The sequence below is a fragment of the Maniola jurtina genome, chromosome 12 (genome assembly GCF_905333055.1).
Source record: "Maniola jurtina chromosome 12, ilManJurt1.1, whole genome shotgun sequence".
Lineage (NCBI taxonomy): Eukaryota > Metazoa > Arthropoda > Insecta > Lepidoptera > Nymphalidae > Maniola > Maniola jurtina.
This window is the reverse complement of record NC_060040.1, coordinates 11,761,458-11,968,309: the sequence shown is the minus strand read 5'-3', so window position 1 is coordinate 11,968,309 and position 206,852 is coordinate 11,761,458. Positions and strand designations below refer to the sequence as shown.

General features: G+C 36.7%; 4 protein-coding genes, 1 long non-coding RNA gene and 1 other non-coding gene across 8 annotated transcripts; 2 read left to right on the top strand and 4 right to left on the bottom strand.

Annotated features, from left to right (window-relative positions):
- Positions 1 to 9,492: 9,492 nt before the first annotated feature.
- On the bottom strand, positions 9,493 to 9,565 carry Trnar-ccu. Its single transcript has one exon. It is a non-coding gene; the product is annotated as a tRNA-Arg (tRNA).
- A 1,754-nt stretch (positions 9,566 to 11,319) lies between these two features.
- On the top strand, positions 11,320 to 130,696 carry LOC123870341 (leucine zipper putative tumor suppressor 2 homolog). 3 transcript variants are annotated; one of them, XM_045913597.1, is made up of 7 exons: positions 11,320 to 11,517; positions 28,583 to 28,693; positions 105,538 to 105,664; positions 106,008 to 106,125; positions 126,953 to 127,060; positions 127,365 to 127,584; positions 128,062 to 130,696. In XM_045913597.1, exons 2-7 carry the CDS (start codon positions 28,604 to 28,606, stop codon positions 128,761 to 128,763), a joined length of 1,365 nt encoding a protein of 454 aa, XP_045769553.1. In that variant the 5' UTR covers positions 11,320 to 11,517; positions 28,583 to 28,603; the 3' UTR covers positions 128,764 to 130,696. The 3 variants fall into 3 exon arrangements, with proteins under 3 accessions (XP_045769553.1, XP_045769554.1, XP_045769555.1); XM_045913598.1 differs by lacking the exons at positions 11,320 to 11,517; positions 28,583 to 28,693 and adding an exon at positions 68,583 to 68,830; XM_045913599.1 differs by lacking the exons at positions 11,320 to 11,517; positions 28,583 to 28,693; positions 105,538 to 105,664; positions 106,008 to 106,125 and adding an exon at positions 114,892 to 115,110.
- Positions 130,697 to 130,732: 36 nt separating this feature from the next.
- On the bottom strand, positions 130,733 to 143,689 carry LOC123870340 (ionotropic receptor 25a). Its single transcript, XM_045913596.1, has 12 exons — positions 143,528 to 143,689; positions 143,290 to 143,439; positions 142,291 to 142,593; positions 141,397 to 141,811; positions 141,155 to 141,269; positions 140,384 to 140,623; positions 139,482 to 139,870; positions 136,327 to 136,530; positions 135,804 to 135,989; positions 134,496 to 134,828; positions 133,339 to 133,579; positions 130,733 to 131,078 (listed from the first exon to the last, which is right to left on the bottom strand). The coding sequence occupies exons 1-12, from the start codon at positions 143,607 to 143,609 to the stop codon at positions 130,965 to 130,967; spliced, it is 2,772 nt and encodes a 923-aa protein (XP_045769552.1). The 5' UTR covers positions 143,610 to 143,689; the 3' UTR covers positions 130,733 to 130,964.
- Positions 143,690 to 147,199: 3,510 nt separating this feature from the next.
- LOC123870343 (prothymosin alpha-A-like) lies at positions 147,200 to 150,551 on the bottom strand. Its single transcript, XM_045913601.1, has 3 exons — positions 150,402 to 150,551; positions 148,623 to 148,843; positions 147,200 to 148,067 (listed from the first exon to the last, which is right to left on the bottom strand). The coding sequence occupies exons 1-3, from the start codon at positions 150,425 to 150,427 to the stop codon at positions 147,940 to 147,942; spliced, it is 375 nt and encodes a 124-aa protein (XP_045769557.1). The 5' UTR covers positions 150,428 to 150,551; the 3' UTR covers positions 147,200 to 147,939.
- An 11,772-nt stretch (positions 150,552 to 162,323) lies between these two features.
- On the top strand, positions 162,324 to 164,941 carry LOC123870342 (cAMP-dependent protein kinase catalytic subunit 1). Its single transcript, XM_045913600.1, has one exon. It carries the CDS (start codon positions 162,657 to 162,659, stop codon positions 163,716 to 163,718), a length of 1,062 nt encoding a protein of 353 aa, XP_045769556.1. The 5' UTR covers positions 162,324 to 162,656; the 3' UTR covers positions 163,719 to 164,941.
- A 666-nt stretch (positions 164,942 to 165,607) lies between these two features.
- Positions 165,608 to 172,318, bottom strand: LOC123870344. Its single transcript, XR_006797060.1, has 2 exons — positions 169,286 to 172,318; positions 165,608 to 169,133 (listed from the first exon to the last, which is right to left on the bottom strand). It is a non-coding gene; the product is annotated as an uncharacterized LOC123870344 (long non-coding RNA).
- Between the last annotated feature and the right edge of the window lie 34,534 nt (positions 172,319 to 206,852).

Sequence of the window (206,852 nt, the reverse complement as noted above, 5' to 3'; positions counted from 1 at the left end):
GCCGGTATTGGACCCAACATGTGATTGACTATAAATGCTATTTACTACTTACGCGGTGCTGACGTGTGAGTGCTATACCCGCGCCCTTTCTGTTATGTAATTCCATACAAATGATAGAGCCAAAAATCTCAGTGGGTGCCAAACATTTTGAAACACCGACCAGTCACAAACGAAACTATGTTTTCTAATTGAATTTCGAATGTTTATTGTCAAATTGAATTTTGAATGTTTTTGAACTTGGTTGGTAGTGGACGTTGGTGTCTCAAAACGGTTAAGACCCACTGAGATTTTTGCCTCTATCATTTGTATGGGAATACGTAACAGAAAGAGCGCTATACTAACTTCATTCCACGGATAGGGTATTTAGGTATACTTTTTCACTAAGACGGTTCGTGAAGTCGCGGGAGGGGGACAGTTGACGTAAAAATCAAGGAATTCAACATCGTTATCAGCCTCCCGCAACCCGCATTCTATTCCACGAGCTGTCTCAGTCAAACTGTACACTTCAACGGGTTGGAAATGTACATGAAACACACGACAGTCGAGTCAAATCGTAGTATTTTTTATGAACAGAATCACCACTACAAACACCTCACGCTTGTTCGCGTCGGGTTTTGTGTGTGCTGATCGAGTGGCGTGTTAAATGTCCGGTCCGTAACCGTCACGTAAGTTGAGACTTGACGGTCAAGTAATTTTAGACAACTTTTGGGTGCGAAATCAAGACTTGTGTTAATTCGGTCGTACACAAATCTTAATTTGACAGTTCTAAAAGTAGTGCCATTCTTTTCCACGGAAATCATTGTGAAAAGGATAGCACTGTGTACTTTTAATGTCATTTTATATTTTGTGTATAACCGAATTAGCACTAGATCATAATGTTGAACTTTGCTCTTGCTATACTATTTTCTAGATGCCGATATGGGTTCGAAGTTGACAGTTATAGTTAGGCACCTTAACCAAATCTAGTCGTCATTTTTTTAGTATCGAAAAAGTCAATAATGAAATCGATTTTTTATATTATTTGATCTAATTTATTTGATTGACCGATTCATCTATTATGAAGTGTCAATATCTATGGATAGACGTTTCGATCCACGAATCAAGTAGCTAAAGGATTTTTTCTGAATGACTTTTTATTACATAATAGACAGATTTTTGTTTACATTTTTATTTATTGTATTTTTGTAATGATGATGTCCACTATTATTATAATCTATTATTTCATTTGTAGAAAGTAGTATGGGTGAAACGAAAAATGGGTAACTGTCACCCATAATATCATGGAATCCTGAAAATAGTGCATAATCTAAAGGTGTGGAGTTGTGGAGTCCTCGCTTCAGGGGCCATGTTAAAATCGTAACAATCATTGCAGTTTGTGACATCAAACTTGACAGTTGTATAAGTGCCAAACTTGACAGTTTCTTATATGTAGTGTCATACTTGACAGCCCGATATAAAGTTTTAAATTTGACAGTTATTGTATGAAGATTTGATGTCACAAGATGTGTTTCGCGCGTTTATACCCTATCCGCAGAAAGAAGTTAGTATTGCGTTCTCTCTGTTACGTAATCCCATACAAATGATAAGAGGCAAAAATCTCAGTGAACATAACCATTTTGAGTCACCAACCAATCACAAACGAAATTGTTTTCTAACTGAATATCGAATGTTTTTGAAAAAATATTTGTGATTGGTTGGTGACTCAAAATCGTTAACGCCCACTGAGATTTTTGCCTCTATCATTTGTGTGGGATTATGTAACAGAGAGAGCGCTATACTAACTTTTTTCAGCGGATAGCGTAGGTATAGTTTTTTGTGTTTTCTTGAAAAAAGATTATCGGCCGTGCTAATCATGACAAATATTCTCCTTTCTTCTCCAACTAAGCGTAAAACTTGTGCTAGGAGTAGGTACGACAATAGTGCAACGAGTGAGGGTTTGAACCGCCGACCTTTCGGTATTCAGTCCGCTCCTCAACCGTTGAGCTATCGAGGCTCTTATATTTTAAAGTCAGAGTCAGGGATTCAACTTACGCAACGGTAATTATAGTTTATTTGTCTAACACTGTTGTTGTCCACAATATTGCCGGCAAGATGTCTGGGTGCTTTATATATTATATTAGTATTCGTTATTAGAAGGCGGACGAGGGTGGACGGTTTGTTTTAATGGTTTGTCCACGTCCATGTACGTCTTAAGTTTTATACGCGGCGATTTTATTGATTTGCCGCATAATGTAATGGTAAATGGCAGACGGGTGGTTGGAAGATGGCGGTATTGTTTTAGGAGGCACTTCTGTCTGCCTGGTAGATATAAAAGTGTAAAGTTTTTTCTATGATGTTGGACAATTAACTCCGGGGTGGACTAGTGTCGCCCCCTAGTGTGTTATATTGACGATGGTGGATTGTGTTGTCTTGAGATAGTACCGTCTGCCACTGTTCAATTATTTTCTATAGTTATAAATGTTCGCTTTTTTTTGCGTTTACAAATTTTTTTTTCCGGATTGACAACACACAACATTTTAATCTTGAAATCAATTCTATTATAGAAAGATCAACCTTTGGATCGCATCTGTCTACTATACATTTTTTCTTCAATCAATTTTTTTTTCGATTTCTTTTAAGTTATCTGTATTATATTATAACTATTGTTATACAAATGACGTGTTGTCGATTCCGGCACATTTTTGATGTTAGCTGATAACGTCTGTAAATTAGGGTCGTAACTAAGTCCATTTCTGGAAATATTGAACAGTGGCAGACATTAAATTGTAATATAATTTACAGCTCCAAATATGGACGGTAACAGTTCATGTAGGCGTAACTGTTATTATATAGTTTATGTAAAGCATAAGAAGTGTATATGTTATATTTTATATTTTCATTTTTGGGATTCTGGGCGTCCTGCTTCGGTGCTGTATCGTATAGAGTACAATTTTACACCTTTTTGAATGATTTTATCATCTTGTAACATTGTTACTCTATATGGGATCCCGTATATCATTAAAGGCAGAAACATACTCATAATATGCTACCTGACCCGGTGACGTCGGAGTGAGTTGTGTTAAATCACTCTTTATGACATAAACACAACGTAACATAATGTCCAGTGTTTTAAGATGCCTGTCAACTTAGCTGAGATTTATTCAGCGGATCAATTGGTTTTATTGATAGATGACGTAAATAATTATAACGCCATTTAAGATAATCTGATTGATTTGCTAAACACATCCGCTCCGTTAAAATTGACAGACACTCTTCAAATCTTGTCCAAAAAAATTGAATCCTCTCTTCCCAAAGGTGAATATTTAGGCTCGTAAATCGCGCGCGTTTCGCACGACATTCGGTACGGTCGCATGTTATAAGTATGCAACTGCCCTTATTTATTTCATTGAAATGCCTTCCGCAAACACATTTTTGTTTCATATTTTTCGGAGACTGCTACTTTTTGCGTGTTTATAATTTATATATTGTTTTTCATATTTCTGTAGTGTGATTTACTTCTGTTTGTAATAACTGAAAATATTAAAAAAAAAGAATAAAAAAAATGTCATTGCAAAAATTGCATCGGTATGGGCGGGCTGTTAGTGTATATATTTAATATTATATCGTGAAATGTTTCCTGTAAGCAATTTCAGTTCTATATAAATGTATTGTTATGTTATATTATTTTGTTATCATCTCTGAAATATAACCGGTAAAAACTAAAAAGCATCTTCTGGATGTGTAAGTTCCATCTTAACCGATTGCATATTCAATTTTTTTGCATGTGTTTGTCAAGTAATTAAAAATCTTAAAATATTTCAGATATGGCAACACTAAGTACGTTATATTTTTCAGTCATCATATTATAGTCATATTTTTAATTTCATCAAAACTAATAATTATTATTTCACTCTCGTTTTGTTTTGTGTCACATAATTTAATCGTTGCATCGCAGTCTTCATTTTGTTCCGTCATAGTTCATATTGTATTGTACTTATTCCATTTACGATATTCGCTAAAGATTACTTGGAGAAAAAAAAACGTGTAGAAAATCCAAAAAAAAAAAACAATTGTAATAATTATAGATACAAGTTCGCATATAATATTATGTTTGATTAGAGATTAATCTAATATAATGTGCTTGTGACTTTGTATTGCCGTCCGTATCATCTTGGATGGCTGTTGTTTAACAACATTGGTGTTGTTGACTGTTGTTCGACAACATTATGTTGTTGAAGACAACAGGCGGGTTCGCGACGGCCTTTGCACGGGGACGTTAAAACCAGGCTGTTGCGAGTCCATAAAAGCAACACGGGCCAATAAAACTATTGAGGCAATCAACCGAAACTGTTTCCTCATTACTAAATGCCACAATTGTATTATTGGGTGCCGTGTTATCCGCGCCTCTAGATTCATCGTAACAGTATTTCAATGAGCGTTTTGTATAATGTAATGTGCTATTGTTTTGAATGAACTTACAAACCACTTTTTAGCCAAATTTTATCAAGAGACTAGTCAAGTAAACACAAATCAGTATCCAAAGTGTTCATTCTACATTCAAGTCTACATTCTACTTGGCAAATTGTAAGGCCTTTATTCAAATGATTTTATAACTATGTCCTGAACTTGGCGAATTATTCGTAGTCTGAATTTAAACGGACAGGAGTTGAGTCAACTAAGTGCCCTAAGTGGCCTATATACACGTGGCAAATTTTTCTGCTCCTGTCTATAAAGGGCCTTATAAAAATGGTTTTATAACTTCTTTCTGTACTTGGCAAATTATTTGTAGCCTGGATTTGGACTGACAGGTGTCGAGGGACTAGATAAAGTGATTGCTCAAAGTACTAGATGTCATGGTTTTTGCAGTGCTCCTGTGAATACATGGAATTCGTGCATGTTTATTCAAGCCAATAGCGCAGTTATTACAAACGGGCATCGAATAATTGTTACCTAATCAAGAGGCATAATATTGTCCCCGCCCCAAACTAACTTACAATCGCAAGCCACAGTATAACTTGTTGGTGGCAGATGAGCTTTTCGTCAGTAATGTAATTTTAAATTTGTAAAATTTCACATCAGCGAATAAATAATGTATAATTTACTATTTCGTTGAGGTGAGAGCAGTTCAACTTTTTCTATTCATAATTTTCGGGTCACATCGCTAATCAGCACACATTAACATTTAATTACCTACCATTAAAAAATACAAAAAAAATATGTAGATATTCCAAAATTCTTAACTATTCATGCTCTCTCTCCTCAAAAAACAAGTGGGCTTGTAACCGATTGCTGACAACTGGCCTTGGTTACATGCAGATTTGTTGCAGTTCATAATATCAATCCTTATTGTTTTCCCTTTTCTTTTCAAAATCTCTGTAACTCGTTAGAGGAAAAATTATCTTGTAAGCCGGGGTAGTAGTACTCGAGGGATTTCACATTTTTTCAAATTATTTGGTGCCAAAGTAGACCTCAAATGCAATTCAGATCTTGCCATTATAACTTTCATCACTAAGTAGTGATAAACACTTACGCAACTGCAGTTTTTATAATGAAAAAACATTTATTGTAAACAGCACGATAAAATGCAAAGCGTAATATATACAAGTATGTAAGTAACATAATGTACATTGTACCACATTGGCACCGATTATTCTGTTCTAAAATATTGTGTAGACGATTTAGCCTAGATGTTAAATTCATTATTAAATTGGAATTTTTAGATGTAACAGTTTACTCGATTAATTAATTAGAAGTGGTTATCCCTGAAAATAGTTACCATTTTCGTTACGTTAGGTTGTGCTCACTACTCTGGTTCTTGCCACCTGTGGGAAGAAAATAAAAATAAACAAACCAAACCTTGTCGTTTTATTTTTGCACTGTTAATTTTAATTCACTTACTGTTTCCATCCACCACTTTCGAACCGCTCAACTGTATTGAAATGATCTATTTATGGTATAGGTAGGTCCTTACAGCTTTCCTATGGATATGTGTAGTCAGTTCATATTATTTTAAAGTTGACGTGCAACGACGATATTCTCAAGATGTTCAGAATTTATTAGAATAACAATAAAATAGTGGGCGAAGTCGCCACTTGCTCAAATCCAAACTTGAAGCGGGGCAGGTCGTCCTTGTCTTGCGCACGCGCAGAAATGAGAGAGCGCTATACAAAAACCACAGTTTACACTTTCATCTATTGAAATGCACGCGGGGCGTCGTTGAGAACGAGCCACGCCGGTTTATCTTCGAAATAGAGAATCCGGTCGATCGTCAAATAAAAACTTTAATTCGTGGACTTCGGTGTAAAATTGTGATAATTAGTGATATCCGCGACGTTTCGGTGCTGGCAACCGAGCGGCATTTATTTCTCTCCTTGGTTGAAAAGGTAAGCTTTTATTTACTTTTCAATAAAGCTTTATCGAGGCAACTTTAAATTGGTGAGTAACTTTGAAGTTTGAGCTTTGCTTTTGAGCCTTTTCTTTATTAACCCCCGACCCAAAAAGAGGGGTGTTATAAGTTTGACGTGTGTATCTGTCTGTAACATCGTAGCTCCTAAAATAATGAACCGATTTTAATTTAGTTTTTTTTGTTTGAACGGTGGCTTGCTGGAGAGTGTTCTTTAGCTATTATCCAAAAAATCGGTTCAGCTGGTTGAAAGTTATCAGCTCTTTTCTAGTTACTGTAACCTTCACTTGTCGGGAGTATTATAAATTTTTAATTTACACTTGTTTAAAGAAATCTTGTTCAAACAGTAAAGGTTTAATTTAATAAAGACCGGCTTTGCGGAGTCTATTTTACGATTGCAATTAAATATGCAGTTGTATAGTTTGTTAAGATAAAATCTAGGTTTATGGCAGTGTACCAGGTCAAAGCTGCAGCATGTGTTATACGGCTGAAATACATCGAGACCTGTGTGAAAGTAGGTACTTGCTTGGCTATACGCTTTCCGATAAATTCAACCTGTTACTTCTAGGTAGGACTGAGATTGCAGGTTGAATTTTGAATTGCACCTAGTAAATAAGTTTAATAAACTAGGTACTGTATGATTGCGATCTTACCATTTCCCGAGTGATACTTATTGACGATGTGGCAATATAATCTAACTTCTGAGATGGAACATAGTAGGTACCTAGGAAGAGCTATGGCAGTTAAATTGACCGGTATCCATTTAGTGCCTACGTAATTAGTTTCTAGTTTAAATCGTTTGGATGTCAAGGATGCTGGGTGGTATTGAAGAATCCTGAGTCCAGACTTGACCAATTTTTACTAAAGAACTGTAAAAACCTGAGAGTTTACCATGTTCTCAACGACGTTTGAAGTCTGCTAATCCGCACTTAGCTTGCATAGTGGTCTATAACCTAAACCGTTTTGAGAGGAGACCGATTAGTGAGCGGGCGATGGGTTGAGACCTGAGATGATGAGGTTAAATCTGACCACCTGTTTTATTGTACAAGGGAACCCTTTCCTATTTTAGGAATAAATCAGTGTAGTTCGAACTTACGCTACGCTGCGACCTTTAAGATTTCGGTCCGTGAACGTTACCTAATGAATTATTGATTTAAAGTAAGTAGTTTACTTCGTTGCTTATATGTAAGCCTAAAATAGAACGCGCGACATTTATTTGTTATACCCGACTACATTATAATACAAAAAAAGATGGAAATGTACGATGGCTTTCATTATTCTCACACTACGAAGCGTGCGTAGGAGCCATGCTCCTGCAGTTTCCGTCCTGCAGTACGTGAACTGTCGCGTGCTTCATATTCCTTGTATTACATTACACAAAGCTACACAGGTACGCGCGCGTTTTGTGTTACGTCCTGCCGCCGTTTTATTCAGTTTCTGTTCTGCAAGCTTTTTAAAATGACCAAATCAAAGCACACTTATGTAACTTTTTGAGATATCGTGTGTTTCCGTGTTGACAAATAGATATTTTCTAGATTAGTAGATTTGCGTGTTGCCACAGGTGATGCATAATTCAATAATTGAAACGTTTTAGAAAATATTATAAACATCATCAAATCTGTTGCAATTTGTTTTATAATATAATAAAATGGACGAATTTACTAATTTTTATTTTTTATGCATTGGTTGCAAAATAATGTGGTTTCAGATTTCGTTTTGCGTGATTAGCTGCCTATTTATTGACAGAAAATTGAAACGCAATAACTTTATGACAATGCAAAAAGCAAATTATATAGAAACAGCCTAATGAAATAAAAGTTCACTAGCAACTAAACTTGCAGGTAGATTACAACAAGGGGTTGTTCAAGGGACGGAGCAACAAATTCCTGAAAAGCCGGCAAGAAAACTTGCCAGTGAACACTTTGCTTATAATACCTAAGTATAAGTAGGTAACTAAAAGGTACCTAACTTATTCATCATGTAGATACCTACCTAATTACAGAATATATAATAGTACCTACTGTACGTATTTTCGGTACAAGTAAGCACCTTTATATGTTTGACATTAAGTAGGTACCTACTTAGGTAGGTAGGTACATAGAATTCATTAAGAGCCTACTTAAGAGAAGTGTAGGTGGCACATGAGGTTTATTTGGGTGTTTGTAAGTAGGTATACCTACCTACATAATGTATTAATCCTTGTTGTAGATTTAGTGGGATGCTCTAAAGCCTATGAAAATCTTAGGTCTCTTCAATACGAGTTTCTTGACCACGGTGGTCTTGCCGTCACTCACTCCATACAAACGTATTTGGCCCACTATCAGTAGTGGTGGTAGCACTGGTCTCCTCTCATAATGAGCAGGGTTTAGGCCATAATCCGCCACGCTGGGCAAGTGCGGATTGGCAGACTTCACACTTAATATATTTGAGGACATTATGGATAACTATCAGGCATGTAGGTTTCCTGTTGTTCTTTTCCTTCACCGTTTTAAAGCAAGTGATATTTACACATACGACTCCGAAAAGTTAGCGGTGCGTGCACGGAATCGAACCCCCGACCTTCCCAATAGGCGGCGGACGTCTTAACCACTTGACTATCACGGACCTATCGACAAACGATAGATGGAATATTGAAACCTGTCGTAATTATTCAGGTATATAATGTATCTATTCCGCTGACCTTTTCAACTATTTTTATTTTCATCATCACATATTATTATCTAGGAAACAAACACTCCAATTCGTTCTCCTTTTTGTAATTCTGTTAAAAACGAGTTTTTTTTTGCAAAATCGTGACCTTGTTGTTATAATAAAATATGTTAATATTGAAACTAAACCGTTAGTATTGCATACAAAAGCAATTTTTCTGCTGCTAATTTTTTTGAGCGGCAATATCGAATATCGATGATTATTTATAATTTATTCATTGCAAATTGCAATAAACTTAACTGTTTCATTTCCATTAAATTATTATTTGCTAATCGTCAATCAAACTCAAATATCAAATAAGTTTCGAGTATTGATTAGTTAGTAATTTACATTTTATTAAAATTTTATTCATGATGAAATTCGAAACGTAAATAAAGTGGAAATAAACCAAAACAGAACTATACCCCTGGTGGGACTCGAACCCACAATCCCCGGCTTAGGAGGCCGATGCCTTATCCATTAGGCCACAGGGGCTGATGTAATCTAGCTCAAAACTAAAGCTTAGTTGATACCTATTTAATATTTTATCCTTCTCCCTTCCTTGAATGAGAATTTTTCCACAAATTCTAATAATTAATATCACTTACTTTACGGTGTAAGAAAACATCGTGATGAAACCTGCATGTCTGAGATTTCTCCATAATGTTCTTCGCCTTTTGTTATACAGAAGGCCTCAGCGGACTTATTTTAATAACTTTTACCTTATATGTTTTCAACGTAGACCCTAAGAAGGGCTATTCGTCAAAGGGATCTTTAAAAAATGAGATCGAAGGAGAACAGTTCAGTATCATTAAAAAAATTATATCAACTCTACCACTTTTCTTTAGATAAAGTCAGTTTAAAGAATAACTGCGGACCTTCTCAAGATAAGGAAGGTTAGTTGTTACGTGCATTACATTGTAGTTTTCGTCATACCATTTTCAGCAACAACGTGATCTGTAAATATAAAATTATTGTACCGTTTTCCCAGAAACCAGCAGTCACGAACACAGGCCGTTTGAATTTCAAACTTGCCTGTGCCATTCGGAAACTGTGGCACGGATGTTGCCTACAGAGGTCCGACGAAGGTCAGAGCAATTGTGAGACAAGTGGAGGACATGGGAGTGACCCGAGACGGTTGCAGTAGTTTCGGGACTTATATTGAAGGGCCGTAGTGGTCGTCATTTACCACGAAATCAAAGGCAGCGTAAACTAAAAGATGGAACACCCGTTTTGATCTTGAATCGACATCTGTCAAATATAAGGCTAGGGATAACATGAAATCAAAGAAGAATAATCGTTTTGTAGCTTTCCTAGCGTCAAATGCAGGTAACATTTAGGTACGTTTCGACTAAAGTGGAGATGGGCGGAGTGGAGCGGAGCGGAGCGTGAATTGACCAATCACAGATTCTGCTTATTAAGAATGGGGATTTCGAGCACTGTGATTGGCCAATTCACGGTACGCTCCGCTCCACTCCGCTCAGCTTCGCGTCAGTGGAAACACACTCTAATAGACTGCCAATGAAGTCGAAGTCTGAGGTCTCGACGTTTTGTTACTACCAGTAACTGTCGTGAACTGTGTCAAAAATGTCGGACTACTGTATCTCAGTTATACTGTGACTGTGGTCCGTGACCCATTCGGAGTTCGCATTTGATATGCACGTGGTAACATTATACGGCGGGCTAAATAAGGAAGATATTAAAAACTATGAGAAACTGTCCACAGCGCGCTTTCCTACCTACCTATAAGGAATGGAATGACCCATTATTATTATTGCTCTGTGATCTGTGATGTGATGTTGGTTCTGGATGGTTTCTGGCTTGATCTCTTTATTCTTACCATTTTCGTTACGTTAGGTTGTGCTCACTACTCTGGTTCTTGCCACCTGTGGGAAGAAAATAAAAATAAACAAACCAAACCTTGTCGTTTTATTTTTGCACTGTTAATTTTAATTCCCTTACTGTTTCCATCCACCACTTTCGAACCGCTCAACTGTATTGAAATGATCTAGGTATGGTATAGGCAGGTCCTTACAGCTTTCCTATGGGTATGTGTAGTCAGTTCATATTATTTTAAAGTTGACGTGCAACGACGATATTCTCAAGATGTTCAGAATTTATTAGAATAACAATAAAATAGTGGGCGAAGTCGCCACTTGCTCAAATCCAAACTTGAAGCGGGGCAGGTCGTCCTTGTCTTGCGCACGCGCAGAAATGAGAGAGCGCTATACAAAAACCACAGTTTACACTTTCATCTATTGAAATGCACGCGGGGCGTCGTTGAGAACGAGCCACGCCGGTTTATCTTCGAAATAGAGAATCCGGTCGATCGTCAAACAAAAACTTTAATTCGTGGACTTCGGTGTAAAATTGTGATAATTAGTGATATCCGCGACCTTTCGGTGCTGGCAACCGAGCGGCATTTATTTCTCTCCTTGGTTGAAAAGGTAAGCTTTTATTTACTTTTCAATAAAGCTTTATCGAGGCAACTTTAAATTGGTGAGTAACTTTGAAGTTTGAGCTTTGCTTTTGAGCCTTTTCTTTATTAACCCCCGACCCAAAAAGAGGGGTGTTATAAGTTTGACGTGTGTATCTGTCTGTGGCATCGTAGCTCCTAAAATAACGAACCGATTTTAATTTAGTTTTTTTTGTTTGAACGGTGGCTTGCTGGAGAGTGTTCTTTAGCTATTATCCAAAAAATCGGTTCAGCCTGTTGAAAGTTATCAGCTCTTTTCTAGTTACTGTAACCTTCACTTGTCGGGGGTGTTATAAAATTTTAATTTACACTTGTTTACTTTGATTTTAAATCTACAAAGAAATCTTGTTCAAACAGTAAAGGTTTAATTTAATAAAGACCGTCTTTGCGGAGTCTATTTTGCGATTGCAATTAAATATGCAGTTGTATAGTTTGTTAAGATAAAATCTAGGTTTATGGCAGTGTACCAGGTCAAAGCTGCAGCATGTGTTATACGGCTGAAATACATCGAGACCTGTGTGAAAGTAGGTACTTGCTTGGCTATACGCTTTCCGATAAATTCAACCTGTTACTTCTAGGTAGGACTGAGATTGCAGGTTGAATTTTGAATTGCACCTAGTAAATAAGTTTAATAAACTAGGTAGTGTATGATTGCGATCTTACCATTTCCCGAGTGATACTTATTGACGATGTGGCAATATAATCTAACTTCTGAGATGTGTGACCCGAGACGGTTGCAGTAGTTTCGGGACTTATATTGAAGGGCCGTAGTGGTCGTCATTTACCACGAAATCAAAGGCAGCGTAAACTAAAAGATGGAACACCCGTTTTGATCTTGAATCGACATCTGTCAAATATAAGGCTAGGGATAACATGAAATCAAAGAAGAATAATCGTTTTGTAGCTTTCCTAGCGTCAAATGCAGGTAACATTTAGGTACGTTTCGACTAAAGTGGAGATGGGCGGAGTGGAGCGGAGCGGAGCGTGAATTGACCAATCACAGATTCTGCTTATTAAGAATGGGGATTTCGAGCACTGTGATTGGCCAATTCACGGTACGCTCCGCTCCACTCCGCTCAGCTTCGCGTCAGTGGAAACACACTCTAATAGACTGCCAATGAAGTCGAAGTCTGAGGTCTCGACGTTTTGTTACTACCAGTAACTGTCGTGAACTGTGTCAAAAATGTCGGACTACTGTATCTCAGTTATACTGTGACTGTGGTCCGTGACCCATTCGGAGTTCGCATTTGATATGCACGTGGTAACATTATACGGCGGGCTAAATAAGGAAGATATTAAAAACTATGAGAAACTGTCCACAGCGCGCTTTCCTACCTACCTATAAGGAATGGAATGACCCATTATTATTATTGCTCTGTGATCTGTGATGTGATGTTGGTTCTGGATGGTTTCTGGTTAATCTCTTTATTCTTACAAAAGACTACTAGGAACGCTATTTTGTCTTAGGTACCCACTGGTAAGAGAAACATAAGTATGATTACTACTAAGGATTTACTTATTTTATGGTCGTCCGGTCCTTACGTTGAAGTTTTAAGGACCAAAATTATTCGGCCCATCAACAATCACAGCTCGTAAGCATAGTAACCATATCCCAAGTAACACAAAAGTGCTGCATATCAACTGAATCACTGTCCACGTTGGAAACTTTAGCTCCAAAACATGCTATATTAAAGCTGAATAATATCTGAATAATAGCATCCTCAGAAGATATAACTCTGATTTGGGCACAAATTAAACAGCAACTAGCTGATTAACTGCATTATAATAGCATTTAAAAAGCATTAATAAAGGTAACATTCGCCCCAAGAGCTGAACATTGGCTGATAAAGAGAGTGTGTGTTACCTATTGTGCAGCTCAAACAACAAATAAGCACCCTTTTTACGCTTTTATGCAGTTAAAAGAGCACGAGCGGCGAAATTGTGAATAAATATTACTCCATATATTCTATAACATAACACTATCTCGATAATATTCTGCAGCAGTGTTATATTTGTGCACAAATATCATCACCATCATACAATGTGACATGTGTTGTGTACTTAACTGAAGTGCAAAAAGTTAATTCATTTTCGGTAAGTAAAACTTGATCTTATTTGTTACTAGTGCCTGAAATTTGATGGGGAAAGCAAGTTTATTGTCAAATATCATATACTTTTAGACCAAAATTTTCACGCGCTCTCGTAATATAACTGTTTCCTTGGAAATCTTATTATAAAATGGATTGTAATAATATAAAAATGCCAGCAATTTTTTTGAATTAGACGATAAGCTTTTTACGTATAACTAATTAAAAATCTTTTTCAAATCCAATAGATATTTTCATAGACAAAATAAGAATAAATAGTAAATAAATAATAAATATTGTAATTTAGAACATAGAAAATGGTGGGCAAGCAATGTGAACCGTAATAATGCCAAATAAATGCTTTAAGGGCTATAATAAGGTGCTAGGGATATATTAATCAGCAAAAGGCTGACACGAGTAGTTCTTGTGTCTAATAAGTCAGCCATAGATTGATGTACAGCTGAATAGTTGGTAACATTACGCAAATACTTTATACCCAATGAACAGCTGTATAATCTGTCAAGAGTTAGCTATTATGGGTCCGTGGTGAAAGTTTTTCATGAGCGAATAAGTCAGTACTTATTAATTTATTTATTTCTTTCTTTCGTTCTTTTATCTTTAGTTTATAATACTTATTATAACTTTATTTCTCAGGGTAATTCCCAAGGGGACTTATTCGACATTTGCACTTCAAGTGCAAATGTATTCTGCTCTCAGCAAGAGCAACAAGTAGCAGAGCAGCTGGCACAAGTGATCAGCTCGAAAACCATGAAGACTCTGATGGCTAATCAAGCTTTAATTTTAGATAAATAAATACCATTTTTAAGCAATTTTTCCATTTCAATTTTCCTTTTCAGTTTGCCTATTCCGAAATAAATGCCAATGACAAAAGGTCTGTAAAAAGGATTCTTAAAAACGTTGCAAAGTATAGGCCAAAACTCGTTTTTAGAACTCTTAAAGATTGGCCAATCGTATTTCACTAATTTTTATTCTTTTTTCTACATTTTTTTACAACAACCCTAGTATTCATATAAAAGGGGTTTATCTGTACATTCTGAAACAAATTTTTATTTATTTTTATGCATTTTAGTTTTTGATTTACTGTGCAAAATGTAGAAAAATATACCCGAGTATGGAACCCCGGTGCGCGAGTCTGACTCGCACTTGGCCGGTATTTATAACGCTGATAATATAAATGATATACAAGTACGGTGAGGCGCTGAAAAAGAACTTTTCAGGATCTTAAATAACTCCATGAGCTGATTAAATGCCTACGGGAGTACAATTATTCAGCCCAAGTAAGGACAAAGGGTTACAAGTGAATAGCTTGATACCTGCTTGCTGTAATTTAACACCATATACGTCCACCCAAAGGAATCATGTGGGCTAGATAAGTGCAGTTATGAGAGTGCGTATAACAGCTGATTAAAACTGTGAAAGTTCAACTATATGCAGCATGAAGCGTTAATTGAATTCACGGAATAACTGATAGCTTTATAATAATTCACATATGTTCAGTTAAAATGCAAACATTTGAAAGATACACTTGTGACCTTTTATTCAGAAAGTAGCTTAGTTTGAGTCCATAAAAATACTTTATTGTAGCTGACAGTACTGAAACTTGCTAAAAGCTGAATAACATGACCTGCGCACCTGATAGTAGCGCTCGCAACATTACAGCGGTGTCTTCGTGGTACTTAGTAAAGTCAATGTACAGGAGAAAGCGTAATAGTAGGCTTTTACAGTAACGGTGGACTCTAATAAGTCTTCATAAATGCTTAAAGTACCGATGTGATATCTTTTAAAGCAGTTTTGTGTTACTTGGGATAAGTCATAGACGAACTTGGTGTTTTTGAGATCAGCATGATATTTGGTAGGTACCTTATGTCTAAGTCAATTTTAGTTTCAACAGAGTAATTAGGAATTTAGGATATAAGGTCGTTGACTTTCCATCACTTCCGGTAGGTAAAACGTGAAGATGTTCACTCTAAGTAGAATTCAATGTTCACATTAGGTACCTTCCGAAAATCTACGATTTACGTGAAAACCACCTACCCGTATACTACCTATCTGTGACCTAAGTATGGGTTCTTTCTTCAGATGTAGAAAAGATCAGATATTAAAGTTGCTTATGTTCATTGACATAGATAGGTAACGGTAGGAAAGCCACGATAAACAAGTAAATTTAAAATTTATAACACCCACGACAAGTGAAGGTTACAGTAACTAGAAAAGAGCTGATAACTTTCAAACGGCTGAACCGATTTTCTTGGATTTTATCTAAGAACACTCTCGATCAAGTCACCTTTCAAACAAAAAAAACTAAATTAAAATCGGTTCATTAGTTTAGGAGCTACGATGCCACAGACAGATACACTCGTCAAACTTTTAACACCCCTCTGTTTGAGTCGGGGGTTAAAAAAGGTCTAAACTCTAAAGAGATTGACGATGAAAGTTGAATCTTTCATCATCATCATCAATCGACAGACGTCCATTGCTGGACATATCTACTTACATCTCTTGTAGGGACTTCCACATGCCTCAGTCTTGAGCCATCTGGATCCATTGGCCCCTGCGATTGCTCCTCTGAGTTTGATGTTTCTAGATCCACCTTGGGGGCGGGTCTTACGGTTCGCTTTCCGGTACGAGATCGCTCTTCAAGCACTTTGGGAGCCCAACGCCTCTAAGTACTTACTTATTTTAGAAGTGACTAGCTGATTCCCGCTACTTCGTCCGCGTGGGTTTAAGTTTTTCAAAATCACGTGGGAACTCTTTGATTTTCCTGGATAAAAAGTAGCCTGTGTGCTAATCCAGGATATTATCTATCTCCATTTCAAATTTCAGCCAAATCCGTTCAGTAGTTTTTGCGTGAAAGAGTAACAAACATACACACATACATACATACACACATACATACACACGAACTTTCGCCTTTATATGACTAATGTGATGTGATAATTTATTATCTCTATTAAAGTTGTAACACAGTAAACATCTGTTTAGTCGAAGTTAATACAAATAAATTGCTCTGCATTACAACAATGGCATAACAACAGTCTCGTCGGATAAATCTCATTACAAGTTCCGTTTGTATAATTTCTACATGGATCTAAAACGATTTCACTAAACCATAGCCCGTACGATAAATAAGACGCTCTTTATGAGGTAAGCTAATCCCAAAGTGAAAGGATCCACTTAAGCTTGAAAGGCTTAGCAAAGGATTTTAAAGCAGGCACTTATAAGTTATAGATATCTTACGACTTATTTCCTGTATCACATGAGTAGATTCTGTGCCTTTATCGTAATACATATTATAAGTAGGACTTACGTAGGAATTCATCATAAAGAAAATAGTGGTTTCTAATTCTTAATCATTACCTAAAAATTTGGCTCTCAACCTTGCCTTCTTAAATTGTGGTTCAATAGGTAAATGTTCTTCTTATAGGTTTCTGCCTGTCTTGGTTCATAGATGTCCTGCTTCCATGCACGCTCCCCATTGTAAAGTTCCACATATCAAAACTTCTGGACAGCTAGGTGATGATCGCAGTCACCTCTAACTGGCTGATACTCTCCCTATTGGCTAAAGTGGACAGTCACAGAAAGAATACCAAAAATTCAGCTAAACACAACATTCGCGGTTGTAGCAATGTCACAATTCAAATTCAAAATATTTTTATTCAATTTGACTTTTGACGATTCAAAAGAATTAGTCTTTTGAATCGTCAAAAGCATCTACCACTTTTTTGGAATGCCTTTCCTACCGAGAAGAACCAGCAAGAAACTCGACGGTTGCTCTTTTCAAAGATTTGATATACGATATTATATCAATACATATTATAATATATATCAATAGTTGACGTGGGCACCACGTTGAACATTGTTTTCAAAGCCTGGTTGGATAGGTAAAGAAAAACAACAAAATACACCGTCAGCAATGTTCGACAGGCGCTTTTTCCGTTTATGGTAGCCTAGTGGCCTGTGGCGACCGGCGGGCTTGACAAAAGGTAGATCGAGCATTGCGCATGTTATCTGCCATCGCTGATCGTTCGTGACTCACCCGACTGTAGCGATTATCTCAATGGACCGGTGAACTCGTTCAAGGCTGATGGTGGAACATAGACAAACAAGACTGGGTTAGGACAGCAGAGTCAGTACTCACCTACAAGTTACAACCTCAACACAGTGTCGCTGGTGAAGACGAGGGCCCTGTTTTTGACGTGACAACGTCTTATAATTCGATAGAGCCGGCTGCACGCACGAAAAGACATGACTCATGCGGCGTTACCTCGCTCTGAGGCGTTCCATGTAAGGCTTGAAGTGCAAGCGAGAGCGCGGAACGAGCGACAAAAAAGCACAATCGGCTTTTGTTGTCACGTTCAACTATCGTCAGTAAACCGACTTTACAGACAACCAATTTTTTTTTGTCACGCGGACGTGGAACTCCTTACCATGGTTTCGGAGGCGTATATAGTACGGACTAGTCTAGACAAATGTGTCTCAGCGTCATCCCTTCTTTCGAACCTTCATGGCAAAAGTGGAGAGATGAAAGTCTGAGCCAGCGCATTCCAAACTAGATCTTATCATTGCCATATCCAAGCCTATCTTACAATAAAAAAGTCCTAGACAGAAGTCGAAGCCCTAGACCTCTTCGAGACTTAGGGCTCAACATTTGACAGAGCTTCGCTCGCCTTAACTTCTCCAATGATGCTGTAGCGGCCAATACCAATAAGGCAGATTACAAATTCCGAAACAGTAAGGTAAAAAATAATAATATCTGCCATCACAAATCGTGAGTCACCAGTATGTAGCGATTAACTTACTGGACCGATGAACTCGCTCAAGGCTCAATCCGATATTAGAAGTGAGGCTTTAAACGAGAATTTTTCATCTGATATCTTCGATGTTTTGACAGTTCACGTCTTGGCTCTTGATGCTATCGCAGTTTCAAAGGTTTCAACATCTCTTCAGAGGTCTCTGAGTTAAATCTTTGTATTCTTACTGGTGGCCTTGCCTACAGGGTGGACTAAAATCCGAAAGTTCGTAAGATCAAATTACATTCGTTGGACGACTAACCTTGGTATTTACTCCTAGCGTGCATGTATGAGAGGGATAGGGAAATATTAGCCAGTCAGATACCAAGGTACCATTAATATATTTTTTAAAAGACACAGACACATCTTTTTCAGTAGTGGGCAAACAATTCAAGAAGTACAAGAAGTATATAATAAGTAATTCAAGAAGGACCCTATAGATTTCTTGACAGACACGACGGACGGACGGACGGATAGACAGACAGACAGACAACAAAGTGATCCTATAAGGGTTCCGTTTTTTTTTTTTGAGGTACGGAACCCTAAAAAAATAGAACAAAGCCATCGGAATTTCATTGACTTATTCTCGTCGACCGCTCGATTATCTCGAAAAACTCGAGCATAAAAACTAAATGTCATGAAGAACGGTCGCCGAGGCAAAAAACCATTGAGTGGCTATCCACTATCTTATCAGGTAAGGTATCCAAGGATAAATTCAAATTCAAAATGTTTTTATTCAATTAGACTTTTACAAGTTCTTTCGAATCGTCAAAAGCATCTACCACTGGTTCGGAATGCCTTTCCTACCGAGAAGAACCAGCAAGAAACTCGACAGATAGATACTGGATCTCCTTTGTGTGGATTTATTAAACCGCTTTGAATGTTTAAATCTTGTAAATCGTGAGCTTGAGACGTAGACTGTAAAAAGTATGGAATTATAAAATAAACTTATCTCTATGCATGTCTCAGATTCCCATTTCTTGGCACTAAATTGAATGTACTAATGTTTGGAGAATTAAACTAACTGAAGACGATTTGCATAACTTTGCGAAAAAGTTTCCACTTGACTCAACTATGGATGCTCTTAGGTTTTGTCCGTGGATTTTGATATTCCGTACGGACGTATTCAGAACGTAGGTACGTGACGTATTCAGAACGGGTCTCCTCTCAGAAAGAAAAGAATTATAGGCCACAGTCCGTACGCTGGCCCAGTGCGGATTGGCAGACTTCACACACCTTTGAGAACATTATGAAGAGCTCTCAGGCATGCAGGTTTCCTCATGAATCATGATCCTTTTCCTTCACCGTTAAACCAAGTCATTTAATTGCTTAAAACGCACACTCCGAAAAGTTAGAGGTCCGTGCCCGAGGGATTCGGGACCTTAGACTATCACCGCTTACTGTAACATGTACATAACAAAGATACCTATAACATAGCAAAGATGATAATATCATAAAGCACCTAGAGATCCCCTTGTATACCTACGACTGATCAAGAAATGACTCTCTAGAAGATGTTATAAAGGAAAGAAGCATTTACGTAGACCTTACGTGCTTCCCTCTTGTTATCTTCTACAAGGCATCGTACCGGAACGCTAAATCACCGGAACGGCCGTGCGGCGCGCCGTTAGAGTGGTGGAAAAGTGTTAATTTACTTATGTAAGCTTATTAGGCTGTTTACTTATTAAAACCACTTTTATCTGATTTAAACAGGATTTTCAACTTGCTGAACGATTCAATTGCAAAGGAAATGATAAATAAGATAGGTAGGTAGGTATAAATATAACTTAAGTTAATAACTGCTATAATTTTTAATGACAAGTAAATGACTTAAAATTTCCATTTCTAACAACTTTCCCTCCCCGATTGCCATTTCAACCTGTCGCGTACTATTACTTAGGTAGGTACTATGCGCCAATTTTATTTTAACACTTGGTATATTGCGTAGTCATATCATCATCCTCATATCATTATTATGTGTCGTTAAATATTAACATAATTTATTTATTTAAAGTTTCACCTGCAAATAGCCATCTTAAATTAGGTATAATTCTGAAACCTAGGCAACAAGTTCCATTACCTAGATTTATGAAGATTGCAAGCTTTAGATACAGTAGGTAAGTGGATACCTACCTTCTTAACTTGAACTATCTAATTTGATCTTTGGAAATTGGAACCGACAAGTATGGTAATAGACAAAAACCTTGAAACCAACACTTTGTTATAAGTAAGTACGTAAATGTTGTAATGCATAATAAACGTATAATTTTATCGATGTCCTCGTCGTGACCAATAGATGCCCACTGCTGAACTCTTCACCACAATTACATCTGAAGGGAATGATGATGTGGCCTAAGATGGGTCGCGTTTGCCTAGAAGGTGCCTATTCACTATAGTTTTAACCCGGATTATAATTGGTAGGAAAAACTCATCTTATAAATAAGGAATGATGACGCAAAGCGTGTAAAAAAATGTCTACGACATAGGGGTTGGTAACTCGCCTGCCCGGCTAGCATGGGCAGTAGATAAAAATTATATCCCCCGATTATATCCACTGATGTCATAGAAATCAGTGGATATAATCGGGGATATAATTTTTATCTACTGCCCATGCTAGCCGGGCTGGTGTCTTGCGGTACGGTGGTAACGGTGGTAAAAAGGTGAACGGGGCAAGATCGAAAAGCTCCTGAGCACACTCCAATATCCTGTAAAATACCGATAAGTCGGTAACCTTGCGGCGAGCAAGACTCTGAAGTTTCACCAAAAGTGGTAATTCCATAATAACATCCTATAAGTCTCCCAACTCGACGATCGACAGCGTCAAAAGCTACCTGGTTCATTTAGGTACATTCTAGGTAAGCAAATGTAAATTAAATAACACCCCCGACAAGTGAAGGTTACAGTAGGTAACTAGAAAAGAGCTGATAACTTTCAAACGGCTGAACCGATTTTCTTGGATTATAGCTAAGAACACTCTCGATCAAGCCACCTTTCAAATAAAAAAAAAAACTAAATTAAAATCGGTTTATTAGTTTAGGAGCTACGATGCCACAGACAGATACACAGATACACACGTCAAACTTATAACACCCCTCTTTTTGGGTCGGTTGTTAATAAGGTTGCATAAACAATACAAATATTTCACAATCAGTTTGTATGGAAGCAGAGTAACAGTTTAATTAGTATTGTAGATCAGCAGGATGTAATTACGGAGCACAGTGTATCTGACCACGTAATCTCAACTAATATAAATTGCTAGCGAGCTAAATGTAATGTTTTAATGACTTATCCCCGGGATAATGTAATTAACGTCGTAGGTGGTATAGATATATTATTATGTACTTACTTAACTTATAGGTATGCTTTATTGAGCTTTTATAATATGTGTGTGGGCTTTTTGCAAGTTTAATATCAAAATATTGTGATACTAGCGACCCGCCCCGGCTTCGCACGGGTGGACACTACCACGAAAAATCCTATCTACTTTCCGGGATAAAATATAGCCTATACGGATTCGGAAGAATCCCTCTAAGTAATGGTAAAAGAAATTTTGAAATCGGTCCAGTAGTTTTTGAGCCTATTCAATACAAACATACAAAAATACAAAGGTTTCCTCTTTATAATATTATATATAGATTGAACAGTCCAGTCATTCCACTACGTAATATTCCTGTCTGAAGTCTATATCAACTCGCTTCGTACTAAGTACCTAGGTAGGTACTTGTAATGGATTTTGGGTTATGGGTTCGATTCTGTGTACTTAGCGCGACTACAGGAAGCTTTTTCAAAATAATTAGGTGTGTATTTAATTACATATAATATCCAGAACTACTACTCTCTACTAAATTTTGCGAACAACTATGTATAGTAGATTGATTTGACTATTCAAAAGCTTATTTGTATAGTAAAAACTTACTTTTGTAAGTATAAAAAGCTATTCACGAGTATTTTCGACATTTTTACAAAAAAAACGGTCAAGTGCGAGTCGGTTTCAAAGAGCTGCGTACCACCGTAGACGAAACAACGCCGTTTTTGTGATGTAACCAATGGAATCACAAATTCAAGGTTTTTGGATTTTTCCCTGTACTAGTGCTATAAGACATTGCTGCCGGGCATATATTTTCATGGCAACCTTTAAGTTTTTATTTCCTTGGGTCTTGACAGACGCGACAGAAAGACAGACAGACAGACAACGAAGTGATTCTATAAGGGTTAATATTTTTCTCTGGGGATACAAAACCCAATGCGTACTTTCCTCTAGTTTTTCTTACTTCTCTCCAATGATCTCCCGATGTTATCTAATATTGTTGATGCACGAGTTTAAGCCTATCCGCCTTATCGGTTCTCACGGGCCGCTCTGTTCCGATGCCGCGATAACCGTAATTTATGACTCCACTTGGCTATCGAGTCGCCGGCCGCCTGAGACGAAGTGTCATTGCTGCAAACAAAACCTAACAGAAGTCCAACGCTGGACATAAACCTTTTCAAAAGCGCCACCAAACATGATCCTCCGCCTACCTTATCCACTCGCTTCTTCAGGCCCTTCGCTTCAGCGGGCTGGAGATCGTCCTATACTGCACTTACCTGTACGTGGTCTCCATTCCAAAACACGTCTGCCTCATAGACCGTCGGTTCTGCGACATATGCCAATCCTTTGAGCTCCAGTCACCTGTGTAGGTACATGTGCTAAACAAATGATTGCGTTACGTAGTCCGTGCTATCTGTATGCCAACATTGTTTGCATGGAACTTGTAACTGAACTAACGGGGTCCTAAGAAACTCTACCCTATTTTTCCTTCGGATCTTTCTAAAGATTACATTTTAAAACAATTTCTTTAAAGTGGCACGTGTATCGTATAGCGGTAGGACCCCTTGTAATGTTGTGTCCATAATAAACCAAGAACTTTTAGAGCGTCGGAAATAATGAGTTCATCAGACTTAAACGACTTTACAGAGTTCAAGTATTGAAAATGTGTGATTGCGTATAACATCTCCCATGCATTCGGTCCGGTAAGACTATTGCCAATGCGAACTTAGTTCGAGTATTGAAGGTGTGTTGTTTGTGTATGAATATTTATTTAGCACTTGGTCTGATAAGACAAATGCTAGTTCGAGAATTAAAATATGTGTTCCGCATAGGAACGCATTAAAATATGAAAGGATCATGAGACTGCTCTTACAAGACAACACTTCATATAGAGCCCTACTTATTAGACGTGTGTGTGTGTGAGTGTGCTTCTTCCTTCGTAAAGGAAGAAGTTGTGTGCGGCATCATTCACTCCAGTTGGCGTAAAAGGGGTTTAGAGTGAATGATGGTACGTAGCTCCACCACACCACATACGGTGAGCTTCTGCCTTCCCTTGGTATCCCATCGTCATACTGGGACCCTCGATAAATCAAGAGATCAATATGGCACATAAAATACCAATGAACAGTAGCTCCCCCCCCACACACATCATCCAAATAAACAGCGCAGCGTATGCAAGCATACTTTAGGAAGTAGTGCGTGCCACTTATGATCCCACGTTGCAGCCGAAGCTGAAATAGCATTTTTATAGTGGTGCTCTCCCACTACAGACCTGTAATAGGTTTCAAGGTCGGGTCAGACTCACTGCGGGAATATCCACAGGCCTTAACCCGACCTTCAGTATATATGCATTAGCGTAATTTTGTATGGGTATGTTATTGATATTGGGTAACCACCACAAGGCGGTTAAGTATTCCAACAAATGTCAGAATACAAACAGAACAGCAGCATTACCTGCCCTCTGTGGTCAGTCTGTTATTAAAGCACATTAGAATCATCTCAGCAAAGGATTCACAAAGCGCCTAAGACACTAGGGCTCTCCTTAGTTAGGATTGACAAAGCATCAAAGGCACCAGGGTTCTCCCTCGCATAAGTTTCTTCCAACGTGCTCTGTCATATGTCAGATAGTTAGTTAATATCACCGAAAGCCATCTCAAGCAAAGATCACCGGACATCCGGAGGACACGCGGTTCTCCCCGCCTGAGCAGCCACGTCGTAAACAGTTCAAACATAAATCGCTTTTAGATCTTGGGAGGTATCGCCCCTATATAACAAATATATCTGTGTAATTAAAGTGGTCCCTTCTATTCGAGTGTTTGCTTAAAATGTTTCTCTCCAAACACCAACTTGGTCCGAGTCTCAACTCAGTATTCTTTAATATAAACTTTATGTATCGCCCCAGTACAGAATTTAAACAAATTAATTATCTTCGCGCATTACGACGTCCGCGCAGGCACCGCCCGCCGACGCAAATGCACGCGGTCCCGCTGTGCGAGTGACTTCGTTCACGTTCTGATTTGGACTCTGCTCCAAACGTTACGACGCCCGCGCACACATCGCTCGCCAACGCTATTCGGCCGCGGTCGATCGCGTCTCTGCATCACCGACATGCGAAACGGTGTTTGCCTCTTTTCGAAAATTCAAAAATTAATTTTATGTTCATATGTATAAGTACATCTCTACAAGTATTCACGGACCTGATTTTGATAAAATTGAAGTAAAAATGTTAATACTTTTTTTTTTTTTTTTTTTTTTTTAAATATTATTTTGTAACACTTTGGTGTAAAATGTAGGGTCGTTACAAACTTGGAATAAGCTAGGTCGTTACCTCGGTGTTGCTCTTAATCTAGCCAGGATTTCGGCGGCTTGGACCCCTTATCGTGGCTTGGAGCCCCGTGGCTAGTGGTAAGTCATATTATGTTCTCCGCGTTGCGTTGCGCGTGGAGGTGATATCAAGTCCGGTGGAGATCTCATGCCCATTTGCCCACAGTAGCATAGCGTCGAATCCAGTAGGTCTCGCTTCATCATCTTAGCTAGGACTAGCGCGCTGGTGGTGGCGAGTTCCCGAGACAGTGGACGCCGATTGTCTACCACTCTGGCTTTCCATACACTTAAGACAGAGTTATACGAGACAGATGTATATCTCTCACATAAATCTGCCTCTTTTTAACTCAATCTTAACAGCGCTCTCCGTCAATCGTTTCATACAATCGTAGTTCCAATTTCATTTGAATATTAAGCAACCAAGTCCATGAAATTTTGCAGACATATTCTAGAAACTAATATCTGTGTCTGTGGTGTTTTAGATTATTCTAAAAATATGTAGTTTTAAAATTACAGGGGCTCAAAGATTTGTATGTAAATTTTTAAGACCGCGTAACTATGAAACCGAATATTTTAATAGAAATCTGGAAAACCACAGACATAGATATTAGTTTCTAGAATATGTCTGCAAAATTTCATGGACTTTGGTTGCTTAATATTCAAATGAAATTGGAACTACGTTTGTATGAAACGAGTGACGGAGAGAGCCCTCTTAAGTCTAAGCTAAGTCAAAGTGCGCTCTATAAATCTCACCTAAGTTTCAGTGCTTATGACGTCGCGTCGTCAAAGTTGCCTAATAATTAGGAGTTTTAACCAATACCTAAAGTTATTTAAGTGAGTGGAATTACATCCGTGAGAACAGATCGATTTCATTACTTAAATTACTTGGTACTGAGTAGGTTTACCATAAGCATTTCTACGAGATAGAGAAATTTGGTGTCAAGTTGCCAATGTCGTTGCAATGTCACTTTTATCCACAGGTGAATGGTGATTTGTGTTAGATATTATGTAGTTTCTTTTAACGCCTTCGGCATTTAAATAAGTGCGTTCTTTCCTACTACTTTTTCCCTATAACCTTACGTCTATTCCTAAAAAATATTCTCTCTCAGCGTCGTGTCCCTCAATACTTAGGGTCATATTCCTTTTTCATTGATCACCTATAATGGTAGAAATTTCTTGAGATAATAATTATGCGGTGGGCTCATTCCACGTACCATTTACCAACACGACTTATTTAGAACTTTCAGGTCCTATTAATAGTCTTAAATAACCGAAACCGACAGCTTTACTTGGTCGTCGACGTAAGGAAGACACGAAAAGGCCAAATGGACCTCTAAAGAAGGTCACCCATCCACTTACCAACATGGATGAACGTTGCTTACCCAGCGCAGAGTTGTAAAAATTCGTCGGTTGGCTACGGAATCCTAAAAACGACGTTGTTTTTTTGAGCTCTTGAACATAATATTAGGTACAGGGGCTACACTATATGAACGCGAATAATTTTATTATAGAATCATCAAAACAATATTGTCATTTGAAATTCTGAGGACCGTTTCCATCTCATGTGATTAACTTCTCAATAAAACAAATGACTTTACAAAACTTTTATGTATTTAAGGAAAATGTACAAAAAAAGTTTGATTTATTAACATAAGCGGATCGTAAAAAGTATTGCATAATAATTTGCGCTCTTAAAGCTCGTTCACACTGGACGTAAAATACGCACCACAGCAATGTATTAAAAACTAGACGATGCCCGCGACTTCGTCTGCGTAACTTTCATTTTTTGCCCCAGCCCCGTTGGACCTTTTCCGGGATACAACGTGGCCTATGTCCTTTCCTGGGATGCAAGCTCTCTGGGATGAAATGCTAGCAGACAAACAGATAGACACACTTTCGCATTCATATTATTTTATAGCATGGACTAAAGCTATAAGCTAAAGCTACCTGCTAAACTTTATGATTCTAGGTCAACGGGAAGTACCATATAGGTTTTCTTGACAGACATGACAGGCGGACAGACAGATAGACCGAAAAACGCTGCGGTTGTTGTCTACATCTGTGCTAGCCATTATACCTATCGAATGTGACACACCTTACAAAGAGAGGTGAATAGTCGGCCTCGGCCGCCAATATGTTTCCAATCATATCCCACGAGCATCCGCAATCCGTTGACATAATCGAGTTTTACAAGTTTCCATATCAAATATAGAGAAGGTATTCGAGATATCTGGGGCTGGAATTCTGTAGGTATAGTGTCGAATCTTTCTATTTTTAACCCCCGGCCCAAAAAGAGGGGTGTTATAGGTTTGACGTGTGTATCTGTGTATCTGTCTGTGGCATCGTAGCTCCTAAACTAATGAACCGATTTTAATTCATTTTTTTTGTTTGAAAGGTGGCTTGAAGGTGTTCTTAACTATAATTCAATAAAATCGGTTCATCCGTTTGAAAGTTATCAGCTCTTTTCCAGTTACTGTAACCTTCACTTGTCAGGGCTGTTATAAATTTTTAACACTTGTTAGTCTTTCTCTTTTCCGTGACTCTAGAAATGACTTTTCATTTTCAAGTGGTTATTTATTCCTAGAATAGTTTGTGTAAATTGGTGGGTCAGGATCTGGCATTCTCCTTTAGAAATGTGTAGCTTCAATGTTACACCGCACCAGCCTCAAAGATAATTGTACATGTAAAACTTTGAGACCGTGTAACTTTAGAACTACACATCATCATCATCATCAGCCTGTGGACGTCCACTGCTGGACATAGGCCTTCCCTAAAGAGCGCCACCACACCCGGTCCTCAGCCTTCCTCATCCAGCCACTTCTACACATTCTTACAGAAATCTGGAAAACTACAGACACAGATATAAGTTTCTAAAACATGTCTAGAAAATTTCATCGAGTTTGATTGGTTAGTATTCAAATGAGTTCCCCTACCCTCGGCGAGAGTACCCCTCCGTCCCGTTTCCCCTGACGGAGGGATGCGTTACGTTTTTCATACACAAAGAAAGGGTTACTTTTCTTACCTAGTTTATTCAGAAAACCTCTCAACTCTGTCACAATATTTCGTAGCTTTATCTACAAACCGCTTCTGTTTTCACAGACAGCAGTTGCAACACAAAGAAACAAACATAATTATGCTAAAATACCACTAGTGGATACTAAATATTCATAAAGCGGTATATTTATAGCAGTGTGGTATGAATGAGACGTCTTCATATTCTAATTTCCTCATTAGCGGGCATTTTAATGTAAAACCTGTAGCGAGGTGGAAAATAAACACTCCGTTATGAGGTTTCAGGTTTCTGGGACATTGGGAGATGGTTGAAATCCTTGAGAATGTAGGTAACTTACTAATTGACCAGATCGTAACGTATCCGGATATCCTGTGAACGAAGAATGGCGATAGGGAATTGGTAGTGGTAACACTCCCCTATGGTTTGAACTTTGACACTCGAAGGCAACAATCGCACTATCCTCATATTTAATTTACCTTTTGCTTTGTCCCCAGTGATGCATAGTGAGTGAAAGCATGGGTCCGACGGAACGAACAGGCTCGCGGCGATCTCCAGAGCCTCCCCTGCCGCCGCCCATACAGCCTTGCAGTGGCTTCCTCGGCAATGTGAGTACCTATAAAGATTTAGAGCCTCAATAGCCAACGGTTAAAGAACCGGATCCTAAAAGATCGGCGGTTAGTAACCACTAATAATGTCGTACCTACTACTGGGACAAGCTTTTGGTACACTTAGTTGGAGGCAAAAATGGAATATTAATCAGGATAAATATGGCTTGTATTTTTTATAAAGAAAAAGAAAAAAAGAGAAGAAAGATTCTATTATTATTTTATCTACTAATTTATTAAATATTCCATAAAATAGCCAGAATAACCGATAGGTTGCTCTGGCTATTTTATGGCGTCGGTAGCTCAATCATAAGAACCCTGAACAAGTTCGTAAGTCCAGCGGCGAAAATTAACTCGGGGAAACTAAGCAGCCTAAAGCAGACAAGGCAAAGTATGAAACCTATTACAGATAAAGGAACCTCCCAGACTCTTCCCGGTTGAGCAGCTTCCATCTTGAAATGCATCATAAATTACCATCAAGCAAGATCGCGGTCAAGCGTCCGTCCACAAACCTGTCAATGATAAAAAAAGAACGTTCGAGCCTCAGAGTCTGGTGGCGACGTCGTTTCCATCCATCAAGCCAATTAAAACTGATCGCACATACGTTAACCGCACCGCACGCAACTAACTTACTGAATGTCTCGCAAATTACCTCATTTTTAGGGATCCGTAGTCCGTACCTCAAAAGGAAAAAATTAACTCTTATAGGATAACTTCGTTGTCTGCCTGCGGGTTGCGGTTGTTTCGAGGACGTTTGCTTGCTTCAGAAACTTTATTCTTTCTACAACGCATTCATTGCTATCCACCGCCGATATTACACTATGTACTTACTTTTTAACTGTTTTTAATTTTCGTGGTAGCCATTTTGAAATTCGCCATCTTGGGTTTTTGTTATTTACTATCGCAGTAACTTGTACTGTTAAAACTTCAACTGTCCTGTTACGGTTCATAAGATAGAGCCTGTTGATAGACAGACAGACTAACAGCGGAGGCTTAGTAATAGGGTCCCGTTGTCAATCGGGTACGGAACCTTAAAAACAAGGAAAGCTGCTGAGCCTACAAGAAAAGCGGAAAAGCGTAGCGTGCGGTGCCCTCGGCGAATAAAAATGTGTGGTTAGTTTTACGTACCGGTTGAAAGCGACAAGAGTCTCGCCCCGATTTGATTTACACCTCACTTTCGACGCCTGTACCGTTAAAGCTTTTAAACTGGTCGATATGAAAGCCGGCGAAGCAAGACAGATGGTCTGCGGGCTGCCTTATTGCCTAATTATTGGAGTTCCTTAAACGGAAATGCCGGTGAAATTGTGAAAATGGGCGATTGCCTTTTAAGGGAAAAAGATGCGCTTACATGATTATTACGTGCATCTACTTTGGTGATTGCTGATTGTGTGTATGATTAATTGGCTCTTGTATGAATATATAATACTAGCCGATGCCCGCGACTTCGCCCGCGTGGATTTAGGTTTTTCAAATCCCGTGGAAACTCTTTGATTTTCCGGGATAAAAAGTAGCTTATGTGTTAATCTATGATATTATCTATCTCCATTCCAAATTTCAGCCAAATCCGTCAAGTAGTTTTTGCATGAAGGAGTAACAAACATACACACACACACACACACACACACGCGCATATACACACATATACACACAAACTTTCGCCTTTATAATATTAGTGTGAAGTGTGATTACTAGCTGATGCCCGCAACTACGTGGATTTAGGTTTTTGAAATCTCTTTGATTTTCCGGGATAAAAAATAGCTTATGTCAGTTTCCAGGTCTTTAACTATACCCATGCCAAAAATCACGTCGTTCCATTGCTCCATTACGACGTAATTGGAGGACAAACCAACAAACAAACACACTCGCGATTTTGATGGTCTTGCCCTACGGAGCTAAAGTTTTACAGACATTACTTGATGATATAGCCACGATTGTCTCCCCATGAGGGAACTCCTCAACGATCAATTATAGCTCCGTCAAAAAATTCTATATTTCCATAACAAAAACATGAGTTTTCTTCTTTTTAATTGCATTTTAATTAGACTTTGTTTAAATAAAGTAAGGGCTCACTTCTTTCATAATTAATCCATACTCATATTATAAATGCGAAAGTGTGTCTATCTGTCTGTCTGCTAGCTTTTCACGGACCAACAGTTTAACTGATTTTGATAAAAGGTATACAGTTAGCTTACATCCCGGGATCCCATGGATTAACACTAGGCTACTTTTTATCCCCGAAATCAAAGAGTTTCCACGGGATTTTTGAAAAACTTAAATCGACATCATCTAGAACTACCAATCACACTATCACACTTAATATTATAAAGGCGATAGTTTGTATGTGTGTGTGTGTGTGTGTGTATGTTTGTTACTCCTTCACGCAAAAACCCCTGGACGGATTTGGCTGAAATTCGGAATGGAGATTGATAATATCCCGGATTAGCACATAGGCTACTTTTTATCCCGGAAAATCAAAGAGTTCCCACGGGATTTTAAAAAACCTAGATCCACGCGGGCGAAGTCGCGGGCCTCAGCTAGTATTCGAATAAAACTTGCAATATGCGAAGATCGTGGGATCGAGAAGGCGTGATATGCAGAACCTGTAATGGATGTTAGATAAAGGCTTCACCAAAATTTTATGAGTATTTTATGGTATTTTGCCGGTAGCCGGTTGTCGGTCGGAGTCAAACCGGGCGTGTGAAGTATGTCCCGCCCTCACGGCGGAGTGGCCCAGTTATGCGAATTGGACACAATTGATGCACACTTAGGAGATTTTAACTTTTCGAACGCCATATTTGATATTGTTTATATACGTTTTCTCTTTTTAATCTATAATTCTAGGGTTTCAAGCCATTCACGGGCTAGGTCAACCATCTAGGGTCTAGAGAGTAATCTTAATAAGACGTGACTAGGTCAAACTGACAAAGTGAACAATACTAACAAGTTAAAAATGAAAACTCGCTCGGGACGATGCAAGGACTCTGACGATACCCACACCGTGAACTAAGTAGATAAGTATTTGATAAGAGAAGATTTTTTGCTCTAATTAAAGAACAGTTTCTAAGTATATAAACAAGCACTTAACAAAATCGCTGCAAAAGCTTGGTTTTTTTGTGTAAAAAAATCTTCCAGCTTTTGCTCTAACAGCACTTCTGTGTAATTGTCATAATACGCCCGTTAGTACCGTACAATCTGATTCCATAACGATTCGCTGAGTCCGACGAGCTGAAAGCCTAGGGAGCAGCCTTAGGGGTAAGGTAGGTAGGGAGAGGGATTAGACATAAACCCTAAAACTTAGGTGATGCTGGCATAGGTGCTGGTATTTCACGCAGAGATAATAATAATTTTATTTGACGGTGTCTGTAGTAGATAACAATGTCTTATGGAGGTTGGTTATATTCCAGGAAATACAATTATTAAAATACTTTGATAATAAACGTCACCTCAAAAAGTACTAATTTTCTTTTGGTGAGAATTCAGTTGGAACTTCAAAGCTAATTTTCATTTAGTTAGTTAACACTGCACTCGTTTTTGGAACTGGCCAAGGAGATAACGCAGAAGATGAAAGTATTATTAAATTGCGACGAAGATTAACAATAGCGCTGTTGTATTATATTGGCTAAATTCTTAGCTTTTTTGCAGGGACTGTCCATTTTAGCCAATAATGAGAGAGTATCAGTCACCCAAAGGTCAGAGGTGATTGCGTTTGTTTCACGTTAGCTTCAAACTTTTGTGTTATGAGAGCAGGGGCCCTACTGCCAGCGCTTAAAGTAATAATGTTTCAATATTGTTTTAACAATTTCATACAAGTTTTATATGAAAATGTCAAAACAATATTAAAATATTACTACTTTCAGTGATGGAAGTAAGGCCCCAGGTTACATCAATGATGTTTTTGGACCCTGTGGTCCGCTACTTTGTTATATGGGAACGTAGCGTCTCCCCTTGGACAAGAGTGACTGCTTTCTGCAATTCCGTTGTTGGATATCACAAATCGCAACAATTTATGCTGTGGGAAGACGCAGCCGGAGGGCCGCGCAGATTACGCGAAGCGCAATCTTCTTACGTCCATAAATTGCCCTTATTACCTATCTCGGACTTGGCCTCTATTCATGATTTAAGATTTGAGTGTGCTTGATACTTTCTGACCGAAAGATATGAACATTCTGGTAAATAATCTCAAATAAATACTATACACTTATCCTGTATTATAATATACTTATTACTGATAATAAATCGCGATCCTTTTAGAGGATGTATGGAGGTGAAATACTGTCAAAAGACCCTAAATAACATTAGACCGAAATAGATAAATCATTTTTTTATTGAATGATGGTCATTTAACTTTTTCAGATGAATGGAGAATTTATAACTGAAGTATTTATTTTTCTTGTATCGGGGACCAGTATGGATGAAAGTCTTTTTGGAGTCATTCATAAGTTGTAGTAGATATGTTACACTCAAAGACCGAAATGCTCATTGAGCGAAGAAACAGCTCACAACGTCTTGTGGCAATACCAGAAAGCTGTTTTTTTCGCTCAATGAGTATTGTCCTGTCTCGTTTCGACTCGTTTTCGGTTTTTTGGCGTAAGAGAAACTTTTTTAGAATTTCAACCGTAGGTACTACATAGGCGTGCGTAGAAATGCGCTTGTATGTTACAACACTCGCATCACAAACCTCTCATCGAAATAAACCAAGCAATGGATACTTATGCCTCGTAGTGGCAATTTTAGAGCTTCGCTCGGTTATTGCAGTCCCAAGGAATGACGGGGCGGTATTCCTGTTATATTATATTTAAAGACAATGCAGGCCACATCACGCTTGACCTCGGAACGGCGCGAGCGCAAGATTATGCTTATGTAAGTTCAGCATCAATTCTGTTTTTTCAGGACTGCATGCAATTTCACGCCATAGCGTCACTGTATATTGTACTTGGCAAATTATTGTACAATGCAGAACATATAGGGTTGTTATATACTATTTTAACTAATTCGTGTCATATCGTAGTTATGCTAAGTAGTTTACAGAACTTAATATTATTTAATCTCTTTGGGTTTTAAAAATTGGTACTTACCAGTTTCAATCATTTTTCTTTTCACGACGTTCAGTAGGTACTATTCGAAACGCTTTTTCTTTAATTTTATTTTTGATGTAACCACAAATTCACGGTTTTCAGATTAATTCCTTTACTTGTGCTATAAGACCTACCTATCTACCAATTTCATGACTCTATGTCAACGGGAAGTAGGTACCCTATAGGTTTTCTTGACGGACACGACGGGCGGACGGACGGACAGACAGACAGATAACAAAGTGTAAGGCTTCCGTTTTTCCTTTTAAGGTACGGAACCATAAAAACTGGATTACTCGTGATATTTAACATCATTTTATCGGCAACGTGTCCTATTTCAACTTACATTGTGGTGAACATACACCTATTTGCCTTTTATTTTATAGAAAACGGGCAATTCAAGCACTGGCAGGATGCACTCACGAGGTAGGCACTTACCTATAGACGCAACACGACCAGTTTTGTACTTTTTGCGTAATAAATACTTTACGGACGTATTAATATAAATTTTCTTAGAAATTTCATATTTCGTCGCCGTCTCAAGGCGTGTTTTTCCTTTAGCCTGTATTTCTTGTAGTTATGTAATAGACATTTGTAATATCCTTAGTACCTTAAATTATATACTGGTTGAGTTAGAACTGCACGGAAGAACAGTTACGCAAAACCATCGATTTTATTTTATTGCTTCAATATTCGAAAATGGCGTGAATTGTACAGTGTCCGGCAAATAACATGAGTAACAAGTGTAGATTAAAAATTTATATCACCCCCGACAAGTGCAGGTTACAGTAACTAGAAACGAGCTGATAACTTTCAAACGGCTGAACCGATTTTCTTGAATTATAGCTAAGAACACTCTCGATCAAGCCACCTTTCAAACAAAAAAAAAACTAAATTAAAATCGGTTCATTATTTTAGGAGCTACGATGCCACAGACAGATACACAGATACACAGATACACCAATACACAGATACACACGTCAAACTTATAACACCCCTCTTTTTGGGTCGGGGGTTAAAAAGCGGCATTATGAGGTAAAATTGACATATTGTGGGAAACATAGCTATTTTATCAAAAATACCATACATTTTTTTACAAATAACAACGTTGTCACTTGAAGTTGCTTTTACTTATGCGAAGGTTTAAGAAACCAATAATCCATCTCGGGACGGTTTTAAAGTGGTGAAACGGAAACGGTTCCCTAACTGGCCCCAAAATACGCTTATGGGTCACTTAAATGTTATGGATCGTTGATGAAATTGGGGATAGATAACTTATCGACAGATTACAGATAGATTGATTTATTAATGTCGGTAATAATAAAATATAACATAATAATAAGTTGTATCGCAATCAACCACATTGCATCCTACAATTTATTCCATGACTTTATTGTTGCTCAAGCACTTTATGAGTCTCAGAAATCGAGAGGAGAGCACAGTCACGACTAAATCTAGTCTGTCATTAATTGTAATGCAATTAAATAGGAAATCTCAATCGATCGTTTGTTGCAATTGTATCGGGCTGGAGGGAACGGTCGGTCCCAATTAGTTGTAAGTAGACCATCACTTCTGCCTTTCTTTATTGCTACCCCTTTACTTTGTCGCTACTTACTAAGTGAAATGTTGATGCAGAATAGTTTATTAACCCCCGACCCAAAAAGAGGGGTGTTATAAGTTTGACGTGTTTATCTGTGTATCTGTTTATCTGTGTATCTGTCTGTGGCATCGTAGCTCCTTAACTAATGAACCGATTTTAATTTAGTTTTTTTGTTTGAAAGGTGGCTTGATCGAGAGTGTTTTTAGCTATAATCGAAGAAAATCGGTTTAGCCGTTTGAAAGTTATCAGCTCTTTTCTAGTTACTGTAACCTTCACTTGTCGGGGGTGTCATAAATTTTTAATTTATACTTGTTATTCTTTAAATGCTCATTTTACTCTTAAATATGGTATGGCCTAAACCTTTCTCATTCCGAGAGGGTACCTGTGCTCAATAGTGGGCCGGTGATGGGTTGATTTTGATAATGAACGTCACTAACTCTGCTAAATATAGGTATGCACAGTCTCAAAACTAAACTTTATGACATGTCTAAATATTAATTATATTTCTATCCGCTTTATAGTGATTCGTACTGAAAATAACAGCACTAGATTAGACCTACCCATTTAGTTCGCAGATTGTGTAGAAAAGAATTAGCCACGTTCTCTTTACTAAACTGTAGCAGTTTGTGCGCGTAATGGTAGTTAGGTTCATTTATGCGCATAACATAACAGTTTTATAATACTGAAATCATAACAATCTATTACATATTATTTGTGCATAACACGCAAAACCTACTGGACCGATTGAGAAGAAATTCAGTTCAAACGCGGACGACTTGCTTTTGCGCTTACTACAACAAACTTATGGCCCCAGAAAATCAAAAGTTCCCACCAGGTTTTACAAAAACCTAAATTATGACGTATTATTTTTACGCGTATGAAGTCTAGATACTCAGTAGCAAATAGATAATGTGCTAAAAATGAATCCAAATTTCGTTCAAGTTTTTATTGAAACGGTACAATTACTGAACTGTTTGATGATAGGATGTGTTTGTAGTTAATGTAATTTGAGTTTTGACGCCATTCATTCAGTTTTTGCTCCCCCATTTGTCTAATAGAGATTCAAAACTTAATAAAATCAATGATGTTAGCCACTATGCCGTCAGGTCTCATGATAAATAAATAAACAATACTATCGGAGACCACACGCACCAGCTAACAGTAAAGCTGGAGCGGGTCGGATAGATCTGATACGGGATAATTGCTGGATCCCAGATGGAACGACTATGCTAAACGCCAATTAGCCACTTTCTTGTAGTGTCAGCGCAAAAAATAGAGATAAATCTTATCTTACAGTTTTATATAAATGCTGCAATACTTTTTTACGTCAGTAGTTACGGACGTATTATAGAACCGTTGGTCATTGGTCTAGTATCTATACTAATAAATAAAATTGAAGTGTCTGTCTGTAATTTCGAAATAACTACCTCATATTAAGCTCATATGGTTATTTGAACGGTACCATAACTGAATCACACGTTTTTAAAATTTTTGTCTGTCTGTCTGTTTGAAAAGGGCTAGCCAGCAGCTAGTGATAAGTATAGGACTACGGATCTGGTGATACAAGGTTCTGGTTTCAACCCGTGTCGGACCAAAATCAAGAAATTTTCAGTACTGGCCTGGAGTTAGGAAGTACCACCTGTGCACTATAACATCTCCTACACAGATGGTTAAATTGTGTTGAGATTGACTACTGTGACCGAAATTCGGTCTGCAGAAAGGATATTAGAGACGTACCTCAAGCCTAGAGTATAAAATATTATCTATATTCTCTATTTTTCGACGAAAAATCAAGGCTTTCCCTTGGGATTTTTAAACTTAAATTCTCGTGAATAAAAGGGAGGGCATCATCTATAGTTAACCTATATTTTTACAGAGAATATTACCTAATGATTATACAAATACAAATTCAAATAAATATTCAAATTTTAAAAATCTTCATTTGCAGAAAAAAATTACAATACAATTATTATGTAACTTATATTTGGAATATTTTATTTAATTTCTTGTTGCCTTAACTTTTGGGTGGCATAATGTGAATATTATTTAAGCGTATATAAGAGTGAAGGTTGATTAATATGCTTTAACAACCCGTTACGTAATATTAAAAAAATGATAAAATCAATTAACTTTTCAATATTCATGAAAGTTTTTAAAATTACTTTTTCTGTTAACGGTCATTCTTTAATACAATGTATCTTTATTCTGCTAATCAATTTCAATCAATGATTGACAACGGGTATTAACGGATTAACTATTGTAAATATTCATTTATTTTGCAATAATATTATTGAATTTTAATAAATAAAATTATACAACCACTTAGGGTTCATTCAGACATGCCACAACTAAATCACATCATATCAAATTGTGTGGTGACATATTTTAATGTCACAGGGCACTTTGTATATTTTTCTTTATTTAGTAAGGGGCTTTTAACAATATTGTACCAAAACGCGTACTGTCTAGTACCACTAGCTACGTCCAAAGTCTGTCGCGAATGTGTGGTCAATACCGGCGACAATACAGCAACAAAAGTAACCACGGGCGGCCTTGTACACAAGTGGTCGTCCATACTGTAACCACCGTACCTACCAGTCTTTTTACCCGACTGCGGCAAAGCCAAAAGGAAGGGTTATGATTTTAGCAGTCTATGTATGTATGTTTGTATCCAGATTCTGTGTGCTCCACCGTAGCGCCTAAGCTACTGGGCCGATTTTGATGAATGAGGTGTCAATCGATTCGTCGTAAAGGTCCGGGTGACATAGGCTACATTTTACACCAAAAAATTGACCTAACAGATGCTACATGAAAAAAAGTGGGGGTCTCCAAAATTTTTTTTGCTATTGTATCGAGTCGAGTGTCAAATGAAAGAGAAAAAAATTCTGAGTTCATAAATATGAACGTCCTACAACATTAAAATATACCAAGCGACAGAATAACAATTTTACTATAATATTTAGCGTTTATTCAGTTTATTCATTTGTAGCTGCGAGTGCATGCTGTGACAATGCAAAGTACAGGCTTTTCACATAGCCTAGCAATATTTTTCTGCTGTGGTATAGTTATGTTGTGGTCCGTCTAAATAGACTCTGCTATCAATATATTTATTTTAATCGATTCTAATTTATTGCTATTTCATCAATCAGTTGGTTTTGGTGATATTGTAAGTATTTGCAATAATTTATATTTTAGAAACAACTTTTACTTTATAAACACAGTAGGTATATTAGGTGCCAACTTTTTATTAAATTAATTTATATACTGATTTAAATTGATTACTATTCATATCAATCTCTAGAATAGAACAAAAGTTTTATATACCTAATAAAGAAGAATATTCTGATTCAATACTATGTTAGTATGAAATTGAAGTCGATCTGTTATTTTTTAATCCGATTATTATTTATCTAAATTCTAAAGGTAAAATGTTACAATATTATGTCGTCGACATTCCATCTACACGCACGAAACGTTTTGCGTCTTCATTCCTCATACGCATAGATAGCTAAGGTTTGGAATACTCTTCCGCGATCTGTGTTTCCTTCCAATTACAATCCGGGTATCTTTAAAACAAGAGTGAATAGGCACCTCCTAGGTAAACGCGTCCCAACTTAGACCACATCATCACTTTCCATCAGGTGTGATTGTGGTCAAGCGCTTACCTATAGTGAATAAAAAAAAAATATGTAGTTACTAATCTACGTTCTCAAGCGATTATGACGGCTTACAACAAGTATTTAATGAATTCTTATCCATCCCAAGTCATACAACTTACACGCAAATTGCATAGCGAGTGAAGGCAGACAGACACTTCCTTTTACGTCGCTGAATTTAAATTAATAAGATGTGCGTCTATGACTCTATGATTCATAATTACCTTTTATGATTACTATATTATGTATGGTATTAGGTATATATTATACTACGATGTACTGATAGAGATTTTTACGTACATATACAATGAGAAAATTTCCTTCTGAATCTGAATTTCTCAAGGCAGAATATTCCTGACGATTATTTAAGTATACCTATCGAATCGGAAAATCTTGAAATTCTTAATAAAATTGGGAAAGAAAATCTTCTCTCTTTTGAAAGAAAATGCTTCGTGATGGAGAAAATCAGAAGGAAGGTCCATAATTTTTTCTTAGTGTAGTAGGTATCAGTGTATTAATCTAAGAAACCGATTAGGGACAAAACATACCCCATTCTAGGAAAGCGGGTCAGATTGTAGTGAAGTGTCAACTTTTCTTCAAATGCAAAAATCATAGTATTGAGTTGTTTATAGTTTAAATCTAGTCTCCATAGTCCGTACTAAAAACGTCACTCAAAAAAAAGCAGGTAGGTAAGTATTATTTAAATAATTTCAATGAATTATTGGAATGCCCTCCCGAAATCTACGTGAGGAACACAGGTTCAACGCTTAGAGGTTATACGACAGTTTTAATCTAAAAAAACTAATGGCACAAGTGTAAATTAAAAATTTTCAACACCCCCGACAAATCATTTTCAAATAAATAATTATGTATATCTAGGCAACGTCCATCTTGACAGCTTGACATTTGTCAATTGACACTTGAATATTATGAACCTAAGGGTTATCTAACCTTCTTTTCTACAAGAAAACTAGAAAATAGCTGATAACTTTTAAACGGCTGAACCAATTTTCTTGGATTATAGCTAAGAACACTCTCGATCAAGCCACCATTCAAACAAAAAAAAGTAAATTAAAATCGGTTCATTCGTTTAGCCGCTACGATGCCACAGACAGATACACAGATACACAGATACACACGTCAAACTTATAACACCCCTCTTTTTGGGTCGGGGGTTAAAAATAAATAAAGCGTGATTGCTCTCACAACATCTAAGTACTTAATTATCCAGTTCACGATCTAAACACCGAAAATATGCAATTGGCATGAGATTATGGCATCGAGTTTTATGATATTCTCTTTGATGGCATCATAATAATACCAGAGTGAACGAACTGTAATACCATAACTCATGAAAGTAAGTATCTTTACATTGAAAGAAAAGCTCTTTATGACCGATGGGCGTAAATTGGTAGGATTACGTCTTCTCAAAGTAGGTACTTTGGACCGAGTTGCAAACGATTCGTAACGAATAAGGGAAAGTGTAAGTTTCCCTTACACCAATTTTGTTTTGTGTATTGACAGTGAGTGATGATAATATGGCTCTTTACAACGCGAACAAGGCATAATAATGGAGGTGACACGAAGTGCGGAAGAGATTGGTTATGGTTTACGATTATTGTTACTGAAAATCCTTATACAATTTGTTATTTAATCTGTTATCTGTATGATGATTGACTCTAGTTACACTGTGGTATTATCATAAACCAAATACAAAAAAAAAACCAACTAATAACTTTTTCACAAAAATTGCAAATTGAATATCGAATGTTCAAAGTATGCAAAAATAAAACCAAACGTTTCCATTTTCACATAACCACTGTACATTAATATTTTTTTTTTGGCTTTGAGTTCTAGCCGTTTCGACGCTTCCACGTGAGAACTACAAAAATGAGAAATGACAAAAAATATTTATAGTTATTCAAAGGTAAAAACATTGACCATGAAACACATTAATTTTGTATGTCTCCAAATAAAAATATATATGCTTACTTACCTACTTAGTCATCGAAACACTTGATTATTATCAATTAAAATAAGCTAAAAAACGAAATTAACAAGTTAGGTAGGTACTGTGAAGTAATTGAAAATTTTATTTGCTCTTATTCAATAAATGAAATAAAGATAAACTTTATGGTCAGGCTTGATATTAAAAAAATAATAAAAAAACCTTTCACTTAAGGTGCATTTTTCGCTTCAGGTGAATTGTCACCGGACTATATTATTATGTTATGCGGATACCGAATGTTTCAGTAAAATACCTACTATGTTTTATTGTATCATCATCATCCTACTATATTGTTATAAATGCGAAAGTGTGTTTGATTTTATTATTATCGATTTTTTGATTTGTCCTTTAATCACGCCGCAACGAAATAAAGGATCGACGAAATTTTTCTACAATTTTACAATATATGTTTTTACTTAATTCTGCTGTAAGCCCTTACGTCTTATCAATTTTGTGCTAATAAATAATATTGGCAATAGATTTGTATAGGTATTCTTCACAAAGTTCTTTCATACAAAATTGAATAGAATGCGTTGAAATGATCGAAAATATTATTTTGGATTTTTATAGTCTGTAATATGAAACTGTGAACACTCGCCTTAATTTAAAAAAAAAGTATGAATGGAGACCGTTATCCGCTTGATCTGCCGCGAACGAGTGAATATTGGTTTCATTCAAACCGTATTCATACTGTTTCGGAGTTTTACATATTTACATAATTTTAATATTAATTCTAAAACCTGTATTTTATCGTTACAAAATATAAAAAGATGTACTTTTAAGAGTTTGATGCCTATACTTTTTCAGGGAAATAGGATAAAATCTCTAAATGAAGCAACAGGAAGAAAGTTCTAAAGTAACACGGAAGCCAGTCCTTTTATCAAAAATAGCTAACATTTGGAGCCACTTTTAAATATAGTTTAATGTGTTACTGACAGAGTGTTGGAAGATGTGTAATTTTTAGGGTTCCGTACTTCAAAAGGAAAAACGGAACCCTTATAGGATCACTTCGTTGTCTGTCCGTCGTGTCTGTCAAGAAACCTATACTCTATAGGGTACCTACTTCCCGTTGGCCTATCATGAAATTTGTTAGGTAGGCAGGTCTTATAGCACAAATACAGGAATAAATCTGAAAACCACGAATTTGTGGTTACATCAATAAAAAAAAAATGTGTTTTAATTTTCAAAATAAGATAACTATACCAAGTGGGGTATCATATGAAAGGGCTTTCCCTGTACATCCTAAAACACATTTTTATTTATTTTTATGTATAATAGTTTTTGATTTATCGTGCAAAATGTTTGAAAAAATACCCGAGTACGGAGTCTGACTCGCACTTGGCCGGTTTTTTTAATTTAATTATGACTTGTTAACTTTTAATTCTAGTTACCCAAAGACGCATGCCAAAGTTGTTCATTATAAGTGTGCTATTCGGCCAGCAGTTGACACGCTTCCGATTTTGAAACCTGTGCGTTACAAGTTACAACTTACAAGTTACAACGTGAAATATTGTGTTATTCGTGTAACTTGTAAGCTGTTCTTGTAAGTTGTCTTGTAGCAAGGTGAAGGTGCGTTGTAAATTTTAAATGACCGTGCCTTATCGGCCTTAAAGTAAAAGTGCTTGCCCCTTTTACTTGATTGCACATGCAAAAATTTTATGATTATCATCAGAGTGAACTAGAGTTAGGGAACTCAGTGTGATCCTGAATCGACATTGTGCCAAAAATTTGGCTATGGGTGACGTGAAATCAAATAAAAATAGGCAATTTATGAGTTACCATTTAATCCATATCCATACTAATATTATAAATGCGAAAGTGTGTCTGTCTGTCTGTCTGCTACCTTTTCACGGCGCAACAGTTGAACCGATTCTGACTATATTCTGGTATAGATTTAGTTTATATCCCGGGGACGGACAAAGGCTACTTTTTATCTCGGAAAATAAAGCGTTCCCACAGAATTCCTAAAAACCTATCCGCTTAACTGATTTGTATGAAAGGTACCGAGGTAGCTTGCTATTAATTAACATAGGCAACTTTTTATACCGGAAAATCAAACAGTGCCCACGGAACTTTTAAAAACCTAAATCCACGCGGACGAAGTAGCGGGCATCCTGTAGTGTCCTAATATAGGAACATTTGACGCCTGCCAGTGTCTTCGAAGCCTTGACATTTTTCTTCAAGTTCCGTAACTGTCGTGAACTGTGGTAACATTCTCAACGACAGATTCATTTTTGACGGGCAGATTTTTGACTAACCAATGACTCATCGGAGATCAAATCGCCAAAAAATGTCCGTTCCCGGGATACAAGTTATATCTGTACCCATCGAACTTCCATCGAAATCGTTTAAAAGAATGCACCGTGAAAAACTAACTAGCAAAGAGCTGATAACTTTCAAGATTTCAGAGATTTTCTTGGATTAGGTATAGCTAAGAACACTCTCGATCAAGCCACCTTTCAAACAAAAAAAAAAAAACTAAACTAAAATCGGTTCATTAGTTTAGGAGCAACGATGCCACAGACAGATACACAGAAACACCGATACACAGATACACAAGTCAAACTTATAACATCCCTCTTTTTGGGTCGGGGGTTCATAAGTAATAATCTATTTAGGTTGACACTACGGCTAACAAGTAGATATCAACGATCAAGCATCAATATAATATCACAAATAACTACAACTTTATACGTCCATCAATCATCTTAAACATTACCCAATATTTTCGCCAATCAATCAGCCAGTCATTACCCATTCTACAAAGTATCTTGCTTTAGACGCAATTTCGCAAATCATACCGATACAACCTCAAGCACTTTCGTTTGGGCACAATGGACAACCATCATGTTATTATTCTATACCCTAGACTTTCACTGGCATTCAACTGGGCACTATTGCAAAACACAGAACACGTTTTTGGCATAACACCGAAAATACATAATGGACTTTAAAATAGACTGACTATCCGATCAGCTTTTATCGAATTTCAATGTAACTAAGTTATATTTTCTTAGGGTTTTTTAAATTCCATAACAAGTTAGCCCACAACCTAATGACTCCTCTTGACTCCAACCCTTGAAGACTGCAATCTCACGACTAGTAAGGGTTGATGCAGTCTAAGATGGAAATTCATACACCATATCTGTTTCTACTTTCTTCATGTGCGTACTGGAACGCTAAATTGCTTGGCTTTACTGGTTGGTAAGTCAAGCCATGGCAGTAGCCTCCCACCAGACCAGACCAGAGAAAAAATTGCCTCTGACGGGACTCGAACCCGGAACTTCCTACTTATAAGACCACATCGAACGCTACTGCGCACGGGAGATCGTCAAGATCAGCGCAAGCGGTGTCATCTAGGACTGTATCTATACTAATAAAAAATAAAATTGGAGTGTCTGTCTGTAATTTCGAAATAACTACCGCATATTAAGGTCATATGGTTATTTGAACCATACTATAACTGAATCACACGTTTTTAAAATTTTTGTCTGTCTGTCTGTCTGTCTGTTTGAAAAGGCTAATCTTGGGAACGGCTGAACCGATTTTGACGGGATTTTCACAGACAAGTAGAAAATTGACCAGGGAGTAACATAGGCTACTTTTTTAACCGACTTTTAAAAAGGGAGTTATGTTTTTCTACCTATGTACACCGAAATTTGAATTTTGAATTTTGAAATCTCCGAGATTTCTGAACCGATTTGTGTCATTTCTTTTTTAATCGATAGAGGAACTTTGCAACATTGTTTTATAAAAAATTTGGAGTCCAACTCCTCAATCCTGATGCTGCAGGGAATCTGACCAATCCACGCGGGCGAAGCTGCGGGCATCAGCTAGTTGTTACTAAAATGGAATAAACAGTATAAATAATTTAGCAATCCTTGCCAGCAACTTGATTGGCGGTTTATTTGATTCGAATGACTAGATATTTTAGACACCCTAGGTTTTGACACAGGGCTCCTAATCAAGTGCTATTGAAATAAACAAGCCCCTTAATCCACTGTTTGACTATATCGCTGAAATCGATCACTACTGATTGATTGACTCTCTCTTACTATTAGCTTTATTATTATGTATATTCTGATCTATTAGTCAAAATACGCACATTTATATTAATACTAATAATAAAATTAATACTACTTATGTAGATAATGACTGCGACTTCGTCCGTGTGGATTTAGGTTTTTAAATTTCCCCTGGAAACTCTTTGATTTTCAGGCATACAAAGTAGCCTATATCCGTCTCGGAAGTCAAGCTTCTTTTTCATTTGGGAAAGAAGCGAAAGTACGGCGCTACATCAATCGTGAGCTTACATAATTTAAAAGAGCATTTCTATCTTTTCCCATTTAATAATAATGTATGGACTGTGGTGGCGGGTTAAAAGCTACCATTTGTCAAAATTGTTGTGGTTGATAAGTGTTTTGCATTTTATCAAATGTTAAAAGCAGATAATACAGCTAAGCGGATTTCAATATATTATTAAGATGTTACTGTGGGGAAATCCATGACTTATTCGCACAAAAAATTATCTATTCAAATCTGTTGATGTTCTAATTTGTCAAATGTCATACCTACCTTTTCTAGATTTGCGTTTGCGATTCATAGTATAACACGGGCTAAGCGGGTAAAATTATCAATTGGATAACGAAATGGAAGAAACGAAGAAAAAGTGGAAAATAACGGATTATACCTATCTATATAATATACAATACACAAAAAAGATTTATCTTGACTCACTGACTGACTCATCAACGTTCAGCTCAAATCTTTGTACCTAGAAAGCTGGAATTTTAGGTTGAATTTTTCGAAATTCTCAAGGGAGCGAAACCGCTGCAGGAGGTCGCTAGTAATACCTAAAAACCGGTCAAGTGCGAGTCGGACTTACAATCCAAGGGTTCCGTACCCAGGTTTATTAATTTATATTCAGTAGATTAGTGTTATTGCTATACCTACCAACGAAAAACCTAGTTCTCATAAAAGCCAACTGAACATCCATTTGGTATTCAAAGATTTAAAGACAGATATGTTATAGCTGATTTACCATGCAATCCTTATCCAATCAGCTGTATGAACAATATGAGCTAGGCCCGATCGCGATGATCGTGAAAGCTGTGGCCGCCGGTTCCAGCACACTGGGCCGGTATGAAGGTCAGCCAGCGAAAGTTTATTAATTGTGCCCACTGCCCACTGCCGGCCTCACGGTCAAGTGCAGGAAAGTGCAGCGAGAATGTGCTTCCAGCTGAAAAGCTTGTTGATGGCTCGAAGTTGTTGAACTTTTTAGTCCCATCTGGAACTCTCTATACATACATCCTAACGTGAACAAGATCCTTTAGTAGGAACTATCTTTGGGACCCAGGAAAGGATTTAAGGAGTGGAAAATAAAGACAAAAAAAAAAGAATACCCGGCTGAGTTTGTTGTGGGGTCTTCTCAGACTTGGGCGCGTTTGGAACCCTCGTAGCTTTACTTGTAAGTTTGTGTAGAACAAAATAGATTTTTATTCAAGTAGACTTTTACAAGTGCTTTCGAATCGTCAAAATAATTTACCACTGGTTAGAATGCCGTCCCTATCGAGAAGAACCAGCAAGAAACTCGCAAAAGCAGTATATGTAATTAATTATCACCACTAAAATATTATCATCATACAAATCTATCAATTCTGACCAACAAAAGGTGTACAATAGTACCTACTTTGCATAAATGATTTTGAGTTTTGAGTTTGAGGAGCTATCATCACATTTATATTTCTAAAATCGATCAGTCATCAAATAGGTACTCGTAGAAAACTGTAATGAGTTACTGGCATCGGTACCACCTTAAAATAATTATAATTTTGATATCTTTATCAGTAACAGGTTTGTAAAGGTCACGATTCCACTTGAAGTGATGATGCAGAATGAGATTATTCCTGAAAAGAGCAAAGTGCTGTCAAAAGCTTTTGAATATAATCTGATACCTACCGCAAAACTGAAGGCTCTCGTCAAGTTTTGAGTTTGAGAAAGTTAGTGCTGGAAGAGTACCCTACTTGATATACTTAACTAAATAAATGTACTTATTATGTAAATATTAAGTCTCATATCACACTTCACACTAATATTATAAAGGCGAAAGTTTGTATGTGTTTAATTGTGTGTGTGTGTGTGTGTGTGTGTGTGTGTGTGTGTGTGTTTATTACTCCTTCACGCAAAAACTACTGGACGGATTTGGCTGAAATTCGGAATGGAGATTGATAATATCCTGGATTAGCACAAAGGCTAATTTTTATCCCGGAAAACCAAAGAGTTCCCACGGGATTTCGAAAAACCTAAATCCACGCGGACGAAGTCGCGGGCGTCAGCTAGTCATTATTAAAAGTATACTTACTAACCACCAATCATGCAGTAGGTAGCATCAAAGAAAACGCGATCTCCATCCAAAAAAGATCAAAAACGTTAGAATTTGTGAAGTTGTGCATCTTCTACCAACCCAATACAAAATGTTTTGATTGTGACTGATTAAATTATGGGTTTATTAAAAGAAACTAATTGACTTTTACTATACGGCTTTAATTATACTGGCGGTACAACCAATTACAAAGGACGTACCTAATTACAAAAGTAACACGTTAAAATAATAATTAACAGAATAAAAAGCACCGATTTCATCGATAAAAAGTAAAAACATCGATTTGAGACCGCCCTCAATATTTTGTTTACCCGAGAATAACTTTATCAGCCGACATTACCGTTATACTTACGATTCTCGTTACGAAGTAGGGACAAAAGGAGCCCAAGGAAAACACTTCCTTTTTCCTCTTAAATATAAACATCTTGATAAGAAATAAACAGGCAAAGTATATCAGATCGTTGAACTTATTCCTAAGAAGGCAGTTTCCTCAACTTTAAAAGTACTTAATAGCTGTTATGTTAATACCCGATTACGCAAGTTTTTATATAACTATTGACGTCAGGAAGTAGGTACGTACAATACAGTATTTTCTAAAAAAGAACTGCTTCAATTATGTTTAATTCGGATATATTAATAGGTAATTAAAATTATCTTTTCGGATAAGGAATTAAATGTCATTTATTTGGTGAAGGAAAACATCGTGAGGAAACCTGCATGTCTGAGAGTATGTGAATTCTGCCAATTCGGCAAATTTTTTTAGGATTTCGTACCCAAAGGGTAAAAAAACCAGATATTGAATTAGAAATTAGTAGTGGCTCCAAGTTATAAATCTCGATTAAAGCAATCTAAAATGAAAGTAAGGAATACAAAAGTACATAGATGGTAATAGATATTCCTGATATTTGATTCTGATACACTTGTAAATGTAAATGTGTATCGTTCACTTTATGCAAAATAGTAGTCATAAATATCCGTATACACTTGATTTGATTTATATAGAAAACGATTTCAACAGACGTCCTATTCACTAAGCACTTGTTCTATCCACGCACGAACTTTCAGTTGGCTTCATTAGCCCGCATTGTACTGTAAATGGCTCCAATTAAGTAATAAAAGGACTGTTTATCAGTTATTTGAATAACAAGAAGCTACATTCAAGTCAAAATCGACGGTCATCTTACAGACATTTTTGGCAACCAAGGACTTGTAAAAAAGGGGGGACTACTTGTTGCTAAGAAAGGATTGAAACACTGGAATGGCGGTGGATGCATTTGAATTTGTCAATACACCCATCTGTCTAAGCTTTGGAACTTCAGAATGAATGCGCATAATTACTTCAGATATACATAAAAATCAATGGCCTCAAGGCTAAGAAGATAGAATAGAAATAGAAAGAAAATGTTAATCAAACAGAAATAATAATCACTAGCCGATGCCCGCGACTTCGCCCGCGTGGATTAAGGTTTTTCAAAATCCCGTGGGAACTCTTTGATTTTCCGGGATAAAAAGTAGCCTATGTGCTAATCCAGGATATTGTCTATCTTCATTCCAAATTTCAGCCAAATCCGTCCAGTAGTTTTTGCGTGAAGGAGTAACAAACATACACACACACACACACACACACACATACAAACTTTCGCCTTTATAATATTAGTGTGATGATACTTTTTTCCTGCGTGACATGAAAAAAGCGAGCAACCAACGCCTGAATTTTCTCTGCAAAAACTTTTAGCCAAAACCTTACCTTTTTATTTTTATAGATGATGTTCCAACAATTAAAAAAAACTTAACAATTTTATTTTCATAGATGATCCTATCAACAACAATTGAAAAAAAACTTGCAACAATTTTATATCCGTCTTACACTCAATCATGTTATATTTTATTTTAAAAATTACTTAGTAACAATATGTTTTTTCTCAAGTTTAGACGCTTTTAAATGATCATTTTTACCATTTCTACGGATTCGATTAGGTAGGTACCGACTTCCTTATTATTATTTAATCGTTTTACATTTTTATGTATGTAACTTGCTCTATTTCAAGCATCCTGTTCTGATTGTACCTATGATGGTTTGAGTGATAGGTTACACAATTCTATGTTCTTCGTCTTGATACAACAGAGCTGACTTTCTAACCTGCGGCTGATTGAGGTATAGGTATCTATTGTCACTATTATCATGAACTTATATCAAATTTGACACTATTTAATCAAATTCTGAAAATTCATATCAAAAAATAAAATGAAAAGTAGATACGTGACGTACGGAACCCTTCGTGTGCGCGTCCGACTCGCACCTGACCTTTTCTATCCATATCGATGAGATCTGAGATCCTCGCTTCAAGCGCAAAACTGTCATCGATTTATAAAAATCTGATAATTATAATTTATCACTATCCTAAAGTTCAAAGATAAGATCAATTCTTAATTTGGTTGCGTGTTCGTTTCATTTCTAATTATCGTTAAGGAACAATGTCGTTTGTGTCTTTTTAGCGGGATAATTTATGAGAGAAGTGGCAGAGCAAATATTAAAGGTTTTGGCAATCACCGTTCAGAAATTACTTACTGTATGTGCATAAAGTCCGAAGTGTCAGTTGAGGGAGAATTCCGTACAGTAGGTAATAAACACTTATCTAGAAGGTATAAGCCTTAGAGTTAATAATGGCAATATGGCAGCTAATTATACTTTTAATTCGTATCTAAGTTATATATTAGGGCTCTTATGATATTATGTTAAGACTATTACATCGGTTTGGAGTCAGTCTCCCATCATAGAATGGTTCCCACTTCATGTCCTCTAAATGATCTATTTATATTATATGGTCCCAACTCCCATAACTGTTGAGTCAGACAGGCCTTCAATCACAGCCATTTCCAAAGCAATTTTACAGCGGAACCCTAAAAAGAGGAACTTGACCAGTACATATATGCAGGGTGTATTCAGAACGCTAGCAAAAACGAAGACAGGTGATAGTACTGATGATTACTGATAAGATACCATAAAAAAACTACGAAAAAATAATCCTGCATTTTTAAAAATTCCCAATATATTGCAAATAAAACATCTGACTGACGCTAGAGGTCAACGAACAACGGGCATATCTACGTCATATGTCCGATTTGAATCCGAGGCACATCTGAGATATTCTCAGTTCTCACGGATGACGGAGAGAACTCGGATGATGGAAGTCGGATCTAGTGCGTAAGCTACCATACAAATAGTTTTATGACTACTTTGGAACGTATTTTCATGATGCAGTTCGTAATCGCCCTAAGCTTGCCACTGGATCAAATATCTTTCATTCCGGTTTTTTTCCAATAACGTAAACTGTAGAGCCCCGCTGAATAAATAGTTTCAAATATTTCATCCGAGCGAAATCGGGGCGGGCCAGCTAGTGTTAAGTAAGCTAAACCGTTAGTACCAGACATTTTGAGAACAATATCCGTTTCGGCGTGGTATTCGCGATTGATGTAATGGCCGTGTCGTAGGCGTGCGTACGCGCCGCGGAGTTTTATGGCAGCCATCTACAGGACAATTTGTGTGCAAATTTATTGTTATATTGCCCCTAACAAGGCTGTCAGTCTGTCCCTCTATAGCTCGATTGAGGGTAAGACCGTTAGATTGGTGCCAAAGCTTCGTCCTGTGCATAATTTACTCATAATAACTATACACTTATAAAGGGGGTAACCGGAACGCTAGCACAAACTTAGCGTTATTATTATACTAACTTAACACAATCTAATGCCAATAACCATGTGCCTTATCTTGTAGTTTTAGTAATTTAGTATTTTTCAAATCCGCATTGTATAGCGTGCAAAACTCGGATCAATGCCCCATCTACGACGCGGCATTGACTTCGAGTGACCTATTTACTGAAAGTTCGTTGACCTCTAGCGTCAGTCAGTTTTATTTTGCAATATGTTGCGAACTTTTGAGATATACAGGATTTTTTTCGTTAGTTTTGTTTATGGTATGTTATCAGTAATCATCAGTGCGGTTGTCTTCGTTTTTGCTAGCGTTCTTGTTACACCCGGAATAAGTACCTAAAGGACCAGCTATGGGTCCTTCTCAACGCCTATCGTATACCATATTATCTCTAAATTCATTATATTATGTTCATATACGAAAGTGTGTCAGTCTGCTGTGTGCACGGATTAGCTTGCATCCCTAGGACTAGCGGCCCTACCCCTTCCAGGTTAGTCCGCTTCCATCTTAGACTGCATCATCACTTACCACCAGATGAGATTGCAGTCAAGGGCTTACTTGTATCTGAATAAAAATAAAAAAGGTATAGCAACAACACTATTTAGGGAAGCTTGAGTCTGACTCTGGCCCTAGCGAATACTGGGATTTGGTTGGCTTCTCATTTTAAATGTGTATTCACCTTAAAAGCAACATAAACAGTAAACACTTACTACTTTTGACTAACGACAAAAGACTGAAGTAAAGAGCGAGGTCCCGTGGGACTTGCGCCTTATCTGACGGAGCACGGGTCCGTGTTAACATTTTTCCTCTTGTTCACCACTAATGAGGTACGGTGATGGTAGATATTTTAATGAACCAGCTATTTGTAGCTTAATTCTAGGAATTCTTTAAAGGTATTCGCTGACTTGCGAAAAAGAAATCTGATTATATCCACTTTATAGATACAGTTAGCGCATATTTGTTTCTATAAGCGACTAATTTATACTCCTAGTGCAAATATCTCTAGTAGCCATAGCGTCTAAATATAAAACGTATCATAACTGACTGACTGACAATGTACAGCCTAAACCGGTGGACTATGGTACTACCACCGATATTTGAAATAATGGTGGATGCAGTTGGTTTGTAGTAATAGCATGGCCGTAGGCAGGAATTGTGCACACATACCTATAATGCTTTGTTGTGTGCACTGGTAAGCGAATAATTTTCTCGAATGTACAGAGTTAGCTTATATCCCGGGGCCGGACATAGGCTACTTTTTATGCCGGAAAATCAACGAGTTCCCACGGATTCTTAAAAGCCTATCCGTTTAACCGATTTATGTGTTTGGTATAGACTAAGAGGTAGTTGTCCTGGAAATTGTAATAAGCAACTTTCTATAACGGAAAATAAGGATTCCCACGGGATTTTCAATAAATCTAAGTCCACGCGGGCGAAGTCGCGGTCATCATCTAGTAGTCACTAACGGAAACTTAGGCAAAATTTAATGACTAGTAATTTAAAATCCACGAGCCATAATAAGCTTAATTGAGTCCTGCTAGCGTTTAGAAACGTGCAACGTTTCCGTTACTTAGTTTAAAATTTTAAATACTTAATTTATCTACCTACCGACATTTTTCTTAGCGCTAGAGAAAATCTTAAAATGGTAATAAAATTGCTTTAAAATTACACATATTACCTGCTTATTACGTTGTGCTCCAAATAAATTCTTAATCAAAGCAAATTACCAACACATAAAAACAAATTGACCATCGGATTAATCGTAGAATTGATCCATAATTATCTCTAATTGTAGATGAAATGAAGATTCGAGACAGATCAATCATTTCTCACAAATTATTCCTGACTGATGAAACATTGGAATATTTTTGTTTTCATTCAGTAGACATGTTTCCTATGTCAAAAATAAATTATTTCTCAGTGATTATTAAAATATAGGGAGTCTTACAAAATACTTACGTAAAATCAACGTCTCTTCAACTATCTGGATCTCGTGAACAGTGGCCGCCCTGAAAATTAAAACGAATTAAAAAGTGTTATTTCTTGTACGATGGTACGGAACCCTTCATGTGCAAGTCGGACTCGCACTTGACGGATTTTATTTAAGACTAGAGGATGCCCGCGACTTCGTCCGCGTGGATTTCGATTTTTAAAGATCCCATGGGAACTATTTAATTTTCCGGGATAAAAAGTTGCTTATGTCAACTGCAGGGACGCAAGCTACCTCGGTTCCTTTCATGCAAATCGGTCATGCGGATGGGTATTTAGGAATCCCGTGGGAACTCTTTGATTTTCCGGGAAAAAAGTAGCCTATGTCCATCCCCGGAATATAAGCTAACTCTGTACCAAATTTCGTCAAAATCGGTTAAGCTGTTGGGCCGTGAAAAGGTAGCAGACAGACAGACACACTTTCGCATTTATAATATTAGTATGGATGGATTGATCGTACTTGGGTACTTATGTTTACGCTAAAGCTAACGTTTCAATAATAGATACAAATAAAGTCGAAAAGATAACATGATGAAAAGTTAAGAAATGCATCTAAGACTCAAAAGTTCACAACTATCTCACAATCAAACCAAACAATAATCTGAAAGCGCCACAAACAACATAGAATAGCAAATAAACAACATAAAGGCAATAGACGACATTCGATCACACGATATGACTGTCTGAAAAGCTAAATTCGTATGTCTATGGAAAAGCTTTAGTCAAAAAGCTGAACGGGCATGAGAGAGACCTAAAAAATTATAAACAACTAGAGGATGCCCGCGACTTCATCCGCGTGGATTTCGGTATTTAGAGATCCCATGGGATCTTTTTGATTTTCCGAATAAAAAGTTGTCTACGTCAATTGCAGAGACGCAAGCTACCTCGGTTCCAAATTTCACGCAAATCGTTTTAGCGGATGGGTATTCAGGAATCCCGTGGGAACTCTTTGATTTTCTGGGATAAAAAGTAGCCTACGTCAATCCCCGGTATATAAGCTAACTCTGTACCTTTCGTCAAAATCGGTTAAACTGTTGGGCTGTGAAAAGGTAGCAGAGAGACAGACAGACAGATAGACAGACAGACAGACACACTTTTGCATTTATAATATTAGTATGGATGACAATAATATTATGGGCTCGATTACGGTGAAATGACAGCTACAGTGTGACGATCACTATCATCTCGTATTGGTTGATGCTCGCTCACTAATAATATAATTGGCTACAATACTTTATTGCAATAAGGATCAGAAAATCACATCAATTACGATTATAATAATGATTGATGCAGGTTTTCCGAAATCGACCTACAGATCACTTGATCCCAAAAAAATTTGAAAAGTGTGTCAGTTGACGTTTTATTTTATTTGTTACGTTCGTAGCGCCGGATTTCTGAGATTTGAATAAATGATTTTGAGTTTGATGTCTACTCCTAGGCGCGTTGCTCGATGTCTTGGTGATTGAGACGCGTTCAGTATACAATTGTTTGGAGTTCGGAACAACATAACGGGTTGTAAGTCGGTCAGCTTGCTTCCTAGTGAAGGTTTCCTTACTCTATTATACAAATTGATGTAGGTATATTTCAGACAGAATTATAAAGAGATAACAGATATGCTATGTACTAAGAGCCCACGAGGGCCAGACCTTCGTTATTTTATAAAAGCTGAAAGTTTATTTGCGTATTGTCCCCAACACAGGAAGGAACGGTCTGCGTCTATGAAATTTGAATCACGGTGGCTTTGGCAGGTAACCAAACACAAAGGTGACAAAGGTGTAATTTTTTTTACTTCAAATTATAAAGTCTATTTTTTTATACTTCCTTCGGTACTAGAAATTAGAATTTATACTTTGACGTAAGATTTTTTACACCTTTGTTACGTGTTATCTGCCAAAGCCACCATGATCCAAACTTCATAGTCGCGGATCGTTCTTCCCTGTTGGGGGTAATACTTACACAGAGAAACTTTCAGCTTTTATAAAATAACGAAGGTCCGGCTTCTGCGGGTTCTCTCTCTATTATGTATACTTGTCTGCAATATGTAAGAAAATAGGAACATTAGTGACACACTGAATTCTATACCTACTTCTTAGTTCTATATTTTTCACTAAAGAGAAAGAAAAAAGCTCAAAATAAGTTATTACCTAAAAAAAAAGAATCCCACCTTGTACGGAAATTATCCTATGGTGGTTAACTAGAAAGCGACAGAAGCCGTTTTCAAAAAACGCGGTATTTCTATAAAAAAGTGACGTCAAATCGAGCGTGCAAACAGCCATTTTCACGCCTAAATTCCTATAGATAAAGATTTGAGCGTAAAAATACCGTTTATGGGAAATTGAAATTCCCATAGAGATTAATACCTATTAAGGCAATCTCCCATGTAACAAGATTAGCTAAAGTATCTTCTAAAGATGCTTTAGCTAATCTTGTTTGACCCTAGTTTGTACAAGTCTGATCAGACTATACATTTTCTCTAGGTCTCTCAAATGAATTAAAATGTTTATATAAATAGCATGTTTGTAAGTTATATTATTACAACATCACAAAATAAATGAGGTAGGTACTAGGTATGTAGTACCAGGTAATACCAAAAAGTTAATGCCATAGTTTCTTTGTCCCTGGTATTTGAAAAACGTTCAAACGTTGCATCGAGTTCACAATTTTTTTTTTACGATTTCATTTCCGTGATCAGCTGTTTGCAAGGTTGTCACATTGTAGTTTTAGACAAATTCTTTAAGTCCTCATGATAATAGGTTTGTTATTTGGTCTCCATGGCATAAAAGGCTTTAAATGAAAATTAACGCTATCGTTCCATATTGTTATTGTACAAGCAAAATCGAATAAGTGAACGCAAGTGTATTGCCACAGTTCAGTTAGGGAACTTGTAACAAATCGTCGAGACTTCACGTCACTGGCAGGCCTGGCGTCAAATGTTAGTACCTACAAGCCCTAATCTAACCCTATTTTTTTTTTGATTTCACGTATTAATCAATATTTGACGTATCGTCGATTCAGAATCAAGCCGAGACCTCCCTAACTCTAGTTCACCCTTCACCCTCCTGACATTGCTAGCTCGTCGAGCTTGTACATTATTGACTACTAGATGATGCCCGCGGCTTCGCCCGCGTGGATTTCGATTTTTTTAAATCCCGTAGGAACTCTTTGATTTTCCGGGATAAAAAGTAGCCTATGTCCTTCCCTAGGATGTATACAAAGTCTGTACCAAATTTCATTAAAATCGGTTCAGCGGTTGGGCCGTGAAAACGTAGCAGACAGACAGACAGACAGACAGACACACTTTCGCATTTATAATATTAGTATGGAAGTATGGATTGAAAGCATGTTTCACGACCTTTACACGCTTCTTGTAAAATATTACTAACAATAATTGCAAACATAAATTCAGGCACGTGTGTAAAAAGCTTAACAATGAGTATTGTCTGCACTTAGCGCAATGATGTAAGGATACTGGATGTGACCGAACTTAATAAAAAAAATTATGGCTTTCGTTCTTTCTTCGTCGTCGTCATAGTCTTAACGGTAAACGTTCCACTACTGGACGGAGATATCATTTACTCAAAGAATCTCCTGGGAACCCTTTGATTTTTCGGGATAAAAATACTTAGTATGTATCCGTCTCCGGTATGCAAGCTATCTCTGTATTTACTTAACGATGATGTCCGCGACTTCCTCGGCGTTAAGTTTTTTTTTGTAAATCCCGCCGATATTATGTCGCTCCGTGTAATGCGAGCTGTATCATTAAATCGGTTAAACAGATGAGCCGTGAAAAGCTATCGGACAGATAGACAGACAGACACACTTTGACATTTATAATATTAAGTAAGTATGGATAATGAGGTGGTGTACTAGATAACTTTTTACGAGAGTTTAACGTCTTGATTAGGTTAATGCTTTGCAACATGAATAAATTCAATAGCTTTTAACTATTAGGGACTGTAATTTGAAAAACCTGTTCGGTCCAATTGCACCCGTTACATTGTAGTTCATAGTCCGCTTACAAAAGCCAGCCGCAGAGCTAAGTAATCGTGCTCTTTCCATTGTCTGTATAGCCGCGCGAAGGAAATGAACTTGAACCTCTGCGACGCCTGCACTTCCGTGTAACTCTGCGCGCGCGCATGAATACGGACCGCGTGTGTATTGTCTAATGTCTTCGATAGCAAAATGCGCGTTCATTGTAAACAATTCATACACATTTGAGGACATTATAGACAACTCTTAGGAATGTAGGTTTGATTGTGATGTTTTCCTTTATCGTTAAAGCAAGTGAAATTTTAATTGCTTAAACGCACTGTATGCCATCGAAAAAAATTCGCCCATTAGACTCCTACATTCCCAGAACAAACATTCGCGTTGTTCGGGTGGGAAAGGGGATTCTTGATAATATGATGATTAATATTCATTGAAAAATAGGTGTAAACTCTAAAATACGTGTAGGTACTCTTCCTAAAGATTATAACATTTTCAAGTTTTTAACTATATAGTGCTAATTTGAGTTAGTAATGTATGGTTTGAATATAAATAAATTTTTTTAGATTTTTTTTTATTCAGTTAACCTTTTACGAGTATTTGAACCGTAAAAACATCTACCACTGACATAAATAAGTACTTAGCTAGTATTTTAAAATTTAGATTAGAGGGTAAAAATTTTCACACGTGGTTTTAAATATTCAATTCCTATTAAGTATTTGGTGCTACAGAAAACAATACATATAAATCTAACAACAAAGTTTGACTTACTTTTTGATACAATCAGGAGAACAAAGGCAAGGAAGAAAATAGTTGGCGATTTTTTATTCACAAATGGTAGCTTTTACCGTCGAATATTAAATACGATGCTATCTGATGTTGTATTCCCATGCTTTCTTTGTTATATGGGAATGCTTATTTTTCATCCAGTGTCTGCAATTTATGGTTCATTCCATCTTTGGAGTAATGAATTGGTATAATTAAAGTTAGTTAAGAATACGTAGATTTTTTTCAACTTCCATTATGTACCTATAGCCTCCCGTGGTGCATGGAATAAGCCCGCCTTTTATTTTTAAAACCATAATAAATCCTTGCAAGAAATTTATATAATGAAACTAACATTTCTAATAGGTATAACTTATTACTATCAACTTCATCCGCGTGGATTTAGGTTTTTAAAAATTCCGTAGGAACTCTTTGATTTTCTAGTCCACAAAGTAGGTAGCCCATGTTATTATCCAGGTATTTAACTATCCCCATGCGAAAATCACGCCGTTACGTTAATCAAACAAACACTTTAGCTTTTATAATATTATGATATGATTTCAGGCAAATCTATTTCTCAGTTGATTTATGTGTAGTATCAGAGGCACAAGATCGTAATCCAACTGAATTCGTGACATTGAGATTATGCTAAATTGTCCAAAGCACTCCACAAAATTATCCAATTAGAATAATTTACAAAAGTAATGATGTTTTGAAGATGACCACGATCTGCATGTTATAGGAAAATTACCCGTGTCTAATTCCAAGCCAACCTTGTAAACCAAAATAAGAAGATACGCCAAACAATAAACTAGCCGAAGAGTTGTTACCGTGTCCGCTCGATTGTCACGATCCGTTGCCGTTTCTAGTTGGACTAGTGATCTTTGGACGTGTTTTCGTGAAGAATTGAAAAAATCGGCCAAGTGCGAGTCAGACTTGCGCACCGAGGTTCCGTACTCGGGTATTTTTCCGTCATTTTGCATGATAAATCTAAAATTATTATGCATAAACATAAATAAAAATCTGTTTCAGAATGTACATGAACGTCATTTTTTTTTTGTGATGTAACCACAAATTCACAGTTTTCGGATTTTTTCCTTTACTTGTGCTATGTGACCTAGTACCTACCAAACATGATTCTAGGTCAACGGGAAGTACCGTAGGTTTTCTTGACAGACACGACAACGTCGTGAAGACGCACAGACAGAAAGTGATCCTACTTATAAGGGTTCCATTTTTCCTTTTGAGTTACGGAACCCTAAAAATGTGTAGTTCAAGTACACGAGCAACTGGAAATTGGTGAACAGTTACTACTTAAAAGTCGCAGAAAGTGTCAGTTAAAAGAATAGATTATACAGTTCATAATAATTAATTTATTATTGCAAAAAAACTTTTTTATAAAAATCTTACCTATAACTAATTATAACTAATTTAAGGAAAGTAAAGTTTTCTTGTCGCCGTTGCTACCAAAATAATGTAAAAATTAGCGAATTCTTCCAACTTAAAAAATGAGTCGACTATGGTACGGTATGGTATGGTATGGTATGGTGGTATGGTATGGACGAATAAGTAGTATTTCTTCATCCGTTTCAATTTAGCTGCGCATTGAGCTAAGTCGTAATATGAACCGACTGTATCGATGGAAGTAATATGAGAACGAACTTGAACTTTAGACGTAACATAATATCCTATTGTAAGTAGGCCACGATGTTCGTCTTGTTTATTATTTCATTAGAAGTAATTGTCTATTTTGTTTAGATATATCGCAATGTCCATCTATTGTTATTTTCATACTAGCTGATGCCCGCAGCTTCGCCCGCATGGATTGGTCAGATCCCCTGCAGCATCAGGATGCGGAGTTGGAATCCAAATTTTTTATGAAACAATGTCGCAAAGTTTCTCTATCGATTAAAAAAGAAATGACGCAAATCGGTTCAGAAATCTTGGAGATTTCGGTGTACATACGTAGAAAAACACAACTCCCTTTTTGAAAGTCGGTTAAAAAAGTAGCCTATGTTACGCCCTTGTCAATCCTCTACTTGCCTGTGAAAGTCCCGTCAAAATCGGTTCAGCCGTTAGCCTTTTCAAACAGACAGACAGACAGACAGACAGACAGACAGACAGACAGGCAGACAGACAAAAATTTTAAAAACGTGTGATTCAGTTATGGTATCGTTCAAATAACCCTATGAGCTTAATATGAGGTGGTTATTTTGAAATTACAGACAGACACTCCAATTTTATTTATTAGTATAGATTGCGTTATGATGATAGGTACTCTGCTTTTGTATCTACAAATATTCGATAAGTACAAACTTATGAGTCAAGAACGATATTTTTACGCAAGACAAACTAGAACCACGATTCTATGATTTCTGTGTTGGAAACTTGAAAAATATACACTCTGAAAGAAATCATTCCGTTTTAGATGGAAGCGGGCTAACCTGGAAGGGGTATGGTAGTTTTATAATAAACCCATACCCCCCTTGATTTCTACACGGCATCGTACCAGAACGCTAAATCGCTTGGCGGCACGGCTTTGTCGGTAGGGTAGTAACTAGCCACGGCCGAAGCCTCCCACCAGACCATACCAGAGATTTACAAATTATAAAATTCCAAATCCCTGCCGGAAATGGAACCCGGAACCTCTCTCTATTAAGACCACAACGCCTACTACTAGGGAGGTTGTCAATATATCGATGCTATCGACAGATAGACGGATAGATGGATTATAATCATTTTAATTTCGGCCGTTAGGCCACACCTCACCTTAACTTCACTTTATTTTTTGCGTATTCTCTGTAAGCTAATAATTTGCATTTTTTAGTTCAATGATCAATAACTTTTCATGTTAGTGAAATCTTACAGGGGCTACCAAAAAAGTGGTCAAGTCATCAACCTAAAGCCGCTAATCTGATTACAAAAAAAAATTTTTTTCGGTACTCACCTTACGTGATTACAAGTACAGATTCTCACGTGGACGAAATTTTAGGGTTTCGGCCACTGATATACAAAACAAAGATGCATAGGAAAAAAAATTAAGTGAGGCTCAACGCAATGTAACCCGTGGAAACATGTGACAGTTTTGGGTCCAAACGGGACCCAGCGGCATGGTCTAGCTAGACTCTAGCATGAGCTATTTCTATAATGGAGCCACGCAATGATTTCCATAAACTATACGCGCTAGATGGGGCATTGGGAACAAAAATCGTACTCTATGCAGCTGTCAAAATTGACATCAAGTTATAAGCAAAAGCGTAGCCCGTAAACAATTGTGTTCAGATTGACTCGTCTAGTCCGTAGAACATAGAAATCGTGGACACAAATCTGTCTAATTCTGTCTATAATTTCACCCTAACTTTTATTGATACAATACATAAAAACACACGTTAATTTTAAAAAATAAATCACGTCTGCCGTGAAACAAAAATTTTGTAATTTCTTTTTTGTGTTAGCTTGATTAAAACTTAAGTATATGTTATTGTTAAGTTTAAAAGAAAGAGGACCCTCGGTAAGTATACTTTTCCAGTGGCTGCAGTCAGAGGATAATTGGGAAAGGAGCTAGGAGTGCAAGAGTTAAAACTAACTCCATAGGGTCTTTAGTTCAATCCACCTAACCTTAGGAACTCTTGTGTTTCAAACCATTTTAATCAGGAAACACTTTTAACAGTTACATTTCGGCACTGCATATCCTTGGCATTCTGATATCAATGGTTTCAGCAAACTTCGTGCGTTTAATCCGGTTTTTATGACAACTTTCTAGTGATTCCCGCTCCGAGGATCCTAAGAGTGCTAATGGATTTTATTGTATGGCAAAGTTGGTTTGTTTATGTATGCCAACAAAGATATTTAAGATAATTATTACTTAACAGAAAAGCGCCATCGCTCGGCAAAAATAAGAATCTTCTTTATTCCATATTCCTTGGCAATTAATTTCGATAAATCCAGCCTTATATCGTGTCTACATTATAAATGGAATCTGTATGAAATAGTTTTCTATTCCCAAGTTCCCTGACCGTTGATGACTTTCAGTTAGTGAGGCAGGACTTTTCATTTTATAGCCAACTCAAATTTTCAGTCCAGTAGTATTTATGTCTCAAGTTGGTAATTGGAGGTCCGAATTTTGACCTTTATGTTTTCCCCGTGCCACGGTAAATACGTTAAGCTGTCGGTTCCACTAATATCTGACTATAAATTATTGTTAAACCTAAGTCTTACCTACTCTTATAATAGGATCTTACAGTCTCCGAATTATTATTATTCCAAAAAATCAGAACCCCTTACCATTGCGTAAGTAATAGAAGGGGTTCACTACCCTCAACAATGAGCAATACGAGCATAGAAAGTGAGTGACTTGAACTGCATAACATCAAAAATTTTAATATATTTCTGAGCCGCTCTAACTTGAAGTTATCTCTCTGTACGTTAACGATTGTAAGCATTTATTGTGTGCTTAACATATGGTCACGAAAGCTTTTGTGGTCTTTCAAAGCTTATCGCCGTTTTAATACTTTTATAGTAAGATTGAAGTCAAACATATTTCGCATCAATGTGTAATTTGGTATCGAACTTTCTTTTCGTCCCATGTCTAAGGCCCGGTTTCCACCAAAGCGGAGCGGAGGGGAGATGTGTACAGTCAACTAATCATATTTTGAAAGATGACGTGATAATTTTTCACGTTCATACGAAAATCCAGTTTTCCCGGAACATTACCGAAGATGAGATTTTTGTTTGTTTAATTTTGTCGGATTATTATAGATTGTAATTATTATAATAGGGATAGTTGTACCTAATAGGTTTCGTTCGACATCAAATAATAATAGTTTACCTCGTCTATATTGTCAATAAGTTAGTGTAATATGTTAGTTAACTTTCTTTATTTAAATTCCCATTGATGCAGCTTTATCTTGCTATCGTATCGATCTAACATCGATCGATCAGCCAACACAATGGTAAGGAAAACTCAGGCCGTGCAACCTATTTGCATGTAAACTGTACTTAATTTGCATTTACGAGTACTACCATATTGTAAGTACTTATCACAGAATCGATAGGTACTTTCATACTAACATTATATTATGCGAAAGTGTGTGTGTGTGTTTTTTCTATTTCACTGCTCAATCAATCGCTGATCTTGACGTTTGCTACAAAGATAGCTTGTGTACCGGAGACGGACATGGGCTACTTTTATTCCGAAAAGTCAAAGAGTTTCCACGGATTTTTTAAATAGGTATCTAAATCAAGTTGCGAGCATCATCCAATAATAATTTATTAAAAAAAAAATAACAAGGTTACTTTTAGCCGTGACTTCATCTGCGTTATATAATTTATAGCCTATAGCATTTGGAAAAAATGTAATTACCTATCAGTGAAAGAATTTTCAGAATCGAATCTATAGTTCCGGAGATTACGCCGTACATCCAAACTTACAAACTTTACCTCATGATGATTCATAGGTATCTATAGCAGATAGGTAGGTATAGTTTATAATATAAGTATAGAGGGGGGACGCATTCATACAACGATTATTTCTGAGAGAGCATCTATTTCCCCAGATACTGGCCCAAGGACAAATGGGGCTTGATACCAATTTGCGCACACAACATTTATTGGTTATCTTCCCCCACAATCAGACAAATTGCTCGACGCACCGACCATTCATTACTTTTATCATTGCACTTAGAATTGCATCGGCCATCTTTGTCAATATGACTCCGTGTAATAACTTTGTAAGAACGAGATATTGAACGAAATATTCATTGCAAGTTAGCCCATGACTGCGACTCACCTGGTGGTAAGTGATGATGCAGTCTAAGATGGTAGGGGACTAACTTACCCCTTGTAGGGCAGTTTTTTATACCCATATCCCATAGCGGTTTGAACACGGCATCGTACCCGAGCGCTAAATCGCTAGGCGGCACGGCTTTGCCGGTAGAGTGGTAACTAGCCACGACCGCAGCCTCCCACCAGATAAAGAAGTTAATCAAAAGCTGCTGTCATGAAGAAGCAACCTGTATAGTGCCCGACAGGAAAGTACATCGAACTTTAGAAAGAGATTTCGGCTTCGTAGAGCGTTGTCTCTATCCCTCATACCTCAGTGACGTTTCGTCGGTCTCAACGACCGAGACAACGCTCTACGAAACCGTTATCTCTTTTTAAAGTTCGATGTACAATATTTCCTGCCGGGCAAAGAGTTATAAATGGATAGATTCACCTCGTTAATAAACATTCTTCCATAGAATTAATATATCTAGTGACATTGGCAATAAACTATAGCGGGCCGCCTTTGTGTTTTTTCCCACGTTTGTTGTAACTTGCGAGCACGTAGGAGTCGCCGATTGTCGTGGGAAAGCGATGGATACTCCGCATCGATACAATCCAAGCCTGTTTTTGTCTCCTTGCGTATTGCTGCCGTTTAACTATCATACAGTTGGCCAACTGATAGCACAGAGCATGGCTTAGAACCGTCAGAGGTATACTGCGTACAACTGCGTATGATACAAAAATACAAAAACAGTAGTTATACTCAGTCGGGCTTGTGTATTTTATTTTTACATTTTTATTTCTTAGTCTATAACCTGCGCAAGCGGCAGTAGACTTCGTTTACTCACTTCAATGCACAGACCTGCACAAAACTATTTCACATTGCCAAAACCTATATAATTAAATGTGCGGCCTTGCCATGTCCTTGGCACTCGTCACTACACAGTTTTATACTACCCACATAATCCTTAAAGGCACTGCACCAGACTTGAATATCCTACATAATATCACGTATAAAAATAAACAAGTGTTGCGCTACTGTAATATATTTATTCATACTGTGGTCATACACTTAATGATTGAAGAATAATGGTAGGTATGTAGGTTTTTGCCAGTATAATAATAATAATTAGCTCCTTAATTGTTGACATGCTTATAAATAGATTTGTGTTAGAATTGTTTTGTTTATGGTCTATGTAACCTTTGGCGTAAAAGATTCTAAGTTCGGATCTACTTTGATCCAGCTCTCTGTATCTTATTCCAACAGATATAATAATATAAATATTTTGAATTTTGTATAATACTATTCACATCTTTATATTTCTCATTGCTACATGGCATGGAGAAAACAAAAAGGCTAAATTCAAACCTCCCAATTTGAATTGAAGGCTAATACGCCATAGCTTTTCTTTCCTGAACAGTAAAACAATCTTACTATCGGCCAAAATCAGTAAATAATAATAAAATCAATCTAATCTGTCGATAAGTTACTTAGTAACCTGTTATTTTTCAAAGACAATACAATTTTTGACTAATAACAATGTCGCTAGTACATAACCTATCGACAGATTACAGATAGATTTTTTAATTTTATAGTTATAGTTTCGGTTGTGATGTGTGATCCATGGCAGAGTGAACTATCCATGGCCCTATTTCGTTTATGAATTTTATTGCTTCATTTCCTTAGTCAAGATCTAACTGTTACGAAATCTGTGAGTAACTTTTCTGCAATGATTTATGAAAATACATACATAGACCTATGGTAGGTACCTATAGTTATAAGAATTTTATGACCAACATCATGTCGGTACATCTCCACACTCAGAAGCGATATTTTGTAATAGGTACTTTGTAACTACCTTTGTCTGTAACCGATCTGTCTGTGTTGCGAGTTGCGTCTTGCGAAGGCTGTGCTCTATTAAACCCCGGGACAATGGCAAGCGTAACTCGGTACACAACTGTGCAACTTCTTTTGCAATAACGGAACGCCCCTAGCACCTCCCAAAAGATTTGTTAATAGGAGCTTACTATGCATATACAGCTGTGATAGCCTAGTGATCAAGACGTCCGCCTCCTATTGGGAGGTCGGAAATTCGATTCCAGACACGCATGAAAAGTTAAAGGTTTTCGGAGTTGTGCGTTTTAAGCAATTGAATATAATGGTGACGGAAAACATCGTGCATGCTTTCTCTGTAATGTTCTTAAAGCCTCAATAGCTCAATGGTTAAAGGAGTGGACTAAAATTCGAAACTCGCCGGTTCAATCCTCACCCGTTGCACTATTTGTCGTACCTATTCCTCGCACTAGCTGTACGCTTAGTGGAAATGGAATATTAGTCATCTTGATAAACCTGGCTAATATTTTTTTAAAGGATTCCAGCATGGTGGACTATGACTTAAACCGTTTCCATACTGAGCGATAGGTTGATCATAATGCTACAAACATGATTTAGTTTTTTCCAGGGCTATACTAGCTCTATCAGGACTCTGACGTATTGACTAAGTATGTATACTGGGTAAAAAGTATCCAAAGTACGTTATACCTTTAGTCAATATCGGTTCAGGCCCATCCACTTAACCGATTTTGACGAAAGGACTGTACCAAACAGAGATAGAAATTAAAAAATTAAAGAATTGCCATGAAATAAAAAAATCTAAATTCACGTGAAAGAGCATCATCTAAATATAAATTACATATAAAATTAAATCATTTTAACGTTTATTAAATTAACATTGATCTTTAGAGTCACTTTAGATGTTATCGCTTATAAAATTAATATGTGATAACAGGTAGATAAATTCGATAGAAATCATTATACCTACTTTATCACGATTTTTTCACGTTAGAAATATAGTCCGACTAAGGAAATTGTATTCGTAAATCTATTAATTAGAGTTAAAAGTTATGGATAGGAAGCTTTCTTAGCTTTTATTGATTTAATTTACAACGACAAACATTCGCAAAGACACACCTGTCCGTAAAAAAGCTATAAAATGATAGAGGCAATCGTTTTTGCACTAATTGAAAATGATTTGCGACATTATTAAAACCTGTTTTATGTTTTATAGTAATTTTATTAAAATAAAAAGGAAGTTATTTATTATTTTATGGGAGCGTCCGATAAGCATGATTTATTAAGATTTATTAGTAATAAAAATTGTTTTTTTTTATTGACTTACGTAGGTAGGTACATATGTATTATCTAAAATACTTAGTAGCTTCGTACCTTTACAGGGTTTCGTACTCATGTAGCGAAAGTATTTTTAAAAACCATCCACGAATATTCCAAATTCAAAACAGCAATGTAAAATTAGAGATCTCAGAAAAATATTTTCTTTGGGCTTCCATAAATATAAAAATATGATATTTTTTTAAATTACAATATTATTATTTAATTTTTAAATTCATAAAGTTTCAAATTTTAATACTTAACAACATAAAAAAATGATTTTTATAGATCTTTGCCATAGATATTAAAAAAATCAGATAAAAATCAAAAACTGTTGTAAGTGCTCGCCAAAGTTGCTCGCTTACATTTTTCTCAAGTGAGGAAAATACCTACTACAAAACTGGACAAGAGAAAAAAAAGTAAAATATTTGATCAGTTGCTCGCCACTCGTTTTATTCGCGTGCAGTTCCACTAATTAGTTTCCGTAATTGGTAACAGTAACTGGCTGTCGACGAACGAGTCAATCAAACTTTTAAACGCTTCGCGCAAAAGTCAAGGAGCCGTGGGAATAAGATTCTTGGACCGTAATTATTTGTCTGAACCATTGATATATTCTTTTTTAGGATATTTTGCACTCCGGAGATCGATTCCCAGACGTATTATACGCCAATTACTACATATATCTAGATTCTAGACTAGACTTATATTTCCAGTTCTTTCACAAAACTGTAGTGTAGGTAACTGTGAAATTTCAATTTGCAGTAAATGTTAGTTCTTTGATTTCTATCAATTGCAAATACTGATAAGTCCTGTTTCATGAATTTATTGCCTACTAACATCGAATTATTTTTTAGTTTCTTACTCTTTCAAATTTAAATTCAAATTCAAAATATTTTTATTCAATTAAACTTTTACAAGTTCTTTTGAATCGTAAAAATAATCTACCACTGGTTCGGAATGCCTTTCCTACCAACCAGCAAGAAACTCGGCGGTTGCTCTTTTCTAGTCTTTGATTATGCATGACAGAATGATGCAATGAGAACTCTTTGATTTTCCGGGAAAACCGTAAGGGATTTTTGTAAAACCTAAATTGACGCCAAGGATATTGCAGTTAAAAGCTAGTCATAAATAAACTTTCAGGACGAGAGCTTAAAGTTTTGTATAACACGAAAAAATTTAGTCGTAACTACATACGTCGTAAATAGGCTTGCGCTTGACTGCACTCACACCAAACAGGAGAAAAAAGTGAAGATGCTGCAGTCACTTAGAAATAATGTAACTTTTTAGTAAAAATGTCCTTAGGATGTTCTTATGCAAACCAGTGCTATAGGTACATTAAATATTAATTAATAATTGATGATCAAAAGTAATAAAAGTTTTCGTCTGTGTTGGTGTTAGCTGGCAGGCATGCTCTGCCTTTTTGGAGTGTTTTTTTTTTTTTTTTGTTAAAACTGACTGGAAAGCGCTCTAAGGGGGTGCCGTGCGTATGTCGGCGAGCGCCAGCACAGACGGGATCCATACTTGTATAGTTTCCCTAACTTGTTACAAATAACTACAAACTTGACATTGGCTAATCTTTGTAAAGCCAGACGAGAGAGAAAAAAAAAGTAATTAAAAAAAATTAAAAAAAAAACTTGTACAACAATATCCGTTGTAGGTTTATAGGGTAGAGAAATTTGAATCGAACACCACGGGGGTCAGGACGACCGCTGACCTCCGAACTCGAATGCTTCATTGAGCACGTTTGAGCTTCACCCATTCAACCGCTCTCCGCCATAGCCCATGGCGCGCCGCTCAGTGTCGGTTCTAAACTCTGAACGTGTCACACGCGCTGGCTGAATATCAAAACCTTCGCCTTTTATTTACGCGCGCGCGTTTGGCGGCAAACTTCAAACTTGACAGCTGACATTTATATTTTTTTTTAAATAGACTCTATTAAAATTTGACGGTTATTTTTTATTGTGAAATGTGTGCATAGGTTGTGGATTCGTACGGATATTTTAGTGACCTTCCGAAATGACGTCGGTGTACCACGAGGTGAGTGTACGATGCATGCCGCTGGCATTTAGATTTTTGCTAATTTGCGCTGAAAACTGGTCCTTTGCATTGTATACCAGCTGTACTTACGCTAATTAGGAACAGTTTTAAGCACCTCAAGCAATTTAAGATTCCTAAAAATATTTTGAAATGTTAACAAAACATTATAATTAGGTACTGTTGTAACTTTTTTATTTCCTTACACGTTAATTTTTAATTTAGCCTAGATTTAAGATGACCAAAATTGGAATTACATGCCTATCTCTCTTTATTTCTCTCAAAAAATTATTTAAATTTAGAACACCCTTTTATTTATGGAAACTTAATGGAAAATAAAGTTCTTACAAAATATTTGCAAAAATGTTGGCGAAATGCTAGTGATAGAATCCAAAGATTTAATGGTATCTAAACAAAATAAAATAAAATAAAAAGAAAACTATCTACGTGATATTAAAAATTGGATTAATTCTTTATTTTGATACTAACGCAAAATGGCTTGTAAATACGCAGGCGTATTATTTATTAACAGCTCCAATAATCTTTTATTATTTTCAAGATTTTAATAATTTTAAAACATAAATTAACAACTTTTTTGAAAGTAATTAGCATTATTACCATAGCTATTGGTACATGCTAATTAGATAGACAGATCGATAGATTGTGAAACAGAATGTCCTCCCTAAGGTACAATGAATGAACTTTATAGTTGCGACACAGTTCTCCATACAGACACTCATAATCTAGGTGTCACGAATTAACAATAGAGCGCTGGTTAGAGTCGTTTGTGTCCTTATTAGAACTAATAAATGCAATTTCCTGCCTTTGACGGTTATTCAATTAACCCCTACAAACTAGAAGCTAGGTTAGAACAAAGGCGATTTTTTTACAGAACAGACATGGAATCCATTAATGCATCCATATTAACAGTGTCTGTCTGTCTGTGTAGTGTCATGGCCCATCAGTTTAACTGATTTTGACGATATTTGGTACAGAGAGAGCTTGCATAGGCTACTTTTTGTTCCGGAAAATCATATTCTTAAGGAAAATCTACATCCACGCCGATGAAGTCGCGGGCATTATCTTGTATCCTATATGCCGAGCCTCGATAGCTCAACGGTTGAAGAGCGGACTGAATTCCGAAAGGTCGGCGGTTCAAACCCCACCCGTATGCCATTGCCAGTCATACCACATGAGCCAGCCAGCTGACCGGCTCTATCTGTTCCTCTTTTTATATGTATGTCTGTTATGTAAATACCTACTCACTTTTTATTTAGGTACTCCTCACTAAAATCAAATGTAGGCTATTACTTTAAAAAAAAATTGGAAACCCTAAGCACAGGCGCCCTAATAACTATAATATTCCTATCTATCACAGTAGAGTTTCGACATTCAATCCGATGCATAATTTAGGTGTCACGAATTAACAATAGAATAGAATGCATTAACGGCTTCAAGCTTGTCCTAATGAAAGGTTTCAATGCAGTTATTTCATTTTGTCGACGAGAACAATTCAATAGGTATGAAAATATGCTATGAATGGGCGTATAGTGTAGATTAGAAGCTACAAGAATTTCATTATTACAATTTTGACGACTACCCTGACGAAGTGGATGTGGACTAGATGTGGAGTTATAAGTAGGAGGGTTTGATTACGATGGGAAGATGACCTGAGGGCAACAGCTTGAATATTCAGGATCAAAAACAGAATTATCACATGAACTGGGTCTTCCTGGAGGAAGCTTTTGCTAGAAAGCTTTCTTTAAATGAGAAATAAGAAATCTAATGTATAAATAGTAGATAGATACAGTGTTATAAATTATTATTTTTTCCTCTCCACTCATAAGAGTGAATCTTCTAAGCAAACGCGCTCCACCATCACTTGCCAGCAGAACTGAAAAAAAGTTCAGAATGTAAAATTGACAAAAAGGGCTAAAGAATTATTATTATGTACTAACCATAACGCACTCGTCATAAATCAGTGACAAAAGCTTAGACATCTATACCTACTCATAATAAAACTGTAACCGGACGATTTCTGTACATTAAATATATAATATTTTGACTATGGAATAGGTGGGCTCACAGACTAGTCTATAAATCTATGATCGAAGGGTGGGCTCAACTAGTTTATAAACTAAGCCATCATTTGTAAAATTGTGTTGTGTGTCAATCATTCACTCAGAGTAATATTTCCAACAAAAAGTCTTCCTTCCAATAGCCTAAGCACGTTACTCGTGTGTTTGTATTGTTGATTATCGAGTGCAATGCACCTATTTATAGTAGGCAACGGATAGTACGCATACTAGTCTTGTTTACATTGCTTCGTTTGCTTACAGCGCTCCCGCTGAGGAATTCATTTACGGCTACAATAGGGTGCCCGATATCCCGACTTTCAGTTATTCCGGACTTTCCCATTCTTTAAAGCTTTTATTTAATTCCTAAGGGTGAATTTGAAATTGGCGAGCATGTTTCTATTTATCCAGCTAGAGCTGGTCGATTCCGGAAAAGCTGAATCAATAATTATTACAATTTCAGTTGCAATAGTTATTAATGATAATGATTGATGTAATAATTATTACAATTTCAATTATAATAATTGTTATTGATGATTATGATTTGAATTGATAAAACTTAAGGCTAGCTTTAAGTTTTATTCAAGGAATGAAAACCTTAGCTTGCAATAATCCGGTGAAAAAGGCAGGCTGTGTGCTGCAGATTTGCCTTTTTTAAACGGATTATCATGGATTTCCGCAAAGTGAAGTTACGCTTCTGCTTCTGTACAATATTTAAGTTTTATTGTAATTTTTTTCTATAATAAAATACGACTATTTTATTTCAATTGTGTGATTGGCTGAATTTATGGTATTTTTGTTGCAACAATGGATTGTAGCCAATAAATAGTTGAAGGTGTGTCGGCCACCGTTTAGCCGTCATACATTGCCGATTGGTCTGGTCGATTTAAAATCCGGGCATCAAGTATGTAGGCTTTTCTCATAAAAGTAATCCTATTTTATTATTTTTCTATGAAAAAAATCAACATAGGTTTTACGTGGTAATATAGGAAATACCATGCTGATAGAGGTAGAAGGTATAAACTGTTTATGTGTTTTCAAATAGTAGTGTTAAAGTCCTAGTAAAGTAAGCTTTTATGGTAGCGCCATGCTGGAGGATTTGTTAGTTCTGTGTTTAGTATACGCCAGATATTTTCGTTTCGTTGTTATGATTTCCGTTTGACATACCTACTCGTACAAGAGTTCTTCATTGTATCGCCTAACCATAAACCATAACGTGCTTAGTATATTATTACAAAGCTATTGACACACATGCTCTTAAAAGCATGCTTATTACTCATAGCATGCTTAAAACTAGCATGATCTTCAACTGTACAGATTTGAATAAGCATGCTAGTATTAATTTACCGATCTAAAAGACTTCTAAAAGACCGGTAAAATTAGTTTAGCTTAGAATGTATAATAATTTCAGAAATATTTAATTATCCAGGATTCGAACCTATTATTTTTTATCTAGTGCAGCGTATACTCTAATATAACATGTAGATCCATAATTCCATAGCCGTTATCAATCGTTATGCATATCGCTTTATCATAACCGTTGAAAATATACCTAATATTGATTCATTCGTAACTTTTTTATCTATTGCGATAAGAACTTACATAATATATCTTTTGTCAATATTTGAGTTCATATTGATTTTATACTAAGTCTAGAATATATTTACAAATCCTCTCTTTTTTGGAGTATGAGCGTTTTAAGCTAATATAATATATGAATTACTTTAACGGTAAAAGAAATGAGAAATCTGCGTGTCTGAGAGTTCTCTATAATGTTCTCGAAGGAGGCCCACCAGGGCTGGCAGTCTTATTAAATTGCTTGAGATAGGCTGTCATGGTCGAAATTTCGTTATAATTTAAATATATGTAAGTAGTTAGGTATTATAATAATGTAGGTACCTAGTTTGAATGCGGGCGAACTACTCGGAGTTAATATGTGCGTTTTCAGTGCTTTAACGGTAAAGGAAAACACCGTGAGGTATGAATGAGAGTTGTTCATAATTTTTTCAAAGGCATGCGAAGTCTGCCAATCCGCACTTTGCCAGCGAGGTAGACCACGGCCAAATCTCATTTTGATAGAAGAGCTGTGTTCTTTTATGAGCGAGTGATGGGTTGCTAGTGAATACAAAAAGCCTGTTTATCAATCGACCACAAACCCCAACATTTTTATTGGATAGCGACTCTATAAAAGGTGAAAACACGTTGTACAAACAAAAACATGGGGTCACAACAGTGTTGAACCAAATTCGGCTGTTACTACAACTTTCACCTCTCAAAATTGTGATAATGTGCCTTACCTGCCATTTATTTGTTTAAAAGCTCGTTGGATGCTTTCACTATCGTTATTTTATTTCAATCATTATTACCTCTACGTGAGTCGTCTAAACGAGGTAATTTTCTTTACCCTTACCTTCATTATTACCTGAAACTAAAAATCTTTTGATTCACGCGCGGGCCCAGTGATAACTGATAAGCGTTATCTTTTAAAATTCCAACTATTTAGATATCTACAAATTCTAAATTGGCTTAGGTTTAGACTAATCAAGAGTTTCAGCGTAGCTAGTTACCACTATACTATTGGCACACTGTTCAGAAGGGATTAGCTAAAACTTCAAGGCTCCATTTCCAGGAATTTATCTCTAAAGTTTTTAAAATAATGTCATTAATGTAATGTGTAAATGCATCAACCATAATCCATTAACCATATTGATGATTATTACTACAAGAATCTTATCAACTAAAAGCTTCGGCGTAATTATTATAAAGTTTTACAGTATGACTCATTTTATTAATGCATCTCTCTAATTCGAAACTTTGTTGACATGTATGTCTGATGCTTCACTTTATCTTTCAACGTTGCTTGACCTACAATCTACTAGGTACTTTCCTGTTTATCACACTAATATTATAAAGGCGAAAGTTTGTATGTGTGTGTGTGTGTGTATGTTTGTTACTCTTTTACGTAAAAACTACCAGACGGATTTGGCTGAAATTTGGAATGGAGATAGATAGTATCCTGGATTAGCACATAGGCTACTTTTTATCCCGGAAAATCAAAGAGTTCCCACGGAATTTCGAAAAACCTAAATCCACGCGGGTGAAGTCGCGGGCATCGGCTAGTTATTTTTATGATTATTACGCATGCTTCTTTAGTCTTAACTTAAATATGTAGGCATAATGTAAGCCTCCTATAATATTAATATAAAATGTAACACTATACAAGTCTTACGTAAAGTTAATAAAATCTGTTCAGATTTTTTAAATAGTGCTGTAAAAGACGGCGTGCCCTTACCTTACATTGTATTACTTTTTATGTTTATTATTCTAATAATGTATACGGTCTATTACTATCATAAACATAATATAATTAATGATGCAGATTACTTTACTATTTACTTCCTTCAGCGCTGCAACTGTCTTGTCTCTCTTCTAGAGTTTGTCAATTTTCCAATTTTGTATCACAAAATTGACATAGTGGAGGAAGGAAGTGTTATGTCCTTCCCTGGGATGCAAAAACGGTTAGGGACCGTAAAAAAATAGCAGACAGACAGACGCGATTTCGTATTTATAAAATAGCCGATGCCCGCGACTTCGCCCGCGTGGTTTTAGGTTTTTCGAAATCCCGTTGGATTGATCTTTGATTTTCCGGGATAAAAAGTAGCCTATGTGCTAATCCACAATATATCTATCTCCATTCCTTTCAGACAAATCCGTCTTGTGGTTTTTGCGTGAAGGAGTAACAAACATACACACACACACATACACACAAACTTTCGCCTTTATAATATTAGTGTGATTAGTGTGATAGTGTGATATTATTGCAGTATGGGTTTTTAAAAACAGTTGGATTTTAAAAATCAAGCAACGGTAGGTAGTGTGTATTGCTTTACGATGTTATTGGATGCCAATGTCCTGAGTTTAGCCACCGTATGGACCCGTCTGGCGATGCCGCCATGGGATGTTATGGAGATGACGCCATGTGTGACTCATCCCGTCATGTGGCGGCTCCATTCACAGCCTCCTTTCTAGAGCTGTGCACGATAACATTTATGGTTTGAGATCGCATGGTCGGACTCGATTGAATAATAATATATAGGTAACTCTGATAAGTCACTGCTTTGCCTACATATTGAGTTGAAGGAATATTAACTAAACAGTATTTAATCGTGATCCAATATTTATGTGAATAAGTACATAATGGATTTCGTTTCTAAATTGCGTGAATTTAACGAGAGATTAAGGTTCTCACAAGTTCCAAGGGTACTTTGTTAGAAATAGATCGTGTTTCAAACATTTTTTTCTTGCAATACATTTTACTATTTCAAAAGGGCTTTGGCTTTATTTTTCCGCTCAAGAGTCAAGACGGCGCGAAAGGTTTTTGGTTTATAGCTTTAAAATTAACAATGCAATAGTAATAAAAATTAGGAAATTTTATAAAGCTTTCTTACAGGTTTTACCTATAAGATAAGCGATATTTTTTTTAATGACATTGAAAATAGTACCGAATCTCAAGTTTTTAGATCAAGCGCGGTTTGAAACATAGGTACGTTGTTAGGCAGTTTTCCCTTTTAATCTACTATAGAAAATATAATGTGCCTCATGAATTAGAATTGCTTGAGTGAATTAGGAAAGGTCGTTTCTAGAACCTCTGGGTAGGTATAATATCAAGTTTCTTGTCCGCATTCATTCAAGCATTTATTTCCAACAACCAAACTAATAGAAAAACAAAAAAATCGTTCTGCGAAAGTTATTTATGGACATCTTAATACATATGATCATAATTTACGTTCAAAATTCTAATTCTTGTAGCACAGTAACCTCCATACGGGGTTTCATTTCGCTCGTAGCCGGTTTTATATGACTATAAGTCTGGTATATGTTATAGAATTTATGATTTCGGGTCAATGGGTTTGATTACAATTTAAATGGGTTTGATAATCTTGGACCTTCGACTGACCGCAAACCCAGGGCTATAATTAAGGTGTGGTATTAGAGGTACGATCCAGGGGCGCAGAATTCTAGAGGACGCAATATACGGTCTCAAGAAGTCCGCGAAATGCGACCCCCGGTCCAGTAGCCATTAGGCAATTTTAGATACAAAAAAAAAATCAAGCTCGCTTCGCTCGTACTTATGAAAGATAACTAATTGAATAAATAACTCTTTATTAATTTCAAAATTTTAACTAAACAAAATTATAAACAGCAGAGATCACACAACATTTTCACACAAATTATTACTTTACTTTAAATGTTGTAAATAAATAAATTAAGGATGGGCGCAAAATCCTGTGGGAGCCGAGGTTGCTTAGGAGTCAGGTATTTTCAATCAAAGGATTTTCAGGTTTTCAAGCGTTTCCTTTGGAGCTTCCAAAGGAATTAAAACATAAATTACTTATTCATTAATTTAATTTATTTATAATTATTTGTTATACTAAACAGTTCTAATTCTAACTGCTTATCACATACACGAGTATATTTTGTTTTACTATTTAAGTTGTGCATAGTGACCGATATACCATTCATAACTCTTCCATTTATGGATATGATAAATGATTATGAAGTTCGGAATGAATGTAAAGCTTATAATAGCAAAGACAAATGATGGTTCGCGATGACCGCGACAAGACAATACACACAATACCGTGTTCAACAAATAGGCCGACCGATTCTCATCACAGACTCACTCTCTACATCGTCTGTTATACATTACTGGTTTTTACCCGCGACATCGTCTGTAGGCAGCTTTCTTAGTGTTGTATTCGTATATTGCCAGACTGACATAGACAAGTCACCTTCGCAATCCGTTGAGCTATGTCAGTCTGGCAATGGGCAGTACACATAGTTTGAAAAGCTGACAGACATTTTGGGGTCCCAAGATGCTGGAATGGCGACCTCGCACGGAAAGGCGCAGTTGGTGCAGACCTCTCACTAGGTGGACAGACGACATTAAACGAGTCCCAGAGAATTGCGACGCAAGACCGTGGCGTGTAGGAATCTCTACGAAAGGTCTATGCCCACTTTGACGTCTATCAGTTGGTTGAAAATGACAATGACTCGTATCAAGCCAAGAGTGAATAGGCATCTTCTAGTCTAGACAAGCGTGCTCCATCTTAGGTTGCATCATCACTTGCCAGCAAGTGTGATTGCAGCCAAGCGCTAGTCTATAAATTAAAAAAAAATATCATCGGGCATTGGTTGCAGGACACGGGTCATTTAAAACCATGTAGTTAATTAAAATATTTATTTAAAAATCGTTGCTGGATTTCGCGACTCAGACACACTGATCACAAGCGGACTAATCCCGACGCGACGGAGGCTTGGGATCTGTTCACTGAATCTGTTCTTTGTTATTGGGATCACTGAATGAGGCCATGAGGCCCCCTGCCCTGTTTTTTGTTATTGGTTGCTTTGGCGGATTTGACTCCCCGGGTGAATACAATGAAAGCCTATTACTCTCCTTCTTAGCGTAGGCGAAAGGAGGATAGGCTAAAAAAGGAAAATGACTTCCATCTTCTTAATGAATCTTAAATAGATAAAAAAGTCTTATATCCGCGTGGTCGAATGACTGACTTCCGGCGATTTTTCTCACGAATTGATAAAAACTGACGATAAAAGCTTCGTGGAGTCAAACAGAGTCAAGATTACAGGAAGGAATAAATAAATAAAAAAACATAGGTACATAGTACATATTATAATGCCGCAAAAACCTTGCTCAGAACTGATCTAGCGGCTTACAATTAGAGCATATCGCTTTACGTTTGTAGACAAAGAGCTGGTGTTTACATAAAAATAATAAATGATTATCTATGGGATACTTAGTAGCAAAATGCGTTGACTAATTTATCACTTTTGTGCAAATAAACTCAATAAATAATCGTGTTTAATTATTAAACAGTGATTGATCACTTATAAAGAATATACACGGACTGTAATTTAGAAAAGAAGGAATTCATAAAATCTGAAACTACTATGCAACCTTGCAGTTCTAAGAAATGGATTACTCCGACCAGTTTTCCATATCTATATTAGGTATCATGCGCATTTAAAACTTGGAGATGTATGTAACATATTGTATAATAGTGCGCCGGATCTGAGACTATAATGAGTCACCGCTGAAAACCAGCTTTACTTCGAAACAATCCACGGAGATCCATGTCTTTAAATGTATATTTTTTATCATGCGCATGTTACGAGCGGAATAAAACACTTCGCACATTCTGTGCACCGGCTCTGAGACTATGATGAGTCACCCGTGAATAAAAAACAACCTTCGTTCGTAGCAGCCCACAGAGAAGCCTTAGTAAGCAGCCAAGAATTTCGTACAGTATCCATTATGCCAAATTTAGCAGTCATGTCCAAATTAGCATCTTGTGAAACTACTTGTTGCTGAGACCACCTTTGTTATGAGATTATCTCTGCCTAGCTAGTAAATCTAGCTATAGAAATCAAGTCTGATGTCTTGTGATCTGGTAGTTTGTCTGTTGGGAGCGTTCGGCCGCGGCTACTTTGATGGTACGGAACCAGTGTGTGAGTCCGACTCGTAACGGTCTTGACCGTGAATCCATTTGACTCTGACTTTATTTGTGTTTCGACGCTCGAATTCTATCAACGTTGGCGAGATGTAAAATCTCATACTAGGGCTAATAGTTACTGTTGCGCGTCAGCTGTCTTGGCTACAATTTCATACCGTGCTTGTTGCGATCGGCCGTGGGAGCGTATACCTGTATACGGTCACCCCGTGACGCTTGACTGATGTTACCAATAAGAAAGAGACATGAATAGGATTGCCAGATGCCCCGTATTTTACGGGTTACCCCGTATAAAAAAAATAGCGTCAAGTGGTTAATTTGACGCCTTCCAGTGACGTCGAAGCTTTGACGTTTCGTTACAAGGTACCCACGGGAAGGGACCCGAATATCGGATACGTTTTGTAAAATTAGGAAAAAAAAAACTAAATGTCACTTCATTAAATAAAAATTAATACACGTAATCTTGGTTTCTAAAATTATAATAATTTATCATTCAGACAAAAAAGTCTTTTATTTGAAAAGAATGCCGTCACAAAAACTTTTATAGATAAAGTGATATCATCGTAAAAGAATAATAGATTACAATCGAATAAAAGTCGCAATAAAAACCAAATATAATTATCCGTTGTGATTCGATTGTATTTAATGTGCTGTCTTCGATACTTCGCACTTATCGCCCACAGGGCAATATCGATAAGCAAACTCGATTGGCGAGAAATTTTATAGGCAGACCAAATCGATTGACCTCGCCGCTGGCCATTGACAGAATTCGATCTCATCTGTCTTTTGGACACCTACGGATTACATTTTTGCTGATAACTAAAAAGGAAGTTATTTTAGTTGTAAATATCTACATCCTAGTCTTACTGCCACTAGATGATGCTCACGACTTTGATTTTCCGGGATAAAATTAACCTATGTTACTCTACAGGAGCTCTATTATGGTAAAAGACAGCTATTACAGGGTGACAATCGCAATCGCCTCTGATTGGTTGCTGCTCGCTTACTATTGGCTACAATGCAGTGTTGCAACAAGAATATCATAAATGCAGCCATCGCAACGATTGCAATTAATAATTGATACAGGTTTTCCGGAATCGACCTACTGGTCTTTAGAAGAAGAAGAAGTACTACCAGTAGCAAAAAAAAAATCACGTCGATCCGTTTTGTCGTGATTGATGGACAAACCAATAAATCCACAAATAAATAAAGCACATAGGATATTAAATCCCACAGTAATCTAAAGCAGACCTTTGCCAATTTAAATCTATTACTGGCGGATCCAGCGAACCAAATTTGTAAAACAGAAAAGGTCAAAGCGCTACTGAACTGGGCTTATCAGTTGCCACAATCACCGCTGGATTTAGAACTAGAACGTACCAAAGTAGCCTTTTGTCCACCGATACTTTCTAGTTGACCTTTGCAGAAGTCGATAAAGGTGTGTGGAAATAGTCCAAGGCTGGCCACTGCTGGCGGACTTGAGATCCGGCGGTCACGACTTGGGTCCGACTATTGGCCTCAACAAATGAATAATTTACTGCAGAGTGTAATCTGTGACAAGCTACTGATTGGGGAATTATTCTTTCACTAGCTGAAGCCTGCGACTTCGTCCGCGTGGATTTAGAGTTTTCGAAATCCCGTGGGAAGCCTTTGATTTTCCGGGATAAATGTAGTTAGTCTAGGTGCTAATCCAGGATATTATCTATCTCCGATCCAAATTTCAGCCAAATCTGTCCAGTGGTTTTTGCGTGAAGGAGTAACAAACATACACACACACACACATATATTCACACATACACAGAAACTTTCGCCTTTAGTGTGATAGTGTGATTAGATGACTGTGTCTTGAAATGAAATGAGATTATTTATTTTTTCAAATTGGGCCCTGATACTGATATCAAAATCTACATGTGACATGCTTTTTGCAGCGTCGAATAACAATCTGATAGGTACCATCTGGATAGCTCTTCATTATAAGAACTGGGACTGTTTCTTTTCTTTTTTTTTAATATTACGATGCAACCCCCATTAAAAAAAAAAGTCAAAAATCATGCCATCTTTTCCGTAACCACAAATAATACGCGTAGGAAGCAGTAGGTAGGTATTAGAGATCACTGCGTAGGATATGTGCATTTTGCTGATAGAATGAGCAGGAAGATATTATGATAGCATTACGACTTATTCTCACGTGAATGAAAATGACTTAACGGTTCATTATCCAAGGGTAGGTAATAAAGTAACACAACAGGTCGCTGTAAGATATGTAAATGAGCCAGGCCGGTGGTCTGCGATGGACTGGGATACTAGACGTTTGTCTTATTAACCCCCGACCCAAAAACAGGGGTGTTATAAGTTTGACGTGTGTATCTGTGTATCTGTGTGTCTGTGTATCTGTGTATCTGTGTATCTGTGTATCTGTGTATCTGTCTGTGGCATCGTAGCGCCTAAACGAATGAACCGATTTTAATTTAGTTTTTTTTGTTTGAAAGGTGGCTTGATCGAGAGTGTTCTTAGCTATAATCTAAAAAAATTGGTTCAGCCGTTTAAGAGTTATCAGCTCTTTTCTAGTTTTCTTGTAGAAAAGAAGGGTAGATATCCGTTAGGTTCATAATATTATGTCAATTGACAAATGTCAAGCTGTCAAGATGGACGTTGCCTAAATACATAATTATTTATTTGAAAATGATGTTTTGGAAAACTCAAATACTTTGGATCGTCGGGGGTGTTATAAATTTTTAATTTACACTTGTTTTGATCTGACTGTTGTTCGTAGAATCGTAGACAACGTAGACAACATGCATGTTAACAACCGTGTCCTTAATACACGAGATATTGTTAGAGAAGGGCATTATTGCTACTTTTAAATCATTTTCATTTGATGAAATTATTATTTTTCTTCACGGAAGGTTTTTTTTTTTAATTTTTCGCACTTACAATCGTTTGCTGCAATAATTTACTAAGAATTATCAACAGCATCTTAGATCAATTGCGCTGACTTTTCACAGGTGGTTTTTCACGAAAAGTGAATTTTTTGCACTCATGACTGTAACCGACAAATGTTACATCACTATTCTGTACAAAATATCAATGATTCAGGCTCTATGAAGCTATAAATTTCGGAGTAACATTTACATATGAACAAAGGGGAATAAAATTTATACTTATGTGGTCTTATGTAAGTGGAACGGAGGTGAAGGCAGGAAGACGAAGCTACACAATAGACAAATTACTATACAAAATCTGTTTTAAGTGGTTAATAATACAAATCAATATGAAATAGATTAAGACGAGTGAAGAAATAATGTCTAGTGTCTAGATTAAAAAGGTTTTAGATAGATACAAATCTTCACTAATTGTAATACCAAAATGAGATTATTTTTAGGACAGTGATAAACTTTAATTCTATCGAGTTTTTTGGATAAATATTATACTTACCTACTTTATATTCAGTTGTCTGGACCACAGCAGCTTCACTCGCTTGAAAATTGGATTAAAATTATCTTAAGTTTGGACTGATGACGGATTATAGTGTGCACTTTTATGAAATAAAAAAATTTCGTCAGTTACACCCAAAATAGATACAAAGGCAAACCATTAATAATAATTCTACAAAAGTTAATAGATAGGATAGACTTACGAGTATTTACCTACGAAATAAATAAATGATTGTAATAATTATTATGACTAGAATTGTCTTGAAAACCTTTAATATTGCAGAAATCAAATCCGCCTTTATAGACTGGTGACGAATAAGATTAATTTCCAGATCGCCATCTCAAAGATAACGCGATGAATACGTTCGTAGCTAACATGTGTGAGGCTGCAGATTATCCACGCTTGTCGGTTATCTCTTTGGACGTTCGTAGATTGCATCGCCCACGGCTCGTGGGTTAACACTGGATTAACCATCTGCTGACAATTCTATTATTAACCCCCGACCCAAAAAGAGGGGTGTTATAAGTTTGACGTGTGTATCTGTGTATCTGTGTATCTGTCTGTGGCATCGTAGCGCCTAAACGAATGAACCGATTTTGATTTAGTTTTTTTTGTTTGAAAGGTGGCTTGATCGAGAGTGTTCTTAGCTATCATCCAAAAAAATCGGTTCAGCCTTTTGAAAGTTATCAGCTTTTTTCTAGTTACTGTAACCTTCACTTGTCGGGGGTGTTATAAATTTTTAATTTACACTTGTAATTTACTGCAGATAAGTTCAAAAACATCGAACAGTACGCGAAAGAGTTGACATATACTCTTCATAGCAGCTCTATATTCCATAAATTGAACTAATCGCAACTTTGAAACGCAAAATTAATATTGTACCAAAAATGATTACAGCTTTTCCGCAATCAACCAGCAGTCTTCAAACAAACTTCGATGACACATCCAATTACATTTTTTGACCTAGTGGTCAACTACTTTGGCAGAGAAAATCGTTGTGCTTATAGACTCCCTCTCAAAGGGAGGAAGATACTGTATTGCTTTTGCGTTCAAGATTAACTGATACTCAAGTTATTTAAATAAATCTGATGACAAGTTACATTTTAAGCCATACTTTGTTGCAACTAGTTATGATGTATGCAACAGCTTTCGTTTGAAGTGTATTGCGCTGGAAAATTCGATTAGAAGTTACCTTCTGGACCGGAAGTAGCATCAGAAAATGTTCATGACTATCTTGTATATGGAGAGACTGACTATGTCAACGTATAGCTAAAACTAGATCTAGATACTTGAAATTTCACATAGTATATCTAGGTTTTCGCTACAACTACTAACATTATGGCAATCCTGTTGTACGAAATCTCTAAACTGAATTAAAATGACAGGTTTACATATATTGCTATCCCTTTCACAATGCTCCCTGCGGAAAAGGATAGCATTCGATTTAAACCTTTAACTTTAGTTTAGAGATTGTGTATAACAGAATACTAAGAAAGGATTTTGAGACATTTTTTGAGACGTTTTTGCTAACGTTCTGGTTACAGCCTGTATAGGTACACCTTTCATAAATTTTTTGAAAGCTAAATCTACAAAATGATTAGACCCCCTACTATCATACCTACCAATAGTTCATAGATTAATTGTTTTTGAAATAGTATTCAATTTCGATATGAGAAAGTCCTAACAATTCAGCATGACAAATGAAAAATATATTAAATTTTAATTTGCGGATCACGATATCTGGTTTTGATACGGCTGGGCGGGTTAGTGCTTAATTTCATTTTCTTTTCGCATTATAATAATGGTACGGCCTTATTATCGGGATTCGGCAAATGATTCGAGTGCGGGCTTTACGATAAGTTCGGCATTCGGCAAATCGACTGGCCACTCTCATCATTATCAACTGATAGACGTCACTACTGGACATATTGGGTCTCTTGTAGGGATTTCCACACGTCACTGTCTTGCGCCGCCTGAATCCAGCGGCTCTCTGCAGCTCCCTGCGACTTGTTTGATGTCTTCCACCTAGCTACTGGTCATAATGCTCTGAGCACACTGAAAAAAAACCTGCATGCCTGAGAGTTCATGTGCCATGTTCTTAAATTGTGTGAAGTCTGCCAATCCGCATTAGGCCAGCGTGGCAGACTATCCTAAACCCTTCTCACTCTCAGAAGAGACCCGTGTTCAGTAGTGGGCCGGCAATGATTTGATCATATGGGATGACAAGGTATTGACAATACAGGGTTGAGCCAACACATCCAGTCAGGAAACCCTGACATACAACTTTTTTAACAAGATAGGTAGTTAAGTAATAATTAAAATATAATAATTATAATTTAAACCATAATTTAAGTTATAAGTAATTGTAACAAGTATGTTTAAAAGCCTTAAACAAAATATTACGGAAATGTACGGAATGTTCGGATATGATCGCCGCCAGCCACACAATTCGCAATATCACGAATCAATTGCCGAATGCCGATAGTGGTGCCGAACCATAATCCGAACTCATTATCAGAGATGTATAATACATTTCGTGTACCACTCTCACTTTCTCGGATGTACGAGCAAGTGGATATCATGATAGATGTTTAATTCACCTAGTGCTTCGAGTTTGTGAGGTCATCAGAGCTTAGTATGAGATTACATATCACCAACGTTGATAGAATTCGATCGTCGAAATACTTCAGCGTTAAAGTAAAATGGACCTTAATTCTTTAAGTACTGTACATCTACAGATTTATCGTCATCTGTGCGTAAATCTGTTATTTAGGCTCAGTTACATAAATTAGTTAAAGTTAAACAAAACGTTAAAGTTACGTTACGGCTACGGTTAAACTTTGCCTACCAATAAACAACAAAGTAACTTGCATAAGACAGCACCTATGATTAACAAAACCTGACAAATAATCTGATAAAAATTGTACCTATCACAGTATTAGAGCCACCTATCACCAACCATTAGAGCATCTCAATTTTATTTTTGTTTGTGTTGGTATTTCAATTCAATTAAATACGATATTCTTACTAAAAGGATTGGTCCTTCGAACAGAATAACTAGCAGGAACAAGAATCGCGGTGCGATTTGGCATCACCCCAAAGCAACTCGGTGATACTCTCGGTAAGGCGTGATATATTGATGGTCCCAGTTTAACGGTAACCGTAATGTAACTTTAACCACCTATTATGCAACCAGACTTTTATGTGAACGAGACTTGCTGGAAAACATCAGGCTATGAATTAATTTGGAATTCTATTTGGGACCCAGGTGTGTAACTTAAACAAAGCATACATAAGTACCTACCTACCCCGGTTTTTATGTTGAATTGAATCGAACATTTGGATTATATGCATATTGCCTATTGCTATTGTTTGTGGGCTGATGTTTTCGAAAAGAAACAACCATAGTAACGCAGTATCTACCCATCTGTTATCTATACTAATATACTAATAAATAAAATTGAAGTGTCGTGTCTGTTTGAACGGGCTAATCTTCGGAATGGCTAAACCTATTTTGACGGGACTTTCACAGACAAGTGGAGGATTAACCAAGGAGTAACATATAGGCTACTTTTTTTAACTGACTTTGAAAAATGGAGTTGTGTTTTTCTACCAATGTACACTGATATCTCCGAGATTTCTGAACCGATTTGCGTATTTTTTTTTAATCAAGAGAACTTTGCGATATTGTTCTAAAGAATTTGGATTCCAACTCCTCAATCCTGATGCTGCAGGGGATCTGACCAATCCACGCGGGTGAAGCTGCTGGCATCATCTAGTGTTTAATTAAATCGAAAGTTTTATTTATATGCATTGCCTGTGCCTATTGATTCTCCGAGCAGGCGCCTATTGTTCGTAGGTTGATGTTTTTGAAAAGAAACAACCATAATGACGCGCTTGCTCCATTGTTTATTAAGGAGGTTGTTTTAATGAAACGCATTTATTTGCTCATTGTTCTGCGATTAGATGAAACGTACAATTAAATTGGTACAAGTTACAAACTTTTAGTTTTAACTCTAAAAACTGCCATATTTCTTCCGAGTTAGCCCGCTTCTATCTTACACCGCATTGTCACTTAACACTAGGTGAGATTGCAGTCAAGAGATAACTTGTAAAATAATTTAAAAAAAAAACCGGCGAAGCGCGAGTCAGACTCGCGCATCGAAGGTTATTTATATTCGGGTATTTTTTTCGTCATTTTGCACGATAAAACAAAAACTAATATGCATAAAAATAAATAAAAATCTGTTTTAGAATAAAAATCTGTTTTAGAATGTAGAAAGCCCTTTCGTATGGTATGAACTTGGTATAGTTATCTTACTTTGAAAATGGAAAATTCTTTGTTCATGAATACATTTTAATTTTTTTTGTGATGTTACCACAGGTTCACAGTTTTCGGATTTTTTCATTTACTTGTGTTATACCTACCTACCTGCCAAATTTCACGTTTCTTGGTAAAAGGGAAGTAACTCTTAGATTATTATCAGGAATAGAAAAATTTCAACATATAATTATTCCTTACATTCGCTTATAACCTGTCCCAAACAATTACTATGTTTAGACCATCCAATACAAAACTCTAAACAGACTAGACGCCTACATCCAAGCAATACAATTAACTTTGTTGTGCAAACCCCAATAGTGTGCCAACTCAACATGATTCGATGATTCTCTGATTGGAAATACTGATTAATCATTATTATTTATTACATTATACTATTTTGTAACTCCCCCGTGATTTGGTGAAACTTTTACAGTCGGATTTATTGATATCTTGACACTAATGCTTATAAATGACCAATACAGATTCTAGTTTTTAAAATACTAAGTCCTCGTGGGCCTAGGATTTTTATGGTTAAACCACATTAACAGAACATTATGTTTTTATACCTCCGATTTTCCGTGGGACTTGTTAAAGCTGACTCAAAAGGCTAAATAAAATGAAAAATCCAAGGAGGCGATCTTACGATTTTATTCAGTATCATTAGTATCATCAAAATCCAAATATTCTAAGTAAAAAAGTTTTCATTTATGAATTTTGTCTGAATTAAACAAATATAAATAAATATAAAATATGATGGTTGAGATCATTACGATGAATCGGCTATTATTCCTCACACTCAAACTACGGAAAAATCTGCATTCACAGACCTCCTAGTATGTTATTCTCATACTTACCTATCATTTTATCATTATTTTCCACCCGTCGAACAGTAAGAACTGGTACCTAAGTAAGAAAAAACTGGATATACTTCAAAAAGGATAAACATTTTAATACCAAGAAGACCCGCAATGAATCAATGATCATATTTTGAGTACTCGAACAATCAACACTACAAAATTACTGCCAAAACGGAATGCTGATGTGAGTCGGACATAAGCTGCGTGAGCGCAACACGCTTTTGGCAGATTTTTTATAAGGCGCGTTCAGTTTTAGAGGTCCGCAATATTATCATAATTTATAACACAAGTTTATTCGTCGCGCGATCGAAACAAACAGTTTAGCATTCATTTAAATATTATCAAATCCGACTCAATGGTTTAAAAACGTTCTAGGAACTAATTATCTTTGTCTGTAATTTGCCAGATTTCTGTAAAAATGTCTAGTTTTGAAGTTACTCGGGCTTAAAGATTTGTATCTTTGCCTTGACCTGTAATTTTAGTTCTGCATCATTTCATTTCATCGCAACTAAATTTTAGAGTATTCGCATCCTTTTCTTACTAATGTAATACGAAAAAGACAGACACAGTTCGACAGGTCCACACTAAATTAAAGACTGTCAATCTTCGTGACTTTAGAAGTTTAGGTGCCAGTCATGAGCGTATTGTTTAAATTTTTAGAGTGCACTAAAATTTAGGGTCTTTAATTTAAAAATCATCTTCCGTCCTTTTTTTAGCAATATTTAAAAGAAAAAGATGCAGATACTCTAAATTCAGTTTATAAAATAAGATCAGAATAAACACGCCAATGTTTATTTAACTACAGTCTCAGAATACATAATAGCACAGAGTAGTCTACCTACTGATTACAGAACCCTAGAGCCTTTTCGGACTTGACCACATTTTTTGCGGACATACAATCAATAGATGGTCACTTATATTTTTCGGAGAAAGTTGTCACTGCTTGAATGCTGACGTAAACCAAATGAGAAGGTACCGGGAATCCACATAGGATTATGTTAATAAACATTTCCTTGTTTAATATTAATGCGAAAGCTTCGAGCAAAAAAACATTTTGCTCTCCTTTTACAATTTGGATTGGAGGCATAACTTTTTACAATTTTTGGTAGTCATTGTGACGTGCTTTGGTTTTATTATTGATTTTGTTTTAATTTTTTTCTGAAACATAAGCAAACATGATGACTATTTTCTTCAAGAAATTCAGAAAAGAACCGCCAAAGTGCGAGAGAGACTCGCGCACCGAGAATTCTGTACTCTGGTATTTTTCCCGACATTTTACATGTTAAACAAAAACAATTACGCATAAAAATAAATAATTATCTATTTTAGTATGTACAGGTAAAGCCCTTTCATATGATACCTCACTTGGTATACTTATCTTACTTTGAAAATTGATAAAACTAATTTATTTGTTCATGAACACATTCTAATCTTTTTTTGTGATGTGCCCACAAATTCACGTTTTTCGGATTTTTTCCTTTACTTGTGCCATAAGACCTACCTACCTGTCAAATTTCATGATCCTAGGTCAGGATGTACCCTAAATATAGATTTTCTTGACAGACACGACAGGCGGAGACAAATATACATACCAACAGCGATAGGTACCTATTATTTATTTTATATCAAAGACGTTATTAATTAAGCACCTATAGAAAAGAAAATATTAGAGATCTAGCCATTCATATTTCAACAGATAAATAATATAATCCTAACAAAGCACTTCGAGGGGTTTTGATTGATCGTCGAATGGAAATAACGAGCCCTATTTACGACGTCGACTCGAACAATACCTAAATCATTTGGATCGTAGATAGGTACCTACCTACTGTGAATCTGTTACCAAAAGCTCTGTTTAGTCGTGAGATCTCCGAGATTGCTTTTATTCTCGTCACGACGCTGGTTTTAACATTTATGTCAAGGTCTCACATATCGGTAATGTAGTTAGTCTAAACAACGACAAAGTTTCATATTAACACAGTTTTACTAAGGTACCTATGTATTTATTATTTTAACCTATTTGATCCTAATTCTGCTTCAAACATTTTAAAAGTGCTTAAATCATTTATTAATCTTTTAAATCCAATAGGACCCATCCATACTTCCAAACTTAATATTATAAATGCGAAAGTGTGTCTCTCTGTCTGTTTGTCTGCTAGCTTTTCACGGCCCAACAGTTAAACCGATTCTGATGTTTGGTACGGAGTTAGCTTACATCCCGGGGACGGACATAGGCTACTTTTATCCTGGAAGATCAAAGAGTTCCCACGGGAATCTTAAAGGCCCATCCGTTTAGCCGATTTACCTATATAAAATTTGGTACAGAGGTAGCTTGCATCCCGAAAATTGACATAGGCTACTTTTTATCCCAAAAAATCAAAGATTTGATTTTTGGCATACCTAAATACATGCGGACGAAGTCGCGGATATCATCTAGCAATAATATATAGAGAGAAAATAAAGGGAGCGTGACAAACAAGCAGATGGGTCGTAAGTTCGATTCCAACATCTGCCGGGCACGTGCAGAGTTTGACCCTAGGGCCCTTTGGGACCCCTGCAAAAACCGTGTTAGTTCACCTGCTAGGATATAAAAGATTTTAATGGTTCAGTAATAATGGGTTATTTTGCCCGACCTTATTTACGGTATTAAATAAAAATTGCAAATAGGGAGACCTCTATTATTAATAGATCAATTATTGTATCGTTAAAGGTCCCAGTAGAATAAAGAAATTTGCGATCCGATACTTACATGTACTTACGTTTGTAAATTACTCCCTGTTCCTATGTACTAATTTTTCAATCGTTAAATAACTTTTATCTAAGGAATAAAGAGCTTTGATATTTTTTGTATACGAAAATTGTCAAAATCTCAACTTTATTCGTTAGATAAAAGTTATTTGACTATTGAAAAATCAGCCCTAAGTTAGCTAATTGAGTTAATGCGTTTAGGATTACACTGTCGATCGTCCGCCTTCGTCGATCGCTCACTCGAGATCGTGTTTAGATCCTAATCAACTAATTTACGACCGTGTTTTACAATCCTACTCGCATTTCATTGCCTTGCTAAGAATAATTTCTTGAACAAACACGATTTTTTATTGAAAACAAGTGTGCGCTTGGCTTTCCCAGAGCTTTCCATACAAACTTAGTTTGGTTTTCATTAATTGAATACTAACCAATCAAACACAATGTATTTGTGGTTTGTTCGACTTGTAAAAATGTATTGTTTCAAAGTTAGCTCAAAGATATTTTGTATGTTAAAATTTTTCACCAAAAAAATCATTGATGATAAATCTAATGCGTGTAATATATTGAAAACTTTCCACGCGCAACCGCTCACCATCCAAATTGGTTCAAAATGCCAAAATTGCAAGCAACCAAATAACTGAGTGAAATCACTGACATTTTGTACAAACGAATCAATTTGGAACTCAGCCTGGGATTCAGCCCGCGGCATTTTCAAAACGCTTCGTATCTGCCATGGTGTTTTAATTTTGAAAGTATGGTATTAGTCTAAATATATGTCTACATAGAAGGAAAAGGTGACTGACTGACTGACTGATCTAACAAGGCACAGCTCAAACTACTGGACGGATCGGACAGACATTCGGCATGCAGAGAGTAGTGATTTATGACGTAGATATCAGCTAAGACAGGATTTTTGACAATTCAACCCCTAAAGGGGGAAGAGGGGGTCTGAAGGGAATTGAAATTTTTTTAGTGCACGCGAAGAAGTTTTCGTTTATCTGTAGCTATGTCTCTCGAGATTTCAGAAGTATGTTCACAAACCGCCAAATGTAAAATTTAAGGAACAGAAATTTTCTAGCACAAATTTTGTAATGATGAAGCATGAAGTCAATGACTTCTATGACATACTATACTGTAGTATACATAGAAGTCATTGCATGAAGTATCTATGTTTCTATGTTTTATCTAGGTAAGTATGTAAATTACAACAATCAACATTTAATGATTTTCTAATCTAAATTTTATTTAATAGCCTACGTTTTCATATGCTTTAAAAATTTTCATGTAAAAGTCGGTAAGTGTAATACTATTATGGATAAAACAACAACATATTATAACAAAAATATTATACTAATACAACTCATATTTTATAAACATAATTAACGTTGGGTATGATTTATTTTGTTTAAATATTTTAAAAGCCTGGGATTTCGCCAAAGGCTATTTTCGAAACAATTAATGTTCCATAATTCTTATTCTTTTCAAAGTAATTTATTGTTATTGGTAAAAGCACGTGGTCCCAAATTGCGTGTTTGGTATTAGAGTGACCAGGATTGCGAAATTTTTGGGATTGACCGAGTTGGAGCTATCTCTTACCGAGTCTTGATGATTAGCAAACTTGCAGATTTGATTTACATATTTGAATCGAGAAGTTTTTTTCCCCTTACAATCCAGACTCAAACCAAAACTATGATGTATTATGTCCCAAGAGTTAGGTATTTAAAATAGTGATCACGTAGTTCGTAGCGTGGGAGACGCCCTGGGGTGTCGCAAAACTGGTCCACTTTTGACAATCGTTTAGGACATGCAAACTTTGCCTCATCTTGGCTTAAAAAAATATGATGTATTGTATTTTGCCCCAAAAATCATTTAAATAGTGGTCACGTAGTTCGTAGCGTGGAAGACGCCCTGGGGTGTCGAAAAACTGGTCCAGTTTTGACAATCTTAAGGTCTTAGGACAGCTTTCTTTTTACTAAAAAAAAAAACTATGATGAATTTTGTCCCAAAAATGATTTAAATAGTGGTCACGTAGTTCGTAGCGTGGGAGAACCCCTGGGGTGTCGCAAAACTGGTCCACTTTTGACAATCGTTTAGGACATGCAAACTTTGCCTCATCTTGGCTTAAAATAACTATGATGTATTATTTTGTCCCAAAAAATCATTTAAATAGTGGTTATGGTCACGTAGTTCGTAGTGTGGGAGACGCCCTGGGGTGTCACAAAACTGGTCCACTTTTGACAATCATTTAGGTCTTAGGACATGTAAACTTTGCCTCATCTTGGCTTAAAAAAAACTATGATCTACTGTATTTTGTCCCAAAAATCATTTAAATAGTGGTCACGTAGTTCGTAGCGTGGGAGACGCCCTGGGGTGTCGAAAAACTGGTCCACTTTTGACAATCTTAAGGTCTTAGGACAGCTTCCTTTTTACTTGAAAAAAAACTATGATGAATTTTGTCCCAAAAATGATTTAAATAGTGATCACGTAGTTCGTAGCGTGGGAGAACCCCTGGGGTGTCGCAAAACTGGTCCACTTTTGACAATCGTTTAGGACATGCAAACTTTGCCTCATCTTGGCTTAAAATAACTATGATGTATTATTTTGTCCCAAAAAATAATTTAAATAGGGGTTATGGTCACGTAGTTCGTAGCGTGGGAGACTCCCTGGGGTGTCACAAAACTGGTCCACTTTTGACAATCATTTAGGTCTTAGGACATGCAAACTTTGCCTCATCTTGGCTTAAAAAAAACTATGATGTATTGTATTTTGTCCCAAAAATCATTTAAATAGTGGTCACGTAGTTCGTAGCGTGGGAGACGCCCTGGGGTGTCGCAAAACTGGTCCACTTTTGACAATCGTTTAGGACATGCAAACTTTGCCTCGTCTCGGACGAAGGTGGGCGTAACTCGTGCACAGACTTGCTGTTTGGAAAGTCGTAAACTATTTTGTATTTGTTAATCTGATCATTTGATCTGATTGTGTCGATACTGAATTGGGATGTTGATTTATTTACTTGAATATGTATACCTAACATTGTTATTACCTATTATAGTTGTGCCTCCAATATTACCCAATATTACCTGTATTTTGAAGAACTAATGCAATGAATGCCTTTGTTATGGTTGCTAGTTGTTTTAAATTACATAGTTTTAATTCAACCTCGTTTGTTGACACAATATATTTTTTTCGTTTCGTAAATACCTATATTACATTAAAATTACAGAATCGATGTTGTAGACTTAAAAGGACACCCATAAGTATTTGGGCGAAACTCTGTAAAGATTTATAAACCGATTTGTTCTTTTACGATACTACCCCAACTTATATATTCCGATTGAACTCAGAAACACTTAAACTCTTATTACGAGCATTCTAACGCACTAAATATTATATCAAAGTAGGTACCTAATTAAAACATTTAAAACACATAGACGCAAAAACTTGTTTACTGTTTTAAATGTCCATTATAAGTTATAACACACAGTCCTAAGATAAGTATCAAGGAAGTCGACTATTGGATAAAATTATACACAATGAGTAGTGAGTACCTAATATTCACACGAAACCCCCATAAGACGTGCTAAAGGCAACTTCCAACTGTATCAGATAGGTACCGTTGGATCTACATCACCATATTACACTTTACACTGTGCGAGCTACTGGCCTGCCTGCTAGACAGTAACTGGCGCTAATGTCATTGCTAACTCACATGCTGGTAGCCCGTGTCGTTTTGGGTGGTTTAATTGATATTATATGAATTAATATTTTCTTTTTTCTACCTACTTCTTAAATGTAAAGGCTTGGAAGCGAGTAGTAACGAAATAGGTACGAATATAGTCGCCTGGGGATATTAGCTAATTGTGATTTGTGGTTAGGGAGGCAAATAGCGAGGAAAAAACTACTAAGGCTTTTGGTATGTTCATATTATATGCTTCACACAGTAACTCACAAAGTTCTTAAAACAAAATGTAATAATTTAGGTATGTAGGAACAGGACGGATATTAGAGGCTAGCCCATCCCATGTGCCGCCCGGTTGCAATCAATACCTTGGCGTCTTTTAGCAGGCGCTCGATAAAAATTGAATAAAGTTTTATTTCACTATTAATCGGAAATTCGGGTGCAAATGGTGCATATTCGAGTGCAAATGGTTGGTCATAGCACGGGTGCAAGGTCTTTGAAAGCCCCGCAAGAGACGCAAGCTCTTTGGAAGCGATGCAAATGGCGCTCGGCGTCCTCGTGCGTATAGCTGGCACTGTCAGGCATCGCGCGTAGCAGCATTACAACTGACCAGGCCAACTTGCACGCTAGCTCGCACAATCTAACCAAGGCTTAAAATCTCTAATTCTTACCCATAAATCCATACTATATATGGGATTACAAGGCATATTATTCCTCGGCTTACACTTTACGCTATTCAAAGGCGATTTAAAATATTCCCGTGGAAACAGGCAGGATATTATGCTGAATAACAGCTCCTTATATAGCAAATGCGTTAACCGTAATCTCTGCGACAGAATTCTAAGCTAATAAAGTAATAAATGCTCAGAAGTCCGCGCGCATCGTATAATTGTATCCGTATTAGAAGTCGGCGTCGTTTATACGCTATAATTTGTGAACTGCATACTGTGGCACCTTAGGCATAGCTTTTAGTGCCTATTCACTTGTATACATTCAAGAATCCTATGGGGAAGAAAATGTAAGCAAATTGTTTCTAAGGCAATAGAATCCTAGCGGTGATAGCTTCGGTCATAGTCATAGTACTTAGAAACTTCGGCTCCCCTATTCGGGGGGAAGATTTCTTCGAGATTTCTGGACCGATTTTTGTGATTTATTGTTTGATAGGTTTTGTTTTTTATTGGTCCCCATGTTCTCCCGCGATGTAGCAGCGTGCAGCTCATAGAGGCACAAAAGCGCTGCTTACCCTGATTCATCAAGACTATGCTCATTTTCATCAAGACCGCCAGTAAAGAGGGGCCTAGCTAACTTATGCCTACCCTGACTAAAAACCCTGTGAAAATGACGATGCCGTCTAAGATTGAAGAGAGCTTATTTGAAAGGGGTATGGCTATTCAAAACATACCCCTAATCAATTTCTACGGTGCATTGTACCGGAACACCTAAGTGGTTTGGCGGCTCGTGTTTGCCAGCAGGGTGACTACCACTAGCCACGACCAAAGACGACCAGACCTGACGGGTATAGACAATTTAGACATCTTTAAATTGCTCTTGGCGGAAATCGAACTCGAGATCTCCCACTTACACCTAAGACCACAGCGTTTACCACTGCGTCAGAGATGTTCGAACATTAACATCTATCTTCACTAGGTTTTAATTTGTATGTAGTATATTTGAGTTCATGTAGCGTATCCGTTTTGCTTAACAAAACCAGCAGACAGCAAGTTTATGTGAATTTATAATATCTACTTGTAGCAAGTTGAAGCCATGAAGCCACCCAGGGCGATGTAGGCCGACCGCAGATCCGTTCGGAGATTCACAACTTTTCACATAAATACTTACCTCATATACCTACCACCATATTATTATACTAGCTTATGCCCGCGACTTCGTTCGCGTGGATGTAGGTTTTTTTAAAAATCCCGTGGGAATTCTTAGATTTTCCGGGATAAAAAGTAGCCTGTGTGCTAATCCAGAGTATAATCTATCTCCACTCCATTCTAAATTTCAGCCCAATCCATCCAGTAGTTTTTGCGTGAAGGAGTAACAAACATACACACACACACATACAAACTTTCGCCTTTATAATATTAGTGTGATACATATTATATCCGCTATATTGTATGAGCATTGTTGAAGGAAGTGTGTCACTAGAAATACAACAAGCAAGTCTTTCGCGATGGAATTTAAAAACAAAAAATAATCGGTGTATTGCACTGAATGGTGAATTGAGAAATCTTGTTTTTGCTACGACACTAGGAAACATAATTTACGGAGATCTAGGTAGCTTTTATTATACTGTAAAACAAGTTTTAATTGACCAGTAGGTATTCCTTTATTTCTTATACGAATTAGGTACCTGCTAAATAATGCCTGCAACTTCTTCCACGTAGTGTTAGATTTTTTACAAATCCCATGGGAAATCTGTGATTTTTTTGTGATCAAAAGTAGCTTAGACGTTCACTTCGGGATGCAAGCTAATTCTGTACCAAAAAAAACCATCAGTAGGTAAGTGGTTTACCTAACTCACCCAGATTTTCTTGGGTAGGATTTCTGAAAATCCTTTCTTAGTGGCAGGTGGCAAATTAGTCGACTTTGGAGGGCATCATCTAAAATAGATATTTTAAACAAGTACCAACCTAATAATTGAAAAAGTTTTCGAGAAACCCCGACTGCGTTTTGCAGTGCATCTTTTTTAGCCCGTGCCGTAGTCTGGTAAAAAGCAATAATACTCGTATCAGCGTAATAGGTTTGTGTGGAGGAGCTCGCAAATAGTGTACCTAACCTTAAGCCTAGAGCTTAACAACTTGCAATACACAATACGGGATCTGTTAAGAGCTTTCCTCAGTTGAACAACACTATTAAACTGTTCCCTGTAACATCGTTACATACCAAATGCGACGTCTATATTTCTTGTCTGCGTGGTCGTGAGACTCGGTCTTGGTGAAGTGAAGGGTGGTATACTTTTGTTGAAAAGATCGATTTCTCCTTATGGATTTAGTGCTTTTATATCTGACATAGTTTCTTAGTTGGTAAAGAATAAAGACCTCTCAGGGTCTCATTTTTAGCTGCCTTTGACTTTCATTCAGACGCTCGGACTTTGGAGGAGGCTCGGTCATCCGAACCAGAAGTATTTGATGAGCTTGAGCTTATTCTTTAGATGCTATGGCTGCCAGAGAACATAAAATTTATGCTCCTGCAAAGGAAATCATATTGATATCGGTTCTTAATTTTATTAGCTAACTAAGGAAGCTATGACGCCCCATTTTGAAAAGAGCGTACCACAGAAATAATATCCAAACTGAGTTTTAAACAAATTTATTAATAGTAATAAATAATAATTAGCGACCCGCCCCGGCTTCACACGGGTGGCTTATTAAAATTTTTGTAGGAATCTCTATTTTTTTTTTAAATAAAATATAGCCAAGTCACCCGGAATAATGTAGTTTTACTGGTGAAAGAATTTTCAAAATTGCTTCAGTAGTTCCAGAGATTATTTGCTACAAACAAACTTACAAACCTTACCTATTTATAATATTAGTATAGATTAATTAAACCGCCCGTCAAGCATGCTACCTTTATCTCTATACATAACAGACACAGTGTAATAACAGTGTACAAGCTATAATTACCACCACGGCCACTTTCCACGCGTAATTCCACTAATATTACATCGGCTGCGCCTGCGCTTGCCATTGCAAACCTATTCATTAGTACTTAGTAGTGCAAAACCATGGTTCCTAGTAGGAACTCAGGTAGAACTGTAGTCTGTATGTGTATATAGAAGTAGAAAATTCCTATATATACAGACGAATTATAAAATAATAGATTTTTCTAGCAACTTGGTCCGTTTCTGTCTTATTAATTCTGTTTTCCCGTAAGACTCAGATATTTTTTCCCATATAAAAAATATAACGTATCCAGGGTTCTAAATAACAAATATATCAAAATAATTGGTTCAGCGATTAATTCGTGAAAAGTTACAAACACAAAGTGTGTAGGTTTTGAAAATCCGGTGAGAATTCTGATTTTCCGTGAAAAACCAGATACTTGTCTCTACGATGCATGTACCAAATAGGTAGGTAATTTACTTAGATATGCCCACGTGATAGTCCACGGGAATTATAGTTTTTGGAATCCCGTGGGAACCCTTGATTTTCCAAAACAAAAGGTAGCCTATATCATTCCTTGGAACGCAAGCTATTTCTGTTTGGAAAATCGCATACAAGCTCAGGCCGTGATTACATCTGTTCGTTTTACACTCGTAATTAATTTACAAAAAATATACTAATGTATCGTTTCTACTTGTAAAAGTGTTTATATTAGTATATATTTGTCGTAAGTTAATCAAGCAAGCCACTTACGTGAGTAAAACTTGCAGGTGTAATCGCGGCCTAAGTAATATATGTATGTCCAGGAAATAGGAAAATATACATAAAGGTATGCAGTTAACACAATTGATTTATACATTTTCAATTGACAAGCCATAAATAATAATTGAATGTAGAAGGTAGTCCCGTTTTACAACTACACTACCAGTTGGTTTTAGTCTAATTCATAAGAACTAAGCGGTTTTCTATAAATAAACTATTTTCAACAGAGTTTGAAAATCGGCCTGATGAGTATATTTCCATATTTAAAAAATATTACTTGTTTAAAGAATAATTTAAAAAATAATATTTTAGTGACACCATCCTTCTATTTTTGTGTGTTTTCTACATTAGTGATTGTTCTGTAATATTTTTACACCATGCCAAAACATGTTCAGAAACATAAAATAACCTTGTAATTATCGCCGTCTTTGTCGTCAACCGAAATACTTCCATTACTGGGCGTAGGGTCACTTGTATGGACTTCCACAAGTAACGTCTTGGGCTGCCTGAATCCAGCGGCTCCTTGCGATACATTTGATGTCGTCTGCCCACTGACATTGGGTCTGCGAACGCTGCGCTTTTCTGTGCGAGATTACCATTCCAGTACCTTACGTAGCCCATCATCATCAACCTATTACCAGCCCACTACTGAACATGAGTCTCCTTTCAGAATGAGAAGGGGTTTGGCCATAGTTCACCACGCTGGCTAAGTGCGAGATTGGTAGATTTCACACACTTTTGGGAACATTATGCAAAACTCTCCTATTCCTCTCGATTTTTTCTTCACCGTTAAAACAAGTGCTATTTAATTGCTCAGAACGCACATAACTCCGAATAGTTAGAAGTGCGTGCCCGGAATCGAACCCCCGACTCATCTAATCCACCGTAGTTAGTGTAAATGTATTTACTATTAAAAAACTGTAATCCGCTGTGGCTCGTAACTTACGCCATACGCACCTTATCTCAACGATGCAAGGCTTTCTCACGGATAACCTACTAATGTGGCAAGTTGCAACTGTAGGTGGTACTTGTAATAGCACTTGCAGTAGCACGATAAAGTTCTGCTACTTTTGTTTATCTACTGCGAATTTTTATCTAATTTGGTATTGAATTTTTATCGATAACAGGTTATGAACTTGTGAGTGTAAATCGATAACAGGTGGCTTGACCATGAGAGAATTTAGATGTTTAAGTCATCCCAAGATATTTGCCACTATTTTTGATACCAAATAATTAGTACCTAAACAGGGAGAAATATTACGAAGAAAGTGGTCCGTCATTCTGACATCAGAATGGCTGGACCACGTTAGTTTTTCTCAGTGATTTTCTTTTTTTCTCAGCATTATAATGAATTCATGTTTTCGTAAAAATTAAGTAACTAATTGGTAAAGTTAATCAAATTCATAGCTTGATTCTGCACATAAAATATAGGTACATATTTGTGTGTATGGTTCTTCTTCTATCCTGAGTTCTTTTCCTCATTAGAGTGTGCATAATTTTACTTGTTAAACATAAAAGCTTCTAATAGTCTAGAAAAAATATGCGATGCAATTTGTATGTAGCTGTGAAAAAATAACAAAAACGCGTCAACTGATAAAGAAATAATCAAAGCCATTTAAGAATGTCTGGATCTATTAACTGACCATTAGCGGTGGAATTGATCAAGATTTGCATTAGATAGGAACGCGTAATTACCGCCGAGCGACGCCACCGCGTAATCGAACCGAGTTTCTAAATAATAAGTCTTACCATTTACAGGCCCTAACCCTTTTATTGGCGCTCAAAGCTTAACGGTCACCGTATCAGCCTGTCATGAAACTGGAACTAACGAAAAATTGTGTTAACAGTTCAGCGTTCAGTTATGATGTAAAATAACCACAGATCAGATATATTTTGGTTTTTTTTAATCTGCCTTACCGCAATTTATCATGGCTACCATCAAAATATCATCAGTTGATCGTAGTCAAGCGCATACCAGTCCTCAATTTTTTTTTAAACGTGTTGATTTAAGCCATAACTCTTACCAAGGCAATGAAATGTGAGTAGGATTGTAAAACACGGTCGTAAATTAGTTGATTAGGATCTAAACACGATCTCGAGTGAGATCTCTCGAGATCGAGAGGCGGACGATCGACAGTGTAATCCTAAATGCATTAATTCATTTAACGTTGCTTAGTTAATTAACTTAATCTGATTAATACATAGAAACAGAGAGTTGTTTACAAAAATTCCTTTTATGCAAAGGACAATAGGAGACATAGGTTCAAATATTATCGTGTCCACAACTTTAAACAAAACGTATGAGAGTCTATTTTGTTTTGAAACATTCACTTTTAATGCCGCAAGTTTTATGAAAGTATTTGCTTCATTCATGAAACGTTACGTTCTAATGGGGAATTTTGCCGAATGCAATACAACAGTTCTTACCTAATTAGTTTTTAATCAGTTATAAAAAATTTGAACTTTTATAATTTATATAGGATTTAAGTAAGAAATGTCGCCTCAGTCGATAAATACCTACCTAATCAGCGCAGTTAAACCCACAGCATTTAAAGTTTTAATATATCCTGGGGTGAACATGAACAAAATTTTATATATTCTGTGATTTATAATAGATCTTATTTAGAACATAATCTAGACTGAAACTTTAGGCAAGACCCCAATCTCAGACCTTAAAGCCATCAGCAATAGCTAAGACACTACGCTGACCGATCAATCATGCAATCGATGTAATCTGCGGTCGGATGATTACCGCGACATATTACTGATTTAATCGTTAATCCACAGTTAACGATCGACAGTTATTAGACTGGAAAATTGTGTGTATGTTGAGGCAATTTACGCCATGTCTACAATTTGTCTTAAGTGGACGATTAAAGTTAAACAAACACAGTTTGTCTTGAGTTATAATTTCGTAGATTCACTACTGAGTACAGTTTGATTAATTTCACTGACAAGATATAGTTCAAAATTAAAAAAAATATATAGAGTAAAATTAATTTTCTGTCGCTTTTAAATTTTAATTTTGTACGTTTTATAGGTACTTATGAACTCAGAATTTTCTCCTCTTTCTTTTTAGATCTCACAACTGCCGAGTGTAATAAAAAAAATATTTCAGACTTTTTTCGCATAAAATATACTTACTGGGATTATAATAACGAATCGATTGACTCCTGTCATCAAAATCGGCTTATTTATTACCTATTTTGTAATGCCTATTACTATTCACGGCATTTAAATATTCCTAATTAAACCTCTGCAAAGGTCTACACTCTATGTATGAAAATTAGTGAAGTGGGGATGCAATATCTACCCGATATCCGTGCCACCTTATTCACAGTTACATTACATTACAAATCCTTGTATAAAACAAGTTATAATGCTCATCATAAATCTGTAAAGTCACTCAGTAGTAAGAACTGTTCCGTTACAGAAAAAGCATTAAAAGTTAATTGAAAAACTTGTCGAGGCATCGGCAGCCCTGTACCAATTAGCAAGGACGTTGCTATAACCGTTTATTCGCTTAGAACTACGGGCAAATTGCGATCTGACAATCGGGATCGGCAAAGCAAATCGGTGACTAGTGGCGGCCACTAAACACGACCACTAGTGGTTAAGTTTAGCCTGGATGCAGCCACCAGTCGCAGCTACTAGTGGCTAGAATCCATTGTCCAATTCCCACAATATTTGGCAGGCAATTTTTTTTTAAATATTTATAGATTTAATGGAAAGTTATCATTTAACACGACACTTTGTAAACCAAAGCACTAGACGGTAAACCAAAGCACTAGACGGGCTAGCCAACCTGAAAGGTCATACCACAGTCCACGACAGTTCGGGAACTTCTAACAAAACGTAGAGGATGCGACGTCATTGGCAGGCGTCAAATGTTACTACTACATTTGACGCAAGTAGCCCTAAAGTAACCGTATTTTTCTTTGATTTATTACGGCACCATAGCCTAATATTTCACATATCGTCGATTCAAGATTAAAATGAGAGCTCCCTCACTCTAGTTCACTCTGCCCATACCCCCTTGGTTTCTACATGACATCGTACTGGACGCTTAGTAAAAAAATAAGTACGTCCGCAACTGTGGTGGCCACTATTTGATGCCACTGATGGCTCAGTGTGCGGTAGCACTTAACCGATCTCGATTGATTGTAATTATAATCGCACCCACAAAACGCTCGTGTCCACATCTCGTTTAGCGGTCTACTACAATTCCGATCCCAGTTTTTGTCACCACTCAATCGGCTCAGCTGGCATTCCTGGCCCGGCGCGGCGGTTTGTTCGACATCGGTGGCTCCAAGATATTTCTTTTTTAATCGATCCATTCCGCTTGATTGATCAGATGATCGAATTGCAACATCTCAACTTGGTAGGTATCTTAACATCGTGAGGAAACCTGCATGCACGAGAGTTCTCCATAGTGTTCTCTAATGTGTGTAAAGTCTGCCAATGCGCAATTAGCCAGCCTGATCCTTCTCATCTTGAGAGGAGACCCGTACTCAGTAGTGGGCCATCGATGGGTGGAGATGATGATGAACTTGACATATTTTGAAGAGATCAATACTTATTTGATGTGATACCTATTTGATTAATTATTATTAACCAATCAAACTAAATGAAATTGCCAGATTTCTGTAAAAATGTGTGGTGTAAAGTTACACGGGTTCAAGGCTTATTTACTACAGTACGTAGGTATCTTTAAAAACGCAATTTTTATAACGCAATCTGTAAGTTCAAAGTGTATCTTTAACGAATAACAGATTAACTTGATAATGAATTAACTAATTCCTCCTTATTTTATTTGTTGACATTTTAGAATAATGTTAGATGAAGAATTCAGCGAAATATTAACAAGTATCTACCTAACCTAATTTCTAATTGGGTTCAGTAGTCGATTATATTGGTTTATCGAATGATCAATGATTAATAGGCTTTCTTACTGAACATTGTTGTTAATTTTGATGTGCTCGTATTGCTCGTAAATTGTCATACAATTAAGATTTGTAGGTTAGATAAAATAATTAATAACAGATGAGATGGGACACTTCCAAAGATATTAAACTATTAGAAAGGTAATACCCATTACTCTATATCTACGCCGCCCGCGTGGATTTAGGTTTTTAAAAATCCCGTGGGAACTCTTTGATATTCCGGGATAAAAAGGAGCCTATATCGTCGGAGGTTCGTCTCCGAGATGCAAACTAACGTAGATAGATGAACTAATTAATCATCCATGTCGAATTTGTTTACAGTTTTCCTGGGAACTCATTGATTTTCCGGGATACAAACTACAAACTAACCTAGTGTTATTTCCGGGTAAAAACTATCTCTGTTCCAAACAGCCAAATTGGTTTAGTCCTTGTGGCGTAAAGAAAACAAACAACCCAACTTTCGCATTATACCTACTTAATATTTAGTGTAATTATTATCCTAATTAGGATTGGGAATAGTAAAAATGCAGCATTTTGCCTGATAAGTATTTTATTATTTCTAGAATACACATTTAGCACGAAATTTATAATTATTGGTACCTACCTAATACAAAGAAAAAATTTCTAAACCCAGTCGGGGTTTGATTTTAAGTCTTCCATTCAGCAAACTGTTAGGTATGTTGCATATTACCTAATTTTAATTAGTAACAACTGGGTATTAAACGAACAAATCACCTTTTACAAACATGTCACTATTAAATAGTTGAGTACCGGAACAGATCATATTATGCAATTTGATTGATTGGACATAGCTACTGACGTAGTTGCGAAGATCCGGTGGGTTATTACGCAACGCATTCAGTTATCATCACTGATGTAGGAGCTTTGTTCTGTGGTTTCAATATTAGGAATTTAGTATAGCCATAGATATGTACAGTTGTAACAACAGTATAGCGCTACATAATCCCAAACAAATGAAAATGGCAAAAATCGTACTGGGCATTTAACCATTTCGAGTCACCACAACCACGTCATTTATGTCATTTATTTCACGAAATGAAATTTCGTGAAATAAATGACATGATGAACAAATGAACAAAAAACATTTTTTAATTGAATTTCGTAATTTTTTGGAAAACATCTTTGAATTGAATTTCGAATGTTTTTTGAAAAAATGTTTGTGATTGGTTGGTGACTCTAGATATACTTATAAATGCGAAAGTGCGTTTGTCTGTCTGCTAGATTTCATGGCCCATCTTTTTTCCTAGCCTACGAGCTTGCCTCCCAGGCTACTTTATATCTCAGAATATTATCAAGGAGTTCCCTCGTGATTTTTAAAACCTAAATCCACCTGGATGAAGTCGCGGGTATCATCTATTTGGTACAGAGATAGCTTGGCATCCCATGTTCTTGACATAGGTTACTTTTATCCCGAAGAATTATATAGTTCCCATGGGATTTAAAAAAAACTAAATCTACGCGGGTGAAGTCGTGGACATTATCTAGATAGCGTTCTGTGCATTTCACTGCCAGGATTTCCAGATCCTAGCACCGAAATGCAAAGAACACTAGATGAGGGCACTAGGGAAAAGACGATTGTGATTATAATTGCGGTGCGTAATTAACCGCTATTTGCGTAAGCGCGGTTACGTTTACGCCTGGTTAGTTAAATTGTGGTTTTATAAGTGATGCCTTATCTTGATTGCTGTTTATCATAATCTATATGCTGTAGCCTTGGCGACATGTATGGATGTTTATCTAATAATGAAAAATGATAAAATGAACATAACCGCAATTTAAATGTTTGTATAAGACGACCACCTGACCAGCGCGAGCGGTGTGATCGCTTGCCTTATTCGATTGGTCTCGGGTTCGATTCCGGAGAGAAATATGTTTGAAGTAGGTAAAACTTCTCTGTTTTGTGTTCTTTAGAAGTCACAGAGACTCCTTCAGACGATCAGTGATCTTTTTACAGACGGACCGGGATCGTCAAAATATAAAGTGGCTGCCAAGCCAAACAGAATAGCTGTTTTGAGGCCGCCATCTTTTATATTGTGTGTGAGCTCCAAGTTGGATTAAAAGCTCAATTTTTATTGCTTGCTATTCGAAGCTTTTCACCAGATAGGTACAATAGCTGGGGTAAAAAAAAATTGAATTGTCTTAATCGGGAATCAGTTACGAAGTGTCTTATACTTTTAAGGGGAATATAGGTAGGTATGCCTCGAAGGACGAAAATTTACGCACTATGCCCTATGTTGTAAACATGTACGTACGACCTTTGCACTTCTTTGTATAGTGACATTTACTGCGTGTCTATACCTACCTACGAAATGCCGAATTCGTGCGGCGTCGCTAATATTGCAAGGTTAGGCACATCAGTTCAGTTCTATAAAAATGCAATTATAAAAATTATTTACTACCTACCTAATAATAATCATCATCTCAACACGCCAGCCCAATACAGTATGCCTAGTTTGGCCTTGGGGTTCACCATGCTGGCCAAGGGTGGATTTCACATCCTTAAATTACATTATGGAGAACTCTCAGGTATTAAGGTTTCTTCACGATGTTTTCCTTCACCGTTAAAGCAAGTGATAGGTATTTTATTGCTTAAGCGCACATAATTAACTCCGAAGAATTAGAGGTGCGTACCTTGGATCACACCTCCGACCCACAAACGTCCATCTAGACTAGGCTTTCATCTCTTGATGTACTAAATAAAGTACTTAATAAAAATCTTTTTGTTTCAGGGCAAATCGGTGATAAGGCCGATAGCGTTCAAGCCGCTGGGCGGGCGGCTGTCTGCGGGCGGCGAGCGGTACGGCTCCACGCCGGTGCTGGCCAGTCGACCGCCGTCGCTTATGACGTTATATGGAAGTAAGTTTTCAAATCGGTTATAAGGCCAATAGGCTTCAAGCCACTGACCACTAGACAGGGCGGAACCCAGCAGGCAGATTTTTATGTTACAATGCGGTGAGCCGCAAATCTGCATTTTACTCAATGCGTTGGTTATATTTTAGAAGTGTGACGAGACGGATGCCTCTCTAGTTCCTTATCTCCCGTTTGCGAGCTGAGTCCCTGTGAAAAAGGACCCCGGATGGGTTTGAAACTAATCGGGCTTACATTGACTTCTTCTCTCTGGGCTGGTTTCACAGGAAAAATAAAACACACAATGTAATATAACAAGTATTAATAACACATAACTAACACATATTTACAGGTTCATCCGATGTCCGCGAATCTCGTTGGTGCGGCTCCCCGCAACCCGCGTCGCTCTCCGCGCTGCCGCCCTCCACGCTCTCCGCCCCGCTTCACCAACGGCATCACTCTGCGATCGTGTGAGTATCAATGTGAATCATTTTTTTTAATTCGTCTTCAATAAATATAAAATCAACTGGGTATCGAAATATGAAAAAAGGAAAACCTGACTGACTGACTGATAGATACCCACAGCTCAAAGAGCTGGATGGATCCGGGCTGTTTGGTATGCAGCAATTGTGATTTGTGACGCAGCCATCCGCTAAGAAAGAATTTTCAAAATTCAACCCTTAAGTGTGTAAAATAGGGGTTTGAAATTTATGTAGTTCACGCGGACGAAGTCGCAGGCTTATGAATATCTAGCTCGCTGCTAGTTTTTTACAAAGATATTATTAAACTCCAGAGTCCAAATGGGCACAGCTCATACATGCAAGTTTCCGTTATATCCGTTAAACATTTAATTGCTTATTAAAATGCACATAATTCCTGAGAGTCAGAGGTACCCAGGTCGAACCCAGGACCCTTAACTTACTTAACCACGAAGCTATCACCGCTTGTATCCAGTTAATTGTAGTTTGTTACCCGCATTCATCAATTTTGCTCCCCCGTGGGATGCAGGTCGTTATCTTGATAAACTCATCAATAATAGAGCTCTACATCTCGATTAGGCTTGTACAGTGTAGGCCAATTAAAACAACCATAATGAACGCAAAAATTGACAATATCTAACTATAATAAGTACCTTTTTTAGGTTTCCGTGCCTCAAAAGAAAAAACGGAACCCTTATAGAATCATTTTGATGTCTGTCTGTCTGTCCGTCCGTCGTGTCTGTCAAGAAAATCTATAGGGTACTTCCCGTTGACCTAAAAATCATGTTTGGCAGGTAGGTAGGTCTTATAGCACAAGTAAAGGAATAAATCTGTAAAATGCGAAATTGTGGTTACATCATTTAAAAAAAATTAAAATGTGTTTCAATTTTCAAAGTAAGATGACTATACCAAGTGGAGTATCGTATGAAAGGGACCTGTACATTCTAAAACAGATTTTTTATGCATAATAGTTTTGGATTTATCGTGCAAAGTATCGAAAAAAATACCCGAGTACGGAACCCTCGGTGCGCGAGTCTGACTCGCACTTGGCCGGTTTTTTCGTGGGGAAATCGTACGAGGCGCAACCTAACCTCGAGAGTCCGAGAGCCACAAAACGTTGCCACCTATCTACTTTAAACTGCCCAAGTTCATATTGTTATTTTTTCATTAGGTATTGAAAATATATATTAGTCATAAAACCTATTTCAATTGAAAAAAAAAACTTTTTACATTTTAAAATTGTAACACACATACACACACTTTCGCTTTATAATATTATAGTGATGTGGTAAAGCGTAGTTAATAGGTAGAAGAAGGAAGAGAAGAAAAATCACATCACCTAAGCATATTCATAAGTCCAAGCATAGAAGGTTTGTGACCCAAGATTTCATTGTACCTATCTCTATTCTCTATGTTTATAGCCTGTTACACACCGCTAGCTGTCTCACCAACTTGAAACATAATGAATCTTGTTCACAGCTCGTATCAACTGTGAAATAACCAATTAATAGGTACTTCATCATTACAGGCTGACAACGAGAATTCATCATTATCCTTGTAACATAATGTAGAAGCCTATTAGAAATAACACGTGAGTTAGCCGTCATGCATTTATTTATAACTGGCTGATACCCGCGACTTCATCTGCGGGGATATAGGTTTTTATAAATCCCGTGGGAACTCTTTGATTTTCCAGTATAAAAAGTTGCTTGTCAATTTCCGTGACACAAGCTACCTCTGAACCAAACATATAAATCGGTGAAACGGATGCCGGATGGACCTTTAAGAATTCCTTGGGAACTTTTTGATTTTCCGGGATAAAATCTCACTTATGTCCGTCCCCGGGATGTAAGCTAACTTTGTACTTACCAAATTTCATTCCGATTTAACAGTTAGACCGTGAAAAGCTAGCAGACAGACGGACACACTTTCGCATTTTAATTATTAGTATGGATAGTATGGAATGGATGGATGAATATTCGGTCACGACAGTTTAGAGCCGTGTTAGTTTTGTTAAGCGAAAGCTAGTGTCAGATAAGTGGGTAATATTAAATCAATCATACCAATAAACCCACTATCTGATGCCTGTACGACAGGCATTCCAGCACACACGGCGTTCTCAGTAGGCTATGTGTGTCGGGAATTTATTTCCACCGTCTGGGCCGGCATTCCCAATAAAAGTGTTATTATTCAACGCTTGTAACTAATCCGTTTGTTGTAGCGCTGTTCCATTGATTAAAACATCATGTTTTGATCAAATGTTTATTTGTTTTTCACAGCTCCATAGAAATTCGCAACGGTTGAGAAGCGAGGAGCGGACTGAATTCCGAAAGATCGGCGGTTCAAACCCCACCCGTTCTACTATTGTCGTAGCTACTCCTAGTACAAGCTTTACGCTTAGTTGGAGGGGAAAGGGGTATATTAGTCATGATTAGCATGGGTAAATTTGCTTAGAATTGCATTTTATATTTTATCCTCCTACTATTTTAAAATCCCTAGATAGAATCTTAAAATCTCGTGGGAACTACTTGATTTTCCGGGATAAAAAGTAGTTAATGTCCCCTTCTGGTTTTTAACTATTATCCATGCAAAAAAATTACGTCGATCTGTTGATCAGTTACGACGTGATTGAAGGACAAACCAATAAACCAAAAACACACACGGGCAAACAAACGGAACCCTTCGTCTGTGAGTCCAACTCGAACTTGACAATTTCTTTATAATATATTTGCCCAATTTATGAACCTATTGTGAACTAATAAAATAGCTTCATCGTAGGCTATCATAACAAGTCTATATTTTATAACAAAATTAGTCTAAACTAAATCTTCAACAGGGCTCTCTCCGCCACTCGCTTCATACAATCGTAGTTCCAATTTCATTTGAATATTAAGCAACCAAAGTCCATGAAATTTTGCAGACATATTCTAGAAACTAATATCTGTGTCTGTGGTGTTTTAGATTTTTCTAAAAATATGTAGGTTTAAAATTACAGGGGCTCAAAGATTTGTATGTAAATTTTTAAGACCGCGTAACTTTGAAACCGAATATTTTAACAGAAATCTGGAAAACCACAGACATACATATTAGTTTCTAGAATGTGTCTGCAAAATTTCATGGACTTTGGTTGCTTAATATTAAAATGAAATTGGAACTACGTTTGTATGAAGCGAGTGACGGAGAGACCCCTCTTAAGGATATGGCGATACGATAGGTAGGTAGGTATATCCGGTACATTGATTTCATTGTCATGTAGGTGACATCATTGAATTCCAGGAGTGTTTGTAATGGTCTATTTTAAATGATTATGTCGCCTTTAAACAGTGATTTATATTATTATCTTTTATCTATCGACATAACTTTCGAATGTCTATATCCATTTTACGCATATTTTACGACTTTTTTTATCACATCAATATATTGCTGGTGTCTACAAATTAGGATTTTAATTTTATTTTATTTCCTATATTATTTTATTTTATTATTTTATATTTTTCTTATATTATAGAATGTTTTTATTTTCTATATTAAATTAATCTTATTTTATTTCCTATATTATAGAAAATTAATAGAGACTTGTTCAAACACAAAATTCAATCAATGTTGAACTCTATTTACTTGCTGTGAGGGTTTATAATTGCATGTGACTTGCAGAATTGAAGAAAACTTTTATTGTGATATTGTAGAGGCAATGGTGTCGATTCTGATGTCTTTCTCTTAACTAAATTTAAAGTATGATCTTTTTCTTTTTAATATTGCTAGAAAAGGACGGAAAATGAATTTTAAATAAATTAAAGACTAAATAGTACTACAATACCTATTAGGTATGCCCAAGACCAGTTTTAAATTTAATGAAGTTTGTCTGTCCTTTTCTTAGAAGAAAGATGCGACCACTCTAAAATTAAGTTGCTATCAGAATCTGTACCATGTTTCATATTTCATTATAATTTTAAAATTATTAGGCTTGATTAATACCCCTGGACAGAAAATATGACAAGAAAAGAAGCTAAGGCTGCTATTAGGTGCTAAAATGGGTAATCACGTATCACGGTAGATTTACATATAATTTATGTAAGACTAGCTGTGCCCGCGACTTCGTTCGCCTGGAATAGTGACTTTTCGGGCAGCATATTTCCGTGATTCTTTAAATTGACATAACTTTTTTATTTATGAACCGATTGACATGAAATAAACACTAAATGTTAAGTGAAGCTTACTACAATATATTAGTGAAAACCGTATCTAAATCGAATGAGCTGTTTCTGACATTAGCGTGCACAAACACACAGACAAACAGACAAACAGACAAAAAAAAATTAATTACAATTTCGGGTTCGGCATCGATATAATAACAACCCCTGCTACTTTTTTTATATATTTCCATTGTACAGACACCACTTTTCTACAATTTTATTATATGTATAGATTGTACTAGCCTTTAAGGGGCAAGTGACGGGCCTGCCCGCGAAATTCAAATTTTATTTGGTTTTTCGCAATTTGTAAACTAATACGACAAAGTAGGCTTATGGCATTCTATTTGCGACAATAACAGTATCATCCCCACCTATTTATATAAAAATCTTTACTTGAAAGGGTCCAGTTTAAGAAATTAGCTCTAGTATCGACTGTTACTCACAAATTAGTCGACCATTACTACTTTTGTAGTAGGTAAATAAAAAGTAAGCAAAAAACAGCAGCTACCAACTACATTATACCTAGAGCTAGGACGGCCGTTCAATTTCCATAATTGCCTCGAAGTAAGCCGCTTGCATTAATCATCGTTCAACTACAGATCTCAAGAAGCGCATTATACTTATCCAATTTGACTGAAAACGCTAGAAAAGGGAAATAGGTTCACCATTTTTCTTGTGTTTGACGGAATTTCCCGTCACTTCTCATCGCTGTCACTATTAATTTTATAAATGCAAAAGTGTGTTTGTTTGTCTTTCAATTAAATATCACTTGCTTTAACGGAGAAGGAAAACATCGTGAGGAAACCTGCATGCCTGAGAGTTCTCCATTTTCTCAAAGGTGTGTGAAGTCTGCCAATCCGTATTAGGCCAGCGTGGCAGACAATGGCCCTTCTCATTCTGAGAGGAGACCCGTACTCAGTTGTGGGGCGGAAATGACCATGAATATAGGCTACTTTTTATCGTACGAAATCAAAGAATTCCCACGGAATTTTTAAAATCCTAAATCCAAGCGATCGATATCGCGGGCACTATCTAGTTGAAAACAAATAATAATAATAATAAAGAGATAAAGGTATATAGTCATAAGTAATAATAATAAAGGTAAAAACTTAGTATGCTTAATTTGCTTGATATTATCAGCTGTAAAACACCTGTGATCTTGCAGAAAGTAAATAAGCAATTTAAATTGGAATTAAACTTTCTCCATAATTTTACTTTTACATTTTCCACTGTACCTATGTAAGTCAAGAAATATTTCACGCGTAAAACCGTTGTTCTTAATTAAGTCGATAAAATTATTGACATGGTGTTTAATCAACATCGCGAAGTAGCTATGCTAGACCCTTTATTATTTAAATGGAGAATCGCACGTTTTCAACTAAAAGCTGAGCGGAATGGAGCCGTATGAGCTTAGTGCTAAATACAATTATTCTACTCAAAAATCTTCAGTGAAACAACACTCTTATAATATTATATAATTATATCAGCTGTGTCTATAATATTAACAGTATGGCAATAATTGTAAATATTGATTTATTAGTAACCATCTAAGTAAATGCAGTTCTTGCACATGAGAAAGACAGCAAACTAGAGTGAGAAAACTTTTGGTTTGATCCTGAAATCGACATCTGTCAAATATTAGGCTAGGGGTAACGTGAAATCAAAGATGTCTAGTCGTTTCATCGCCTACCTGACTTTAAATATAGGTAACTTTGCCGCCTACGTTTTGTTAGAAGTTTTCTAACTGTCGTGAACTCTGGTAAAGATCCCTTTTTAGGTCCTTGATAACATGGTCACCCCACATAAGAGGCAAGACGAGTGATTACGTGATTATGTCGGGCGAACCGTGACAGGCTTAGAGTTTATGATTGTAAGCACTATGGTGAAAAACTACGCCATTTTAAATTATTATCACTATAAAAGGTGAAGCGAGAAGCAAAAATATTACTCGAGAGTGTTAGTACACTGAGGTGTCTGAGGTATAACGGGATACTGAAATATGATGTACGGTCAAAGGCCGTAAGTAGTGTAGCACCTTAATGATCATATTTGCGTGGCACGGTTATGCACATGCATTAGGTGTTTGTGGGGTGTTTATAGAAAAAGGTCATAAGTGCGACAGGTTTTTGATGCAATACTTTCGCGGAATTGCTACTCGAATTCTGAGGCCGACCGTACCTACCTACTCATGATGCCCGCGATTACGTTAGCGTGGATTTAGGTTCTAAGTAAAAACCTTTGGGATCTCTTTGATTTTACGGGATAAAAAGTAGCCGTCTAAAGGATGCAAGCTGTCTATGTATCAAATAAACAATGCCTGAATTGTCCACAAGGCTATCAAATAGATACTAGCCTCTGTCTAGTATTAAATATAAATAAAATTATGGCTTTTTCTTTGTGGGAGACTAATAAAGCGAGCGCATGCCTAGATAATTTTCCATGCAATTTTATCACAACTTTAAAATATTTATATTTGATAGATGTCGACGTTAATAAGGTAGGTTACAGCTATAGTTAGATTATTGACCACCAAAATAAAAATATTCCGCAAGACTCTGAAGATCTGCATAAATTGAAGATTGCGATGGTTTTGAGCTAAAAAACAAGGATTTTATTAAAGTTTCATCGTTCATGCAATTTATAATGCTCTGCTTTCATAACTTAAGTTTATTTATACTGCTATAATAAATGTATCATAACAATGCGTAACGCCTCATAAAATTGACTTGTGTAAGGCAATAATAATGTTTTTATATAACGACTTTAGAGCTAAATATTTTTAACTTGCGAAGAAAAAAATTAAGTACGTATTGCAATAGGTAAGGGATTAGCCTTTCCCATACGATTCCGTCCACAAAAATACGCTTGAATCTTACGTCATCGTCATTGACAAAGTCAAGAGACTTTTGCAAATTCTATTGACTTTTTGAGCGCGTTTTTTATCTTCGAAGGGCCTATCCATATACATCGATGGTATTTACTATCCATGGAGGCACATAGCGATTGCAATTTATTTATTTTATCAAAATGTTTTTTTAGAAGAGCGCTTTTTTGAGTCCGATTGATAATTATAAAATTAACGCGAGTAATTAGAAAAATCGGGAAATAAACGCATTTTCCCCCTTCTTTCGAACACATTTTGCAATTTTTTTGTAGGTACTTGCCAGGGCCTACTTTACCAAAAATTGTTGGCGCATTGTGTAAAAATACTCGCTTTCCTACTACTACTCTACGTTTTCCTGATTAGTAGGTAGTACCTACTAGGTAGTACATACTAAATAAGAAGCTGACTAACTGATATACCTAACTTACAGCTCAAATCAATGGGTTTAGTTTAGCGTAGCGTGGTAGACGTTACTACTTCGATGATGAATGATCTTTAGAAATGGAACTCTAAAAACCTAAATCGACGCAGACGGCGCTAGTATTAATTAATTAATATAATTGATCAGTCGGTGCATTGTCCATAGAGCATTGACAGATAATTCGAGCTGCAAAAGCCAATGACTCACAGTTCCCGTCCATTAGCAGTACAATTAAAAGTTATTAACAACTCGCGTGATGTGCACTCGCCTTAACTATTTAGTGAATGAACTCCAGTCTTTTGCAGCGCTAAAATGACGTTCTATTTCATTGCAATTACTTTCCTTAATGAGTATATATTTTTTTAAATTACCACCCTTATTAAAGTGAAAGTGTGTTTGTTTGTTCGTTTATTGGTTTGTTTATTTGTCCATCAATCACATCGCAAATGAGCAACGGATCGACGTAATTTTTTGCATGGTTATAGATAAAAATCTGTAGAGTGACATACGTACTTTTATATTATTATTTTATTATTATCTATACTAATAAATAAAATTGGAGTGTCTGTCTGTAATTTCGAAATAACTACCTCATATTAAGCTCATATGGTTATTTGAACGATACCATAACTGAATCACACGTTTTTAAAATTTTTGTCTGTCTGTCTGTCTGTCTGTCTGTCTGTCTGTCTGTCTGTTTGAAAAGGCTAATCTTTGGAACGGCTGAACCGATTTTGACGGGACTTTCACAGGCAAGTAGAAGATTGACCAGGGCGTAAAATAGGCTACTTTTTTAACCGACTTTCAAAAAGGGAGTTGTGTTTTTCTACCTATGTACACCGAAATCTCCGAGATTTCTGAACCGATTTGCGTCATTTCTTTTTTAATTGATAGAGGAACTTTGCGACATTGTTTCATAAAAAATTTGGAGTCCAACTCCTCAATCCTGATGCTGCAGGGGATCTGACCAATCCACGCGGGCGAAGCTGCGGGCATTAGCTAGTATTATGTAATTGCTTAAAACGCACATAGCTCCCAACAGTTAGAGATGTTGCCCGGGATCGAATCCCTGACCTTCCGAATAGGAGGCCGATGCTTAACCACTAGGCTATTACCGCTATGAAAAAGAATGGTTTTCGAAAAATGCTAACTCGAGTCTCAATAAAAACAAATACCAGTACAGTATGTCAGTTTATTACAATTTCAAAAGATACTGTAAGCGGCATTTTAGCGCTCCGATACGGCACGCGCTAGTATAGTCGCATTCACACATAGTGTACTGAGACGCAACGCCGCGTGTGTCTATCGTTTATGTTGTCTCTGGATTTTATAATCTGCGAGATTTTCATTCTAGTTCCAATTTTGAATTGAAAGTGAAGTGAACGAAATCGAAAATGAGTGGGAAAATATTTTTTTTTTTTAATCTGTGACATTATGGTTCTGTGAATTGTGGATTTGTTTTATAGGAAAATGTTTAGGTAAGATTTTAAATTAATAATTTTTATGTTTATACTTAAATAACAGAGGGTTGCAAGGATTTAAAAGGTTGCAAATTATTGCTAGGTAAATACGTGCCTAGCCTACATACAGTTTTTAGTTTTATATTAATTTATAGACGTAGGGATTAGGATAGAATAGTATTTAAAAATAAATACAGATACTTTTAGGCGTTACATATTTCAGTCGGGAATGATAGAAACGTCTAACTTACTTAATTATAATTACTCATTTAGTCATTTTGAAATTATACATTCCTATCTACGTTATTCGCACAATAGCAAATATAGGTACGTAGGTACTTAAAATTTACCTAAAAACTTTAGCTTTTATTTCTTTTTCTATACAGTGAGATTTCAGTACAAAATAGGTAAGTACTAAGGAGGTATAACTATACGTACAAAAGTGTATTAATGACATACATAAGTGAATTTATGATTTTACTTATATAAAATTCTTATGGGTAAGTACTAAGTAGGTAGGTGCTTACTTAATACTTATAAAGTGTACCATAGTTATTTTTAGGTATGTAGGTAGGTACCTACGACAACAATTTAAAAATTCAGCTAAGGAAAGTTTTAATTAGAATCTGCAACCTGTCTGAGTTTTACGTCTTCTTAACCGACTTCAAAAAAAGGTGGACGTTCTCAATTCTTCGGAATCTTTTTTTTTACTTTTGACGAACTTTGACATATTATTTTATATTCGATTTTTGAAGGCTCATAATATAGGTATAAAATGAAGTAGTAGAGTAGATATATACCTTTAAGCGTACTCTTTGTACATAGCTATGCGCTACAAGGCGGCACGAAAAAATAATTATAATGACTTTCACGTGACTGTCACTATGAACACTCAGCTATTGCAATAACACCCTTATCACCTATGTAATAAGACATCTATATATACACATAAACCCCGGGAAATGTGGTGGACACTCGATAGGCAGTGTAGAAGGCAAAAACAGTGAAATAGTTATATATTAGCTGATGACTGATTTCACAGAACTTTCCTCTCTCTGCACTGTTTTTCCTAATTGCTGTGAGTTGTGACCTCTTTCTATTTGAAAACTGCTGAGTTTTTTGGCCGGCTCTTTTCAGTAGAATTTGCTTTCCGAACCGGTGGTAGTCACAGACGTAGTATAAAGCGACACTAAATTTCTCCTAAATGAATATTAGGGCAACAAAAGTTTCCTACGGGATCTTTGAATAACCTTACGCGGTCGAAGTTGTAAGCAAGAACTAGTACTTCACGGAATAAAAAATACATTTAAAAACCTCTTTCTATTATTCGCACATTATTCATGTATTAGTACACTTGGTAGCTACTAAATAAGCATTTGGAATCCGTTTTTAGGATTCCGTACCTCATAATAGAAAAACGGAACCCCTTTGTTGTTACTTTGTTGTCCATCTGTAAGTCCGTCTGGTGTGTATTTTTCTCAGAAATGTCTTGAGGTAACAAGTTGAATTCTTGTAGATATGAATTTCGGGTAGAATTTCTGAAAACCCTTTATTAATTAGTAATAAGTTGGATGGTCCTCTGCTGGGGAAACTAATGCAGAGAACTAAATCCCTTTTAGTAATTAAGTACTAACATAGTTTTTAAGTTTGTATTGTTACTAACACTATATGGATTTTTGTTGTCCGGTTAATAAATAAATTATAATTATTATTATTATTTTTAATAGGGGTCCTAATTACCTACATATAAAGTCTTAAGCGTTTCTAAACCCTGTGGTTTTTCAGCTTTACGTTACTATGTCAGTCAGTAACTTTCACCTTTTATAAAATACTCAAGTTATTTTTACTTCTTATTCTCTAAGTAAACTATATATAAAAAATCAAGTTGCTAAAAATACAGCCTTTCAAAACGTATTTTCACAGTATAGAAGACCCACTTCACATGATACTCCTCAAAACCTAACTTTTAAGGTAATTTCCGGTGTAGGTACACTCTTAAAATCTCACACAAGGGTAAGCCTTTTCGAAGCGAAGGGAAAAATCTGAAAGTTACGACACAAAATAAATATTTGCGTTTAATTTCACGGAACCCTCAGTGCGCAAGTATGACTCGCACTTGAGCAGTTTTTTTATCGACGTGAAACATTCTTGACCCCTACTTTTAAAGTTAAACCATTCCAAGGAATAAAACATTCGTCTCCGTCCATTTACATACATATTGCGTATTGAATTGTAATACCTGAGAATACTTGTTGTCCACCAGCTCAGAGAGTTGTCTTCGTCTAGAGCAGCCATGTACCGCAAAATGGATTGTGTCAACTATTACAAGTTCTATGTGTACACAAGTGTAAATTAAAAATTTATAACACCCCCGACAAATGAAGGTTACAGTAACTAGAAAAGAGCTGATAACTTTCAAACGGCTGAACCGATTTTCTTGGATTATAGCTAAGAACACTCTCGATCAAGCCACCTTTCAAACAAAAAAAAAACTAAATTAAAATCGGTTCATTACTTTATGAGCTACGATGCCATAGACATATACACAGATACACACGTCAAACTTATAACACCCCTCTTTTTGGGTTGGGGTTTAAAAAACATGTCTGATGCTTTTCGTGCCCACTTCACTTGACCTAAAATTTTTAGGTTCCGTAATCTAAAAGTGCCAACGGGAGCCTATTCTTAATCCTCCGCTGTTTGTCTCTCTGTTAACGGGATGTATCTCTTGAACCGTCATAGGTAGAGAGTTGAAATTTTCACAGAGTGTGTATTTCTATTGCCGCTATAACAACAAATATAAAGGTAGAGGTAAGAATGAATAGGCATTTTTCTAGGCAAGCGCATTCCAACTAAGACCTCATAACTTCTCTGTTTCTCAGGCATGATTATCGTCAAGCGTAAGCCTATCTCACCATAAAACAATCTTATTAGGTAGTACATGATAGGCTTACACCTTTGTAATCATGCTCATGTGGTGGCGCGAGCGCACCTGATGGAAGAGATTTACTGCTCTATAAGTCTAACTCGATGTTAACAGGGCTCTCTCCGTCACTCGTTTCCACTCGTTTAATACAATCGTAGTTCCAATTTCATTTGAATTTTAAGCAACCAAAGTCCATGAAATTTTGCAGACATATTCTAGAAACTAATATCTGTGTCTGTGGTGTTCTAGATTTTTCTAAAAATATGTAGTTTTAAAATTACAGGGGCTCCAAGATTTGTATGAAAATTTTAAGACCGCGTAATTTTGAAACCGAATATTTTAACAGAAATCTGGAAAACCACAGACATAGATATTAGTTTCTAGAATATGTCTGCAAAATTTCATGGACTTAGGTTGCTTAATATTCAAATGAAATTGGAACTACGATTGTATGAAACGAGTGGAAACGAGTGACGGAGAGAGCCCTCTTAACATGTAAAGTTAGTGGGAGTCATCACCGAGCTATTTCCTTTGATTTAATTATCAACAAAACATAATGTGTTGTGCGCCGTTGTGCAATTATAGTTTCCTGAAATATGATATGGTTGCATCTACGGACAACAATATATAGGTTGCATGTTGTTGATATGCTATTTTTTGTATAATTTGTTTCCTGATTTTTGTTTTACTCAAAATCTCAAGTTTCTAAACGGAATTGTTTCAGCCCTATGTTGATAATATGTCAGCCAGTTACTATGCGATAATGTTTATTAGTTACAAGCTTACATTTTTGTAGGACGCTTTTGACGCTTGATCTATGAGATTTGCTGCTCTATAGTCTTACTCGATGGTAACATGTAAAGCTAGTGGGAGTCATCACCAAGCTATTTCCTTTGATTTAATTATCAACAAAACAATAACGTTTCCTCCGCCGTTATGCAATATAGTTTCCTGAAATACGATATGATTGCATGTTGTTGGTATGCTAATTTTTGTATGATTTATTTCCTGATAGTGCCCTAGACTTTTGTTTTACATACTGACTTAGTGAATACACGAATGGCAGCACAATGGCCTTAGTTTTTTTGTTTAAGAATATTAGCCATGCTACTCATGACTAATACTCCCCTTTCCCCTTCAATTAAGCGTAAAGCTTGTGCCAGGAGTGGGTACGACAATAGTGCAACGGGTGGGGTTTGAACCTTTCGGAATTCAGTCAGCTCCTCAACCGTTGAGCTATCGAGGCTTCAATATTATGTAAGTACTAAGTACCTCCCTTAGTTCTTACGTACTTTGGTTATCTTATCTAGCCACTATTATGCCTTATAGGCTATAACCATATCGTCCCTGAGGCCACTCCTTATGTTTCCCCCATCACGACAAAGGTTTATCTGTCTTTCCTTCCGTCTATGTCAAGACCCTTGATATCATATTGATACTGAACTGGCTGACCTAGCCAGTATTATCACAGGTATTATGCCCTATATTATCGTCCCTGAGGCCACTCCTTGTTTTTCTTGAAGCTTTTTTATGATCTAAAATTTAGATTCTAAATAAATATAAAAGGGAATAGAGAAACTGACTGATCGACATAAATTCAACGTACAGTTCAACCGTGAGCCTTTAGATTTTAAAGAAAATATTTTAAAAATCTAAATGCACATGAGTATGACGCCCTATTATAGTTGAGCGGATATTTCGCGGAAGTTTTTTGAAGTCCGTACTTATTCCTTTTTCATCAAAGATTTTTACAAATATTTTTTCTGTTTTGCCTGATTGAAATGGAAAGTTTCTATTCGTTGAAGCTACCAATATGGAAGAAACATCTGTCAATCTATTTTTGGGTGAAATTCATCAGTTCACCATGAGTTAAATTAGGAAATGCCTATTAGGTCGGCACGTGCATAACACATGGGTCAGAGCTCTCTAGCAGATGTTTATTTTTATGCTCTCCCGAGTCCCGATATTATGCAAATTGCAGTTTCGTGTAAAGTGATGACTTAATCTAATTAAAGTGTCAGAGCTAAATTAGAGCAATGTTGTTCCTAAGTGCAATACGCGTTAGGTCGAGAGGCAATCGGGATATGAGGCGGGGAAGACGGGGGAGGGTTAGCGTGGGGTTGTGCGGGTATGCGGGGCGTCCCCACCCCGATTGCCACCTCGGCCTGTCGCGTACTACAGATACTAAACTAAAAAGCTTAGTGCGATCCATCTCCTTGTTATTAGGATAATCTTTTTCAAACGAAAAACTTAGTTTTAAAATTTAAATACATATTTTTGTAGAATCGCTATAGTTACCTAGCAAATTCATAACCCAAATTGCGTTATAAATTATTTAGGAAGTAATTTTGGCGATGTATCCGAGTGGTGTCTGCATAACAATAGATGTTGGTCAGATGGTCAGGAACCACGCTCCGCGCTCATCTGATTTACATTCGAGTTTCTACACTGGCTATAATTAAATGTAAAGTTATAAGTTTTAATAGGTACATTTCGTAATCACTGCGCCAGGTGGTGAGCACTGTGGTCTTATAATTAGAGGTCTCTGGTTCGATTCCTGGCACGAATAAGTAAAGGAATAAATCCGAAAACCGTAAATTTCTGGTCACATCATTTAAAAAAAAGTGTTTAAATTTTCAAAGTAAGAAAACTATACCAAGTAGGTAGGTATCATATGAAAGGGTTTTACCTGTACATTCTAAAACAGTTCTTTATTTATTATTATGCATAATAGTTTTTGATTTATCGTGCAAAATATCGGAAAAATACCCGACTCCGGAACCCTCGGTGCGCGAGACTGACTCGCACTTGGCCGGTTTTTAAGTTAATATCTTGCATATTTGCATTTTATCTTATGGTGTCTAATAAAGCATTTCTATTTCATTCTTTTCATTTCATTCGCAACGAAATTTGGCTTCACAATACAACCGGGCACCGTCTAATCTGGCACCGCTGCGGCATTAGGTCATTTTGCCCCAATCTATACTAATAAATAAAATTGAATGGACTAACCTTCGGAATGGCTAAACCTATTTTGACGGGACTTTCACAGGCAAGTAGAGGATTAACCAAGGAGTGTTTTTCTACTTATGCACTGATATTTCGGAACCGATTTGCGTAATTTTTTTTTAATCGATAGATGAACTTTCGACATTGTTCCATAAAAAAATTTAGATTCCAACTCCTCAATCCTGATGCTGCATCGGATCTGATCAATCCACGCGGGCGAAGCTGCGGACATCATTTAGCATATAATATTTTAAGATAACACATTAATGATATTTAACAATAGCTTGGCCAATCTTCAACAAATTATTTATTTGGTATTTTAATTGGAAAACCTTGTATAGCAACGTTACGCAATAAACGATTGGTTACGGAAGGATTTGGACGTGACATTGTTAGCAGTTTTACTTATTGTTTCCCGTAATTATTTTATCTTTTATTAATTGTTTCGTTCTAATTATTGCTTATGTGTTACAAGGTCGATTGTTCTTCCTATCTCGTTATCAACTTGTTTAAAATTCTGTAATGAGGTCAGAGGAAGAATCTAATAGAATTTGCAAGAATAATATTGAATCACACTAAAATTATAAAGGCGAAAGTATGTGTGTATGTGTGTGTATGTGTGTGTGTGTGTATGTGTGTGTGTATGTTTGTTACTCCTTCACGCAAAAACTACTGTACGTGTGTTACAAGGTCGATTGTTCCTCCTATCTCGTTTGATCAACTTGTTTAAAATTCTGTAATGAGGTCAGAGGAAGAATCTAATAGAATTTGCAAGAATAATATTGAATCACACTAAAATTATAAAGGCGAAAGTATGTGTGTATGTGTGTGTATGTGTGTGTGTGTGTATGTGTGTGTGTATGTTTGTTACTCCTTCACGCAAAAACTACTGTACGTGTGTTACAAGGTCGATTGTTCTTCCTATCTCGTTATCAACTTGTTTAAAATTCTGTAATGAGGTCACAGGAAGAATCTAATAGAATTTGCAAGAATTGAATCACACCAAAATTATAAAGGCGAAAGTATGTGTGTGTGTGTATGTTTGTTACTCCTTCACACAAAAACTACTGGACAGGTTTGGCTGAAATATGGAATGGAGATAGATAATATCCTGGATTAGCACATAGGCTACTTTTTATCCCGGTAAATTAAAGAGTTCCCACGGGATTTTGAGAAACCTAAATCCATGCGGGCAAAGTCGCGGGCATCAGCTAGTAGATTATATTTTGTTTCAGGAGAATTTTTAAGACGGTAGGTAATTTTTGTAGGTAAAATTTACAAAAGTAACAATATCACTTCTAAGAGCTAAAAAGTAGGTAAGTACTAGTTAACTATTAGGTTATTTATATGTTAATTTTCGTAATTATAGGTAGGTACTTGTAATAGAATCACATAAGGCACTCAGAAGGTCAAGTCAAGTCGGATCTAACCATACTCTCAAGTCATGCTCCAGAGCGTAACATCCGGGCATACAAACACCACCTTCCTTGCCACATTCATATTCTCCTTGAAATTACGTAGGTAGGTATTACCCGCGCAATCTGAGAAAGGATCGCTATATTTACTCTGTGTTAAAAGTCATGTCAAAAGCACGGGTTACCAAAGGTTAGGTAGGCGTACTTTTGACTGAAAATATGGATCAAAAAATAATTAGTATGAAATTGAAATTAAGCCCAATTATTACCTACCGATATGCCCAGCCCAGATTGCTACAAGGTAGGATCCAAGGAATATAAGAAGGAAGCGGGCTAATGGATAGGGTATGACAATCTTAACAGGGCTCTCTCCGTCACTCGTTTCATACAATCGTAGTTCCAATTTCATTTGAATATTAAGCAACCAAAGTCCATGAAATTTTGCAGGCATATTCTAGAAACTAATATCTATGTCTGTGGTTTTCCAGATTTCTGTTAAAATATTCGGTTTCAAAGTTACGCGATCTTAAAAATTTTCATACAAATCTTTGAGCCCCTGTAATTTTAAAACTACATATTTTTAGAAAAATCTAAAACACCACAGACACAGATATTAGTTTCTAGAATATGTCTGCAAAATTTCATGGACTTTGGTTGCTTAATATTCAAATGAAATTGGAACTACGATTGTATGAAACAAGTGACGGAGAGAGCCCTGTTAAGATTGTCATACCCTATCCATTAGCCCGCTTCCTTCTTATATTCTTAGACTTCATCGTCATTTACCACACCGGTGATCTCGCAGTCAATGGCTAATTTTGTTATGAATTATGACAAATTAGGCTTTTTTCTTAATCTTTATTTTTTTTTTTGGGACTTTTGTCCGACACGGACACGCCGTCTGGGGGAATAATTTGTATTAACATTATTATGTCAAAATCTTCGGTAGATTCCTAGACATTACGTAAGACTATCGAATCTGAGGTAGCTGCGTTGGAAGGTTTAACTGTGGGCAGTAGGTCTAACTTGAGTTGCCACGCTCCGTCGCTGGAGCAAGACAGGCTGTCGAGCGCGACGTTCATACCTTCATACCTAACTTAACATAAGGCTTGCTGGTCGAGACGATTTGTTACCAACTTTAAACAAATCGCAAGACTATCTCCTCAACATCTCCCTCGCCCGTCACCAAACCGGACAGGTCAGAAACCGGTGGGGCAGCCAGTGATTGGATGGGTGATAAAACACTCATCACCAACCACCCAACACAGCCAAACCCTCTGCTCGGAATACTCAGAGGGACACGCAGCAACACCCCCTCCCCGCCAGGTCAATTAGCCATGGCCAATAATATCCCATGAAGAGAAATCGTTAACCATGTTACCAGGGTACACTGGCCCAAGCGCTACTCTTCCCAAAAAGAGGAGGCACACGAGGAGGTTACCTGGCTGGTACCCCACCCCAAACTTCATACCTATCCCAACAAGGCTTGCTGGTTGACAGGATTTTATCCGATTATAAAAGGGGGGATTATTTTACTGAGGATTATTTTATTTTAGGAGGGCGATTAATATTGCATCTATACAAATTCCATACCGACATTTTGCAAGAAGAAAATGCGTTTCAGGTTTTCGAGTAATTGAATGTACCTACTCATAGGAACACCGCAGAAGAAATCTAGATGGACGTTTCAATTTGCGTATAGGTACATAGGTACGTGGAAGCAATGATATTTTATAGGTATAGTCGAAGTAAATTCTCACCTATTTGTAGGTTTTCCGAGACCTCGATAGATACGAAACACCGTTAGAAGGCGCCCTTATTTACCTTGTACCGTATATTAAATGAATCGAGATAGGCACGGCAACAACTAAAGTGGTATTAGAGAGGCAAGTGAAAAGAAAATGGCTTGGAGGCTTTTGCGCGTATGTAAATTGATATTTTCTTACGGTTTTCTTTCGAGTTAAAGTATGAACCTTTCAAAAGCTTGGTTGAATTTCATAAGGTTCTAACTGTACAATAGAGTAAATCTGTGAACCGATAGCCCACTGAAATCCTAGGATATATTTATGAAATTTATAAATCACTAGCTGATGCCCGCGACTTCGTTCGCGTGGATGTAGTTATTTAAAAATCCAGTGGGAACTCTTTGATTTTCCGGGATAAAAAATAGCCTATGTGCTAATCCAGAATATAATCTATCTCCATTCTTAATTTCAGCCCAATCCGTCCAGTAGTTTTTGCGTGAAGGAGTAACAAACATACACACACACACACACACACACACATACAAACTTTCGCCTTTATAATATTAGTGTGAAGTGTGATGTGACTAGTTAGCTGACGTCCGGGACTTCGTTAGCGTGGATTTAGGTCATTCAAAATCCAGTAGGAACAGTAGGGATAAAAGTAACCTAAGTGTTGATCCAGAGTATAATCTGTCTCTATTCCTGAGTTTCAGCCAAATTCATTCAGTAGTTTTTGCGTGAAAGAGTAACAAACATATACACATACACACATAACCTCTAGGTCCTAGAGGTTATAACAAAATATATATTTGCCAATATTATATTGGCAAATCTGTTTTATTACGGTAAAACCGTACCGCCAAGCATTCCGGTATTATGCCGTGTAGAAACCAAAGGGGGTAGGATATAAAAAAACTATCATAAAGCGGGCTAGCAGGTTAGCCCGCTTCCATACGGAAGACTGTACCATGACCTACCACCAGGTGAAATTGCAGTCAAGGGCTAACCTGTATCTGAATAAAAATAAAAATTATGCAAAAATATTAATTTTATCGCAAAAAAGTCATTAAAAAATTATGTAAGTATCTTAAATTAATAAAGTTAACATTTAGTATCGAAAGCACACCCAGAAATTAATAAATAATCATGCATGTCCACTAAAATATATATAAGACACCTTATTTTTGGTAATTGCCGAGATCCGACACACATAAAAATGCAGTTTACAAAAGAAAACCGCAAGTAGGTAAACATAATAAAATATTCAAAAGTCGTTTACAGTTTAATTTTACTCGATTCAACTTGTGCGCAGTTGGTTTATTGTTATGATAAAATCAGGTGATAAAACGAAAAAACCGGTCAAGTCCGTGTCGGACTTGCACACGAAGGGTTCTATACCATACAGCCCGCTGACAGACAGAGACGGATTGACGTAGGCTTAGTAATAAAGGCCCGTTTGGCAGCCTTAGGGGACGGAACCCTAAATTGGCGTGAAGTAGCTTACTTTCACAGACTAAAATAATAAGATAGACAGAGCTCTCGTCAGCAATTATTATTATTACTAGCTGATACCCGCGACTTCGTTCGCGTGGATGTAGGTTTTTTTTTTAAATTTCCGTGGGAACTTTTTGATTTTCCGGGATAAAAAGTAGCCTATGTGCTAATCCAGGGTATAATCTATCTCCATTCTAAATTTCAGCCCAATCTGTCCAGTAGTTTATGCGTGAAGGAGTAACAAACATACACACACACACACATACAAAGTTTCTCCTTTATAATATTAGTGATTATATAAGCAGTTTATTAAAATGCAGCTACAGTCTTGTGTACTCTACGCTAAATGTGACGTCAAATTGTACACTTCTTCGAATAGGAATAATAATTCATTTTACTACTGAAATTGAATACTGTGGTCATAGGCATCTTTGCCAAACATTCGGCTTCTCCAGTGTAGCTTCATATTCTCTGACGATTCATTTGGGGTCTATCTTACTTCGTTAGCCTATAGCTATCTCATTAATTAATAGTACAAAATTGCCTACAATATCAATTAGAATAAATTGTTTGATATCGGATCGCGTTATCGAATTCATTTAGTATGGCAGTTTCGATTAGTGATAATTCAAATTTTATAGAACGTAATCTGTTAGTGATAAGGAAATAGCTTTAAAGGCTGCAGCCTTTGTTGAAAAATGTAATCCAATTAACTTAATGGCACTCGTTATTGCTGCAACATATTAAAAGCATTATGTAAAGATTTATCTGGCAAGATAAGGTTGCGTTTATTTCATAGAGACATAAAGGTACTGGCACATTGTTCTTATTATGCTTACACAGACGAACACAGAAGAGAATAAAAATTATGTTAGGCACAACTATGTAGTTAGGCGTATGCTTTTAGTATTACAGGGAAGAAGCTTCTTTTACTGGCAGACCAGTCATTGTCTTTATAACGAGTGATATCTGCACGCAACAGAGAAGGTGGTAATAGATGTAAAGACAAAAATCAACTCTACTTCTTTCACCACCATATTCCGTTACATTTCTTTCGCGTATATGCCAAATAGAGACCCAGTTAGGTACTCATAAACACCTTCTTTGCATAATTACCTCTTCCAATCAGCTCTAGAATTACCTACTAGAGCCACGTAATATTACCGTGCCAGAGCTCTGATCACATGACAATATTATTACCTTTATATTATTACCAATCGCAGATGTATTTTGATTAGGTGATATTAAAATGTTTTTTTTTTAATTTCCAGGACCAAATCGAGCTCTGTGCTGGGGTCTGATACCAAGGAGCCAGTGCCCGCACCTTCGCCAGCTGACTCCGGCGTTTCGGAATTAGAACGAGATCAACATGATTACAGGTAAAAACCTACTTACTAGTTTGCTAATACTTGACCTTACATAATTTCGGCCATATCCTTCAAAATTTGCATCGTTGAGATATTTTCTGCTTCATATCAATGAGACCGGTGGGTGAGCTTCAGTTACGCAGTTTTTTTTTTTGGTAATTTCAAAGGAATCTAATCAGAAGTTAACTGTCAAATGTCTGAGATGCAAGATACTTTCAAGCGACCAATAGTGCCGCTATCGCTGCACTAAAGCATTCATGGAATTCATCGTCTTTTCTAATAAATGTAAAGTAAATTTAATTGTTTACCATTTCAGCACAGCAGACCGTCTCCGCAGTCACGACGTCCGTCTTCGAGCGCCGCGTCTCATGTTACAGAGCTACGGGAGTAGGACGAGAGACGAGAGAGATGCAGAGTTGGCAAGAGTTAGACGAGATAGGGCGTTGTTGAGACAGAGGCTAGAGGACACTGAGTGGAGCTTGTGCCAGAGAGCTGGAGAGATTTCGCTGTTGAAGACTCAACTGAAAGATGCTCAGGTAGGTCAAAACATTTTATGATAGAGTGTATTATTAAGAAAGAATTTCAAACTATTAGCAGCTTAAACGTATCGAACCGATTAAGAGTGTGGCTGATGTAGTTAAAGACGCAATATTAAGACAGGCAAGAAGCAGACAAAAGATAGATATCGCTAGATAGATAGGTAGATCAGTATAGCACTTAGCAGTTAAGGAGTTTCTTGTAGAGAGAGCTTGTAATGTTAGTCTAGCGTATCACATAATTTACGGGAAAGTAAGAAAGAAAGAATTTTTGTAAAATTTGTCAATATTTTGTTTAACAATCTATTTCAGAGTGATTCGAAAATAAAATAATTTCATTGATATTATGATTCGAGAACACCCCTTGCACCGTTTATACATACTGTATGTATGTGAAAAAAACTTTATTCACAGATTAGTGTAAAATATGAAACAGAGTAATAACTTAATTTTAATATTTTTATTCCAATATTTCAGAATGAACAAACCGCCAAGGGTCACGAATACCTGACATTGAAAGCCGATTGCCGTCAACTACGAGAGGCTATGGACAAAAAGGACAAAGAAATAATGAGACTACGGGCTGAATCAGACGAAAAAGACAAATCAGTGAAAAGGTTGCAGACGGAAGTCGACCGACTAACGAAAGACTTGATGGAAAGCGTTACAGACCTAACTAAAACTAAAGAGAGCAGTAAAAATGAAATTGAGAAACTAAAAACCGAAGTAAAAGAACTGAGACAGGAACTCTCAGACGTATCTCTGAGTGGATACGAAGGAATCGAATGTGGACGAACCATGAGGGGGATCTACGATGTATGCAAAACAAATGAATATCACTGGACATCCAGTGACAGTGCTTTAGAAGATGCCGAAGTACAAAGACTGAATGGTGAACTACCGGATTCTTGTGGGGACCCATGCCCAGCCAGCGTTATGGTCGAACGACTCAAATGCGAAATAGAAAACAAAGATGTCCAATTCAACAACGAAAGAAGAAAATGGTCTGAAGAGAAAGACAAAGTACTGAGATACCAGAAACAGTTACAGATGAACTACGTACAAATGTTCAAACGATCTCGCAATCTTGAAGCGGAAATCGACGGCTTGAGGCTAGAACTCGAGCTTTGCAATAAGAATATGAAAAATCTTAACCAACACAAAACCATAGAGTTGTAAATGTACCAAATTCTATAGAATTTAATATTTATTTAGATGTTACTAATGCTTTTGTAAATAGTTTAAGCGTGTTCTTGCCTTGTGTGGTCTGGAAGGTTGTCAGTTACAAATAATGTTATGAAAATATTGTGTTATATATTATTATCAAAGAACTTTAAGGCAATGTCATTCTCAAAAGCTGTCTTCAAAAAGAAGTAGTTCTGCCTTTAAAATAATACTAAATTAAATATTACTGACGCATACTAAATTAAATGTTGTAGATATCAACTGGTAGATAAGTTTGATGCTCTCTATTCTAATTTACTATCACTTAGGTTGAAATGTGTAAACCAGACTTTGACTTTGCTTAGACTTAAGTTTCAGTTGAAACGAGACAGATTTATGGCAGCCGTATAGCGCTGTCTCGTTTTAACAGTGTCTTAAGTCTGAGCAAAGCTCTATATTAGCCTTAATTTGCCAAAAGTTGGCAACTCAATGGAAATCAGAGGTGATTGCGATCGATGATTGTGATTGTAGGGGCAAATTATGAAATAATTCACTGTCTTTACTTTTTGAAGAGGGTTAAAGTGTCTCTGTCAATTTTTTTTATATAGTGTCAATTGGAGTCTATTTTAGAGATTTGTATATATAGACCCTATGTGGCTAACTCTGCTGTACTGAGTACAAAATCTCTAAACTAAGTTAAAATGACGGGTCAGTTTTTTTAGATTTGTCAATTTAGTTTAGTTTAGAAATACCTAGTTTACAACAGTATTAGCCACTATGTAGCAAACTCAATTCAAAAAAGAACAATAGTAGTTAGTATCATTTTTTTGTGTTTGTTCTAACTTTTGGCAAAAATACAGTTGACGTCATGTAAAAAGCACTTTGATTTCGAATCTTTGACAGTGCAGTCGCCATCTGCAGACACATCTAGAGCTCTTTTTACCTGGCACCAATTGTTGAGATGGTATTAGATTTTTGGACCTTAAAGCTGATTTCATTTCACGCAACGAACAGCATGCACCGCAGTGACGTCATTTAGTTTTTCACAAGTACTGAAAAACAAAATGACGTCATGATCCTACTTTTCACCTATAGTTCACCTTTCACTGATAGGAGTATCAGTATCAGTTTGAATCGTTTCAAAATTGTGCAATTCTACCAGATGACGATACCATACTATCGTAAAATCGGTTAGTATGATGGAGTTGGGAAGAAGGCATAGGGGCTCCTAAAGCTTCCTCTAAATATTTAGGTTCTAACCTACTTAGTATTTGTTAGGAATGATCCATCTTGTAGGATAGGTAAGAAACCATTGAGTTTGAGTTCTTGTGCTTGTCTCTATGGACCCTATGGCTTTTTAGTACAGAGGTCGCAAAACAAGTAGACTAATCTGTCTACTTGTTTTGCGACCTCTTTAACTAAGTTGCAAAATGGTAATTTGTGCAGGCCATGAAATACTTAAGCCCAGCTGAGGTCTGCGGGGTGATCGCTCAGTGTCTAACACTGAATGATAGCCACCAAGCTCATTTGACATTAGTTGATTGTACATTGCTGCTTATTTGGGCATATTAAAAAAAATTCAAAGAAAACCTTCAAAGCATTAAAAATAAATGTCAAATGAGCTCGGCTGTTCAGATTGGTTGGACTACTTGTTTTGCGTGCACTATACGCTATTCATAAAAACGTGCATTTCTATTAAGTATATTTTTTTGCGTTCTTTGCGTTTCGTCTCGTAAGGTGTGATCAGCTTTATTTGAAAAATACTCAACTGACGATTAATTTAAATGCCCCTTTTAAATTATTGTACATTTACTAGCATAATAATAAAAATTAAAGCAATATAGTTACTTTATAACGAAGAAAATAATACCTACCTACTATTTTACAAAATATTACTAGCTATTGTAGATAATATTATTAATAATAATACCTATTTGTTTTAAATACATATTTGTGTTTTATTGAAATGAAACAATAATTATTTCAATTTAAATTTTATTTTTGCTTTTAATAATAAGTACATCGGAGCAGATGTGCAATATCTACGCCACACTTTACTTAATCAAGTAAATTGACTTAAATATAAATAAATTGAGTAAAACGACTTAAATATAGCTAGGTAAGTAATTAAATTAATTGAGATCAGATGGATCATGTAAATAATTGAACACAATCATGAAAATACCTCTTAGAATACCAGAATGATTAATATATTATTAGAACTTTGCTCTCAAACTAGCAAGACCCAAATTCCTTGATCGAAATGTGAAACCATCTCCATGTTTGTTTGCGCCATCTATATGATTTTTAGTAGTCTTTGCTGGTTCCACCTAAAATAAAAACATTTCTTAAATTAAATAAGTAGGTAAATATACTTAAAAGTGAGGAATAACGGGAATAAATCTTCATTTTAGTAAATTGAGTCGATTTTAAGAAAAGTATTATTTCTTTTTAAGAATTTCCCGCTGTAAAAAATGTATAAAAGATATTTTGCCTTTGATCAATATTGATTCAGCGGTTGAGCCAAAAGGTAAGAAACAAATATATTTTTATTAATTTGAGCCATGTTAAGCTTATCAGCTATACGCACGTATTTAGTCACGTTAGTATAGCTGGTACAAATCTATGCTTAAAATGGTAATAACTCTTTTGATCTATTGAACAGCTATTATAGCTCGTTCACACTTCACACAGGTTACGTAAGCATAGACGTAACGCGTACCATTGCGTTATAATGTATGGAACTGTACAAAACATGGCACACCGACCGCTTGCGTAAAGCGTGGACGTATGCGTAACCCGGTGTGTTAGGGGTTTACGCGCGTGTTGAAGTCGTTTGAAGACTAATTCAAATAATATAAAATTCCCGCCAAGAAACATGACTGTTCACATTTTGCTCGGCCGTTGTGTGAGCGAGAGGCAAGCATCGATGGAGGCAAATGATTCGATTCGATGGTACCAGAGACTAGTGTTGTTATGGATATCCATATCCGTAACCGAAACTATCGGATATCCGAAATAAAAAAATATCCGTAACCGTAACTGAATCCGTAATAAAAGTTTTGGATAGTTTCGGATAGGGCGGAGTCTAACTAAATACTACACTCGTACGAATTAACTGTGGAACACTCCGCTGGAATGCGACACCTTCATCAGTTCACATTTTACAGTTCCTTAAAAAATTAATATCCGTAACCGAAACTATCGGATAATCCGAAATAATTTAATATCCATAACCGTAACCGAAACCGATATTATTTTTTACCAATATCCATATCCATATCCGGATCCGAAATTATATATCCATAACATCCCTACCAGAGACAAAGTACCGACTTCGTGCAATCGTCCTACGGATGATTCAACGTGACCTTGGATATGTTTGGTTTTCCTTAAGTACCTAGGTACCAACACCAAGTCACAGCGCGCCAAAATTAAAAGATCCGAAAATTAATTAGTCATAGACGTGCTAAAAATATAACTGTCCTTTTCTACTCAGAATATTACGTGTACAAAAGAAGGCCGTAGATTATACATCTATAGAAGGCTTCTATAGATGTATAATCTACGGCCTTCAGAAGCTGACGTCAGTCATGTTCGATACCACAGCTTACGGCCGAATTTAATAGGTATTACTGTGTGCCAGCAACGTTGTTATTTATCAAAAAATACCATACAATTTTGGACAAATAGCAACCACTTACTAAGTATCTTAGCGATAGATTACAGATATCATTTATTATTACTAATTTCGTTCGATACCAGTCAATACCCGGTAGAGATTACTCATCGAACTTTAGAAAGAGACAATCGACAGCTTCGGCTTCGTAGAGCGTCGTCTCTGTCACTCACATCTATGTAAAATTCTGACGCTGACTTGTCAAGCTCAACGAGAGAGACAAACGCTCTACGAAACTGAAACTGCCGATTATCTTCTCTGAAATTCGATATGACGTAATAATGTACTGGTACACCACGGAATTGAAGTACCATACTTTGCATTATTCCATTACTCAATATGGAACTCCTGCTAGGTGCTACCACAAACTTGGAGTACCTATCTAGCATACTTTGCGCTATTCCATTTCTCAATATGGAACTTGTTATTCCAGCGAACTGTTATGGAATTACACAAAGTTATTTTTTTCAATTATGTTTTGCTTTATGTATTGAATGATTTATGACCATTTTAACGTACTCTCTGGTGCAGTGGTGAGTCTTGTGGTGAGTCAGTGGAAGGTCCGGGGATGTCCGGGGTTCGATTCCCGGTAGGGGCAATTTTAGGAATTCATAATTTGTAAATTGATCTGATCTGGTGGGAGGCTTCGACCGTGGCCAGTTACCACGCTACTGGCAAAGCCTTACAGCTAAGCGATTAAATAGCGTTCCGGTGTTGATGTCGTATGGAAACCGATAAACGGATACCTATGGGTTTAATAAAAACTGCTATACTCCTTCCAAGTTAGCCCGCGTCCATCTCAGCTCAGATTGCATCATCACTTACCACCAGGTGAGATCGCAGTCAAGGGCTAACTTGTAATCGATAAAAAAAATCTATAGACATTTGTATGAGTCATTGTTTTACCGTACCTGAGTAACATCTCCAATAATGGACCGTTTTCTCCACTTATACCACCAATACTCGACTCCTAAAGTGATACAAGCCAGGCCAATTCCCATGAATATAACAATGAAGACACCGCCGATGTTCTGTATAGAGATCCCATCTGACTGATCATCCTGCTTCTCACATTTGATGGCGTTAGGGTTGTTGTTCCACCAGTTTTCCTTTAGCTTCTCCAGTTTTCGCTTGTTCAGGAGTTGAAGAATGCTGTAAGTTTGTGAAATGATTAGGTTTTCTTCATTTTTAGTGTTTCAGTTTTTAGTTAAATAAGATCCTTATGAAACGCTAACCTATTGTGGCAGTCTTCACATATTGACACTGATACATTGATATTGATACAGGCTAGATAATGCTACTACGCACTCATACGAAAAGATCATACAGCTGGATGAGCTGAGCTAACTGGATGTTGCCAAAGGTATCTTCAATTACTCGCTATTGAGCCTGAATTGAGCATAAGAAGTTTTTACTACGGATACGGGCTCCAAGATACAACTATGACCTATTTCATAAAAATATAACTATCAAATATATAACTTTCTAAGTTCTTTATTTATTCATTATAGGCAAGCTCTTGACTACAATCACACTTGATGGATAGTGATAATGTGACCTAAGATGGGACGCGTTTACCTTGAAGATGCCTACTCACTCTAGTTTTACAGATATCCGAAGCGATTCTGGGAGCGTTGAACTCTTGAGCTACCAAAATTCTGTAATCTTTATCAAGTTAACGCCTTTCATATAGACTGACTCATTTGTAATTAACATCAGATGAAGTCAAAGTCAATCAAGCACTTAGTATTTTGTTCTTAAAAACAAACCAATTCATATAAATGTAAACATAAACGTATAGGCAATTCAAACACTAACATCACAAATTGACGTAAACACTCGTTGAGGTAATTTATCGGTTAGTAATGTTAGCATAAACGGAACAATTCATTTAAATTTCAATAGCAGTAGGTAGAGACTAAAGTTAATTTTGTGACGCGGCTGAATGTCACCCGGTCACCTGCTACTGCATTATAAATTATGTGCATTTACTGTTGCATCAAGGAAAAATATGTAAAATTTTAAAGTGAAAAGTATTTCAATTCTAAGTAGCGCCAAGACAACTTACGCATTATTAAATTGGTCCTTCAAAGGTGATCCCTGTTGGACTGCGATCGCATACGGTTTCCTAGAAAACTCATCGCCAACCATTTGCAAATCACAACTTGTAAGTACGTGGTATCTGACATCAGTAGCATCCCCAAGCCAAGCAAACCCTTCACTAGAACTCTTGGATGCTAGCACCCTTTCTATAGCTTCATCTATGGAGTTCGGAAGACCAGCTTCCTTCATGGCTTGCCACATTTTGCTGTATTTGTCTGACACAGGGTAGTCCCAAACGGCTAGTTTTGCACGTTCAACATCGCTTAGGCTGTCATTTAGACTCATTTCCTTCCATATCCTAGAAATAAAAGAAATCTAAATATTCCAGCCTTGTATAAACTTCAGTTTCTGTAAAGGCTTTTTAAACGTAAAAGGCTATTTAACCAATAAAATTAAACTACATTACAGAAATGATCGATTGACGTCCACAGCTGGTCATGATCTTTTGCTTGGTTATGGACATGATTTCTTGCTTAGTGGTGCTCCACTATGATGTATGGTATGGTGGAGTATCACTTGTACTCAATGGCTCCCAGCGACTCGATTAGATCAACCTTCCTCTAATGAGAGTTGCCACCTAATAGTCTCAACATTGCATTTTCCGACGCGGGATTGCCGATCTAGCTTGAGAACCCAACAATTTCTATGTTGTTTGAACTGAGAAATGAGCGATTTATTCGCTTATAATGAGGTAAACAACTGAGTTGCTAGCAACTGACTTTAGCAGCATTATCGGATTTTTGTTAAACAAATGACAAATCTTAAAATAGCCAAGATACCTACTTCCGAACAATACCATATCCCACCGTGAGATAAATTCTTATCAAATAACGTTATCACATTATCGGTCGTGCACCCAACCTAAAGATTTGTTCCATTTTCAAACAAAATAAGGTTATTTACTTTTTAACACTTTATTATTGCTGGATGAGTTCAACGCTCATATTGTTTTGGTTATTTTCTTCATGCAGATAAACATTTAGGTAGGTAACCATATTTTATTTGCAAAGGTCAAGGCAATAAATTAGTTAACATATTTTTTAACCAACAAACGCAAAGATCGTCCTAAACTCCTTTTTCGATCTATCCAGAACCAGATCTATCACTGGTTTAATATCATAATATTGTGATAATATCTTTCGTCGGTCATCACGTGCAACTTTGCCGAATTTTGCTAACCGAAGTAGGTACTATTCCTTACTACTTCGAAATCGCATTCTTACTTCATTTTCTTCATTTTTCTATCATCTTTTTCCTTTTCTAATCTACTTACTCATAAAATCGCACTTCAATATCGGCCATCCTTTCAAAGTAAGTCATAGCTGCTGAACCGTTCAGCGGAGCATATTGAATTTTGTATTGCTTTGACAAGTCATCCAAGGACTCTATCGGGGTATCCAGACGAGATACAGTTAGAAATGCAGCCAAGTTTGCAGTGTAAGATGCTATGATGATGAACCTGAAAAAAAAATATCCATGATTAATCCTAACTAGATACTTATGTTGGAAGATTCTTACTTTGTATCCTAAAGATGGACCGGCATCGATGACGAGCTCTATGTATATAGAACTCGTCGGTTTATAGGAATTTTGCGAAGTGGGTAGGTATGTGGTAATTTGTATCGTCCGTCTGTAAAAGTTGGAGGGCAGAACGTGCAGACGTTGAATTTTGAACCTGAGTTTACTACGTGGAACAATAAACCTTAAAATAATTAAAGATTTAACCGTGCTAGTGCAGAGAATAAGTGCTAAATAGTTTTAAATGATTTCTAGTTCTATAACGAAGAAATGCGTACCCAAAAAGCCACCAAGTTGCAGCCAGCAGACGTCCGGAGAGATTTTTAGGCGCCTCCCCACCACCCTGAGGAGTGAGTGACGTCATGCAAAACCATAAGCATTCCTTCAACGTAAACTCTCTCTTCTCTTCATCATCTTTGTACTTGTCACGGTTGTTTTGGTAGCTGTATGGACTCCACTTATCGAAGACCCACATGAGCAGACTAAAAAAGTTTAGGAACTAAATCTTAAAAAATGGTATTTTGACAACATTTACTTACACTATGTCCGTTTCTTTAACATGAGCCACAAGCGCAAGAAGTCAAAGTTAAAGGGCTCTTCTATCATGTTGCAACATTGATATATTTGGTAATAATGAATCAATGTAGGTATAACAAAGAAGTACGCTTAGAAAGGTACGCTTACCACAGTAAGATCCGGAAAACTTTGGCTACATTCAAAGAGTCTTCCAAGTAAACAGTTCATCTTAGACTGCATTTTATTATTTGCGTCAAATAATATTTGCAATGGAATGCTGGTATTTTAAACAGAATATATAGATTCTTGGCTTAACTAAAGCGTATGATATAGTCGAGAATATTCTTGCCAAAAGTATCGAGACAAATGTCTTTGAACGGTGATAAAATTCAAATCAAAGAACATTATAGAGGAAAACTACTAACCTATATTGGCTTCAAGCCAATCCAAGTACGATAACGTTATTTAACGATTTATTTAAATCCAACGTTTATTTTATACGGGAATCGATACAAACACTACATTAAGAATATTTTAAATCTTAAGATGGACATAATGGTCAAATTTCATTGACATTTTGTTTTACAATAGCTCTTGTTTTGCCTGTTATCGCTGAAGTTTATGTTTCAATACTGTGTCAGACTAAGAGTTTAGTACTGCAGGGAATTGAATTTAGTCTAAGTGGGTAAGATTATGAAGATTCTTATTATACTGTGGTCGGAATCCTAGAAATATAAAAAATATATAGCGAGCAAGTGAGCGACTTCACTTTTACAGGTTGTAAAATATGTTGTTTGACAAGAATTACAAAAGTCAAACGAGTCAAACTCATATCCGGCAACTACAAAGTCACAAAAGCTTTAGCGCAAGTAGTTAAGTATCCCTGTATTTATTGCAAAACTTTTAATCAGCATTCGTCAGTGCTGCTCATACCAATACTCTATGATTCACCTTGAGTACTTACATCTTGAGTAGCTACTATTTTCAAATGGCAGTAAATCGTCCCTAATTTGGATTGCACTACGCATGCTGTATGTGACGTGCTTCCCATGTCTTGCATATCCGCTTACAAACGCTACCATAAGGTACATGTTCGACATTTCTAAGCTCATTCAAAAGCAATCTATATCTATCTAATTTACATAATAAATACTCAGTGTGCCATGAGGTATGTACGTATCATGTAACTATACTTACGTCTACCTTATTTGTATGAGTGTTATCATGATATTCACTGATTATAATTATTAATAGATCAACTCTTTTAATATAGTTATGTAGGTAGATAGATAAAACTATAAAATATGCAGTTTCTCTCTTGAATCAAGCTTTTAATAGAGTCACCCAATCGTATCGCTAGTACAATCGTATAGCAAGTCGATACCTACCTAGAGAAATGTCTCAACTCTCAAAGTATGTCAACTGGCCAACCAACCAACCAACTAGGTACCAAGGCTTTTAAGTGTAATCCAGCTGATCTGAATTAGGATGCACCAAACGAATGCAATACGTAGGTACAAAATGACGTAACATGCACGTAATTCTATAATTACTTTAGTTAACAATCTAAATAGTAGGTAGGCCTATGTTGAAATTAAGATTGTTACAAACAATACTTTAGTGAATGTGAATAGGTAGGTAGGTAACAAAAGGAAAAAAGTGAACGTAGGTGAGTAAATTAATAAACCTAGGTATTTAGAATACTATTTGAACATCTTGCCACCAAATTACTTTACAGCAGATAGATAAAAGACATCTATTGATTTAAATGTAGAGTAACAATTATTATTGTGTAGCTTTGAACATAATGGCAAGCTAAAATGAAGATAAGAGTAAGGACCAACCAGAAATTAGAATTTCTGGTAATTAGACAATGGTTTCACTGGTGAGTATAGATACCTACTACCTAGTAGCGTGCGCAGTTTTCGACTGGAACTGAGTAAGTACCTGTTTGTAAAACTTCTTTAGACGCCCCTTGAGACTTGAGAGATTACCTACTTGAAAGTATCAAGAACGAAGTAACGTTCATACGTCATTCCTGCCGAAAATGGCCGCTGTTTGAGGCCACCATCTTTATTACTAAGGTGGTATCACAAGTAATTAATGCCACAGATTAAAAACTCTATTTTTTACTAGGGGCTCATTAACTATAATGATTAAAACCTTTCGCGTCATTTAAAAAAAAATAATCCTGCGTTCTTTCAAAATGTTTTGGGTAGACTATCATTGCATGTACCTACCTTTAAAATAGAGTCCAATACTGTTAAGTAACGTATTTTTAAATACCTACCATTACAATTTAAAAAGCCTAGTCAAATAGGAGCTTGAATGACTCATCTGATTTGAAAAAGCAAGAAGTACAGGAAATTATTGTGTCATAATATCTACATGGAAGAAAGGTGTGTCATTGGAACAGGTTTTCACTATATTATGAACATTATTACACAATTAAAAGTAAAACTACTCATACGTCGATACATTATCAAGTATCGAATGGCTTTAGCAGGTTATCATTATCAGTGATCGTGATGGACAACGACTATCATAATGTATAAATAACCTCGATCGAACTGGTTTGTTGCACGAGGAATGTACGGTCCCTTGGCTACAGTTGACTTTTTTTTTAAACTTAAGTTAACTTAAGTTTCCAATTTCTTTTCAGACACGATTAGTTTGCTTTAAAATTAAGTTTAAAGAGAACTGGTCGCGTCTGAAAGGAAATTGGAGATCAAAAGTTAAAGTTTAAAATAAACTGAGTCAATAATAAAAGATGACTCAAAGTGGGTAGAAAGAAAGTTGATACCTATAATATATTATTAGAATTTAGAAGATAACAATTAGCTGATATCAATAGATTATTCGGAATAGATGAACAGTAAAATTCTTATAACTATAACGAAGCAGATTATCTACTTACCTTGTGAAGAAATACGCAGCCAAAATAGACAGCCATACATCATTCTCTAAAACTGTGAGGAATTTAAACAGCGACGTTGGAGTCCTTGGCAATTTCATCAGTATAGTTATGCCAACTAAATCGTAATAAGGAACCGTAAAATCCACAACGTTTTCCCTTTCCGCCATTACTGATAATGAAGTAAGACCAATATCAGCCCTTTTCTCAATCAATTCCTTGACTATCCCATTCCAGTTACCATTTTCGTCCATTGTACCGAAATTGCCATCTGGAGTCAAAGTTATTTCGTAATCGAATTTTACTATTTGACGAATCTCTTCTATCAAGTCAATGCAATATCCTTTAAAGCCTTTTGGGGCATCGTCATCTCTTATGATGAAAGGTTGTTGCTGAAAATAAATCAAATTTGTTGTTTTGCAAGGCTGAATACTGGCGTCCTTACGCTACCGTCGTGATAACTCTATCTAACAAGCCGAGTTTAGATATTTCTAAATGAACTTGTGCTAGGACTGCTAAGATTAAGCACTACAATAGTCTAATCGATTTTTAGCGTACGTAATGGGGTAATTTGGATTGCAGATTTTTTGGATTTAAATCCTCCTCATCAATCTACTGAGACTAAATCTAGGACCCTTTTAAATTGTAAACCATCAGCTCTTAACTGAATATTAGAAGTCAAAACTGATAAATTAGTCTATCATTTATTGGGCAGACTGCAGACAAACCCAGATTTAATACCAAGTACGATAAGTTGGAAAAAACATCCTACATTTAAGTAAATATCGTCACGGCTAACGTAAAACAGCTAATAACCACACGTGTTTTGTACACAACTGAAGCTAAATAAACGAAGTGAATTTTTATCGTAAGTTTAAACAATGCCGGAGAGTTCATTTACCTACCTCGACGGTCACAATTCTGTAAACCAACTGCGCTGAATAATCACTCATATTATCTGGATCGGTTAGTGATAACGGGTTCAAGAGACCAGCTTTCCATGAACCTAAGGATTTGCTCCCAATAGATGCCCCATCCTTAATAGTCACAGCTGTTAAATCTGTGCTGAACTCCATAAAACTTCTGCCATTCATTGGGTCATCTTCGGGAATGTAAATGGGTGCATACGCAGGGATCTCTTTTATCTACGGAAAAAGATCATTAATTATTCTTATTATAATATCCTTTTAAATGATATCATTGCACAACCGCGTCAACCGTCATCAACCGTCTTCGATTCTATTGAAATCGGCATTGGAATCAAAATGGAATAAAAATTAGAATCGATTCAAATGAAAGGAATGGATTTTAGATAGAACCCTAATAGTTAACTGTAACTTGGTGAATAGTTTTTTATATTAATTCAAAATAATTTTTAATTGTGTGTGGAGCGAAAAATATATTAGCTAAGTAGGTACTAATTTATTGAACTCACTTTGCAAAATTCCATTACTCACAAGGAGCGTACCTACTTTGCAATATTCCACAAAATCCAAAAACCTACCCAGACTAGCTTGTTGTTCCTGTCATGTAATATCTTATGGAATTCCGCAAATTATTATAATAAAGACATTATAATCAAATGTGTTGGTAAATAAACTATGTTTTTTTTTATTAAGTATACCTAAGTACCTAGTAATTTACCGTAGCTATGGAATTTTTTTTGGTATATTTACCTCTTGAAATGCAGTTTTAAGATCCAAGGTCCTGTTTGGAGTATTCTTACCATCGTAGTCGTCACAATTGATATATTTCATGTCATTTGGCCACTTGCCAGAGTCCAGCAGCGATCTGGAAATTCATAAAACGGTAAACTCTACGGAATAAACCAGGTTATAATTAGACGTTCTACATAGCACGCGTGTACTAAAGTCTAAAAAAAAGGTACGTTAGCACTAAGACGGTAGAGGTCATTTACTTGATAGCTAAAAATGTCCTCAAAGACAGATCGAAATAAAACGCAGAGGTGATTTCGGGGTCTCCATTCATGCTGTATGTAGTTTTTATCTTCCCCAAGCGTTCTCTGCTTTTAGCGTCGGGCGTCGGCTTCATGTAGACAATTGTCGCGTCCTTGCATCCGCAACTGATATCTCCCTTGTCTAGAGATAAGGCGAACCAAGCCGTTTTCCGGCCAAAGTACTGGTTCTCGTTCGCAGCGTCTAGAACATTCTTGATGGTCCTTAAACTTCCCACAACGAAGAAGTTGACTATGTCGAGCTCCCTCAAGCTTCTCAACTGAGTTTTTATTTCGTCTTTGCTGAAGCTTTTTACTGGAGTTATGACGTGACGTGTAGGAATGTTCTGGAGAAGCGATTTGTATTTATGATCCATGACTAAAAAAAAGGAATAGGCATGTCAATAAAATCTTCAACACGGTACTAGAGTTGGTGTCACGTAAAAAGACCTGACGGCAGTGGCGAAGGCCGTCCAACGACTGATTGGTAAGGCTGGTAAGGCTCATCTCCTCCTTTAAGCCACCAAGTCCTAATTCCGATTCTTAATCCTAGTATTAATAATGTGCAAGTTTGGTTGTTTGTTATTCCTTCACGCCACAATGGCGATATTTGGAATGGAGAAAGGTTATATCCTGAATTAACGAATAGGCTATATTTTATCTCGGAAAATCATACAGTTCTCACGGGATTTTAAAAACCCTAAATCCACGCGAATGACGTCGCGGGCATCATCTAATAGATCAATAAATAACCCACTGCGCAGGTTCAGAGTCAGAAGCTTGTATTTTTATGTGACCCAACTGTAATACCTAATAATTATAAAAATACAGGGTAGAAAAAAAGGTAAGTATACAAACCAAAGAACTCGTCAAAAATAATAGCAGCATTTGTAATATCTTGCTTCGTAACAATCGCCCTAATGGCTTCAGGCAAGATATCTGCCGGTGGCATGATTTGTAGAAGGAATTTCGTTTGGTTCGCATTGAGGGCACGCCATTGCCGTAGATCTCCAGTCTGCCCGAATGATCCAGAAATTGTTGGCAATGCTAACGCTGCGGTGAACGACTTTATGGTCTCCGAGCCTACGCCGGTCATCGTGAAATCCAACACGACGTGTGGAGTTTTTTGGGCAGACAGCATGTCATTGTATTTTCTGCAAACTAATCAAATAAATAAGTGACTTTAAATTTACCAATTTAAAGTCACTCGCGTGAAGGTAATAAGGAATTTCTCTGGCGGGATTCGAATGAGATCCGCAGAAAATTCAAGTTTACTGACATAACCCAAACCATCAGCAGTTGAAGTGGCAGTGGGCCACTGGAGCCGGAAAATTCTAGAATGGAAACATTAAACAAGTAGGTAAGGCAGTGTGGGGCGCCCCCTAGCAAGATAGGCCGATGATATAAAGAGGGTAGCGGGAAGTGGCAGGATGAAGATGCTTGACAATGCTGTATTGTCAAGTACTTGACAATACAGCATTGTAAAGTCGAAATCTCCTGAGGATGCTCCGGTGTCGGGGCGAAACGTGCGTCGAGAGTAGTGGAAAAGTCTTGTGTGGTGGTGCATGCGAGTGGTGGTGGCAGTGCTTGCTTGGGAACTTGGCTTTATTGCTTGGTTGGGGAGGTAAGCGGTGCTTAGCTTGTAACTGCATGTTTGACCATACAGATTTATCCTGTTGGCGGATTATAGCAAAATAATTTTTAACTGTTTCTTGCTATCTTACCATTTTCTAAAAATGCAAAACCGTTACCTAACTAGTAGGTATAAACAAGGTGATAAAATTAAAGACGTTCCGACCTTGCTAAGCAAACAATTACCTACTACTACTTTGTTTTCTTGGATTCTCAATATCTTACCATTTTCTAAAAATGCTTTGGCGTCCGTCCGATTACCCACCACGATCACAGGGTCAATTGCTAGCCCTAAACTAGGATTTCTTCTGACATACTCCTTGGCGACTTCGAAAGACTTTTCAGCAAGTGCGTTGTTCTCTTCATTGACAAGTACTAAAAAAATGCGTATTCAATGGTAAAGATTTTACAGAAACAGAATAAATACTTTAAATATTAGTGTGTATTTTAGGTATTTACTTACAAACGTTGATATTTTGCGTAGTCTGTGAAAATGAAGAATAAATTAACGAAAACACGTTAAAAATCGTCAGTAAGACCTTCATTTCTTATCTAAAAACTAAATGAACGTCATCATTTTTTTTATATCAACATTGTTAGTCGAGTAACTTGTAGAAGACATACTAATGGAGGGAATAGCGATAGTGAGTCCTGTGTTTGTGCCATCAAGTAACCAAGGTGATGTCCGGCCTTGAGTTGCCCTAGGTAATTGGACTTTCCTACGCTCATCAAATAATAGGCAAGGTCGTATGTATATCTACGGTAAATAATCATAATTACATAGGTACAATGTATTGACTGTCTAGCGTTTTAATACTAGGCCAAAGGATTCTCCTCACAGCTCATATAGGTGGTGACGATACCCCATTCGTAGTAGATGACTACCTACCAATTATACCTACTAGGGACTCGTTCATGAACACGCGGGACGTTGAGCGGAGCGTTGTGCGTAGCGTCGTGCGACACGACGACGCAGCAACGTTCTTAGGGTGGAAGCGACGGGCCTGCCCGCGAAATTCAAATTTTATTTGGTTATTCGCAATTTGTAAACTAATACGACAACGTAGGCTTATGGTATTTTAATTGCGGCAGTGGCCTCACAGGTTTATATAATAATCTTTTACTTGAAAGGGTCCAGTTTAAGAAATTAATTCTCGTATCGACTAATATATGAGAATAGTCGACACTAGAATTATTTTCTTAAACTGGACCATTTTCATTCTGATCATTTTTTTAATTTATTTTCCGTCCTACATAAAAAAAAAGATGCAGATACTCTTTTAGTTTAGAGAAAAACATCAGAATCGACGCCAATTGACTTCGTATTGTACGATTTACAAAGATAGGTAGTGCTAAAATAAAATGTAAACATTACCTACGCATGACAAGTGCAAAATGTGGCGGGTCCCCAATGAGTCACACTCAGTTGTGACATTAGTGTGACTCGTTGGGAATTTTTCCCATCCAATAGCTGTGACTCATTGGGAATTTTTCCCATCCAATGGCACCAGGGCGATTTTTTTCAAATCAAATGTAGCCTATGTCACCCGGAGCTTTAAGACGAATCGATTGACACCTCATTCATCAAAATCGGCCCAGTAGTTTAGGCGCTAAAACCTATTCTCTGTGTGTTCCACCGTAGCATGGAACACACAGAATCTGGATACAATCATACATACCCACATACATACCTAGACTGCTAAAATCATAACATTTCCTTTTGGCTTTGCCGCAGTCGGGTAAAAAATCTTATCGCTGGATAACTTACCAACTCGAAGTGTTCTGAATCGCCCTGCAGTTCAAGCAAAGGGTCGAAACGTACGTTCGTAAACGATCGACTTTATTACCTAGACACAAAATTGTACGACATAGGTATTATTTGCTACACCTGCGCGCATTCCATTGCTCTATAAATTATTATTGGCCTGTGATCTATATTCATAGAGGCGGCATTTTGACCCATCGGTCATTAAACCGTTCGCCAGTGCGTTTCGACTATTTATTAACCCCCGACCCAAAAAGAGAGGAGTTATAAGTTTGATGTGTGTATGTCTGTGGCTTCGTAGCTCCTAAACGAATGAACCGATTTTAATAGTTTTTTTGTTTGAAAGGTGGCTTGATCGAGTGTTCTTAGCTAATATCGAAGAAAATCAGTTCAGCCGTTTGAAAGTTATCAGCTCTTTTCGAGTTTTCATATAGAGGTTGGGGGTTTTGTAAATTTTGAGTTATTTTTTTTTTTCTTTATTATTTAGTAGTAAGAAAACACAAGTTCCGATTCGACTATTTATTGCCAGAAACCTTTTACAAACACTGACTCCACAAAAAGTAGTGTTAACTGTACATTCTACGGTCTAATACTAGACGTAATTCCGAATTACATTGAAAACCTGAACAATTACAACTGTCAAATAGTTATCTGAAAAAAAGTTAGTCAAAATCTTATATATAAAATTATTCCTTAACTTGGAACATCTTCAAAAAATCGCTGAAAAAATGAGGCTTCATATCCACACGGATAACTTACATTCGAGTTTGTAATCTATATCATCACATATTATATTAATAAAAATGAGAAAGCAAATAAATTAAACAAAAAAATAATAATCAGAAATCATTAAGACCCATAGAATTAAAATAGCACACGCAAAATATTTCAATATGAACTATCACCTTATTTGTCAACTTTGAACTTTATAATTTTCATATCTTATAATAACTGGTGCACTGTGAACCCGCTAATAAATCGGATCAAGTGAAAAATGTGACAATAGGGATGATGACTTCTGGTCAAATTAGTGACTTTTTATCAAACGTCAACGCTTGCTTAGTGAGGAAGCTTGTATGAAATTCAGACGTGACGTCATAAATATTTGACGTACTTTTTAAATTAAATCAATAATTAAAAATGGTAAGCAAACTCAAAACTAACGGCGGACGTGGATTTTACGAATTTTGGAAGACCCTATTTTTGACAGAGTCATCATCCCAATTTCATTTCCACTGCATCTACTCGGTGAACCTTACTAGCACTGGAACGAGTCCACAGAGCGGTCCAAAACCCAAGTCAAAGGAATGTTTAAATGGTTAAGTAATAATGCCTATGTAAATAAATGTGCGACATTTAATGCTAACTTAAATTTACAACTGAATTATTAATTATCTAAACACATTAATTAAATCTTATCTTTATCTTAAATTCATGTATTTTCGGAAGCTGTTCATATAAGTCGCATCGTTCACAGAACGGATCGTGAATTGATTTCACAAATTGTGAATTACTTTGGCAGTACCTACTGGCGGAACAGCTCGACCAATGAGAGTTGTTTTTCTAACTTCCCATTGACTTCCTATACCAGCAAGAATACAATCACTTTTTTTTTCAATTGGCTTTACGTTCTGGGTTCTAGCCTACCCGCAATCAAACTCTAAACTATCGAAGACAAAGACACTGCGTAAAATGGAAATTGCACCTTAGGGGGCTGTCCATTAATCACGTGAAATTCGAAGGGGGGGGGGGGGGGGGGGTCATAAAAAATGTATGGGGGTAATGTAATGGGGGTGTAATTAGATGACACTTATACTTGTATCTTTGTAGGTACTAAAAATACTCGTGATATAGGGGGGAGGGGGAGGAGTTTTAAACCTCACCACAGGGGAGGGGTTACAAATTCCAAAAAAACATCCCGTGATTAATGGACGGCCCCTTGCTAAAACAAAATAACGTCCAATTTCGAGTAAACTGTTACAATGCCATTCTAATGTTTTTAACGAAGTTTCCTCAGCGATTGGTAGTCTTGCTTGTATAGCAGTCAATGCAACTTCCACATCAATTCAATCCATCTAATGGTCTGGTGAAGTACCGATACGCAAACAGCTCGCAGGGATGGTCTCAACACTGGGTCGGTCCACCGCAGCGCACGTCACAAGAATGACATAAAAATTTACACTTTACAGGTACTTTCTTCACAGGTAGATAAAAATACACATTCGTATTCGTAAACCTAAACACAGTGCGGTCGGGGCCCAACTCTGTAAATATAATAGAGTACAAATACGTAACAGTGTATAAAAACTATAGTTTTGGCATTGTATAAGGCTACGTTCACACGACAGTACACTGGCAGTTTTTTTTTTCCAGAAATAATCTTAAGATGTCTACCAAATGCTCATTGGTAGAACAAAAATGGTCCAAAAATATACATGAAAATAAAATATAATGAAATGAATAATATATAAATGAGAAATATAAATGAAATGCATATTATTGGCTTTGTAAAGGCGGACCTAGACTAAGGACAGCATAAGACAAAATGTTAAAACAGTGCATAAAACTGACTTAATATTTCGCCTTGCTTGGACGATTATTTAGACCAACCATTAGAACCACCTATTAGAATATAAGCATTAGGGCATCTGGTACTTCAGATGTATGCCATAGAGGATTGTCTGAGATGCCTAACGTCCTAAGACAAGCTGAGAAGCTGCAAAATGGTGTTTCGTGCTGTTAAATACCACGCTATGCTTAGGCCGAGATCTATACACTGTTGAAACGAGACAGCGCTATACGGCTGGCATATATCTGTCGCATTTTAACTAAAATTTAAGTCTGAGCAAAGTCAAAGTGCGGTCCATAGATTTCAACTTCAGACCAAATAACAACTTTCCAGCCTTGCGTAACAAATAACTGTGTAGTCTTTCTTTCTTTATTACTATGCGGGTTATGACATAAAAATGTAAATATATATATTAAGTTTAAGATAGGATACCGTCAAAAACGTTAAGTGTGTTGCCGTGTGAGCCTGCATGTATAGAGGATATGTGGCTGGAGGTGGGCCCAGGCCGGTGCGGTGCGCGGGACCGAGCGCGGCGCGGCGCTTAGGCGGCGGCTTCTTCGTCGGCGGGGGGCGCATCGGCTTTCGCCTTCTTCTCCGGCGCGGCCTTCTCTGGCGCGTCTCCGTTGTCCGTTGCCGCTGATTTCCTCTTCACTCCCGTCTCTTTCTTTTCTGTAATTTAAAAAAAAATGTTAAGTTTAGTTTGTATATTAACCATAGCGTGAACATCTTACTCCAATCTATTACCATAACATTTTTTGCCAACTACTACCTTGTACATACTACCTCCATTATCTGCTTTTGAAATGTGCTGTTTTCACACACATCTTGAATCTTGCAACTTTAGTCATCAATCATGGATAAGTAAAATTTTGTCATTAATACTAAAGAGTAAAAAACTTCATAATATAATTCTTTGACTCAAGTTTTATTTTGTCAAATTACTAAAAAACTTCTCATTTAACCTAAACTATGTACAACACGTTAAAATCGAGTGTAACATCCCACTAAAATAAAGTAAAAAATCACACTTTTTTGTTATAAAAACTAAGGCAGGAACAACTCTATAAGTAAAATGAATAAGTTATGAGGCAGACCAAGATACAAATAAAACTGACTCAAACTCCACCTGTTGTACAATGCACTAGTTGTACCAACGCTGTACAAGCTTTATGAAGAATATATAAGACATCCATTAAAACTTTCTTTAATAAAATAGTAACAAACCTGTCGCTTCTCCATTCTCAACAGCGTCATTACTGTCTTCTTCAGCTTCTCCATTCTCAGCTGGAGTATCATCATCTTTGTCTTCCTCAGGCGCTTCTTCACTGCCGTTCTCTTCTTTGCCGTTGCTCTCTGCTGGCTCTGCTGCCTTTTTGGCGGGGGATTTCTTTACTGGGGACTCTTTCGTCGCCTCAGTGGAGGTCACTTCTTCGGGTGCGGCATCACTGAAAATGTTAAATGTTTCATCAGTACATTTGCTCAAGTGTCAAAATGTGGAAATGATTGAAGGTCTACGGACACTACCTCACTAGGTTCAACCAGGTTGCTCCAGCAATAAAATGTATGACAGTTCTATGGAGGGTACTTCATCTGGGATAAAAAGTAGCCTATATCCATCTTCGGGATGCAAGTTATCTTAGGACTAACCTTAGTCAAATCGGGTAATGGATGGACTGTGAAAAGATTAGACAGATACAATGACAATCATTGTCAGCTCAAAGTAGTCAGTCATGATTACTTCGAGTATACAACTGCTCTCCAAGATAAAAGCATCAAAGTTTGAACAGGGATTTTGGTTAAACATGTACTTACACAAATCCTAAACCACTTGACTGACTATAATGCTTCCTTATCATAAGATTATTGAGTAAAAAATACATCATTTTTATATCTATCAATTTAGTTTAGACATTGTGTAAAAAAATTCAAGAGCCTATGTAAGGAAAATAAATGTTTCTGGCATTTCAAATAGAGCATATTGTTTTGATCATTATGTTTATCATCCAATAAGACTAACATTTTCCTTTATTATTTTGTTATTGGCTGGCAACTGACAAGTGCTACTGTGGAACCTTGTGCTAAATGCAACTATCAACATCTGTACAGTACCACTGCGTGTCATACATACAGCATTGCGAAGTAATAAAATTATTACTAAACGGATTATTCAAGGTAGCTCTACTCGGCAAAGTTCACAGCCTGTTTAATGTACGCGTACGTAACTAGGTAGCGTTTATCAAGTGGGGCGATAGAAAGGAAGTGTGTCGGAACAAAAACCGCGGCAATTGTTGCGCAAGGCTGCCTGCATGCATGTGGGAAAGTTACGTGGAAATGTAACATAAACGATATAAGGTACAACGTGAATGAGTTACGACTCTACCGAGTTACTCGCTCCAGTGGCTCGCCTCGAGAAACTGCTTCGAAGCTTTAAAAATAACTACAATGACAACACGCGGCCCTTGCGAGCGATAACGTAATCGAGTTGCAAAACTCGCAAGTCGCGGCGAATTTGAAACAAGCGCGCGCCGATGACGCTACTGCGCCGGCACGCCGCGCACACGAGCGCCATCTTGAACAAGCTACTCGACCGGCGCGGCGTGCTTTCAATTTTCCCGTTTAATTTTATGCATGGAAACACCTCTATCCACTTACTGATTAGTTCCACACACTTGTTTAATTATTGAACAACGCACTCACACACAGTTCGGAATTAAAATCTGCTCATTATCAACTGTTTTATAATTTGACTTTTCCCGCGTGTCGGCGTCTAGCAACTATGAACATCAATAAACTATCACAATTACTCACAACGATTATTAGAAATGTTAAACATCGTTCATTAATTCTAATCAACGCAGAAACACACAAGGAAATTAATTTCATAAAGGAAAACTCAATAAACATAATAAAGGGAAGCCATTTTGATCACGTTTTTATAAAGCCGCCAAAAATAAAATTCCATAATCTATTAAAATATCACTGATTAATGCACTTTTAACTTACTTCTTTTCGACGGCTGCGTCTGCCATTGTGAAATTAGGTACTGAAATTATTTAAAATTGTATTTAAAAATATCCGGCACGTGCTCTACACAACGTACAACAATGTTCACTCCACAAACACCGACGACCAAATGAAGGAGAAGGAAAACAGAAAAGGTGCGCAAAGTTCGCGGGGCCGCGTTTCCATCCTGTGAAGTTTACGCGCCAACTTCAGATTATGAAACAGCATTATTATTCGCCACACGTATAAAAGCGAGATAACTATAGTTGCATCATTCGTCTTCAGACAACCTTGAATTTCTGAAATCAAGCCAGGCAGGGAATCATCTACCTTGCTCTGTCTTGTTTCAAAAACAATCGTTAAATTATTCCACAGCAAAGAAATAAAAAAATACGATAATTTTTCCCGAACTGAAATATTGAAAATGTGGAAAAATACAGAAATAGGTATAATATTGAAATAAGTACCAACAAAATTCGCCTTTGCAATTTAAAAAGCTCTTGGTTAGGTTATTTACTCCTATTACATATTATAATGTATTATTATTATTATAAAATAGGTAGGTATATAATTGTACCTATTGATTTAATCTATCGTAGTAAGGATGTTCGTCGGGAGGTCGAGGGTTCGATTCCGGGCACGCACCTCTAATTTTTCGAAGTTATGTGCGTTTTAAGAAATTAAATAGGTAGGTAGGTACTAGGTACCTATCATTCCCGTACTCTGTAGTGGGCCGGTGGGTTGGTAATGATGATGATGATGAATTAATTATGTAGTTACCTACCTACCTATTCAGTAAGTTAAATTATTTATTATCAGTAAGTAATTTTATAACTAACACGTAACAATACTGGCTTTAATAAAACCGTAATTTTAGTTAAGGAACTACCTACATACATATTTCAGGATATGTGTAGTTTTAACAAAAGTTCATTGCCTTTGCCGCCTTTGCCAAAATGGCTCAAAATGCCACCAAAAAGTTATTCACCATTTGGCGCGGAAATCGGAATACCTACAGCTAACTTAGTTAGGTAGGTAAGTAGGTAGGTAGGTACCTAAATACCTGCCTTACAAGGCATTATAGGTAGGTACTTACTTGCTTGTAAGCTATGCAATAAAATGTTTTTTTTTTTTGACGTGACAACGTCTTATAATTCGATAGAGCCGGCTGCACGCACGAAAAAACATGACTCATGCGGCGTTACCTCGCTCTGAGGCGTTCCATGTAAGGCTTGAAGTGCAAGCGAGAGCACGGAACGAGCGACAAAGAAGCACAATCGGCCTTTGTTGTCACGTTCAACTATCGTCAGTAAACCGACTTTACAGACAACCAATTTTTTTTTGTAAGTTTTTTGTACTTTAAAAAACTTAATTTACTTCATACTTCATAGGCACACGCACAGGCACGAGTTTATTCTCTGAGTTCACCTCTTGAGCCAGAAAAGTATCAAGATTCCAAAGACATTTCAAGATTCAGATTTGCGTGAAGCAACGGTTAAACTTTAAAACATCTTAACAGTTTAATTTAAATTGAACCTTATTCCGTTGTGATAACGTGTATCGGCTAAAATTTGACAGCAATTTTAAAGTGGCATGCGTTATAGGTCCTTGGCTTTTGAAAGAAATGTTGGCACTTGGCGGTGATTTCGTCATAAATTATGAATTCGTTAACCAGAACAGTCCGGGCATTTTTAAATCTCTGGCAGGTAGAAACCTTGAACAAAGCCGAGTTGCCGATTTTTAACCCCCGACCCAAAAAGAGGGGTGTTATAAATTTGACGTGTGTATCTGTGTATCTGAGGCATCGTAGGTAACTAATGAACCGATTTTAATTTAGTTTTTGTTGTTTGAAAGGTGGCTTAATCGAGAGTGTTCTTTAGCTATAATCCAAGAAAATCGGGTCAGCCGTTTGAAAGTTATCAGCTCTTTTCTAGTTACTGTAACCTTCACTTGTCGGGGGTGTTATAAATTTTTAATTTACACTTGTATATTATTAAAGCATATACCTACCTACCTAGTAGGAGCTTTTACATCGCAAAACCTGTGGTAAAACTGTGCCTAGATAGTAAATAGGTACGCTATCCTTTTATGTAGTAAAGTAAACATTCCTTGTAAAGACTGAGCTTCCGACCAGCTGCTGTGCTACTAGGACCTAGGTCGGAAACCGAGTCATAAAAAAATGAAATTTTTGAAATGAAATTTATTTATTGGCTAAATATGCGTGGTTAACAAAGGTCTTATAATCTAAAATAGTTCCTGCATATTTACTGAAACTTCAGTATGCAAATATCACACTAATATTATAAAGGCGAAAGTTTGTATGTGTGTGTGTGTGTGTGTGTGTGTGTGTGTGTGTGTGTGTGTGTGTGTGTGTGTGTGTGTGTATGTTTGTTACTCCTTCACGCTAAAACTACTGGACGGATTGGGCTGAAATTTAGAATGGAGATAGATTATACTCTGGATTGGCACATAGGCTACTTTTTATCCTGGAAAATCAAAGAGTTCCCACGGGATTTTTAAAAAACTATATCCACGCGAACGAAGTCGCGGGCATCAGCTAGTTAATAATATTTTGATGATCTTGACCGTACGATTATAAATAAATAATCTCTATGCGGCTAGAGACAAAGACCAAAATCTAAACGTGGAAATTCTGTTCGGCAGTAATTAATTTAAGGCAGGCAGGATAGGTACCTATAGGTAGGTACCCTAAAAATACGCGCTGAAAATTATGGCGCTCGCTCATAGAATAATAATTATAAGTAGAGTAGGGTAGTATAAGTAGCGAAGAGTACCTAGGTGTATTAGAAATCTCGATTAGTTACGAAAAATAAACCAAATTGATATTATTATGAGACAAACGTAGTCTAGCCAGCTTGAAAAAATTGGTTGTCTGTAAAGTCGGTTTACTGACGATAGTTGAACGTGACAACAAAGGCCGATTGTGCTTCTTTGTCGCTCGTTCCGCGCTCTCGCTTGCACTTCAAGCCTTATATGGAACGCCTCAGAGCGAGGTAACGCCGCATGAGTCATGTTTTTTCGTGCGTGCAGCCGGCTCTATCGAATTATAAGACGTTGTCACGTCAAAAAAACTTATCAAACAAATCATAATGAAATAAAGGTGAAACATACAAAATTATAAGTTTTTTTTTCTTTTGGCTTACACAAATTAGCCAATGTCAGGTTTGTAGTTATTTAAGTATAAATTAAGTATAAGTTTTCTCTTTTAATTAAAAAAAAATAAGTACTATTAAATAAGAATTTCCTTGAAATCTGCCTTTTGGTACTTTTTTTTTTAAATCGTCAGCTCATTCTGCTATGGCTATAGTTAAGGAGCTAATAATATGCCCAAATAGCAGAAAGCTGCCACTTATGGTCACACTGGCACGTAAGCTTAGTTCAATAAGCAACACGTCTACGAGTAAGCAATTATTTTATTAGCATAGTCAGAGTCCGGTTCACTCAGAATAAAGTTTTCATATTTTATTTCGGGGGTGTCAATGCAATGCCCAATATTAATTATGTTCCTACTGAGTACTGCGTAAGGTGCGTAAGTGATATTCCTCATCAGTCGTCGGTATGGCACAAGTGACCTCCTTGGGTGAAACTATTTTGACGATTCAAAAGCACTTGTAGAAGTTTATTTGAATAAAAATATATTCTATTCTAAAAAAAAAACGCCACAAGACATCAACAGAGCCTGAACATTCATAGGTAATCTACTTAGGTATCTGGTATCAACATAAACATTTTTTGGACCTCGAGATCCTATTATGTATAGCTTCCCTTTTGGCCATTAGAACGAAAGAGTCGTGTTACTTTTTGCTTGGATATAAATGGCATTACATAAATATATTTCCATAATTCGCAATCCTTATCGCTCAACGCATGCGACTAGTGATTTTAATTATATGTATTAATTTTCTTTAACAAAAACTCAACCTTTTGTTGCAATAAATAAGGTTTAGATTCTTTTTTGATCGGTTTCTCATACGTAATCGTCACTTTAAAATTCAGTAGAGAAATTAAATTGGAGGTTGTAACAACTGTATTTAATAATGTAAAGCGATCTTGGAAAAAAAAGCATTTTTACACGAGTTACGCGATGCAATGGCTCGCGCTTTGGACTTTGGTGAAGCGGCAGAAAATCAAAGAGATTTTCAACTAAGGAGAGCACCTCCATACTATGCCTGAAAGTAAGGTTAAACTTGAACCTCTTCCTATTACTTATTCTTATTAATTACAATTTACTATTATTGATTTTTTATTTTAGTCACAGGTAGTACAATTTGACAGGTACGTGAAGTAGGAAGTATCATGCTTAGAGTAGTCTACTTAATTTAAATGCATAGTAAGCACTAGCCTACTAGGTACATAATATTATAGTTTCCTGCTAGCGCCTAGTGTTAACCAATCAATCAATCAACGTCGACCTGCTACGCTGTGCTATGCTCAGCTAAGCTAACTTTCTGATGCTATGTTTTTTCTACAAACAACACATTGATCTGTGTGGTCTGCTGTGCGACTGCGACAGCACGACATGCATGTGCATAAGTGCAAGCGAGATATGTGGAAGACTGAGTGGGTACGGCAAAATCTAACCTAACCAAACTTTAGATTTTGGTGCCCTTCTTCTTCTGGGAGGCCTGACACTTATGTTATCTTGGGCAATATTATCATTATCAATTAGTGTTTCACTAGACTAGAATCAAAATCTGATCAGTCAGTCAGTCAGTTCGGTCCGTCGTTACATTTCATAATCTATGTTCAGTATTCTATAATATATCTAGATTTTTGTTGTGAAATGGTCTAATTGACATCTCGCGGGAGTTACCTTGAGGGACAATATGGCCAACTCTCGGTTTATGGCAGTTCACTGTGTTATAGGTAGGTAGGTAGCTAGGCGTACCAAATTTGTTTGTTTCTCCTTTATAATCTTAAGAGGAGCGATAGAGCAGAGCACAGCACAGCACAGCAAAGCTTAATGTTGATTGGTCACCCGTAGACTTGGTTAATTATTATTTTCACAAACACTGTTCAAAAGTTTGTTAAGTAGAAATATCTAACAAGATCACTATAGGTAATCACCTTATTCTTAGCCTCTTTCATATAGTTACTTACTGCAAAAAATAGAAAAAAACAGCTTTTATTATTAACATAACGTCCATTAACAAGGAAGAACAAGCCAGACACGTTAATTAACGTTGCAGGCCAGGCGAGCGAAGAAATATTATATTAATATTAACATTATATTGCGTTCGAGCTATGCCACATCAAGTGATACGAACTAGGAGTGGGCATAAGTATATAGAGTAAGCATACATACCACCGACTATTTATAGTCTGCTAACTTCACTATAATTCACAATTTCATGATGTTAGAAGCTTCGTCAAAATAAGACAAATAATTCAAAAAATATATAAGTAAAGGGATAAACTGATTGGTTCCCATAAATCAACGTAGAACTCAATCCATTGAATCTAGAATTTTCTATAAACTTGGAATTTTGCTTGCTCTCTATAATGTAGGTCATAGATCTTCCACTAAGAAAGAGTTTTGGGGAATTCTAACGTATTAAAAAATTCATGCGGATGAAATCGCGATTAGGAGCTGATGTTTTTTATGTTAAATTTTATCAAAATCTTGATTCGATGAACTGGAAAAATTGTAATTATTCAACACATTACCTACCTATTCTATGTATACACCCGACTCTATTATGCATCCCTTAGTAAATAGAACGATATTTTAATGAATCACTCGTACATCGTTGACGTCTTCATATTGTTTATTTGACCATATGGTCAAATAAATTAATACGAATTAAAAATAGTGCTGGTTCATAACATTATTATGTCCTCTCCCCTGTCCATGACGGAAGCGGGTGTGTTTTTTGCAATGCTATGAAAAATCTACAAAAACTAAGAAAACTGGTAAGTAAATAGTGAAAAAAAAGCTGTGTTATTTTTATAACTTTTGCGCATATTTTTAAATTATATAAATAATATTAAGTACTTAAATAGGTTTGTTCATTAAATTTTAAAAAGCAACTAACTAGCACTAGGTACATATATCGTCTCTCAGTACCTATGAACCTACTTTAAATATTGGTACCTAAGTAGAAAGTTTTTAGATAACAAGTGTAAATTAAAAATTTATAACACCCCCGACAAGTGAAGGTTACAGTAATAACTAGAAAAGAGCTGATAACTTTCAAACGGCTGAACTGATTTTCTTGGATTATAATTTATAGCTAAGAACACTCTCGATCAAGCCACCTTTCAAACAAAAAAAACCAAATTAAAATCGGTTAATTAGTTTAGGAGCTACGATGCCACAGACAGATACCCAGATACACACGTCAAACTTATAACACCCCTCTTTTTTGGTCGGGGGTTAAAAATAAATGAGTTGCTCAAAATCGGTGACTGCACGCGGTCGGAGATCCCAGTTTTCAAAACAACAGATGTCAAAAAGGTTTTTTAAATAAAATGACATCTGTAAGGTCGGTAAAATTCCTCATTACTGAGGGTCATGACCCCGTTTCATTAATCACATAATAATATAGGGGTTTTCTTAGGACAAGTAATTAGGTATTATGCGTAGGCCTCCCATATTATTATCATTTTGCTAAACATTAAAATAAAATGGCATGTGGGTAGTAAGTAGTTAAAAGGTCTCAAACCTGCGCAGTGGGTGATTTAGTGGGGTCAAATTTTAGTTAGGTGGGCAGTTTAGGCTCACTTTTATATCAACAAAAATAACTTTTAATGATTGCTTTTTAATTTAATCCAATGTTAAACATGAAATTAACCTGTTACTATGACATGTTATGTAGTAAGTAGTTCCATCATATGTAATAGGATGTACAAGGTGGACGACAAGTGGGTTGCATAGAGACTTTTGATTTTAAACTCTATAGCCTTTGTAATAGGGTTCATAATTGTATACAGCTAGTATAAATTGAAATGGCGGTTGCCGCCTGCCGCTCCTCGAAGTCGTATTTTAGTGACGTGCGGTAATGTGGTAATAGTAATTGAACGTACATTCAATTTATCTTTTTATTAATCTTTTTGTTACTCTTCTTGACAAACTGTGCCAAGGTTTGAGCTCAGGTCAAAAATGTACTTACTTTTTTTTTTCTCTTGTCTGGCTTTACAAAGATGAGCCAATGTCAAGTTTGTAGTTATTTACAAGTTAGGAGAGCTAATTATATAAGTATGGACTTCGTCTGTGCCGGCGCTCGCCGACACACGCGCGGCGCCCCTTTAGCTTCCCAGTCAGTTCCAGCATGGTTCCAGAACCAAAAAACACCAGTGAAACACAAAAACTGGCCACTTTAAAAAAAAAACAATCCAAAAAGGCACAACACGCGCGCCAGCAAACGCTAACACAGACGAAGTCATATACTTAATTATACATCATCAACATTAATATCTTAATTTAACTAAATTAGACTAACAAGTGTAAATTAAAAATTTATAACACCCCCGACAAGTGAAGGTTACAGTAATAACTAGAAAAGAGCTGATAACTTTCAAACGGCTGAACCGATTTTCTTGAATTATGGCTAAGAACACTCTCGATCAAGCCGCCTTTTAAACAAAAAAAAACTAAATTAAAATCGGTTCATTAGTTTAGGAGCTACGATGCCACAGACAGATACACAGATACACACATACACACGTCAAACTTATAACACCCCTCTTTTTTGGTCGGGGGTTAAAAAGAGCAAGGCCCATGATGAAGATCTCTACCACATCCCTACTCTATGGTCAAAGTAGAGTCCTATAGCTATCACTTTCACAACGTTCTCTGCTGAAAAGGACGGCTGCTTCAACAGATAGGTCAGGTACCTCTTTTTAGAGTTCCGTGTCCAAAGGGTAATAACGGAGCCCTATTAATGTCACTTTTAAGTCTCTAGCTCATAGAAAATGAGTTACGAACCTGAAATTATAGTATTTGGTGTGGTTGACCCAAAACCAAATATTGAATTAGAAGTACAAATTATTTTTGAGGGGGGATTAGGTTTAAGTATAGTTTTTTAATTTTTTATATTATCGTGTCAAATATCGTGTTTAATAAGGCGAAAGATCTCATAAAAATAATAATTTTATTATTAAAGAGGTATAATATTATGTGCTTATGTACTAAATGCATATTTTGCCAGGTAATATTGTTATGTTGCTATGCCGGGCGTCGAGTTGATCAACATTATACAAGTGGATGGATGTCGGAATTTAGTTCTTATTGTTAAGAAGATAAAGACTATCACGCATGGAAAATTCGCCGTGACGAACGTGGCCTCTACCATGCCTCTACCAACGGAACCTAATCGCGGTCATTGTTCCACGTTGAAAAGAGAGGGACATACAATTTCATAAGTCTATTTCGCTCTTCATGGTTTCGTCTTTGAAGGAATTGCCACAGTTTAGTGAGCAGATACAGTTCGGGAATAGAGATACAATATACGAGAATATTTTAATACTATTTTATTTTATTAAAATAGAAGTAAACTACTAACTATCATAAAAGAGCGTGCGCGCTATCCGCCTCTCCATAATGCATTTGTTCCTAAACTATATATACATAGGTATAAGCTTTACTATTTCTACACCCTTAAAAAATCTATTTATTTCTTTTCTACAATTTTGAATAAAAGCCATGAAGCAATCTTGGAAGCAATGAGATATTTTTAACCCCCGACCCAAAAAGAGGGGTGTTATAAGTTTGACTTGTGTGTGTATCTGTCTGTGGCATCGTAGCTCCTAAACTAATGAACCGATTTTAATTTAGTTTTTTTTTTGTTTGAAAGGTGGCTTGATCGAGAGTGTTCTTAGCCATAATTCAATAAAAACGGTTCAGCCGTTTGAAAGTTATCAGCTCTTTTCTAGTTATTACTGTAACCTTCACTTGTCGGGGGTGTTATAAATTTTTAATTTACACTTGTTCTATATTTCATCAAGATCACCGGATTAATGGGAAACTAACCTTAGGTTAGGTAAAAGTACCTTTAAAATGTAAATTAATAATCTGTGGTAGGTATAATGCTCCAGCCACACCTGCGCGCCCGAAAAGGGAAAGATAATTTCTGGTTTATTACAGACTGTACGTGCCATGTATTTCTTATCGAGTTATTTACAAACACCTGCATAACAAGCGCACTGCGCTTAAGCCGTGGATATATTATGGACTGAGTAAATTTTTCTTACTCTAACTGATGTCTACACTGTGTAGCATGTTCGATTTTTATCAAGTCTGCCAACTTAACTTGCATTGACATAGTTTCTAATTCTAGCATACAGCTGTAGTTAGCAGGCAGATGTTACTCTACTACAAGTTATCATTTACTCTACTTGTGTACGCCAAGGCTTATAAGCCCATGCAGTATGCACATTGCACACGTAATATGATGTTATAGTCACCGGGCAAAACTGCCTCCATGGTGTTGCCACAGTGCTGCTGCGCGCATGAAGACGACAGACGATTTTTTTTTCTGAAATCCGAGCAGTGCTGCCAACCTAAGGTAATTTTGTTAGATGATGGTTAGATGTCTGTATGTATTTTAGGCACTTTCCCCAAATCTGTTTATTTTTACAGTCAGGAAATGGGCAATGTTCTGATTAAAATTATTACAGTACAATCTTATTGCAATTTTCAACGTAGCATTTTTTGACACCGTGCAATGGAAAATCTTCCAGTAGGTGAGCTCTCTTCGGTTGGACGTGGTCGTGCGTAATTTCAATCAATATCTTACGGGGCATGATCTTTTAAAGCAACGCATTATTGACAATAACATAAAATTATTCTGTAAAGTAGGTAGGTATGTATGCTTTGATGTTGGTATAGTGCAAGTGTGTTCACAGCCTAAAAAAATCACTGGACTCAAGCCCAAGTGCCTAAATTACATAATATTAAAAAGTATGAACTACACGTTTGTCGAGCGCCACCAGTCATTTTTGAAATTTCGATTATATTTTATCCATGTGGGCTACCCTCTACATAATTATGCAGTTACAGAATAGCTGCTTTATCACACTGTCTCTATTTTTATGTTTATGGTATGCCGTGAACTGAACCGTACGTAAATTCAAAACAACGCGGAAAGAGTGATAAGAGAACATTTAAATCAGGCGCGCACACTACAAATAGTTGCCAACATTGAGCTGTCGCGCTCGCGAGCCGTGAGTTCGAACTTGAAGTGAGCTAGCGCCATCTAGTTTGTTATTTATGAAGCGCAAGCGTCAAGCGACAAGCGACTTATTACAGAGTTGCTATATCAAAAAATTAAATTTTTTACTGGTAGTTTTTAAGGGAACGGTGGTTTTACTATCAGAAAGAATCATCAGGTTACTGTTTGTTGGTTGATCTTAAAGGGTTTTGTTGGAGTCATTATATTTATTTTATTCAAAGTATAAGTATTCTTGTGTAACGGCAAGTACCTATTTAAATTAATGTTTTTAGAGTTCCGTACCTCAAAAAAGGAAAAAAGGAACCCGTGTCTGTCTGTCATGTCTGTCAAGAAAACATATAGGGTACTTCCCGTTGACCCAGAATCATGAAATTTAACAAGTAGATAGGCCTTATAGCACCAGTAAAGGAAAAATCCGAAAACCGTTAATTTGTGGTTACATCACAAAAAATATCAAGTGAGGTATCATATGAAAGGGCTTTACTTGCATATTCTGAAACAGATTTTTTTTTATGCATAGTAGTTTGATTTATCGTGCATAATGTCGAAAAAGTACCCGAGTACGGAATCCACAAAACACAAAATCACGCTTTTTAGATTTTTTTCCTTTACTTATGCCATCTACAGTATCTATATGCCAAATTTCATGATATTTGGTTAACGGGAAGTAATTACCTTATAGGGTTTCTTGACAGTCACGACAAATGGATAGAAGATGGACGGATGGTCAAATAGACAGGCAGAAAAATGATCCTATATGGGCTCGATTTTCCTTTTTTAACCCTTAAAATGAACATGTTATGATATTATCTTCACAATTAAAATGTATAAGTGTGAACAAAGCAAGCACGAAATAATAATGTCAAAATAGGTGCAAAATGCAAATTTAACAGAATTTAAATGTATCTTAAATGAAGGTTTATAATTAGTTGGTACTTTATTTCATACTATAATTAACAATGATCAAAGTCGCTAGATAACACAATTTAATTCATTATTCATTTATGAATGCAGTGGCCATAGATGTCAGTTTTCGTATAAGTAGGTATAGAGCCGTGTACGTGAGTCTCCACAGTGTGGTGTACAAATATTTTACAATGTTATCCGCGTATAACAAAGTGAGAGTGAAAAATGCCAACTAGATTAAGGAAAACATCATGCATTATGTCACAACGGATCTTAATTCAGCAAAGGCTGAATTAATTCAATTATTTCGCACAAAGTTTATCCTAGCATGTAGTTATGGTACTAATATATTATTATTTTTAATAATTTGACAAGCAAAGATCCATACTAATATTATAAATGCGAAAGTGTGTCTGTCTATTTGTCTGTCTGTTTGTCTGTCTGCTACCTTTTCACGGCCCAACAGTGTATCCGATTCTAATGGAATTTGGTACAGGGTCAGCTTGTATCCCGGGGACGGACATAGGCTACTTTTATGCCGGAAAACCAAAGAGTTCCCACGGGATTCCTAAAGACCCACCCGCTTAACCGATTTGTATGTTTGGTACCGAGGTAGCTTACGTCCCTGTTATTGATAAAGGCACCTTTTTATCCCGGCAAATCAAACAGTTCCTACAGGATCTTTAAAAACCTTAATCTACGCGGATGAAGTCGCGGACATCCTCTAGTTACCATTAATAATAAAAATAACTGAAATCACGCGGACGAGGTCGCGGACTAAAGATAGTTATTATTTGATGGTAGCTTATTCTTCGACATTATGGCAACATTGGTATAATGTCCGCCACCCGTGAGCGAAACGTTCGCTCGATCTCGCTCTGTCGATGAGTTTGGGTGGAAGCCATTTTATTCTTGTGAATGTTAAAAAATATTTTTCGGGATTTCTCGATTTCAAATTAATCGTGTCAATGTGTGCCTACAACAAGTGTCTTTTGTGACGTGCATTCGTGCTGTGAAAGTTGATAATGTTCGTGTTTCAAATCGGTTTGTGTTGACCTGCCCGTTTCTCACACGGACGTACAGGCAGGCATCGATTAGTGCAGACGGCAGCCTCTGACGGCGAATCGAGGCCCTGGAATAGCTAGTGGTGTGCGCCATGGGCAATAATGCTGCCACCGCCAACAAAAAGGTGGATGCCGCCGAGAGCGTCAAGGAATTCCTCGACCAGGCCAAGGAGGACTTCGAGGAGAAATGGAAGAAGAATCCTACCAACACCGCCGGACTGAACGACTTCGAGCGAATAAAAACGCTCGGGACGGGCTCGTTCGGCCGAGTCATGATAGTTCAACACAAACCCACCAAGGAATATTACGCTATGAAAATATTAGATAAGCAGAAAGTCGTAAAGTTGAAGCAAGTAGAGCATACGTTAAACGAAAAGCGTATCTTGCAGGCGATCAATTTTCCTTTCCTCGTAAGCCTTAAGTTTCATTTTAAAGACAACTCCAATCTGTACATGGTTCTGGAGTACGTCCCGGGCGGTGAGATGTTCTCGCACCTCCGCAAGGTGGGGCGATTTTCGGAGCCCCACTCGCGGTTTTACGCCGCCCAAATAGTCCTAGCGTTCGAGTACCTCCACTACCTGGACCTCATCTACCGGGACCTCAAGCCGGAGAATCTGTTGATCGACTCCCAGGGCTACCTCAAAGTGACCGACTTCGGCTTCGCGAAGCGAGTGAAGGGCCGCACGTGGACGCTGTGCGGCACGCCCGAGTACCTCGCGCCCGAGATCATCCTCTCCAAAGGCTACAACAAGGCGGTGGACTGGTGGGCGCTGGGCGTCCTCGTCTACGAGATGGCGGCTGGATACCCGCCCTTCTTTGCCGACCAGCCGATACAGATATACGAAAAAATCGTATCAGGTAAGGTTCGCTTCCCGTCGCATTTCGGCTCGGATCTTAAAGATCTCCTGCGCAACCTTCTACAGGTGGATTTGACGAAGCGATACGGCAATCTGAAAGCGGGAGTGAATGACATTAAGGGACACAAGTGGTTCGCGAGCACCGACTGGATTGCAGTCTTCCAGAAGAAGATCGAAGCACCGTTCATACCTCGCTGCAAAGGACCCGGGGACACTAGCAACTTTGATGACTACGAGGAGGAGGCGTTGCGCATCTCGTCGACGGAGAAGTGTGCGAAGGAGTTTGCCGAGTTCTGAGCGCTCAGATGGAGCCTGCGTGCGGACATTACTTTGCGCAGGAGTGTTGTAATAGTGAATCTTCCATGACAGAGTCGTGGGGAGGCGACATGCCTCTTGCGGGCAGCTTTGGCTGTACATAGACATTGAAGTGCCCGACCAGGCACCACAAGTGTATCAAAGAGTGTAGGTGAAATGATGTAGAACTGACCCAGATATTTTTGTGGCATATGTTCGCTTAGTGCCCTTTCAGTTGGAGTAAACAGATGTGGAGGTGCGTAGCTCCCTCTGGTGATATTCTCGGAGACAAACTGATAGTGTAGCAGTGTTACTGAACCTTATTGTCAGTACTGAGTGTTCTTTTGGTACTCCGTAGTTTGCCTTTGATAGCGTTGGAATGTGGTAAGCTTTAGTCTTTTTTTAATTGTTTTTATGCAATTGAGACAGATTGTGTAACTATTATTTAGGTTTTCTTGTCGCTTATTTAGATTTATAGATCGTCACATCTAATCTTCTCAATTTTCGATAGTATCAAACAGCATGTTCACACCACTACTTTTTTATTACCATAAATTTTTTAAGGAGGAATACAAGAAAGGTTTAGCTGTTTTAAATGTGCAATCAGATTTTACTTTAATTTATATAAAGGTTAATAAAGTTTGTTTTGTTTTGAAAAAACAACACTATACTATTTGACCAAATACTTAATGCAATTTTTTATCCAGGATATTTTTGAAACTCATTTAAACTTGTAAAGTATTTTATGCAGACTAAACAGATTCCTAAAAGGATAAAATTTATAGTTAGTGGTGTATTTTCTGTCACTAATTAAGTCTGTTGTTAGTAATGTTGTTTAGTAAAGTAAAAAAATCTTTAAGTGAGTTTCAAAATGAAATGATGCAAAGATTGCCTTAACGTACAAAAAAAATAACTTGAATCACATTTTATTCATTTATTCATAATACTACTCTAATTAAGTACTATTGGTCAGTGAGTATCTTATAAATCAGATATAAATTCTAAGATAAAGGCAAATCTATTTGTTTAGATATCTTTCTGTATGATTAACATTTAAGTACTGATGAGGTAGTCATACAATATTAATGCATTATGTTCATCTAAATAAAAGAATTAGAAACATTAAAAATTTCAAAAAAATTCAAATTCAAAATTCAAAATATTTTTATTCAATTAGACTTTTACAAGACTTTTATTTACTTAAAGAAAGCTTAGAGGGTTAACTTGGAAGTCAAGAATTTTTATTTACTTAGAACAGCTCAATAAATTTCTATAATTGTTAAATAAATAAGTAACAACAATCAATTAGTACTTCCTCTTTTCTAATCCGAACCGCCAGGATGTGGAACACCCTTCCGGCATCAGTTTTCCCTTCCACCTATAATATGGACGTACCTTCAAGTCAAGAGTGAATAGGCAACTTCTAGGCAAGCACACTCCATCTTAGGCTGCATCATCACTTGATAGCGAGTCTGCAGCCAAGCGCTAGTCTATATAATTTAAAAAAAAAAAACAGTTTTATCATAATCATAATTCATAATTCATTTAAAATCTAACAAAATTACACAAAATACTTTATATATATTTAAAGTTAGTTAAACAAAGAAACATACCAAGTTGGTTAAAGATTTCATCCAGCCTTTACCAAGAAATTACAATGGTTATGTATGTATGTACATACAAATTCTATGTACTGTGTTAAATATGTTTGTATATACTTACAAATTTTTATTTTATTTTCTGTTATTTATTGATACCATAATGTACCCGAGAGAATTAAATAATTCACCCTATTTATAACACTGAATTATAGCCACCAAGCTTGTTTTGACATTGGTTGGTTCTACACTGCTGCTTCACTGAGTGATATTAAAATATTTTTTGTAGAAAACCTTCAATGGATGAAAAATTAATGTCAAACGAGCTCTGTGGCTCTCATTCAGTGTTAGACATTGAGTTAGCGAATGACCTCACAGGTAGACCCCAGCCTCTTTCCCTAGATGACAGATTTATTGTGCTAAGATTTAGTCTAATGCATTTCCACTGAAACGGAGCATGGAGACTGGAGACATGTATCTTTGATATTAATTCAAGTTGTTATTAAGTAGATGAATTTTATCACTTCATCTCTCAATAATCTGATTGGTCGAAAACACACATCTCTGCTCTGCTCGTTTAGTGGAAACACATCCTAAGATTTAATATAGGCATAGGGAAGGAATTACTGGGTTACAAAAATTATGCTATGTGTACAACAACTTAAGTAGGTAATTAATATTCTCAAGATCAAAAGTTTTACTGTCATCTTGCACTGATCATGAATTATAGTCTCTTCCATCTCATGTGACCATTGGTTAAGTATATTAATATCTATCTAGACACAAACTAAAAAGGTAATGCAGAGAAAATATCAGGCGAAAGTTATAAGTTATTCATAATTTGTCTTATTTTGCCATATTTGCTCAGAAAAGATTAGCAAAGACCTTCAAGGTCAAAAGCAATCTTTTCTAAAGTAACTGTAGGTTCTGAAATATAAAAATGAATGTGTGTGTGTTCAAACTTTCAAAGTTCAAACTTTTTACAGTTGTTGTCGGCGTCAAGGTTTTGGGCATACTACTATAAATTTACAATAGATTGCAGGCAACTCGAATCGTTACACAAAAATTAACAGCAAAAAAACTAACCCATCAATCAAAACTAGTCAAAAAGCAAAGAGTTCTAATGTTTTATGTTGCGTTAATCAATCAAAATGTGTTAAAAAAGCTATACAAACAAAATGAAAACAAAAAAAAACTAATCAAAAACAACTTAAGTAATTGATACATTTGACAGACTATATTGCCACCCTTTTTACAATGTTCTCTGCAGAAAGGGATGGCATGACTTTAATGTTTGACAATTTAGATTGCACAAACAAAACACCAATGTAAAACACTTTATCAGTACTTAAAGGGTTAATCATCTACTTTGTTAAATATATTGTACATTGAAAAAGTTATTTTAAGTTTTGACTTTTTGTTATTGCGTTTATTTAAAATATTAATATTGTTGAATCAGCTGATATTTTTGATTAAGGTTTTAACTATATCATTTTAAGTAATTAAGGACGGATCTTTCAATTGCCAAAATATAATGTTTAACTGGGGAAAAATTTTGACAGTTTTTGTATTGGAAGTCGATCTTTCAATTGTCAAAATATGTTTATCTGAGGAAAAATTTTGTCAGTTTTTGTATTGGAAGTCGGTTAAAATTTCAAATGTATTCATCAGTTAAAGTTTATTTGGCGATGGCAAAATCAGTCCTAAAAGAGATTAAGTAATTTATTGTATTTTATTGTAGTTGTGTTCATTTGTGCAATTCGACCTGATTGTGATCTGATGCAAGGATTTGTTTGGGTTTAAGTGTATTGTATAGTTCCTTATTTTGTAGATTTATGTATTGTAATGGTGAGTGAAACCATGTGCGCTGAGCTGTATGCCGTGATCACAGCTTGCATGATCTGATACTTATTCTTTGAGCTTGAAAAACAAAATACATATTACTGGTCACTGGCAATACATATAATCAAGTTTACTGGCAACTTAACATGATGCACACTGATAGCCTATCTATACTAATATTATATAGTATATACACAGTTAAGTTTACTGGATGCGTCTTCAAGTTCCCTACAAACTTGACAGTAAACTTGAATATGTATTTGCCAGCATTACATTATGTTGTATAGAGGTCTATCTGTTAATTATGTCACATATATGGGCACGGGGAAGTTAACAATGGAGAGGCAAAATCATAACTATTGTGATAAGGAATCTAATCAAATCAAAGTGTGGAGGTCAGATATATTTGATAGTGGTCGAGGAGGAGCAGACCTCAAATCATGCATCCCCTTAAACCATACTGGATAAGTTACAAAGAACTAAAAAGTGACTAACTTGTATGAATGATTACAAAGCTTAGAATCGCTTGGAAGTTCAAAAATTTTTAGGTGAACAGGGGCTTTGACTCATAGGGGGATATGAACAAAAATGTGAAGCTTTTCGATTGACACAAAATGACAGTAGATCCAATGCGACTTTACAGAATGGCCTTACAAGTGAGGTTGAGACTATTGGTTACTGTGAGACTATTAATGACATCATTCTGGTGGAGACTATCTATCATAATTCATAAATCATCTATCATAGCCTAGATCGTGAATGCTATGTTAGTACAATGCTTTCTTTTTGATGGCTAGCAGTAATAATTTATATTGCCATGTAAACAGTAAAACAACATTGACAAATATCGACACCTGCAAGGAAAAACATCATATCTCATTTTTCGTAACTTTACAGAACAGCGCGTCTAAAGATTTAAAAAATTCTCATTAATTTCTGTTAAGCCTTAACGCTATCCATCCTTTAAAATGTTTGTCAGCAAGGTACTCGTAAAATCTACAATTTTATATAGTTAGAGTAATTATTCTAGGGTCTTTATTATTTTTTGTGATTTACAATTATTTTCCACTGTATATGAATACAAAATGACATTGTAATTATCAGCATTGTGCTTAAATATTTTCTTTATTTAGTAAAAAAATTGTAAGTTGAGATACAGAGCCTGAGTTACGATGAAAGTTCGCTTAATACGAAAAAAAAAAAACTTGCCGAAAACAAGAGGTACCTATCTTACATTACAAATTTTAGTTACATTACTTTTAGTTACGTAATATTATTGATGGCCGCCTTAGCCAAGTACGTATAACTAAATATGCCACTTTATCATCTTCAGTGGATGCTGACTTTACTATCTTTTTCCACTGGCTAAAATCGCAACGAGACTTAATTTAGAGACCGGGCTGAGCGCAAAAAAAGAGCATTTTTTGTTTACTATGAATATGATTGTAACTCAAAATCGCTAAAAAGTGAGTTACGATGTTTTTCTTTACAGGTGTCGATATGTAAAATATACTTAAGTTAAAAAACTGTGTTTTTGTGACATAATTGATGGATTGCCCTAACTATGCAAGAGTATAAAAAGTAAAGTTTGAATTTGTCAATGTCCATCATTAGATATGCTATCAATAAGTATGAGTTCAACAATTTTGGTTGGTTCAATGCAAGTATAATATTTGATCATAATATGGCAAGTTTATAAAAAAAAGTTTGTTAGCATTAGATGTAGGACTTGAATCCAGGCTGTAATCTGCGTTAAAACTAAGAATAGGAAGTCAATGACCTCTATCTGTCAACTGTTAGAAAATTATGGTTCACTAGGAAAATAATTTGCATGTATAACTTTTTTGTTTCATTTTTAAAATACAAAGACTCAATTGGCAATTTTTTTTTTTCATTTTTAAAGACTTATTACAAAATTAGTTAAAAAATATATTACCAGTCACACGTCATAATATTAAGGCGGAAAGTCGTTCCTATTCTTAGGCTGAGATCTATAGACCACACTTTGACTTTTCTCAGACTTACGACACTGTTAAAACGAGACAGCGTTATACAGCTGGCATAAACCTGTCTCGTTTTAACTGAAAGTTAAGTCTAAGTCTAAGCAAAGTCAAATCTATAGATTTTAACCTTAGTTTCAACGCATTATACAATTATCTACCTAGTTATTTGTAGAGAATTTTACGTGAAAGCATTGTACGCATATGTGGTTATAGTCATTAGGTTAAACATCCTGGGATGGTTACTTAACCAATTTTGCACAGATTATAACATTTATATTAAGTATAATAAGAGTATATATAGTGTGTTACTGACAACTGAATTTATCAGCTCCTTGGATCACTAAACTTTTGTTCAATAAAATCCTCTTAATATATATCACTATGTTATATTGGAAAATGCTAAATCATATCAACCTTTAATCATTAAAATAATCATTCTAAATTAAATTATAGTGTTGTCCAGCAACAGTAGCATTAGTCAGTTAAAACTTTTTTTTTATTAAATTCTAATGCCATTTTTGTAGAACCACAATTTTCAATATTTGTTTTTTTTTTAAATATCATTCAAAACACCTGGCATAAAAGATAAAATATTATACAGGATGTGTTTTAGAGAGGAACTTCATTATAATAAGTACATTTTTTTTAGTTTTTTTTTTTTAACTTAATATTGCACAAGTTAAGGATGGAAAACTCATCGCCTCTAAAAAATATCAACCGCCCTAATTTGAATGCTTTGATATTCTAGTAACTATAGAGATGACTCTGAAATTCATCCTGTTTAATGTAGAGATATGTCATTATTTTGGAAAAAACAATATAGGTCCAGGTAGAGTGGTCGAATTTTGGACTTTGGTGCCATAAAACTTCATTAACTTAAATGGTTTCTATAAAAGCTATGTATAACTTTGCTTATTTGTTTATGCATATACTTTTTGACATTTCCAAATTGAAATTGGCTTTTTCGTTACAGTTGCACCTTGCACTATTACACAAAACTCGAATTAGTCGTAAGGTAAATAATTTCACTAGTATCATTACGTCTAACATAAATGCAATGTTCATTATAATAAAACCAATCTTAAGAATTTTAATGACTAATATTTTAGCTAACATGAAATTTTCGCTAATATCAACTTTTTCAATGTTTTTAGTTTTCGTTGAAAAAAATCTATGAAAATTCGGCAATTTTCATACTATAGGCAGAGTGAACGATAGGTGTACTGTTTGGCTGAGACGGCTCGTGGATTATAGTGACGTTGAATTTCTTGATTTTTATGTCGACTGTCACTTTTTTAGGGTTCCGTACCTCAAAAGGAAAAATGGGACCCTTATAGGATCACTTTGTTGTCTGTCTGTCTGTCCGTCCGTCCGTCCGTCCGCCGTCCGTCGTGTCTGTCAAGAAAACCTGTAGGGTACTTCCCGTTGACTTATAATCATGAAAGGCAGGTAGATAGGTCTTACAGTACAAGTAAAGTACACACCGTCTGAGGCGTACCACTAACAAGGATTATTACCTATCGGACCTCAGACTCCCTGATGTCAACTGTCAACCTTCTTCAACCCGCGCCATTCCTCACGGGCTGTCTCAGTGAAATAAGTATACTTATAGTTCATTATAGTTAATGTATTGTGCCTAGAATGCAGACTTTATAATGCAAAAACGTATCTATAGCCTTGGATGACATCTTGAGATATAGTGGAGCATTAATAATCTAAGATTACTTTCAAGCTATTGTTCACTAGACTTTTATTTTCATTGTCTCTTATATAAGAAATTACTGAGCGTTTTTGTGATAACTCTCACTGTTTCAGCATTGTTTAGTTATACCTATTACCTACCACAATGTTGAGGTGTTTATACTTTATTTGTTAATTTATAGGGATCATGTTAGACCTTCGCGTTCACCCTAACTGTTCCTTTAGTGGCAAGTGTATTTTTTGGATTGGATTTTATATATTTAAGGAATTAATGATGTGTACTTTTCATAATTATCATTGTATATAAAACTAGAGTGATTGTGTCCCCATAAATATTTAGGAGTTTCAAATATCTGCTTGATATCTGCAGATTTTCATTCCATAAGCTTCACAAAGTGCTAACCGTCGACTCATTAGACCAGTGGTTCCCAATTAGACTAACTATTTCAAGTACTGTTTTGAAAATATAGCAATAATACATGTTTGTACCCCCTCCCTCCCCCCGTAGGAGATTCTTTTATTTATTTACTAAGTACTTGTAAGTTTGAAGAATGTTCTCAATCAAAACAAATATAAGTAACTACATCAATGTTTTTTCTGTGTAAGGCCTTGACAAACAAACAAGTAAATTACCGGATCATGTAATATGAACATTTTGACTAGACACATTGACATCGTTGCTAACATTGTTATTGGCCCACTTTACTTTAGCCAAAAGTATAGCAATGGTTGCCAATATAGATGATTTCGATAGTATACTTAATTATCTAGTATATTTATCAAAGTTTCGTAACCTGCGCTCAGTTTGTCGTGATTATCCCTTATAATGGCAGACGGCTGAAATGAAATTAATCAAGCTATCCGTAATCTGTTGTAGTAACGTTGTTAGTTGTCAAAAAAAGACCATTTTTTGACAAATGACAATGTTGCTAACTGCCGAAATTAATAAACAATTCTATCTGTGATCTCTCGGTAGGTTACGTAGCAATGTTGATAGTAATCTATCTCCAGATTAGAGATTAGATTGTTGTTAATTGCCAAGGGATATGCACCGACAAATTGTTTGTTGGAATTTTTGTACCACTAAGTAATTGGGAAACACTGCATTAGACATTCTAATGTGAACATTTTAAAGGCCACTTTGGATATTATAAACATAAGCGTGACCGTATGTGTATTTGCGAGCAGTTTTTTTTTTTTTCAGTGCGAATAGTCAATGTTAAAATGTTCACATCTAGACCTTATATTATATCGAGTGCCTATAGCATTGAAGAATTCAAATGTAAAAAGTCAGTTGATTTCAAATATTTATTTGTCACCATGTATTGATCTTCCATAAAATTACGATGAAATTAAAAATATCGATGTAACAGTAAAACATTTGTTTGATTGCGATCCTATTTACGAGCAACAGGGTCTTGGACTGTAGTAATAAATTGTAATGTTTTGTATTGCGGTAGTTTATGGGGCTAGAATAGAATTAATTTATTAAAGAGAATAATTAAATTAAAAAAAAAACATGATTTACATTTACTTTTAACTTAATAATTAACGTCACGCTTTACGGAAGGCGAACTGACGTTACAAGGCGTAAACGACAATTTTTTATTTTATTTTTTAACATAGAAATATAATATCCATGAATATATTATATACATCATTTTATTACAACAGTTATGAGACCCTATTTATTTCTGGTGAGGCTATTTGTGGGAGCATTGAGATTTTATACGAGGGCTTCACTATCTGATTGGGCTAATGCATGTTTGCTGATGCAAATTGAAGACGTTCATACAACTACGTTATATAGACCTGTTCATTCTGTTCAATATCATAATAAGTATAGTGAAGAGAGTATAATAGATTGTATAATTCTCACCGTTAGCAGTGTAAAAAGTACGGCCTTGGCCCTTGAGAGATGCATTCCGATGTGTTTAATGTGTAATATTTTTGTGTGAAGATGCATTTTTTTTTCACAGTCTAACAGCCAAAATTAATCTGTAATCTGGCGATAAGTTACTAAGCAACAGACTTGTAAAAAAACCATGCCATTTTAACAACGTTGCTGTAACTTATCGACTGATTAATAGATGAATGAAATTATTAAATTGTGACCTAACTGAACTCAGAACTCCAATATCTGGTAGTGGAATTGATGCGTTATAACTTGTATAGTTCGCGACAGGTGAGATGGCAATCCGGGTATGAGGCGCGGGGAGGCCCCGCACACCCACATCGGGTAGATTGGGGGTTGTGCGGGCGTTCCCTCCCCGATTGTCATTTCAACCTGTCGCGTACTATAGAAGTACCTACTTTCTTGTAGTAAGAATATGAAAATAGGAAGATTAAGTATATTTTGAAATATTTTTTTTGGTAGATTGCTATAAATCTTGGCTTGTGTTTCGTAAACGCAATCCGAAAAAACCGGCCAAGTGCGAGTCAGACTCGCGCACTGAGGGTTCCGTACTCGGGTATTTTTTCCAACATTTTGCACGATAAATCAGAAACTATTATAAATATAAGTACATAAAAATAAATATAAATCTGTTTTAGGATGTACAGGTAAAGCCCTTTCACATGATACCACTTGGTATAGTTATCTTATTTTGAAAATTGAAACACATTTTAATTTTTTTTTTGAATGATGTAACCACAAATTCGCGGTTTTCAGATTTATTCCTGTACTTGTGCTATAAGACCTACCTACCTACCAAATTTCATGATTTTAGGTCAACGGGAAGTAGCCTATAGGTTTCTTGACAGACACGACTGACGGACGGACAGACAGACAGACAGACAACAACAAAGTGATCCTATAAGGGTTCCGTTTTTCCTTTTGAGGTATGGAACCCTAAAAAATTTTCAAAAGAAAAATAAAACCGACTTCAAAAACCAAAAACACTAAAAAGTAGAAAATAATTTTTGTTTAGCTACACATGTAATGTACCTAGGTATGAAGTCGAGCGAGCATATTAAAACAAAATTAGAAATCCAAGAGTGAAGCTCGCCCGACTTCATACCTAGGTACATTACATGTGTAGCTAAACAAAAATTATTTTCTACTTTTTAGTGTTTTTGGTTTTTGAAGTCGGTTTTATTTTTCTTTTGAAAATTTTTTATTTCACAATTTTTAGTGGCCCCACTGTACTATAATATGCTATGCCCAGTTAAAACCCTACTGTTTACTAAGCTATTACAGTGATCGCGAGCAATTTGCTCTTATCCATTGAGGAGTTCTGTTCTCCATCTCCGAAGATATTCATCGGATCTTCACCAAATTTATATGGGACCACCTGCACAGTATACCCTTTGAAACAAAAAAAAAATTTTCCAAATCGGTCCAGGGATCTTTGAGTAATCGGGGAACATACATAAAAAAAAAAAAAAAAAGATCCCGACGAATTGAGAACCTCCTCCTTTTTTGGAAGTCGGTTAAAAATTGTTATGTAAATAAAAGGGGTTAGTACATATAGACAGGTAGTGAAAATTTTGCCAAAAATCGATGCGTGTACGAAACGACATACAAGGGCTAATTGTATAGTTACAGTTGAACAGCACATTTGGCAGGCCGGGGCCTATGTACGTGGGGACTGAAGGATAATGTGCGGCTTCCTAATAAAGTGGAATATTCCGCCTGCTCTCATGCCAAACGCCAGATAAAGAACGAATTGTTTCAATTTGCTATCATATAACCAGTTGAGGCGACGTAACTACCTACCGAGTTTGCCTTCCATGAGACAATTTTTCTTATTATTATTATTGGAAGCGACTGTTTCATTTGGTTTTTAGTATAAAAACTTTAGGATGCCTGTGACTTCGTCCGCGTGGGTTTAGGTTATTTAAAACCCCCTGCCAGACGCCTTTAAAGTTTAAAATTTTAGGGGTGTGTATGTATGTATGGTAATGCATGACGTGATTAAAAGTTCTAATATTCTACTACTACTATTCCCATTGATTTTGGAAGCGCCTTGAGTGTTCTGTGACTATTCTGAAGAAAAAGTAAAAAAATTAGACTTTATAGGTACTTTGACGTAACATTTTTAGGGTTCCGTACCTCAAAAGGAAAAACGGAACCCTTATAGGATCACTTTGTTGTCTGTCTGTCGCAGGTTTTTAATTTTCATGGCGGTAATTTTGCAGACGTACACATTTTGTTAAAAATTCAACTCTATCTGTTACGGTGCTCGAGATACAGTCCGCTGACAGACAGACGGTGGAGGCTATAGGGTCCTGTTAGCACCTCTCGGGTACGGAACTCTAAAAATGGCCTCTTTTGTTCAATTAAAAAGGTAGTGAATCTGGTTGTATTGTTCTATTTGCGCGGCGCGGCATTTAATCTGTATCGACAATTTAGTAGTCTGGCGGACGAGAGACGCGCCAAGGTTGCGAGGTCAAATTACGGGATGCCATTAAAATCAGTGGTTTATTTGCAAAAGATTTGTTTAGGTTGCCTGTTTGCGAAATGTGTTTCTTGTGTGTATTATGTTTAACGTGTGGGGGTGATATGCGTCATCATCGTGGATATAGTGGTATAATCCGCATATTTTCTAAAGATTTTTAGGGTTCCGTACCTCAAAAGGAAAAACGGAACCCTTATAGGATCACTTTGTTGTCTGTCTGTCTGTTTGTCCGTCCGTTGTGTCTCTCAAGAAACCTATAGGGTACTTCCCGTTGACCTAGAACCCATCTTGTGGGTAAATATAAGCTCCGATGGTTGCTTCCTTAGATGGTCCTTGATGGTTGCTTGATGGATGGGTACTTAATTCCCTGTGGTGAGTTTTCTCATCACACAAAAATTTTAGTCTGGCAAGCTAAACATACCTACAAATCTTTTACAGGTTAAACGCTCAACATATCGAGCCAAAGAAAATATCTATAGCTTTACATTTCTAATGTCAGCAAAAAATGAACTCTTATCTCAGCCAGGTCGCTCTTATCACAGACAGTAGCCGTTAAATTCAAGAGCACTGGTTAACCTTCTAGTTTTAGTTAAGTTTATTTATTTATTTAACCTACTTTTGTATAGCCCCCTTTAGGGAATAATTGTGACCTTAATACCACTTAAGATAATTATTGGCAAGAAAAGAAAATTCACTTGATGAAAGAAAATGTCTCCAAATAGCCTGGTGTCTATGTTAGCAGAGATGAGCCAATTTGCGTTGGAGGCTGGAATACGCCGTTTAGTACGATGAACATATTTATTCGCACCCACGCCAGTTACATTTTCAGCTGAATATTGTCAACATTATTGTTATTTTTACCGTATTATGTCTACCAGCCAGGCGTCCGTGGGTCGGCATTGACTTGGTTAGCAAAGTTTTACAACTAAACGACCAGACGTTTCATTCCCAATCCAAATACCAAAATCTTCATGTTTCCACTCCGTCAATCCACCAGTCTTCCAAGTCTTCCTTTGCATAGTCACCTATTTCCAGCAATTTTCACTGCGCTCTTGCGCCGTTTTTGATAGGTTCTGAGTTTTGGCTATGAATATTCGGCACAATGTGGTCTGAAAATTACAATTTCACGATTGTCAGACCGGTCATTCTACATACAAATATGTCTCCAAGTATTGTTAAACGTGCTGGCGGTGATAAAATACACTGAAAAAACTACTAACTACTTAGTTACTACAATGAAGAATAACTACGTGAGCGGTTAGCACGTTTTACATTACAAAGAAATAGACGGATCTTCGTGACGTGTTCTAAGGATTATGAAATTCAATCGGTAAAGAAATAGACAAGTTAGCAAAATGCACGAAATTTAATATTACCTGCTGATACGGAGACTATCAGGAGTATGGACGATGGAAAACTTCCAGGAGGGAGCAAGAATTTGACATAATTATAGATAGGCCGTGATAGAAAGTTACTTTTCAGGGCCTTTGTAATTGGAACAGTGATTTTAAGTCATAATTATTATTTTGGAAGGAGCAAGTCTCTCAATTCAGTAATTTTACGGCACAAAGGCATGGTTTGTGGTAAATCCTTTATAAAACCCATGTCTACGTCTGTAGTAGATGTCAACCGGAAGAAGGATGACATTTTGAGATTAAAATCCACGAATGATGAGAGGATCCACATTTTGAAGGACGCGCGACGCTGCCCAGCACAGGTCGAATTGAAAATTGAATGCCGCAAGAGGCGCGTTTTACATTGCTGTACCCTGTAACTGGTCGGGAGCATCGAGCGCGCCGTAGAAATGAGTAGAGGTGAGTAGGAGGTATATTTTGTAGAACGTATCTACAAGTGTTGAATTTGATTGGTTAATAATTAAAGACCTAAATGATATCCGCGACATCGTCCACGTGGATTTAGATTTTTTAAATCCCGTAGGAACTCTTTGATTTTCCCGAATAGAAAGTTGCTTATGTAAATTTCAGGGATGTTTACCTCTGCATCAAATTTCATATCATATATATCGGTTAAACGCATAGGCCTTTGAAAATCCCGTGAGAACTCTTTGATTGTCCGGGGTAAAACGTAGCCTATGTCCTTCCCCGGGATATAATGTAATTCTGTACGAAATTTCATCAAAATCGGTTGAACTGTTGGGCTATGAAAAGCTAGCAGACAGACGGAGACACATTCGCATTTATAATATTAGTATGGGATATGGATAATATTAATATGGGATATGGGTATATATTTAATAGCCATTAGAACAAAAGTGGGTGGTGACTATATCCTGAATTTCAGATTGAAATACACGATGGTAGTCGGAGCTCGAGTTATACAATTATCTAACACAATAGATGTTTTGTAACACACACCAGCTGGCTCAAGTCAGAAGTGATTATTTTTGTATAAACAATGTCTGTTACTAGTTACTACACAAACACAGTTCGCTACATCGAGCGGTTCATCTCTATTATACTGGCCTCCCACGGTGCACGATTCTGCGGATCCTCACGCACGGCCGACAACCACGGACAGCCATGCTCCGCGCTCAAAGCCGGGACGACGACGATGTGTGTCTGCGATACTACGGACAATACTCTCCCCATGGTGCGTCGGTGCAGGCTGGTCCGCGTCCAGCCGTAATATCACGCACCGTGGGAAGCCGGTATTATACATCCATTTGATCACAGCTTCCAAAGAGTTTTAGTAGCTACTTTTTTTCTTTATCAGTTATCACCTAAAAATTAGTGTAGTTTTTATTTTTTACGAATGTCCAAAAAAGGAGTGTGTTGATGTCTGGTTTCATGCATGTGAGTTCTTTTATTCCAGCATAACCTCTAAATGTCTGAACAGATTTGGATGTATGGGGTATCGTTAGAGTCCTTATATCATCCCAAGTTATACTAACTATAAGAAACAAAAACAAAATGCCGCTGTATGGGCGCTATCTTCACTTTTTAACCCCCGACCCAAAAAGAGGGGTAAGTTTGACGTGTGTATCTGTCTGTGGCATCATAGCTCCTAAACGAATGAACCGATTTTAATTTAGTTTTTTGTTTGAAAGGTGGCTTGATCGAGAGTGTTCTTAGCTACAATCCAAGAAAATCGGTTCAGCCGTTTGAAAGTTATCAGCTTTTTTCTAGTTACAACCTTCACTTGTCGGGGGTGTCATAAATTTTTAATTTACACTTGTTTAATTTTTGGCTGGGCAGTGTTTTACAATTTTTTCACCGCTTAGAGACAATAAATTATTTATGAAACACTAAAAATACCACGTCAGTATTTCGTCGGCGTCGAGTGAAAAGAATTTTAAATCGACCGTTTTGCCAACGGGTGTTGTCGATCTCGCAACTTGACCTTGGAGATGGAAAGTCAGAGTAGGTATGCTTTAGGTATGTGATAATGTTTTTTTAATGTATGCCGAGTAATCGCCAGGTAATATTCAGGCTTATAACTAAAAACGTGAATCATTATCCATATTATGATTAATGCGAAAGTAATTGCTGGTTTGTTTTTCAATCACGGAGGAACGAATTGACGAATTTTTTAAGCTGTTAAGAGGGCTCTCTCCGCCACTCGTTTCATACAATCGTAGTTCCAATTTCATTTGAATATTAAGTATCCAAAGTCCATGAAATTTTGCAGACATATTCTAAAAACCAATATCTATGTCTGTGGTTTTCCAGATTTCTGTTAAAATATTCGGTTTCAAAGTTACGCGGTTTAAAAAAATTTCATACAAATCTTTGAGCCCCTGTAATTTTAAAACTACATATTTTTAGAAAAATCTAAAACACCACAGACACAGATATTAGTTTCTAAAATATGTCTCCAAAATTTCATGGACTTTGGTTGCTTAATATTCAAATTAAATTGGAACTACGATTGTATGAAGCGAGTGACGGAAAGAGCCCTGTTAAAGACTGAGCGAGTGAAATAGCCTACTTTTTATCTCGGAAAATCAAAGAGGTCCCAAGGGATTTTTGAAAACCTAAATCCACGTGGGCGAAATAATATCAGCCAGTCATTAATGGATAAGTATTATAAGATAAGAGCCTTTTAATATCGTGATTCCCTATCTATACACATACTGACTGACAGACACACCTATATCATGGTACAGTTCAAACCGCTATCTAGGACTAGAAACTTGAGATTTTGAAAAGATTTTCTCATAGAAAGGATTTTCATAAATTCCGCCCAAACAGCCGGAGTAAGCAGTAATAGCCTAGTGGTTTTTTCATCAAATATCACCGCTTAAACGGTGAAGGAAAACATGAGAAAACTTGTGCCTGGTAGTTCTTCATAATATTATTGGCCAAATCATTCTCATTTGGAAACCCGTCTTTAGTAGCAAGCCTGCGTTGTTTGATGATGATGAAAACCGCGGAAGGTGAACAAGATTGCCTACTATCTAAAGAAAAAGCACGTACACATTGGCCTAACGGATTCGGCCAACATTTAGGGTCACTTGCAAGAGCTATTGTTCTCATAATATTACATTCGTAAAATATTACCATATTTTCTTCACTACCAAAGCTGGCTAGTTGGATCATGTTGTACTGGTTTCCATAACAACAGAACTAATTTTAGCTGGCATAACAGCACATTGTGAGGTAAGTAAGGGCGCGGCTACACTAGTCGTTTAGATCGTTGCTATCAACTTTTAAAGCGAACGTCTTTTTCAATGCTAACTTCTTGTCGTTTCTTAAGATTAGCAGGCCTCCAGTTAGCAGCTGTTAGTCTGACAGCAGAATATGGGTACCTACCTTCAAGTCAAGAGTGAATAGGCCTCTTCTAGGCAAGCGCATCTTAAGCTGCGTCATCACTTGCCAGCGGGTCTTTTTATTTAAATAAAAATAACGAGCAAAGGAGTAGCCGGGTAACCTGATGTTAAGTGATTACCGCCGCCCATGAACTTTGCAGTAGGTACCAGGGAAACCGCCAATGCGTTGTCGGTCTTTCAGGAATTAGTCAGATCTGGTTGGAGCCAAGTGCTAGTCAGTAAAAAAAAACCGAGTAAAATAGTTAAACGCTAAGTAAGACAACGCCCTAAGGGAATATTGTTAGCGGAATCTTTCAGTGTCAGGCGGTATTGACGATCCATAAAAGCCTTCTTGTGTTACGTAACGTGAACACATTAGCGGCACTTCAGCCGCGAGCTACGATACCTCGAACCTTTGAAGACTATTCACAGTCGACTAGTCACTTAAAGCTAGCTCACTTCTTGTTATGGTTCCGTAGGAAAAAGCGAGGAACCCTAGGGCACTATCTCACTAGGACACCAGTGGTGACGGCGCAATCAATCGCGCTATCAACAGGTGTTGTGATGGCGGGTACCTACCTCGCATGGTTTCAGCTCCTGGTGTATACTTATTTTTAGGATTCCGTAGTAACATAAGGAACCCTTAGGGCACTGTATCATTAGGATACCAGTGGCGAAGCAGCCAGCATGTATATAGCTCTATGGAGGGCACCTCACCTGGTGTCAGCTTCTGGTGTATACTTCTATTTAGGATTCCGTAGTAAAACACGGAACCCTTAGGGCACTGTATCGCTAGGATACCAGTGGTGTAACTATAGTTGGTATCTTACCCGGTGTTCGCTTGGTTGCGCAACTAATTTGGTGGCGGCGCGGCAGCCGGGTTCACTCGCCGGGCCGGTGGCGCAACCATTAATAAGTATCTAGTATTTACATGCATAATAGTGGGTAAAATATCACAAAAAAAGAACCTGTTATCATGTTTTTTGAGCAAATAATTACTAACTATAATGTAGAGCTATTTGGCGTCTCAGTCACTCGACCACCAGTAGCGCTACCAGGGACCAGTACGTTCCTCCCGCAAACTGCTCGCACGCGTGTGTGTCACTTACTGTGAGATGATTGTTTTTATCTTGGTGTCTGCTCTGGTGTTTTTCGTTTGGTGACTCAAGATACCACGGGCGCGACCAGTGGTGCCATCATAGTGACTTAGTGAGATATTGGCCTTATAGTTTCGTCTATCCGTCTGTCTTTATCACAGCCATTTTATCCGCAGTATTTAGTATCTATTAGGATTGATTCTGAGAAAATACTTTATTACTGACCTTGTAATGATTACCATGTTGATGAAAATTAGCGCGCTATCGCTGACGTGGTGTTACAGAGCGGAAACTCACATCTGGTGCGCACATCTGGGCTACAAGTGTGCGTTCTACATTTTCCAAAGCAGTTTCTATTACCTGTGTGAAGAGACCCGGAAACAACGATCTATCTAGTATGTCCACTTACATCGATTCTGGAAAATCTGCATCTATCATTATTACAATCTCAATTGTTGTGATTGGTTGACCTTATGGTATTCTTGTTGCAATAATGCATTGTAGCCAATAGTGAGCTAGTGCCTGGGCATCAGAGTCGCTGTTCTTGCTTGTTGTGTGGCTTTTAGTTCTGCCAACACAGGACAATTCTGTACGACAATATCGCGTAGCTTGGAGAAAACACAAAGGAGGTTGCTCGGTTGATAATCTGCTAGCTGAATTTTTCGTAAGTATTCGCGATAATAGCAATAGTGGGTTTATTGCTAGTAGTTGATAACTTAAAACAGCACAGTTACTGTAGCTATCAAACTCTCTACTGGCCCCTTTAATTTTGCCCGCAATCATCTTAATTTGAGATATTGATACCACAGAATCAACAACTACTTTAACTAAAAATTCTTCTAAATCTTTAAAAAAAAGTAAAATATAATACAATAATAAACTATAAGTTTTAGATCTTTTCTCAAAATTCTCAAGACTTAATTCTATCAGTACCTTTTGCAATAGTGTAAATAAACTTGATAAGATCATAGTACGATGTACCAGAAACAAGTCTGAAGATAATAGCAGATTGGTACTGGCAAAAAATTAGTATCTTACGAAACTCGTTAGTCGCTCTTTCAATTACACTGGTGCCGAAAAAAGACGGTTCCCAACAGCGGAAGTTATTTGACAAGGCGAGATAAATTTGTCATTAGTGATCTCGATCTTTTTTGAACGTATTTTGTTTATTTACTTTTAAACAAGTCGATATTCTCTACGAGAAAAATTCGCCATGTACCTTTCTATAAAAAATACAAGTTTAAATTAAAAATTTATAACACCCCCGACAAGTGAAGGTTACATTAACTAGAAAAGAGCTGATAACTTTCAAACGGCTGAACCGATTTTCTTGGATTATAGCTAAAAACACTCTCGATCAAGCCACCTTTCAAACAAAAAAAACTAAATTAAAATCGGTTCATTAGTTTAGGAGCTACGATGCCACAGACAGATACACAGATACACACGTCAAACTTATAATACCCCTCTTTTTGGGTCGGGGGTCAAAAATAGCTAGATCTTTTAGCTACTAGAAGAACGTAATCCTAATCATTGAACGTAATAGATGTATGTTGGGCGAACAGAGTCCTGAGGTGGTCGGAGTATGATAGCCAACAGATTTGACTGCTGCTTTTTTTTTTCTATCTGGGCAAGTTTTTGCCCTTAAGCGTTTCTGACTATTGTGTGTGCAGACTGCAGTGCCCCTCCCCGCTGGACTCGCCACTCCAGCCATCCGAGCTTCAGCCATAAGCAGAGGCGACTCCTCAAGATGCCGAGGACTTCCTGGAGTGAGGCTGGGGATCCCATGGGATGTCACACTCTTTTCAACTCTTCGGTGCCTTTCATCTCTTGCGTAGATTACGGATCATTACTATGCATTCAGCTTTGTACCTACTAATTAATATATTGGTGATGTTTAATAATAACACTGCTTTGGCAAGGTATGAAATCGTATTAGAATGCCGATAAGAATCTGACTATCGCTAGCTAAGCGTGTACAAGCAACTTTAAACTCTGATTAGACCAGATTAGGTTTAAAATTGTGTGTAGATGGACAGGTGGATAGAGACGCCATACGTCCTTGCCATAGAGTGTGTATATTTTCAATGTTGCGAGTTGAATGCACGTATTCGTTAGATAATGGCGCGTGATTAGGATTAAGTACCTACCGCTTTTGTAGTACATTCATTATTGATTTTCTTAATGAATACACATACCTACTCAAGCTCATCCTTGAACTTAGGGTATACGCACGCACTTTTTTTCATTCAGATACAAGTTAGCCCTTGGCTGCAATCTCACCTGGTGGTAAGTGACGATGCAGTCTAAGATGGAAGCGGGCTAACCTGGAAGGGGTATGGCAGTTTTTATAAACCCAGACTCCTTTGGTTTCTACACGGCATCGTACCGGAACGCTAAATCGGTAATCGGCTTTGCCGGTAGGGTGGTAACTAGCCAAGGACACAGCCAGACTAGACCAGAATTTTTGAAATTATAAAATTTCGAACCACTGCCAGGAATCGAACCCGGGACCTTCCACTAATAAGACTACAGCGCACTGTCTGGTGGTTATCACATTGCGGCCAGTCCGGCCGGTCTTAAGGTGCCCACGCACTCGAACTGAACTGCAGCTGAACTGCGCGTCGCATCAGCGCCCCGCACGATATTCTCTCCAGCCGCGCCGCGCGGCAGTGACGTACGCGCGTCGCGGCTGGAGAGAATATCGTGCGGGGCGCTGAAGCGACGCGCAGTTCAGCTGCAGTTCTCGAGTGCGTGGGCACCTTTAACTTTGAAGAAAGGAGTCAGTAACAGGAGTGCTATACATATACTTACTTATAGCGTATATACTTAGTACTTGTCTACACTACTTTATCTCACAGCTACTTGTCTTAGTCTCGATGGTATCTCGGCGCTTATCTCGCCGCCGATAACGAGTGCTCATTTAGCGGGAGGGGCGCGAGGTCACGCTGCTCACTTGTTTTCATAACACTGCACCAAAAAGGGCACCATTTTTAACCCCGACCCAAAAAGAAGGGTGTTATAAATTCGACGTGTGTATCTGTGTATCTGTCTGTGGCATCGTAGCTCCTAAACTAATGAACCGATTTGAATGTAATTGTTTTTGTTTGAAAGGTGGCTTGACTGAGAGTGTTTTTAGGTATAATCCAAGAAAATCGGTTCAGCCGTGTGAAAGTTATCAGCTCTTTTCTAGTTACTGTAACCTACACTTGTCGGGGGTGTTACAAATTTTTAATTTACACTTGTTCCTTTTAAAGTTGGAATGCGAAATTAGAAAGGAGAAACAAGTCGTAATTAAAAAAACCGACCAAGTCCGAGTTAGACTCACGCACCGAGGGTTCCATACTCGGGTATTTTTTCCGACATTTTGCACGATAAATCAAAAACTATAATGGATAAAAATAAATAAAAATCTGTTTGAGAATATACAAGTAAAGCCCGTTCATATAAGCCCCACTTGGTATAGTTATCTTACTTTGAAAATTGAAACACATTTTAATTTTTTTTTATTATCATGTAACCACAAATTCACGGTTTACGATATTATTACACCTTTACTTGTGCTATAAGACCTACCTACCTGCCAAATTTCATGATTCTAGGACAACGGGAAGCACCCTATACTTAGGGTTTCTTGACAGACGCGACGGTGGGACGGACGGATAGACAGACAGACAGACAATAAAGTGATCCTATAAGGGTTCCGTTTTTCCTTTTGAGGTACGGAACGCTAAAAATTAAAAAACACGACTGCCCTGCCAAAAACGAACAAAAAAACGAGCAAATATATCGAAAATGGCGCCCATACAGCTGCTATATTATTTATTTTTTTCCAAAAAATTTACATGGCCTACCATACAGGCCTATGCCAGTTATCTCGTACGCGTTATCCAGTTGTACCGTTTACCATCTTGAATGCTAATTCGTTTAACGACGTGGCTTTTCAGGTGTCTTCTCTTCTTCGCAACGTTCTTGGCAGAGTGGTCGAGGTCATCATGAAGTGACTTCTTCGAGGGTAGATGTTACGCGCCTCACAAGCCCTCGCTACTTCTTCCTACTGACCGACAGTCTGGTGGGATCTTGCAAGGGACCACCCACAGCAGACTTAATTTGTTCAGTCTTTAAGAACGACCTTCCTCGCCCTCTGGTGCCCTCCACTTTCAGGTAAGTGATGGCCAAACAGTGCCTCTAAATATAACTATAAAGTTCTCTACAACACAAAACAGATACAAGGAGTGAAAAGCTTCACTAAGTAATGGAAGGTCATTTATACACCCTATAATTGGGGACACGCCCTTGAAATCAGTGGAGGACAGAAGGGCACATTAGAAGTACCTAGATAAAAATAAAAACTGACCTAGACAACTGATAGCATCGACTTTTAAAGAACAAGTTGAACATTAAGGTCACAGTAAATCGATTAGGTGGACAGGAAAGACGCTCTAATTTCTATTTAGATAATAATTTTTAATACAACTAGGCCACACAAGATTTGAAATTATTGATTTTCTGATTTATTGGAATCTTTCTGATTTCCACTTGTGTGGAAACTAGAAATCAGAAAGATCTGCCTAGTCCCTTCATGCTAAATTTCAAGACTGTAGGTACTACGTATTGGTCAAAGTAAACTTAGAAAGACCGTAGGTGTTTTTAAATTAACTAGAAATTATTAGGCTTTAGACCTAAGTATTCCATATTACTAAATATTATTTGTTAGTAAAAAAATATGATAATATACTCGTAATATGTCTACATTATATGGCACGTATGGCACCTTATAAATTTCAATTTGTTTGTAAAAAATAGACAGTATAAGTACCTAATATAGGTCTATACGGTATCCACCTTGCAAAATGATGTAAATTCTTCATTTTCGTCAAGTGCTTACAAAACCCTCCTGTCTCCCATTAGTATCGATTTCGGCAATAGGTACAGCTACGTGGAGAGCAAAGAGAACTAGGGTTAATACAAGTTCCACATCTCGACAGACAGACAGACAGACAACTGAGTGATCCTATAAGGGTTCCGTTTTTCTTTTTGAGGTATGGAACCCTAAAAACAGAGTGAGATATGTAAAATCAGCGTAATATAGACATTTTATTATCGAGAGAACTGAGTACCTACTGTATAGTGTATACCTAGATACTTTTAAGGGATCGTGGTTGTGCTGCGGTCATAACTCATGCTTGCCTACCTACTGAAACAAATCAAGCATTCCAGTTAGACATAATGTAGTTCAATTACTAGATTACATTGCAACACAACAATTTATCAAAACCGTTAGTAATAAAAAACCACTTGAAAATAATGAACTACTTTTGAAATTGAATTAGATAAAATATTGAATTATGCACTTATAAGAATTGATAATGATGCAATAACTAGGTAGGTAACCAATTCAGAACATGGTATTTAAAAGCAAAGTCAGGTTAAAAAATGTACCTTGTTAGTGATAACTGATAAGATCACAGATCGCATTGCTGATTGTAACTTGTAATGGCATGTTTCTCAGATCGTTATCTCACTTTTGAATTATTTCTGCAACGTGATCAGATATTGGAATCTATATACCATACTAATGTTATTAACTAGTGACCCGCCCCGGCTTTGCACAGGCAGCAATTTTAATGAATAAATTCTACAATTAATAATTAATTAATTGTTTTATATTTTATTTTAACAGGGCTCTCTCCGTCACTCGTTTCATACAATCGTAGTTCCAATTTTATTTGAATAAAGTGCATGAAATTTTGCAGATAATATATTCTAGAAACTAATTGTTTTTCTGTGGTGTTTTAGATTTTTCTAAAAATATGTAGTTTAAAAATTACAGGGGCTCAAAGATTTGTATGAAGATTTTTAAGACCGCGTAACTTTGAAACCGAATATTTTAACAGAAATCTGGAAAACTACAGACATAGATATTAGTTTCTAGAATATGTCTGCAAAATTTCATGGACTTTCTACGATTGTATGAAACGAGTGACGGAGAGAGCCCTCTTAGCGTTTTTTCTGGTGACAATATGTTTTCTGTAAGAAAGCTTAAAAAATGATTAATTACATCTTTAATGAATAAATTCTGTAATTAATAATTGATTAATTATATAATTTATTTTATTATTACGGTGCCAATTAGCCGTATGAACCGTTTGTGACTGCACGTTGGCTCCTCATTTGCACCGACTCCAAAAATGTTACTGTAACATTACCTCTTGTAAAGTCTTGTATATGTCGCAGGTACATTTTCAAAACCGTGATATTACAATCTCACTAGTGATATTATAATTAAACGGTAGATTGTCAATCGACTTCATTTCTCACAATTTAACGGTCTGGTTTTTTTGTCATTATTTGACTATTTGAAGTCGGTTTTTTTATTTATTTTTTATATCATTTAGCCCATAGAGATAGTATAGAAACCAGCCACAGTCGACAGACAGAATATAAAAAAATTAAGAGATAAAAAAAAAAAATTAAATATGTGAAAAGAAAAAAGTCATCAGTTTTGCAACACGAATCTCGGACTCATGAAGTCATGAATAAAACATCATGTTCCGTCCTTTAGCATTTTGGCTGGTTTGACAACGTGTGCTCGTCGCCCATTGATATGATATTTGGCAACACTTCCAACGTGTTTAAAAAAAAAAAAAAAAAATCTTGTTTCTCTAGACTGACATTGAACCAACTTTGCCCGTGGCTAAGATGTCCAAGGACAAAGTCTATGGCTATTAATAGAGATGATTATATTTTCAAATAGATCCGAATTTCCACATGGTAGGTAAGGTACTTATCTTTGCAGTTATTAAAAAAAACAGTTTTTGAACATTTGCATTTTCATAGTTACATGTTAAATAAAATCATTGGCTCTTTAGTTTCTAAAGAATAGGTAAATAACCTTTTGTATCGATCGATGTTATGAGTATAATATGTAAAAGGAGTATGATGTGAAATATGGCAACACTTGTTTTACAAGAGAAAATATTTTAACCTATTTCTGGAGACCGGCGTTGAAACAACTTTGCCCTTGGCCGAGACGCCCAAGGACAAAACCGTAAAACCAGAGTGAACTGTGGATGAAATATACGGATGATCATTTCAAATGGGTGCTATATTCCGTGCGGTATTTTCGCAATTAACTACAGTTATTTGTTCAACAAGATAGCAAAGTTTATTTTTGTTGCGTGTGCCTAGTTTGAACTCCGAGCGGGCAATGGATTCTATAATATCCTGACTCTGAGTGTAGCGAGGGATCCAAAGACACAAGAAACAAAAACTTTGCTGTCGGGTGATACATAAACTTTTCACCTCAATAGCGAAAAAATACAAGATGTAAAAAAACTGATTTTAATTATCGAAAGCCAATATATAGTTTAAATAATAAAATAAAGAATTTAAAAAGTTTTTTTCAAAGAAAATTTTGGCGTATAGGCGTAGAAGATTTCGAACATTTCTTGAGACACTTTTTCTCACTGAGTAAGCAAAAACGGTTTTTGCTCACTGGTTTCAGCCAGCAAAGGCGCCCTTTTTTAGCTAGTGAGGTGAAAATAACTATTATTTATGAAAATCGCCCTTTAATGAGAAAACAGATAAGTAAAACTAAACAAAACCTTTTGGATAGATTTACCTATCTGCCTTTTTAAAACACTGCAACGTGTTTAAAAAAGAAAAACAATTTCCGGAGAGTGAAGGCCGACGATACATTTTTGCCCTTGTATGAGATGTCCAAGGACAATGCAATTTAGTGTGTATAAGTTTTATACGTTGACCATACAAAGGCGCCGGTTGGACATCTTTACTGACACAAAATATATAAAAGGAAAAAGACTAATTGACTGACTAACTGACTATCTATAAACGCAGTGCTCAACAAGTGTAAATTAAAAATTTATAACACCCCCGACGATCCAAAGTATTTGAGTTTTCCAAAACATCATTTTCAAATAAATAATTATGTATTTAGGCAACGTCCATCTTGACAGCTTGACATTTGTCAATTGACATAATATTATGAACCTAACGGTTATCTAACCTTCTTTTCTACAAGAAAACTAGAAAAGAGCTGATAACTCTTAAACGGCTGAACCAATTTTTTTAGATTATAGCTAAGAACACGCTCGATCAAGCCACCTTTCAAACAAAAAAAACTAAATTAAAATCGGTTCATTCGTTTAGGCGCTACGATGCCACAGACAGATACACAGATACACAGACACACAGATACACAGATACACACGTCAAACTTATAACACCCCTCTTTTTGGGTCGGGGGTTAAAAATACAGGATGGATCGGGCTATTTGGAATGCAGATAGCTATTATGACGTAGACATCGTGTGGTCTTTTTAATTTGCTTCTTTGAGTGTCAGAATCACAATACCTACCTCTTGGTTTCAAAAATATGTTGCATTCGCTACTTGTGGGCGTGATTATAAATTAACACTGAGCATCAAACTCGGAACTTTGGTAAATAATAATCTACCGAACCCTTGAATTATAACTAGATCATCCATGTGGCACAGCGGTTTAGTTAATGAAACGTTTGTTATGGCGCATATAAAACTAAATTGGTTAGCGAGGTGACGTGAGGTCATCTGACATGGACTTATTTGGATAGAGCATTAGAGAGACGTAGGGTTTGCACTTCAACTATCCAGATACAAAAGATATCTATAAATGCCAAAATGGTTAATCCCTCAGCTCTTACTATGTGGTGGTGTCGATCAATACAACACCACATCAGACCCTCGTGCCTCAAAGAGTTCCTTGATCCTAGGTGTTATCTCTCTGGTCGTGTCACATTGCTGTCCCATGGAACTACGAGAGTGAGGGAATAGAGCCTTGGATTTGTAGGTCTAATGGTTGCTGAAAATATAACCTCACTAGTAGGTCTACTGCGATAGCTTGACGGCTACAGTGCCTCTGATACTCGTTTACTATTGGCTACAATGCAAGAGTACCATAATTTCAGCCAATCACAACAATTGAGATTGATTGTATTAATGACTGATGCAACTTTTACGAAATCGATCTACAGGTCTATATCAGAAATGACCTTCAAGCAAAGACAATCATTGATAAATACAGTGCTACTAAGTAGCAGTAAAATTCTAGCTAGAAGAAAATTAAGGTCAGGAAAGACAATGATTTGAGTCTCATTAAATTACCCCGCTTGCAAACTAACTGAATTAATTGGATAACTGCATTAGGTATAGTGGTGTTTCCTTAACATCCTCATAATAAAAGAGGTTACATAAGATGCTGTGTAAATGTAGTGTGTGAATGAAAATGTACGTCATGTTTGTAGGGTGACCTAGTTTTATTTAAGGAAAGAAGTTTCCAAAGTTGTTATGGTCTCGATTGAACGTGCGTGCATCACATTTTCAGACTTTATAGTCCAAGAAAAAAAAATCGAGACTCAGGTTTTTTAGACATACACACACACAGACAGACGGATAGACACAGACAGACAGCAAATTGATGATATAAGTATAAGGGTCCCTTTTTTACTTCTACGGAACCCTACAAACTGCGTCAATCCGTCGCGTCATTCCATTGCGACGTGATCGGCGGACAAACCAAGAAACGAATAAACCAACAATCAAACACACTTTCGCATTTATAATATAGGCAAAGAAGATCTAGTGAATTAAGCCTCAAGCATCCGAACTCCATAGTGGACAAATTCCCGATAAAATTGGTTCAATGGTCGTCCCACAGCGTCCGTGTGCAAAATATAAAAAACGGCGTTCAATCTTTGGCGTCATCGCGTGTCTTCGATAAATATATCTTAATGTATGTGTTACAGGCGAAGTGAACGGCGTTTGCAAAATTGGTGTCGCCCGGGTGAGCTCTTGCAGTATCTAGGCAGAGTTGCGCCAAATGACGTCCACACGCCGCCGCTGTAGTGTGCCGTCTTTATGCAGCGGCTCGCTGAAATTCATTTGAAATGAAATGAAAGTGTGAAATGAAATATGCTTTATTGTACACCAACACAAAAAAGATAAATAAAAGTAAAACAATAAACAACAAAGATGCAGAAGACAACGTCATCCGTCGGGGGCAGGACGCCATTAGCTCCGCTTGCCTAGATTACGGTGCCGGGGGCCAGCGATGAAGATCAGCAGGGAGATGATTTTTGTTTAGGTCTCCATTTTGATTGAGTAGTTGCAATAGCATCTGCGCCCTGATTAAATTAATATTGCAGTTAGGTTATTTAAAAGATTAAATCTCTTGATAAGTCTCTACGCAAAATACGTAACGTGATTTATATCCTCGTGCAAGCTTAATATGAGAGAACATTTTAATAACTTGTGAAACTAATTAAATTATAACTGCCCATCTGGCCTAAGCTTTCACTATGACACAAAATAAATGTAATCATCTAAGTAGGTATCTCTTTTATTTAGCTATTCTACTTTAAATCTTTGATCTCTGCCCGGGCATTGTCGACTTTGCACATCCTGGAACTTTGCCCGTAACGCGTGTAAACTCGATGTAAACAAATAGCATTGGTGATAATAAAAGCATTCAGTGGCTTGTGTTTGAGTTACACATTATGTATTATTGTGACGTTGAACATTGCCAGTTTATGCTAAGTCGTCTATCTTTAGATACGTCACTATGGACCTATGACTTTTGAATGACGTAAAACCACAGTAAAACTATACGTAGGTAGGTACTGAGTGATTATATGAACTCAAGCGCAGTGATATGCGCTATGGCCTTATGAGTAAAATGTTTTGGGTTCGAGTCCCAAGCTCGGATTGTTTGAGAAATTGTTATTTCTAAGACGATTTCATCTAAAGGGGGTTAGACAACAGTAGTGGAGATGAGTCGAAATTCCACGGACCCGTACGAAGCGATTCGCTTCCTCGTTTCTAATACGCACAGCCAGAATATGGAACGCCCTCCCGGCTACTCTCACTCTCTATTACGGTTCTTACCTAATGGTTCAGGTATAATGAGATACAGCCCGTTGACAGACAGACAGAGTGACGGACGGACAGCGGAGACCCGTTGGCACCCTTTGGTTGGTCCCAGAAATGCGAAGGATTGCAATTACTTGATCTAGTCATGGTATTGTAAATCGGTAAAAAGAGCAACCGCCGAGTTTCTTGCTGGTTCTTCTCGGTAGTTAGTAGTTCTTCTTTGGGTGCGGAACTCTGAATATCTAAATTTTATTGCGAGGGAATCAAACCTGCGAGTTGAAAGCTCTTTTTCAAGTCCCTTTGAATCGAGATTTAATGCTATTATGCCAGATAGGTCGTCGACATTTATAAATATACCATGAAATCCTGTTTACGTTAATATTCTACATACGTAGGTAGTAAATTATGTGTGAAGTCTAAACATACAAGTTTTGCGAAATTGTAATTATTATTATGTTGAGTTATTCTCAGAATCTTTAATCAAAATTTTTGTCGGCACATAATATTATAATATTCAGCATGCGTAAAGAATGTATGAGGTAAGTATTTTCACCTTGAATGTACCTACCTATTCACTTGAATTTTGGAATTTTTGGCTAATGATTATTTATTAGAAGTTATTTGCCTATGTGGGACATTTTTGTACAGAGTACAGTACAGACCTACTGATATGCTACTAATGAAGATTAATTTCTGTTAACCAACAAGAATTTAGTAACAAGTCGTAATTAAATTTAAAAAAAAACAACTACCCTGCCTGAGCCCCTGCCAAAAGACGAACTATAAAGTAATGAGGCGCGATATGCCTAGCCGCTATATTTAATTGTTTCAAAAATATACATTAAACAATTTCTCCTATTTTTCCTATGGTCTAAGATCCCAGTGCCGCCAGACCTTCCTTATTTTCTAAGAAACAAAATGTGTGGTAGATACGAGTAGAATAGTGCTAGTGTATACTTTTAATATAGGTGCGCATATTTGCAAGCTTTTGTACCCCAGGCCAATTGAAAGATATCAATCTAAAGACACATAAAAACATAACTTAGGTACTTTTCTTTATGTCTGAGTGATGATTTTTATGGATACTTCGTAAATTTTTGATACTTTAAAGGAAAATTGAAGGCCATTAAGATTTATTTTACTTTTGCGTGTGTTTCAGGCTCAACATTAATACGCTGCAAATGCAAAATTCTAGCAAATAACATAAATTATAAACAAAAATCTTGTTTTAATTAAACACGAGTAGGTGGAAACAGGTGTTGTCAGCTGTTAATAATTTGCTATTTGGAAATCTGCCCAGTTTCGAGACGAATAGACTTCCCTGTTTCATTCACTTACCTACTGAATCGAATGTAATACAGGGGCGCAAACACGGACGTGATTTTCAAACAACGATAACCTTTTTTTTTAATGAATTAATTGTATTTTTATTTTATTTAATTTTTATTGCTTTGCCAAATGCCAACAGATTTAGAACCACTTAAGAAAAATAGAAAATACAATGGACGGAGAAAAAATGTTCCTGAGTAGAATAAAACAAAAATACGAAAGAATAACTAAAAAATAGGTGATAGAAAGACCTATATAAAAATAGGTGAAAGAATTATTAAAAAAATATTAAAAAATTATAATGAAATAAAGAAATCGTATGGCACGTGTGTGGCGTGTTTTTGGCACGTGTATAGCACGTGTGTGTTATGCGTGTGGCGCGTCTGTTGAGCGTGTGTTATGTGTCGCACTTGGTAGTGCAGTTACGTGTTAATTAATACACGACTGGGTCCGCGAGGATCATCATCATCATCATCATCAGCCTGTGGACGCCACTGTTGGACATAGGCCTTCCCTACAGAGCGCTACCACACCCGGTCCTCAGCCTTCCTCATCCAGCCATTTCCCACCAGCCGCTTTATATCGTCGGAGCTATGTGCGATTTAAGTTATTAAATACTAGCCGATGCCCGCGACTTCGCCCGCGTGGAATCAGGTTTTTGAAATCCTGCGGGAACTCTTTTATTTTCCGGGATAAAAAGTAGCCTGTGTTAAGCCATGCTTTAAACTATATGCATTCCGGATTTTGCCAAATCCGTCCAGTAGTTTTTGCGTGAAAGAGTAACAAATACGCACACACACACGCACACATACACATACACATACACATACACACACACACACACACACACACACACACACACACACACATGCAAACACATATTCAAACTTTCGCCTTTATAATACTAATGTGACTAGTAAGTACTCCACTTTTCCTCTCAGCATCTTCATTTCAGCTACTTGCAGCCTAGAAACCTGGACCAATTTTTAAATGCTGTGAAAATACCTAAGTATAATGTAAGCCAAGTGCTCTAGAAGTTGTCAACATAAACATGTTTGCTGACGGCTATTTCCCCATGAATTGCGACTAATACGGCATTTATGACTGGCGCGAATAAAACTAAATTGGTAGGCGAGGTGAAGGAATTACCAAGTCATCGTGACTTCGACTTATTTGGATCATGTCGCTTGTACCATTAGGTATGAATAAAAGGATAAACTGACTGAGATATTAAATCAACGTACTCGTACAGCTTGAGTTATGAATCTTGACATTTTGTGCCGTTCGATGCGCGTACAAAATCCGCTAGGTTCTTATATCATTTTACCCACAGAAATCCTAAGAATTTACCTATAAAATTGTATTTTTACAATTTTCGTTCTTGATGTTATCTATTGCTGTTTTGGTTTTAAGAAGGTTTTAAGCTTACGCAATAAATTATCACCTATCATCAAATAATATATAAGTATAGGTAGGTAATTATAACTTCAATTTATTTGTCTTTAACAATCGACTATCAAAAATTGTATAACAGTTGTATTCAATTTTAATGAAAGGATTTAACTTTGACTTTGTACGACTTAAGAAAAGTTTTCGGAAATCCCACCAAAGCGTAGGGTCCCTGCCTCAGAAGATACAGCTTTGGAAGAACCCCCACTAATTGGGCAAGCATAAATCAACCCGCAGGCAAGCGATGAAACTTATGACCAGCGGTTGACGACAACAACCGTTTTGGCCAGAATTTTGCCAGTACAGAGAAAAATATTGCCCGTTCATTCCTCGCACCGGCTTCAACCCAACTAAAAGTTTTGTTTGAAAACATCAGATAGGCCCCAATGCCGATGTCAAAACGTGGACTTGATATTTGATGTTCATTATCGGTTGATATGAGTTAATCTACGATTATGCTTATCCGTATCTCTACCGTCTGATACCTATGCTATAACTATTACGAAACCTGTGATTATGACATTGCGAATATGGCAATAATTGTTGTCATTGCCTGAATCATGGAATAGATATTATCTATTCTCATTGACGTCCTTTTAGAGCTATGATAGTTGTTTAGTTCGTTTGTTTAGAACAACGAGAGTGCCATTTGAGATCCCCAACCACTTTCCATAAAGCTCTCGGCAACCTGGATGGTCTACTCGGCGTTTAGTGCGAGCTTAGATGGCTGGAGTGAAGACTTCGGCGGCGAGAGGCAACGAAACCAGCCCAGAGAGAAGAAAGAAAAGAAAAGTGGTTAAGTTAGACATCCGCCTCTTTCGAGAGGTTGGGGGTCGGCTCTAACTTTTCGGAGCTATGTGCGTTTTAAGTTATTAAATATCACCGCTCTGCTTCAATGGAAATTTAGTCGTAGCACTTAAATCTTCTTTTTCTTCTTATTATTTAGGGCTCTTGGATACCCTGTATCACTTCGACCATCTCCGATCCATTGTGATCGCCACCACATTATAGCTGTCCTTGTGAAAATTTGTAGCTGCCAGATATAGCAGCACTTTTCTGACTGGAATTAGAGTAGGTTCCTCAGGGTGCACACTGAACGATATGTTTCTCTATACATATAGCAGACCCACGTCTCAATAGAATCCTGGCATAGTCTGCAAATGTCTGTACCCTGAAGCTTAAGGTTGTACATGAGTCTGTTTAGTCCTCAGTGACCCATTAGCACCTACATATCCGATCGACTGATGATCCATTAAGTTACTAAGCAAAATAATTTGTTTTGCCGATTTCTACCCGTCGTATTTATCTATTCAGTGATATAATCTCTCCCGTCTTGCTTCTGTGACCCCAAAAGTTTGTTCTATCTAGATTCTAGACCTCTCCGAGGTTTGTCTAAGTAAGTATATCTCCTATGAAGTATTTCTTTAGGATGTGTCTCATAAACTTGTTAAAATCTGTGTCATGTGGCAAATAGTGGAAGAAGGTCAATTGCGATTGTCGCATTCATTGAATAGATCGGTAATATGGGAGATTATGTATTATTTAGATGGCGCTAGAAAAAAACGTGCGAGAAGCGCCTTATCTTTTGAATGACAAGGATTTATTTTATAGCTCTATATAGATTTATTATTATTATTATATTAATCAGCGGTATACCTCGCGACAGGTCGAGATGGCAATAGGGGAGGTAACCGCACGCACCCGCACAGCCCCCGTGCAAATCCGGTGCGGGCGAGCGTGGGTGACGTGCGGGTATGATGGGTCTCCCCCCGCTCATACCCCGATTGCCATCTGGACCTGTCGCGGACTACACCTACCTAGTTTTGAAAATGTAGCAAACTGATAAACCTACTTTCAATAGAATTTAGATAGACATGTTTTATTTGTGTGGATCTACTATTTATGCTCTTAATAATTTATAGTGCACACCTATTCAAAAAATAAAAATATGTAGGTACCTAATTACCTACATGCCGGTACCTACCTACCTACTAGAATTCAGAATATCCTACCTATCCTGAAATTCGTAAGGTAGTAGGTTATTAAGTATTGCTACCTAACTTTCCCCAAAACATCAGAAGGTGAAGGTAAAGTAAATTCGAAATTTATGGAAATAGCATTGATATATCTGCCATCTGGGCCTTACGACCGGCGATCGCGCAGGCCCAAGAATTGAATAGCAAATTGCTATTTACATTCGCTAAACGGAGTCAAGGTGAACCATCTCCGAGATACGCACACGTCTACGTCATGTTTGTAACATTAATGTACCTACCTTCCTATGGCCCAAGATCCTAGGACCACCAGACGTTACTTATTTTCTGAGAAACTGCTGAGAGAAAGTACTGCATGCGTTGCACTACGCTGCAAGCGTATCAATTTTGAGCCTGAATACACATGCAAAAATAAAATAAATTATAGTACGTCTAGCCTTCAATTTTACTTAAAAATCTAGTAGAGCAAGATCCCACTGCCGCCAGACGTTCCTTATTTTCTGAGTAACATAATGTGTGGGATAGAGTTGTGTGTGCACTTTTAACGTACGCATATCCCGACATGAGTTAGCACGCGACGGTCAATTTAAAGATATCAACTGGTAAAGGCACATAAAGACATTAAGTAGTAAATATCTACTTTTTTTAAAGTCTGAGTACTGATTTTTATGTGCATTTCCTGCGAATATAAATCTAAATATCACACGTCGACTCTATACCTAAGTAAAATTAAATAATTTTTTTTTTGCGCTTTAAGGCGTCCTTGTCTTGTGGAAATAACCGTTGACAGGAAGTCTGGTAGTATTGAATATTAATAAATTATATTATTCTGTAAAACCTACATAAAAATCAGCACTCAGATTTTAAAAAAGTGAGTTATGTTTTTACGTAGGTACCTTAAGCAGCTGATATGCGTACATTAAAAGTAAAAACTGATACTACTCTAACCATCGATATAACTGTATCCCACACATTTAGTGTCTTGTAAAATAAGAAACATCTGGCTGTCTTGGGATCTTGTTCCATACTTACTTATATGGAGAAAGATTTATTTAATGTTACAGTGGTTTAAGGTTTGTTGACCTTCGAATATGGGGCCGTGGTAGCTGACTACATTGCAAACATGTTGAAATCAGCCTACATTGATACACTCTTTCGAAAGTTATAACATCATTATCTGCAATCTGCTGGTCCATTACGCAAAAGCTGTATCAATAGTAACTTTATTGCAATCGCAAGTTCTGATTGGCTGATTTTACAGAAATTGTTTGCGGATAGGCCGGTGTTCCGGTAGTAATCATAAGTAAATAGTAGTTAAATCAGTTCGTTTGTATGGAGTGTCCAGTCAGAGTTATTGAGAAGGTCTTGCCAAAACCCTTAACTTGGCATGATCTGGGACTTGACATGAGATAACCACCAGATAAACGATCAATAAATTAATTATTGGTATTCAATAACATCTTTATCACAGGTCCCCAACCTCACTTCATGAAGCCCTCGACAACCTGGGCGGTCTAATCGGCTTCCGCGAGCGCGAGCTTGGATGGCTGGAGTGAAGACTTCGGCGGGGAGGGGCAACGCACGCACAGCAGACGGAAACGTTCAAGTGCGGAAACCAGCCCAGAGAGAAGAAAGAAGAAAAGAACATCTTTATCACATAAAATATAATCCATCGACCTACGACGTTATAAATGGATCGGGGATTCAGCCTCGGTTTGACCATGACATAGACCATACTGCTCGCAACACAAGGCAAGAGAAAGCGTGGGCGACTCAGATAAATCGGGATAGATATAGCAGAGATTATTCTGGGAGCATGAGTAACTAACTTTTGATTTCTCGATGTCTTTTTCAATGCTAGCATTTCGAGTTGGTTACACCTACTGCCATACGTCTTTCAAGTTTAAGCAGTGAGAGAATATATCAACTAAATAAATTCTTTAGGGTACATTCCTATTAAAGTGGATTCCATTCGCCCGCGTAGATTTAGGTTTTCGAAATCCCGTGGGAACTCTTTGATTTTCCGGGATAAAAAGTAGCCTATGTGCTAATCCAGGATATTATCTATCTCCATTCCAAGTTTCAGTCAAATCCGTCCAGTAGTTTTTGCGTGAAGGAGTAACAAACATACACACACACACACACACACACATACACACAAACTTTTGCCTTTATAATATTAGTGTGAAGTGTGATGAGATAAACCTTGAAGCATTTTCATACTTATCCAGAAGGCCGTGCACGCAGATGTGCTGATGAATGGAACAATTTCACAAATAGCAGGGCTATGCCTCTACCGTTGTCAAAAACTGCTTCGAATGTTTTGCTGCTTGGGAATATTTTTAATTGAAACTAACGATATTGATCTTCATGCTTAATTGACCTTATTAATTCGTAGTAATGACTCCTTGCAAAAAGATAAAAATATATCCTATAAGAATATGAATTAGAATTATTTATTTGCTAGAATATGGTATAATATACATTGGTCTTAAATATTAGATAGAATCGCATATTCTGCCAAGCATGGCGTGCAAAATTTATTTATAGAAAGAGTTTTTAGGGGCCTAATTTATTTAAATGACTGAAATAGGAGTTTGAGCAATTTTAGTAATGCACTTCATAATTAATTATTATTGTTATTACAACTTATAATTAGTTTTACAGAGTTCCAACAGTTTAGTAGATTTTTGTGCCTAGTTATTTATTAAAGTCAAAGATCCCACATATTTTAGGCGATGTAATTCTAAAAATCTTGGTACAAAGTATTCGTTAATTATAAATGTAACAGTAGTCAGTCCAGTCCCCAGGGTGAGTTTGGAAGGAAAATGCGGTCAGTGGTGAGGGGTTGTTTGTGATATAATGAGGTTTTACGAGGTATGCACGTACCTATAGTACGCGACACATCGAGATGGCAATTGAGGTGGGGACACCCCGCACCGGATTAGCGCGGAGATTGTACGAGACGTTTCCCCGCCTCATGCCCCAATTGCCATTTCGACCAGTCGCGTACATAGATTGCTAGACAGGTGAAAACTGAAAACAGATTTAGAGCCTCGATAGCTCAACGGTTGAGGAGCGGACTGAATTCCGAAAGGTCGGCGGTTCAAACCACACCCGTTGCACTATTGTCGTACCCACTCCTGGCACAATCTTTGAGGGGAAAGGGGAGTATAAGTCATGATTAGCATGGATAATATTATTCTTTTAGAAAAAAAAAAGATTTATAGATACTTAGGCATTTACTTACCTATTATTTATAGTTTCAACATAGAGTTTGAAATAAAAATAAGCAAAAATACTCGGGTTAATCGCCACCGCACGTGATGTGAAGACGAAAAATATACTTTATATTAATAAAAGCTTTAGCTAAGTGGCGTGTCAAGGATTTATGAGAGGACTAGTAATTTGATGCAAATAGTTTTTTAATACGATTCGCTAAGTATGCTTTATAGAATTTTGGTATTTTAACTGAAAAAATGCATAAGATTCGGTGAAATTTTGCCCAGTAAGAAATATGAACACCCCGCCCCGAAGCAAGCGAATGACCTCCGTAGCGAAACGACGGTCAAATAGATGAAGCTGAATGAAGGGATAATGAAACGAGTCATCTGGTGTAGCCTATCTGAAAACAGGGCAGGACAGATAAGACTGTGTGGATATTTAAAGCGAATTTTTAGTTAAAAGCACTAGTAACTCTTTAGGCTAGTTTTGACCAGTTCCCCTTTAGTCAAAAGTATTCTTGACTGTGTTTGCAGTCAAAAACATTTTTTACTGAATGAGGGTTCTGACTGTAACATACATGTGAGTACCTATAGAATATACCTAAGTACCTAAAGAAAAATGGGCTGTGCTTACGCAGTAATGTGTATTAGGTACATTAGGTAGGTATGAGTACATACTATCTACCAAAGAAAGAATTATTTTTAAACGGATGTTAGCTTATCGATTTACCGGTTTATCAACGATAGAAATTTTTATTATTTATTGTAATACGGTAAATTACCGTGAAGCGTGCGAAGCTGAAATGACATTCTTGTAAAAGTTGAAAAATTAAACCTTTGAATATTTATGGTCAATTTGTTGAAGTGTGAATAATGTATATCTATTATAGATTTTTTTTAATCCCGCGGGAATTCTTTGATTCTCTTTCTCCCGCGGGAGTTCTTTGATTATTCTTTGAATATTCTTTGAAAAATCAAAGAATATTCAAAGAATAATCAAAGAACAAATAATCTTCAAATCGTTTCATTTAGTATCGTGGCAACCCCCTGCCAGACACCCTTAAACTTTGTCAATTTATTAAACTTAGGGTGTCTTGAAGGGGGTTGCCACAATACTTTGTGTCTGGCGATGCATGACGTGTTTTCTAATAATATTTCGAAGAAAATAACTATCATAACTATCATAAGAAAATAACTAACATCGACTTTATACTTTGACAAAAGGTTTCTTTTACTTTTACGTCTTTGTTTCCTGTTATCTGCCAAAGCCACCACTATCCAAACTTCATAGTTTCTCCCTGTGTAGGGGAAAATGTTCAGAGAAACCTTCAGCTTTTATAAGATAACGAAAGTCTGGCTTTTACGGGCTCTTAGTCCATTGCGTGAAGGAGTAATAAATATCCAAACATCAAAACTTTCACATTTATAATATTAGTAAGATCCTAGTAAGATCACTAGATTCCTTCTTACAATCTGCTTTCGGAACCAGTGCAGGTGGCAGAGTCTTGGTCATATTATGAGTAGTGTTACATGCTACCCTGCATGAAATAAATAAATTCATTTAATTTCATTTCATTTCATTTCATTTCATTGGATCCTCCGTATACAGTTACAGGAGAAATTTGCAACAGAAAGAGCATCCATGCATAATCAAATAGCTGCGATCGAGGGATGCATTTGAAATTCGATATCATTTTTGGTAGATAGGTTTCCGAATGATGATGAACCCCTATTGAATAATGAATTACATTGAGAAGTTAAGGCACGGCCTTACCCTTAAAAATACCCGAGTACGGAACCCTCAGTGCGCGGATCTGACTCGCACTTGGCCGGTGTTTTTAAATGCTACTAATATTATATTATGCTATTGTAAAACGTTGAACTACGGTAAATCCCAAAGTTTTTTCAGTAAAACAAAGATATATTATATATTATGATACAACACATTAATTAGGTACTTATGGGTATTTTTTTTAGAGTTACGTACCCGAAGGGTGCCAACACTATTACTAAGCTTTCGCTGTCTGTTCGTCCAACTGTCTGTTAGCGGGCTGTATCTCAAAAACCGCAATACGTAGAGAGTAGAAATTTTTACAGAATGTGTATTTATATTGCCGCCATAACAACAAACAGCAAAAATTTCAAAATAGCCGTCATGCAAAAAAGTTAAAAAGTCCTTGTACGATGGTAAGGTACGGAACCTTTCGGGTGAGAATTTGACTCGCACATGACCGATCTTTTAAATTAATTACTTTAAAGTTAATCTAAAACACAGACCTTGGCAACATAACTCACATAGTGACCTTAAAAGTAATTCGACCACAAATTTTGGCAGCCGCTGGAGTTTCCAGTGACGCACGTTCTGGCTATGCGTTTGCTTTTATGGAGCCAAAGTTGAAATCATTAAGTACTGTTTTTTATACTGCTGTTATATTTTATATTGCATAATTCTTTATCATACACAAATTACTTTTAAAACCAAATCATGGGGTCAAGGGCTTACTTGTAACGTAACAAATAACACTAAAAAAATCATTACTTTCGCATACTCCTACTTTTTTTTCACCAAGAGTATTGAAGAACTTGTAAATTAGTAAGTGTACTGTTGGATATTTAAAATAGTCCACGTAGTCATTACACAGTGTAATTGAGGAGTTAGAAACATTTTAATTGAATAACAGTGCTAGAATGTAATCAATTTGGCCCACTGTCGGCCACTCAATTGCTCTCTGCCAAAGGTTCATTCAAAGACGGGTTAGGGTTGTCACGCACACTTCTACAACTATTAACTAACATCTTTAACATAACATCTTGAAATAATTAACATCTTGATCAATCCTACGCCGGTGCACTACAAAGGACGAGTCTCTTCCCAGAATGAGAACAGTTTGACCATAGTCTACCACGCTACCCAAGTGCGGATTTACATATATTTGAGAACATTACGGAGAACTCTTAGGCACGCAGGTTTCCTCACAATGTTTTCCTTCATTGATAAAGCAAGTGGAATTTAATCAGTCAAAACGCACATATTATAACTCCAAAAAGTTAAAGGTGCGTGTCCGACCGCTATTAGGCGAAGTAAGAAAAAAAAAATAAGAATTTTAAACCCACGACTGCGGTGCGGTTGACTATTAGGTGTAAAACAAGCTCTGAAATCTGAACTTAATTAATGGAAAAAATTGAACCCAAAACGGTACAGACTTCTACTCATGTAATGAAACAACATAAATTTGAATGTAACATATCAATGAAAATCATTAAAATGTTAAAGAGTAACTCATAATTCGTATTTTTTATCCTACTAATACATAATATTAGTAGGATAAAAAAAATTGTAGGATAGTATACATATTAGTAGTAGATAGGACAGAACAACTGATCGACATGATGTTTTGCATCGATAAAGTTAAAGAAATGGAAAGGCTCCTTTTATCCCGGAAAAATAGGTATTTTATACTTTTAAATACCTAAATCCACGCGGACGAAATCACGGACACCATCTAGTTTAGATATTGTTCTTTTAAAATAAATATTGTATGGCCTACTACCATAAATAAAGACTTTTTACTTTTTACAATTTATCTGATTTTGGCTTCATATAAATAGGCTCCTTTCGAAATAAACTTTCGATTATATATCTACATCATGTGTTTTTGACAGCCCTACCATATTTCGAGTGTTACAAATACAATTTGTTTGAACGGACCAAATAAATATAACATTGTTTACTACATTGTATTACCCACGTTACATGTAACTATTTATTATTTTTAATACTGAATACTGTTTACAGTTTGTTACCATTGTTTTCAATTAATGTTTTCACACCAACAGCGAGGGCATATCCAACACATACCAACACATGCCTACCTAACTCATCGACACTCGTATAAATACAGCGGTGGTATTTTTTTTTTTTATTCACTATAGGTAAGCGCTTGACCACAATCACACCTGATGGAAAGTGATGATGTGGTCTAATGGTGGTATGGAAATATTAAACGATCTTTCAATACATCGATGTTCATAGACACTAGAGCACCCGAAAAAAAGTAATATTTGCTATAAAAAGTCGGGCTTACGGCAAATTAGCCTCGATAGCTCAACGGTTAAAGAAGTGGACTGAAAACCGAAGGGTCGCCGGTTCAAACCCCACCCGTTGCACTATTGTCGTACCCACTCCTAGCACAAGCTTTACGCTTAATTGGAGGGGAAAGGGGAATATTAGTCAGCATAATAAACACGGCTAATATTTAAAAAAAAAATTGGTGCACAAATTATTATTTTAAAATTTGAAGTAATTGTTCAGTCACCTAATTCTAAACTATAAAATTTAAGGCTCCGATAGACGGGCAGCGATATAGACAGACAAGACATGTAAATTCGCTTTAATAGACTTGGAGATATGGAGTCTATGGAGAGCTCGATTCATTTATTATTTTTCCATTTTTCTCCTTATTTTTCAAAGAACACTGAAGGTCCCGAATTCAATTAACGTTTATACTAGAAATACATTAAACTGATGTATTTCCAGCTCCTAGAATTAACCCTTCATCTACTTTCTCATTCTCATTTACTTATGTCCTTTCCATCTAGATTTTAGTGCTTAGCTTGGTCGGCTGCGGATCCAAGTTCGACTCCCGAGACATAAAATTTATCGGGTTTTTGTGTCAAGAAATTCTGTGGAGTTGGGAAGTTGGTTGGTAAACCCGGACATGGTTAGTGCGAAAATATTTTGTCAAGGTAATTTGAATTTATTTTTACTTTTTGTCTTACGTATTAATTGACTTATTATTGATTTTCTAGTCCCACCGGTTTTAGGTTACTTAAATACTGAAAGCTTTATTTGCTGGCTAAAAAATCATAAGTAAGTACTTTTAAAATCTTACGGAGTTCCTATTAAAATCAGCTAGGTGAAGAATTTTCAGAATCGCATCATTGGTTCCAGAAATTACTCGTTATAAAAGATAGAAAGATAGTTGACATAGATGTAAAGTTCCCAAGGGGATCAAGATTCAAGTTCAAGAGCCTATAAAACATTATCTAGATTATAGATAGGTATTTATAGTTGACTAGAGGAAGCCCGCGACTTCGTCCGCGTGGATTTAGGCTTTTAAAGATCCCGTGGGAACTATAAGATTTTCTGGGATAAAAAGTTGCCTATGTCAATTACAGGAACGCAAGCTATCTCGGTACCGAATTTCATACAAATCGGTTAAGCGGATGGGTTTTCTGGGATAAAAAATAGCCTATGTCCGTCCCCGGGATATAAGCTAACCCTGTACTTATATATCCAACGCGGAAATGCAGCCAGTATTCTTGGCACCATTCCACGCGGGCATGATTTGTATAGTAATTAGATAAGGCTAGCTTTAAGTTTTATTGTAATATTTTCAAAAAAAAAAAAAAAAAAAAAAACCCTGTACCAAATTTAGTCAGAATCGATTAAACTGTTGAGTCGTGAAAAGGTAGCAGACAGACAGACAGATAGACAGACAGACAGACACACTTTCGCATTTATAATATAAGTATGGATATGGATATTTGTTCAACCGCGGACGTCATACTATGTGTGATATTATAATATGCGATAGTCTATAATGGCAAACAGCTCGTCACACTGTGTAAACAAATTAAAAATTCTATCGCTCTATGCGCTTCAACAGCTCTTATAATACTATAGATAACTCGGGGTTGGAGAGTATAGTGACGTGCCATAGGAATAATTGTCGATGATTTTTCTTTGTTGATGTCTCTCTTCTCGATGTGAAAATGTGTTCCTGTAAAAAAAAACCCACATTATCATTTTGAATATTGTAGCAGCTAATAGAGGAAAAACAGAATGTGACTGGAAAGCATCGTGATTAAACCTGCATGTCTGGGAGTTCTTCTTATCACTTTGATAGGAGATCGTGAGTTCAGTAGTGTGCTGGCAATGTGTTGAGACTTGAAATGACATTGATGGATAGGGAAATCATCATTCCAACATTCTTGTTATTATTCCAATTTCCACGTGAACACTCAGAAAATTACAAAAAAAACATTTCTCGATATTTAAACGCGCGCTGCACGGTACAACGTACAACACTAAATTATTAATCTTCGTAGTTACCATCAAATCTCAACAATTATTATCTTTCTAGATATAGACCAACACAATCGTTCTTTACTGTATATACCTAAATTATAACGGGCCCACAAAGCTGATTCTGCTGGAGAAATTGATCAAATGATCAATTCGTGTATCCGCGAAAAATTATTACTTATTGATTTTATCTTAATCCATAGTCCATAGCTATTGCGTTCGTATTTTTGTCTCAAGTGACAGTGTATGTGGACCGTCAGTTTTTGGATGTAGACCAAGCCTCCGAAAAATAGTTCTGCTTTGTGTGTGACATTGGCGTCCACTGTCCATACTGCGTCGCATCAGTTTTTAGCTTGGCGCGCTATACGAAAGAATAGTACAACCATATTATGCGCAGTATACCTACATCTTTGATAGCGTGGTAGCCTAGTGGTTAAGTCGTCGACCACTTATTCGGGAGGTCGAGGGTTCGATTCCGGGCAAGCACCTCAGACTTTTTGAAGTTAAGTGCGTTTTAAGCAATTAAATATAACTTGCTTTAGCGGTGAAGGAAAGCATCGTGAGGGAACCTGCTTGCCTGAGAGTCTCTATAATTTGTTCTCAAAGGTGTGTGAAGTTTGCCAATCTGTAATATGTCAGCGCGAGCGTGAGCGTGGCGGACTTTGACCTAAACTTTCTCATTCTGTGACCCGTTCTCAGTAGTGGACCGGCGATGGC

Excerpts from the sequence above, each read along its gene's own strand:
- LOC123870341 (XM_045913597.1), top strand. The coding sequence starts at position 28,604 with ATGGGTCCGACGGAACGAACAGGCTCGCGGCGATCTCCAGAGCCTCCC. Across the intron at positions 105,665-106,007 it reads GCTTATGACGTTATATGGAA|GTTCATCCGATGTCCGCGAA; the intron begins GTAAGTTTTCAA and ends ACATATTTACAG. Across the intron at positions 106,126-126,952 it reads CGGCATCACTCTGCGATCGT|GACCAAATCGAGCTCTGTGC; the intron begins GTGAGTATCAAT and ends TTTAATTTCCAG.
- LOC123870340 (XM_045913596.1), bottom strand. The coding sequence starts at position 143,609 with ATGAAGGTCTTACTGACGATTTTTAACGTGTTTTCGTTAATTTATTCT. Across the intron at positions 139,871-140,383 it reads ACAGAATTGTGACCGTCGAG|CAACAACCTTTCATCATAAG; the intron begins GTAGGTAAATGA and ends ATTTATTTTCAG. Across the intron at positions 136,531-139,481 it reads GCTGCGTATTTCTTCACAAG|TCTGCTCATGTGGGTCTTCG; the intron begins GTAAGTAGATAA and ends AAACTTTTTTAG.
- LOC123870343 (XM_045913601.1), bottom strand. The coding sequence starts at position 150,427 with ATGGCAGACGCAGCCGTCGAAAAGAA. Across the intron at positions 148,844-150,401 it reads GACGCAGCCGTCGAAAAGAA|TGATGCCGCACCCGAAGAAG; the intron begins GTAAGTTAAAAG and ends TAACATTTTCAG. Across the intron at positions 148,068-148,622 it reads TGAGAATGGAGAAGCGACAG|AAAAGAAAGAGACGGGAGTG; the intron begins GTTTGTTACTAT and ends TTTAAATTACAG.
- LOC123870342 (XM_045913600.1), top strand. The coding sequence starts at position 162,657 with ATGGGCAATAATGCTGCCACCGCCAACAAAAAGGTGGATGCCGCCGAG.